The sequence below is a fragment of the Acomys minous genome (genome assembly GCF_964271855.1).
Source record: "Acomys minous genome assembly, chromosome: 9".
Classification (NCBI taxonomy): domain Eukaryota; kingdom Metazoa; phylum Chordata; class Mammalia; order Rodentia; family Muridae; genus Acomys; species Acomys minous.
In genome coordinates this window covers 84,100,503-84,327,388 of record NC_140490.1, presented here as the reverse complement: position 1 = coordinate 84,327,388, position 226,886 = coordinate 84,100,503, and the positions used below count along the sequence as shown (strand labels likewise).

Genomic DNA, 226,886 nt, shown 5'->3' with positions numbered 1-226,886 from the left:
GGACATCTAGGATGTTTCCGGATTTTGGCTATGATGAATAAGCCTGCTATGGACAGAGTTGAACAAATATCCTTGTGTGGTGGAGCATCTTTCCGGTATATGCCCAGGAGTGGTACAGCTGGGTCTTAAGGTAGCACTACTCCCAGTTTTCTGAGAAAGCGCCAGACAGATTTCCAAAGTGGCTGCACTAGTCTGCATTCCCACCAGCAATGAAGGAGTGTTCTTCTTTCTCCACATCCTCACCAGCATATGCTGTCACTTGAATTTTTGATCTTGGCCATTCTGATGGGTGTAAGATGGAATCTCAGAGTTGTTTTTATTTACATTTCTCTGATGACTAAGGACACTGAGCATTTCTTTGTTTCTCAGCCATTTGATATTCCTCTGCTGAGAATTCTCTGTTTAATTCTGAGCCCCATTTCTCAATTGGATTATTTGGTTTGGTGGTGTTTAATTTCTTGAGTTCTTTATAAAGTTTGGATACTAGACCTTTGTCAGATGTAGGGTTGGTGAAGATCATTTCCCAGTATGTAGGCTGTCGCTTTGTTCTTTTGACAGTGTCTCCTGCCTTTCAGAAGCTTCTCAGCCAAAGAGGCCACTTTTTAAGGCTTATTTTATTCTTATTTATGTGTATTGTGTGTGTGTTAAGTACTTGTGAGTGCAGTACCAGCTGAGGCCAGAAGAGGGCGTGGGATTCCCCTGGATCTGGAGTCACCTGACTTGGACGCTGGGAACCAAACGCAAGGCCTCTGCAAGAGCAGTCCTCACTGCCTCTGGGCCATCTCTCCGCCACCCAAGCAGCCGTATGTGGTGGCTTAGGCCTCTAATTCCAGCACTCAGGAGGCTGACGCAGGGAGTTCATGAACTCCAGACGGAGTTCCCTGTATTACGGGAAACCCTGTAAGAAAGCTGCTGATGGTGCTGGTGCTGGCGAGGTGGCTCAGCAGTTAAGAACACTGGCTGTTCTCAGAGAAGACCGGCTTTGAGTCCCAGGACCCTCATGGTGGCCCATCTCTGTTGACTACTCCAGTTCCAGAGGATCTGATGCCCAGCTCCGACCTCCATAGGCACCAGGCCCCCACATGCTGAGCAGACAGACAAGAAGGCAAACACTCACACCCTTAAAAACAAACAAACACAGTGGTAAAAAATGTTAAAATGAAGTCTTTCAGCACTTTCATTTACAAACAGGAAGTGTGTGCCCATTGAGAACTGAAAGAAAAAAAAAATCCAGCCGGGTGTGGTGGTGAATGCCTTTAATCCCAGCCCTCGGGAGGCAGGCAGAGGCAGATGGATTGAGTTCGAGGACAGCCTGCTCTACAAAGTGAGCCCAGGACAGCCAAGACTACACAGAGACACCCTATCTCGAAAAACCAAAAGAAAGAAAGAATGAATGGATGGATGAATGGATGAAAATCTATGTCTTTTGTGCCACAAATCCAGTGCCTCGGCCATAATTCTAGGCTGTTAACAGCGTTGCCTCTATAAATCCAAATTATTGCCTTAAATTTTTAAAAGAACAAGACTGGGGCTAGGGGTACGGTTCAGTGGTTGGAGCACTGGTTGCTCCTGCAGAGAACCTGTTTGTTTCCCAGAACTCACTCCTAGCGGCTCAAAGCACTCAGTAACGCCCCTTCGAGAACATCTGCTGCCCTCTTCTGGCCTCAGCAGGTACTGCACTCACATGTGTGCACCACTCCCATACGTACAACTAAAAATAATTTAAAATAATGCTGCTGCCACCAGGCAGAAGTGGGGCAGAGGAAGAGGAGCAGAACAGCATGTGCATAAGAATGAGAGGCGGAACAGGAGACGCTAGGGTGGTGAGGAACAGACTGATGTGGGTAGTCTGCACTACTACCTGAGGCCATGGTGAGGTCCTGGGCAATGCTATATGGCTGAGGACCATTTCTGGGTCTGTGGCCCTGCAACAGCAGGAGTCTGTGTCAATGCCCGGGGCCCATGTTACCACCAAAGGCCATGGGGACACCCCTTTTCTGCTCTGCCCCTTAGGGCCACATTGATGTCTGAGGGCTGTGCAGAGCTGGCCCTGGGCAGCATGGGAGAGCTGGTCCGACCCCTCACCAGCTATAGCACTCACGAGAGCAGGCTCTTCACCTGGCCTAGGCAGCACAGCAGAGCTGGCCCTGGTCACGTGGGCAAGGGAGAGCTGGCACTGCCCCTCACCTGGACGGTGTTGGAGAGCTGACCCACCCCATGTAGGAACTGCTGGAGCATATGAAGGGATCAGATCGACATTCTAAGGCTGTAGGCTCTCCAGGACACAGGGCAAGCACGGGACACCCTAGAGGAGTCCCAGGGAGGATCCAGTATGGATAGCGCAGCAGAAGACAGAGGCTTGGAACCGGACCAAGGACTCACTGTAACGAACATATGCAAGTAAAGCTGACGACGACGACGATGACCAGGAAAGGCAGCCTGAACATTGTTCATATTCACAGAGTGTCTCAGATAGGGCTTGTGTCACCAGCAAGCAACAGAGAGCTGTGGGCTCTCCTAGCTCTCCTGTGGCTCACTCAGACACGGACAAAAGCCTTGGCATCCCTGGGGTCTCATCAGCCAACACAGAAAATCCGGGAAAGGGAGTAAGGTGGACTTTTATATTTTCAGAGCACCTCACAAGAAGCACTCAAGGGGTGGCCTGCTGAAGCGCGTCTCTCCAGCCCACCCCCGCCCCCCCGCCCCAAGGAAGAGGACCTAGAAGCACGCTGGTGTCCCATGAGATGGCAGCCTGTCCCTCCTCCTGCGCCCTGCTCCCTCTGGCTGTGTGTGATTCAGCCTGTGTGTGGTCTCAGGAGTCAAGAGAAAAACATGGCGGGCCCAGGCCCTCATCTGGGCAGCAGTGGGACTTGTCATCCGTGCTGGGTGAGTCTTTGCAGTGGTCACTTTTCTCCTGTCATTATCCTTCATCGAGGCCCTTGTAGGTAACGCCCCAAACATCCCTGCTTCCCCAGGCTGGACCCTTGTAGGTAAGCCCCCAAACATCCGTGCTTCCCCAGGCTGGACCTTGGTGGAATCGCAGCTGAGTCTGTTGTTAGACGTCTGTACGGTTATGTCAAACCTTTGTGTAGGTCTGTTCAGGGAAAAGAGATCTCTTAATGAATGTGCCCTGAAGCTACTTACCATTTATTTCTACTTGGTCTGCAGTCTCAGGACTGGGTGTGACGTGTAGCCAGGAGTCATGTGGAGCTTCGAGCCATGTGGAGCTTTGGGCCATGTGGCTCCTTGCAGTGTGTCATAGTTAATTTTCCCCTTACTGTAACACATTACCTGACACAGCAACTTAACAGTGGTGAAGGATTTGTTCCGGCTCACAGCCTTCCTGGATTCTGTACGTTGGCTGATGAGACCCCAGGGGTGCCAAGGACTTTTGCCCACATCTTTGTGTGAGCCGCAGGAGAGCTAGGAGAGCGCACAGCTTCCCCTTGCTTGCTGGTGACACAAGCCCTAATCTGAGACAGTCAGGTCTGTGGATGTCATGGGGAGGAAGGGCAGGCAGGAGGAGCTGGTCACACCGCATCTGCAGTCAGAAAAGCAGGAAGAGGCAAATGCTGGCCCTCAGCCCAGAGAATGGTGCCAGCCACGCACACTCAGGAAACAACTCCACCTTCTGGAAACAAGGTGTCAAACACATCAGCCTGGGCAGGCATTTCACACTCAAAGTGCCTCAGGAAGCAGGGCGGTGGTGGCACACGCCTTTAATCCCAGCACTCTGGAGGCAGAGGCAGGTGGATCACTATGAGTTCGAGGCCAGCCTGGTCTACAAAGCGAGTCCAGGACAGCCAAGGCTACACAGAGAGACCTTGTCTCAAAAAACAAACAAATAGAAAAAGGAAATTAAACTAATGAAACCCAGCACAGGCCACTAAGAAGACAACAAATGAAATAGTTTAGAGGTTAAAGGAACTTGCCACCAAGCCTGATGGCCTGAGAGCCATGCCCAGAATTTACATGGCGGAAGGGGCCTACTAAGGCCTACACGTTATCCTCTGACCTCCACATGCACAGGTGTGTGCGCACGCGCACACACATAAATAATAGATAAATAAATTAATTTTTAAAAAAGAAAAAGAAATGGTGCTCATACAAAGAGCAGAAAACTAGCCTTAATTGTTCTGTGCATCACGCACACTTATACACTTATAATTTTAAGATTGTATAATGCCTGTGAGAAATTATATACTTTCAGAACAAAAGAATCGGACACTGACATTGAATCAGACCTGACAGGGTGCATTCCTCTCAGCATGTTGGACACTGACATCCTGTATCCTTCATGTGCCAGCATCAAGCACTTCAGTTGCTGCTCCTCATCAGAACAACACAGCTCCCAGGACACTTTCAAAGAAAGCTTCCAATCCCAACTGGTCCAGCCTTTCAGACCGTCCCACACAGCACTCTAATCGAGCCTGAAATTTCTCAACATTTAGAAACTGGACCACAAATGCTGTACCACCATTTCCCCAATTTTATTTGGGCCCCTACTAGATAATATTCATCCCAAATCAGCCAGAAGAAACCTTAAGAGAATGATGCCCCATGTCCTTTAAGGGGGGGTCAGGCATAGTTTTTGGTTGCTTTCTTGGGTAATAGAGGGTTATTATTAATGGGAGTTGGTTACAAGTTATTGATGGTCTCATTTAGAAAGAAAAGAGGGTTATACTCAGCGATGTCTCTCTTTTCCCTTATCTTACATTCTTAGGTTTGGAGATAGCGGTTGAGAAGAAAGAAGGGTGGAATATAGAAATATATAGGGAAGATAGAACAAACAGTAGATTAGTGAATCTACTCCTCAACTTAATGCCTCAATTGTCACTCACAAGGTTATTGTTAATTCACTGGTATAGAACTTTGTATATAGATGCAAAATAAGTTTAATTCTAGATACAGTAGTATAGAATTCAAATGTAAGTTTATTCTTCACATACTGTATATATCTATATGTACATATAGATATAGATATATTTCTACTCTAATATGAGGTACTGTCCCCATATAACTCAATTATAATACAAGGTTTACTTCCAATGCTTTTAAAGTGCTATTGCAGGCTGTTTAGGATAAATAAGTAATACAAGTTAATTGTTAGCTGGTCAAATCATGGTTATATCCACCACTAGTCTACTTTTACCACAAGAATATACATCTTAGGTGCGGCAGATAGATATGATTCTATAGAGAGATAAGGTAGGCTACTTAGCTAAGGTCTTCAAAAACCTCAGAGACATGCAGACTATGGCATTTTAAAATGTTTCTATTATTTTAAAAATTCACAGACAATGAGACGGGTTAACTCCTGGCAACACCCAGCCTACCTCAAAGAGGATGATGAGCATCAAAGAACCTTCTGATGGACATGGCTTCAAATGTGACAAACAAGCCACAGGGCAAAATGTCCTCGTTTCTAGCACAGACAGAATTCTGCCTGAAAAGGGGGCAAGCTTGGATACAGGCCGAGTTGACAGCCAAACTCTGCCAAGACAGGATAAGCAAGTCCTCAAAAATTCCTGCTTCACAAATATGTCTGTCAGATATACTGGGCCAGAAGGCTGAAGATGATGCTCCAACATAATAGAGAGTTCTGGGTGACTATTCAGGTAGAAAACTGTCTCCTTCATCTTCTCATTTGGGAAGCTACTAACCTGCATTCCCGGCATACTCAGGTAGTCAAGTTTATTCCTTCTCAAATCTCTGATGGAGTGGAAGACCAGGTAGCTTAGTTTTACAGTGAAGCTTAGCTGTTTAGGTGTTAATATGTTTTTAGCTCTGGATAGATGTTTTAAGTTGTTAATGGCAAGATGTGATGGAGATTAATTTACAGTCAGAATTTTAGAGGCACCAAGGTAGGAAAGATGTTTTCTTCAAGGCTGTCGAATACAAATTGCCAAAACACTAAGAATGTAACATTTACATAATTCCTGATTGTGTCATGGTTCTTCTTTCTATAGGTGGCTTATTGTATATACGTGGAATAATATAAAATATGTATGTAAAAACTAAAAAATAAAAAGAAATGGCAGGTTCTCCTGCTTAATCAGTAAAGCCTGTTGGCCACCTCATTTCTGCCCTTCCCTATATGTATGAACCACATCTGTCCTTAGTCCCCAAGGGGGAAACCCACCACAGAAAGAATGTCATTCTACCCCTACAAGTACTGAGCTTTACTGATTTGCCTACCTGATCTGTATCTTCTTGGGTAAATCCCGCAGTTTACAAGAGAGTAAACTTTCGTTTTAAATGCCATCTGCAGGCTGGCAGTACGTACTCATGGCTCACAACCAGCTGAAACTCCAGTCTCACGGGATCCAATGACCTCTTCCGGCCTCTGCAGTCTCCCAGGCATGCACAGGGCGCACACAGACAGACATGTGGGCAAAACACACATCTGTATAAAGTTAAAATCTTCTTTTTTCTCTTTTTTTTTTCCTCACAATAAATTTTTAATTTGAAAAGTATATTATCTTCATGCTTAATGAACCCTGAGCGCCCCCCCCCCCAAGAACTCAACTAAATGTTTATACTAATCTCTGACACAGCCTGAGTTCTCTAAGCCCCGGGGCAGAGTCAATCCGTGCTCCTCAAACCCCTGTCTCTCCTGGGAATTTTAAACAGGGAGAGAGAGAGTGCCTGCGCCTGAGAAATAAAATAATAAATAGAAATGAACTGGTTTTGTTGTTTTCTGATGTTAAAAACACCCCACGCTCTAGACCAGGAGTGGTGGCTCATTTCAAACATCATAACAGAGAGAAAAGTAACTCACACACTTAGTAAGGGATTTGCTCTGCTTTATTTTTGTGGAAGTTGTGGGGGTTGGGTGGTTGGGGTTTTTTTTATATATAATTTATTTATCTCTATTTTATGTGCATTAGTGTTTTGTCTGCATGTGTGTCTGTGTGAGGGTGTCAGTTGGAGTTACAGGCAGTTGTGAGCTGCCATGTGGGTGCTGGGAGTTGAACCAGAGTCCTCTGGAAGAACAAGAAGTGCTCTTAACCACTGAGCCATCTCTGCAGCCCCGGACAGTTGGTTTTTGAGGCAGGGTCTCACTATGTAGACCACGCACATTCAGAGTCTTCTGGTCTTAGACAAGTCAATTCGGCTCGTTCTGTGTTCAGCGGGGAAAGGCTTCTCAATCTGTAATGGTTTGAATGAAAATGTCCCCACGCTCCAGTCTCGGGCATTTGAACCCTTGGTCCTAAGTTGGTGGTGCTGTTTGGGTAAAGCATAGGAGGAGATGTGGCTTTGATGGGGGCAGTGTGTCACTGGGGTAGGTTCTGAGGTGTCAGAGCCATGCACCAGTCCCAGTTTTCTGTCTACTTCCTGTTCCGGTCAAGAATGTTGTCCCTCCACCATAACGGGACGAGAAAGCCAAACAAGACTTTCTTTCTATACATTGTGTGGGTCGTGGTGTTTGTCATCGTGATAGAAAGGCAACGAGCCCACAACCTCACAAGGAACAGAAGCGTGCACTTGCACAGTAATTCAAAACTATTCTTTGAAGTGAGGCATGGTGGTGCACGCCTCTAATACCGGCACCCGGGAGGCAAAGGCAGACTGCATGAGTCCCAAGCCAGCCTAACCTACATAGTGAGCTCCAGGACAGCCAGGGCTACGTAGTGAGATGCTGTCTCAAAACAACAACAACAACAACAACAACAACAACAGCAACAAAACATATTCTTTGAGCAGCTGCAAGATGCTAGAAATTGACGGTGCCCAAGGAAGACAAGTGTTTTGCATTTGGGGAACGCGAAAGAGAGACAAGCAGTAGTGAAGACACTCGGAAATGAAAATAGGGAAAATGACTCAGATCAGCTCCCAGCACGCACACTTAAAAGCCTGATGCAGCACACACAACCAGAGCTCCCAGGAGGCAAAGGCGGGAGGGCAGTGTCTCATTGGCCAGGCAGACGGCTGAACTGGTGAACTTCAGGCCAGTGAGCTCTTGCCTGGGAAAATGAGATGGAGAGTGAGTGAAGATACCTGATGTGTGGCCATCACTCCTGGGGGGAAAAAAAAAAAGAAAGTGAACAGGAAGAAAGAGATGGGAGGAGGGGAAGGGAGGGAGGGAGGGAGGGAGGGAGGAGGGGGCACGGGAAGCAAGCAGAACTCTATGATAAATAATATTAGGCAATCCAAGCTTTTTGGATGGCTGTCAGAAAAAGACTTTTGAGGAAATAATGTTTTCTTATGAAATTTGAGAATGAGTCCACTGCACCAAGAGCAAGATGAGGATGAGGGAGCCATGGTGCAAAGGCTCTGGGCAGGTGGGAGCTGCGGATGTTCTGAGGCATTGTCCTAGCCTGGCATGACGTAATGGTCATAGATGAAAAGGAGGAAGAGGTGGAGGAGAAAAGGGAAGAAGAAAGGGAGATGAAGGAGGAGACAGAGAAAATGGAAGCAGGAGAAGAGAAGGAGAATGAGGAAGAGAAGGAGATGAAGGAGGGAAGAGAAAACTAGGAGAGAGATGGAGAAGGAGGAGATAGGGAGATGGAGAAGAGGAGGAGAAGATGGAGGTAGAGGAAAGACAAAGAGGAAGAGGAGGCTAATCTAGGGTTGTGCCCTCACTACGGTGCCTCCTCCTATGGTGGGTTAATAACAAAATGGTGGCTGGCCTTCCCTAGAGTCAGCTTGGATCCTCCCCACCTCTCCTGTGTGCATGTGTGTGTGTGTGTGTGTGTGTGTGTGTGTGTGTGTGTGTGTGTACACACGTGGGGAGGGAGCACAGTCTGACCTCTGCAACATCACTGAGCTCTACTGCTGTTCCCCAGCTGATGGAAATGAGTCACTAACTCAGCCACATGAAAGGGAAGAAGTTGGCTTCACGTTTCAAAAGAAGAAACATCAAACAGTTTATGATTTCTTTATCAGTCATCAGATTGCCTTGAGGTACTAACAGCTACACACACACACAACTGCACCTGAAGAGATGAGCCAGAAGCAGAATGACAGGAGGATGCAGAAGATACGTCCGTGGTCAGAGAAACGGGGTGAGGATAAGGTATCAAGATTAACATATGAGCGACTGGGGAGATGGCTCGATGGCTAGAAATGATTGCTATGCAAGCAGGAGGCCCTGAACTCAAATCCCTAGCTCTACATAAAAACTTAAGCAGGGAAGTGTGTGTCTGCAGTCCCAGAACTGGAAATGCAAACAGCGCTGATCAATGAGCTCCAGACTCAGGATAGACCCACTGCAGAGAGAAAATGAGGAGAAGAATAGACATTGGACATGGACCTGTGGGCTCTGCATAGGGTCTGCATGGACACAGACACACACACACACACAAACACACACACACAGCACAGAACACAACTGTTGGGGAGTTGGGAATGTACTAGAAGGCCCTCACACTCCACAGTGGCTCTCACATTGAACCTGAGAGCTAGTTCACCATCTGGATGCTATAAAGAAATTTCTTCTGAATTGAAACATGCCGTCTTGGAAAGAGGCTGTTAAGACTCAGTAAGTAAACAATAAACAACTCACAGGTCTCAGAAAAAAATCCCTGAAATGTACAGGATTCACACGCCCCCCCCCCCCACCATCACCCAGGAGTGAGGTCAAGAATCTTGGCAAGCCCTGCAGGGAGCTCCGGGGATGTAGCCCTTGAGAGTCATTATTCGGCTAAGGTGGCCTTGCTGACACAGCAGCTTCTGCATCATCCGTGCTCCTGTAACTAACCCAGTAGACTAATTGGTTCATCAGGCTGGATTTTGGTGGGGTATTTTCTTTGGTCTGCGATCAAATCCTTAAATGGGATGAGCAGAGGGGTTTTGTTTGTTTTGTTTTGTTTTTTTCCGGAAAAAAAAAAAAAGTTACCCAGGAGTCCCTTAAAATTCCTAGTGGCCATTTGCTGCGATACTCGTATTTGCTTTTCATACTCCTGTTGGTCTCTCATCCTCCACTGTCCTGCAAGCAGCACAGCTCCCCAGCACAGGAGGCACGGAGGTCTCATACTCACAGATAAGCACAGGGGAACCTGGAATATTAGCCATGGCTAACAGGTGGTTGGCCTTTGTGCTACATGGCCAAGACCACATCTGTTCATTCCCCAAAACCCTTGTTTTTCCTCACTCAACCCACAGGTTTTTAAAGAAGGAGTCCCTTTCACTTTACGAAGTCTTGGTGCAGTCATGTCGGATCTTTAGTCACCTTGTTCCTCCAGGAGACATTTATGTCTTCTTTATTGGGCACACAGGTTTGAGTCCAGTGTCACCAGGAATTTCTCACCAGATCCTGCTGTGCTTGAATATGCCAGACTCCCAGCCTGTGAACCAACATGAGCTATTTAGTCATGGGGAAGCCAGCTCCCTTCTTGCCTCCCAGTGGCCGTTACTCAGCTAGCCTCAGAGGTCACAGAGACTCCCTCAGCCCAACAACATAGAGATAATTCCTCAAGGAGCAAAACACCCCACTACCCTTGAGAGGGGGGAAATCTGATTTCACTTTTTGAAAAAACTTTGTATTAATTCTTTGTAATGTTCACATCATGCTCCCAAATTCTCCCCATCCCTTCGTATCTGTCCTCTGCCCGTGAGACCTCCGCCCACACTAGGGCCAGGGCCAGGTCTCCTTAGCTCAAGCTCTCAGGAAGGCTTACCCAGTATCCCAACATCAGGGTCAGCTCCACTGTGTTGCCCAGGCAACAGGCAGATCCAGCTCTCCCTGGTTTTGGGGCAAGCAAGGGATGGGGCCGGCACAGTACTTCAAGCCACAGTCGAGACCAGGGACATGTGCATGGCCTTTGGTGGTGACACAGGCCTGGTTCATCAATACAGACCCCAGCTGCCTTAGGACCATAGACCCAGACATGGCCTCTGGCAGCAGCATGGATCCTGATGTCCCCATGGCCTCAGGTGGCAGCAGGACACTCAGATAAGCACGACCCCCCACCCATGGCAGCATGGCCCTCGGATATCTGCATGGTCTCTGGTGGCAGCCCAGACCACGGACATCCACGTTGGCTTTGGTGGTAACTCAGGCCACAGACACCGACACAGACCCCCAGCTGCAGCAGGACAACAGACCTAGACACAGCCCTCCGCAGCTGCCCAGGCCAAGACCTCACCGTGGCCTCCTCACATCTTTCTCCGGCATATGAACACCTCGTCTTCATTTTCTCTTTCATCTCTCCATTTCGTACTCCATCTTTTTCAGCTCTCCATCACATATTTGTCCACCGTAGTGGTGCCCATGGCAGGCATTTGAGTATCTTTCTTCAGGCCACCCGGCGTAAAAAGACCTTCACACAAGCAAACCTCTGCAGTGAACCTGGGCAGCCTAATAACACCGTTCATTAGAAATTCTTGGTTTTTGTTGTTGCTGTTGTTGTTGTTTTGGGGGTTTTTGTTGTTATTTTGTTTTATTTTGTTTTTTGAGACTGAGTCTCTCTGTGTAGCCTTGACTGTCCTGGACTTGCTTTGTAGACCAGGTTGGCCTTGAACTCACAGCGATCCGCCTGCCTCTGCCTCCCGAGTGCTGGGATTAAAGATGTGTGCCACCATGCCTGACCTCATTAGAGATTCTTAGAAGAGAGCCTTTCCTGAGGTACTGAGGTAATAGGCAATTTCAGAAGCTGAGGAGATGGCTCGGCCATTGCCAGGGTGGACTGCTCCTGCACAGGACCTGAGTTAGGATCCCAATACCCTCCTCACCTCCAGCCCCCTTTTGGCTTTGACAGGCACCGCATGCCAGAGAAGACCTTGTGAGACTCAGTTCTGTCCTCCCAGCATGCCAGATACCAGGAACTGTCAGGTCATGAAGCTTGGCAGTAAGTGCCTTTCTCCCACTAAGCCCTCTCAGCAGCCCTAAACGGTTTTTAAAGTATTAAAACACACACACACACACACACACACACACACACACAGAGAGAGAGAGAGAGAGAGAGAGAGAGAGAGAGAGAGAGAGAGAGAGTTAGTTTTCTCAACAGAGGAATCTCTAATGGCTGAGAAACACTTAAAGAAACGCTCAGTGTCCTTAGTGATTAGGGAAATGCAAATCAAAATGACTCTGAGATTCCATCTTACACCCATCAGAATAGCTAAGATCAAAAATTCAAGTGACAGCACATGTTAGTGAGGATGTGGAGAAAGGGGAACACTCTTCCATTGCTGGTGGGAGTGCAAACTTGTACAACCCCTTTGGAAATCAATCTGGTGCTTTCTCAGAAAATTGGTAATAGTGCTACCTCAAGACCCAGCTGTACCACTTCTGGGCATACACGTGAAAGAGACGCCACCATACCACAAGGACACTTGCTCAACTGTGCATAGCAGCCTTTTATTCGTAATAGCCAGAATCTGGAAACAACCTAGATGTCTCTCAACCAAAGAATGGATAAAGAAACTGTGGTACATTTACACAGTGGAATACTACTCAGCTATTAAAAGCAAGGAAATCATGAAGTTTGAAGGGAAATAGATGGAAGTAGAAAAGACCATCCTGAGTGAGATAACCCAGACCCAGAAAGACACGCATGCTGTGTACTCCCTTATAAATGGAATTTAGTCAGATAGCACAGGATAAACGCAGTACAACGTCCAGACCCAAAGAAGATAACAAGAAGGACCCAAGGGAGGATGCTCAAATCTCACTCTGAAAGGGAAATAGAATAGACAGAAGTAGTGGTTGAGGAGAAAGAAAAAGGTAGGAGAAAGAGAGCACAGAGAGAAACAAGGGTGGAGAGCAGACCTGGGGAGAGCTTGGGGGGGGAGGGTGTTGGGGGGGGTGTTGGAGGACAGGAGGCCTGCAGAGAAAGGAGAAACTGTGGGCTGGAGACCTAAGTCAAAGTAGGGAAGGTACGAGGATGACTCTAGCAGAGACTCCTAGTAGCAGGGGACATGGAGACTAAAGCCTCTAACTAGCTAGGACTTTTAGCGGAGGGAGGGGAAACACCAACCCACCCACAAAAACTTCCACTCCAAATTTACCCTGTCCACAAGATGTATAGAGCTAAAGACGTGGGCAGAGATTGAGGGAAGGGTCCAAGCAATGCCTGGCCCAACCTGAGACCAACACCCCCCCACCCCACCCCACCCCCCCGTGGGTGAGAGCCAAGCCCTGACACTGTTGAAGATACTCCGCCTTGCCTGCAGACAGGAGCCTAACAGAGTTGTCCTCTGAGAGGCTCCACCCAGCAGCAATTCCAAACAAGATGCTGAGACTGACAGCCAAACAGTGGGCGGTGCTTAAGGGAGTCTTGTGGAAAAGTGGATGGATGGAGGGGGGGGAAAAAAAGGACCTGAAGGTGACAGGAGCTCCACAAGAAGGCCAACAGTGCCAACTAACCAGGGCCCAGAGGGCCTTGCTCAGACTGAAACACCAGCCATGGACCACCCATGGACTGGACCTAGACGCCCCCCACACACACACACACAGATGTGGCCGATGGGCAGCTCAGGCTTCATGTGGGTCCTCTAGTAAGAGGGGCGGGGGCTGTCCCTAACATGGACTCTGTTGTCAGCTTTTTGATCACTTCCCCCCTGGTGGTACTGCCTTGCCAGACCACAGGGGAAGAGGCCAGTCCTGATGCAACTTGATGAGGTGGTGTGGATGGGAAGGGGGGGGTTCCCCTTATCTGGGTAATAGGGGAGGAGAGAGGGGAGAGGAGGGGTGGGGGCTATGACCAGGATGTAAAGTGAATAAATAAATTAATTTTTTAAAAAAACTGGATTCCTTTCTCCCTCTTCTGCTTTAGAAGAAGAAACCAGGAGGAAGAGGTAGGAAAGTGACCAAAAACTTAAAACATATATTGATAACTGTTATATGAGGAACAGAGAAAGGGGGAGGGGCGGAGAGAGACCGGCATCAGCGCAAGCAGGACCTTCCCACATTTTGACTTTGAACTTCCTTCCTCCCAAACTATAGGGCATCAGCTGCGGCTGTTTGACTTCCCCAGCGCATCTCCGCACTGGCAAAAGTGTAGCAACTCCAAATCCGGCTTAAGCCAGCTCTTACGCCCCGCCCCCCGCCCCCAAACAGTGCAAAACTGTCACAGAGATAGAGCTTTGGAAGAAAAACAAAAACAAAACCCACTCACCTTCCCCGACGTACACATAAAGCCCATCATGGCGGCACGCGCCTGTCATCCCAGAACGTGGGAGGCAGAGGTAGGAGAAGCAGGAATTCAAGGTCATCCTGAGCTACATTAGAGAGTTGGAGGGTCAGCACGGGCCACTGGAGACCTGGCCTGGGAAGGGAAGGGGCTTGTCCTCACCTCTCTCAACTTGTTTTCTGTTGCTGTGATAAATACCATGACCCAACACACCAGAAGCAGGAAAAGATCTTGTTTGTTTGTTTGTTTGTTTGTTTGTTTATATTTCCAGATGACAGCCTCGCCAGTGAGAGCAGCGACACTGTGGAAACCGAAGCAGGACCGCACAGAAATGCTGCTAAGAGGCTGGCTCTCTGGCGCTATGTGGTTGCTGCTGCTGCTGCTGCTGCTGTTTGCGTCAGGGTTTTTCTACGTAGCCCTCTTGATATGCTGGAATTAACTATGTAAACCAGGTTGGCCTCAAACTCACCGAGATCCACCTGTCTGGGGCAGAGCTGCCCACAGTGGCCTGAGCCCCCAGCTGTATCAACCACCAATCAAGACAATCCCCACAGAACGGCTGGGGACCAACCCCCCGATCCAGGCAGCTCCTCCACTGAGGTTTTCTCAAATGACGCTGGCTGCAGCCACCTAGGACGGAAGGGAAGAGAAGCTGAGCAAGGTGGACAGGGGGCGGGGAATAAGGGAAGCGAGAAACAAAAACAGTGATGGGGGATTCCTGGACACCCGTAGCTGCTTAGGGACCTGCCTGTCACCATCCTCCCACAGGAGCCTTTTGACAGTTGGGCTGGGTGAGAGGGCAAACTGCTATGGCTCCCCATCCTTTGTTGAGATTCAAAGACATTTGAGCCAGTTTCCTCCCACCACACAGCTCTGGATGGGGCTAGGATTGGAGCCCAGGTGTGGAAGAGGAGGCCCCATTCTATGAGAAACCGCAGGGGCCCACATCCTGTGTCTCTGTGAACACTCGGGCCAGTCCTCTGTGCTTCTCAAAAAAAACCATTGACCACAGGGCATTTCTGTGGCATCCCCCCCCGCCCCCCCCCCTGCCACACACACACACACACACACACACCTCATCAAAGTTCAGAGTCTGGGAGAAAAAAAAATAAAAGAGGTCCCTGAAGCTAAAGGACCCAAAGCTCTGGACATCACAGTGTATCGTGGAGAAGTGCCATTTTTTTTTAAATTTGGTTTTAATTTTTCTATTTATTTCAATGTCTGTGTGAGTCCCATGCCTGCAGAAGCCAGAAGAAGGTGTCAGAATTTTTGAAATTTTTATTTTTACAATTTCTCACTTGTCCACAGAAACAGTTTTACTTAAAGTTTTGTTTGCTGAATCCAGGGTCTCGTGTAGGCCAGGTTGGCCTCCAACTCACCGCGTATCCAAAGACGACCTCAAATTCCTGATTGTCCAGACTTTACCTCCCAAGTGCCAAAACAGCAAGTGTGTAATATGCCTGGTCCAGTTTGATTTTTTTTTGTTTGTTTGTTTGTTTGTTTAGTTCTATTGTTCTTAGAAACAGTAAATTGGGTGTGGTGGCACATGCCTTTAATCCCTGCACTCAGGAGGCAAAGACAGGCAGATCTGATCCTCAGAGAGAGTTCTAGGATGGCTGGGGTGAAAAAGAAAAACCAAAAACAAAGCCAAACCATAGAGAGTATGGTTTTCAAAGCCCATCCTCCTGCCTCGGCGTCTGAAGTGTGTCAGTTAGGGCATGCATTGCCACACTTGGCTTTGGAGCGCTGGTTTAGTTCTGAGGCGGGGCGAGGGATATCTTTCTATGTATCCCAGACTTCCCTTAAACTTGATATGCCCCTGCCTCAGCCCCTGGAGTGCTGTAGCATCATAGTTAGTCAATTGTGCTATGGAATAGCCCAAATCTGTGCTGAAATGTCCAAGTGCTGTTTGAGCACATGTGTCTGCACTCCTATATGGCCCCAAGGAAAATCTTGCATATGTGTGTGTGTGTCTGTGCATGAGTGTGCAGGTGCTTACACAGGCTGAGAAACAACCTCAGGCGTTACCCCAGGCCACACCCCCAGCCCCAGTATTTTCACTTTGGGTACTGGAATCTAAAGTCACCTGGGAGATGGGCCTCTGGGCATGTCTGTGGACAATTGCAGATTCCATTAACTATGGTGGGAAGACGCACCCACTGTGGAGGCCCTGACACTGGTGGCTGTCTTCAGCCAGGTTTTTGTTTTTGTTTTTGTTTTTCCCAAGTCTGGGCCTGTTTTGTTTTTTTCGAGACCTTAGTCACCCTGGAACTTGCTCTGTAGACCAGGCTGGCCCTAGAACTCAGAAATCCTCTTGTCTCTGCCTCCCAAGTGCTGCGATTAAGGGTGTGAGTGGCCACCAAAGCCACCTAACTCTAGGCCTCTTATGATAGGATGAAATAAAAGTCCACACAGGGGGCATTGGGAGCACAGAGACAGGCAGATGGATATGAGTTCAAGGACAACCTGATCTACAAAGTGAGTCCAGGACAGCCAGAGTGACACAGAGAAACCCTGTCTCCAAGAACCGAAAGAAAGAAAGAAAGAAAGAAAGAAAGAAAGAAAGAAAGAAAGAAAGAAAGAAAAAGATATATCCTCTGTCACCAGCTAGAAGACAACAATGCCAGGGATTGAACGAGGATTATTGAAAAACTGATATCACGACTTTAACATCCCCTGCGTGGTACATCATTCATTCAAGCATGCCATCACTCGCTCCGATGTGAGGATGGAGCCTAATGCTCATGTGCACCAAGTATCTCTGAACTATACCTTCAGCCTGTTAGAAGGACTAGAGATGTGGCTTAGTGGGTAGAGTGCTCGCCTGGCATGCATGAGTCTTGGGTTCCAGCCCCAGCACCACATAAGCCAGGTGTGGTGGTGAATGCCTGTCATCCGAGCGCTGGGGAGGCTGAGGCAGGATGCTAAGGAGTTCAGGGTCATCCGTAGCTACATAGTGAGTCTGAGGCCCACCTGGGTCATGTGAGACCCTGCTTCAAAAAGAATTTTGGGGAAATTAGAAGTGAATCTCGGTAGCAGAGTGCATGTTTCACATGCAAGAGCCTCTGGGTGAAATCCCCACACCATCAGAAATTGGGGGCCAGGTACTGAGACTGTGCACGCAGCTGGGAGCTGCCGGATGTGGGTACTGGGAACTGAAGTCAGCTCTAGAGCAAGAGGGGCCAGAGCTCTAACCACTGGGCCACCTCTCTTACCCCCTCTTCTGTTTTTAGTGGGCTGCCAACCCAGCTCTTAGTGACTAAGCCAGCTGAGACCTGCAAGTTAAGAGTCTACAACAAAGGGCCTGGGGTGGATGCTTCCCCTCCCTGTTCCCCATCCCCACACACACACACACACCCCAACCCCCAGAAGGCCTTGCAGAGCCTCCTCTCTCAGAACCTGGCCCCCCTGAAAGACCAGAGGTCATCACTGTCGTTATGCAAATGAGCCCTGACAGCCTAGTCCTCACCCTGAGGCAACCCTAGAAGCCTCAACTGTTTCCTTGGCGTCTCAGGCCATCTGGCCTCAGCCCTGAGGTGTTAGAGAGATCTACACCTGTTAGAGACTAGGGGGAGGGCAGGCCACAGTGTGTGACCTCAGCAGCCGGATCCGACCACCAGTCCTTGAGAAGCCAATTAAGAGTAAAGGGCTGAGAGTTATTAAATGTGGCCACCTTGAGAAGGACATGAGAGATCGGGGAACTTCATCTCCTCAAGTCCATCTTTGGGCTTCTGAACTGAGGCTGAAGTAAGGGGGGGCGGAGTACTACTGCACACCTAAGCAGTTCACGTCAAGGTGTGGTCCTGCCACCACTGGCTCCACACAGCTGTAAGCCTCTTCCCTGGAGAGGGAAGAGGACACCCCCCCCCACCTCCACCCCAGCTCAACCCTCCTCCCCAACCTCCCCACCCTCTCCTCCCCAACCCCCACCACACCGTCCTCCACCACCTCTTTCACCCACCCCATTTCTGCTCTTTGCTTCGGGCTTTTCTAGGGAATTCAAATTTCCTGGGTCTATAGGAATATGATTTTGTGATCTAGCTTTTTGTTGTTGTTTGTTTGTTTGTTTGTTTGTTTGTTTTTTCAAGATAGGGTTTCTCTGTGTAGCCTTGGCTGTCCTGGACTCGCTTTGTAGACCAGGCTGGCCTCAAACTCACAGCGATCCACCTGCCTCCGCCTCCCTCCCGAGTGCTGGGATTAAAGGCGTGTGCTTCTTTTGGGGGTTACAGTATCTGCAACGGCCTCTCAGGGGTTCCCACAGACTGCCTACCGAGACACAGTGAGTCCCAGGTGTCAGGGTCTCTCGGCTGGGAAGTGAGTTTACATCAAAGGGTGCTGGTGGCCTTTCCTCCTGCTTCCTACTCCCACCCTCAGCAGTGAGGGGCTCCTTCCCCTGCCACTGAGCTCCTCTCATCAGAGCCCCTGCCTCACTGTCTGTCTCCACTGTTAGCAACTGAACTCTCCCCTGGAATCCTTGCCATGCTGTTGTCATTCTTTCTGTGCACAGCATTAATAACTCTGCTGATAAACTGTTTACTCCCCCCGCCCCCAGGAATCACCACCCTCAGGCTCTTGAACACTGCTCCATCCAAAACCTACCAAGGTTCATCATTGTAATAGACTTATAGGTAAAGAAAGTCTTTGGCACCTATTTCTGCCACCCGGCCTCTGTAAGCGCATGAGTGCTCCTAAGCACTGAGCCACCTGTCCAGCCGCATGTGTTTCACTACCAGCATCTGGTTTTTACTATACCTTCTCTTCTTTGTTTTCCGTGTTCCTCTACACTAAGGGAGAGGGTGACGGCACTCTTTTGTTAGAGGTCTGGATCTATGTCCCAGATACACACACAGAGGTTTCCCAGGCTCTGACTCTCTGGACACACACAAACACACACACACACACACACACACACACACACACACACACACACTGGAGTATGAAATAAAAATAGAGCCATGTTTACGTCCATGGGTCAGACTGCCACGGGAGACCAGATTGGTGTCCATGGTCTGTACCACCACTAGACACCACGTGGAAGGCTGTGATCCGTGATCCTAACACTCTAAGGGGCAAGGAAGCTATTTTTGCTATGGTATTGATGACACCAGGCTCACAGTTGAGAAAGAGGAACAGAGAAGGCTTCTGAGACAGCCCGACCACCACCCCATTTCCCAGAAAAAGAAACAGCCTAGACAGAAGGCCATCAGAGAGAAATCTTTAAAAAGCTGTGATGAGGATACCAAGGTGTATTTCTCCACAACTGATAGCTTCTGGTGTGGGTGAAGACAGACTCAATTTTCAATAAAAGACTGACCACCGAGAGTTTGACCTGCTCCAGTTACTGTATGTGCAACATGAATTGGACTTTCTCTTCCTCTTCCTCCTCCTCCTCCTCCTCCTCCTCCTCTTCTTCTTCTTCTTCTTCTTCTTCTTCTTTTCTTCTTTGTCTCCTCCTTTGGAAGAGCAGCCAGTGCTCTTACCCACTGAGCCATCTCTCCAGCCCTCTTATTTTTGTTTTGTTTGGGTTTTTTTGTTTGTTTTGTTTTGTTTTGTTTTGTTTTGTTTTTTGCTTGCTTGCTTGCTTGCTTGCTTGTTTGATTTTCAAGACAGGGTTGCTCTGTGTAGCCTTGGCTGTCCAAGACTTGCTTTGTAGACTAGACCAGCGATCCGCCTGCCTCTGCCTCCCAAGTGCTGGGATTAGAGGCATGTGCCACCACCGCCCAGCTTGTTCTTAATTCTTATTCTGTGGTTTCAGGCTTCCTTTCCACCCTCAGAGCATTCAGGCACCGCTCTGCTGCACACAACAGAGCCACGACGGGGGTGGGTGGCGTCTGCAGGATCCAGCTGCAGCTGGGAACGTCCTAGGGAGAAGGGCTTCTCTGAGAATTCTAGTGTTGTAGCTCTCTTAGCTTGGGAGCACTTCTGGTGAAAGAGCAACTCTTAGCCAATATTCAGCTTGTATGTGTTTATTTGAAAGGAACAAAGGGACAAAGGCTCCATAAACCCTGGGGAGTGGGAAGGGATTTCCAGGGGGGTTATCAGTGGCTGAGGGCTTGTGAGCCCGGGAGGCCTCATTTGCCTGGAGAGGCATTCCAGGTGGGTAGGCTACATGATGACCTAGGGATCTGTGGGGGTGGGAGGTGCAGGATTGTGTAGGCCAGGGCAGGGAGGCACAGAACAGGGATGGAGGCATCCTTATTCCTGCCAGCCTCAAGATGGGGATTTTCAAGGTTTGGACCCATCTCAACCTCGCTCTAGCACTATGCCGTGCCCCTACATCATCATCATCATCATCATCATCATCATCATCATCATCATCATTTTCGGGGGAGGTCAGAAGGGTAGAGAAGGTAGCCATAGGAAGGCCGAGAAGTGAGTGTGACGTGGTGCATGACGTGAAATTTCCAAATAGTCAGGAAAAATATTATGTTGGGAAAAAATGAAATAGAAATAGAAATAGTTAGGGAGACATGGTCCAGTGGTTGCTGCTCTTGCAGAGAACCCAGGTTCGGTTCTCGCCCCCACATCCGGCAGCTCACAGTTCCAGAGACATGTAACACGCTGTGCTGGCCTCGCCAGACTCTGCACTCATGCCACACATACGCACAAATGCATAGAGGAAATAAGAATAATCCAACCTTTACCAGGGACAGAGATTGACTGTTAGAAAGAGAGATGGCTCCTGAAAAACAGAGTTGGCTAGTGAGATAGGGAAAGCCCACAAGCTGCCAGGCTTGGAAGCACGTGCCCCTCACAAGGCATTTACATTGGAGACACCGCAGTGGTAGAGCCGAAACTTTCACACCAGATGGGAAAGGGTGTCCAGTCATTGTGTCCCCAGACCTCAGTCTCTCAGATTTGCCTCAGAATAAATTCCTGAAACTGTGGCGGGGGGGAGAGGGGGGTGAAAGTGTTTTGTGCCATCAGTGGAAAGTTTCTATGCCCTCACGGTACAAGCTTCAAGTCGAAAGACAGTTATTAGCAGTTACTCTAAATTACTTCAAATTATTTAAATTATTTTTTTCTTTTGAAACAGGTTAAAAACAAAACTTTTTCTTTTTTTAAACAGCTTTAAAAACAAAACAAAGCAAGGTCTCACTGTGTAGCCCTGGCTGTCCTGGACCTCACTTTGCAGACCAGGCTGGCCTCGAACTCACAGAGATTCACCTGCCTCTGCCTCCCGAGGGCTGGGGCTAAAGGCATGCACCACATTGGATCCCCTTAGATTTTTATGATCCCTTGTGTGTGAGAGCAGACTCACATGTGTGCCAGAGGCGAACATTCAGGTTCTGTCCACCTTGTGTTATTTTTAAATGTGTATGTATGTATGTATGTCTGATTTTGAGTGTGCACAAGTTCAGAGATCAGAGGACAACTTGCAGGACTTGGTTTTTTGTTGTTTGGGGTTTTTTTGTTTTGTTTTGTTTGTTTTTTGTTTTTTTGTTTTTTGTTTTCCTTCTACCACCTGAGTCACCAGGATCAAACTCATGTGGGTTGGGATTACAAAGGCCTGCTTTCGTTATATGTCCCTGGGGATGAGACATGGGTCCTCAAGCTTATATGGGAAGTTCTTTACTGACTGAGCTATTTCCCAGATACTTTTTTTTTTTAACATATTTTTGTTTGGTTGTTGATTGGATTTTTTTTTTTTTTTGGTTGGTTGGTTTTGATTTTCTGTGAGACAGGCTCAGTCAGTAGTGCAGGCTGGAACTTTTAATCCTCGGCTTCCCAAAGGCTGAGATTACAGCTGTTGCACTACCACACTGGACTTCACATTCTTGCTTTCTGGTGAGCACTGAGAGTTAGTCAAGTACAAGCAGAGTTAAAGGTCATTGGGGACACAATTTTAATGCCAGGAGTCAGGAGACAAGGATACCTCCATGAGTTCCAGGACAGCCAGGGCTACATAGGGAGATTCTGTCTCAAAAAACAAAAAACAAACAAACAAACAGAAAACAAAACAACAACAAAAAATAAATAAATAACAATAATACACAGACCATGAGGCAGATCCTACATACATGGCCACCCACTTCTAAGTCAGGAACTGAAGCCTCCAGGTAGGAGCCAGCCGGCCAGTTTGCTCTTTTTAGGCACACAGTAACAGAGAGGGGATCTAGGTTAACAGGACTTAATTGGCCTGTTCCAAGATCTTGAAGGATGCCTGGTTCTTCCCAATATCAGACCACACAGGCAATTTTCTAGGGTGTGTGCTCTTCTTGGAGGTTTGCCCAGGCATATTCCTGGGCAGCCCTGATTATGATGTGGTCCCGGACTTCCGAGAACGCATCAACCCATCAACCGTGCTGCCCTTGTTCAGGTTGACCAATCCAGAATGAGAACAAAGCTGGCCTGTCTCTCCCCCTACAAAGTTCCTCAGACCCCATAAAAGCTCCAGGCCCCACTGCAGGGAGGTGACTCCAGCTCCCAGTCCTAAGGACGTTTCCTCCCACTTGTGACTTTCACTATGAATAACACGCCCCCCGCCCCCCCCGCCCCCCCCCCCGGGCTTTGCTTCACTCTCACACTCTCTCTTGCCTGTTAATTCTTGGCAGATAAAAACAACAACCTATCCACGCACCCACAAATGGTGGTGTTTGTAATCCCAGCACTGGAGAGGCAAGGGCCAAAAAAGCAAAGGAGTCCCTGTCGGGGAGAGGAGCAGGCCTTTGAGAAGCCCTCTAGCGCATGCTCAGAGGGAAGATCCGTGACCTGGGACAGTGGTGTCCCATCTTGGTAGCTAGTGATGATGTATTGTGCTGCCGCTGGGTCCCATTTCTCCCGTTTGTTTATTATAAAAGAGGAGGAACTGGAAGGGGATGATGGTGAGGCAGGGATGAAGATGTTGCACTCTTTAGACTACTTCCTGCTGTCTGGGGGCGTGGTCATCTTCCGGGTATTGTTGATCCTCGCTATCAGGGCACCCTGGGTAGCCGCGAGCCTCAGAGTCTATGGCCAAGTAACTGATTGGTTGTTTGGTGAGACATAAGTAACTGATTGGTTGTTTGGTGAGACATTTTTGGAAGTTGTCGTTGGAGAAATGTAGAGAAGAAATCGATAGAGCAGGATGTGATTAGTAAAAGCAGAAAAGTAAGAAGAGAGCTCATACGGGGTTTTCCAAGGCCCGGGGGTTCGAGGCATTGAGTTGTTCCTGACATTTTTGGAGGTCAGTTTGGAGTTGTCAGATTTTGTTCTTTACTACACCGGCCTGGTTAACATAAAAGCAGCAATCTCTCGTTGGAGGAAGAGGCAAAGGCCGCCTTCTCCAGCTGTGAGCAGAGCTAATCCCTGTTGGTTTTGCAGTACCGCCACAGCCGCCACAGCCGCCACAGCCGGAGGGGGGGGAGGGGGGTGATTTTGTCCTTGAAGAGTGAATATGGTTTGGGCCACGTGCTGGAGGTCCTGGATAAACTGAAAAGAAAACTGGTGATACAAGGTTAGGGAAGTGGTCAGTCCTGCTGTCCCAAGGGGCCACACCCACCGTCCTTCCTGCATCAGTCAGCCAGGAGGGGCAAGATTTGAACCAACCTTTTATTGTGTTGGGCAGCTATTGAGTGCACCACTGGAATCAGTAGGGGCTCTTCTGCACATACCACTCCCAACTTGGGGAAGAGAAATATTAGTACACCAACTCCTGACCAACTAGCAGGTAGGCAGGTGATGGTAAACCTGAGTACCACAAAGAATGGCGGTGTTGTGGACTGTAGGGCCCTAGGACTGAGATGAAGTTTTGTGGCCGTCTATGGGATTTAACACCCCTACAAAATGTGTCCCAGAGGGCTTAAAATAGTTTGCCATGCCAAAGAGGGTGGTTGGCGAAAGGTAGGGAGTCATGGCAAAACCAGGGGGTCAGGGCAGTTGGTGAGTGGTGAGGTAAGGTCACCTGACAGGGTCACTGCTGTAAGTGGCAGGGGTGTGTTAGTCCCAGGAGAAGCACACAGCCAGAAATCTCCAAAGCAGCCAGATTGGGTGACATTAAGAAGCCAGTAGCCAAGTCGGGTGTGGTGGCGCACGCCTTTAATCCCAGCACTCGGGAGGCAGAGGCAGGTGGATCACTGTGAGTTCAAGGCCAGCCTGGTCTACAAAGTGAATCCAAGACAGTCAAGGCTACACAGAGAAACCCTGTCTCTAAACACCTCCCCCCCCCAAAAAAAAAGAAAAGAAAAAGAAGCCAGTAGCCCAAGATCGGAGTTTGAAGCAGGGGACAGGTTTGTATCATTGAGGAGAGGGGACATTAAGGAGGCATCGACCTTGGAAGAGTGCTTAATTACCTCTTCTACTTCCCCTATCTGCAGGGGTTGGATAACTGGGACATATTTTCTCTGAGTAGTATTAATGTGGGGTTGAATCAACAGTAGGGTTCACTGTTGCCCGTTGCCCACCTGAGACTCCACAGGTCCAGGATATAGAAGTAGAGTCTTATCTTTAGGTAGAGGAGGGAATCAGAGCGAGGCGTCACGAATGGCGACTGGTACCGGCAAGACCACAGCGTGCAGCCTCCATATCTGTGTCGCCATTCTTTACAATAGCCTTCTGTCCGGTCAGTGAGGATGGGGACAAAAAAGGTCACAAAGTGAAGAAAGAGGAGTGGCTATAAGGGTGAGGAGATTTTTTTAATGTATTTTTATTTATTTATTTATTTATTTATTTGGTTTTTCGAGACAGGGTTTCTCTGTGTAGTCTTAGCTGTCCTAGACTAGCTTTGTAGACCAGGCTGGCCTCAAACTCACAGCCATCCACCTGCCTCTGCCTCCCGAGTGCTGGGATTAGAGGCGTGCGCCACCACGCCCGCCCGGCAGTGATGGGAATTTTAATGAGCTCCTGGCAACCTGCTCTGGACCGACTTCCCGACCCTATTTGGAGAGACTGCTGTGAGTGTTCTTTGAACCTCGAATCTCCGTGTGTAGGGATTGCCCTGTACAGAAACAAACAAAAGAGAAAGGAGCAAAAATCTGTATCCAGTCCGATGGTGTCAAGCATGGCTGTCGGAGAGAAGCCTCGTTCTTCTAGAACTTCGGACAAAGTGGTTGCTGTCAGCGTCCTCTGAAACTTAAGGGCTGTGGCTGGTCAGTAGGGAGGGAAGTTATCTTGAAGTAGGGGAGTAAAGAGCTTGAGGTGGGATAGGTGAATCCAATGAGGGACACCCTCAAGCTTAGCAGCATTGGGGGGTCACAACAATTACCTTAAAGACCAAGGACCATGCGTAGACTGGACCTAGGTCCCTTACCCAGAGGTAATGGGCAGCTCAGGCTTCATGTGGGTCCCTAGTAAGGGGATGGGGGCTGTCTCTGACATGGACTCTGTTGCCTGTTTTTTGTTGTTTTTTTTTTTTTAATCACTCTCCCCATCCCCCGAAGCAGAGCTACCTCACCAGGCCCCAGGGGAAGAGTACTCACTCAGTTCTGATATGACTTGATGAGCAGGAGTGGGTGAGTAGGGGGGGGCTCCCCTTTTCTGAGAACTAGGTGAGGGGGTATGGAGGAAGAGGGAGGAAGGGAGGGAGGGGGCTACGTAGGATCAGTATGTAAAGTAAATAAATTATTTTTTTTTAAAAGAGTGACCTCGAAAGGGCCCCGCCGTTTAGGGGAAGGGGGTGAGGGATGTTGGTCCAGAGGGGAGAGAAGTGCCTGGTCTTTGATGCTGCTATGGGATGGACAGGGGTTAGTGTGCGGCTGAGGTAGGTAGTGGTCAGTAAAGTTCCATAGGAGGGAGCAGAGATGGCAGGGTAAGGAGGTGAGTAGGTGATCAGGGAGAGGGTTTGGGTGAAAGACAGGGAGTCAGAACGGGTCATCCATGCACGAGCTCAAAGGGTGAGCTGGAAAGAGGCCACTTGGGGAAGATCCCGCAGCCTGAGCTTTACTCAATCAAAGGGAAGTTCTTGTGACAGTTTGACAAGAGTGTTTTGGTTTTTTGTTTTTGTTGTTGTTGTTGTTGTTTTGTTTTGTTTTTTCGAGACAAGGTTTGTCCGTGTAACAGCTCTGACTGTCCTAGAACTCTCTTTGTAGTCCAGGCTGGCCTCCAACTCACAGAGATCCTCCTGCCTCTGCCTCCCAAGTGCTGGGATTAAAGGCGTGCACCACCACTGCCCAGCGACAAGAGTGTTTTTTTTAAAGTAATGGTTACTTCGTTCTATCTTTCCTGGGGGTGATATGCGATGCAAAAATACCAAGAGATGTTGAGGTTTTAGACAGGGTTTGGGAAATTTTGGGGGTGAATTCAGAATGATTGTCTGACTGGAGGGAGGAGGGGATTCCAAAGTGAGGAACGATCTCTCAGAGAAACAGGTCAGAGACTGTCTGAGCCCTTTTGTTGGTGGTGGGGAATGCCTCCAGCCACCCTGAGAAGGTGTCCACCAAAACCAGGAGGAACCTAACACGTTTGACTGTGGGCATGTGGGTAAAGCCAACTTGCCAGCCGGTCCCAGGGAGAGAGCCTCTAGTCCTGGTGGGTAGGAAAAGTGGGGCTACGATAATCTGGAGTTGGGGGTCTGATATCTGACAAGTTTTACAAGAGGCAGTAGTAGCCCTTAAGAAATGTTAAGCCAGCCCTTCAGGAGACAGAGGCAGGTGGATCGCTGTGAGTTCGAGGCCAACCTGATCTACAAAGCAAGTCCAGGACAGCCAAGGCTACACAGAGAAACCCTGTCTCAAAAAAAAAAAAAAAAAAAAAAAGAGAGAGAGAGAGAGAAAGAAAGAAAGGAATGAAAGAAAAAAAGAAATGTTAAGTCCTCGGGGTGGGCTGAAGTGAGACAAGGCTTGGCTATTGGGATGAAAGAGCTGGTGTAGATAGGACAGGTTTTTACGAGAGTCTGGGGGTGACGGGGGTTGGGGGGGAGGCTGTAGCGCAAGAATGCCCTGTGGTGGGTGAGGTGAGTCTGGGCCTCCAAGGGCTGCAGCTCTAGCTGCCTTACCAAGTCAGTTATTCCCCTTAGAGATGATGGAATTGTCGGTCGGTGGGACCTGCTGTGAACAATCCCAATAGCCATGGGGAGATGGGAGGCTTTTAGCATGGCCATAATTTGGTCTGCATTGGCTATTGATCCTCCTTTTGTTGTAAGTAACCCAAGCTCTTCCCAGATAGCAGCATGGGATGGGGGTGGGGGGAGGGGAGAGATATGAAGGGCATATTTAGAGTCTGTGTAGATGTTTAGGTATTATCCTGGTGGTGCCAATTGGGAGGCACAGTGAAAGCTATTAGTTCAGCCTGTCGATTAGTGGTGTGGGCAGGGCGGGCCTGTGCATCAACTACTATGGCATAGCCAGATTTGCAGGGCCCCCTCAGGCTGCCATCTTTATAGCAGATATAGATGGGCTGGGGCAATGTGCCCTCCTGTATGTGTGAGAGACAGGGCACTAGTAGGTTCCTTTAAGACTTCAATGCAAGAATGAGGTGGGGAGTGGTCTGTATTTTTTCAGGGAAGAAGATTGGAGATATTAAGAGGTGGGCATCACTGCAAAGTGAGTGTAGAGTCGGCCACTAGTACCACCTGGAAAGAAAGAACCCTGGCGGGAGGTAGAGTTTGTAAGCTTTTATACGATAAGAGGTAGGGGGCTGGAGAGATGGCTCAGAGGTTAAGAGCACTGACTGTTCTTCCAGAGGTCCCGAGTTCAATTCCCAGCAACCGCACGGTAGCTCACAACCATCTGTAATATGATCTGAGGCCCTCTTCTAGCCTTCAAGGTGCACATGAAGGCAGAACACTGTATACATAGTCATAAATAAATATTTAAAAGAAAGAAAGAAAAGAAAAGAGGTAGGACAGGTTGTGGGAGGAGAAGACAGCAGTAGATCACACAAAAGTTAGATTTTCCCTGGGCGGTCAGGTCAGCTATGCTGCAGGTGCAACGGAGGGTCCCGGTTGGTGGCCTAGGACCGCAAGGGCACATTCTTCTTTTTCTGTTGCATAGGAGAAGGGACGGGTTAGGTGTAGGATGTGTAAGGCCGGAGCCTGAAGGAGGGCCTGTGTGAAGAGGGGTTCATGTGAGGGCCTGAGGGTGGCTTTATATAGGGGGTGGGCAAGGAGGGAGAAGGAGGGGGCCCAGGAGCATAAGAAGCCAGCTACTCCTAGGAATGATAAAAACAATCTCCTCTTTAGTAGAGGGGACTGCTAGAGACTGGGTTCGGTGTTTTCTGTCTACGGTAATGGCCTTGCGAGTTGGAGTAATAATTGTTAGTCCCAAGTAGGTGACCTGAGGGGTGGACAGCTGTCTACCTTAGAAGGTGAGACTCTGTAGCCCCCGGCTGGACAAGACATTTTAGCAGAGCACAGGTGTTAGTTTTTGGCTAATTTGCAAGGATGGGCTGCAGGGGGAGAGGTCATCTATATGCTGTAGAAGTTTAGATTTAGGGAGAGGTGAAGAGAGTAGAGCAGAGCCAAGGCTTGGCCAAACAGGTGTGGGTTGTCCCAGAACCCCTGGTGCAGAAGAGTCCGGGTGACTTAGGTAGAGAAGTGGGTGTCAGGATCAGTCCAGGTGAAAGCAGAACTGTTTTGTGACTGGGCATCAAGGGGGATGGAGAAGAAGACGTCCTTGAGATCCAGGACTGAGAGATGGAAGGTCCCTGAGGGGATAGTAGAGAGGAGTATATGAGGGTTAGCAACAGCAGGGTAGAGGGGACCACTGTAGAACTGATGGCCTGAAGACCTTGAACCAGGCACTAGGTTCTATTGGGCTCCTTAACTGCAAGTATAGGGAGAAGAGTGGGACGAGGTAGATTTTTTTTCCTTAGGAGGTCAGAAATAATAGGCTTAAGTTTCCTGAGGCTCTAGGGAGAGAAAGGATGATGAGCATGGATGAAGTACCAGGGTCCTTTAGTTGGACGACAGTAGGGGAATGGTGTTTAGCATCAGAGGGGATTTTTTGGACATCTAAGACTTTGGGGTCCACCTGAGAAGCTGGCAAAGGAAATGATGTGTTGGAACCAGTAGGTTGGGTGGCTAGGACGAGGGAAAGGGCTGCTGGTGACCCCGGGGGTCAGGCGAACGGGGGAAGCAAAGGAAATAGAGGCTGCTGCTTTGGCTAGAAGATCCCTTCCCAATAAGGGGACAGGACAGGTTGGCACCACAAGAGGAACGTCCCTGAAAATGCAATTGAGTGGTGGGGTCTGGAGAGAGTAGTAAGGTTGTGCCCCCCACCCCACCCCCAACAACAGGGAAACAAGAAGGGAAGTTGGGTCCCCCAAACTCCATCAGGACCAAGTAAGTGGCCCTGGTGTCCAGGATGAAGGAGATGAGTGGCCCTGATACAATCCTTCATGACTACCCAGGGCATCCTGTTAGAGATGACAGTGGTCGAGCCAAGGGAGTCTCAGTCCCTTTCAGTTGTCCACGGCCAGGCCAAGAGATCAGCTGAAGGGTGACCTAAGAGTGATGTCCCTGCACCGCAGGGGATGCAGGGCCCATCAATAGCCCAGCATCCCTCTTGATGGCACTTTGGACATGGTCTTGGTGGCTTTGAAGAGGTTAGGGCAGGCTGGGCCCATTGACCTGGTGGTCCTCCATCCCAAAGAGGCAAAAAGAGTTTTAGCCGTCGCTGAAGCTGGTTGAACAGCCTTGGCTAGCATTTGGTGGTTTTATTTATGGGCTTTTTCATCTCTCCCATGGTATATGCTTGGCCCTAATGTCGAGAGAACTCTGGGAAAATAATAGGTCATCAGTAGTCGCTCACCCTCTGGGTTTTGGGGGTCTGCGTTACTGTAAGATGGCCTGTGTACACGGTGGTTCTAGGAACTGAGACAGGTTTTCATGTTTGTCCCAGATGACTTCTTGGGGGTTTTTCATAACGTGCTGGTTTAAGAGCAGCCTTATGGCAACCAGCCAGGAGGCCAGTTGTAAACAGATCTCTAGCTAAAACACCATCTGGGGGACTATAATTCCATTGCGGGGTCCTGGTCGGGCACCTCCTCAGGTTTGACCAGGTACGCTGTGTTGGTCTTGGGTGCTTTGTTGGCATGTCCCCCAGCCTCTTCCCAAACTTGTGTCCTCAGGAAGTCGATTGGGTAATATATCAGAATTATTTTTTAATTGAAATTCTTTAATAAAGTAGAGTAGTTAGAGGTATATGGCCCTAGCTTTTTTTTTTTTCTATTTGAGAGAGTTCACTTAATGAAAAGGGGACATGTACCCTGACCAGGCTGCCCACCCCTGCAACCTCCTCAAAGGAAGAATTGAGACTGAATGAGGCTGGGGCTCCTGGTGGGGTGAAGGTGGCTGCCAGAGTTGGGTGCTTAGAGCAGCCTGTTGCTGGAGAGAGAGAGAGGAAAGGGGTCTGAGGAAGCCAGAGAAGGGGAGGGAGATGTGGTTTGCCCCCCCCCCCCAAGGAGGGGCCTCAGTAGCAGGATCAAAGGTAGTGGAGGTAATCTCATCTTCCGGTTGAGACCTCAAAGCTAGAAGGAGCTGAGTGGGGGAAACCTGGAAGAAAGGAAGGAAAGGTGGGAGCAAAGATAAGAGAGCATAGGGAACCTCCTTCCCTCCTTCCGTTTACCCAGTCACCGCAGCAATATAATACAGGGACCTAAGGTGCCAGTAGGTGGCCATTTAGATCTGTTATCTAAGGGATTTGGGGGCCAATTTTGGCTGCAAAGGCATATAAGTTTAGAGGCCCTTGAGCCAGGCACTAGGTGTGTTGGGTCTGAGGTTCTTTCAAAAGGCATCCCGGGGTTGAGTTGGGAGGTATGGTGGAAGACACAGTTGCCATGGATGAGGAGAGACGTCATAGACCTGAGCCCAAGGCATCCCAAGGACACAGGACTAGATGAGGAGATACAAACTGACTAGCAAGCCATCACAAGACTGGCCAGGGACCAGAGCTAGAATCCTAAGCACACTCGGCCTGTCTAGTCCTAGGATTTATGACGGAGAGAGGGAAATGTGCTGGTAGGAAAAAAAAAAAAATGAAACCTCACCCAAGGGAAAAGGTCAGTGGTGGAGGGAGGCAGAAAGGGCTGGCTGTGGCTGTAAAAACCGTGGCTGGGGGGTACCCCCTCCTCCAAGGACACCGGAGGGGTGCTGGATACTCAGGTCACTCCCTTCGATTCAGGGAAGTGTTTACTCTGACCAGAAAAGGGGAAATTTACCCTTGGTGGGTGTTGAACATAGCAGCCCAGTGATCAGGTGTCCGGGAAAGTGAGTCCGTTGCAGGCAGACTAGAAATAGAGTCCTGGGGTGCAGCGTCAGCCTCACAAAGGGAAGCACAGTCACCAGGAGAAGCCTGTCTGTCCGTCAGCATCACTGTTATGATCTAAGCAGCGGACACCATAAAGTCACACCAAGGGACAGATCTCACATGGGGGGTTTATTGGAAGGGGGTATACAGAGGCGGCCTCTGGGCGAGGGTGGAAAGAAAGAGGTGGGGGAGGAGGAACAGGCCTTTTATAAGGGGATGTCCCATGTGCACAGGAGGAAGGTGTCTGCCGCATGGTGTTACTTTATGGTGTCTGCCCCCCCCCCTCACTTCACCCTAGAGTTAGACTGAACCCTCTCACCAGCTAAGAAACAAAAATTTCAGCCCAGGGCCCTCCAGATAACATAGGCTTTTAAATAAAAATTGCAGTGCTGGGTGGGGGACACTTCACACATCCTGGATAAGATGACAGTGGTCGTACTCAGCTGGGGACCCCCCCCCCCTGCACACTACAACACCAACCTGCCAGGCAAGATGCCCCTACTGGAGCAATAGCAGCATGGCTGCTGTGGGGGTAACCAACTGTTTTCTGGTTGGGTTCCAGGCCTGTTTCACAGGGCACGGTACAAATCCGTTACTGTGAACCCAGCCAAAACCCTGTATCTAGGGAGGTCACATGGCCTAGAGGCTTAGAGGGCAACCACAGCCTCGGTTTATAAAAAGGGCAAGTGTACACTTTAAAGGTGTCCATCTTCCTCCCCGTAGACTGCCGCTGGTCTCTGCCTATCACAGAGGTTTCTTTCTCCAGTGGAAAACCTCTGACGTAGAGACTCCCAACTGGTCATGATGCTGAGAAGAGATTGTGGGCGCTCAGCCTTAGACCGTGGCCCCAGCCCAAGGCCCAGGGGACAGAGCAGAAGAAGGAATAGAAAGCATGTAAGAGCCGAAGGGAGTGGAGGCCTATAAAGTGTGTCTTCTGGGGAGAGACAGGACTTGACTGTCTCTCGTGAGCTCACAACACCTTCACCAGATCTGCCTAAAAACCTAAGACACGGAGTGGGACAACACGGAAAGACAACATGAGTTGGGAGGGACAAGAGAAGGTAATTGCGGGGAGGGAGGCGGTGAAAGCGATTACAACAGTTTTAGTACAAGCATGAAAATAAGTAGAGGATGAAGAGAAGGCTTAACAGTTAACCGCAGTGGCTGCTCTCACAGAAGATCCAACTTTGATTCCCAGCCCCCGCATGGCAGCCCACAACCATCGGTCGGTTCCAGGGGATCTGACAACCTCTCCTGACCTCCATGGACAACTGCGCGCACACACACACACACACATACACACACACACACACACACACACACACTTCTTAAACTCTAATATAATTCAACTAAGATATAATTACATCGTTTATCTCCCTTTCCCTTGCTCCCTGCATCCCCTCTCGCGGTGTGCTCTGTCTCCCTCTCAAACTGACAGTCTCTTTCTCTTTGACTGGTGTTCCATATTATGTATTGTAGCTACATGGGTCTGTAAATGCAACCTGCTCTGTTTATGCCGTTTGTGTGAACAGGGCTGCAGAGTTGACCACTTTGTATGGGTAGTTGGTGGCTTGAATAGCTCCCCTAGACTCCTGGTGTTCACGGGGAATAGCAGGCACTATTGGGAGGTGTGGCCTTGCTGAAGCAGATGTGGCCTTGTTGGAGGCAGTGTGTCACTGTGGGGATGGGCTTCGAGTTCTCCTACACCTAAGCTCCACCCACTGTGGAATTCGAGATGTAGTCTCCCAGCACCACATCTGCCTGCGCACCACCATGCTTCCCACCATGATGATTAGGGGGACTAAACCTCTAAAGCCGTAAGGCAGCCCCAATTAAATACTGTCCTTTATAAGAGTTGTCTTGGTCATGGTGTCTCCTCACGGCAATGGAGACCCTAACCAAGTCAAGTCATGGTCTTCTGCGGTGATTTCCACTTGCTTTAAGGCAGGACTCCATTGACAAGGGGTGCTGCAGCAGTTCCCTCTGAAGGTTTGGGGCTTGAAAGAGAACATTGGCCGTTTGTCTTTCCGGGCCTGGGTTACCTCACTTGATATGATCGTTTCTAGTTTCATTCCATTTCCCTGCAACATTCGCGGTGTTGATTTTTCTTTTCAACAGATGAATAGTATTCTCTAGTATAAGCACCACATTTTCATTATCCATTCATCATCCATCGGGTCGCTCCCGCTGCCTAGCTGTGGTGACTGCAGCAGCAGTGGCCATGGTCAAGCAAATGTCTGTAGAGTCGGGTCGTGAGTCCTCTGGGCTGATGCCAAGGAGTGGTACAGCTGGATCCTATCACTGATCTAGTCTCAGCCTCTGAGAATTGCCCCACAGTGCCCCAGTTTTGTGGTCCCACCAGTAGGGAAGGAGGGCTCGCTTTCCCACATGGCCCTCAGCATCCTCCGTCGTCTGACTGTCGGTCTGTCATCTTTGCCATTCTGACTGAGGTAAGAAGAAATCTAAAAGTTGTTTTGATTTGCATTTCCGAAATTGCTAATGAACACTTTTTGAGGTATTATTTGGCTTTTTTTTTTTTTGACTTCTATTGAGAGCTGATTAGATCACTAGCACATTTTTCAATTAGGCCTCTCTCCCTCTCTCTCTCTCTCTCTCTCTCTCTCTCTCTCTCTCTCTCTCTTTGTTTTTTGAATTCTTGGCATAGTAATCCTCTGGCAGACAGCTGGCAAACTCTCCCACGCTGCATGCTTTGCCCTCACCCCCGTTAGTTGTTTCTGTAGCTGTAAAGAAGCTGTTTAGTTTTTACGATGTTTCTTTTGTCGATTTGTAATTGCCGTCCTGTTCGGAAGGGCCTTTCTCACACCTGTATCCTGGAGGGCACTGCCTCTGTTCGCTTCTAGCAGTTTCAGGCTCAAGTCTTTGATCCATTTGGGGTGAGTTTTCATTCAAGGTTGACACATATGGGTCTCATTTCATTCTTCTGCATGTGGGCGTCCCAGTTTCCCCAGCACCATTTGTTGAAGACACTTTCTTTTCTCCAGTGTGTATTTTTTTGACATCTTTGCCAAATACCAAATGCAGCTACACCTATCCACACTCTGAGTTTTTGGAAAGTCACGATGACGGTGCTGTGACCCCCCCCCCCAACCAAGTCTTCGTTTTGATCCCTGTTCTCCCAAACTGCTGATAAGAGTCCAACAACATTTATGAGATTTTCTTCCAACTTGGTCTGATTTGTTAACACGAAAAAAACCAAAAACATATTGCTCCCTCATCACCCTCCCCTCCCCTCTGCAGTTCTCTCTTTTCATCCGGATTCACTGTAAGTTAGCAGAACTAGCCCTCCCGCCATCCCTCCTAAAATTGTTCTAGTAATTTTTCTAGAACAATGTGTTCTAGAAAAAAAAAATTTTCCCCACGTGACTTCGCAAAGAATCAGCCGGGTGTGCCGGGTTCACCCCACTGCAAAGGTCTGACCCTGATCTCCCAATGTCCTAACATTTGCCTCAGAACACACAAACTAGTTGCATCTCAATCTCACACACACACACACACACACACACACACACACACACAAAGCCTACCAGCCATACCTAACTTAACTTTCCCCAGAACCCTACACACTGGCATCTCACCTTGGGAATAGGCTGCCATGACATCAAGATAAAATTTGCTGAGCTTGACTAACTAACTACCCCACTGCCTTGCAACCAGCTCCTCTTTGCTTCCCCACTCTCCATAAAAGAAAATTTTTCGTCTCTTTTCTTGTAGTGCTTACACACTTTTATTTGTTTTAGTTGGTTGGTTGGTTGGTTGGTGGGTTGGTCGGTCGGCTGTTTGGGTTTTTTGCTTTTTGGTTTTGTTGTTTTGTTTTTGTGGTACCAGAAAAATAAGCCAGAGCTTCATGCATTCTAGGTTTATGTTCCTGATATAGACATGTCCCCAGCCCTCACTGGGGAGGGGGGGGTTCTAGGTGGGATCTCCACCCCTGACCATGCTTCCAGCCCTCGCTGGGGGGTGGGGGGGCGGCTAGGCAGGGGCTGTACGCTGGTGCAGCCTCCCCCATCTAGCCAGGAAACGCTAACACCTGATGCCACGTGCATCCCCATACTCAGGAGAGATGGTAACGACAGCAGGTCACACAGCACCCAAAGCCTCTATTAAAGCATCTGAGCAGGCAGCTCTGTAGGGACATGAAGCTGTGGGAAAGATTAAGCTTTGTCACAGGTGGAAGCAGTCTTAGCAGGCTTTACCCTTGGGGCAAGCCATGAATACCTTGTGACAGACTGTTTGGAGCCTTTCTGGGCTTGGAATTCAGGATGCCGACCTGGGAACTCCACCGTGGCTATTGTTTTCCTAATTGACCCTCCAAGGGAGAAGGAGACCGCCCTTTGCTTGTGACTGGGAAGGTGGGGCAAAAAAAAAAAAAAAAAAAACAGGTGAAGGCGAGCAGGGTGCGCGGAGTGAGCAAGGGACCGGACCAGCTCGTGGGACAGAGACACCTAAGGACCCGTCCTGCGGAACAGATTCCAGAAGGTTTACTCTTCTGTTCCTTTAACCTTTTTTTTCCTTCTTGTATATGCTAGTTGGGTTGTATAATAAAGTTTAATTGTTAATAAACAGAGCCAACATGAAGCTGATTCACAGTCACCAGGAGAGGATGGGAAAGACGTCAGGAATTTTGTCCTGGTTAGCTTTACATTAACCCGACACCAACTAGAGTCATCTGAGGGGAGGGAGCCTCATTTGAGAAAACCCCTTGATAAAATCAGGCTGCAGGCAGGCCTGTAGGTTATTTTCTTAATTGGTGACTGATGGGGTAGGGCCACCCCTGGGCTGGTGGGCCTGGGTTCTTTAAGAAAGCAGGCTGAGCAAGCCAGGGAGCAGCACCCTCCATGACCTCTGCATCAGCTCCTGCCTCCAGGTTCTGCCCTGTCTGAGTTCCTGCCCTGGCTTCCTTCAGTGATGGACTAGGATGCAGCCAAATAAACCCTTTGCTCTCCACAGTGCTTTGGTCTTGGTGTCACATCACAGCAGTAGTCATCCTGGTAAGACAGATTAAAGACTGACACGCTGCCTACTGCACTAATGGGGCACTGTAAGACAGATTTGAAATCATTCCAAAAGTTGTCATGGTAATGGATGCTCAACTCTACAGAAAAAAAACATACATGAGATTTTGCTTTTGATATGAAGCCTTGATTTGTAGCTTGGACTTGCCCTGAATTAACGATCCTCCTGCCTCAGCTTCTTGAGGGCCGGAGTCACAGGCCTGTGCCACCATAGCCAGCTTTCTGGAAGATTCTTACAGCTGCTGAATTGTAGTATAAACATTACGTAAATACAAACTGTACCTCAGGCAAGGGAGGGATGGGGAGAGGGAGAGAACAAGCCAGAGCAGTGGTCCTCAACCTTCCTAATGCTGCAATTCTTTAATGGAGCTCCTCATGTTGTGGTGACCCCCAACCATGTAACTGTTTTTTGTTGATACTTCATAACTTTAATTTTGCTACTGTTATGAATTGGTTTTTGGCTTTGTTGTTTTTGTTGTTTAAGTCAAGGTTTCTCTGTGTAGCCGTGGCTGTCCTAGACTCGCTTTGTAGACCAGGCTGGCCTCGAACTCACAGCGATCCGTCTACCTCTGCCTCCCAAGTGCTGGGATTAAAGATGTGCGCCACCACGCCTGGCACTGTTATGAATTCTAATATAACTATCCTAATATGCAGGATATCTGATATGTGGCCCCTGTAGTAGATGTAAACATGTTTTTGTTTTGATCCCAAGTGTGGGATGGGGAATAGACTTGTGAGAGAACAGGTGATGTTTATCCACCAGAAGATGAACCACCTTGTGTGGGGGCTTGGTTTTTGCCAGCTGAAACACATCTTAGACTCTGAGAGATGTATGTATGTATGTATGTATACATATATGCATACATGTATGTACACATATGTGTATACATATATGCATATATATATGTGAGTGTGCGAGAGAGTGTGTGTGTGTGTGTGTGTGTGTGTACATGCCCAAAACAGGAGGCGGGAGACTTTTTGAGTCTTGGTATTGTTTGGCTGTTCATCAGTCCACTTCGAGACACTCCTAAAGAGAACAGCACCAGAGAACGCTTCAGGGCTCTGGGTTCCTCCGGCTGCTGCTCCAGGTTCCAGCAGCAACTTTGGCTGAATTGCTGGTCTGCTGAAATCCTGCCGACCACACCAAGGGAATCGCTCTCAGATACTAAGTCCGAAAAGGTCTGCTTCTCCTGTCCCCATTAACCTCTTTTCTCTCCTATCTAGGGTAGGTGGGTTGGAAGGGAGGTGTAAGCATTAAAGAACTCCAAACAAAGTGGGTTTGGAAAAGGATGAAACCTACAGACCCCTGTGACTCCAAAGGGGTCATGACCTACAGGTTGAGAACCACTGACCTAGCGGGTGAAGCTCTCGCCGGTATTGTTAGTCCCTGGAAGACTCTATGTGCTCAAATGTCCAAACTCTCAAAAAACAAAACAAACAAACAAACAAAAAACCTAAGCAACATGTTTTAAGTTTAGGGGTATATAAAATGGACTTTTATTCACCTGTTTCTATTGTGTCAGAGGATTGCCTCCTTCTGCTAACCTAGGTCTAGTCCTGGAAGCTTCCAGCCTCTATACAATCTAACCTAGGCCTAGAACGTTTTCAGCCTCTGAGGCTTACTGCTTAAAAAGCTTTTTATAAGATTTCATATCAAAGTTAACTTTGTAAGTGACATATGCCAGAAGATAGAAGAACACTATTTACACAAAAGGAGGAAGAGAACCCAGAAACAGGACCACAAGGTTATTTACTCTTAACTTTCCAAAGACATCTGCCCTCACAGGGAAACGAGCCCACTGACCAGCACCAGACAAGCATGAAGAAACCATTCTTTCTACCGCCAGGAAATATCTACATCCAGTGTGAGAATCTCACACTATAAAGCAGATAGAACTCCATATTTGAACAGTAGGACAGCATTCTCAGAACATTCAAGACAGATGGGCTAATGCCACAGAGGACGACTTGAGTGGGTGTGGCCTGACACGTGAGCTAACCATTGCCTTTTTCTTCCTTCTCAGCTTAGTAAGAACAAGAAAGGGTGAGCTCAGCCCGGCATGGTGGCGCACGCCTTTAATCCCAGCATTTGGGAGGCAGAGGCTGGCGGGATCGATGTGAGTTCAAGGCCAGCCTGGTCTACATAGAGAGGTCCAGGCCATCCAGGAGTACACAGTGAAACTGCCAAAAAAAAAAAAAAGTACTGAAACCCCATCTGGGGTTGCTGACAGTGGCAATGCAGGGTTCAGGCTGGGGACAAGGCAAAAGTCAGGGTGCCGAAAACACCAGGGGTTGTGCGTCACGGCAGTTCCCGTGAAGATGGAAGGTCATGAATTTAAGGTTAGCCTAAACTACGTGGTGAGACCCTAGTCAGAAGGAAGAGGGTGGGAAATATACTTTTCTGAGACTTTTTATGATATTGTGCGTGTTCACATGAGCCCACGTGTGTCCAGATGTGCGTCCAGATGTGTGTGCCTGCCTACAGACTCCAGAGTGAACATGAGACATCTCCATCAATTTGTCTCTCTTTTTTTTTTTCCTCATTTCTTTGTGTGTGTGCAGCGCTGGGAATTGGACTGAGATAGCCAAGCACTAGAGTCCCCGCCCCATGTCAGCTTTTAAGACAGAGCCTCTTTGAATCTTAAGGGCCTCTGTCTCCCAATACTGGGGTTATAGATACGGATCACCACACCCAGCTTTTCTTTCCTTTTCTTTTCTTTTTTCTTTTTAATTTTTCTCTTTTCTCTTAACTGTATGATTGCTCAGGTGTAGAGATGATTTGCATGTGCTAGCCGTGGCATTCCTGTGTTGTGGTTCATTTAAAAGTATGGCCTAACTAATGCTTTGTTAGGCTATGGTGGTTATAGTAACATTTGCTTTCTTTCTTTCTTTCTTTTTCTCTTTTTTTTTTCTTTTTTTCTGGTTTTTCAAGACAGCCTTGGCTGTCCTAGACTCGCTTTGTAGACCAGGCTAGCCTTGAATTCACAGCAATCCACCTGCCTCTGCCTCCCAAGTGCACCACCTACCTCCCAGTTTACTGTGACATTTTCTAACCTGCTATCAATCAATAAAAGACACAGACACCTGTTATATTTTAGAATAGCCTTGATTCACCACACATATTAATTCCCTAAACTACCTTCCAATATCTCCCAGCCTTCATCCCATGTCATCTGCTTCTAATAATTTCTACTGAGCTTCCTTCCATTCATAATCCATAAATCCTCGCAAACGTTGTCCATCTCCTCCATCCACACCGATCGGGCCACGTGCTCTCTCTGGCTAACCCATCTCAGAGGTCCACTTCCTCCTCCCGTACCTGCCTTTCTCCCTCCCAAGATCCTCTTTGTCCCGCAAAGCCCACAAACTTTTGCCACTCCGACCTTCCTCAGTGCTTGCCCAGGTATAGGTTTATTAGTCAAACAGGGAGGCAAAGGCATGAGAGTCTGTGATGAGAACCAAGGGAGGAAGGAAGCAGTGAGCAAACACAAAGCACCAGATCATACTCCCAACGCCCCCGCGAAAATCAGGGCGCAGTCTCTCAGAGTCGGTTCTCTCCTTTCCCCCATGGGGTCCCTGGGATGGAACTGAGGCTGTCCAGCTTGGCAGCAAGTGTCTTTACCCACTGAACCCTCTCACAGGTCCTCTGCTAGATGATGTTCTAATGGACTATTTCTTCTTCGCGTTGCTCCTGTCAGGTGTGCTGGCAGAGGAAGAGGCCGAGTGTGCTACACTACAGCACAGCCACGGGATGCAAAACAGGGCTCCAGGGCTGTTTCCTCATGGGGTGGTGGTGGAATTCAGTTATGACTCATAGGTAGGTCCTGAGAGTTGCACGGCTGCAGAGAGTTCCAGCCTGAGCCAGCACCCCCCCCCACCCCCCCCACCCCCCCCCCGCCCCTAGTCACATCTGTGAGTCATTGGTGACCCTCCAAGCGCTCTACTGAGGAGCTTCTGCTTCCCAGGGAAGTCACTGAAAAACAGCTCCGGAAGAAATGGCGTGAGAGCACACACACAGTTGCCAGGTTTCACGTCCAAGTCTGAGAGAATTACAGGACGACTTTGCTCTTTTATTCACACATGTGTTCAGACCTGAACTTCACAGTTATTTACTTGAGGCACAGTCTCACTATGCCTTTGTAAAGTTCCATCCCTACCTCTGCAAAACACAATATGTAAAAAGGTGCTGAGCTAACAGTGCTAAGCCCTCCCACCACCCTGGTGACTTAGTAACAAGTCTTTCCCCCCCCCCCCCTACATGTATTAGTTTAGATTTCTACAGAAATGGAACAATGGATAATTTTCAGGGGAAACTTTTCTGCCTGCCTGCCTGCCTGCCTGTGCGTGCCTGCTTGCCTGGCTGCCTGTTTCAAGACAGTATTTCCTTGTGCCACTCTGGCTGTCCTGGAACTCACTCCGTAGCTCAGGGTGGCCTCAACTCAGAGATGCCACTGCCTCTGCCTCCCGGGTTCTGGAATTAAAGGTGTGTGTCACCACTGCCTGTTGAGGAATCTTGGCAGATTGTTTCACACAGTCAGAGATCAATGCACCCTCTGACAACCATCTTCAGAACTTAGAGCCAGGAAAGCCAACAGCTGCCGCATCCAAGATGCTGGGCATCTGGAAACAAGCAGAGCACCGATGGCAACAGCGAGGAGCCAGTGCACAATCGAAAGCTGAAGACCCTGGAGTCTCATCTCCACAGGCAAATGCAAAAAAACCACTTTATTCCCGGACTTGAAAGATGTCTCAATGGGTAAAATGTTTGCTGCACGGCCTGCCAGATCTGGTTCAGAGCCCCAGCAGGTACACAAGAGGCAGAAGCATTACCTCAGCCCTCCTGTGGAGACAAGGGGATCCTGGGAAGTTCCAGGTCAACTGGCCTGGTATACACAGCAACAAACAACCGAGACCCTGACTCAGATAATGTGGGAAGTAACAGCTGACGGCCACGGCTGGCCTCTAACCGCTGCACACCTGCACACGCGCCCACCCATACACTCTCACGCGCGTGGACTCACACATGTGCACACTCACAGGCTTGCGTGCACACACAAACATAAACTCACAGGCACTCCCACACCCACATGCAGTCACACACACTTTCACTCACACGCACTCACACAAGTTCAACAGGGCTTGGGCATAGCATCTGCAGACTTTCCCTTTCCTTCTTCCTCTTTCTCCTTCCCGCTGAACAGCGCCACCCTTCCCTGTTCAGAATGCTGAGCACACACTCCAGCCTTCTTCAGAACCTCTTGCAGACATAGTCAGTTTCCTAAGCTCCCTCAATGCTCCAAGTCAAGAAAAGAGCCAAAAATCCACCATGGAGCTGGAAAGATAGCTGAGCTGGTGGAGTGCATGGCACAGCCTCCCCTAGTCTCCACCCTATTCTTTTGAAATGGGGTCTCTACAGAACCTGGGCCTCACGTTTTCTCAGCCAGGCTATCAGCAAGCCCCAGAGCCCCTCAAAGCTGGTGTTACAGATGTTACGCGGGGCTGGATCTGGACTCTGCTGCCGTTAACTATGAGTCATCCTCTCAACCCACCACTTTCCTTAAATTCTTTTTGTTTGTTTTTCAAGACAGGGTTTCTCTTTGTAACCCTGGCTGTCCTGGAACTCACTCTATGGACCAGGCTGGCCTCGAACTCATAGAGATCTGCCTGCTTCTGCCTCCAAGTGCTGGAATTAAAGGCGTGCACCACCACTGTCCGCCATCTTAATGGCTCACTCTACTCCTGAACTCCTGTGTGCGTGAGTGTGTGTGTGTGTATGTGTGTGTGTGTGTGTGTGTGTGTATTACCATGTGTGTGAGAATATATATGTGTATATGATTATGGGAGTGTATGTATTATGTGAGTATATGTGTGTATGTATGTGAGGGTGTATGTGTGTGAGTGTATACATGTGTGTATGTGTGTGAGTGTAATATATATTTAAGTGTGTATATATATGTATGTGAGTATGCATATGTGACTGTATTTCTGAGTCTGTGTATGTGCGTATGTATATGTGGTACATTTATATATGGTATGTTAATGTGTGTGTAGCTGAGTATGTGTGTGACTGTGTGTGCGTCCATGTAAGTGTGCACGTGGGTCTGCCTGTGCACCCTCAGGTGGAGATTGGGTCAGACTCAGTGTCTTCCTCTGTTGCTCTCCCCTTTATTGTCTCTAGATATGGGCTCTCTGTGAACCAAGAGCTGCCAAGTCAGCTGCGCTGGCCACCGGTGAGCTCTCAGCATCTGCCTGTCTTCATCTCTCTGATGCTGGCATTGCAGGCACCTGGCGCCACGCTCAGATTGTCACATGGGTGCCGAGATCCAAGCCAAGGTCCTCAGATGTGCCCCTTTAAGTGATGTCAGTCAGGGATAAGAACTTGTCTGGGTCACCTCACAGAATGAGACAATAGCCAACCAGAGCCTCCTTGGCCATGGTGGGGATTACAAAGACCCCTTTCCTCTATTGGAACCTAAAGTTTGAGTTTTAAGGAGAGAGGAAGACAGAGCAACAAAGACACAAAAGGAGGAAAAGAAAGTTCCATCAGAAGTTAATATAAGCTGGGTGTGGTGGTGCGCACTTTTAATCCCAGCACTCAGGGAAACAGAGGCAGGTGGATCGCTGTGAGTTCGAGGCCAGCCTTCTCTACAAAGGGAGTCCAGGAAAGCCAAGGCTACACAGAGAAACCCTGTCTCAAAAATGAAACAAACAAACACACACACACACACACACACACACACACACACACACACAAAACCCAGAAGTTAATATTAGACCTTCTAGGTCCCTCCCCAGAAAAGACACATCACCAAAAGAGTGCCAACTAGACTGGCACATGATGAAAAAGGGATTTTGTTTTGTTGTTTTAGCTTTTGAGACAGGGTCCTCTATAGTCCAGGCTGGCCTCAAACTCACTCTGGAGCCAAAACCTAATTCTCCCTCCTCCAGGTCCCCAGGGCTGGAATGACAGGTGTGCTCCATGGAACTCAGCACATCAAAAAGGTTCTAAACACAGGAAGATGTGGTGTCAGACACAGTGAAGGACTGCTGTAGGCTCAATTTTCTTAGCAAATATATTTTATTACGAACTTATTAACTGAGAGTACCTCACCTATAACCCTACTATCCGAAACAATAGGAAAAGGATATTAAAGAATACAATAATGAAACTGTAAGGATCTCAGTTCCGAGGAACAATTCTCCTGGCATAATCAGCAGGATTTCTTCTGCTGGAACCTGGAGCAACCAGAACCTGGAGTAACCAGAATCCGGAACCTCAGCCAAGCCCGGAGCCCCGAAGCCTTCCCTTGAGTGGTTCTCTCTAGGAGCATCTCGAAGCGAAGCGATGAACAGCCAAAACTATCCCAAGTCTCCAAAGACCTCGCCTCCTGTTTTTGGCTCACATTTATATCTCCTCTCAGAATTTGTTCAAGGATGTTTTTCAGCTGGCTAACAAACAATCTCCCCCACACAGTGGTTCGACTTCTAAGGGGATAAACATCACCTGCTCTCTCACAAGTCTTTTTCACGTCCCCTACTTGTGATCTAAACAAAACAAAACAAACAACAACAACAACAAAAAAACATGTTTATCTCTCCTTCAGGCTGAAGTGCCAGTTAACTGAGCTGAACACTTTAAAGGGCTGGCGAGATGGCTCAGCTGGGAAAGGCACTTGCTACCAAGGCTGACAACCTGATTTCTATACCTGGGAGGGGTTGGGGAGGTGTGTGAACACACGTGTTGGAAGGACCGTAGAGAGTATCTTCAGACATAGATGCCCCTAACCACACTTGATACATGGCCCTTGACACAGCTCCCTGCTAGCTCTGCCCTCCCTGCACCTGTAGGACAATTAGGTGCTGTGTTCCCATCCATATGATAGGAGCATGCTGCCATATGCAAAACAAGCATCCGTAAAGTGCTTGGTTCCAACCAGTTATGAGCATCTATCCTGGAAGCTCCGCCCCCTACTCCCTCCCCAGTGGCTACACATACAGCCTTTGTTCTCCCTGAGTAAAGCTGAACTAGCTCCCAGAGTGGCTGGGGGGGTGGGGGTGGGGCTTCCAATCTCTGCCATGCGTATGGCCTTCCAGGCTCTGTGCCTCATCTTCTGCTCCTCCTGCCTTGGTTGACTGGTGGCCAGCAGCCTGCCCCCCCCCCCAGGAAGAGTGGAACAACACACACACACACACACACACACCACCACCACCACCACCACCACCACCACCACCACCACCACCATGTAACTTGACATTTGTAAATTATTGAGGTAGCAGTGACTATGCTAAAGCACCAGGGTCCAGGGCTTGGACACTGGCCTGGAATGCATGAGTCCCTTCGCTGAAGCCAGGCACAGCAGCTGGTGCCTGCCACCCCGGCCCTGGGGAGGCAAAGGCAGGAAGGTCAGGAGTTCAAAACCAGCCCTGAAAACATAAAACAGCCTTTAAAAAAAAAAATCAAACATGGGAAATGTTATGTAATAAGTAATATGAATTTCATCACAATAAAAACCTTAATAGCAAAATATATGGGCTCACTGTGTCTGCATAGTACTGGTGGCATTTGAGGCCATGTGTTTCACAAATGTTGCGTGCATGCCACCAGGGCCAGCTCAGCCAAGCTGATTTAGTTTTTAATTCGTGTGTGTGTGTATGTGTGTGTGTGTGTGTGTGTGTGTGTGTGTGTGTGTGTGTGTGTGTGTGTGTTTCAAAACAGGGTCTTTCTATGCCACCAGGGCCAGCTCAGCCAAGCTGATTTACTTTTTAATTCCTCTGTGTGTGTGTGTGTGTGTGTGTGTGTGTGTGTGTGTGTGTGTGTTTTGAAACAGGGTCTTTCTATGTAGCCCTGGCTGGCCTGCGACTTGATCTATAGACCAGACCGGCCTCACAGAGATCTGTTGGTGTACTTTTAAAATCTTTTTATTTTGGGTTTCTTTAAATCTCTTTTTCCCTTCTTCACCCCAATCCCTTCCAACATCCACAACACCAGCTAGGAGAGAAAGAAGGTTTGTAGGGTAGGGAGAGGGGCGTATAGTTGTCCTTAGCTACTTCCTGCTGGGGAGGTCATTGGGTTCCTTGAGGCAAGTCCAGTCCTCATTTCAGGATATCTCCAACTTCCTCTAGACTGCATCAACAGCAACCAGGAGCAGCAGGGAGAAACCCCAGCAGCCCTCTTCTTTCTCAGAGCCCCAATCTCTCACTCTTGGTCCAGCTTTTATTCCCCCTGGCAAAGACCCCAAACCCCAGTTCAAGGTAGTTCACAGCTGACAAAGATCACGTGGCCCTCTCAAAAGGCAGTTATCAGCTGTGGACAAACCGGTGCAGCCCCCTTAGCCCACACCTGGGATTAAAACAAAAAACATGTTTACATATAAACCAAACCTTCCCCAACAGAGATCCACCTGCCTCTGCCTCCTGGGTGCTGGGATTAAGGTGTGTACCACCACCCGGCGGTTATAGTATATTTATGAGTGCGTATATATTTATGTGGAGGTTTGTGGGTGTGCACATGTGTACTCATGGAGCCCAGAAGAGGGTGATGGATTCTCTGAAGCTGGAGTTTACAGGCCACTGTGAGCCAACATGTGGGTGCTGGGAACCAAACCTGGGTCTTTGGCAAGAGCAGCCCGGAATCTTAGCCACTAAACATCTCTCCAGTCCCAAATGTCTGAAATGTCTTCTTAAAAAAGAAAATTACTTTTTATTAGGAGAAGGACTTTTTTTTTTTTTTTTTTTGGAGGGAAGGGTTTCTCTGTGTATTCCTGACTGTCCTGGACTCACTTTGTAGACCAGACTAGCCCCAGACTCACAGAGATCCTCGTGCCTCTACCTCCCAAATGCTGATATTAAAGGCGTGTACCACTATGCCTGGGTTAGGAGATGGATTTTATCAAAACATTTATATTTGTGTACAAAATTCTCATTCAGTGAGTAAATGTTTTCATTAAGTAAGAAAAACAAACTGGGGCTGGAAAGATGGCTCAGAGGTTAAGAGCACTCACTGTTCTTCCAAAGGTCCAGAGTTCAATCCCCATCAACCACATGGTGGCTCACAACCATCTATAACGTGATCCAATTCTCTCTTCTGGCGTGTAGGCACACATGTGGGCAAAATACTGCATAAATAATAAATAAATCTTTAAAAAGGGAAACACATTTAAGCAATCTTTAAAAATAAATGACAGTTCATAAAAACAAAAAGAAGGAAAAGACTCATTAATTTTAATCTATGGAAAATTCTGATCTGAGAAAATTTTTAAAAGAGTTAAGAATTAAATTAAGAAAAAAAACAGAAGAAAAAGAAAAAAATTTTAAAGAAAATTAAACTTATGCCAATATTCAGGCAATGACTTCTCTTGCGAATTATTTGAGAGGCTGAATCAGAAAGTTTGCTTCAAGTGTGAGGCCAGCCTGGGCTACAAAAGGACTTCATGTCAAAATCCACAACTTCCTACCTTAGGAGAAATGGGCATGTTTAGTGAGATGCTTATGAGAAACAATTTCACGGACGAGATGTGAAAACAGTCCAGATGTCGGGAACATGAGCCATCTCCATCTGCCCCAGGAAAACATCATTTGACCACAAAAAAGGGAAGAAGTTACCGCAGCATATGACTGGAGCTCCCTTGACAGAGCTCTCCGCTAGCATTCACAAGAGCCCAGGTGTTAGCCCCAGCACCCACCTCACAAACCAGGCCTGGTGGCGCACCACCCGCCCCCCCCCAAACCAGATGAAGGTGGGAGGGTCAGGGGTTCAAGACCTGTACTGATCTCCAGGCCAGTCTTGGCTTCAGGAAAGCCTGTCTCAAAACACACACAAGATCCTAACTCATGAGACTACAGGTCACAGCAAGTCCAAAATTAGTCAAGACAAATCTCATAACGTCTTTTATGTTGGTGTTTTGGTTTCATCGTTTTGTTGTGTTATATTACTATTAGGTTTTTTGCTGAAACAAGGCCTCACTCTGTAACCCAGGCTGTCTCCAAACTGACAGCAATCCTCCTGTCTCAGACTCTTTTTATTAAAAAAGTATTTATGTGTGTGCATGCGCGTATTATTGCTACTGCGCAGGTGTGAAGGTCAGAGGACGGCTCGCCGAAGTTAGTTCTCTGTTCTGCCATGGAGGCCCAAGGAGTCTAAGTCGGTCATCAGGCTTAGCTCTTAGGGCCTTTACCTGCTGAGCCATCTTACACCCCCTCCCCCAGCCCACTCCCATTTCTCTCACATTCTGCCTCAGCCTCTTGATTTCTAGGATGACAGGTATGTTGCCACTGGAATGTTCCATGAAATCTTGTGTGCGTGTGTGTGTGTGTGTGTGTGTGTGTGTGTGTGTGTGTCTGTCTGTCTGTCTGTCTGTCTGTCTGTCTGTGTGAAGGCATGTGTGTGTGTGTGTGAAGGCAGTGTGTGTGTGTGTGTGTGTGTGTGTGTGTGTGTGTGTGTGAAAGCTAGTATGTGTGTGAAGGTGAGTGTGCATGTGTGTATGTGTGTGTATGTGTGTATGTATGTGTGTGTATGTGTGTGTGTGAAGGCTAGTATGTGTGTATGTGTGTGTGTGAATGCATATGTGGGAAGGCGTGTGTGTGTGTGTGTGTGTGTGTGTGTGTGTGTGTGTGTGTGTGTGTGTAGGCCAGAGATCGATCAACCCCAGCTGTCATTGATGCACTTTGATTTTGGAGCCCCGAGGCCCGAATTACAAGCCTGGGCCACCATGGCTGGCTTTAATCTGTCTCTTCTGGGACTTGAGAAAATGCTCTGCCATCCAGCCCCACTCCAGCCACAGAAGGCTGCCTCGTTGCCTCAGGCCCCAGGGCTGTCTGTTGTGCCCACCCTGGTCTGGGCCCTGAGACTTAGGAAGGACAAAGCTCTGCCTGTGAGTCAGTGGGACAGGAGGTGAGTCAGAGGGTGCAATGCCTCTTGGCATTGTTCCCTGCTTTTGAGTGACAGCATGGTCCAATGTCCCTTTGGCTTAAATGAATGCCGGAAAATGAATGATTCTTGTCACATGCTTCTGTCTGGTTCCTCTCTACAAACCTCCCTTCCACCCTGGCTGAGGAGGCTCACTAGAACCAGCTCCACATCAGCAGTGTCTATATGAAATGATGTTTAAAGGGCTGCTGCTGTATGTGGCCTTACAAGCAGGAGGCCCTGGACTCTGGCCCTGCCCCTGCCCCGTCCCAGCCCCTGTCCCTGTCCCTCCCCCTACCCATGCCCCTGCCCCTGCCTCTATCCCTGCCCCGTCCCAGCCCCTGTCCCTGCCCCTACCCCTGCCCTTGCCTCTGTCCCTGTCCCTTCCCCTGCCCCTGCCCCTGTCCCTGCTAAAGGAACTTGGTGAGGCTCTAGAGGTTGGAGGCTGGAGAGTTAAGAATTCAAGGTCACCCTCAACTATGCGACAAGCTAGAGGCCAGCATGGGCTACACAAGACCATGCTTGGGGGGCAAAAAAAAGAAAGAATAATTGTTGACACACACTTTCATAGTCTCTCAGCCAAAGGGGCAGGACTTATTCAACGGAGTTTCACAGCATGAGAACTAGGGCTCCAGGCTCCCAGTGAAAGTGCATGCGTGTGTGTGCATGTGTGTGCTTGTGTGTGCATGTGTGTGCAGGTGTTCGTGTATGTGTATGCACACGTGTGTGTGCATGTGCGCACATGTGTGTGTGTGTGTGTGAGTGGCAGTAGACCTTATAAACATTAAGCACAAAATATGACCCACAGAGAAGTGAGTAGAAGTCACAAAAACCCTCATGCCCCTTGCTTCCTGTCCCTGTGCGCTGGCCTCTGAGGTCATAGGCGGGAAGATGTAAACAACATAAACACTTCAACCACTCCAAAGAAGCAGAAGTCAAAGCCAATTAAACGTCTTTGAATTTGTAAAGGGTTTGTGTCCTCAGCATTATTATCCACACCACCAGCAACTCTGGACGTATCCTCAAGACAACAATGAGGGACACTGCGTCTCCACATTAAAAAAAAAGAAAAACAAACAACCCTCTTGGGCCAGGCATAGTGGCTCACGCCTGTAATCCCAACACTTAGGAGACAGAGGCAGGTGGATCACCGTGAGTTCAAGGCCAGTCTGGTCTACAAAACGAGTCCAGAGAAACTCTACCTAAAAAAAAAAAAAAAACAACAACAACAACAACAAAATAACCTCTTAGAACAGCCATTTTCTAGCCAGGTCTGAGGGTGCATGCGCATCAGCCCAGCCTCTCAGGAAAATGACACAAGAGGATAAAAAGTTCAAGGCTACCCTGGGAAACTTAGTAAGACACTATCCCAAAATAAAAATCAATTAGGAAGACTGTTGATGGATTAGCATTATGGCACCCATCAGAATCCCCCAGTGAGGGGGCTGGGGGCGTGGTCAGGGGTGGAGCCCTTGACTAGAATCCCCCAGTGAGGGGATGTGGCTCAGCAGTGGAGCTTCCCTCCTAGAATCCCCCAGTAAGGGGGCTGAGGGTGTCATCACGGGTGAAGCCTCCCTAAAATCCCCAGCGAAGGGATGAGGGTGTGATCGGGATGGAACCCCACCTTAGAATCCCCCAGTGAGGGGGCGTGGTTCAGTGGTCACAGGAGGCCCTGGGTCCAACCCTCACACACCATAAATGAAATCCAGTAGCTGTGTACAGGATCTCTCAACTTCCTCACTTGTTACTAGCTTTTGGGGCTGCTGTGATGCAATCGTGTCCATTCATGCCAGAGAGAACGCTCAGGAAACCACCATGGGCCTCGTGATTCTAGATCGGGTCTGCGTTCTCATTTCTCCTTGTAAAGCCTCTCAGCAGTACCGGACATCCCAGCCCATGAGTTCTCACTTCCGTGCCAAAACACATCCCCTGGTGGCCTTACTTGCTCACCAGCATAGCGGCTGGAACCCAGAACCTTGGACGGGCTACACAAGTACCCTACCTTTGGAATTTTTGAGACAAAGTCTCCAGGATCCCAGGCTGGGCCAGCCTCAGCCTCCTGGAGGGTGGGACCACAGGTGTCACCACCACACTGAGGTGGTGGAGGTGCACACCTTTAATCCCAGCACTCAGGAGGCACATTTAAGTGATCTCTGAGTTTGAGTCCAGCCTGGTCTACAGAGAGAGCTCCGGGATAGCCAGGACTACACAGAAAAAACCTTTTGTCCAAAACAAAACAAAACAAAACAAAAAACAAACAAAAAAACCCCTAACTCTCTCATTATCCATTCATTGTCTCTTCCATCACACCTAGCAATCTATTTGTCCTCTTCTAGAACATTCTATGGCCTCTTCCATGAGTCTATGCCTCCACTCCTGTTCATCCTTTCAGACTCATCCTATAAGCTGAGCAGTCCTCCAATAAGCTCACCGCAGCATCACTCGGTGCTAGTGTGGTGTGTGTGTGGTGTGTGTGTGTGTGCACCCACATGTGTGCCCGTGGAGGCCGGAAGCTAATCTCAGGTGCATTTCTCAATCCCAACCCCCTTTTGTTTCTGAGACAAGGTCTCCTACAAGCCTGGATCTCATTAGTTAGGCTGAACCAGCTGGTCAGGGACCCTGGAGTTTCTGCCTCCCCAGGGCTGGGATTTATACATTTACTACTAGCCTTAGGGGTCACAACCTGTGCCCCAGTAACCTCAGTTCAGCCACCCAATTTAATAAGCCTATTAAAACAGCCAAATTAGCCACACATGGTGGCACATGCTTTTAAGCCCAGTATTTGGAAGGCAAAGGCAGGTGGATCTCTGTGAGTTCAAAGCCAGCCTAGTCCAGGCAGCTAGGGCTGCATAGTGAGACCCTGCCTCAAATTTTTTTAAATAAATAGACAAATTAATAGTGAAAAGCAGAAAAAAAATCCATGTGGCCACATTTGGGAAAGGGACAAAGATGCCCATGACCCCGCACTCCCATGGAGCTTATCTTGGGTGGCCCTAATATGACCCCAAGTTTTAAATAAGAAGCAGGAGGCACACATGAGGAGGGCTGGAGATGCCAGTGGTTAGAGCACCAGCTGTTCTTATTTAATTATTTTTGTTGTTTGTTTGTTTGTTTGTTTAGATACAGCTTCTCTGTGTAGCCTTAGCTGTCTGGGACTTGCTTTATAGACCAGGCTGGCCTCGATCTCACAGAGACCTGCCTGCCTCTACCTCGCTAAGCGCTGGGATTAAAGGCGTGCGCCGCCACGCCTAGTTGTACTAGCTGTTCTTGCAGAAAACCAAAGTTCAGTGCCCAGTGCCCGCACAGGGACTCACAGCCACCAGTAACTCCAGCTCTGGAGAACCTAGCGTCCCCTTCTGAGCTCTAGGGGCACCAAGCACAAACAGTGTGCACAGACACAAACAAATAACACTCATCCACATGAAATAAAAAATTTTTTTAAAAAGAGAGTGAGAGATGCTAAGAAAGTAGTCTGCTACCGTGTGGTCCTGTCTGTCACCGGCTCAGCTTCAGTCTCTTCTGCAACATTGGTACGGTGTCAATCTCCCTTCAAGAGGAAAGCCCTGCCCCTCGACCCTCCCGCAGTTGGTGATTCCTGGGGAGATTCTAACTTTGTAGGTGCCCTGTTTTCAATAGTCTGATACCCAGCAGGGAGTGCCTGCCATTGCGTCTTTAGAATACTCACACAGGTCAGTTACACCTGTGCACCTCCATGGCCAATGTTTATTTTGTGTAGCCAGGTGTAGAGGTGCGCTCCTTTAATCCAAGCCCTCGGGAGGCAGAGGCAGGTGGATCTCTGTGAGTTCAAGGGCGGCCTGGTCTACAATGCCAGTCCAGACAGCCAAGGCTACACACAGAAACCCTGTCTCAAAAAACCAAAACAAAGAAAGAGGAGGAGAAGGAGGAAGAGAAGGAAGAGGAGGAGGAGGAGGAGAACTGGTATTGTATGTCAGAGGCAGAGAATGTGTACACGTGTGTGTGATGCCAGCAGTGGCCAAAATAGAGCATCAGATCCCCTAGAGTTGGAGTTACAGGTGTTATTGTGCTATCTGGAATGGGTTCTGGGAACCTAGTTGGGGGTCCTCCGTAACAGCTGCAGGTGCACTGAGCCACGGACCATCTCCCCAGGTCCACACTCATCATTTCTGTGTGTTTGTTCATGCATTTGTTTGTTTGTTTATAACAGGGTTTCTCTGTGTGTCCTTGGCTGTCCTCGAACTCACTCTGTAGACCAGGCTGGCCTCAAACTCAGAGATCCTCCTGCCTCTGCCTCCCAAATGCTATGATCACAGGCATGTGCTATCACCACCTGGCTACAAGGCTACATATTCAACTTTTTTTTTTCCGAGTCAGGGTCACTGTGTTAGCCTTGGCTATCCTAGACTTGCTTTGTAGACCAGGCTGGCCTCCAACTCACAGCGATCTGATCTGCCTGCCTCTGCCTCCTGAGTGCTGGGATTAAAAGCGTGTGCCACCACTCCAGGCCCATAGTCAGCATTTTTCAATGGCTTCTGGGGATTCAAACTCGGGTCCTCATGCTTGCAAGACACACTTAACCGACCGAGCCACCTCCCAGGTCCTCTATTGCTTTTACGAAAAGGTTTTGGGCCAAGAAACATAAACTGGCAGGGTCTGACCCACTGCCCACTCGATGGCTACCTGATCTTTCAGCCCTTCCCCCTCCACCTCTAAGACCTTGGCACGTGGTAGTAGAGCCTCTGAAGCTAATAACAACTTCCTGAAGCCTATTATGTCTCATTTAATATGCCCAAGAGCCCTTGAGATAAACTCAGTTTCCATGTTCATTACTACAAACAGTAGGAACAGAGAAGTCAAGACGCTTGCCCAAGAGCGCATAGCTTACCCGGCACTGGCTGAAGCAGTTTGTGCTCAGCCATGACCAACTCCAATATGAAAGTTTTGTTTGATTGATTGGTTGGCTTTTTTTGGGGGGGGAGGGAAGGCGGGGTGTCAAGGCAGGGTTTCTCTGTGTAGCCTTGGCTGCCCTTGAACTCACAGCGGTCTGCCTGCCTCTGCCTCCTGTGTGCTGGGATAAAAGGCGTGCGGCACCAGGGCCTGGCCCGTGTGAGCAATTTCTTTGCTGAATGGTGGGTTTTCCAGGCTGTTCCACTGTCACCGTAAAAGAACAGATTAAAACCTAACATCAGCACTTTTGTTTCCTTTAGCCTAAATTCCCACCCAGTGCACAGCCTGAAATCCCGTGGTGACATTCCTAAACTCGGAATCCAGGTTGGGTGAGAGTGATAAAGGGATTTCCCTCCTCTCCCCTAGGCAAGGTTAAGTCACCTGAAGTCACAGCTAGGAAATATTGAAACGGAATTTTTTTTTTTTTTTTTAAATCTCTTGAGGTGCAGAACGGCTGTGGGTTTCGAGTTTGGGTGACTCACACAGAGTGAGGAAATGCTTAACATATCAGTTTAGTTTACAAATATACTGCCCCAGCCCTGCTCCGCCGCCGCCACCACCACCACCCCGCCCTGCCTGGGCCCCAACCCCACCCCCCACCCCCCATCCCCACCCCCACCCCGGACTTGCATCACCCCTCTGCTTCCGTTGTTGGCAGCCTTCCTTCTGGCTGCCCTGGGTCCCAGGCTCACAGAGCAATGACTTGGCTTCTGTTTGCTTTGGGTTGTTTTGTTGTGTAGGTAACCCAGGCTGGCCCTAAACTCATTAAGTAGCTAAGAATGACCTTGGCATTCCAGTCCTGTGAATTACAGATGTCCAGCTAATTTATGGGACTCCTCCGTTTCTTGTTTTCTTACTCTTTAATTTTCTTTATTTTGTTGTTTGTTTTGAGACAGGGTCTTCTGTATCCTGGGCTGCCCTACCTTGAACTCTTGATCCTTCTCCAGAGGAAGGCTCCAGCTGAGGGACTTCTCAGCCTACACAACGGCCAGGGGTGATTTCCTTAACAAATTCTCCATCATTCGTTCTGTATCCAGAGTGTTATATTGCTCTCAGACACCACAGTACGTAGAACCCAGCCCCATTACATACATCATAAGTCATAGACTTTCACACTGGCAGACCTGGATGGTCGGGGGCTTTCTGTTTTGTTTTGGCTTCTGTTCATTTGCAGCTGGGTGCCCAGAAACAGACTGCTCTGAGGTACAGCGATCCATGAGAGAATCCGGTTCCATCCCCAGCACTCAGGTGCCGACCTGAGTTTGAGGCCAGGGTAGGCTACATATGGACTTCAAGGCCAGTCTAAGACTCTTGTAAAAAGAAGGGTCGTGCTGCAGAGCCAATTCAGCCAAGGAGTCTAAGGCCCTGACTGCAGACACACTAGTGCCTCCTAATGCCGAGAGAGTGGAGAGCCAATGCCTGGGAAGGGAGAGAGGGGAACTCTTGGGGCCCAATAGCCAGACAGTGTTGCAGAGACAGTTAGTTCTAGGTTCAGTGAGAGAACTTGTCTCAAAAAACAAGGTGGAGAGTGACTGAAGAAGACACCGTGCCAATCTCTAGCCTCTATACACACACATGTATGCACACACACACAAACACATATTCGTGAATGAACACCACACCCACAGACGTGAAAATTCAAAATTAAACAGCAAAAATAATAAAAAGGTTTATTTACAAATACATTTATTTCTCATATATTAATATAAATAGAGTTTGATTTGAAGGCCTGTGATGACTGGTTTCTCTCTAGTAACTAACTGCCCAGCAGTTTACTAATGCTCTCCAATGAAATGTATAAAGTATTGTCTGAGCCATGCTCACAATAAATAGAGTCCAGTCAAAGACGAGTGGGTAGAAATGGAGAGGGGAACCCCTGCTCAGGCCCCATGAGATATAGCAGCTTGGGGTCTCAGCAACCAGGTGTCACAAGATGGCTAGGAGCAACCCTGTGGGTAAGACGACTTGCCATGAGTTGTCTGGTTACACACAAGGAAGAGCTCAAAGCTGGTGGTATTGGGATATGACAGCTGCCAGTCTTTGTATGCGTTCTGGTGGCCGTGCAGATAGACCCTCAGATCCACGCTGAGGCGGTGGCCAGCCTCTAGGTGCATCAGGTGATACCAGGAACCTTGAGCTTCCTTGGAATCAGGGGACAGGTCCACCCTTGGGGCCCACTTGATCAGATCAGCTGCCTGAGGCTCTGTTTTCAGAACCAGAGAGGCCCAGCCCTGCACCGTGTGGTCCGTGTTTTTGGACACTTTCTTGAGCTTCAGTTGCAAGGACACGAGGTACAGCCCAGGTTTTGTCACCACCACCTGGTTTTGGTCCTCTCTGTACCTCAGATCCGGGGACAGGTAGGAGGTCCCGGCTCCATCTTCGCTGTGCCATTTCAGAGTCTTGTTTTCATTTAGCGATGCTTCTAGTAAAAGAGGAGTGAGTTGTTGAGGGTAGGGGGTGTGGGGAGGTGGGACCATGGAATGGGAGGGGGGCGGTGAGAGGAGGAAACAGAACAGAAAGAAACAGAGGGATAGAGGGATGGAGGGAGGGATGGAGGGAGGGAGGGAGGGAAGGAGGGAGGGAGGGAGGGAGGGAAGGAGGGAGGGAGGAGGGAGGGAGGAAAGCCTCCTAGAAGGGATATAACCCAAAAAGTGGATATGGAATAAGAGGGAAAAGGGGGTCTAGGCAAAGGAGCTCCAGGGAAGAGGTGAATCACAGGGGAGGAAAAGTGAGGAGACTACAGAAAAGAGGAGCATTGCGAGAGGGGTGGGGGAGTGAGGAGAAAAGGAGAGAGAAAAATCAGGGGACGGGGAGAGGCACTGGCAAAACTAGGAGTGGAGGTTGCCAGAGGGTGGAATCCTGGAAACGGGAACCACGTCAGGACCTTGAAGACAGGTGGGGAGGGGTGAGGGGCGGGGGATGGGGAGAGAGCGGGGAGGCAGGGAGAGACTAGGGCTGGGGCTCAAAAGGTACAGCGCTCTCCTAGGGTGCTTGAAGCTCTAGGGTTCAACCCAGCCAGTGGGAGGTGAGGAGGTGCTGGCAGGTGTTAGCGGGAGGGCTGCCAGCCTCAGCTTCCGACTGAGTTTGAGGGAAGCCTGGCTACAGGGAAGGGAGGGCCGGAGGAAGAGAGGTCTCCCAGAGCTAGGCTGCGAGGGAGGGGGTGTGCCCAATTCTCAGAGGACACTGCTGAGGTCACACGGGTGGCCGTTGGAGCTGTGACAACGAGGTAGGGATGGAGAGAGAGAGAGAGAGAGAGAGAGAGAGAGAGAGAGAGAGAGAGAGAGAGAGAGAGAGGGAGAGAGAGACTGAAGAGGTGACAGAGAGGGACAGATTAAAGAGTACCACACCCCCTTGGTCAACCTCCCTGCGGACACCCTGGCACTATAATCAGGGGCCACTCACCATTTTTAGCCAGTAGTTTGGCGGACACCGAATTCTGGAAAGAAAGAAGAATAAATGTAGACGCTCCCCCACGTCCGATAGCACTGGACGGGAACTCAATGCCCAACACACATTAGGGTGCCCAACTTCGGACTGGAGAAAGAGAGCCCTGTAGGACCTAGATAGTCTGTGGGCAAATGCAGTGCACCCTTGGGATTCTTCCCCCAGGTCTACAAGAAACGTTCAGGGGTTTAAGGCGCAAAGGGGTCTCCTCTGAGTGCGAGATGGAGCGAGCTTAGAAGGTGCGGGCGAGAGATGCATCCAGAAGGTTAGTAGGGATCCGCCAGGCATGGGATGAGCCTTACCTGTACTTTAGTGTTGGCGCAGCCCGGCAAAGTAGGGATTGTAGGTGCAGGTGCCGGCTGGGTCTGGGTGAGGAGGGCGATGGGACCACAGACGACCCCGAACAGCACCAAGGCGCCTAGGCACCAGAACAGCAGACGGCGGAAACAGGAGTGCCGGGCAGACGGCCAAGCGGCCTCAGGGTCCCGAACCTTAACCGCGGGGCGTACAGCATCCGTGGGGAGCGCGGCATCTGCGAGTCGCACGGTATCTGCGAGGAGCACAGCATCCGAGGGCCGCACAGTATCAGCTGGATGCCCGGCACCCGCAGTGTCCTCCACATCCAGCCTGAGCTGGTCCATGGCCATCGTAGGGCAGTACATGTCCCCCACCGCCCTGCACCCTGGCTTTATAGGCTTTTCTGTGGAGGGGGCGGGGTTCCCGGGCTCCTAGCTCCGCCCTGCGACTCCGGGAACTTTCTCCCCGCCCTCCCCTGCTCCTCCTCTCCTGTCCCTCCCCCAGCATCCAGGCCTGATGCCCACACCGTTCTTTCTTTCTTTCTTTCTTTCTTTCTTTCTTTATTTATTTATTTATTTATTTATTTATTTATTTATTTATTTAGTGCGTGTGTGTAATTGTGTGTGCTACTTTAAAAAAAAAGCATTGACACATTAAAGAGTTGTTTATATGTTGGGGTACCATGTGATATCGGGGTCCACTCCCTCCCTAGCCTCTCCTGAGTCCACAGCTCTGTCTCCCTTCTGTTTCTGTGTCTCTGCCACTATTCTTCACTCCCTGTGCTCTGGGTGTGGGAAGCACATGCTCGGCCTGGGGGCTGCCCTGCCTGAAGGTCCTTGAGTCGTGTGTCGTCCCCCCCCCCCCCTCCGCCTCCTCTCTCCATGTCTGTCTCTTCCTTTCTGTTTTTTCTGTCTCTGACAATCAAACCTCTGTCTCCTGTCCCCTTTTTCTTCCAAACCGTAGCTCCTCATCCCTGGGACATCCTCAGGGCTCCCCCCCCCCTCCTAAATCCAGGGCTTTTGCAGAGGACTCTGGGGACATCCAAGACTCCCTCAGGGGAACTAAAGAGCACAGCTGGGCACCTACCCCCACCCCCACACACACACACTCGGGCCTTTTCTGTCCTGTCCCCACCCATCTTCTTGGGGCTTCCTGACAGTAGCAGCCTTTTCGGACCCCAGAAGCAGAAGGCTGGAGAGTCCAGATAGAGAAATCCCCCCAAGACCCACGAACACATTTTCGATTTCCCATTCTTTTCACTACTCTTGTCTGAGGTGGAGGTGGAGGGGAGACAGGAACAGCAGAGAAGGCCCCCAAATGAGGAAATGAGAGGTAACTGGAGCTGGGCAAAGCCTGGGGACAGACTCCCCAGTGTCCTGATCACGTTAGATCTGCTGAGACTGCTCAGCAGGTAACAGTGAAGCTGCCAAGCCTGGTGACCCCAGGACTCATAGGGTGGAGAGCAGGGACTGACGCCCACAGAATTGTTCTGCAAATGACCTTTAAGTATAATTTTTAAAAAATTAAATCCTGACATGCCCGAACCAACAGAGACCAGACCATTTATCTCAGCAGCAAACAACAGCTATGAAATGGGGAATGGTTTATTCTGACGTAGGGCCTGGTGTCCAACAAACTCACTGGACAGCCTAGGATGACTTTGAACTTCTGACCTTCCTGAGTGTTGGGATACAGGCACAGGCATGCACCTTTACACCCAGTTTCTTTGGTGTTGGGGAGGAGCCTCCTGCATGCTACGACAAGGCTCTACCAACTGAGCCCTAGCCCCAGGCTCTGTCTCCCCCCCCTCCCGTTTTTTTTTTCCATAGTGGGGATAGGACCCACTGAGCTCCCTACCCCAGCAGGGGAGAAGTGGACTGAACCCTCTCTGGAAACACCAGCCATTTCTTCCTTCCATTTGACCATTCATCAGCATCACTGGGAAATTACAGACAAACACAGATGTTGTGGCGGGGGTCAGGGGTGGTGCACTAACAAGACACAGAACACTTGGGTGATCTAGAAACTGGAGGCTCCACCCAGGCAGGGGCTGCAGGGCACAGAGCAGTGAATCATCTGTGGAAGCTCATTCACACACGACAATCGTCTCAGCCACCTCTGGACACTCAGCCTGCTCAGAACTAGCTGGCGCCTACGTCCTCTTACACACAGGGACCACTCTCTGCCTGGAATATTCTCCCCGTTCCTGCCTCTGGTGCGCAGGCAAGAGATCGTCTCATGCTCATTTGTATTCCAGCTGTCATCACAGTGAGCAAAAATGACGGCAAGTCTTTAGACTTTCTCTATCTCTGGCTAGAATTCTTCCTAAACCACAGCGTGAAGGCTTCCGCACCACAGGCTCACCAACCACGTCACCCAGGAACTGGAGTCTCCAGCAGCACAGCTAAAACTAACTCCACTTTCTCACTTCACCTTTCTCTCCTGCAGAGCCTAGAGGTGCCTTTATTCTCCTGAGAAGATTAGAAAATTGGTGGAGTTTCCAGACAGAACACACACACACACACACACACACACACACACACACACACACACACACACACAATCCATGCTTAGTGGTGTGCACCTGTGAGCCCAGCTTTCAGAAAGCTGAGGCTAGAAGGTTGGAGGTTCAAAACCACCCTGGGCTACCTGGAGAGACACTGACTCAAAAACAAAACAAACCTGGATGTAGGAAGTGTGTGTGACTCTCAGGAGGTGGGGCAGACAGAGCTCGGTGAGTTCAAGGCCAGCTTGGACTACATAATGAGAGAAGACCAGCCAGGGCTACATAGTAAAACCTCCCACCAGCAGAAAAAAAGAAAAGAGAAAGAGAGAAATTTCAATATTAAAATAATTAATATTAAAATTAATTAAATTAAAATTTTTAAATATTAAAATTAATTTAATTAAAAGTAAAATTAGTTTGAACGGGATCTCATGTAGCCACAGCAGGCATGAGACTGCCTGTGTAGTCAAGGATAAATGTTTAATTCTCTTGCCTTAAGCTCTGGAGTGCTAATGACAGGTCTGTGCCACCAAGCCTGGTGTGTGGGGTGCTGGGGATGGAACCCAGGGCTTCAGGGACACAGGGCAGCTACACTCCTAGCATTGGACTGGAACCACACACACACACACACACACACACACACACACACACACACACACACACACCTGCAGTCCAGCCCCTACCCCTGACTGCTAAGAAGGAAGATTTAATATCTCAACACCTCTCAAGAAGCAGGAGCAGCCAGGCTGCCAGAGCCTGGGCCAATCTGTTTACAATTAAAACCACAGCCCACAGCCAAGTATTGCCCAAGCTGGTGGCGACAAGAATTGGGAGGAGAGCATCCAGATCTCCAATAACGCAGAAGACAGGACCCCACCCTCGCAGAATTACGTTACACCACCCCAGTGAGCTCTTCTTTTCTGTTTTCTTTTGACACAGGCTTGCTGTGTTACCTTGACCGTCCTTCCTCAGCCTCCCAAAAAGTGTGTGCAGGATGACACGTGTACTTTGTCACTCCTAGCTCCACAGGAATTTCATGCTCGTTATCTCTACCACCCACCCTAATTGCCTCTGTTTATTAACTACCTTCCTTGCTTATCACTGCCTCCCACCCCTGCTGATGTGTGGCATCCTCAGCAGCATCTCCATCCAACGTCTTCCCGGGTGCCCACAGCATATGGAGCAAGGAGGATCGCCTATATATTTATGGGAAGAAGGGATGAAAGAAGGATGGGAAAGAGGAAAGGAAGGAAGGGATAGGGATGGGTGAGTGAATGTACGGGTGGGTGAACAGATGGATGGATGGATGGACGGATGGACGGATGGGTAGATGGATGTGTGGATGGATGGATGGATGTGTGGGTGGATGGATGTGTAGGTGGATGGATGGATAGATGGATGGATGGATGGATGGATGGATGGATGGATGGATGTGTGGATGGATGGATGGATGGGTAGATGGATGTGTGGATGGATGGATGGATGTGTGGGTAGATGGATGGATGTGTGGGTAGATGGATGGATAGATGGATGGATGGATAGATGGATGGATGGATGGATGGATGGATGGATGAATGGATGGATGTGTGGATGGATGGATGGATGAACAGATGGATGGATAGATGGATGTGTGGATGGATGGATGTGTAGGTGGATGGATGGATAGATGGATGGATGATGGATGGATAAACAGATGGATGGATGGATGGATGGATGGATGTGTGGATGGATGGATGGATACATGGATGGATGTGTAGGTGGATGGATGGATAGATGGATGGATGATGGATGGATAAACGGATGGATGGATGTGTGGATGGATGGATGTGTAGATGGATATATGGATATGGATGCATGGATGGGTGGGTAAACAGATGGATGAATGGATGGATGGATGATAGATGGATGTGTGGATGGGTGGGTGGGTAAATGGAGTAGATGGGTGGGAGAATGGATGGATGGATGGATGGATGGATGGATGGATGGACCAACGTAAGGGCGGATAGATAAGTGTATGGATGTGTGTAAGAGCAGGTGAAGAGGAAAAAAGAAGGTACGTGGAAGAGAGCTCAGATCTGGTGCTGATTCTGCAGGGCCCCGGGTGAAGGAGATGCAACTCTAGAAGCTGCTGTGGTGAGCAGCACGGGTCTCACAATGCTGGGTGAGCTGCGGTGCTTGTCCGCCTGAACACATTACACTCAGTCACTGCATTCAGTGGCAGGTTCTGAGGGCCTGGCTCAGCGGCAAGCACTCACCCGGGTTCCATGCCAGCATCACAAAGACATGGGAGATAACAGGGACTCTCTTACAGTGATGAGGAAGATGCTGTGTGCAGTACTGAGCACAGAATACATTCTTAGCAAAGGAGAACTGTCGTGTTTGGTTTTCATAATTAATGGATACATATTAGCTATATGTAACAATATGTCCTATTGGGACATTTTCATTGGTGCATATAATCTATTTGGATCATATCCATCCTCTTGCTTTTTTTTTTTTTTTTTTTTTTTTTTTTGGTTTTTCGAGACAGGGTTTCTCTGTGTAGCCTTGACTGTCCTGGACTCACTTTGTAGACCAGGTTGGCCTCGAACTCACAGCAATCCGCCTGCCTCTGCCTCCCGAGTGCTGGGATTAAAGGCGTGCGCCACCACGCCCGGCCTCCTCTTGCTTTTTTAATTTGATGGTTTCTGTCTCACTGTTTATTTATTTGTGCATTTTATTTTAGCGTATGAGTGGTTTTCCTGCATGCATGCACATGCACCAAAGTGCAAGCCTAGTGCCCACGGAAAGATGGAGTCAGAACCCCTGGAACTGCAATTCAGGCTGCTTATGAAGCCAGGTGCAGTGGCACACGCCAGTAATCCCAGCACTCGGGAGGCAGAGGCAGGCTGACCTCTGTGAGTTCGAGGCCAGCCTGGTCTACAAAGTGAGTCCAGGACAGCCAAGGCTACACAGAGAAACCCTGTCTCGAAAAACCAAAAAAAAAAAGAATGGTTATGAGCCACCATGTGGATGCAAGGAACAGAACCCAGGTCCTCTGCAAAGACAACAAGAGCCATCGGTCAGGTCCCTGTTTCCTGTGTGTGTGTGTGTGTGTGTGTGTGTGTGTCTGTGTGTCTGTGTGTCTGTGTGCCATGTGCATGCCTTCTGAGAGGCCAAGAGAGGGCACAGGACCTCATGGAAGTGAGGTTACAGGCAGTCGTGAGATGCCGTGTGGGGCCTAGGAACCGAACCCAGGTCTTCAGCAATAAGCACTCTCACAGTGGGGCCGTCTCTCCACCTCTACCTCCATGATCCTCTCTGTCCCTGCTGCTTTCTCATTGCTTCCCCTACCTCTTCCCAAATATATATATATATATTTAAGACAGAGTCTCACATAGGCCAGGCTGGGTACCTCATTTCCTAACCAAGGAGGACTTTGAACTTTTTTCCTGTTCCTCCTGCCTCCACCTCCCAAGTGCCGGGATGACAGGCTTGGGCCACCGCTGAAATGAAAATAACTCTCCGCTGCCTACCTAGGGGGATGTCATCAACCCACGTGCCATGTAAGTCCAGAGATTCACTCTAAAATATATAGCGAGATGACCAAGGTGTCCCAGGGAGTGTTCTGAGCTGTGTGCTTCACAAAGCTCTGGACCTCCCTTCCCAGGAAAGCAGACAGCATGGCCTAGTCTACGGGGAAACCCTGGGCTGCAGCCCAGCTGGCAACCCTGAAGCGCTGTTTTAATGGTTAAAAATGAGATGCCAGGCAACAGATATGATATGGAGAAGCTTATTATATGAGCGTGGGAGAGCAGGGAAGTGGGGGGGGGGGAAGCACCCAGTGAGAGAGGGAGACAGAGACAGTGAGAGAGAGAGAGAGAGGCGGGGGGGGGGGGGGGTCAGAGGGGTAAGAGAGAAAGAGGGGCGGGGTGTGGTAGTGCACACTTTTAATCCCAGCACTCGGGAGGCAGAGGCAGGTGCATCATCGCTGTGAGTTCAAGGCCAGCCTGGTCTGCAAAGTGAGTCCAGGACAGCCAAGACTACACCGAGAGACCCTGTCTTGAAAAACCAAGGTGGGGGAGAGAGAGAGAGAGAGAGAGAGAGAGAGAGAGAGAGAGAGAGAGAGAGAGAGGAGAGTGAAGAGAGGAAGAGCAAGAGAGGGAGACAAGGTGGCCTTGCCCACTTTATAATCCTGAGCACGGGCACACCTAGTGGCAGGCAGGTCATAGATTGCTAGGCAGACTGAAGGCAGTAGGCTAACAACCATGCTTGGGACTTCTGAGGCAGGAAGCTCTGCCTACTGTGTTGATCTGAGCTTCAGTCTCCTCCCATGACCCCACTGAGGTGCAGTCACACCTTTGCTCAGTAATCTCCGTTGTCTCAGTTGTTTTCCCCGGAAGTGACTGTGGGCCCTGGATGTCCTTCCTCACTTGTGAGTGAGAGCAGGCCCTTCACCCTCACATCCTGGAAGAGCTCAAGGAAGGAAATCCGTTAGAGGGACCTGCCCTATGGTATTAGCCTGGATGCTCCTCTCCCACCTCTGAGGGCCACTGGACAGGCAAGTCCCCCAGGATGTAGGATTTGGTATTTCCTAGGAAGAAAAACAAAGGTTTCCTATGGCAAGGTTTCTAAAACAGGCAAGGTTCCATTCTCCCACACTGTCAGCCAACTAGACAAAAGCTCAAATCTGAGTGGTGTCCCAGTCATCACTGGGGAATTCCTTAAAAGAATGTTAATTCAGAACATGGCTATTCTGGCAAGAGATCACGCCCAAAGACCTTCTGGGTCTGTGTGATCCTGCTGGAATACAAACATGCCTTCAATCCAGGAGACAGAAGCAAACAGATCTGAGTTCAATGCTAGCCTGCTATAAAACAAGTATTAGGTAAAGAAAAACTTAGGTCCAGGCATGGTGTGATACATGCCTTTAATCCCAAATAAAGGTAAAGTTTGTTTGTAGGAGGAAGCACCCATGTTTGAAAGTGATGTTTAACTGGGTGGCAGAAAAGGTGATGAATCAGAGAAGATTTGACAGAATAGGGCACGCCCAACTCTCACAAGCAATTCTGGGCCAAGAGAAAAGCCAGATTGAATAAGTCGGCTGGGAGAAGAGTTTGAGCCAGAACAGCTGCGTTGAACCAGCCAGCCCATAGTCCACAAAGAACAAGTGAGGGTAAGCTTATTAAGCAGTAAATCTCAGAGGCTAAAACATTCTAGGCCTATATTAGATTATATGAAGGCTAGAAGTTTCCAGGACTAAGCAAGCCTAGGTTAGCAGAAGGAGGCAGTTAGCCTCCCAGATAACAACTGAGCCAGGAGATTAAAATTACTCTTACAGAATTCTAGGTGGGGTTCCATCTCTAGCCACGCCCCCATCCCTTTACTGAGGGATTTTTAATGGTGGGGGGGCAGCACCCTGGTCACGCCCTCAGCCCCTCACTGGGGGATTTTAGCAGGGGCTGTACCCCTGACTATGCCCCAGCCCTTCACTGGATGGGGGGGGGTGTGATTCTAGGCAGGGACTCCACACCAAACCTTACAATCTTCAAGTCTCAGCCCCTAAGAAACTGGGATGACTGTGCACTGCCATATGCAACTTAGTGTCAAGTTTTTATTTTGTTTTGCTTTATTTTTTTTTGATACAGGGTCTCCCTAAGTTGCCCAGGCTGGCCTCCAAGTTCTACATCCATGCCATCCTCTTGCCTTAGCATCCCAAAGGGCTAGGACAACAGGTACTAGCCCCCAGCATGCCCAGTGAACGTCAACTGCTTGCTTTCTGTTGTGTTTTATTTTGTTGAGTCAGGGATTGCTATCAGCCCAGGGCAGCCTCAGACTCCAGTGTGGCTGGGCTTACAGGCACACACCATCAGCCAGGCTTAAAAGTCAACTTCCCTGGCTCATCCATGGTGGGGGACATAGAAGCTACACAGCATAGGGTCCCAATCCCAGCCCCACCTCCTAAGCAAATTCCTTTTAGCTCTTGGTGCCTCAGTTTCCCCATCTGTGAAGTGAAATCAACACCAATGACTATGACTGTCTCAAAAGGCAAGAGGTCCACAGTGAGGGAGCCAGAATGTTGCCGGACATTCAACGGGCACTCAGTAAATGCAGCCACCCATGACACTGACACCCTCGCACGTGTCCGTGACTACACATGGTCTTTGAACCACTGAAATCCAACACAGTCCCTGGCTCTGGGCAGGAAGACCCGTCAGAGTGTTTGAAGGGAACTACACGGAGCCAAAACTCTGGAGGTGGAGATAGGATCGGGAGTTCAAGATCATCCTCTCTTACAAGTCTAGTTGGAGGGGGCAGCCTGGGATACATGAGACCCCCCCTCAACCAACCAACAGGGGAAAAACAAAAAGCCCAGAAGCAGCAGAACGTGCGTAGAGTGGAACTAATCTCTCCAGTCTTCAAAAAGGAATAGGTCAGATTAATGCTGATGAGATCACCACTCACGAGACAGCAAAGACAATTAGCTCATGTCTTTGAACCACCGTGACAGGATCTTCTGGGCTGAGCAAACAAAAGGCTGTGCACAGGATGCTCTGTGCCCAATGCAGCCTCTGCCTCGGAGCAGAGGAGTCTGTAGTGTGTACTCCCTGAGGTCTGCCGACGGCGCCCTAGACTGTGGTGTGACACCAGCTCGAATTTCCGTGTGTGTGTGCGTGTGTGTGTGTGTGTGTGTGTGTGTGTGTGTGTGTGTGTGTGTGTGTTTGTACAAAGTTTTATTTAGGTTCCTCCTCTTCCTCTTCCTCCTCTGACCTCCTCCCTCCTCCTCCTCCTCCTCCTTCCTTTTAACGGTTAACAACCTGTGGTCAATTAGGCACCCACTAGGAAAGAAAAAGTTGGCCACAGCTGTCTGAAAGAAGGGAAATTTTTAGCATCAACAATAGGTGTTTCCCTGAGAAAGATGGGGCTGGCTGGGCAAGTGATGGGAAATGGGCCGAGCCGGGTAGAAAGGGGATCCCAGCCTAGCCACCACCTGGAAGGGGCTCCCCAGTGCTGCCAAGGAACACAGCCGTTAAACAGACCCAGCTAGACACAAAAATACAAATGACACCCACAGTCAGGACACAGAGAGAGAGAGACAGAGAGGCAGAGAGACAGAGACAGAGAGAGAAGGATAATTGTCAAACACAATGAGAACAAAACAAGCAAGGTGTGGTGGCTCGTATCTGTCATTTTAGCATTTGGGAAGCTAGGATATTACAATCCGCCAACTTTGATGCCAGCCTGACTATGAATAGTTTCAGGCTAGCCTTGGCTACAGAGATAGACCCTGACTCATGAGGAAAGAAAGAGAGAGGAGAAAAGGGGGGAGGAAAAGAAGAAAAGAAAAGAGATCTTACACAGGGCGTGGCGGCCCACGCCTTTAATCCGAGCACTCAGTAGGCAGAGGCAGGTGAGTTCCAGGACAGCCTGGTCTACAAAGAGAGTTCTAGGACAGCCTGGGCTATTACACAGAGAAACCCTGTCTTGAAAAGCACACACACACACACACACACACACACACACACACACACAAACAAAAGACACACTAGCAAATGTTTGTAATCTTAGCTCTGGGAAGTCAAACATAGGAGGATCCCTGAAATCCAGTGGCAAGCTGTTCTAGAGCCCACATACCAGTGAGAGATCTTATCTTTAAAAAACAGAAACAAAACAAACAAACAAAAAAAAAAGAGGCTGGAGAGATGGCTCAGTGGCTGCTCTTCCAGAAGACCTGAGTTCGATTCCCAGAAACCACACGGCAGCTCATACCTGTCTTTAACTCCAGTTCAAGGGCTTCTGACACCCTCACATAGACACATATGCAGACCAACGCTAGTGAACATAAAATAAATTAAATTAAAAGCAAAAGCCAACAACAACAACAAAACAATACTCCAATAAGACATCCAGGCTCTTGGGGCCTGCTAGCCTTCAAGTCTCTTCGGCAGCAGCCACGCCCTCTGTAGTGCTGAACCTCCTGTCAAGAGCCACACTAGGTAACCAAAGACAATTCTTCTAAAGTCTTGTTTGGAATGGGCTGGGTGAGTTGGAAAAGAAAAGAAAAGGAGAAGGAGGAGGAAGAGGAAGAGGAAGAGGAGGAGGAGGAGGAGGAGGAAGAGGAAGAGGAGGAGGAGGAGGAGGAGGAGGAGGAGGAGGAGGAGGAGGAGGAGGAGGAGGAGACGACGACGACGACGACGACGACGACATTCAGGCTCCTGAGTCTGTGGATTAAACTCCCTCCTTGCACAGTCCTGGATCCCGGAGCGGGATACGTACGCCCCCTTGTGGACAGTAGTCCCACCCAAGGGCTGCAGGAGATGCAGGTGGGCGAATCCGCCCGGCATCCTTGCAGAGCCTTGGAAGGACGTGAGACAGAACCTGAGCGCCAGGAAGACCGCCAGCCCAAGGACCAGAGCCCAGAAAAGCCTGTACGGCCGCGGGGTGCAATCAGTGAGGATGCTGTAGGAGGAGAGACAGGTCATCGTTGCTCCCAAAGGGCCGACATCAGCAACGGGAAAGTAGCCAGAGCCCAGGAGTGTCACTTAGGAGTAGACTCTGGTTTCCAAGCCATTCTCCCTAGGCTCCGCCCATTTCCCAGATGTCAAGCCCTGCACATTCCCTTGACCCCTTTTCCGGTTCTTCACCCTACCCCCCACCATCCCAAATACCTTTCAGCATCGCCTCCCAGGATGCGCCTGTAAGTTCTCTCTCTACGCCCCGCCCAACTTCCCCAGGCATCAGCTTCCTTGAGGGTCTGAATTCCCACTTCTGACGTCATTCTCCCAGCCCTCTCTCCTACTTCAGACCCTGTCAGCCTCCAAAGGCCCCGACTCAGGCCCTCCCCAGTTTCTTCGGGTTATTAGGGTCTTCGCCCGACTTCTCCATCCGCATCCGCATCCCGGGCCCAGCCTCGCCCTTCCCACATACCCTATACCACGTGCCTTCCTCCCAGGCTCACCCACAGCCATCTGCTGTATGGTACCACCTCTAACAACATAGGTGAGATAGACCTGTTTCCCCACCGACCATTCCTCAGAGAAGTCTCATTCCCGTTTCCACCCGGGACCTAGCTAACAACAGTCTTCCACCCACACCTTGTCCTCCTACTGTGCCTTACAAACTCTCATTCCAGCCTCTGGACACACCCCTTCTTTTTTTGTTTGTTTGTTTTGTTTTGTTTTTTGAGATGGGGTTTCTCTGTGTTAGCCTTGGCTGTCCTGGACTCCCTTTGTAGCCCAGGCTGGCCTCCAATTCACAGCAATCTGCCTGCCTCTGCCTCTGGAGTGCTGAGATTAAAGGCCTGTGCCACCATGCCCAGTCCGCTCACCCTTTTTTTTTTTTTTAATATTTCATTTATTATGTATACAGTGTTCTGCCTGCATATACAACTGCACTCCAGAAGAGGGCACCAGATCTTATTGTAGATGGTCGTGAGCCACCATGTGGTTGCTGGGAATTGAACTCAGGACCTTTGGAAGAGCAGTCGGTGCTCTTAACCTCTGAGCCATCTCTCCAGCCCTCACCCACCCCTTTCTTATTCTCTTTAAAATTTAGTTTGATTTTATTGGTGTGTATGGGTAGTCTGTGAGCGGATGCTACAAGTGTTCAGGGAGGCCCAAAGAGGGGGTCAGATCCCCCTGGGTGCTGGGGACTGAACTCTACACCTCTGCTAGAGCAAATGCTCTTGGCCACGGAGCCACTTCTTTAGCCCCCGCCCCTCACCCCCAGCTCAGAAGATTGCCACACCTGGACATGGCCCAGCCTTGAGCTCCACTCCCTGATCCCAAATCCTAAAGCGGGTATAGGGAGAGAAAGGCCCCCTGCCCCAAGTGTGTGCACTGGGACCGTGCACCTGTCCATCCCGGTGTGTGCTTGTGTCAACGGGAGAGAACGGGGCTCTGCACAGGTGTGGCTTCCAGGTCGCCGTGCTCGCCGTGCACCGGCGTGTCTGTTGTGGCTCGGCAAGTGTGCACCGCATATGTGGTCTGGCCTGTTTGACCAAAAGCCAACTTGGAGAAGAGGGCATTTATTTCCTCTTACAGCTCATGGCCCAACATCCAGGGATGAACTGGAAATTCACGTGGAAACAGAAACTGGAGCAAAGACCACGAAGGAAATGAGAGCATCCCCACTTTTCCCTGTGTGCTCAGCCTGCCCCAGGGATGTAGTCCCAGTGATGTCACAGTTCACAGTAGGCTGGGCCCTCCCACCACCAATCAGAAGTCAAGAAAATGCCTCACAGGCCAATCTGATAGAGGCAGGTAATGCCCATCCTGCTTTGAGCATCCCCTTACCCAAGTGTCAAGTTGACAGGCGCTAGAGTCATCAGAGAGGAGGGAATCTCAATTGAGAAAACATCTCCATAAGATATAACGAAAATCAAGCCTGTAGGGCACTTTCTTAATTAGTGACTGATGTGGGAGGACATGGCCGGTTGTGGGTGGTTGCTACCCCTGGGCTGGGTGGTCCTGGATTCTATAAGAAACAAGGCGGAACCAGCCATGGGGAGCAAGCCAGTAAACAGCATCCCTCCATGGCTGCTGCTGTGTCAGCTCCTGGCTCTAGGTGTCTGCCCTGTTTCAGTTTCTGTCTTGACTTCCTTAGATGACAAACAGTAATATGGACGTATAAATAAACATTCTCCTCCCCAACTTGCTTGGATCACGGTTTTGTTTTTTTTTTTAAATCACAGAAATAGTAACCCTAACTAGGCCATTTATGAAGAGAGCAGAATAAACTCGTTGGCTCACCAAACAGAGCCCGGATGTAGTTGTTTCTGGTTTTCTTTCTTTTTCTGAGTTGCTCTTTTTAAATTATTTATTTAGTTGAGTGTTTTGCCTGCCTCTATGTCTGTGCCTCACTCATGTGCGGTGCCCGTGTGTGGTTCTCCTCTTCCCTGGGGGGGGGGGGGGGGCTGATGGCCACCAGCCCACCAAGGCAGGAGGAGCAGAAGACGAGGTACAGAGCTTGGAAGGCCAAGAGCACAATGGGGATCAAGAGCCACTCCGGGAGCTAGCTCAGCTTTACTCAGGGAGAACATAGGCTGTATAACCATTGGGGAGGGAGTGGGGGGCAGGGCTTCCAGGATAAATGCTCACAACTGGTTGTAACCAGGCGCTTTAAGGATGCTCGTTTTGCATTTGGCAGCACGCTCCTAGCCTATGAACGGAAACAGAGCACCTAACAGGTGCAGGGAGGGGAGGGCTAGCAGGGAGCTGTGTCAAGGGCCATGTATCAAGTGTGGTTAGGGGCATCTAAGACACTCTCCAGATGGAGTCAGGCAGAGAGCAGGAGGCCCTGCTGAGGACAATGGCTCTCTGGACTGGGAGGACTGCAACCTCAAACAGCAGGGTCCTTCTAACACCCATGGAGGCCAGAAGAGGGCAACAGAGCTCCTGGAACTTGGTTACAGACAACTGTGCACCCCCATGTAGGCGTGAAAAGTGAACCCCAGTCCTCTCCTAGAACAAGTGGCTCTTAATTGGTTGCTCCGAGACAGGTCTCACTATGTAGCCCAGGCTATACTGGAACTGGCTCTGTAGACCAGGCTGGCCTCAAACTCACAAGGATCCACCTGCCTCTGCCTCCCAAAAGATGAGATCAAAGGTGTGCACCACCACACCTAGCTAGGATTGTTTGCTTGCTTGCTTGTTAAACCAAGTTATAAGAGCTAGTTGGCAACAGCCTCAGCAAAGGCCAAGCTTTTATAATTAATACAATGTCTCTGTGTCATTATTCAGGATCTGGCAGTCCAAGAAAGTCCTGTTCTACAGAGGCTAAGGCTGGATGGGGACAGTCGCTTCATCTGTTCCCTTCTCCCCAAGGCCAAGGAAGGAAGTCAGGTGCTACCCGATGCTGAGTTTAAGCTGCCTGGCTCTACCAGACTTCAATAAATAGTGCATTGAGGATGCTCAAGGGGCTGGGGACCTGGCGCAGCTGGTAGAGTGCTTGCCTAGCTTGTATGGAGCCCAGAGTTCCATCCCCAGCATGGCACAAAACTGAGAGTAGCCCCTCTGTCATCCCAGAGCACAGGAGGTGAAGACAGGAGGGTCAGGAGTTCTAGGCCAGCATGGATATTTGAAAAGAAAGGAGGGGGGAAGGGAGGGGAGGAAGGAGGCACGCTGACTCAGGAATGGGAGACCTAGGGGGAGACCTTCGGCATGGGTCATCCCAACAGAGCTGACACCTGCTTGACATCAAGCCCCTCCTTGCATGGCCTGTTTGGTGATGCCAGGAGGTAACAGACTCCACCCCCTTCTCACATACAGCCTTCACACTTTACACACTGTTGTACGGAGAGTCTCAAACATATACACTGATGCCTCCTATGACCCCAGGCATGTGCCAGAACAATTCAGAAACATACATGCGTAACTGGGGTGGGGGTAGGGGGGGCAGTGAGATAGAGGTCTCACTATGTAGCTTTAGATAGCCTGGAAATCTCCAAGTACACCAGGCTGGCCTTGAACTCACAGAGATGTGCCTGCCTCTGCCTCCTGGTTGCTGGGATTAAAGGTGTGCACCACCACGCCTGGCCCCCTTTTTTTTTTTTTTTTTTTAAGGAATGGGTTTAGTACAGGATGTCCTCAAACTCACCGTGTAGCTGAGAGTGACCTGATTCCTCTACCTCCACCTTCTGAGCGCTGGGATGGCAGATGTGTGTCACCAGATCACTTTATCCAGTGCTGCAGGTGGAACCCACGGCTTCTGCTTGGTCTGGCGGAAAACTCTATTCTGTTTCTGCCAGGGTCCAGCCCTGGGTGAGGTCAGGGCCTGAAGAAGGGTGGATGCAAACACATCCATATGCAGGGACTGTCTGACACAAAAAGCTGGTGGTCTCCAGCTCTCGTGGTCCCCCCCCCCGGGTGGGGTGGGGGGAGTCTTGTCTTCTCCATCTTACGTAGAGCCCATGAAGATCTGCATGGAAGGCATGACCCACATCCCATGCCTACAGCTATGCTCACCGCCCAATGTGAGGATCTGTGACGTCCTAGTCTGCCCTAGTCTGTGATGAGCAGCACTGTCTTCTTTAGTGACATAGCCAGGCCATGAGCCGTGTGTGGTCGTGTGGTCCCACCTTTGGCTACGTGCCCACTAGAGCCGCCTCCTCCCATTCCAAGAGCAGTGGAATCACTGGGGTCGCATGCATCTAGTTGGTGCTGCAGGAAGGACCAGAGAAGGCAGACACAGCTCAGCGTCAATCCATCCTCATCCCATCCTTCCACTCTGGACATCCCTGCGCCAGGCCAGAGAATACGCCATGTCCTTCCTGGGTCAGGGTCTATGAAGATTATCACTCATTGTCAATTTGATGACACAATCTAGAACCCCTGAGGAGAAAATCTCAATAAAAGACTGTCGTCTGGGGGCTAGAGAGATGGCTCAGTGTTTAAGAGCATCGCCTGCTCTTCGAGAGGTCCTGAGTTCAGTTCCTGACAACCACAAGGTTGCTCACAACCATCTATAATGAGATCTGCTGCCCTCTTCTGGCCTGCAGGTGTACATGCAGATAGAGCACTCAGATTCATAAAAACAAATGAGTGAATCTTTTTTTTTTTTTCTTTTTAAGAGAGTGTGTCTCTTTAGGTTGGGCTTGCCGGGGGTGGGGTGGAGGGGCCTGACTATGAGAGATTATCTTAATTATATTAGCTGAGGTGGGAAGACCCAGCCGGCTGGGACCAGCATCATCCTATAAGCGGGGGTCTTGAATTGTGTAAGAATGGAGGAATGAAGCAAGCAAGCAGCTCAGCTGAGCACTTAGGCATTCATTCTCTGCTCATGACTGTGGATGTCACGTAACCAGCTCTTATCTTGTTGGCTGCTCCATAATGGTTGAGCTGTAACCTGGAATTCCTGGAATTGTAAGCCAAAATAAGCCCCTTTCTTCCCCACCCCACCCCCACCCCGAGTATTTTCTTGCACCAGAAGACTTAAATAGCCAGACGTGGTGGCACATGCCTTTAATCCCAGCACCTTGGGAGGCAGAGCCAGGCAGATCGCTGTGAGTTTGGGGCCAGCCTGGTCTACAAAGCAAGTCCTGGACAGCCAAGACACAGAGAAACCCTGTCACAAAAAAAGAAACAAACAAACAACAACAACAAAAAAGAAGACTTCAAACTAGGACAGAGTTCGAGGGTGGGTTGTTCTTTCTGGCTGAGAGAGTTATTAACTCCATTGACAGAGGGACAGCAGGACAGTGTGGGCGCTGAGGAGAGACCTGACCCATATGGCAGAATCTGGTCCCTCCTTACAAGCTGGAGAGAGAGGCTCTAAGTCACAGAACTGAGGAGCAGCCCATGGTACGTGCTGCAGCTGCTGGCCTTCCCGCTGTCTGAATCAGCCAAGGGTGAAAGGGCAGGGGCCTAGAGTAGGAAGTCACTGGCCCTGGAAACAGATTACTATGTTACTGTGTCGCTGACTGTCAAAGTTTCACAAAGTTGGAGTGTCCCCTGGCACTTGCTATCTCTGTCCACACCCCCACACAATAGTCATTTCCAGAACTCTCCATCTCCAGTTCCCACAGCCGCGGAGGACTCAAGTCAAGCCAGGGCCACGCACCAGGAGGACAAGAGAAAGCAGACCTAGCTATGTCATGGACTAAGATCAGGGTAAGGAACTGGCAGAAAGCTCAGGGGGAGAGGCTGGGAGTGGGCTACAAGGAACAGTGCGCTGGTGCAGCCACACGGTAAAGCGCAGATGCCCGCCCCCCACGGTTCTGAACCTAGCCTTTAACGGCTGAGCCATCTCACCAGCCCGCCTGTCCCTTACAAAGACAGTACAGAGCCAGGGCTGAGTCAACTGCTCTCACACAGCCAGCAGCCAGTACGTGGAGCCAGACACGTGACATGCGCAGGCACAGGCCCCAGCTGCAGGTTATGGGATGGTGTTGGACCCTGGCAACACTGTATTCTTGAAAGCCAAGCCATTTGGCCACCAGCTTGTTTTGTTTTTGTCTAATACCAAGCAACAAAGTAGCAGGCGCCCTGCAGTGATGAGAACCCGCGTTTAGGATCTTCCGGTTCACGGCCTAGTTCCAGCAGCAACAATGTTTCAGCGCTGTAGTGTGGTGCTCTACCCTCTTAGAGCCTGCGTTTCCTACCTTCAAAACTGACAGGAACCTGCACCTCCAATCACTGTTCGCACTAAAACCTAAACAGATACCCATAATGCACTTAGAAAAAAATGTGGCCATTGGGTGTAGTGTAAATATCTCTTTTTTTATGCACTACTGGAGATGGAACTAAGTTACAGGCACATTCTAGGCAGGGGTCCCACCCCTGATCACAACTCCCAAGCCCCCGACTGAGGATTCTAGGAGGGGAGCTCCACCCGTGAGCCACGCCCCCAGCCCCTCACTGGGGATTCTAGGTGGGGTTCCACCCCTGACCACGCCCCCAGCCCCTCACTGGGGATTCTAGGTGGGGCTCCACCTGTGAGCCACGCCCCCAGCCCCTCACTGGGGATTCTAGGCAGGGTTCCACCTGTGAGCCATGCCCCCAGCCCCTCACTGGGGATTCTAGGCGGGAGTTCTACGGCTTTCATGTTTTCAGAATTTTAATTTCAAGCTGTTTCAAAATTCACAGCTGGGGAGGTCATAGGCTCACAGCGTGGGGGCAGGGGGGTGGGGTGGAGGGTTGTTATTGTTTTTCTAAATTGACTGACTTCTAAAAGTTTATGTTTGTACCCACAGACAAGTGCTACTCCTAATCTTGAGCAGAGAAGATTCTCTATGCAGTAAACAATGGTGACTGCAGAAGTTCATTGATGCTCAGGGTGCTGAGAATGAGGAAGGATTGAGTCCTCTGGCTTAAACAGGATTTTAATACCCTGGCCAGCTAAGCTTCTGAGAACATGGAAGGAGAGCGGAGACATTTAACAGGGCCATAGTGGAATCTTCTGGGCAGGCACAACAGGACCAATTGCACTCATGAACACACAGCGGCTTCTGCAGCCTGCACAAGAACGAGTTGATCATGGGTTGGAGAGGGACATCTGGGGCCATTAACCCTTCCTCTGGAGGAGAGGTCATTATTTTCTCCTGTGTTATACCCATCAATGCACACCAGGAAGGATCCAATGGCCGCCCATGGCCACACAGACAGCCCTGGTAAATCTTAGTGGGTTGCAAGACAAAAAGCCATAAATGTATGATAAGTAACTGTAAAAAGGAGGGGGCGTTGACAGGAGTGGGAGGGAGAAAAGGGAGGTTGGGGTGAGGGACAATGGGTCAAAAAAGAAAGTTAAATTAATTAAGACACCTTGGGAGTGGCTGGAGTGACGGTTCAGTGATTAAGAGCACTGGCTGCCAATTCCCAGCATCCACACGGCAGCTCACAGCTGTCTGTAACTCCAGTCCCAGGGGATCTAATGTCCTCCCTGGCCTCTGCTGCCAGTGCATGCCTGCAGTGCACAGACACACATGCGGGCGAAACACCCCCTACACGTAAAAAATAAACAAAACAGGAAGACTTGGGAGGGTTGGGGAGGTAGGTCTGGATCTGGGAGAAAACAATCGAGAGGGAGGGATGGAACAAGAGAGGACGGAAGGGAGGAGGAAGCTTCAGTCCTTGCTTGGCCAGCTGGCGATACCACGGTTGGGTCTGCAATGAGGGAGAAACAGCATGGTGTGGCCGGAAGCTGGAACCCTGTGGGTAGAGCCCTTTACAAGCGTGCATGAGTCCCTGAGTCCTGTCCCCAGTGCCCTATAAACCCTGGACTAGGTGATGCACACTTGACATCAGCACTCAGGAGGTGGAGGCAGAAGGGTCAGGAGTTCAAGGTCACCCCTAGCTACTTATTGAGTAGGAGGCCAACCTAGGCTATGTGAAACCCTATCGAGAGAGACAGACAGACAGACAGACAGAGACAGAGAGAGAGAGAGAGAGAGAGAGAGAGAGAGAGAGAGGAGGGGGAGGGAGGGAGAGGGAGAGAGGAGAGAGAGGGAGGGAGGGAGGGAGGGAGAGAGGGAGGGAGGTGCTGTGGTGATGGCTGGATGAATCACAGCACTTTCTGCGTAAGTATGAGGATCTGAGTTCAAATCCCTCAAAGCCAGAAACACTGCAAGAAGGTATGTGTAACCCCAGAGACCCAAGGGGCAGGGTGTGAACAGAAGAACGCTGACATCTGGCAGTCCATGGCCAACAAGGTAAAGAACCGGGATACATGGATGCCAACTGACTTCCACATGTGCTCAGGCAAGCACATGGCCATGCAAAGGCGTTTTAGATGTCACTCTGAGGTCAGGTATGTCGTTGCTCTCTTGTAATCCCAGTATTCCAGGGGCTGAATGCAGGAAGGTCATGAGTTCAAGACCAGTCTGGGCAATATAATGAGTTCCAGGCTAGCCTGAGCCACATAGGAAACCCTGTAAACAAATAGGTAAATAGCAGTAACGACACAAAGACGTGTTGATGTGGGGAAAGCACCCTGATGTTCGTATGTGGGGTTCAGGTATGAGTCTTATTCCTCTAGTGTGGGTCTCCAAGCTCTCCCCGGGTGATGTCTTGCCAGAGACCCAAGTGCCAGGCGGCAAGGGAGTTCTAGCGCCGGCCAGCGCTCCTCAGACTGCACAAACATTTCCTGTAAACATGAAAGGAAAAAACTGTGGAGGGTTCCAGAAGAGACCTCCAGAAACCAGCGGTATCTCTCACACATACCTGACACCCTAAAACCAAACTACACTCTGGAGATCCTGGAGCTAAGAGCCACCACGCCGCCCCACCTATACAAAGGTTGGTTTTGAGGAAATAGGGAGTCCCAATGACGTGAAGAGGGGAGAAGCAGGCAGAGAAACTGAGGCTGGGACTGGGGCGAATGGTGTTTATGTGACCCAGCATGCAGCCTCTCTGAAACCCGAGTGGAGAGGAAGGAGTCACTGACGGCGCCTGGAAGCTGGAATAGGTCTCAGAGAAGGTCCTTAAGTGAGGAGATTCATACGTCTCCCAGGCCCCTCCCTCCGTCCTCCCTCCATCCTTCACTGCAAGCATCCCAGGCAATCCAGGAGGCGGAGCATGCCAGCGACCGGGGCGGTGACGCGGTACTGGCTGCACGAATATAGAGGCGCCCGGGGGCGCAGATACAGAGCTCCGCAGCCACCTCATCCAGTCTCCAGAGCCAGAGCCACAGCGGTCCGTCGACACCCGTCCATCAGCAGCTACCAGCAGCGCCACCACCATGAGGGAAATCGTGCACCTGCAAGCCGGGCAATGCGGCAACCAGATTGGGGCCAAGGTGCGCTGGGCTGGGTAGCGAGTGGGGATGCGGAGGGGCGCAGAAAGGGGTCCTTGGCTCCCCTAAGACTCACCCGGGAATTCTGCATCTCAGGGTGGTGGGGGAGGGGAGCAAAGGCAGAGCCAGGCTAGGAACAAAGAGGCCGGTGATGGGGGCAGGGCCTGGCCTTGTGTCCCTTGGCCACAGCTGGCCTCACAGCTGGGCCACTGTCACCCTCAGTTGCCCGGCACTAAGAGGCACGACCCCCTTCCTCCCCGGACTGCAGCTGGGATGGACAGGCACTGAGTGGCTCTGGTGGGGCCCAGCCTCTCCCTACCCCCAACTTCTCCCTTCTTGCTGGCTCATTCTTTGCTGTGGCTACGAGTTCCCCGGTCACCTCACAGGCAGACAGTCAGCAACTGAAGTGGCTTTATGGGTGTCCTAGGCGCAGCGTCTCTCAGCCATTTCCGACTGGCACTGTAACCAACTCTTACATCTTAGCACTTTGTGGACTGGAGGCAGGAGCTCCAAAACAGCCTCCCACATGCAATAAGTTGGAGGCCAACCTGAGCTACATGAAACCCTGTGTCAAAAAAACAACGGCGGGGTGTGTGTGTGTGTGTGTGTGTGTGTGTGTGTGTGTGTGTGTGTGCTATAGCCCAGTAGGTAGAGCCTTTGCCCAGGTGTGGTACACACCTGTCATCCCAGCCCCTGGGGAGGTGGTGGGAGAAGATCCAGAGTTTATTATCATCCTAGGCTATCCAGTGAATTTCAGGCTAGCCTGGGCTTTTGGAGACCTTGCCTCAAAAATAACAAATAATGGGGGCCGGGGAGGTTAGAGACAGGGTTTCTCTGTGTAGCCTTGGCTGTCCTGGAACTCACTCTATAGACCAGGCTGGCCTCAAACTCACAGTGAACCTACCTGCCTCTGCCTCCAAAGTGCTAGGAGTAAAGGCATGTGCTACCCACCGCCCAGCATAAATGATTTTTTTTTTAAAAGACAGCAAGTCTTCCAAGGACAGCCTGGTCTACAAAAGCAAGTCCAGGACAGCCAAGGGTAAACAGAAAAACTCTGTCTCAGAGCAACAACAACAACAACAACAAAAGACAACAAGTCAAAAAAGCTATTCAGCCCTCCCTATCATCCACCCCCTCAAACGAACAACAGGGCAGGCAACATGGTTCCTCCGGGGCTCGTGGCCAAACCTGAGGACAACACAGTGCCAGGTCGTACATTCTGGAAGGGAATAACCATCTAGCAAGTTGTCCTCTTATCTCCGAGCAAGCATGCGGCATGAATGCACACACATAAAATGAGATGTTTGTAAAAAAAAAAAAAAAAAAAGAGAGAGAGAGAGAGATGTTTATGGTACAGCAACAAAGAAAATCTGTTCAACTTTACTGTCCCCCACCCCCTCCTCTAGTTCTGGGAAGTTATCAGTGACGAACACGGCATCGACCCCACCGGGACCTACCATGGAGACAGTGACCTCCAGCTGGAGAGAATCAACGTCTACTACAATGAGGCCACAGGTAGGGCAGCCAGTGGGATGAAAACCTTCTAGAAGATGGGGCCAGGGGGATGGGCTGGCAAGAAGTGACAGGATGTGCCGTGGAGCCTGCTGGGCCTGGCACTCACCCCAGCTACCCTCCATCTGCCATCCCCACAGGTGGAAATTATGTCCCCAGAGCCGTGCTGGTTGACCTGGAACCAGGCACCATGGACTCCGTCCGCTCCGGCCCTTTTGGCCAGATCTTCCGGCCAGACAACTTTGTATTTGGTGAGTCTCCTCTCCCGGTGCCGGCACACAACATGTTTGTTTCTGTTTCTGAATGCTTACAGAGGATTCTTAGCCAGGCACGGTGGCACACACCTGTAATCCCAGCGCTTGGGAAGCAGAGGCAGGTGAATCTCTGTGAGTTCGAGGCCAGCCTGGTCTACAAAGGGAGTCCAGGACAGTCAAGGCTACACAGAGAAACCTTGTCTTGAAAAAAAAAAAAAAAGGAAAGAAAGAAAAACAAAACAAAGAATATTCTCTAACTAGCACCGAGGAGCCTACAGGGCAGCCAGGGGTTTGATTTGGGACACCAAAAAACCCCTGGGGAAACACAGCTGAGGACCTCCATGAGGGGCTTCTTGAAAGACAAGGTTTGTTCTGTGTTTAGATGGGGTCTCCCTAGCCTCTATATAGCTGAGGTTGGCCTTGAACTAACTTATGCAGCTTCAGATGACCCTGCATTCCTGATCCTCCTGCCCCCACCGCTCCAGTACTGGGATGGCCGGTGGTTTTCTGTGGTGCTGTGTGGCTGGAGCCCAGCGCTTCATGCATGCCATAGGAGCACTCTGCCCGCTGAGCCCAGGCCCAGAGGAGCACTCTGCCCGCTGAGCCCCAGAGGAGCACTCTTCCCACTGAGCCCCAGAGGAGCACTCTGAGCCCCAGAGGAGCACTCTGCCCCTGAGCCACAGAGGAGTACTCTGCCCACTGAGCCCCAGAGGAGCACTCTGCCCCTGAGCCCCAGAGGAGCACTCTGCCCCTGAGCCCCAGAGGAGCACTCTGAGCCCCAGAGGAGCATCCTGCCCACTGGGCCCCAGAGGAGCACTCTGCCCCTGAGCCCCAGAGGAGCACCTTGCCCACTGAGCCCCAGAGGAGCACTCTGCCCCTGAGCCCCACAGGAGCACCCTGCCCACTGAGCTCCAGAGGAGCACTCTGCCCACTGAGCCAGCCCCAGAGGAGCACTCTGCCCACTGAGCCAGCCCCAGAGGAGCGCTCTGGAGACCATGTGCTTAGGAAAGATGTTAGCAGGTTCTTTGTAGACACCACTCTACTTTTCAGAAGGAACCCAACCCGGAGGAGTCGGTGCACCGCCACAGGGCTGGTGTTTGTCAGTCTATCTCTGCCTCCTGTCTTTGGATGTCACCTCCACGGGGTTGGCAGAGAGTCAGAGAGGGAGCAAGCAGGTGGCTGTTTTGTTCTCTATTGCAGCCCCAGCAAGTGACCTTGGGCAAGTGAGTTTCCCTTTCTGATGGCTACAAAATTTGTGGAAGATAGCGTGTGCCTGTGTGGGCACGGCACATACAAGTTCCTCCGGAAATGGCTCTGGAGAGAAAGATATAAAAAAGTGAGCTAGGCATGGTGGCACATGCCTTTAGTCCCAGCACTCAGGAGGCAGAGACAAATGGATTATTGTAAATTTGAGGCCAGCCTGGCCTACAAATCAAGGCCAGGACAGCCAAGGCTACACAGAGAAACCCTGTGTCTAAAAACAAACAAACAAAGCCAAAAAAAAAAAAAAAAAAAAAAAGAGTGAGGTGGGCCTCCCAGCTCAGTGGCACATGCCTGTAATCCCAGCACTCAGGGAGACAGAGGCAGGTGGATCTCTGTGAGTTCAAGGCCAGCTGATCAACAAAGAGCCCAGGACAGCTAAGGCTACACAGAGAAACTTGTCTCCAAAAACCAAAACAAAAAACAAAAAAAGTGGGCCAAAAAGAACATGTACACAACAAGTGGGACTAGTGTGTGTACGTGAGAGATGGACAGACAGAGAGGAGAAGGAGATAAGAAAAGAAGGCAGAGAGAAAAGAAAGAGAAGAAAAGATTAAAAGGAGGTTTGGGGAGATGACAGTTGGTAAAGTATTCAGTGTGCAAGCAAAAGGGTTGTGAGTTCAAATCCCACGCACTCTTTTATGTCAATAACCCCAGCTCTGGGGAGAGCAGTGACAGGTGAATCCCTGGAGATCACTGGCCAGCCAAGTCTAGCCAACTGTTGAGTTCTGGTTGAGTGAGAAGCCCTGTCTCTAAATAAATAAATATGACAGAGATAGAGGGAGACACCAGGCATTGACCTCTGGCCTCCATACACGTGAACACACATACACACACACACACACACACACACGCGCGCGCGCGCGCGCGCGCGCGCACACGTGACATGCGGGGGGGCCTATGAGTACTGGTGGAGACGGAATTCCAGGCAGACGACTGGCCTGTGCAAAGTTCCCAGAGCAGGACGCAACCCTGTGTGATGGAGGAGGAGCACCCAGGACGCCATGTGACCATAGCAGAAGAAATAAGAGACAGAGGAGAACAGAGCAGGATAAACAGGCCTTGTGGGCTGCAGCCCGGAGGAAGGGGGCGGGCAGGCAGGCGAAGGATGAGCAGCCGGGACCTGACTCGGCTCACGGGCACCCTCTGGCTGCTGCAGAGAGAGCAGACGTGAGACAGCCTAGTGAGGCAACAAGGAGGATGCAAAAGAGAGTTTCAAGCTTAGATGAGGTATGATTCTTTTTAGCTTTTTGTAGAAGCCCTCTAGCTTCTGGATGAAGGTGTGGCAAAATTCAAACACTATTATCTGTAAAGTATCATAACACACAGTAATCGGGGCCGGGACCCTCCTGGTACTTCAACCATCTTTAACTCCAGAGCACCTGACGCCCCCTTCTGGCCTCGTAGGGTACTGCAACTCACACCATGCACAAGAAAGCAGGAAAAATGCGTGCTCACACACACAAAAAAATATGAATAAAATAAAATATGAAAGACAGCTATATAATCAAATTAACACATTTTATAACTGTTTGATAATGTATTGATTACAATTTATGCCTATTATTATATTAGGTGATTTTGTCAACAGTAATAATTCTGCTGTATTATTACACTGTAGGGTGTCTGCAGATAGAAACAATATACAAGATCTTTATCCTAATTCAAACATTGTACAGTATGGACCTGTATCAGAATACAATGTGGCCCTCTACAAATGTGTATGATTTTTTAAAGATTTATTTATTTACTTATATAACTTATTCATATGAGTGATCAATCTGCAGGTACAGCTGCTCAACAGAAGAGGGCATCAGATCCCATTATAGATGGTTGTGAGGCACCATGTGGTTGCTGGGAATTGAACTCAGGACCTCTGGAAGAGCAGCCAGCGCTCTTAACCTCTGAGCCATCTCTCCAGCCCTAGACGTGTGCTTACCTGGCATGCTCGAAGCCCCGGGTCCCATGCCCAGCACCACAGAAACTGGGATTTCTGATGTCTGTCATCATCTCAGTGCTCAGTAGAGCAGGGGAGTCAGGAGTTCAAGGTTATCCTGTTATCCTTAGCTACACGTGGAGTTTGAGACCAGCTCGGGCTACATGAGGCCCTGTGTCTAAATGAACAAATAAATAACTTGGAGCCTGGTGTAGCAGCCTACACCTGTCACCCCAGCAGTTAGCAGGCACACAGCCAGAAACTCATGAGCAACCAGGGCTACAAAGGGAGAACCCATATAAAGAATTAAAATAAAATTTAAAAACCACCCAAGACAAACAGTTGGGGGCAGGTGGAGGGGAGCTGAAGAGATAGCTCAGTGGTTAAGAGCACTTGCTGCTCTTCCAAGGACCTGAGATTGAGTCCCAGCACCCATATCAGATGGCTCACACCCACCTGTAACTCCAGCTCCTGGGGGGGATCTGATACCCTCTTCTGCTCTGCAGAGACATAGGTACTCATGTGTAGACACATATACATAAAAACTGTTTTGGGTTTTTGCTGCTGCTGTTGTTGTTACTGTTGTTTTGGCTTGGTTTAGTTTGGGGGTCTTCTTCTTCTTCTTCTTCTTCTTCTTCTTCTTCTTCTTCTTCTTCTTCTTCTTCTCCTTCTCCTTGTTCTTGTTTTTCACAGGATTTTTTGGTGTAGCCCTGACTGTCCTGGATTCCATTTGTAAGCCAGGCTGGCCTCGAACTCACAGAGATTTACCTGCCTCTGCCTCTCAAGTGCTGGAATTAAAAGCATACACCATCACACCTGGCCTTGGATTTTTTGTTTGTTTGTTTAAGTTCTCACCGTAGGGCTGGAGAGATGGCTCAGAGGTTAAGGGCACTGACTGCTCCTCTAGAGGTCATGAGTTCAATTCCCAGCAACCACATGGTGGCTCACAGCCATCTATAATGTGATCTGGTGCTCTCTTCTGGTCTGGCCTGCAGGTGTATGTGCAGGCAGAGCATGTATACATAATAATAAATAATAAATCTTTAAATTAAAAAAGGTCTCATCATATAGACTTGGCTGTCCTGGAACTTGAGATATAGACAGGCTCGCCTTAAATTCACTGAGCTCAGCCTGCTTTGCCTCCCCAGTGCTGAGAGTAAAGGCGTGTGCCACCTCTTGAATGCTGGAATGACAGACACGTGAGGCCACCAAACTTGGCTTCTGCCTATGACAAGGCTGGAACCTGGGGCCTCATTCTTGCTAGGCAGGGCTCTGTCCATGGACCTAGCCAGGCATTTTTTAACATTTTCTGGTCTAATGAATCAGACACTAGGGTGAAGCTCAGACAGGTTGGAGGGCCCACCCCTCCTGCGTGCTTGGGAATCCAACCCTGTCCCTTCCCCAGGTCAATCAGGAGCTGGCAACAACTGGGCCAAGGGTCACTACACCGAGGGCGCGGAGTTAGTGGATGCTGTCCTGGATGTGGTGCGGAAAGAGGCTGAAAGCTGCGACTGTCTTCAGGGCTTCCAGTTGACCCACTCGCTGGGCGGTGGCACTGGCTCTGGCATGGGGACCTTGCTCATCAGCAAGATCCGGGAAGAGTTCCCAGACCGGATCATGAACACGTTCAGCGTGGTGCCGTCGCCCAAGGTCTCTGACACGGTGGTGGAGCCCTACAACGCCACCCTGTCAGTGCACCAGCTGGTGGAGAACACAGATGAGACCTACTGTATCGACAACGAGGCCTTGTACGATATCTGCTTCCGCACGCTCAAGCTGACCACGCCCACCTACGGAGACCTCAATCACCTGGTGTCGGCCACCATGAGTGGGGTGACCACTTGCTTGCGCTTCCCGGGCCAGCTCAACGCAGATCTGCGCAAGCTGGCCGTGAACATGGTACCCTTCCCTCGTCTCCACTTCTTCATGCCAGGATTCGCACCCTTGACCAGTCGTGGCAGCCAGCAGTACCGGGCCCTCACCGTCCCTGAGCTGACGCAGCAGATGTTCGATGCTAAGAACATGATGGCTGCATGTGATCCGAGACACGGTCGATACCTGACGGTGGCCGCTGTCTTCCGGGGACGGATGTCCATGAAGGAGGTGGACGAGCAGATGCTAAGTGTGCAAAGCAAGAACAGCAGTTACTTCGTGGAGTGGATCCCCAACAATGTGAAGACGGCCGTGTGCGACATCCCGCCCCGGGGCCTGAAGATGGCGGCCACCTTCATCGGCAACAGCACCGCCATCCAGGAGCTCTTCAAGCGCATCTCTGAGCAGTTCACCGCCATGTTCAGACGCAAGGCCTTCCTGCACTGGTACACGGGCGAAGGCATGGACGAGATGGAGTTTACGGAAGCAGAGAGCAACATGAACGACCTGGTGTCAGAGTACCAGCAGTACCAGGATGCCACGGCTGAAGAGGGCGAGTTTGAAGAAGAGGCGGAAGAGGAGGTGGCCTAGGTCTTCCGCCGCCGTCACTCTGCCCCTGGGGCACACCAGCAAAGCTTTGACCCTGAAGCATCCCATGAGCATCTTCACCTTGAGGGGCCACGCCCAGAGCCCAGGTTGCATCTACCTGCTTTAACCCCCCTGAACCCCACCTTTTCTCCAACCCTGCCAGGAAGGGCTCTTGGAGTTCCCGTGAGCCTCCACATACACGTATCCTCCTTGGATCTTGAAATCCTATCTTTTATCCTACGTCCGTCCCTTTCCTGGCAGTCGCGAACCATTCTCCACCTCTGCCATACCCAGATAATCTCTCTCGATCTTCACTTCCATTTCACCCACTCCCATTTCACCTCTCACCTTGCCTTACCTTTGACCTCACAGTTCCCCACTCCTGAACCCAGCACCTTCACTCTCGCTCCCATAAGTCCCTGTGTGTTCCTGCCCTGGTGCCTTAGTCCAGTTCTCGCCAGAGAAGTGCTGAAGGGAGAGGAAAGAGAGGCCTGTCACCTGGGGTGAGGGAGCCCCTCCCCACTGCCCACCACCACCCTGCTCTCCCCTGCTGAACGCCCCCCCCCCACCCCCATCAATAAATGAGTCATGGCTGTGATACGGCTTTCTGTTCCATTTCGTTTCTTCTCTGAGGGCAGCTGGGAAGTGAGCGGAGGGCCACACAGGTGGAGGAGGGCCACACAGGGTGGAGGAGGGCCACACAGGGTGGAGGAGGGCCACACAGGGTGGAGGAGGGCCACACAGGGTGGAGGAGGGCCACACAGGGTGGAGGAGGGCCACACAGGGTGGAGGAGGGCCACCGAAGATCAGATCTCGGGGTGGCTGCGTACAGGGATTGCAGAGCCAAACAGACAAGGCCAGCGGGACCAGACTGACTCTGTGGTAGAAGATAAACCATTTGCACACCAGGAACGTGCCTGCTTTCTGCCCTTATTGCCAGAGTTGGGGCCACAGCCTGTACCCTGATAAATCAAATAAGATTTGTCTCCAGTGCTCTAAAGTTTACTTCTTGGGGTACAGATGAGGACTCTATCTTTTGGTAGCACCCTGGCCTGTCTGCCTGTCTTCAGTCAGTTCTGTGACCTCTCTCAGTGAGGGTGTGTGTGTGTGTGTGTGTGTGTGTGTGTGTGTGTGTGTGTGCGCGCGCGTGCGCGCGCGCGCTCACCCTACCTGGGTCCTGCGCCTCTCTGCATCTCCGCTGGGATTCCTGCATGACTCCAGTAGTCCCCTTTTGTCACCCTCTTTTGCCCTTCAGTGTGGCTGTCCCCCCACCACCCCTTTAAATGAAGCAGAGGAACAACAAAGGGAAATGATCTGTGTGGTCTTCACAGACTTTCCATACTCAGAAGACTCAGGAAGGACCGAGCTGGGTGTGACCGTGTGGACCGTAAAGGGAGACAACCAGGCCTCCCAGCCGCCTGCCCCTGCTTCTTACCCTACCTAGGCCATGAACAGAGGACGCCTGAGTTACTCACAGTGGGTGGGGGCAGGGGCCTCTGGGAAACGTCACCCTGTTAAACTTCCTCTCTCAGCCACACAGGAAGCTGAGCAGATCAAGGGCCCAGCCCCAAGCAAGCACAGGCTCCCCCAACCCCAGGAGCCCTGGGGGGAAAGGGCCCAACTGGGCCAGCCCTGCGGAGACCATGGGATCCACAGAGAAGTAAGAGCTGTCTTCCCCCCCATCCCCATCTTGTGCAGCAAGCTTGCCAGGCAACCCCCCCCCAAAAAAAATCATGGTAGCCGGGGCTTCAGCAGGGGAGGGCCCAGGAAGCACAGCCATCCACTCACCAGGGTAGACTCTCAGGGACCTGCTAGGGCCATGCATGGGCCCTCTTCAAGGCTGCTGGCTCTGGAGCTGTGTAAGGAAAACAGAGGCCTGAGGAGTGTGCTGCCCCAATAAGGGAGGTGTTATACAGGACGGTGCTTTCCAGCAGCAGGGTGGTGAGTAGAGAGGTGGGAGAAGGTATGGGGGGAGACTGTGTGTCAGCCTTAGCTGGGGACTTAGGGGTGCCTTGTAGCCACACAGCAATGAGATGCTGAGGGTGCCCATGCCAGGGTGGTGTGTAACAGGACAGGATGTCCGCACGTCAGCCACCTCCCTTGGTTTCTGAAAGCTAAGGCCCTAGCATCTTCTCTGAGATGCGGCAGGCAGCAGGGAAGGGTAGGCTGTAGGCTTGCCGTTCAGAGCCAGGGCAGCCTTGCTCTTCTTTCTCTGCTGAGGAGCGTGGGCCCCACAAAATCTCCCGTGGAGACACAAGCACAAGCCTTGAAGATGCTCAAAGGCACAGGGAGAGAAGAGACAGGACTCAGAGGGTGCACACCTGAGACACTGCAGTTCTACCCCACAGATTTAAGGGACAGGTACCAGACAGAATCACAAGTATGCTATTTTTACACAAGTGCTTTTTACACACAGACACACCATCACAGGCAGGCAGGGGTGGTCCCTCCCCCATCTGTCTCCTCTTGCCCTAACCCCCCCCCCACCGCCTGTCTCTCCTCCTCCTTTCTCTCTCCCTGATTTCTCTCTCTCTCTCTCTCTCTCTCTCTCTCTCTCTCTCTCTCTCTGGAAACAGGGTCGCAGTATGTAGCCCTGATTGACCTGGAACTCCTATGTAGACTCACAGAGTTCAGCCCGCCTTTGCCTGGTTTCCTCTCTCTTTTTCCTTCTTTTCTCTGGCCACTCCCCCCCCCCCCCTTCTTTCAGCAGCATTCACACATGGCTCCATCCCTCAGGGTGCTCACACCAACGCACACCTAGTTCCACACAGGTACAGAATAGGGACCACACAGAAACACAGAGGCAAGACTCAGAATACACACATTCACACACTCACACTCACAAATACATTCACACACACTCACACATACACATTCACACACACACACACACACACACACACACACACACACACACACACACACCTGCTAAAGCCCCTCATGGTCCACAGAAGGCATCCCCCTGCTGTGTTTGACTGGTTCTTTGAAGCTGGCCGTCCCCACTCCCTGGAGGAGGGTAAGTTGGGAGAGCTGGGGCTGGAAAGGTGGGGGAGGGGGTGCAGGGGAAGCCATGAGCTCAGCAGTAGGCTCTCCCTGCAGATCCCCCCATCCTGCGGCAGTTCCCCCCAGACTTCCGGGAACAGGTATTCAGAAGGCATCCAGGACCAGTCGGCAGAGGGAGGGGGCTGTGTGGGCCTTGAACCGTGAACTGAGGTTTGGCGTGGGGCGCCTTGAACCGTGAATTGAGGTGGGGGGCTCGGGGAGGGGGCAGTATGAGTGATGTGCTAATGCTTTTTCTCCTCTCCAGGAAGCTATGCAGATGGTGCCCAAGTTCTGTTTCCCTTTTGATGTAGAAAGGTATGGAAGGGACAGATTGATGGGGACTCAGAGCCCTTGGGGACTGCAAGCAGCACCCTGACAGCTAATGAACTGAAGGACATGGGAAGTTAGATAGTCCCCTCAGAGCAGACTCCGCATGAGAGGCAGACCTCAAGCGCCATTTTCCAGAAGCCATCCTTTCTTTTTTTTTTTTTTTTTTTTCTTTTTTTTTTTAATGTGGGCCATCTTGCCAGCCCTATACTGGTTTAGTTTTGTTTTGTATTTTACGTTTCTTTCCCTTGCATGGGTGTTTTGCCTGCATGTGTGTCTGTGCGCTACATGTATACCTGGTGCCTTGGGGTGAGGGGAATCAAAAGAGGGCATCAGATCCCCTGGAACTGCAGTTGCAGATGTTGTGAGCCACCATGTGGATGCTGAGAACTAAACTCCATGGGGAGCAGCTAGCGCTGTAACCACTGAGCCATCTCTCCAGTCCCTACACACTCACCTTGTTTTTTGAGACAGGGTCTCTTACTGGCTTGGAAGTCTCCAAGGAGGCTTTACTGGTCATTGAGCTCTGGGGACTTCTTGATTTCACCTCCCTGACTCTGGGACCAGGTTTAATTTAATTAGTTTATTTAATTGTATTGATTATGGGGGGGGGGGGGTGTGCCTGTGGCACAGGACCCAGGTCCACAGTCAAAGGGTAATTTCACAGACTTGGTTCTTTCCTTCCACCATGTGCGTCTCCAGAGACTGAACTCATACAGCCAAGCTTGCAATGACAAGCACCTTTTCCTGATGAGCCACCTCCCCGGGCCTCCAGATTTTCTTTCTTTTCAAAGACGGGTCTGGGGAATAGAACTTGGGTCATCAGTCTTATAGGGAATGCACCTTAGTGGTGGTACTATGAAATCAGCCTCCGGGACTTAAGAGTTCCTGACTCCCAGGAACCCCCAAGCCCCTACACCAAGCCACACACACACACACACACACACACACACACACACACACACACAAAATTATATATATATATATATATATATATATATATATATATATATATATATATATATATCGTGCATACACAGGCCATCTTGGGGGTGTAATAGGAGGAGTGGGGAGTACGGAAGTCAGAAAATAGATGCCAGTGTGCACCAGAGCCTTTCCCCCCTCCAGGGAGCCGCCCAGCCCTGCCGTCCAGCATTTCACCTTCGCCCTCACTGACCTAGCAGGCAACCGTAGATTCGGCTTCTGCCGTCTGAGAGCCGGTGCGTGGAGCTGCCTCTGTATCCTAAGGTGGGTGACATGAGCACATGAAGCCAAGTACAGACAGGTGGGACCAAACACTAGGCCTCACAACAATGAATACAGAGACGAGACGCACATCTGGTCCAAGGGCAAGAGTAAGAGGCCCGTAAAGTGCTCAGCCTGAAATGGGACATGACGGGACTGATGCTCTTGAACACACAGACAGACACACAGACACAAGAAGGAGGAGGAGGAGGGGGAGGGGGAGGAGGAGGAGGAGGAGGAGGGGGAGGAGGAGGAGGAGGAGGAGGAGGAGGAGGAGGAGGAGGAGGAGACAATGATACCGCAGCAGCCAGATGAAATCTTGCTGGGGAGGGGCTTATGAAGCCCCGCCCCTAATTTAGCTGTTAGCAACTGATGGCTGCTCTCTGAGGAGAGGCTTGTCGGGCGCTTGTGGATGGCCCTACAACCACACACTTAGAGATAGCACTGAGTGGATGCAGTGGGTTGGGTTTTTTCTTTTGTTTTGTATTGTTTTGTTTTTGGTTGGTTGGTTTTCTTTTTGGTGGTGGGGGCAGGCACGAGCTAAGAGTTTGAGAAAGGATATCGCTATGTATCCCTTACTGGCCTGGAACTCATTATGTAGAAGAGGCTGGCCTCAAACTCCCCGAGATCTTCCTGCGTCTGCCTTCTGACAGCTGGGGATTAAAAGTATGTGCCATTATACCTGGCTAATTCAGTAGGTTTTTAAAAAAAAATGGCATAAGGGCTGGGCAGTGGTGGTGCACGCCTTTAATCCCAGCACTTGGGAGGCAGAGGTAGGTGGATCTCTGTGAGTTCGAGGTAAGCCTGGTCTACAGAGCAAGTTCCAGGACAGCCAGAGCTATTACACAGAGAAACCCTGCTTTTAAAAAAAAAAAAATCGCATAAAATTAAGAAGGGAAAGTAGTGGGGAGTGGGTTGAAGAGGTGGGTACGGTACTGATCAAAATACATGGCATGCACGCATAAAAAACACACAGTATCAGTGGAGCAGAGGTGGCGCACGCCTTTTATCTCACCATTTGGGAGACAGAGGCAGGTGGATCTCTGTGAGTTCAAGGCCAGCCTGATCTACAGTGCAAGTTCCAGGACAGCCAGAGCTACACAGAGAAACCCTGTCTTGAAAAACCAAACCAAGCCAACAAACGAAGCTAGACAGGAAAAGAAAGAAAGAAAGAAAGAAAGAAAGAAAGAAAGAAAAGAAAAAGCCAGATAGTATGCACGTATGAAATTCTCAAGCAACTTTGTAAAAGTATCAGATCCCTCAGAGGCACTTTCTAAACCCTGACCTTCCTGGCTTTCTCTCTCTCTCTCTCCAGCCACCTTCCCTGGTTTGAAGTGTTCTACAAGATTCTCAATACTGTGGGGGACCTCCTAGCCCAGAACCAAGTGAGAGCAGCCCCCCCCCCCCCCCCCCCGCTCTCTCCATTCCCTGTCTGATGCGTGAGGCTTCACCTGGGCTGAGGCTGTTCTCAGGACCCCCCACCCCACCCCAGTCTGAACGGAAACGCTCAGAATCCCAAATCGATCCTCTGCTACTAACCCCTTCTGCACCCCTCAGGTCTCAGAGGCTGAAGAACTCCTACAGAACTTGCAGCAGCACCCCCTTCCTGGTCCCCTTTCAGAAGGACCAAAAACGGTGAGTAGCTCCCAGGTCTTTGGGGGCTGGTTTCTTGTTCGCTAAGGAGGATTGCGAACCAGGCAGGGGCACCATACACTTAACTCCTGTTCTCCAGGATAGCAGCACCGCCATCTGGAGCGAGTGTGGCATCTTACCACCCGCCCTGCGGAATAACAAGCTGGTGAGTAAAGCTCCCATTCCCCGCCTACCCTCAGCCCCCGCCATAGTCAGCGCAGACTGACTGAATCTTCCTTCTCTCTGATAATCCCCCACTAGCTCTCTTGTTTTGTGGCCCCGGATTCTGCTGGCCTGCCATCTATTCCTGAAAACGTGAGTAAAGGAGGATGCAGCGTGAACTGCAAAAGGTGGGACGGCCAGTCTTGGCTATTTGCCCCACGCCCAGCCACTGTGCCTCTCCGCTCCTCAGAGGAATCTTACTGAGCTGGTGGTTGCAGTGACGGATGAGAACATCGTGGGGCTCTTCGCGGCGCTGCTGGCTGAGAGGAGGGTCTTGCTCACAGCGAGCAAGCTCAGCACTGTGAGGCGGGACCCCCTCCCCTGGGGAAGGGACACTAGGGCGGATTCCTAAACCCCTTTCGTTCAGCCCCTCCCCAGAGGAGATGATCTGAGGAGGCTGCACAGTGGCTCCAACTCCCGGCCTAGCTCCGCCCCTCTGGAAGCTGAGGTTAAACTTCCCAGCCGGAGCCTTACCTCAGTGGGTGGAGCGCCCACCTAGCAAAACATGAGGGTTCCCGTCCTAACCTGGCGTCAGCCAGGCCTGACAGGCATGGTGGTTTACACCTGGAATCCCAGCACTCGGAGTCTGAGGCAGGAGGATCAGAAGTTTAGGGAGGCCACTCTGAGAGAGCTAGTTTGAGGCCAGCCTGATACACGAGACCCACCAATTAAATAGACAAACAAATAAAAATTTAAATATATATATGTGTGTGTGTGTGTGTGTGTGTGTGTGTGTGTGTGTGTGTGTGTATTCATTCTAGGGCCAGTGAGATGGCTCAGCGAGCAAAGGTGCCTACAGCCAAAGTTTGAGGAGCTGAGTTTAATACCCAGGGCATACCTGGTGGAGAGACAGACCCAACTCCTCCAAAGCTGGCCTCCAGATCTCCACAAATGAGCACACACAGGCAGACTCACTCAAAAATAAATAAGTGTAATTTTGTTTTTGATTTCCAGTGCCACTCTTATGTTTTACAGTATAAAGAGGGTTTTTTTAAATGTGTATGACTGGATGTGGGTGCCCTAAGAGAAAATTCCCTGGAGATGGGGTTAGAGGCAGTTGTGAGCCACCATGTGGTTATGGGGAACTGAACCTGGAGTCTGTGCAAGAGCAGCCAGTGCCCTAACTGCTGGGCCACCTCTCCTGCCCCTCAAGTGTGTTTCTGTGCATTTGGCTTTTTTTTTGTTTTTCTTTTCTTTTCAAGACAGGCTTTCTCTGTGTAGCCTTGACTGTCCTGGATCTCACTCTGTAGACCAGGCTGGCCTTGAACCCACAGCGATCCGCCTGCCCTCTGCCTCCCGAGTGCTGGGATTACAGATGTGCGCCATCACATCTGGCTCAGAGTTACTTTTTAAATCTTAGCGCATGGAGCTGTAACTGGCGAAAATCCTGTTTTTCCACTCTCTTCCTAGGGGGGACCTGAGTTCCACCCAGTTCCCCAGTCATGGATGGAGGACACAGGGCAGATCAGGGGGATCTAAGCCTCCACCTCAACGATCCAGGACCCTGAAGTAGGGACTCTTAGGCCTGACTCCACCTCCTCCTTCCTTCTCACCCCCAGCTGACAGCCTGCGTTCATGCGTCCTGTGCTCTGCTCTATCCCATGCGCTGGGAGCACGTTTTGATCCCCACACTGCCCCCACACCTACTGGATTACTGCTGGTGAGGAAAAAAAGGCGCGGGGCGGGGGGGGGGGGGGGGGAGGGAGGGAAAGGGATGAGGAAGAGTAGGCAGAGGGAAAAGCCTAGAGTGTTGCTAGCCTTTAACCTTAGCATCTGTGAAGATCTCTTTGTGTTCCAGGCCACCCTGGTCTACAGTGAAACCCTATCACAAAAAGTTAAATTATAAAGAGTTCACCTGGGCATGGTGGCACATGCTTTTAATCCCAGCACTCGGGAGGCAGAAGGAGGCAGATTCGCTGTGTTCGAGGCCAGCCTGGTCTACAAACAGTCCAGGACAGCCAGGGCTACACAGAGAGGCCCTGTCCCCCCCCCCAAAAAAAACAAAAAAACAAACAAACAAAAAACAAATAAATTAAATTAAATAAAGAGTTCCTGGCTAGCCAGGATGACATAAGGCAGGCATAGGCGAAAGGCTTGGGGGGGGGGGGGCGGGGAGTTTAAGGCATGCATACATCTGCCTCTCCACAGTGCTCCCATGCCCTACCTCATTGGAGTCCACGCCAGTCTCTCTGAGGTAAATGCTGAAACACCCCGAGGCTGGCACTGAGGAGGAATTCCCCCTTCCTCCAGTTCCTCAGAGCCCCTCCACTACCCCGGCCTCTGAAAGGTGACCGCATTTGCCTCCTGCAGAGAGTTCGGGAGAAAGCACTGGAAGATGTTGTGGTGCTGAACGCCGATTCTAATACTCTGGAGACGCCCTTTGACGATGTGCAAGCGCTGCCTCCTGATGTGGTCAGTGCCACAGCCTCCCACCCCTATTCCTCAAGATGGAGCCTCCACTCAGGGCCTCTCCTGTGTTGTCAGGTATCCCTGCTGAGGTTTCGGCTAAGAAAAGTTGCTCTGAGCCCCGGGGAAGGGGTGTCCCGTCTCTTCCTCAAAGCCCAGGCCCTGCTCTTTGGAGGGTACCGCGAAGCGCTTGTCTGCACTCCGGTGAGCAGGTGGGGATGGGACAAGCCTCTCAAGAGATAAGTTACAACAGCAAGAATGCCTAGTGGTTTAGGGTCTCTGGTAGCCTAGGCTAGCTTCAAACTTAATATAGGCCAGGATGAATTCGAACTCCTGAACCTTGCGGGTTTGTTTGTTTGTTTGGGACACAGTAGGCGCCCAGTCAGTGTTTGCTAGGTAGCTATGAAGTAGGAAGAAAGATGGTGGGCGTCAGGAGAGCAGCAAGGAGCTCTGGAAGGAATCCTTCTTCCAGGGTCAGCCGGTGACATTCAGTGAGGAAGCCTTCTTGGCTCAGAAGGTCGGGGCGCCCCTGCAGGCCTTCCACAAAAGAGCCGTGCACCTGCAGCTGTTCAAGCAGGTGAGAGCGCTGGGGGCGGGGCTGGAGGAGGGGCTTAAAATGAGGACTAAGGGGTGAGATTCTAGTCCCTGGTGGCGGGGCCGGAGGAGGGGCTTAAAATGAGGAATTAGGGGTGAGATGCTAGTCCCTGGGGGGCGGGGCCTAAGGTGAGACATAAGGATGGGCTGCGGGCCCCTGGGGGCGGGGCCAACTTGGATGCCAAGTTTGTAGAATGGTTTTCCGATGCCCCGGGCCTTGAGAGGGCCCTGGCAGGGCTGCCTTCTAAGTCTTCAGAGAACAGCAAGTAGTTGTGTCCGACCCTCTGTCCCTACCTCAAGTTCATCGAAACCCGATTGGAGAAACTCAACGCTGGAGAAGGCTTCTCAGACCAATTTGAGCAAGAGGTCATTGCCTGCTGTGGGGCTTCTTCAGGTGAGCCCCGTGAGGGGGGAGGGGCCTCTCACCCCATCAGCTCCCCAAGTTTAGGTCTGCCTTTAGCAATCACAGCTCTCTCTCTCTCTCTCTCCCTTCCTCCCAGGCGCCCTTCGATCCTACCAGCTCTGGGCAGATAGTCTTAAGGTAATAGAAAGCAATCCTTGTTCCTGTTTATAACCAATTTTGTCCCCTCATCTCTCATCACAGACGCCAGGAAGGGGCTTGGTTAAAACTGGTGGAGGCACAGATAAGGAGGGGGCTGCCTAACAGAAGACAAACTAAGCTGGGAAACGGAGTGTTGGATCCTGCCCTGGTGGCCTCGGGGAGGGGGGAGGGGGGAAGGCCGAGTTTCTCCCCTTTGGTCTTTTCTCACCCAACCCCCTACAGAAAGGCACTGATGCCCTCCTGCATTCAGTGAAGGCTAAAACCCGACCAGCTGTCAGGAACATGTACCTATCGGTGAGACACACGGCGGCTGCGGTGACCAAGGGGAGGGGACAGAGGGAATCTCTGTGTTCTATGCGTGTGTGTGCCTGTGCATGTAGAAGCCAGACAGAGCCACGTTGGGGTTTGCTTTTGAGAGAGGGTCTGACTATGTGGCTGGTTTTGAACTCATAAATACAGCTGAATTGGCTCCTGAATCGTGGAATTGGTGTGCCCTACCACACCCAGCAACTTTGGAGGGTTTTGTTTTGTTTTTCCTGGGAGGGGCATTACATTTATTTTAGGGATGTGTTTGTGCCATGGTGCATGTGTGGAGGTCAGAGGACAGCTTGTATGAGTTGATTGTGTTAGCTGGGCTGGGCTGCACGCCTTTAGTCCCAGCACTCAGGAGGTGGAGTCAGGCACTTGTGAGTTTGAGGCCAACCTGGTCTAAAGAGCAAGTTCCAGGACAGCCAGGACTATACAGAGAAAACCCCCATCTCGAAAAACAACAACAAAGAAGTTGGTTGTGGGCTTCCAATCCCCTGGTCCCAAATGTGGGGACTGGGCTCCAGTTGTCAGGCTTATGGAAATCACAGTCACCTTCACCAGCTGAGGCTTGCACAGCCCTTACTTTGTTTCCTGAGGCAGGATCACCCATTGAAGCTGGAGCTCACTAACTAGGCCAGCCTGGGTGGCCAGTGCTCTGGGGGGGGCTTCCCTCTGCCTTCCAGCTGTAGCATCCCAGGCGCACACCACCACACCCAGCCTTCTTTTTGTTTTGTTTTGTTTTGGTTTGGTTTTGTTTTTCGAGACAGGGTTTCTCTGTGTAGCCTTGGCTGTCCTAGACTCACTTTGTAGACCAGGCTGGCCTCGAACTCACAGCGATCCTCTTGCCTCTGCCTCCCGAGTGCTGGGATTAAAGATGTGCACCACCACGCCTGGCTTCACCCAGCTTTCTCTGTGGGAGGAAAGGCTTTAACTGACTGGCCCTTCCCTCCAGCCCAGAAGACAGTCTTGAGTATTCACAGAGGATGGGACTTTTTGATCTGTTTTTTTTTAGGCTTTTTTTTCTTCCTTTCTTTTTTCAAGATAGGGTTTCTCTGTGTAGCCCAGGCTGGCCTCGAACTCACAGCAATCCACCTGCCTCTGCCTCCTGAGTGCTGGGATCAAAGGTGTGCGCCACCACACCCAGCCTATGCTTCCTTGTTCTTTGCCTTCTCTTTTTCTGTCTAGTGTGTGTGTGTTGTATGGGTGTGTGTGTGCCTACGGGCCTGCTTGTATATGTACCATGTTGTGGAGGGCAGAAGAGGGTACTGGACCTCCTGTGACTGGAGGTTCTGGCAGCCATGATCCACCTGATGTGACTGCTGGCACTTGAACCAGAGTTCTCAGCAAAAGCAGCACTCTTAGCTAATGAGTTCTTTCCAGTCCTACCACATACAGGCCAAGGGTGGGGGGTGGGGTTGAAGCAGGGTCTCGTCAGGTAGCTCAGGCTGGCCTCTAGCTCTGCCTCCCAAGTGCTGAGCCTAAAAGTGTGGCCACCATTCATGGCCTACCGCATACATTATCGGTAGAACTACTTTTTGCCCATTTTCACTGGGCGACCAGCCGTGGCCACATGAGAAGAGAGCTTGAGGCTAAGCCCAAGACACATGAGACTACCTTCTCAAAAACCAAACTGAGTCTGGAGACACAGCTCTCCCATAGGGTGGTACGGAGACACAGCTCTCCCATAGCCTGGTGCACACACACAGCCCTGGGTTTCATCACTAGCACCATATAAACTAGGCATAGTGGTACCCACCTGTCATCCCAGCATTAGGGAGGGAGAGAGACAGAAGGATCAAAAGGTCAAGGAGAGGGGAGGGGAGCTGGGTAGTGGTGGTGCACGCCTTTAATCCCAGTACTTGGGAGGCAGAGGCAGGTGGGTCTCCAAGTTCAAGGCCAGCCTGGTCTACAATGTGAGTTCCAAGATAGCCAGGGACACAGAAAAACCCTGTCACAGATAAATAGATAGATAGATAGATAGATAGATAGATAGATAGATACATACATACATACATACATACATACATACATACATTTTAATTAGGGCTGGCAAGATGTTTCTTGCTATCAAATTTGACAACCTGAGGTTGACCCTAGAACCCAGATAGAGAACCAGTTCCTCACGTTGTACTCTGCCTTCCACACTGACGTTCCCTCTCCCCCAAATAAAACACATAAACACTTTTAGACACGCTCACCAACTCCGACAGCCAAGCTCCACTGCCTGCTCTTCGTTACTTAGCTTTTCCATTCTTGATTATTTTGGTCTGGAGTTCGAAATTTCCTTCAGAGCAGCCTTTACATTTCAGATCTGTCCATTTGACTTTAACCCCGCCCACGATGGGCGGACCTTTGGTTTATGGCAGGGCGACTCCCTCCAGGAATATTGTGCACCAAAGACATAAAGCATAGCTTGGAAGATACAAAGATGGGGTGGTTGGTAGGAAACAGCTGTCCTAGGAACCCAGGTCTGTGTCCTGTCACCTCAGATCTAATGCCGTTGTTGGGTCACTGTCCTAGGCGAAGAGTGGCTTGAAAGGTGTGCAGAACCTGCTCATGATTAAGGTAAGATGATTCAGGGTGACTTCCCCCCATTCACAGGAAGTAGGAGGGGGGATGGTACCCCAGCCCACATGTACTTCCCTTCACAGGATGGAGACTCTGGCCTGCAGAGGGGGGGCTCCCTGAGAACCCCAAGCCACATCAGCCGCTCCGAACGCCTGCAACAGCGCCTTCCTATCAGCCAGCACTTTGGGCAGGTGAGGATGCCCGCCTCCCACCACACAGACACCACTGAGGGTACCCACCCTCCATCATCCCCCACTCACCCCCCGTCTTCACCAAACGACCTCCCTTTGTTGAGGCTGAAATGTAGCTCGGTCACTATACAGCCAAGGATGGCTTTGAAACTCCTGATCCACCACACCCAGGTTAAATGGGGCTAGGGACTGAACTCGGGGCCCTGTGCTTGCTAGGTAAGACCTATACCAACTGAGTTATATTCTCTTGGTTTGGGTTTTTAAGAGCACACTGGCCTCGAACTCAGAGATCCAGCCCAGCCCGTGTTTCGCTTTTAGAGGAATCTCATATGTAGGACTCAGTCACGATTCAAACTTGGATCGATCCCCCTGCCTCAGGCTCCAGAATACTGAGATGACAGACATGCACCAACAAGCCCAGCTCTGTCCTTCCAACTCAAGCTGGAAAGCCCTAGCCTTGGATTCTGCAGCTTCCGGGGCCCCTCCCCATCCTTTCTCCCTTATCTTTTCCAGAACAGGCCCCTGCGCCCTAGCAGGAGAGTCAAGCGGGAAGGGGCACCTTCCGAACCCCTGGGAGAGAGGTAAGAATTGAAGTGGGTCAGAGTTGGAGATACAAGGGTCACAAGTGATGAGGAGGGACGTCTAGACTCTGGAGCGTCCTGATAAAGCCCAGGATGGCCATCTTCAATGCAGGAGCCCCGCCTTGAGCCCGAAGGATGCTCAGAGTCCCTGGGCAGAGGAAACTTTAGACGGCAGCTTTCTGGGGTCGGGAGAAGAACTGGATCTCCTGGGCGAGATACTAGACAGTCTGAGTGTGGAGACCAAGAGTGGCGGGCGGCTGAGGGCCAGCCAGAGTCTGGACTGCTGTCAGCAAGGAGCCTCGGAGAGCTGTTTCAGCCTCGTGAGAACCCCCTCCTCACCCCCGACCCCGCCCCCTCCCCTCGTGTCAGTTTCTTCCCCATCTGACACCAACCACAACCCCCAATCTTGCTCTGCCCAGCCTGACATCCCAGCAAGGTTGCCATGGCAACTAGATGAGGAAGAGCCGTCCCTGCCATCTCTGCAGGACACCCCGTCTTTAGAGGAAGTAAGCTACTCAAAGAACTGCTCTCAGGCGTCCTCAGACATCTTGCTGCCGCCTCCGCCTGCATCTTCAACCACTTCAGCAGACCCCAGCAGCCAAGAGGACCCCAAATCCTCTCCTCTCACAGAGCTGGATCCCGGAACCCCACAAAGCCCTTGCTCCAGGCTCCTCACAGTCCCCACTCAGCCCAGTCCTCCAGAAAGCCCCCTTCTTGTCCCCACAGAGCCCAACTCTGATGCTGTCTGGACATTACAATCCAGTCAGTCTCCCTCATACTCCAATTCTCCAGAGGACCCCAGAAAACATCCTCCCCAGGCCCTGCTGGGTCAGGCTCACGTCCAACCCCTCAAGGAGCTGGGAGCCCTCACTTCTAACATCTCTCAGATAAGCAACCGGCAAGCGCCCCAGGCCAGGCAACCTCGAGTTGCTGATCTAAAGAAGCGTTTTGAAAACTGAGATCAGGGGTGTGGAGGGGGGGGCTCCTGAGCTCTCAATAAAGCTGATTTTTTTCTCTTTGATACATTTACCTGGGGCCCTCTGTTAGCTCAAAAACGTACCTTCATCCATCACCCCAAGCGATCTCTTGGGATAAGCATCTTTAAGGTTCATCTGAAGGCCCTTCCCCCCACTTCCAGCCTGTTAAGACCCCCCAAAAGCTTACAGTTCAAATCTAATCCATCTAAGCTAATATTCCCACAAGCTTAAAAAAAAAACACCTTTATTGTACCTTACTCTCAATTTCACATAAATATATAAAAAGTGAGCAGCCCCCATCCGCCCTTGGCCTCAAAGTCAAAGTCTTTGAAGAACTTTCTTCCCTTCTATTCTTAAGCATTGAGTGAGTCTGACTGCCCAGAGAGGGCGCTGCCTTCCCCCAAGCTCACACAGCGCATAAGGGAATTATGGGTGACAAGAAGGGGGGGAGGAGCTAGATGGGCAGGCAGCCCCGCACTGGCTCCTTGGAGTCCTGGGGGGCCCGGGCCTCAGCTGCTGCGTGGGAAAACTGAAAGAAAGGACAGGAGGTTTGTTGGGCCTGCAGTCACGGAAGAAGACACAGCAAAGACAAGATCGTATGAGGTAAATGGTGAGGAGGTGAGGGCCCCCGGCCCCAGCACCCCCAGCTTCATGCAGAGCCAAGCAGAGGCAGCATGCTGCATTAGCCCACCAGCCGGGTGCCCCAGGCTTCCCCACCCCAAGTCCTCCTGAGCCGTCAGAGGCTGGCGCGTCTCCCAGGTGGCTGCTGCGTGCCAGGGTGTGCCGAGGCAGTCCTGGATGGATGGTGGTGGTGGTGACGGCCTGTGGCCGACACCCCCAGCGTTCAGATGAGCCGCTCCTCCGGGGGCAGCTTGAGATTGGGGGGTGGTGGAGCACGGGCACCCACCTGCTCCTCACTGCTGGGCCGGTAGGTGCCCTCTGTCTGGCGCTTTTCTCGAAGTTTCCGCATTAGCAGGAACAGCAGCACTGCTATGAGGAGGACTCCCAAGATGGAAAAGACCACGATGATGGCCACTGTGGCCTCTGAAGACTGTAGAGAGGAGGAAGGCGGACAGGTGTGACCAACTATATGTGAGCCCTACGCAGCCCACCTAAGCCACCCACCAGGGGTCCTGTCACTCTGTCTGCTTTCTGGAGTTCTGAGAAATAAAGTCCCCTGTTCCTCCCACACCTGCCGGCTCTGGGCTACATACGAACGTTGGAGCGCCAACCATATACAAGCCTCTTCTCACTTCTGTTTTCCTTTCTGTCTGTCTTTTTCTTTAGTTGGTTTTTCGAGAGAGGGTTTCTCTGTGTAGCCCTGGCCATCCTGGCCTCTCTTTGTAGGCCAGGCTGGCCTTGAACTCACAGAGATCCCTCTGCCTCTGCCTCCTGAGTGCTTTAAAGGCCCCCACTCCTTTCTGGATGCCTTTTGCGTTCTTTGTTTGTTTGTTCAGAGTCTCATGCAACCCAGGCTGGCCTTACTATATAGCTAAGAATAACTCCGAGCTTCCTGCCACCTCCTCCTCCTCCTCCTCAAAGCTGGTACTGAGTGAGAAGGTAGGTGTGTGCCACCACACCCAGCCTTTTTATTGTCATATGGTCTCATCTATACCCCAGGCTGGCCTTGAATTGTGGCAATTCTCCTACCTCAGACTCCTGAGTGCTAGGGTGGCAAGTGTGTATCACCATGCGAACCAGGCAAGACATAGTATGTTTATTTATTTTACTTTTTGGAAGGTAGGATCTCATGGTAGTCCTGGATAGCCTGAGACTCACTATGTAGACCAGGCTGGCCTTGAATTCAGAACACCACCTCTGTCTGTGTCTGTCTGTCTGTCTGTCTGTCTGTCTGTCTCTCTCTCTCTCTCTCTCTCTCTGTGTGTGTGTGTGTGTGTGTGTGTGTGTGTGTGTGTGTGTGTCTCTCTCTCTTAGTGTATGGACTACCACCCCCAGCAAGACACAACATTCTTGTCCAACCTTATATAGAGAGAGGTCTTGCTACCCTCTGCCTGACACTCTAAATGGTCCCATTGCTGTAGCTTTGTAGGTAGAGGGTTTGCCTGGCATAAGACCCTGGATTTGACTCCCAGCACCCCATATACCCAGCATGACAACACACACGTCCCCTCAGCAATGAAGCTATAAAGGTAGAAGGTCATCTGTCTACAAAGGAAGTTTGAGGCCAGCTGGAGCTACACCAGACCCATTGTTAAAAATAAATAAATAAATAAATTCAGGGCTGTGGCTGGGGTGTAACCTGGTTGTCAAGCATGTGCCTAGCATCATCTGCCTGGCCTCAGAAATAAGGCCTGCCTACCTGTCCCAGTAGACTGGTTCCTCACACACCTGCTGGGACTGTCTGTGCCCCCCCCCTCCCAACTCACCAGGCCCCCATTGGAACCAGAGTCTGGGGTTTGAGTCGAGTTATTTGTGAAAAGGTCCATTGTGAAAGGGTCCGGTGCTGTGAAACAGGAGAGAGAGAGAGAAAAAAAAAGAGTCTATGCCAGGGTCTGCACTAGGCATCACTTCCACACCACTCAGCCAGACCTTGTAAAACTCCAAGACAGGCTGCAGTACAGCCAGGCCACCCCCTCCACCTCCAGTGAGGTGTTGGTTCCTCTGGCCACCCCTCAGCCCAGCAGGGGATAATCTGGCCACCCAGGGTCACCATTGTTAGCCTGACTATTAGACCAGCCGGCTTCCAGAACAGTGTCCCCACTACCATCACTACCATCACTCTGGCCCAGGGCCCTTAAGGACCTGGGCGGGGCTCATCCTTTCCTTGGAGTGTGTGACTCACTCGCCCCCCACCCCCACCCCCCGGCTCCCGAAACTGGAACCAGAGAGAGAGAGAGACAGAGGGAAAGTCTGGCTGGGTCCACACCTACGGAAGGGCCAGGCCTGTCAGCTGGGCCTTCAGGCCTCCTCCAGGTCCCCTGGCGGCTTAAGACTCTCAACTATGCAGACTCAGGTGCCCAGGCCCTCCCCTCCTCCACCTCCCGGCTCTGCCCAACAACCCCTAGCTCCCAAATTCCACAAGACTTAAGGACTCAGGAATTCTGGGCTGCGGGTGCGGGGTTTACTTGACGGTAGAGCGCTTTCCTAACATGCAAGAAACCGTGGGTTCGAGGCCCAGCAACGCAAAAGAAGGAAGAAAAGAAAAAAGTTCGGAAGTAGGCTAGTCTAACTTCGTAGTTCAGCCCCGACCCTTACCGACTCCTTCCCCAAACACATTCCAAGCCCATCCCTCAGACCTTTCACTCTTTCTGGGTCGCAAATGACTGGCACTTCCGAGTTCCACCCGGGAACCCTCTTCCCACCCCAGCTCCGCCCGGGACGGTACCTACTTGCTTGGCCCAAACCGGCGGGGAGCATCGGCAGGCCGAACGCCAAGAGCAGTCCCAGGCCTGGGGTCGCCATGAGCTTGGGCGACGAGTTGGTGGCGCCAAAGACAGGACTTCCCCAGGGCGCTAATTCCTACCGCATCTTGGGGTCGAGGAGGACACCTGCACCCCGAGACCTGGGAACCAGAACAGGAGAGAGGCCGCAGCGTGGGGTGGGGGGGCTGGACTCAAGCCCTGGCCCCAGCGACTGGCAACCCAAGCTTGAAGTGAGCTCCCCGCCCTCCGCGCCAGGGGTCAGAGATTAAAGATTAACTCCCCAGCCGCGTTCTTGGGCCAGGCAAAGGAAAGGAGGAGGTGGGGACAGGACAGGCTGCGCGCCCTTCCTCGCTACCTGGCCCAGGAGTTTGAGGGGGACTTCGCGTAGGTTCCCGATCCTGGGTCCGCGGCTGGAACCCCGAGTCGCTGTCCTTCACCCCGTCGCTCTGGATCCCACCCGCCCCGCCTGCTCACGTGACCCGGAAAGTTTAGTCACTCACCTAGGCAAGAAGCGCACTTCCGGCTTGTGCACCTGAGCCTGGCTAAGAGGGGCGGGGCCAAGGGGGCGGGGCCGCGCAGCTGAAGCACCTGTAACGGGAACCCCCATTGAGACCGGGAGCAGCAGCGCGTAAGGCGGAAGGAAGCCAGCAGGTGTAGGGACTGCACAGGTGCGTTCCCTCTGTAGCAGGCGTGTGCAGTCGCAGGGGGCGTGGTGACACTACAGAAAAATACACACCTGTGATGGGCGGGCTTTGATGGGTAACACTGAAGAATTCACACCTGCTCAGACCTGGTAAAGCTAACCTGTATCCTAAGAATTCTGGGGACTGAGGCAGGAGGATCCCAAGTTCAAGGCCAGCTAAGCAACTCTATGAAACCCTATTTTAAAATAGGGCTGGAAGGATGGCCAGGACACCTGCCTTGGATCACCTAGTGAAGGTCAGGGGACGTAGAGCCCCTGCCTAGGATGCCTTAGTGACAGTATCTGCCCTGTGTCAGCCATGGATTCCTCCCCAGCATGTCTGAGGCCCTGAGTTCTGTCTTCATCCCACAATCAATCAATCAACCAACCAACGTATATGGGATTAGTTCTTTAGAAAGATACACATGTGGACTTTTATGTATAGGGTAGTCAGGACACTTGCTTCGAATCAAACCCATGCTGTAAAAAAACAAAAAAACAAAACAAACAAACAAACAAAAAAAACCACCTGGACAAAAGGGCCTCACAGCCACACTGGAAAACATCCATATGAGGTACACCTGTCAGGGAAGTGTCTATGAAAAAGCCTGGATTTGGAGCATCTGTATGAAGAAGTAGCTATGTCTCTACGGCATCCACAAAAAACAAAACACCCGTGCATGGAAACATCTGGTCTCTGGTAGAGGGTAGGGTGGGACTCTCATCTGTTCGCCATACAGGTATGGGCACAGCCTGGCAGGAACCACCTGACCTCTGAATGTATCTTTGGGTAAAAGGTGGTTAGGAACCACAAATGATGGCGCATAATCACCGTCCCAGCCATTGGGAATCTGAAGCAGAACAGCTGCAGGTTCGAGACCAGCTAGGCTACAGCGTGAGATCTAGACCCAAAAGAGCCGTGCCGACAACAAATGGCTGCAGACCTGAAACTGGGGTTCAGTGACTAAAGCCCTATGCCGCCCACGCCTTAGATCCCAGCAGAAGCAAGCAGGTGGATCTCTGTGAGCTCCAGACCAGCCCGGTCTACATAGTAACTAACTTCCGGGGCTACATAGAGAGACCGTGTCTAAAACAAAACTAACTTAAGAGTCAATAAATGAGCCGGGCGGTGGTGGCACACGCCTTTAATCCCAGCACTTGGGAGGCAGAGGCAGGAGGATCGCTGTGAGTGCGAGGCCAGCCTGGTCTACAAAGCGAGTCCAGGATAGTCAAGGCTGCACAGAGAAACCCTATCTCGAAAAACAAAACAAAAACAAAAACAAACCAAAAAAAAAAGAGTCACTAAACGAGGCTTCATCCCTTCTAGTGGTTTAAAATCTGTTTAAATTTCTGCCCTGGGCCTAAGTAGGAATTCAGGCGAGGATTTTCACCTCTTGCTTCCGCCACTGTAGCGTGGGAAGTTAGTGCCACCTAACTACCTTACAGGGTTTGGGCAGGGACAGTGCCAAGCAGCGAGTAAAGGGGCTGGCACGCGCGCAACGCACTCAATGTTAGCTATTATTTATTATTCGCGGTCAAGAGGGCGCCCTTCCCCCTGACGGTGAGGAGAGAAACTGCAACCGAAACTTGTAGGAGGGACTTCAGCAGGTGCAACCAGAGTCCTCGGCTGAGGCCCCGCCTCCAGAGCCCTGCGGCCTCCTGATCTTTATCCTTAGTGGCGCCGGAGACTCTGGTCCAGGACTCCCTTCCCAGACAGGTCTGCAAAGAGCAGCCTCCTGAGTCTGCATGGGGCCGCGGACCCTTTAAGAACGCCTAGCGGGCTGTGGGCTGCAGGACTGGAGGCCGCGGCGGGTCAACCGGGAAGCCCCGCCTACATGGAGCGGGCGGGCGCAGCTCAGGCTGCTCTGACCAATAAGGATTTTACTTTGCAGCCGCGCCGCGCGTTGACCTTGCGTTTCTCTCTCTGAGTGTCACCAAGAAAAAGAGGCGCGCGGGTGAAATGTGTTGGGGCGGGAGCGCGCTCCCCCTTGTTGATCTTCTGTTTCTGTCACCGGCTGGGGAATCTGGCCAGAACGGGCGGGCAAAAGAAGCTCTTAAACTGGTTCAGAGTTCTTGCGTAGGCCAGGGAGAAGCAAAATCTTGAATACCTGATGAGGGTCCATAGGAGAGGGAAGTCTAAATAAACGAGATCACAAAATCCAATCCCTGACAATTTCCTGCCAAAACTATTTGAGCAAAACGGGTAAACTGAGGCAAACAGAGTACTGAGCTGGTTGCCTTTGCAACGGTCCCAGGAATGCTCTGTCAGATGTGCACTCTCAGAGCCTCCTACAATCCTTCCCCACGCCCCCTGCTCCGCCCCCGCCCCCTCCCCCCAAACCCAGTAATGCGGGTCGGAGGAGGAGACGCAAGTTCTGGCGCGGGCGGGGACGACTAGAATTTATCACTTCCAGCAAGTGCCTGAGCTCGGTCCGTCAGCGCAGAGGCTGCTGTGCAGGTGGTCCCGGGAGCTGGCCCTTTGGGGGTCCCGGGGGGGAGGGGGAGCCGGAAAGCCCCCGCCGAGGCCGTCGCTGCGGGGCCTCCCCTCCCCCCCGGGCGGGCGCCATGCGGGGGGGCTCCAGCGACGCGGAGCGGCAGCAGCGCTGGGGTCGCCTGTTCGAAGAGCTGGACAGCAACAAGGACGGCCGCGTGGACGTGCATGAGTTGCGCCAGGGGCTGGCCAGGCTGGGAGGGGGCGATCCCGACCGTGCACAGCAGGTACCACGGGCAGCGACCACCGTAGCAGGGCCCACCTGCGCCGTAACGGGTGTCCCTGAATGCCCAGGCTGCAGGAGCCACATGCTACCTGTTGTTGCTTGGACCCCAACACCTTTGTCTAGGTTTCCTTCCCCCTGTCTACCAGCGCCTGGCCTAACGGCGGCGTCGCGATACAAGGCTGCTAAGGCTCCCCGGCCTGCCGCGGCTGCGGCTGCCAGGACCTAATGCCCGTCCCCCTCCACACACACACACACCGGGATGTGGGGTGCCTGCTGGAGGATGGACCGCAGAGCGAGATGCTTTCCCCTCCATTGTCCAGAGACACCCCCTCAGCTGCTCTCTCCACGATCCGAGGGGTGACCCGCTCCCACCTGCAGCGAACAAAACTTACCCACCCCTGCTAGGGCACCCACTGAGCCCCCAGCCAACTCCCCTAGCCTCTTATTTACATTCCCTGCCTGCGCTTTCCCGGGACCTGGCTAGTTGCCCTAGTCTGCTCCAGCCAAGGATTCAGTCCGTTCTTCCGCCACCCTGCCTCCACTAGGGTCCGACCTGTCTTAAGAAGGAATGTGAGCTGGCGAGGTGCAGCTCAGTGGTAAAGCGCTTTCTTAGAATGTGCAAAGGCCCTGGGTTCCAGCCCCCACCCCCACCCCCGCATGGGAGGTGACAGTGGGGGGGGGGGAGGCAAGAACTGGCCCTTCCACTATGTCACAGGTGTCCTTCACACCTGAGCCCCTAGCTGCCTCTGAGACAGACCCATTGCATTTTTGTTGACCTACTTTTCAGATGGGAGCATAGTGGTCCGATGGTTATTGGCTTTAATCTATTGGGCCCTATATGAACCAGGACTGTTTCTAAAAAGACAAACCCCCCCCCCACTCCCCCAGACAGCCAAGGAGACAGAGTTTTATAAGAAAAAGCTGGGTGGGCAAGTTTGGGAGGCAAGATAAGACAGGAGGATCAGAGTTCAGGATCACCCTTCAATAAAGAGAATTTGAGGCTAGCCTGGGCTAAGTGAGACCCTGTCTCAAAACGACAAAAAGTGCTCAAGGTTTCCACTTCCCGGATCTATGACCTTGAACTGCTTCTGTGAAGAGTCCTCAGTCTGCCTACCAGGAAAAGTGGGCGACAAACAGACTCTTGATTCTTAGTGAGGCATGGGGCATCTTCCTGAAAAATGGGCTGAGGTGATGTCTCCTGTCCCCCTTTCCTTGAGGAAGTGGGGCTCTGAGTTCCTGAACCATGAGGCATATTGTAGCTGTCTCTCACACATACACACACAGTCTGCCAGTCTCCTGTGTCCCCCTTTTTCTCTGCTAGGGCATCTCATCTGAGAGGGACATTGATCCAGATGGTGGCCTCAGCCTGGAGGAATTCAGCCGCTACCTGCAGGAACGGGAGCAGCGCCTTCTGCTCATGTTTCACAGCCTTGACCGGAACCAGGATGGTGAGAAAGGCTCCAGGCTGGGGGATGGGCACATGGGTTAGAACCCGCAGCGCTGGGGAGAAGGGGAGGGCTGCTTCTGACTCACGGTCTATTTCGGGAGTTCTCAGCCCCAGCTAGGTGATTTGAGCCCGAACTGGCTATCCCGCCTCCCATTCCCTTTCAGCATAGACCCCTCTCTCTATTCTTAGCCGTTTCTTGTCTGACAGTCCGGTAGCTTCAGAGACCCTCTGATGCAAGGATAGCCCCTCCACCAAGCTTCTGCTACGTTCCTTAAGTATTACCTTAAGGTTGGAGCGATGGCTCAGGGGGTAAAAGTACTTGCCACAAAACCACGAGTTCCTGAGTTCAATCCCTGGTTCCCATGAAAAAGCTGGGTGTAGCTTTACATGCCTGTAAGCCCGTCTCTGGGGAGCAGGGGGCGTGGGGGGAATGAAGAATGAAATAAGCAAATATTTCTTTAGTCCTTTGTAGCACCCCAGAACTCATTCATTCCTGGAATAGAGGACTCCCCAATATCACCCAGTTCCAACTCTGAGCAGCCCCCACAGCCTGTATTAAAAAATCCCTAGCCGGGCGTGGTGGCGCACGCCTTTAATCCCAGCACTCGGGAGGCAGAGGTAGGTGGATCGCTGTGAGTTCGAGGCCAGCCTGGTCTACAAAGTGAGTCCAGGATGGCCAAGGCTACACACAGAGACCCTGTCTCGAAAAACCAAAAAAAAAAAATCCCTTCCCCAGCCCGGCGTGGTGGCACATGCCTTTAATCCCAGCACTGGGGAGGCAGAGGCAGGAGGATGTACGTGAGTTCGAGGCCAGCCTGGTCTACAAAGTGAGTCCAGGACAGCCAGGGCTACACAGAGAAACCCTGTCTCGAAAAACAAACAAACAAACAAACAAATAAACAAATCCCTCCCTTTGTTGTGGTGGTGCACACCTTTGATCCCAGCACTCAGGAGGCTGAGACAAGTGGAACTCCGAGTTCAAGGTCAGCACGGTCTACAAATTGAGTTCCAGGACAGCCAGAGCTACACAGAGAAACCCTGTCTCAGGGCCAAGGAGCTGGGGGAAATCTCCCCTGAGGCTGACTCAGTCAGATGAGGACCCAAGTTCAATCCCCAGCGCCTGTGCTAAAAAAAAAAAAAAAAGGCTGGATGCCCACCTGTGACCCAGCAACTGATGAGGTGGAGACTGGAGGATCTTGGGGTTCAGTGTCTAGCTGGCCTAGCTGAGTCAGTGAACTCCAGGTTCAGTGAGAGACTGAACGTCCTTACCCACATGCGCACAGAAGCCTGAGCTCACAAACAGGGCTTCCACATCTCCCAATCCAGCTTCTGATTTGGGTGTCCCCCCGGGGCTCCCCCTTTTCCAGGTCACATCGATGTCTCTGAGATTCAGCAGAGCTTCCGAGCCCTGGGTATCTCCATCTCACTGGAGCAGGCAGAGAAAATCCTACACAGGTGAGTGACTAGAGTCAGGCCCCCTGGGGTCCCCCCCCACACACACCCCACCCCAACCCCCACCCTGCCTAACAGCTCTGTCCTCTGAGCCTCAGACCAGGTTCCAGGGAGGGCGGAGATGAAAGGTTGGACTTTGGAGTCAAACAGATGTTAGGCTAGTGAACTCATGTCCCTGTCTGGCCCTGAAAAGGACCAGCAATAACAGCTAGCCACAGAGGGTTGGTCTAAAGGATTTACACAGATGAGCCAACCAGACAAGGTGACTAGATCACACCTGAGGCCTGAACCTGTCACCCAAGCACTTGAGAGGCCAAGGCAGGAAGGTTGCCATGGAGTTCTAAGGCCAACTTGGACTACAGAATGAGGCTTGACTTAGAAAGATAAATGAAAACCAAAACTCCCCCAAAATCAGGCAAGTGAGGCTGGCAAGATAGCTCATTAGGTAAAGGTGGGTGCTTGCCGCTAAGACGTTATAAAGACGGTTTGATCCCCCAAAATCCATGTAATTGGAAGGAGGGAATCAATCCAGCAAGTTGTCATCTGACTTCTGCATGCAAGCCATGGCACATGTGAGCACTCACACACACCTAAAATAAACTTGTCTTTAAAAGTCAGATGTGAAGTGGGGCGTGGTGGCGCAAGCCTTTAATCCCAGCACTTGGGAGGCAAAGGCAGGTGGATTGCTCTAAGTTCGAGGCCAGCCTGGTCTACAAAGTGAGTCCAGGACAGCCAAGGCTACACAGAGAAACCTTGTCTCAAAAAAAAAACAAAATAAAAATAAATAAATAAATAAAAGTCAGACATGGAGTCGTGCATGGTGGCGCACGCCTTTAATCCCAGCACTCAGGAGGCAGAGGCAGGCAGATCATTGTGAGTTTGAGGCCAGCCTGGTTTACAAAGCAAGTCTAGGACAGCCAGGGCTACACTGAGACACCTTGTCTTGAAAAACAAACAAACAAAAAAGTTAGACACGGGGCCAGAGAGATGGCTCAGGAGTTAAAGAGCACTGGCTGTTCTTCCAGAGGACCTAAGTTCAGTTCCCAGCAACCACATGGCAGCTCATAGCTGTCTGTAACTCCAGTTCCAGAGGACAGACACACATGTAAGCAAAACACCAATGCAAATAGAATAATGTATTTAAAAGGAAAGAATATATATATATATACATAGCCCTGTCATCTAGCATTAAGGAGACTGAGGCAGGGGATTGCCATGAGATCCAAGACAGCCTACACTATAAAGTAAATGCCTGACTCAGTAAAACAAGGCTGGAGAGACTGATGGCTCAGCAGTTAAGAGTATGTGTTATTTTCTATTTCATTTCCCAGCACCCAAGTCAGGTGGCTCATGGCTACCTGTAACTACAGGTGATGAAATGCCTGTGACCTCACAGGTCATACATAGATACATACACACACACACACACACACACACACACACACACACACACACACACACACACATATTTTTAAATAAATTTTTTAAAAATTTAACCATCCACTGGGGAGTGAGGGTAGGGGAGAGGGGTCACATCTTTAATCTCAGCACTCGGGAGGCAGAGGCAGGGGAAGTGGATTTCTGTGAGTTCGAGGCCAGCCTAGTCTACAAAGTGAGTCCAGGACAGCCAAGGCTACACAGAGAAACCCTGCCTCAAAAAACAAAAACAGACGGGCGTAGTGGCACACGCCTTTAATCCCAGCACTTGGGAGGCAGAGGCAGGTGGCTCACTATGAGCTCGAGGCCAGCCTGATCTACAGAGCGAGTCCAGGACAGCCAAGACTACACAGACTCTGTCTCGAAAAACCAAAACAAACAAACAAACAAACAAACAAAAACAAAAAATTCTTTAACCAGGTGGCACATGGCTGTCATATCAGCACTCAGAAAGCTAAGACAGCAGGTTTGCCATGACTTTGAGGCCACTCTGGTCCCCAGGGTAAGACTCTGCCCCCCACCTCCCCAAAAAAAGAGAGAGAAAAGCAGTCTTAGGGATGCCATCCCAACACTCAGGTACTGAGGCAGGAGGATTTCTGTGAGTTCCAAACCAATCTGGACTGTAGGGTGAGACCCTATCTCAAACAAACAAACCAGTGCTATAGAGAGGCAACGAATTCCATGCTCCCCAAATCCATGAAGGCTAGCAGCACCTACCCCGTCCAGCCCCGACACTGACCCTGTGCCCATCCCATCTTCAGCATGGACCGCGATGGCACCATGACCATAGATTGGCAGGAATGGCGAGACCACTTCCTGCTGCACTCTCTGGAGAACGTGGAGGACGTCCTGTATTTCTGGAAGCATTCTACAGTAAGTTGGGGGCCACCTACAAGGGTGGGGGGGCTTGCCCCACATTCCCCGGGGCTCAGAAGGTCTGGGCCAGGATTCTAGAGGTGTGGTCACTATCTGGGAGCTCAGTGCACATGTATCGTTGTAGCCAGGGTTCAGGAGCCGGGTAGCCCCCTATGGACACCTCTGCTATCTGTTCAGAGCCCTTTGGTTTTACTTAGACTCCAGGCCCAGCTGGTAGGAACTGGGGTTACGAGGGAGAAAATATACCAAATGGTGTTCTCAGATGCTCGACCCACACACTTGCCAGCCGCTGAGTGCTCAAGGCCTTACTCCAAGGCTCCTGGGCCTGAGGGGAAGACGTGGGCAGACACTGTATTTGAGGATCCAGAGGACATCTATCTGGGAGACCTGACAGGTCTCCTGTTGTGTTTGCTTTTCCTGAGGAAATGTGAATAAACATCTATTCCCCCCAGGTGAGGTGACCACAGACCAAAGTAAGGATCCCACCAAGGTCCAAGTTGGTGAGCCCATGAGTTTCTTGAGCTTTTAGAGAGCACAGTGAAGGGTCAACTTACATGACCTGGGTGACCCCAAACAGCTGAGTCCCACCCCATCATGCATGGCAACCTTGTGGAAGCTGCACCGCGGAGACTTTCAACTACCCTTCGGCTTCTTGTATAGTTAGTGTTTCCCAGAATTCCTTGCAGCTAGGGTAGGACAGTAGGCCTTCCCAGTTCCATCCCGTGAACCTCCCCCCACCTCATACACATACACACTAGGGGGTGTCAATAGCTCCGTTACCGTAGACCCAGTTATTGCCAGATTGTTCTGCTCAGTTTGTTGCTATGGCTACCAGGCCAAGGTAATCGCTGTCTCAACATGGCAATGGGGTGATGATGTCATGCTCAGAGGAAAAGCTGTATACTGCAGTCTTCTTGGGAGATCCGGAGACGCCCACCCCCAGAGACCCACAGTTGGGAGGAAGATCTACTGCTGGATTCTGGGAGGGAGATCATTCCTTGGAGGGGACTCCAGGAGAAGAACTAATAAGAGTCTTTTTGGAAGAGACTCTTGGCAGAGGACTCCTGAGGGAGGACTCCCCATAGAGGATAGGACTCTGAAAGCACATCTTTCGGAAGCCTTCAGTGGCTCTTGGGTGGGACCAGTGGATCCTGTGCTGGAATCCGGTAGATTCTTCCGGAGGAATCGGTAGATTCTTTGGTGAGACTTAGTGGATATTTTGGTAAAATTTGGTGGCTCAAGCTGGGCGTGGTGGTGCATGTCTTTAATCCCAGCACTCGGGAGGCAGAGGCAGGCGGATCGCTGTGAGTTTGAGGCCAGCCTGGTCTACAAAGCGACTCCAGGACAGCCAAGGCTAACACAGAGAGACCCTGTCTCAAAAAAAAAAAAAATGGTGGCTCCTTTGGTGAAATCAGGGGATTTTCTGGTGAAATTCAGTGGCCCCAGTTGGCTCTTTTCAGAGTATATGAAGACAGGGTCTCTCTGTGTAGCCCTGGCTGTCCTGGAACTCACTCTGTAGACCAGGCTGGCCTCAAACTCACAGAGATCCGCCTGCCTCTGCTGCTTGCCCAAGTGCTGAGATTAAAAGCCACCACTGCCCAGATCAGTCGATTCTTTTTTTTTTTTTTTTAAGTTACTTATTCCGTGCAGTGGGGCGCACGTGTGGAGGTCAGAGGGCAACTTGGGGAAGTGTTTTCTCCTTCCATCATATGTGAGCCCTCTCACAGACCACCCTCTCAGTGGGCTCTTTGGTGGAAGTCAGTAGCTCCTTCAGTGGAATTCAGTGTATTGAGTTACTATTTTGGAGACTCAATGGAGCCTCTAACAGTGGTTCTCAACCTCTGGGTCGTGACCCCCTCGGTAGCTGAACAATTATTTCATAAGGGTCACATGTCTGATATTTACACCACAATACATCATAGTAGCAAAACCACAGTTTTAAAGTAGTCACAGCATTAGGAAAGTTGAGAACCACCGCTTTGGTGGCACTTGGTGATCTCCCAGAGGACTCCTAGGGTCTCATAGGAACACTGCTGGTCAGATATTTTAGTGGCACACTGTGGGATCCAGAAGGGATCTGCTGGGCTCTCCAAACAAGGTCTTTTGGTGGCCTCTGGGATGTCCTGGAATTTATAAAGGAGACTTCTCCACTTAGGACCCAGGCACATGCCCCTCCTCTGCTAGGACATGACGCCTGCAGCTCCCACCCTCAGGTCCTCGACATTGGCGAATGCCTGACGGTGCCCGATGAGTTCTCCAAGCAAGAGAAACTTACAGGCACGTGGTGGAAGCAGCTGGTGGCTGGCGCAGTGGCAGGCGCCGTGTCGCGGACAGGCACAGCTCCTCTGGACCGTCTCAAGGTCTTCATGCAGGTGAGAGGAGCCTAAAGGGACCTACCGCATCATCCATGGCGCGGACCTAGGAGGGCGTCGCAAGGCCACCTTCTCTCCCCACTCAGGTGCACGCCTCAAGGTCCAACCGACTCAACATCCTAGGGGGCCTGCGGAACATGATTCATGAAGGAGGCATCTTGTCCCTCTGGCGGGGCAACGGCATCAACGTGCTCAAGATTGCCCCTGAGTCGGCCATCAAGTTCATGGCTTATGAACAGGTAGGACAGGTCCAAGAGAAAGTAATATTCAGTAATATATGGGGATGCTCAGGGGCTTTGACCTGCTGGTCCCCGGCACCACGCCCCGCTGCTGGCCAGCTCTGTGGCAGCCGGAGCACAGTGGGATGAAAGGACCGCTCAATGATTCCCCCAAGGTTCCTTTATACTCAGTCCCACTGCCGCCATGTTCTACCCTTAGATCAAGCGGGCCATCCGGGGACAGCAAGAGACACTGCAGGTTCAAGAGCGCTTCGTGGCTGGCTCCCTAGCGGGGGCCACAGCTCAAACCATCATTTACCCCATGGAGGTGAGAAGGGGGTAGGGGAGACCCACCGTGGGAGGGTGGGCCTGCTGTTCTGTTTCATTCCCCAGTCCTCACTGCGTGTGGAACTAACTCTAACTGCCTGACTCGGGACCAGAAGCCATTTCCTGTCTAGCTTGTCTGGGCATCTCAATTGGACCTGTAACTCCTAGGGACCTGCTTAGAACTGTTTGCACAGTAGTCATAGCAACTGACCATTTTATGCATATGCCTGCCAAGAGCGAGGATGGCAGGCGTGAGCCACCACACCTGGTTTATGTGGTGCTGGAGATGGAACCCAGGGTTTTGTACACCCTAAGTGGGCATTGTACCTGATGAGGCCCTTCTAGGTGACATCACTCCCGGGCATAATGATTCTGTTTTTGTTTTTGTTTTTGTTCTTGTTTTTGTTTTTTTGGTTTTTCAAGTCAGAGTTTCTCTGTGTAGCCTTGGCTGTCCTGGAACTCGCTCTGTAGACCAGGCTGGCCTCGAACTCACAGAGATCCACCTGCCTTTGCCTGTCAAGTGCTGGGATTAAAGGCGTGCGCCACCACCTCCCGGCTGGCATAATGATTCTGGAAGCAATTTTTCAAGGGCTTAACAGAGTTCTCACCCAGGTACTGAAGACTCGGCTAACCCTACGCAGAACCGGCCAATACAAGGGGCTCCTGGACTGCGCAAGGAGGATCCTGGAGCGTGAAGGGCCCCGCGCCTTCTACCGTGGCTACCTGCCTAACGTGCTGGGCATCATCCCCTATGCAGGAATTGACCTAGCTGTCTATGAGGTCTGTAGATAGCCTCCCTCCCTCCCTCCCTCCCTCCCTCCCTCCCTCCCTCTTCCTCTTCCTTCTTCCTCTTCTTCCTTCTTCTTTTTCTTCTTCTTCTTCTTCTTCTTCTTCTTCTTTCTTCTTCTTCTTCTTTTTCTTCTTCTTCTTCTTCTTCTTCTTCTTCTTCTTCTTCTTCTTCTTCTTCTTGGATCTGGCCTAGGACATTCCTTGCTAATTCAGTGGACTTCTTGGAAGGGCAGTCGTAGGCTTGAAAACTGTGGTGGGGGCTGGGTGTGGCGGCACACACCTTTAATCTCAGCACTTAGGAGGCAGAGGCAGGAGGATATACGTGAGTTCAAGGCCAGCCTGGTCTACAAAGTGAGTCTAGGACAGCCAAGGCTACACATAGAAACCCTGTATTAAAAGAGAGAGAGAGAGAGAGAGAGAGAGAGAGAGAGAGAGAGGCGGGGGGGGGAACTGTGGTGGGCTTTGGAACCACGGAGAGCCCCTCCAGATATCAAACCTCCATCCTCCATTGCTCAATGTCACAAAACACTTGTTTCCAGTTCTACATGGTGGCACACACTTGTCATCCGGGCACTTGGGAGGCTGACATAGGATTGGGAATCAAAGCAGTCCTGTACCAGGTAGTCAGTTTCATGACAGCCTGGATATTTTTAAACAACTCTGTCTTGCCTTGTGATGGTGGCCCACGCCTTTAATCCCAGCACTCTGGAGGCAGAGGCAGGTGGATCTCTGTGAGTTCAAGGCCAGCCTGGTCTACAGAGGGAGTTCCAGGACAGCCAAAGCTACACAGAGAAACCGTGTCTCGAAAAACACAAACAAAAAACAGAGAAGAAACTAACAATAACCATATAGAAAAACAGTGGTTAAAGAGATAGTTCAGCCATTAGGAGTGTTTGCTGCTTGGGCAGAGGACCTGAGTTCAGTTCCCAGCACCAACATCAAGGTCTAATAATGCCTTGGGAGTACAGCTCCAGGGAATTCAACGCCCTCTTCAGGTCTCCAAAGGCACTGCACTCACATGGCACATATACACTGAAATAGGTATATACATGTATACACACACACACACACACACACACATATATCTTTTCAAAAAATTGAAAAGCTACTTTTAGCCAGGTATGAAGGCCAGTGCCTGTCATCCAGCACTCAAAAGGCTCATGCAGGAAGATTATCTCAACAATTAGGAATGGTGGCACACAACTTTAATACCATGCCTTGGGAGGCAGAGGCAGGAAAATCTCTGTGAGCCCAAGGCAAGCGAAGCCCTTTCTCAAAACAACAACAATAATAGAATCATTCTCCCCCTTGAGGTGCTAGGGATGAGCCCAAGGGCGCACATTTGCCTTCTTGGAGTTATGGAAGTTCTAGCTCTGTAGGAATTGGGGGCCCCTCCAGCTCCTAGGAATTGTAAACACAGTACACAAGGACCCTGAGAGATGCTCATATTCCCCCAAAGTATGTGTGGGTCCTGGCCTCATCTCTACACAAACAAAAGTCTTTTTTTCTTTTCCTTTTTTCCATTTTTAAAAAAATTATTATTTTCAGGTTTTATTATGTATGGGAATTTGTCTGCATGTGCTGCCTGCATGTGGTGACCCTGGAGTCCAGACAAGGGTGCAGATCCCCTAGAACAAGCGTTACATATGTGGGTGCTGGGTATTAAGCCTGGGTTCTCTGCAAAAACAGCCTGTGCTCTTATCCGCCCCAGCTGTCTCTCTCTAGTGCTACCACCACTGCCCTTTCCATTTTTTCTTTTTCCCTTAAGACAGACTTATGTAGCCTTGGTTGGCCTCAAGTTTGCTATGTAGCCGAGGATGAGTATGAACTTCTGCCCCTCCAGAGTGCTGGGATAGCAGGTCTTCACTACCCTGCCAGGCTAACGTGGTGCTGAGACCGAACCGAGGCCTTCATGCTTGTTAGGCAAATGCTCTGCCAACTGAAACTCAGCTCTTTTTTTTGTTTTTTGTTTTTGCTGTTGTTGTCGTTTGTTTTGTTTGTTTTGCTTGTTTTGTTTTGTTTCTCTGTGTAGCCTTGACTATCCTGGATTCACTTTGTAGACCAGGCTGGCCTCGAACGCACAGAGATCTGCCTGCCTCTGCCTCCCGAGTGCTGAGATTAAAGGCGTGTACCACCACCGCTCGGCTATTTTTTTTTTAAGATGCCCCCCCCACTATGCATCCCATGATATTACAAATTCAGGATAATCCCCCTGCCTTGCCTCCTGAACACTAACTTTACAGGCACATACCACTATCCCTGGCAACAGAACAGGGGTGTGTGTGTGTGTGTGTGTGTGTGTGTATGTGTGTGTGTGTGTTTTCAAAGGCCAGAAGACAGACTCAGATGTCATTCTTCGGGTACTGTCCACCTTATTTTTTTGACACAGGATCCCTCACTGGAACCTGGGGCTCATCAAGGAGGCTGGAGGGGTTCATCAGTGAGCGCAAGGGATCCTCCTCTCAGCCTCCAGCAGTTTGGCTACAGGCATACACAGCCACGCCTGGCCTGCGACGTGGGTGCTGGGGATCACACTCACGCCCTCCTGCTTGCATGGCAAGGAGCTCAGCTGAGCTGCCGTACCCTGAGCAGCTCTTCTGTTTTATACTTACGACTCTGTGTGTGCCCATGTGCCACAGCATGTGTGTGGAGGTCAGAGGCCAGAGGTCAGAGGTCAGAGGAGCCGGTTCTCTCCTTTCACCACGTGGGTTCCAGTTATCAAGGCTAGGTCATCAGGTTTGGCTGCAAACACCTTTAGCCACCGAGCCATCTTTTTTTTTTTTTTTTTTTTTTTTTTTTTTTGAGACAGGGTTTCTCTGTGTAGCCTTGGCTGTCCTGGACTCCCTTTGTAGACCAGGCTGGCCTCGAACTCACAGCAATCCCCTTGCCTCAGCCTCCCGAGTGCTGGGATTAAAGGCGTGCGCCACCACACCCAGCCCACCATCTCGCCAGCTCATAACAGCCTTTAATAATTCATTAAACATCTGTAGTCTTAGCACCTACATAGTAGCTCTCAATCACCTGTAAGTCCAGTTCCGGGGGATCGGATTGCCCCTATTTTGGCCTCTCTAGGCTTTGTGTTCATATGGTACACAGACAGACATGGAGGCAAAATACCCATACACATTAAATAAAAATAAATCTTTAAAAGGGGATGGGGGTGGTGTGGAGGTGGCACACGCCTTTAATCCCAGAACTTGGGAAGCAGAGGCAAGCATATCTCCAAGAATTTTGAGTCCAGCCTGGTTTACAGAGTGAGTTCTAGGCCAACCAGAGCTACAGAGAGATCCTGCCTCAAAAAAAAAAAAAAAAGAGTGCTGGAGAGATGGCTGAGTTGTTAAGGTGCCAGCTGCATACGGATGAGGACATGAGTTCTGATCCAGAATCTAAGTAAAATGTCAAGAAGAGCATCTGCTAGCCCAGGGCTGGAAGGAGGGAAGCAGGAGGCTTCCTGGGGCTCGCTGGCTGGCCAGTCAATGAGATCCATGTTCAGTGAGAGACCCTGTCTCCAAAGATAAGGTGAGAGAGATCGAAGGAGACACTGATGTCAACCTCTGGCCTCTACATGTCAAGTGGGTATGCACCGCAGCACACACACATGCACATACACAAACACACACACATGTACCTCTAGAAAACAAAAGGAAAGAAGAAGGAAGGGGAAAGGGAAAGGGGAAGAAAGGAAGATCTTGGAAGAATGTTCCAGAAAATGCTAGAGCTTTTGGCACATGGCTCCCTCTCCCCCCAGTTTTTTGTCTTTCCATTGGTTGAAATATTCTGGGGTTGCAGCTAGTGAGTACCGATGCGGGGCTGGGGATGGGGGTGGGGGGAGGCAGTAAGAGAGGCAGAGAGACCAGAGAAAGGCAGGGTCTCTCACTGACTCGACTCTCCTGGGATGACTAGCCTGCCAGCCTCAGAGATCGTCCTTGTCCCTGCCTCCCCAGAGCTGCCTTGTCAGATGTGCACAGATGTGCACGCTGGCATCTGAACTCAGGCCATCTGGCTCATGAGACAGTCTCTGCCTGTGAAACCATCTGCTTAGCCCCTCCTTTTTTAACTTTTAAATTGTATTCTATTTACTTTTATTGTAGACAATGTTTCCCTTTGTTGCCCCTAGCTAATCACAAGCTCCTGGGCACACTGGATCCTCCTGCCTCGGCCTCCTCCGCAGCTAGATCGACAGATGGTCCCTGCCATTTCCAGCAGCATTCCTTCACTGAAAATCTGTCACTCCCATGTCTATGTCTGATGTCCCTTGACTTCCTTCTCTATGTCCCCTCCTTCATATAAGGACACCTGTGACCCTCAGAGCCCGCTCCAGTCATCTCTACTGATCCCATCAGTGAAGTACCCTAAAGTATCATCCTCAAATAATGACGGCATTAACTTGTCTTGCAAGGGATGGAGGATGGAACTCTCCCCTATTATACACTAAGTCTAGGAGTCCCCCCAGAACCTCAGTGGCACCCACCCTTTTACCCATCACAGAGAGGCAGTGCAGGAGGACCAGGAGTTCAGGGTCATCCTCAGCTATGCAGGTTTGAGACCCTTCTGGGCTAAATGAGGCTGTACTTTTTTGTTGTTGTTTTTAGGTTTGGTTTGAGGTATTGGTTTTGGGGGTTTTGGTTTTGTTTCTTTGTGTTTTTCGAGACAGTGTTTCTCTGTGTAACAGCCCTGGCTGCCCTGGCCTTACTTTGTAGACCAGGCTGGCCTTGAACGCACAGAGATCCACCTGCCTCTGCCTCCAGAGTGTTGGGATTAAAGGCTTGCGAGGTAGCACAAGATTCCATCTTTTTAAGAAAAAAAAAAATCCAAGAGGGTGGTGGCGCATGCCTTTAATCCGGCATTCAGTAGCCGGAGGCAGACAGATCTCTGAGTTTGAGATCATCCTGATCTAAAGAGCTATTTCCAGGACAGCCAGGGCTACACAGAGAAACCCTATCTGAAAGAAAAACAAAATCTGAAAGGATCCTTAATCCTGGATGCACAGTCCTTGATGCTGTGGACGGTCACTGTGCAGAGGTCTCAGTCATGGGGTACAAGAGGCAAAGGGAAAGGAATACAGGGAGACTGTTTACAGAAGCCGCAATGGTTAGTACAAGCCTGCCCTCCCATCCCTGGGGTGTCCGAGAAGATGACATCAAAGCAAGTATGGGCTACAGACTAAGCCCCTGTCCGAAAATGAAAGATTTTTGTTTTGTTGAGACAGGGTTTCTCTATGTAACAGCCCTGGTTGTCCTGGATGTACTTTGTACACCGGGCTGGCCTCGAACTCACAGAGATCCCTCTGCCTCCACCTCCCCCGTGCTGGGATAAAAGGCATCACCACCACTACCACCACCACCCAGCTTGAATATGAAAGTCTTAGAAGGGATGCAGCTCAAGTGGTGATGCTGAAGGCATGACTCAGTCAGTAGGTAGAGCCTCTACCTAGAATCCCCCAGTGAGGGGGCTTGGGCATGGTCTAGGGGTGGAGGAGTCCCTGCCTAGAATCCCCCAATGAGGGGCTGGGGGGCGTGGTCAGAGTGGAGCCCCGCCTAGAATCCCCCAATGAGGGGCTGGGGGCGTGGTCAGAGGTGGAGCCTCTGCCTAGAATCCCCCAGTGAGGGGGCTGGGATGTGGTGGTATACAGAGCTCTGAACCTGCCTGCTCCACTCTCTTCTAGACTCTGAAGAATCGCTGGCTTCAGCAGTACAGCCACGAATCAGCAAACCCAGGCATTCTCGTGCTCCTAGCCTGTGGCACCATCTCCAGCACCTGTGGCCAGATTGCCAGCTACCCCCTGGCACTGGTCCGGACCCGAATGCAGGCCCAAGGTGAGCAGCCTGGGCAGGAGGCTGGGCTAGGAGAGTCTAGTACTTGGGTCCCACTGGCTCTCACCTAACTCCCTGTAGGTAGATCTCTGGGCTGGGATCCTTGTGTGGCCTTCATAAACCCTTCCTCCTGTCTGGGCTTCCATTTACCCGTTAGTGACACTCAAGAAGGCAGCTTTTACCATAATGGGCTGAGAGGTCCATGGCATCAGGTACAGGAAGTACCATGGACAACATTGTGGCATTTCTAAGCTTGCCAGTAAGGAGTGAAAACAAGGAAGTGGGATGCTGACAACAGCATTAGCCAAGGTCAAGGAAGGACACTTTCTTGGTTTTCATTTTCTTTCTTCATTTTTTTTTTTTTTAATGAGACAGGCTCTCACTATATAGCCCAGGCTGGCCTCGAACTCAGATCAGCTTGCCTCTGACCCCCAAGTGCTGGGGCTAAAGGCGTGGCCACCAAGCTTACCTGTATTATTATTGTTATTTTTCAACAAAGTCACACTGTGTGGCCCTGACTGGCCTAGAATTTACAGAGATCCATTACTGGCCTCTGCCTCCTGAAGGTGTGCATCCTGTGGCCAGCCTTAAGGACAGCCTAGTTGCTGTGTTCTGTTTTGATCTCAAAGTGTTTTTAATTTAAGATTTTTTTTTTCTGCACATGTGCGTGCGTGCGTGCATGCGTCAGAAAGACAGACAGACAGACAGACAGACCAAAACCCAGAGAGGGTCAGACGCCTTGGTGCTAGAATTACTGAGTTGTGTGGGGGCCAGAAACTAAACTCTCGTCCTCTGGAAGAATAGGAAGCCCTCTGTCACACTGAGCCATCTCTCTAGCTCTTGATTTTAGTTTTTGGTTGGTTGTTGTTGTTTTATTTAATTTTATTTTTTGTGCATTAGTGTGGGGGTGTCAGATCCCCTGGAACTGGAGTTACAGACAGTTGTGAGCTGCCATGTGGGTGCTGGGAATTGAACCTGGATCCTTTGGTAGACCAGCCAGTGCTCTTAACCACTGAGCCATCTCTCCAGCTCCTTGTTTTATTTTGTTTTGTTTTGTTTTGTTTTAAGACAGAGGATTGCTATGTACCAGGCTGGGCTGGAACTCAGGACAATCCTCCTGCCTCAGTTTTCCCGCTGTTGTTTTTCCTCGATGTTTTCTTCCACGGGTTATTTTCCTGTTTCTGTTTTTATGAACTTCAGTTCCTGGGCTTTTTGCTGGAGAAACTGTCAGTGCCCTCGCCCTCTACCCTCATGACCTTCCTCCCCTGGGAAGGAGGAAAGAGGCCACATAGTCATTGCATGATTGAGTGTTGATTTAGGGTTGAAGAGAGGAGAGATAGGCGCCCAGCGTAGACTCGGGTACCACACAGGGCTCCTCTAAACAGCCAGCTCTGGGATGGAGATGAGGGCGATGAGCAGAAGTAAGTGAACCCTGAAGAGAGAGAGAGAATGGATTTTAAGGAAGGGGGAATCTCTCTTCTCTTGTTACACACAGACACACATATGTACCAATACACACATACATATGCACAGACACACACACGCACTCTTTTTTTTTTTAATTTAATTTTATTAATTTATTCTTGTTACATCTCAATGGTTATCCCATCCCTTGTATCCTCCCATTATTCCCTCCCATTTTCCCCTTACTCCCCTCCCCTATGACTGTGACTGAGGGGGACTTCCTCCCCCTTTATATGCTCATAGGGTATCAAGTCTCTTCTTGGTACACATGCACTCTTATACATAGAAGTACATACGCACATACAGGCATGTATGTGCTCTCACCCAATACATACAAACTTTCACACATGCATATGCACACACACATGCACACGTGCATAACCCTGATGTTTCCATTCATCTCCAAAGGCACTTCCTAAGATTGACAGTTCCTAGGCCCACAGTTCCTGGGTCTTGTGGTATAGGTCCTACTGTTTCTCAGTCTCATCCTCCTTACTCCTGTGGTGGTGGTGGTGGTGGTGGTGGTGGTGGTGGTGGTTTTTTGGGTTTTTTGAGACAGGGTTTCTCTGTGTAGCCTTGACTGTCCTGAACTCACTTTGTAGACCAGGCTGGCCTCGAACTCACAGCGATCCGCCTGCCTCTGCCTCCCGAGTGCTGGGATTAAAGGCGTGCGCCACTACCACCCAGCTCTCCTTCCTCCTGTTAAAATGGCAACCTAGACTAGCCCTGGGGTGGAGCGAGAGAGAGAGAGATGAGAGGGCAAGCTTTGGTCTTACTTGGCCCTCAACCCCTCCCCCCCCCCCAACAGCCTCCATTGAGGGTGGCCCGCAAGTCTCCATGGTGGGTCTGCTTCGACACATCCTATCTCAGGAGGGTGTGTGGGGCCTCTACCGGGGCATCGCCCCCAACTTCATGAAGGTCATTCCAGCCGTGAGCATCTCCTACGTGGTCTATGAGAACATGAAGCAGGCTCTGGGGGTCACATCCAGGTGAGGGACTGGGAGCTTGTCCCCTCAAGATTCCCTCATCTTCACCGTGGCATCCCCCATGCTGACGTCCTCAACCACCAGAGACTGTTGGCCTGACCAGTGGATCCTGACACCCCGACTCCCACACCCCAAGCTGCAGGATCCCAGTGCCCAAATCGCCGATCCTTGCCCTGTGCCCCGACCATTGTACCACTAGACCCCACACTTTAGCCAGTGGACCCCCAGGATTGGATCCTTGCCTTCACAACCAGACCCCAACTGCTGGCCCCCACACATCAGCAGTCTGACACTTGAAATGCAAAACTATCTACACCCTGGTCCTGAACCCTTATCCCCAAACCCCTTGATCCGGCTCATCTGTACCCCAAAACTGATCCTACTTTTTTCCTGTCACACCCACACCCACACCTGCTGGGCCTCTCTATGCAGCAGCAGATGGTCCCAGTGCCCCAAGCATGGGGGCACACATTCATGTACCCCATAGCCCAGACCTTAGACCCCCCCCTCAGGCACCAGACCCAGGGCCCCAATGCCACACTGGACCTGAGATCCCCAAACTTGCTGGTGAGTCCAGCCACTGGATTCTAGAAGCCAAGAACTCTCAGCCAGCCACAGGGCCCTGATAAGGAAATGCCAAGCCCACTAGATCACTGGATCCTGGGATCCCAGATGCCTCACCCCAGCCATTTCATCTTCCTCAATTTGGGGTTCCATATCCTTTCACTGCTGGGTCTACATTTCAAGCACCACCCTCAATTCTCTCATCACTGGATCCCAGGGCCCCAAGTCCCAACACACTGGATTCGGGCTCCTGGAGCCACAGGTGTGAGAGCTCCAGGGTGCCTCAGGTGGATCCCACAGGCCACAGCTGCTAAATTCCACCTCCCAGATTCCTCCAACCCATCCTCTGGACACCACAGAAAGCCAAGCTCTCCCAGACACCACCAAATTCCCAAGACCTTCACTCCTGCACCGCAAATACCACTTCCCCAAGTCTAGATCCCAACAGTCCAATGGCAGCATCTCAGACCCCTCAGGCCCCTCAAATCCCAGACACACCTCGGAGCTGATCACCACTGCATGGAAGCATTACCATCCAAGGAGCCTTCTGGAAGCCCAGGTCCCAGACTGGTGGCTCTCCACCAGGTGGTAAGGAATGGAATGTACATCCCACACCACAACCCATACGAATGGATCTCACCTCAGCTAGGACACACCTCCCTTTCCACACGCTGGGGAAACCGCTCCCCCAAATCACCTCCCTCTCTGTCCCCCACTTCTCTGCAATGTCTTCCACATTCCCCCTGCCCACCTTCCAGGCTAGTAGCTACTCCCGGGGCCCAGGGCCCTCTGGGAGGGTCCAGTCAGCTTGTTCATGGCTTGGGAGCTGCCAGGTAAAGCTAAGGACACAACCAAGGGGACCTTCTGCATCCTAGCACTGCCAGCCCTGTTCGGGCCTCAGCAAGTCACAATCAAGGACCAACACATGCATCCTTCCTGAAACCCAGCATCCAATATGCAAAATTAAACATCCCCAAGCTGACTCGGGGGTCTATTTTTCTACCAGACAGAGAACAAAGTCCCCTGGCTCCCTCCACATTCCTATACCCTCCACACGTCAACATTGGATTCTGAGCTTAGGAGAACTGGGGGTACCCTGTTTGACTCTCCAGTCTTTGGGGGACCTCATCAAAGGACTGTGAAGGGGGAATTGGGATGTTGGGGGGCAGGAGGACCCCACACCATGCCTTCCACCTCTCCTTTCAACCTGAACCAAGCCCCACACCACCCTGCCCATGTGTGTCATTTCAAGGAAAAAAAAAGAATAAATTTTCTAAGCTCTTTCATTGTTGCTTTTCAGTTTTATGAAATTACACTTGTTTGCTTGGGGGAGGGGCATATGGAAGTCAAAAGAAAACTTTTGGGAGTCTGCCCTCCCTTCCTGTGTGGTCAAACTCATGGGGTCAGGCTTGGTGTGAGCACTTTCACCTGCTAAGCCATCGCAGTGGCCTCATTTTTTGTGACTTTTAATTATGAAAAGTGTGTGTGTGTGTGTGTGTGTGTGTGTGTGTGTGTGTGTGTGTGTGTGTGTAAAATCACACTGAGGTGCTCCCAAGGTAAAAATGTGTCTGTCTGTCTGTCTGTCTGTCTGTCTGTCTGTCTGTCTCTCTCTCTCTCTCTCTCTCTCTCTCTCTCACACACACACACACACACACACACACACACACACACACACACACGGAAAGGTGCTTGCCACACAAGCCTGACCACCTGAGTCAGATCCCTGGGACCCATGTGCAAGTGGAAGGAGGGAGCTGACTTCATCAGACCTCCATACATGTACCATAGTACACACACACACACACACACACACACACACACACACACACACACATACACCAAAATAATACATTTTTAAAAGATTTGATTTATATTGCGTGTCTCTGTGATGGCCTTGGGTCCCCTGGAGCTAGAGTTACAGTGCTTGTGAGCCACCCAACCTGGGTATTGGGAACTGAACCCAGGCTCTCTACAAGCAGTATGCACTCCTAACCATTGACATCTCTCCAGCCCCAAGTAAAATACACACACACACACACACACACACACACACACACACACACACACCCTTGATGAGGGGAGAGATGGAGCTTTAAATCTGGATGAGGTGGCACACACTTATCATCCAAGCACTTGGACTGGTGAAGGCAGAAGGATAAGGAGTTCAAAGTCATCACTAGCTACATAGGAAGTTTAAGGCCATTCTGGGCTACATGAGACCTGGTCTCACTGATCCCTACTAGAAGAAGAAGAGAAGAAGGAGGAAGAGGAGCAGGAAGTGGAAGAGGAGGAAGGGGGATCGTAAGGAAGACGAAGAGGAGGAGGAGGAGAAAGGACACAAAATTTAAAAACATTTTTCTTGCACACAGATAGTGTAGCATGGAGCTCATTCACTGGGCTGTGCAGCTGTCCCCGCCCTTCACCTCTGGACCCCTCCATCTGTCCACCTAAAGCTCTGTCTCCATCCAACACTAGCTCCATTCTGTACCTTGCCTTGGGAGGTGGAGGCAGGAGTACCAGGAATTCAAAGTCATTCTTAGCTACTTGATGAGTTGGAGACCAGCCTGGGCTACATGCCAGTCTGTCTCAAAAACAGAGGACAGCACTTCCTCTCCCTGGCCTGTGGGAGTTAGGGTGCGGATGCTGTATAAAGACAAGGATGAGCCACGCTGCCTACCACCATGCTTGTGAGCTCACAGGCACTTTTGTGACCTCATCCTCCCCTTGCCCCTAAAATCACAAGGCCAGGTAACCAGCCACTCTCAGCTGGGAGCCAGATAGACATCCCAGGAGACGCAGAGACTGGGACACTAATCCACAGCTATGGGAGTCCACCCTGAGGTAACACAGGAGCCTTGCTCGAGGCCCCAGAGCTTGCTTAAGAGGGTCAAGGCTTTATTTCGAAAAGCTCTACCCCAGCCCCACCCTCACCCCGCCCCTCCCCCACCTACATCCTGGAACCCAGGGTACACACACATGAATGAGTATGTGTTTGGACACATGGGTGAAAACAACCCTGAGCATCCTCCACCGTAGCAGGTTAGTCAGGGGAGTGAGGTGGCACAGGGCCTCAGGCCCTCAGGCTGGACCAAAAGGAAGCAGGTTGAGGCCGCGTGTAAGGCCATGTGGTGGAGCACGTCTGTCATCCCAGCACTCGGGAGGCTGCAGGCAGGACTTCAGAAGTTCAAGGTCATCCTTGGCTGTTTAGTGAGTTAGAGGCCAGCCTGGGCTACATGAGACCCCGTCTCAGAAAAAAAAATGAAAAAGGAGGCGGGGAAAGCTGAGGAGAAAGTACCTGACACTCAAGCAAGCATAAATCCAGAATCAGGTCCCTAGAACCTGTGTAAATGCTGGGCAGGCTTGACAGCCCAGAGCTGCAGACAGAGATGGGCAGCAAGCTGGCTGGTTAGACCAGATGAACTGTGAGCTCTGGGCTCAAGTGAGGGACTCTGACTCAACATATAAGGTAGAGAGTGGTCCAGGACAACACTGGACATCAACTCCTGCCCTACACACACTCACACACATACAACTCACACACGCAATCACACATGCTACTATGAACCTGCGTGCACTCTCACACACAGTCACACATACCATTACACATACACTCATATGTATGCACTCTCTCACACACATAGCCACACATACCATTACACAAACATGCATGTTCTCTCTCACACACACATACTGACACCACCACGCACTCACATGCATGTACTCTTACATACACACATACCACTACAAACACAAATGTATGCACTCTCACACACAAACTCACACATTACTATATACACTTTTTTTTTTTTAGTTTTTTGAGACAGGGTTTCTCTGTGTAGCCTTGGCTGTCCTAGACTCCCTCTGTAGACCAGGCTGGCCTTGCATTGCTTCCGAAGTGCTGGGATTAAAGGTGTGTGTCACCAATTCTTTATTTATTTTATTTTATTTATTTATTTATTTATTTATTTATTTATTTATTTTGGTTTTTTGAGACAGGGTCTCTCTGTGTTAGCCTTGGCTGTCCTGGACTCACTTTGTAGACCAGGCTGGCCTCGAACTCACAGCGATCCGCCCACCTCTGCCTCCCGAGTGCTGGGATTAAAGGCGTGCGCCACCACGCCTGGCACCAATTCTTTTTTTTTAATGATTTACTTTGTGTGTGTGTGTGTGTGTGTGTGTGTGTGAGAGAGAGAGAGAGAGAGAGAGAGAGAGAGAGAGAGAGAGAGAGAGAGAGAGAGAGAATATCAGCAGGGCAGTGGTGGTGCACACCTTTGATCCCAGCACTCAGGAGGCAGAGGCAGGTGGATTTCTGTGACTTGGAAGACAGCCAGGTCTACACAGCATGCTCCAGGACACCCAGAGCTACACAGGGAAACTCTGTCACAAAACAAACAAACAAAAAAAAACCTACCAGGTCACCCCCTCCAAAGAACTGTCCATGCCGAGGGAGCAAAGAAAAACAGAGGGGGTGCCCCATGGAGATCAAGCTCCTTTAGGGCTGAGTGTGGCCAAGTGGGCGACTGTTCTTGCAGGTTCTGGACACAGGAGAGCAGCTGATTGTCCCTGTGGATGCCTTGGAAGAGGGGAACAAGGGAGCCCTGTGGAAGCTTCTGCTCTCGGGAGCCACAGCTGGGGCAGTGTCTCGCACAGGGACGGCCCCTCTGGACAGAGCCAGGGTATACATGCAGGTTTGTCCTTGGGGCCCGGGCCCTTTGCAGGGACAGTGTGGTCGGAGAGGGGGTAGAGAAGGAGCTGACAGAACTCAGGAGGGACTGCAACTAGACTTAGAGGCCTCAGAATGTTGCTGCTCAGACTGGAGTTGTGGAAGATGGAGGCGGAATCGTGTTGGGGCTAGGTTTAGAGAACTCCAGGCACAGAGACCAACACGAGATTAGGTCAAACGGTTCAGAGATCTGTGGGTTGTGGCTGATGCCTTTGAGATGGTTGCCAGGGGACATGAGGGGATGGAAGAAACTCAGGACGGACCCCAAGGCTTCACAAATACCAGAGAATCACTCACAGCTGAGCAACGTTCCCAGCCCTCCTTTCTTTCTTTTTGAAGAACTTTTTTTAATGTGTTTTGAGTTTGACTGTGTGCTGTGCTGTGCACCTGGTGTACATGCAGTACCGCTGGAGGCCAGAAGAGGGCGATGGATCCTCTAGAACTGGAGCTACAGGTGGTTGCAAGCTGCCACATGGGTGCTGGGAACCCAACCAGGTTCCTTTGCAGGAGCAACCGGTGCTCTTGACCCCTGGGCCATCTTCCCAGGCCCCAGCCCAGTGTGCTACCCATTAGCTGTCCCACCAGCCAGTCCCCCTCTTGTCACATTTTTTCTTACAGTCATCCCAGTAAGTAGCCCAGGATGGCCCTGAATTCACCCTGTAGCTGAGAAAGGACTTGAACTATAATGTTCCTGACACGTCCCAAATAGTTGAGATCACAGACCAGCCTTGCCAGACCTGGCCACAATGGAGATCTTTAGATAAATGTGAAGACTAGATAAATGGATTTACCCTGTGGCCCGGCTTGTGATCCCAGCTATACCCCCAACGCTGAAGCTCGTTGACAATTTCAGTGAGAAGACCTTGTGTCAAAACATTTTTAAAAGCCGGATGTGGTGGCACACACCTGTAATCCCAGCACTTGGGAGGCAGAGGCAGGTGGATTGCTGTGAGTTCCAGGCCAGCCTGGTCTACAAAGGGAGTCCAGGACAGCCAAGGCTACACACACACATACACACACACACACACACACACACACACACACACACACGGGACATGGCTCAGGGGTGGCCCTCGCCCCCCAATTCTGAGGGACTGGGGAACACCTGGCAGGGTCTCAGGATAGTTTACCTCTCCTACTTCCTCAGGTGTACTCCTCCAAGAGTAACTTCAGGCACCTGGTGAGTGGGCTGCGGAGCCTGATTCAGGAGGGAGGCGTCCGCTCTCTCTGGCGGGGCAACGGCATCAACGTGCTCAAGGTCGCCCCTGAGTATGCCATTAAGTTCTCTGTCTTTGAGCAGGTGAGACTGGGGTCTCACCACAGATCAAGCCCCCGGAGTGCAAGGCACCCCTCCACCCTCCCGCCGCACTGAGTCAGGAGATTCTCTCACACCCACTCCCCGCCCACCCCACGCCCCCCGCAGTTTAAGAATTTCCTCTGCGACGTGGACAGCTACTTGCCCTTCCAGGAGCGGCTGCTCGCGGGCCCCCTGGCTGTGGCCATCTCCCAGACGCTCATCAACCCCATGGAGGTAAGGCGGGAGGACCCGGGTGGTCAGGACTGGCTCTGGGGCACCCCTCTCCTCCTTCGCTTGGCTCCCCCCTTCCTCTCCGACCCCCTTACATCCCACCTTGCTCTTCCTTCTTCCTCCTGGCATCAGCCTCCTCCCGTCCACTCTTCTCCTTTCCCTCTGCTCTCTCCCGTCTTGGCTCCTCCCTCTCCCTCCTCCCTCTCCTCCACCCTCCTGCCCTGCCTTTTTCTGTTTTTGGTTTTGGGGGGGGGGGGGTTTGTTGTTTTCAAGATAAGATTTCACTTTGTAGCTCTGGCTGTCCTGGAACTCGCTCTGTTGACCAGGCTGGCCTCGAACTCAGAGATCTGCCTGCCTCCCCAATCTGAGCACTTGGGAGTAAAGTCACAGCCACCACATCTGCTACCTTTCTTTTTTCTTCCGTCCTTTATTCTGCCTTTGCCTTTTCTTTTCTTTCTTTTTTTTCCCCCCTTGGTCCACCCCACCCCCGTGCCTTGGTTTTTCCAGAGAGGGTTTCTCTGTGTAGCCTTGGCTGTCCTATACTCCTTTTGTAAACTAGGCTGTCCTCAAACTCACAGCGACCAGCCTGCCTCTGCCTCCCAAGAGCTGGGATTAAAGGCGTGCACCACCATGCCGCGCTCCTGTCTTTGCCTTTTCTTTCTTTCTTTCTTTCTTTCTTTCTTTCCTTTTATGTTTGTTTGTGTTGTCTTGTTTTTGAGACAGGATTTCTTTGTATAGCCATGGCTGTCCTGGAACTTACTATGTAGACCAGGCTGGCTTCAAACTCAGAGATCTTCCTGCCTCTGCCTCCTGAGTGCTGGCATGCACCATCACTTCTCGGCCTTGCTTTTTCTTTTTTCTTTTTTTAAGATTTATTTATTTATTACATATACAGTGTTTTGCCTGCATGTGTGCCTGCACACCAGAAGAGGGCAGATCTCATTATAGATGGTTGTGAGCCACCATGTGGTTGCTGGGAATTGAATTCAGGACCTTTGGAAGAACAGACAGTGCTCTTAACCTCTGAGCCATCTCTCCAGCCAGTGTTTGTTTGTTTTTAGCTTTTTTTTTTTTTGAGACAGGGTTTCTGTGTAGCCCTGGTTGTCCTGGACTCACTTTGTAGACCAGGCTGGCCGGAAACTCACAGCGATTCACCTGCCTCTGCCTCCCAAGTACTGGGATTAAAGGCGTGCACCACCAGTGCCCAGCAGAAGTTAAGTTTTTGCTTCTGGTTTTGTGTGTGCGTGTGTGTGTGTGTGTGTGTGTGTGTGTGTGTGTGTGTGTGTAAGTGTGTTCATGGGGAGAAGTTGCCTCTTTTCTTGGAGGAGCAGGAGCACTAGTGAGGACTGAGTTCAGGGTTTTGCACATGGTAGGCCACCCATCTGGTTGGCTCGTTGGCTGGGTTTTTTTTAACCTTTATTTTATATGCATTACTATTTTGCCTGCACTTATGTCTATGTGAGAGTGTCAGACCTTGGAGTTACAGTTGTGAGCTGTCATCTGGGTGCTGGGATTTGAACACAGGTCCTCTGGAAGAGCAGTTGGTGCCTTTAACCACTGAGCCATCTCTCCAGCACCCCGTCTGAGTTTTTTGGTTTATCTATTCTGGTGTGTGTCTGTTTGCATATGTGCATGCAGTGCCTGTGGAGGTCAGAAGAGGGCATCGGATCCCCAGGAGCTGGAATTAACATGTTTCCCAGGATCAAATTCAGGTCATCTTGTTAGGAGCAAATGCCTTAACGTGTTGAGGTATCGCATCTGCCTCTTCTTCTGGTTTTGAAATGAAGCCTCATGTAGCCCAGGCTGGCCTTGAACTATGTAGCCTAGGATGATCTTCAACTCTCAATCCTCCTTGGCTGCATAGTGAAAAAGAGGATAGCCTGGGCTACTTCAGACCCAGTCTCAAATACACAGAGTAAATGTGGTTGGCCTTGGGGAATGGGTGTGGTTAAATGAATCTTGGGGTGGCATAATTGGATCCTGATCCCCCCCTCCCCAAAACTGATCTCTCTGTGTAGCCCTGGCTGTCCTGGAACTCAATCTGTAGACCAGGCTGCCCTCAACCTTGAAGATCAGCCTGCCTCTGCCTCCCAAGTGCTGGGATAAAAGGCGTGATACACCACCACCCAGTGGTGTCTTTAACTCCAGCACTCTGGAAGCAGGACGGACAATCTGTGAGAGTCTGAGGTCAGTCTGGTCTGGGTTTCAGGTAAGCCAGGGCTACATAGGGAGACTCTTTCTCAAAAGGAGTAGGAGCAGGGTCTCATTGCAGCCCAGGCTGGACTGGAACTCTCGCTATATAACAGGGTGACTTTAAACTTCCTGTCCTATCTCTATTTTTGGATGCTGAGATCACAGGTGTGTGCCACCGCACTCAGTTTACGGGGACGCTAGGATGGAACTTAAGGCTTTGCACTAAGCATGCCCTCAACCACAGCCTCAGCCTCATGTTTTTTGTGAGTCTTGGCATGTAGCCCAGGCTGCCCTCAAGTTTGTAATCCTCTTGCTTCAGCCTGTCTAGTGCTGATGAGTGTGTTAAAACCTGGTTTAAACTTTTCTTTAAAAAGCTCAACAGCAACCCTGAAGGTGATGGCTCATGCCGTTAAACCCAGCACTTGGGAAACAGAGGCAGGGGGATCTTTGTAAGTTCGAGGCCAGCCTGGTCTACAAAGAGAGTCCAGGACAGCCAAGGCTACACAGAGAGACCCTGTCTCAAAAAACAAAAACAAAAGCAAAACAAAACAAAAGAGAAACCCTGTCTTGAAGAAAAAAAAAAAAGAAAGAAAGAAAAAAGAAAAAGAAAAGTCCAACTTCTATTTGGGCTGGAGAGAGATGGCTCAGCCATTAAAGGCTAGGCTCACAACCAAAAAGAATAAAAATAATATATATATATGAATGAGTTCGGTTCCCAGCACCCACAGCTGTCTCTCTAGCCATAAAAACAAAACAAAACAAAACAAAAACTCAACAACCTCAGGAAGTAATGTTATAGTGAGAACAACCAGGCTTGTGCCCTCCCACTGGGCTCCCTCTTTCCATGTAGGTGGCCTATCTAATGCTGCATGTGCACAGCTGAACCCTGGAACCCTTAACAATACTTCACCTATCAATGCCAGGCTGGGTTGCTTAACCAAATGGCCCTCCTCCCTGTCTCCAGGTTCTCAAGACTCGGCTGACCCTTCGCTTCACCGGCCAGTATAATGGGCTTCTGGACTGTGCCAGGCAGACCTTAGAACGGGATGGCACCCGAGCCCTGTACCGAGGCTACCTGCCCAACATGTTGGGCATCATACCCTATGCTTGCACCGACCTGGCCGTCTTTGAGGTGTGTGTCCCCGGAGGAGAGAGCATCACCTTCAGGTCTGCCTGGAGCTTTCTCTCTGCCCCTTTGGGTGCTGGGAACTGAACTTGGGTTTTCTGCAAGGGCAAACAGATGCTTTTTACTGGGGAGCCATCTCTCCAGTCCATTGGTTTTTGTTTGGTTGTTACCACCACCACCCCACCCTACCCCACCCCTGCCACTCCCCCCACCCCACCCACCATAACAGGCTTTCTCTGTATAGCCCTGGCTGTCCTGAAGCTCACTCTGTAGACCAGGCTAGCCTCAAACTCAGAGATCCAAAACCTGGTTTTCATGACAGGGTCAGCTCAATATGTAGATGAGGCTAGCCTCAAATTTAAAGAGATCCTCCAGCCTCTGCCTACAAGTGCTGGGAAAAAAGGCATGTGCCCTTGTGCTCAACTGGTTTTTATTTTGAGACAGGCTCCTAGTATGTAGCTTTGGCTGAACTTACAGAGACCCACCAGCCTGATTCAACAGTGGAGGAGTTAAAGGCGCTGTCTTGACTCCGAGTCCTTATCAAGAGCACTCTTGTCTCCTTTTGCAGCTACTCCGGTACTTGTGGCAGAAGTCGGGCAGGGACATGAAGGACCCCAGTGGCCTCGTCAGCCTGTCATCTGTAACACTGTCCACAACCTGTGGCCAGATGGCCAGTTACCCACTGACTTTGGTGCGCACAAGGATGCAGGCGCAAGGTCAGCCCCAGGAGCCACTGCACACGCCCCTCCCCTGCTTCATGCCAGCTCTCTGGGAATTTCTCACCCTTCCCCACCAACTTCCAGCCTCTCTATACCCCACCGGGAACACCCCCAATCTAATCCCGGCCCTCAAATGAACATGCCTATCACTCCATTGCTTGAGAGGCCAGCCTCAGCTAGGCTGGGATTCTAGCTCAGCCTGGTACAAAGTACACCTGATATGCATGAACTCATTGGCTCACTCCCTCGATCAGGTGTGCTCTAATTCCAGTAGGAAGTGGAGACAAAACGGATCAAGAGTTCAAAGCCAGGCAGGTGTGGTGGTGCACGCCTTTAATCCCAGCCATTGGGATGCAGAGGCAGGCAGATCTCTGTGAGTTTGAGGCCAGCCTGGTCTACAAAAGAGAGTGCAGGATAGCCAAGACTGTTTACACAGAGAAACCCTGTTTCAAAAAAAAAAAAACTTTAAAAAGATTTGAAGTTCAAAGCTAGCCTTAGCTACATATGGAGTTCTAGGCCCGCTTGCACTACATGAGACCATCTCAAAATACATACATACATAGCAAGAACCGAATGATCTCTACAACCCCCCCAAATGTAACGTCTCCACACTGACCACGGTGACATCTCATGTCAGACCCACTGCTGATCTTGTCTTTGTCTATCCCCAGACACAGTGGAAGGCTCCAACCCCACCATGCTGGGAGTCTTCAGGCGGATACTGAGCCAGCAGGGCTGGCTGGGGCTGTACAGAGGCATGACGCCCACATTACTAAAGGTGTTGCCAGCAGGCGGCATCAGCTACCTGGTGTACGAAGCCATGAAGAAAACCCTGGGTGTACAAGTCCTGAGCAGATGACATGCCCTGAACAGGAAGAGAATGGAAGACCCAGTGTCCCTGGATCTCAAAGGGCCCTCTAAGGCTCAGGCGTTAGGTCATTTTGGTTTGAAAAAACCATCCAGGACTAGGGTTAGAACGCTGGGAGTCCCTCCTGTGGGATACGGTCTGGGTTGCGACTCCAGCCTGGTTTTTGCTGGCTTGTCCAACAGAAGGTGCAGACAAGGAATAAAGTTAGTTTTGGCTGTCTGTGTCTGGGATTAGCTGGTTCTGGGTGGAAAGCTGGGAGGATGAGGGTGTAGTTCAGGGAATTTGCCCGGCATGTACAAACTCCTGGGTCTAGCTGGGCGTGGGTGGCCCACACCTTTAATCCCAGCACTCCGGAGGCAGAGGCAGGCAGATCTTTGTTAGTTCAAGGCCAGCCTGGTCTACACAGCAAGTCCAGGACAGCCAAGGCTACACAGAGAAACCCTGTCTCAGAAAACCGGTGTGGGGGGGGAATCCTCGGTCTAACCACCCCCCCCCCCAGGACCTGGGGAACAAGGGGTTTGGGTTCCTGTAGGGACCTGAGATTTTTGGATCCAGGCTAGGAACTAGGGGACCTGTACCCCTGTAGGAACTTGGGATCCCTTCTGAGTCCAGGGTTGGGAGCTGGGGGCTCGGACCTCTTTGGGGACCTGGGTTCAGATCCGGGACAGGCTTGAATTAAGTCTGATGAGTTGGTGCCATGAGTCCTGGAAGAAGTGCCAGCTGAGATGAAAAATTCAGGAAATCCCTGGGTGCTTCACTCAATCTCGGGCCACCCACACCTCGAGAAACAACGACAGCCAAGGCTTCGAGCAAGCCACGTGCAAAGCCGCTTGGGGCGCTGCTGACCTAGAGGTCAGGCCGGAGTTCCGTAGCTAACCACCGCCCACCTCCGCTGCCATTCACTCGGGCTCCCGCTAATCCGCTCTTGCCGTCTGGAAGCCGGTTCCACCCCAACGTAGGTGGCTTTCACTGGCTCCCATCAAAACAGGGCTCTATTACTTCCGTTGCCATTTGCCCGTGAAGGCGTCGCTCATTGAACGCTTGTCCTTGTCGCTCAGCCATTGGATCCGAAGTCAGAGGGACACGGAGTCTGAGAAAAGCCGTCAAGTCCAAATTCAAGCGCATCACCCCAAAAAACGCCTCAGGGTCTGGATTAGTTGACTGCCAATCTTGACAAGCACCGCCTCCGGCGTGTATTCATTGGCTAGAGCACCCGCCCGGTAGAGTCCTTTTGCTAAGCTCCGCCCCGGAGCCCACCCACGTGACTGGCCAGAGCCATCATTCTCATCCTGGATGCCGCCCCGAGAATCTGGAACTCTCCCTTCATTGGGCTTCCCGACTTCTCGCGTGACTTCCAATTGTCCACCCAGCGCCGGCAGCCCGCGGCCTATTGAGTCCTATAGCCGTCAATCACTCCGTGGCTCCCGCCCCCTGCGTCTTGCCGGACTCTGACTGGTCACCCGGATCTACGGCCCGCGATTGGCAGGCGTGGAGCGACAGCCGTATCCCACTGGCTGCTCCGCGCCGTCTGTCACACCGGCGGCGGGAGGAGGTGCCCCTCTTCCCCCCTCGTCGTCTTCCCAGCCGCTGGCTTCCCATCGTGCTCCGCGGCCGTGTGGAGCGAGGCCTTGTTCCCGCGTTGAGCCGCCGCCGCCGCCGCCTCCTCAGCTTGAAGCCTCCGCGCCAGGCCCGTCCGCGCCGCGCCATGTCGGACTATAGCACCGGAGGCCCCCCGCCCGGCCCGCCACCTCCCGCCGGCGGAGGAGGAGGAGCCGCGGGTGCGGGAGGAGGCCCTCCGCCGGGCCCACCGGGCGCGGGAGACCGGGGCGGCGGAGGCCCCGGCGGCGGCGGCCCGGGTGGAGGAGGCGCGTCCGGGGGCCCTTCACAGCCTCCCGGGGGCGGCGGCCCGGGGATCCGCAAGGACGCCTTCGCCGACGCCGTGCAGCGGGCCCGCCAGGTGAGAAGGCCGCGAGGGCGCGTGCGCGCGCGGGGGAGGGGGCGGTGGCGCGCGCGCGCGCGGGGTCGCGGGAGGGTCACGTGGGCGGCGGGCTTGGGGCGGGGAGTCTGGGGCCGCCTTGGCATAAGGGTGACCCTCATCGTGCTTGGAGTTTAGGGGTGCGCTAAAGGGGGGGTGGTCTCCGAGAACTAGACCTTGCAACTGGAAGATCCCTATTAGGATACCAGGGCTTGCAGCCTTGGGGTTCCCTGAGACACCCACCCCTAAACTGGCATCAAGTGTTCTCTTTTAGGATAGGAAGGTTGGAGCCTTGGAGTTCACAGTTATTCCTGAGTGCACAGGAGGATTCCTCCAGGACCCACAAAGATTGCAGTTTGGAACAGTGTCCCCAAAAGCTATCCCCCAAGCTTGTACTCATATTTACACTCAAGACACAAGGGCTTGTATTCCGGGGGGGGGGGGCCACTCTAGAATCCAGGAGGGTTTGTGGTTTGAAGAGGGTTTGCGAAGGCCTGAGCTTGAGTGTCATGAGGGTGTCCCCAAGAATCACTTCTGGATTTGTACTGGGACACCCCTCTTAGGATTCGTGAGAGCTTGGAGTCTGAAGCAGGAGCCATTCCTAAACTCATGAAGGGTGAGGTCAGAGATGGTGGGGGAATCCTTCTCAGAGCCCCACAAGACCTTGGGATCTTAAGAGGCCCCGAGAGCCACTCAGGGTTTGTAAAAGTTGCATTCAAGGATGCTAGGGGACCACTATTCAGACATATAAAGGCTCAGAATACCAGGGAGTTCCGAGACTGAGCCCTAGGTTTGCAAAGAGCCGTAGCTTGGTCATATACTTAGAAGGTGAGAACCCATCTTGTGCCCTTCCAGAAATCCAGCACCCGCCTTGCTTTACACACCCCTACTCCCATTTCTGAGCAGGTCCCGCAACCCATCCCATTTCTGTCCTTCCTCTTGGATCTTGATGATTAAGAGAGAACTCTTTGTGAGAGAGCTTGGGCTTTGCAGTGAGGTGGGAAAGATGGACATGGTTACCGCTTTTTACTGTTAAAAAGAATTGTCCGTCTCCCTTTGGGAACAAGACTTGTTTTGATGATAACATATAGAAAGAAGTGCATGTGCTGGTGTGGCCCAGCTCAGCTTTGCTCACAACTCCACTCTGGTCAGTTCTGAAAGTTGAACAGGACAGGCTCACAGTGGATGGTGGTGTCCTGAGGTTGTCCTAAGGCCTCTGGGGTGAAGGACTGGTTCCTCCCAAGGTGCGAACCCATTGGCTTACTACTCTCTTCATTGTCATCTCTGCCTCCTTCACTCCAAGGTGGGGTGGGCTCTTGCATGCCTTTTTTTCTGGTCATCCCCCAAAATGTCTCATTAAGAGGCAGCTTACCCCGGGTGTGTGAGTGCTGTCAGTGGCGATGACACTCCCTGTCAAAGGTAAGCATGCTTTTTGGGGTTTTGTAATAGAGTAGGCCAGATCCAGAGTTCAGGATTTGAGGTGTGTTGCTGGCATGGGGGTGATGTGAAGATGCTGTCTGTACACTTGAAACTCAGTACTTGTCCCAAAGAGGCTTTTGTTTTGGTCATACTGGAATGTCAGGTGCCTTGAAGGCAGAAGCCTGGCTGAGATGTCTCAGGATATTTTTATAAAGATGTCAAGGGTAAGAGGAAAGTTGGAAGGACCACATTGAAGTCCTGTTTGCTGCTTGTTGGAGGTGACCCAGGAATCCCTGTCCTCCTTAACTGCTGTTCCCTTTGCACTTAGAACAACTTGTGGGCACAGGTCTGCCAATAAGGAGGAATAGGGAGTCTGCAGTTCTTAGAAAACTTGGGAGACCTTCCTAAAAGTTTCCAGAGTATCTATGCCCACAATCCTCCCCTAAATGAGGGGGGGGGCACTCCAGGCCAAATCTTGAGGCAAACAAGGGTTGCTTGGGATGGTAACTCGTCTATATTTCCTACCTCGTCCTAGATTGCAGCCAAAATTGGAGGTGATGCTGCTACCACCGTGAATAACAACACTCCTGATTTCGGTTTTGGGGGCCAAAAGAGACAGCTGGAAGATGGAGGTAACTGCTGGTAGTGGCAGTGGCTGGTTCTCACCTGTGAGGGAGGCCTAGGGCTTGAAAGTAGCACTTTGTCCCAGTGAGGCTACAAGACCGGGGAGCTAGACCAGCTTTTTGTTCCATCTGCCACCCTTAGGTATCAGGTAGCTGAGAGAAGGGCAGGTCAATTGAGACTAGGGAAAGTTGTAGGTTCTTAAGATTGTTTCTTCCCTGTGGGAGACTGACACACAGCACAAGCATCACCAAGGTGGCTCTTGAACAGGACACTTGTTCCTGGGCAGGTCCAACTGTAACCTGGAAGAACCCTGTGATGTTACTAATGTTCACATGTTAAAAGTGTTTTTTTGTTTGTTTTGTTTTGTTTTGTTTTGGCCGGGGTGGTGGCTCATGCCTTTAATCCCAGGCAGGGGCAGGCAGATCTCTGTGAGTTCGAGGCCAGCCTGGTCTACAAAGTGAGTCCAGGAGAGCCAGGGCTACACAGAGAAACCCTGTCTTGGGAAAAATGAACTTTTTCACTCTGGGATAGTGAATGACTTGGGCATGTTGCCCCTTTCTGGGCCAGCACCTACTAACCCTTCATCTAGACTATTCTGCGGGGCTAGTGGTGAGAATGCCTGGAACATGCTGCACCAGCTTTGGGGTTGAGGCGGTGTAGGTGGGTGGTGTTGCATCTGACAGTCTCTCTCATCCACAGACCAGCCAGACAGCAAGAAACTGGCTTCCCAGGGAGACTGTAAGTCCACTGGGTGTGTGGGCACGGGGCATTGGGGGTATTGGGTCTCGGAAACCTGTATGTAGTGGCTCAGAAGGTTTAGGGGTCTTCAAGCCTGTGGAAATAGAAACAAAAGCTTTAGAGGCAGGCTTTTTTTTTTAAAAGACATCTATTTATTATTATGTATATAGTGTTGTGCCTACATGTACACCTGCAGCCCAGAAGAGGGTGTCATATCACATTATAGATGGTTGTGAGCCACCATGTGGTTGCTGGGACTTGAACTCTGTAAGAGCAGCCAGTGCTCTTAATCTCTGAGCCATCTCTCCAGCCGTAGAAGCAGGCTTTTATGGGGAGAGGCTACAGCGCCCTCAGGATGTAGATCCATGCACAAAGTCATGTAGTGGGTTCCATTTGTCCCGTGCAGGGACATCATGGGTTGGTGTTATGGGGCCCAGATAGATGCTAAGCTAGACTCCACTTTAAATTTCTCTCCACAGCTCTTGGTTCTCAACTGGGACCCATCCATCCTCCCCCCAGGTAAGCTATCACTGGCTTCCTGTTTGTTATCTCTGGTTTTGGGGCTGGCATAGAGGCATCTCTGGAGCAAGGAGATGCTAGCAGGCCTGGGGATTGTGTCCACTAGTATGCTTTGTGAAGTGGGATGGGTTGTAGCTGCTGGAGCAGCATGGTTCCACACTTTGACTGGTCAGATGCTCCCAGGGTGATCAGATCCTGTGGTGCTGCTGTCTGGCTGCCTCAGACTGCCTGGCGTAAATGTGACCAGGTTGTTGAGAGAGGCCAAGGGTTTCTTTGATGAAATATTGTAGACACTGACTGGAGAAAGAAAACTGTGACAAGCCCCCTTTTACTGACGTCTGTACTGTTAGTGTGGTATGAAATGTACAAGGTGGGAAAGCTGTAACCCAGCCAGGAGAGCACTCATCCTGGATTACCTCCCGGCCACCCTGCCTTAAAAAACAAAACAAAACAACACAAAAAAAACACAGGCAACATGACACATCTGTCATCCTAGGACTTGGGAGATGAAAGCAGGGGGATTAGGAGTTCAAAGCCAGCCTGAGCTATATAGAATTTTGTCTCCAAAACCAAGTGTTTGTTCTTACCTGAGGAAATGGGATTGCCATGGGCCGCTTGTCGATCCTTGGATGTCTTCAAGCCATTGCCCTTGGATTGTTGTGGCAGGCTTGCAGCAAAGGCCCTGGGACTTCAAAGGGCTGGGTCTTTCTCTCCTGGAGAGCTGGGGTCTCTTCCCTAGCTAGAGCCTGACGTTGAGTCTTTTCCCACAGGACCTCAATGACAGAAGAGTATAGGGTTCCAGACGGCATGGTGGGCTTGAGTGAGTGTGGGTCCCCATGATGAGGGTGGGGCCTGCAAGCCTCTGGCTGCCTTAGGCCAGGGGGTTTCTGGTAGTGTCCAAGGGATCACTGTTGGGGAGCCTTGTCTTGGGTGCCCTTACTCGGCCTTCACTTTTCTTTTCTTTCTACCTAGTCATTGGCAGAGGTGGTGAGCAGATTAACAAAATCCAGCAGGACTCAGGCTGCAAAGTTCAGATCTCACCAGGTAAGGCCCTCTGTCTGTAGTTTCCTGGGACCCCAGAGCGGAGCGGGCTCTGCTGGGTGGTTGGTTCCTGCAGACGCAGCACAGCACTGTCCATGTTCAGGTGCTGTTGCCCTCTTCTACTTTGTATCTTATTGCCTATGTCTTTATATGTGTGTGGGGGTGTGCACCTGTCACAGCACAGGAGTGGGGTCAGTTAGTGGTCTTGTCATATGGGACCCAGAGATTGAACTCAGGTCCTCTGGATTGGTGATGAGCGCCTTTGCTCTCTGAGCTGTGTCCTTGCCCCTTGCTTTCTCTTTGCATGTGAGGTGGCTTAGGGGAATGTGGGCTTGGTCATGGGGGTGCTTCTTTCCAGGTGCATGCTCTATGCTGTCACCTTAAAGCATCATGAGATAGAAATTAGTGATGCAGAAAGCAGCATGGCAGGGTGACCCTAGCTCTGAGGCTGCCTGGCCCTGCTCCTGTGGAGTGTGTGCATGGAGCCTTGCTCAGAAGTCTTTCACATTTGATCCCGGGTCCCCATGCTGCTAAGAGACATCCTAAGCTGATTTCTGGAGTCTCCTCTTTCCCCCTCACTATCTGACCTCTTGCCTTGGCCTCTTGTGTGCTAGGGTGATAGAGTTGTGGTGCTCTGCATGTCTACCTCCTGAGTTCTGTCTTCCCCACTGAGTTTTAAAGAAGCAGCCTTCTGGTGTCTCATGGCAGGGGATAAAGTGATTTATAGGAGAGGGCTACATGCTGTCCTGGAAGTTTTATGTCCCCACAGCAGCAGCCCTCCACTCTGGCCACTGAGCTTCTCTTCTTTTCTGCAGATAGTGGTGGCCTCCCTGAGCGCAGTGTGTCCCTGACTGGAGCCCCCGAGTCTGTCCAGTAAGTCCCTAGCTGGGTCTCCTGCAGGAGAGGGTGGCACCTATGTGTGTCTTTCCAACCTGACCTATCCCTAGAGCTGTGTGGACAAGCTGACACCCCCTCTCAAAGCTGAATAGCCCCAAGTCCTTGGCACCCGCCAGATACCTGAGCTGTGTGTGCTCCAGATGCACACTCTGAATGCCACCCTGTTACCTCCCCAGAAAGGCAAAGATGATGCTGGATGACATCGTGTCACGGGGTCGTGGGGGCCCCCCAGGACAATTTCATGACAATGCCAATGGAGGTCAGAATGGCACGGTGCAGGAGATCATGATCCCCGCTGGCAAGGCTGGCCTCGTCATCGGCAAAGGTGGGGAGACCATCAAGCAGCTACAGGTACGTAGCGGGACAGGCTGAAGCATTTGTCCCCGGTCCCCAGCAGCGCCCACCAGAGCCTGCCTCTGACAGGCACTTACATTACAGGAGCGTGCCGGGGTTAAGATGATTTTAATTCAGGATGGCTCCCAGAACACAAACGTAGACAAGCCACTGCGGATCATCGGGGACCCGTACAAAGTTCAGGTGAGGGTCCAGGCAGCATGGACTCTGCAAGGCTCCACTGTCCAGCCTGCCCTGAGGTCTTCTCAGCTGCTGCCAGGAGTAGCTTCTCTTAAGCCCTTTAGTCTTTTGCCTTTCTAAGGCATTGTGTAGTTAGTTCCACAGGGATGTGGGGGACCCTCGCAGGTGCCAGGAAGTGGGTGTTGATGCGGCCCACTTGCCTGTGCCCACTGCTCAGTGTGGTGTGTTCACAGCAAGCCTGTGAGATGGTGATGGACATCCTGCGAGAACGTGACCAGGGTGGCTTTGGCGACCGCAATGAGTATGGATCTCGGGTCGGCGGAGGCATTGATGTGAGTGCAGGCACTCCAGGGGGGTGGGCAGCTGGGAGCAAGGCAGAGCTAGGGGCGCACTGTGTGACCTGATGCCTCCTGGCCTCCCAGGTGCCTGTACCCCGGCATTCAGTTGGTGTGGTTATTGGCCGGAGCGGAGAGATGATCAAGAAGATCCAGAATGATGCTGGTGTGCGCATCCAGTTCAAGCAAGGTGAGGGGTGGGCGCCACCTTGACCCAGACTGTGTCTATACCCCCAGCTCTTGCAGGCCCTCAGTGCCTTTACAGATCTGTCAGTTTCTTTTCTGGAACCATTATTTAAGATTGCTTAGCTAATTTCTGTGGACCCCCAAAGGTGGGAGGACACTCAGGCTGCTACTCTTGAGTGGGTGGGCATCTTCTGAGAAACAGGACTGTCTGCTTGCTTGCATGAAAGCATCAAATCAGGGGAACTGGTCTCTGAGGAAGCTTGGCTTTGCTTTTTCTTGGTGTGGATGTCAGATGATGGGACCGGCCCCGAGAAGATTGCTCACATCATGGGTCCCCCAGATCGGTGTGAGCACGCAGCCCGCATCATCAATGACCTCCTCCAGAGTCTTCGCAGTGGGCCCCCAGGTCCTCCAGGGGCCCCTGGCATGCCCCCTGGGGGCCGGGGCCGAGGCCGAGGCCAAGGCAACTGGGGCCCTCCTGGAGGGGAGATGACCTTCTCCATTCCTACTCACAAGTGTGGGCTGGTCATCGGCCGAGGTGAGTCCCCAAGGCCCTGCCCTTGCCCTGCCTAGCTCTGCACTTGCCAGCCCTTCACTAACTGTGGCCCCATAGGTGGTGAGAATGTGAAGGCGATTAACCAGCAGACGGGCGCCTTCGTGGAAATATCTCGGCAGCTTCCGCCCAACGGGGACCCCAATTTCAAGTTGTTTGTCATCCGGGGCTCGCCCCAGCAGATTGACCATGCGAAGCAGCTCATTGAGGAGAAGATAGAGGTGGGTTCTGTCCGGTGCTGGTGAAGGTGCCCCTCCCCCCTGGATTGCAAACTGCAGCTGCCACTTTTTCCCTCAGGGTCCCCTCTGCCCAGTTGGACCAGGCCCTGGGGGACCAGGCCCCGCTGGACCCATGGGACCTTTCAACCCTGGACCCTTCAACCAAGGACCTCCAGGGGCACCCCCACAGTAAGTACTTTTTGGCTTCCTGGGTTGTGGGGCCTGGCATAAGAGGGACAGGACCTTGCAGCCTGGTGTCATGGGTGCCATGAGAGGGTGTACTGCCTTTGACCTTGGTCTCGGTCCTATATCAGCTCCAGCTTTTGGGTGATGATAGGGGCTTGTTTTCACACCCTCGAGCCAGCTCTCATGGACACCTCTCCCTTCCCTTGCAGTGCTGGCGGTCCCCCTCCTCACCAGTACCCGCCTCAGGGCTGGGGCAATACCTACCCCCAGTGGCAACCGCCTGCCCCTCACGACCCAAGTAAGTGTCAGCACCACAGAGGAAATTTAGGAGGTGACACTAGGCCAACTACTGTGTCTTCCCTCAACCAATATCTTTTCTTTTATAGACAAAGCTGCTGCAGCTGCTACAGACCCAAATGCTGCCTGGGCTGCCTACTACTCCCACTATTACCAGCAACCCCCAGGCCCTGTGCCAGGTCCTGCCCCAGCCCCAGCCGCCCCACCTGCGCAGGGGGAGCCCCCCCAGCCTCCACCCACTGGCCAATCAGACTACACAAAGGCCTGGGAAGAGTATTACAAAAAAATTGGTAAGTTCAGTGTTGGGGAGCAGTGAGGTATCCTGTACATTGTCCAGCTTCCCTGACACCCTGTTCCTCAGGCCAGCAGCCCCAGCAGCCTGGAGCACCCCCACAGCAGGACTACACCAAGGCCTGGGAGGAGTACTACAAGAAGCAAGGTGAGCTGCTGGGTGGGGCCAGGGGTGAGCCTGCCTGGGTGGGTTCTTCTGCCAGCCATTCACTATCTTTGTGCCCACAGCACAAGTGGCCACTGGTGGGGGTCCTGGAGCACCCCCTGGCTCCCAGCCTGACTACAGCGCTGCCTGGGCTGAGTATTACAGACAGCAGGCCGCTTACTACGGACAGACCCCAGGCCCTGGTGGCCCACAGCCGCCTCCCACCCAGCAGGGACAGCAGCAGGCAAGTGGGAACTGCCACCCTCCTCCTCCTCCTTTCTCCTTCCAACCCCCGGCCACCGTCCATCCTGCCTTAGTGGGTAGCGCCGGAAACCCTTTCCCCTGCGGGGTGTGTCCTTGATGCCAGCCTCGGGCGCGTGGCCAGAGTCTCCCGGAGCCCCACAACCCCGCCGCTGAGAAGCACCCACTGGGTGCAGAGGCTCACGGAAGAGGCTCCTCCGGCAGCCGCTGTTGGTGCGACGTTGTCGGGTGCTGGGGGCACCGGCCGCAAAGGTGGAACTCTGAACTGCTGGGGTGTCCCGGGTGGGGGCAGGAAGTGGGGACTGCGCTGGGTGCCATGCCGGTCGCTGAACCCACTTGCTCAGAATCTGGCCACTTGGGAAGAAAATGTCTATTTTTCCCCCTTCTCAGCATCACTATTTGGGTTTTGTTCTTTTTTATTCTTTTATTTTTTTAAAGCCACCATCTTTATCTCCCGTGTCCAAGTAACTGTGTTGCAGGCGGCCCTGGCTCTGCTGGGATGGAGGGGAATCCACTGAGGGGACTGGGCCCTCCCTGCCTGGCGAGGCCACCTCTTGTGTGCTTGCCTCTGTGTCCCGGTCTTGTCTGTGAAGTGGGCATGACGATCGTTGCCACCTTCCAACCTACCTCACAGGGGTGTTGTGGGGACACCGTGGTCTGAATGTTGTGATGCCGAGCCGCCGCCTCCCTCCTGCCCTTTCCCCACCCTGGCACTTCTCCCCTGTGCGCCTCCTTCCCACACCTCTGGCTTCTTCTGCTGCAGACCCTCCTCCTCCTCTCCCTCCTGCTTCTTCTCCACCAAGGAGCAGTCTGACTTCAGCGAGTCCCCAAGGCAGGCAGACAGCGCCCCGCTTGGCCTGTGTGGGCTTGGGCCCGGCCTCCTGGCTGCTGCCTCCTGTAGCCCGGCCACCCTCCTGCCATGACCATTCCTGTCTCTCCCTCTCCACAGGCAAATGAAGCAAATGGATGTGAACTTCATCTGTGAAAATATTTTTTTTCCTCCATTTTTGTTCCATTTGGGGGCTTCTTTTATTGGTTTCTATATTTGATTGGTTTAGTGAGAGAGCAATGGCTGCCCGGGGTGTAGGGGTCCCCTCATGCTGAGGCGCTCCCTCTCTCATTCTGTGTGTCTCACATTTTTTTCCTTCCAAAATCAGATCCTTCATGTTGAGCCAGCCTTAGAAAATAGCGAGAATTTAACCTCTGCCAAAAAAAAAAGTTTAAAAATTAAATCACAAAGAGCAGAACAAAACCTATAAAATGATATATATATAGAAATATATAAATCTCTATCCCCCAGCCTCTGAGCCCACCCCTCTGAGGGAAGTGGTTCACTTTCTCCCTATTGCCCGGGGCCCTATTCTTGTTTTTAAATAAACTTTTTAAAAGGAAAGAAACAGTCACTCTTGCTATCTTTTTTTTTTCCCCAGTGGTTTTTTTTTTTTTTTTTTTTTAGTTAGAGTTGGAACATTCCTTGGACCAGGTGTGGGTGTCGCAGGCTCCTCCTGCCCTGCCCATCTTTTTCTCTATCTCTGTCTCTCCCCTCTTCTCTCCCCCCTGCTCTTCCCTGGCTCCGCCTTGTACCCACCCCAACCCCAGGACTGGCCTGGTACGTTGTCATCTGTTGAAGATGAGATAAACTGAGAAAAAAAAATGAGAACAAAACAAAAAAAATTGTATGGCAGTTTTTACTTTTTATCGCTCGTTTTTAACTTCACAAATAAATGGTAACAAAACCTCGCTTTCTTGTTGGCTGCCATCTGTCTCTCCTGCCCTTCAAGTAGGCTTCTGAAGTGGAAGTGCACTGCTGCTGTCTAGGCAGTGTAAACAGCCCTGTCGATGAGACGCTGTATGGATTTTAGAGGGTGGTTTGCAAGCCTGTGCTTTCCTAACCTCCCGTTTCCCTGCGCAGGGTAGAGAAGATGGGAGTAGAGTGCAGTCCCAGAGACTACCTTTCCTTTCAGGGAGCCCTGCCCAGATTTCTCTGTCCCTTTGGGATTTGAGGAACCAGGCACTGAAGAGTGTCCCCAGGGCTCGTGTTCCCATGGATGTGGCCACAGTTGTCACTAAGGCTGCCTCATGGAAGCATCCCATTGGGGCACAGGCCTGACTTTGAGTGTGTGTCGCTAATATTGAGTGGAAAGTAAGAGGCCAGGCCTGGGTGAATGATGTCTGGGCCACCAAAGGCTCTGAGGCATTGTGCCATGCTGTGAAGTTCCCATCTGTGATCAAAATCAGTCAGCAGCAGGGAGATGGTATAGCAGGTCAAAGTGCTGGCCCCAAAACCAGGTGCAGTGGCTGGCTGCAACCCCAGTCAGATGAGGGGCTTGGACAGTGAGGACAAACCCATTCTCCCAAGCTGCCCTCACACCAAACCATGCCTTGCATGTCCACATGATGCAGTGACAGCTGCCACCTCTAGGTAAAGTTGGTTTCCCTTCAGCTGTGCTAACTAGTTACCTCTGCCTATCAGGGGCCCTTGTTAGCACCAGGGTCTCACCTCAGGTCTGGCTTCTGTGTGCTGAGCGGAAGGGGGTAAGCCAGACGTCGGGCCCACCCTGGCTTACTGCAGACTCTCAATAACTGAACAGCACTTGGCAAAAATGTTTTCAGGAGCCTCTTCAGCCAATATCTAGGGAGAGGAAGCCAAAGGATCAAGGAGGCAGCCCATGGCCCTGTGCTCCATCAGCCTGAGTGCCATCCTGGGACTGGGTATTGGGAGGGAGGGGGCATGGAGGAAGGCAGAGACCGCATGGGTCCAGAGAGTAGGAAAAGGCAATCTCCCATATTTGCTTCCCATGGAGATGAGGACACCGCCAAAGTCTTCCACTGCTCCTTGTGCTAACCACCCTGAGCCAGATGTGCGGGGAGGGGAGTGCCAGGGCTTCATACCACGACGGTGACTGTGGTGGGAACCTGCTGCAGCTTTCAGGAGCTATAAGCACATTCACTGGCTCAAACGAGACTGAGTTCACGGCCAGCCTGGGCTACCTGAGGCCTCAGCCTGTGCTGACCTAAGGAAATGGGATTTCCTCCATCATTACATACTGGGGGAAAAGGCAAACCCCAAGCTAGCTACACAGGGTTCACTTCTGGGTACCCACATTTCGCAGAAGGTTCTTTTGCTGGTAAAAGGTCAGGACGGGCTCACACAGGGTATAGTGTGTCTCCAGGCGCTTGCGGATTGCTGGCTCTGAATCATCCGCCCGGTGCTCCACCTGGCCTCGGTGTAGCACTCTCCGCACCATGGTCTCCATGGAGCAGTCGAATGCGATGACTATGTTGGGGGCCCTGCCCACCTAGGCAGCAACCAACAGGATAGGGTGAGGAGAGGGCCCTGCACCCGTTCCCGAGCCTGTGAAGCTGGGCATCAGGTCTATGAGGGCATCAGGTCCCTTGGAGCTTGAGGACAGATAGTAATGAACCACCTATGTGGATGCTAAGAACTGAACTCAAGTCCTCTGCCAACAGCAATGTATACTCCTAAACATTTTTGAGCCATGTATTGTGGCTCAGGCCTTTAAATGCCTGCACCTGGGAAACAGGAGGATATTCTGAGTTTGAGGCCCAGCCTGGTCTACAGAGCTACTTTTGTTGTTTTGAGACAGAGACCTGCCTGCCACTGCCTCCCCAGTGCTGGCACAGTGCATGCTCTTGACTGCTGCGCCATCTCTCCAACCCACAACCTTGTCTGTGAGGCAGGGTCTCTCATGGCCTAAAACTATACAGGTAGCCCAGGCTAGCAGCTGCATAGTGAGCTGTAGGGATTCTCCTGTCTTCCCCTACTCAAGAGCTGAAAGGAAACACACTATACCCAGGGTTTTGGTTTTTGTTTTTGTTTTTGTTTTTGGGTTTTTTGTTTTGTTTTGGTTTTTTGAGACAAGGTCTCTCTGTGTTAGCCTTGGCTGTCCTGGAGTCACTTTGTAGACCAGGCTGGCCTCAAACTCACAGCGATCCGTCTGCCTCTGCCTCCCGAGTGCTGGGATTACAGGCGTGCGCCACCATGTCCGGCTTATACCCAGGTTTTTATGGGGCTCAGGCTCACATACTTGCAAGGCTAGCTCTTTGCTGACTGAGCCATATCCTGTACCCCTAGGTTTGCTTTTTAAGGGTCTCATGTCCCAGCTATCAGGAAACTCCTAATCCTGCTTCTAAATTTGAAATCACAGGTGAGCACAGCCACACTAGCTATGTTCTTTTCTGCTTTGCTTATTTGCTCTTGGTCCTTTATTTATTTATTTAGAGACAAGGTCATTATTTTATAGCCAAATCTGGCCTTGAATTTACAATTCTACTGTCTCAGCATTCTGAGTGCTAATACCATAAAGCCTTTTATTTCCATTTTCTTGTTTATTTTTTTATTTTTAGATAGGGTCTCGCTATATAGCCCTAGAACTATTCCTGTAGACCAGGCTAGCCTGGAACTCAGAGAGGTCCGTGTGCCTCTGCTTCCCAGGTGCTGGGATTAAAGATATGTGTGCTAACTCACCTCCCTGCCCTTTTCTTTTGGACAAAGTCTCATGAAGCCCAGGCTGCCCTTGAATTTCCCATGTAGCCCAGGATGACCCTGAATCCCTGATCCATGCTGAACCTTGATCCTTCACCTCCCCAGTTGAGTGCTGGGATGACAGGTGTCACCCCAAGTGCACCAACATGCTTGGTTTCTTGCTTCCCATGGGGTCAGGGACACCACAAAGTACCTTCTCATCCATACACTCTGAGCTGACAACTAACAGGTTTCACTTCTCCACAGGCCCTGGGGATGGAGCCCACACAGGGCTTCAGATATGAATGCTGTGCCTTCTAAACTTTGCCGTGGTGGGCAGTGAGTGCATGTGTAGAGCATTAAAGACAAACGGAAAGAATGAAGGTTCTCTCTGCCCCTTGCCCCTCGGCCGATCCCTCCTCATAGGCAGCAACGTCATCTGCTGCCTGGCCCTCTGACAGTATGGTGCCTGCATGAATGGTTCTGGAATTTCATCCTTTTTCTTTTCCTTCCTTCTATTATTACTGGATGGAGGATGTGGAAGTTAAAGGGCAGCTTTGTGAAGTCTGCTCTCTTCCACCTTTATGTGGATCCTGGGGTGAACTCAGGTTGTTAGGCTTGGCAGCAAGCACTTTTACCTACTGGCCCCTCTTCATCCTTTTTTTTTTTTTTAAGATTTATTTATTGTATATGAGTGCTTTATCTGCAGAAAAGGGCATCAGATAACATTATAGATAGTTGTGAGCCACCATGTGGTTGCTGGGAATTGAACTCAGGACCTCAGGAAGAGCCATTTCTCCAACCCCTCTTCATCCTTTTAAAAAATATTTTTAAGGCTATATATATATGTGTGTGCTACATGCATGAGTGCTGATGCCCACAGGGGCCAGAGGCTTGGGGTGCCCACGGAGTTACCTGAACTGGGTGCTAGTAACTGAAACTCAGGTCCTCTGGAAGATCACTGAGAGCTCTTAACTACTGAGCCATCTTTCCAGCCAAAATCCAGCCTGCCTGCCTTTCCTTCCTTACCTTCCTTCCTTGCTTTGTCCCTCCCTCCCTCCTTTTTTTTTCTACCTTTCTTATTGTGAGACAGAAAGTCGTCTGTGTAGTGCTAGTTGCCCTAGAACTTTGTGGACCAGGTTGACCTCAAATTCAGAGATCTGCCTGCCTCTACCTCCTGAGTGCTGGGATTAAAGGTGGGTGCCACCATGCCCAGCCCTTTTTATATAGATGCTTGGCCTGCGCAGTTCCTCACAGGATGGAGACCATGTGCTCCATACTGGCAAACAGGTATTTCCTGCTTCCTTGGAACCACTAGTCAGTCATCCATGAGTTCAGACACCCTAGATAAGAACCTACTGGACACTGGTGCAGTGATTGCCCAGCGCTGCCCACCTCTTTCACACTTTGCCCGTAGATGACTCAGAGCACCTGATTAAATTGTCACGGTGCTTATGCTCAAAACTAGTCTGTAGGTGTTCAGTACATGGGCAAGCTTCTTCCCTAAATATATTTTTCTTACATGTCTTTACTTTGTCCATGTCATGCTTGTGTCATGGTACATGTGGGGAGGGAGAAGACACCTTGCAGGAATCGGATCTCTCCTTCCAACATGTGGGTTCAGGAGTCAAACTCACATCCTCAGGCTTGGACACAAGCCCCATTATCTGCTGCACACTCTAGCTGTCCCCCCTCCCCCAGTGATTCTAGTCTGAGCTTCATTGCATGCTTGGATATGGGACCTGCAGGAGCCAGGGTCAGCGTATTTATATACATCTCACAACCCAGGAAAGCAAAGAGTGGGCACAGAATGAATGCAGCCGTGAACCACAGGGTGGTGGCGCACGCCTTTAATCCCAGCACTCTGGAGGCAGAGGCAGGTGGATCACAATGAGTTCAAAGCCAGCCTGGTCTACAAAGTGAGTGCAGGACAGCCAAGGCTACACAGAGAAACCCTGTCTCAAAAAACCAAAACAAACAAACAAACAAAACCTCTGGGTGCAGTAACACATGCCTTTTAATCCCAGCACTCCTGAGGCAGAGGCAGGCGGATCTCTCTGAGTTCGAGGCCAGCTCGGTCTACAGAGTGAGTCCAGGACAGCCAGGGCTACACAGAGAAACCCTGTCTCAAAAAACAAACAAAAAACCCAAACAAAAACAAAAACAAAAACAAAAAAAACATCTGTGCAGTAGTGGCGCACACCTTTAATGCCAGCACTCAGGAGGCAGAGGCAGGTGGATCTCCTGAGTTTGAAGGCAGTTTGGTCTACAGAGCGAGTTCCAGAACAGTCATGGCTACACAGGGAAACCCTGTCTGAACAAAGAAGATTTATTCTGTGTGGGTATCATAGAGTACAGGTACATTCTTAGGTCTACACTGTGGCTGGGTGATAGAGTTTGATTCCAGCATCCACCTGATGGCTCACAACCATTTAAGTCCAGTTCCAGGAGATCCAATGCCATGTTCAGACCTAGACCTCAGAGGGCACACCAGACAGACATATCTGTGCTGGGCATACATGCATGCAAGCAAAATATTCATGTGCATAAATTTAAATATCAAAAAAGCAAGGAAACAACAGTTACCCGTCCAGCCTGCAGTGGTGATGCATGCCTGGGTTCTTTGTATTCAGGAGGGTTGCAGGGACTTCCAGGCCAGCCTGGCTACATAGAGAGACACTGTCTCTAGAAACAGCAAAAAACAACTACGAGCCAGTTGGACAGTGCTGTCTCACTTCTGTCACCCAGCACTGGGGAAGTGGAGGCAGGAGTAAAAGCTCAAGGTCATCCTTGGGTACTTAAAGAGTTGGAGGCTAAACTGGGTGAGGTGGTACACGTCTGTAATCCCAGAACTCTGGGAGGCAGAGGCAGGCAGATAGATGAGGCAGAGTTCGAGACTAGCCTGGTCTACAAAGTGAGTCCAGGACAGCCAAGGCTACACAGAGAAACCCTGTCTTGTAAAACCAAAACCAAACCAAACCAAAAAGAATTGGAAGCTACCCTGGGCTATATCAGACACTCTGAGGACTGAGCAAGTGTCTGCAACCTGAGGGCTGAGGCTGTTCCACCCTGACTCCTGGGTTACAGTTTCACATTTTAAGTCCAGGACAGCCAAGGCTACACAGAGAAACTCTGTCTCGAAAAACAAAACAAAACAAAAAAAGAAAAAAAGAAAAAGAAAGACATTGTAACCAATATTTAAACAAGGGTGGGGGGTGCTTCTGCAGCAGAGCTCCCAGCTTCTCATAAACCCTACTGGCTTGGTAACGTGGGTCCTGCACGTCCCCATGGCAACAGCAATGTGAATGTTTCCTGGGCCCATTGGCAACACTCTGCATGGATAAATTCACTCTCTGAAATCCTCATGGATTCACACCATCAACATCACAAATTTTTTTCATGCATGTGTTTGTGACTGTGGAGGTCAGAAGTCAGCCAGCATCAAAATTTTACACACACACACATATATACTATACTATATATATTACTTAATTTATATACTATATATTACATATATACTATATATAATATACTATATACATTATATATACTATATATATATATATTACTTAATTTTGCTTTATGTGCATTAGTTGAGGCCATTAAATCCCTTGGAACTGGAGTTACAGACAATTTGTGAGCTGCCATGTGGGAGCTCGGAATTGAACCCAGGTCGTTGGAAGAACAGACAGTGCTCTCAACCACTGAGCCACCTCTCCAGCCTCCTAATTTAAGATTTTTTTAAAAAAATATTTTATTTGCATAAGCATTTACCTGGGTGAGTTTATATACAGTATGTACACACAGAAGCTTGTGAGGGCCAGAAGAGGGCATGAGACCCTCTAAAGCTGGAGTCACGGGTCCTACGAGCCAGCGTGGACATGCTGGGGACTGAGATCAAGACCTCTGCATGAGGCCGGGTGTGGTGGCACACGCCTGTAATCCCAGCACTCAGGAGGCAGAGGCAGGCAGATCGCTGTGAGTTCGAGGCCAGCCTGGTCTACATAGTGAGTCCAGGACAGCTAAGGCTGACAGAGAAACCCTGTCTCAAAAAAAAAAAAAAAAAAAAAAAAAAAAAAAAAAAAAAAAAAACCTCTGCAGGAGCGGGAAGTGCCCTTAACTGCTGAGCCTTCTCTCTAGCCACTGTTTTGTCCAATTTTTATTATTTGAGGCAGGGTCTTTCTATTGAGTTCCCAGCCTGCAAAATAACTATTCCCCTGTCTCAATTGTGTCAGAGGCTTACTGTCTCCTGCTAACCTAGGCCTAGTCCTGGAAGCTTCTAGCCTCCATACAATCTAACCTAGGCCTAGAACCTAGGCCTCTGAGGTTTTGTTTTGTTTGTTTTTGTTGTTGGGTTTTTTGTTTGTTTGTTTGTTTTTTGTTTTGTTTTGTTTTGTTTTTTCAAGACAGGGTTTCTCTGTGTAGCCTTGGCTGTCCTGGACTCACTTTGTAGGCTATGCTGGCCTCGAACTCACAGAGATCTACCTCTGCCTCCTGAGTACTGGAATTACAGACACATGCTTCCTTCTACAAACTAACTTTACCCTCTTTTGGGATTAAAGGCGTGTACCACCAAGCCTGGACCGAAGCTTTTCTTTACCCGATACTTGCTCTATACCAGACGGGCCTTGAACTCAGATCTGTTTGCCTCCGTCCCCTGGATGAAAGGCATGTTTGTATTCCATCCAGATCACACAGACCTTGAAGGATGTGATCTCTGACAGAACAGCCATATTCTGAATTAACATTCCTCTACACCGGCTCAACTCCATATGTAGCCGAGGCTGGCCCTCAGGATCCCAGTGCTGGGGTGACAGGCATGTGCCTCCATATTCAGCTTCCTACCGTGACCATTACTGAGCCACAAAAAAATAAACTGACTGTGCAGACTGGGCGGGGCACGTTGGGTAGAGGGTTCACCTAACACATTCAAAGCCCTGGCTTCAACACACACAACCCAGGTGAGCTGGCAGAGACATGCCATCCCAGCACCCCAGAGGTGGAAGCAGGAACATTAGGTGTTCAAGGTTAGCCTCTCAGGCATTGCAGAGTTTGAGACCGGCCTAGGCTATATGAGATCTGAAGGGAGGAGGTGAGGCGGGGGTGGGGGGGGTGTGGGGGGGGTGTGGGGGGGGTGTGAGGAGAGGAGGGAGGACAGGAAGGAAGGTCCTATCTCCCAGCTTCAGGTCCTCCCGTATCCATCCCATATCCATGCACTTTTACGCAAAGTGCTACAAGGGTGGCCTGGGCTCTCCACACAGGCAGCAAACCCCGCCGCCGCCCCCCGCCCCCCGCCCCCCCACCAGCCCCTGCCCAGGACACTCTAGCTCCGGGCTCAGGTGACTCACAATCCGTTCAAACTCTTTGGCCTGTTCCAGCTCTCTGGGGAAGCCATCGATGAGGAAGCCGCGGCTTTCTGGACGAGACAACAAGTTGTCACTGACCATGTCCAGAATGAGACCCTGGGAGGGAAAGGGCGTGGACTCAGGACTCAGTGCCGGGGAGGACCTGCCCCCCACCTCCCCAGGGGCCAGGCGCCATGTCGGTCCTTCAGTTTGAACCTCTCGGAGGTCATAGGAACAGGACCCAGCACAGAATCACTGGCTTCCTCTCTGCTTGCATGCTTTTAAAAAATACTTTGTATTTTGACTCTACAGATGCCTGTGTGTGGATATGCTCAGGTGAGTTCAGGTGCTCCAGAGGCCAATGACGTAGGATCCCCTGGGGCTGGATTTTACAGGCGCTTGGTTGAAAGCCACCTGAGGGGGTGCTGGGAACCAAACCCACGTCTACGGAAAGCCGTTAAGTGCTCTGTAACAGTTGATCCACCTCACCAGCAACGAGGCATGTAGCCCAAGCTGGCCCTGAATTCAGAGATTCCCTTTCGTCTGCCTTCTGAGTGGTTGGCTCTTATCTTTCTTTCCTTTACCCCAACCCCCCCCCCCCCCCCCCCGCATACACACCCACATACTGAGCCCAAGGCCTCACAGATGCTAAGCAAGCCCTTGTTCACAGAACTAGGCTCTCAGACCTCATATTTCTTTTTAGAGTCAGTCTCACATAGCCCAGGTTGGCCTGGAACTCACTCTGTAGACCAGGCTGGCCTCAAACTCTTAAGAGCTCCTACTGCCTCTGCCTGCCAAGTGCTGGGATTAAAGGCGTGTGCCACCAAGTCCAGTGACCTTGAACTTTAGATCCTCTTGCCACCACCACCCCCAAGTGACAGGGGTGTCCCACCATGCCCATCAGACATTGTAAGACTCCACCAGACAGCTTACCTGACACACCATCAATTCTAGGTAAATCGCTATACTTTGCTGTGTAGGGGATGAAGTGTGCCTGCTCAGGCAATTTGCTTCCTGGATACTTTCAGTAGGGTCCATTGAATATGTGGGCACACAGATGATTTGTTTAAGCAATTTATTTACTTGGGTTTAATGTAACCCAAAGTTGACCTCAAATTCCCCATTCTCCTGCCTCAGCCTCCTAGGTGCTGGGATGACAGGCATTTGCCACTTCATCTGGCTTTCTTTTTTTCCCCCTCTGTCCCCTCCCCCAATGCCTGAGATAGCCCCTCATATATCCCAGGATAGACACCCCCCCTTTTTTTTTTTTTTTTTTTTTTTTGGTTTTTCAAGACAAGGTTTCCCTGTGTAACAGCCCTGCCTCTCCTGGACTCACTCTGTAGACCAGGCTGGCTTCAAACTCACAGAGATCCACCTTCCTCTGCCTCCTGAGGGCTGGGATTAAAGGTGTGTGCCACCACAGGCTAGATTCCTGTAATTTATTAGATCTTTAAAAAGAGGCTATTAGAGCCAGGTGTGGTGGGCACGCCTGTAATCCCAGCCCTCGGGAGGCAGAGGCAGGCGGATCGCTGTGAGTTCAAGGCCAGCCTGTTCTACAAAGTGAGTTCAGGACAGCCAGGGCTACATAGAGAGACCTTGTCTTGAAAAACCAAAAAAAAAAAAAAAAAAAAAAAAAAAGAAAAAAAAGAAAAAAAAGCTATTAGATCTCTTTATTATTTATCTAGTTGGGGAGGGGTGGTGCATGTGTCACCCGCAGGAGTCAGCTCTTTCCTTCCATCATGAAAGCCTCAAGGATTGAACTCAGGTTGAGAGGCTTGGCTGCAAGGGTCTCCACCCACTGTGCCATCTCTCTGCCCCCAGAATGGATTGTCTCTGTAGTCAGATACCCTAGAACTCCTTATCTTCCTGACTACACCTCCCAAGGGCTGGGTAGCCCAGTATGCACCCAGTTTCTGTGGTGCTAGGGATGGGTCCCAGGACTTTGTGCATAATAGGTGTCACTTTGTTTTTTTGTTTTGTTTTTTTCCAAGACCAAGTGTATCCCTGGCTGTCCTGGGCACACTTTCTAGACCAGACTGGCCTTGAACTCACAGAGATCTGCCTGCCTCTGCCTCCCGAGTGCTGGGATTAAAGGCGTGCGCCACCACAAACAACGTGTTTTGTTTTGTTTTGTTTTGTTTTTTTAGTTTGAGTGTTTGCCTACATGTATATCTGCACACACACGAGCGCAGAGCTCTCAGAGGCCAGGAGAGAGCGCCAGAAACCCCGGAACTAGAGTTACAGTCAGCTGTGAGCCACCATCCGGATGCTGAGCAGGAGCATGCCCTTAACAGACACATTGTCACAGCAAGGCAGTGGCTGGGCCAGGAGACCCTGGCTTCCTAGAGACTCTGTCCTGCCGTGCCCCCTTCTCCCTTGAACTCTCACCGTGGGCACCAGGAGTCCCTGCTGCATGATGTCCCGGATCTGCCGGCCCCGCTTGGTGCTCCTCTGAGCCTCTTCCCGCAGCAGCTGGCCCAGCCCGACGTGGCAGAAGCCGTATTTGGTAGCCATATTTCGGCACTGGGTCCCTTTCCCGCAGCCAGGGCCCCCCACCACGAAGATGATCAGCAAGGACTTCAGGACGCCTGTCAGTGTTCGAGGAGGAAAGAGTGGGTACTAGTGCGTGTCTTTAGGATGCCCTGGCCTCGCACTGAAGGATGCCACTGTTGGGAGCTCCTTGAAGGGTTCCAGTGACTTCATTACCCCATTTTCACAGATCACGGAAGAGGAAGGCTCTTAAACTCAGCCAGGGGCACCCTGCTCCGCCCACCTTTCTATCCAGCCTGCTTGCCCCTCTAGTCACACCTCCCCGGTGTTGGAGTAAGGCTTCCCTGCCCCTTTTCCCCTTCCTCTTCCTGTCTCAGATGCCCATGTCCTCCAGTTAGCCAGGGTTCTTCCTCCCTTTCTACTCGCTTTGGTCTTTCTAGCCAGCCTCTGTAACTCAAGGCGGAGCGCCCCCACCCGTCCATGGTGAAGAAGTGAATGTCTCCGCTACCAGCCACATCTGTGGAGTCAGTAGTTTATGGCTCAACGTCTGTGTCTCCCTGCCCCTTTGCTTAACCAACAGGCTTCCTTTCTTTAATCCCTCCCTCCGGAGTTGAAATGTCCATTTTCGGAGACTGGCTTCTCTATTTGTTTTTGTTTTCCGAGACAGGATTTCTTTGTGTAGCCTTGGCTGTCCTCGACTCCCTTTGTAGACCAGGCTGGCCTCGAACTCTCAGAGATCAGCCTGCCTCTGCCTCCCAAGTGCTGGGATTAAAGGCGTGCACCGTACTTAAAGGCATAAACCCATCTCCCTCTTCCGTTGCCCACTGTTAACCAACTGCCCTCATGACGTTACCCTTCTCCTGGGGCCTCAAAGCTCTGCCCATCTGAGGCAGCGTGGACCCGCGCAGACCCATCCCGCCCGCATGCTCGGGTACGCGGAGGCCAGTCTCCACCCTGCCCTGACCCCTTGGCTTCGCTCTACGTCACAAGGGGCTCATTTTGCAAGATGTCGGGGATTCCCCAGGTACCAGGACACAGAGAAAGCGGAATCCCAGACCCGCCCCAGAGTGCAGAAAGCCATTCCACAGAGCGGGCCTCCGTCGCTATGGCAACCCAGCCTCTGCGCCCGCATCTCGGCCACACTTGCGCATGCGCAAGAGTGCTGAGGCCCTGCTCACCAGTAGACTCCGTTCCCACCCTACCCAGGATGCTTCACGGTGCCGGCGTCATGACGTTACGACGGGGCGTGCCCCGCGCCGGGATTAAATTTATCTGTTCTGAATAAGAGAGCGCTGGCAGAAGGTGTCTTTATTTTTCTCAAACGCTGGAAACGAGGCAACAGAAGCTGGATACAGAGATAGCTGCCATCCTGGTGGCAGATCTACTTCCGGGGGGTCAGGCTGTGACGCATGCGCAGAGAGTCGGTTCTCGTCCCCGCCCCCCCCCACCCCTTTCCTGCATTTTCGGAGGCTTAAGTGTTTGGAGATCCAAATCACGGGATCACAGGAACGGGACACCTGGGAAAGGTGCCTTCCCCGGGACCGAGGAACACAACGCAGAGCATCCGGGTCAGGTCGACCCGGAACCGCTTGAGCGACGGCCATGGCGGCTCTAGTGAGTATGAATGAGGTGGGGATGGGGTGGGTCTCAGGACAAACCCCGGGGCCTCTCCCCGCCTCACAGACCGGCTCTCTTTCTGCAGGGACCCGGCAGCCAGAATGTCACCGAGTATGTCGTCCGAGTCCCCAAGTAAGTCCCTGTCTACCCACGCGCCAGTAACTCTGCCCCGTGGTATTCCCCTCCAGGACACAGGGCAGCGGACCCAAGGCTGGTCCTGCTCCCCGGTCCAAGACACATTAACAGTCACACCTTGTTAGTTACGTCAGGGTGAGTGGCTTTGCCCTGTTTCAGACTGGTCAGAGCAGACAGTGCTGCCTTTAATCTCCGCACTTGGGAAGCAGAGGCAAGAGAATCTCTGTGAGTTCGAGGCCAGCCAGCTCTATACAGCAAGTTCCAAGCCAACCAGGGCTACATAGTGAGGCCCTGCCTCCAAAATAAAACAAAAGCCCAAAGTGTTCAGAAATCTTATGCATCCTGTTTTCTGATGAATGCCACATCCCTCGACTTAGTATTTTAAGTGGGTGCTGGGCAAGCACTCCACCGCTGAACCTCACCCAACCCCCTTTTATTCTTTGTTTATTTTGAAGACCAGAGTCTTACAGGGTCTGGTGCACACGCCTTTAATTGCAGCGCTTGAGAGACAGAGGCAGTTGGATCACTGTGAGTTCAAGGCCAGCCTGGTCTACAAAGAGAGTCCAGCCAAGCTAAGGCTACACAGAGAAACCCTGTTTTGAAAAAACAACCAACCAAACAACAACAACAACAAAGTCTTACTGTGTAGTCCTAGCTGTTTTGACCAGGCTGGCTTTGAACCCACGGAGCGAGACCCACCTGCCTCCACCCCTTGCCTGCTTGCTCTCCTTTCTACTGAAGAGTTCCTCTACACCATTGGTCCATTCTTCTTAAAGATTTACTTATAAGCCGGGTGTGGTGGTGCACGCCTTTAATCCCAGCACTCGGGAGGCAGAGGCAGGTGGATCGCCAGCCTGGTCTACAAAGTGAGTCCAGGACAGCCAAGGCTACACAGAGAAACCCTGTCTCGCAAAAAAAAAAAAAAAAAAGATTTACTTATTATTATCTTTATGTACCTGGATGGTTTGTCTGCGTGTCAAAAAGACACTGAACTTGTCTGGTGCCCGTGGATCTTTTTTGTGATGGGGTTTAGTGAGATGGATTGAGTTTCCTGAAAAAACTGGGACGCTGGAGGAGTAGCTCTCAACCTGTGGTTTGCGACCCCTGGGTGTTGAAGGACCCTTTCACAAGGGTCGCTTAAGACCATCAGGAAACAGGTGTTTATACTATGATTCTTAATGGTAGTAAAATTACAGTTATGAAGCAGCACAAAAAAAATAATTTTATAATAGAGCCATCACAGCATGAGGAGCTGTATTAAAGCGTTGCAGCGTGCTGAAGGGTGAGAACCACTGCTCGGGAGGTTTTTTTAAATGAGTGCTCAGGATTACCTATGACCAAGGGGGTAATCCCGGATGTGTTGAGTGAACAATCAATAGATTGATAGTTTCTTGCTCATTCCAGGAACACAACCAAAAAGTACAACATAATGGCTTTCAATGCCGCTGATAAAGTCAACTTTGCTACGTGGAACCAGGTAAGCCTGTGATTCCGGGTGGGTGGGGTAGGAGGGCTAAGCCTGGCTTGGTGGTTGTAGCAGTGCTTGCCTGGATGTTGGCGTCCGCACCTGGGATTCCAGCAGACCTCTGAGTCGGAGGCTGAGGCAGAAAGGCTGAGTATTTCAGACCAACTCGGGCAACATAAATCCTGTCTCAAAAGAAAAGAAAAAGCATGCCTGCGGATATGGCTCAGTCGATAGTAGGACACTCACCTAGTATATAGGAGGCCAAGTTGGACCACCACCACCGTATATACTGGGTGTGGTGGCACGCCACTGTTATCCTAGCACTGGACAGGGGGTAGGATCTCAAATCGAAGACCATCCTACGGAGTGAGCTCAGATGAAGCCCAGGATACATGTACAATGCCTTAAAAAAATAAATAAATAAAAGTAGTGGGTAGCAGTATGACCCACTGTGTAAAGAGCTGACTCTCCAAGCCTGTCCTTAGACCTCACCAGTCTGCCATGGCATGTATAACCCCTACAAAACCAAATAGAGTTGAAAAGGTTTTGTTTTGTTTTCAAATAAAGCCAGCTGGACATGGTGTCCTTTGGACACCAGGCTGGCCTCGAACTCACAGCATCCGCCTGCCACTGCCGCCCTGAGTGCTGGGATCAAAGGCATGCGCCACCAGGCTCTACATTATCTTTTGAGTTGGGATATCTCACTGAACATGGGGCTTGCTGACCTGTGAGTTCCAGGGACCCTCCTGTCTACTTTTTACTGAGGTCTCAGATGTACACTGCCATGCCCAGATTTGTCCATGGCTACTGCAGATCCAAACCCCTGATCGTTGTGCTTGTAAGGCCAGGCACCTCACACACTGAGCCATCTTCCCAGCCCTGTCCCTGGGCAGAATGAATAGCTGGCTGCTCGCTTGCCTGCCCTTCTGCCACACGAAGCACACCACAGACAGGGTATTCCTACTCCTCCAGGCCCGCCTGGAGCGAGATCTGAGCAACAAGAAGATCTACCAGGAGGAGGAGATGCCAGAGTCCGGTGCAGGCAGCGAATTCAACCGCAAGCTCAGGGAGGAGGCACGCCGGAAAAAGTACGGCATTGTCCTGAAGGAGTTCCGGCCTGAGGACCAACCCTGGCTGCTCCGTGTCAATGGCAAATCGGGCAGGAAGTGAGTGATGCTGACGGTGGGGAGGGACCAGCCAGTCCCTCACATTTGCACACTTTGGGGCCATCTTACCCTAGTCTGTTCCCAACAGGATGGGGGTCTCAGTACCACCTCCCTTATCAAAATTTAGTCCTGGAGGTAAATGGACTGGATGAGTGTGGCCTGGAGGGGAGGCCATGGGACTTGGGGTGCTCTCGCGGGAGATGGCACTCCATGGCAAACAAGATGGAGTCTGATAGAGCCGGTGACAGGTGTTCTCTGCAGCTATTCAATGATGTGATAGCTGGAGGCTGCATGGTGAGGGCCTCGGTGGCCATGGCGGTTACAGGCTGGGAGCAGGGTGCCCAGCGCAGCATGGCACCCAGGCCCTGGCAGCAGCTGTGAGAATGGTGGCTACAGGTGGCTGCATGATTGTCTGGGCTAAGGCGATGGTGGTCCACGCCCATCTGACCCGGGCATTCCTAGGAGAGACCAAGGGGGTGGGGGGCGGAGGGAGTGCAGGCAGCCCCTGTCGTAGGGCCGTGACCTGACTTCGGCTTTCTCCCCAGGTTCAAGGGCATAAAGAAAGGCGGGGTAACAGAGAACACGGCCTACTACATCTTTACCCAGTGTGCCGATGGTGCCTTTGAGGCATTTCCTGTGCAGAATTGGTACAATTTCACACCCCTCGCTCGACACCGCACACTCACTGCCGAGGAGGCAGAGGAGGAGTGGGAGAGGTGAGCCAAAAGGGGTCCTGGTATGGACACCCTTGGGGTAAGCCTGCTCGGTGCCAGCAGCTGTCTGCTCAGTGCTCGCTTGGGCAGACCTGTCTCATCTGCCTGAGTCCCTGGCCTGGGAGCTGAGTAAGGGCTGTGGGAGTGGCTGTGGTGTGTGGGGTGCGCAGTGCCTGCCTGCAGGCCTACACACAGCAGTGCAGGTGCTCAGGGGCTGGGAGGGAGATGTCAAAAGAGCTTCTCCCCCAGGCTTACTCTCATCCTGGGCACACCCAGGTGTGCTCAACGGCTCCTTATCCAGTGTGACTCGGAACTGCCCGTTCTCTAAGTGATCCTGAGGGAAACTGATTGTGGGGAGTGCAGAGTGGGGGTAGTGCACGCGCACACCTACCACCCGAGCACTCAGAAGGTGAATGATCAGAATTTCCTGGCCATCCTCTGTTGTATTGAGTTTGAGGCCAATTGAGGTTATATAAGATCTGGTCTCACAACACCCAAAACTTGCCAAACATGGTGGTGCATCCCTTTAATCCCAGCACTCTGGGAGGCAGTGGCACATGGATCTTTGTGAGTTCTAGGAGAGCCAGGATAATATAGAGAAATCCTAATCTCAATCCCCCACCCCCCAAAAAAACCCAAACAAATACAAAGGAAAAGAAGGCCCACAAAAAAAACAATCCATAAAGGAAAGTGATTAGCTATCCAATGTGCCGTCTGCATTTGCCTGTCTGCATTTGCCTGGAACAGACGCTGAGTCTGGAGGAGCTAAGATGGCAGGGCTCCTGGGTGCTCAGGTACACATGGACCTGAGGCCATCTCAGGGCTCACCCTATATCAAGATTTGGGGGTCTGAAATGGCCCGGTTGGTCTGCCTCTTTGCTTTTTTGTCTTTGGTTGTTTGGTTGGGGAGGCTAGGTTGCCTATAGCATTCTGGGTGGCTCCCCATCCTTCACCCCCCACCCCACCCCCAACAGGGTTTCCGCTGTATAGTCCTGTCTGTCCTGGAATCACTTTTACATCAGGCTGGCCTCAAACTTAACAGAGATCCACCTGCCTCTGCCTCCGAGTGCTGGGATTACAGGTGTGCTTTCCAGGGTCCTTCTGCCTTCGCTTCTCCACGATGCACACACTAATGAGGTCATCCTGTCATGTTCATTTGTTTCTCTGGAGGAGGGATGCCCATTTGAGGGCTCTGGTCCTTATCTTCCACCATCTTCCTTGCCCAAGCAGCTCCTTGACTGTCCCCTGCTCACCCTCCCCACCCTGCGTGCTCAGTCACTGTCCCTGTGTATAGGAGGAACAAGGTCCTAAACCACTTCAGCATCATGCAGCAGCGGCGGCTCAAGGACCAGGACCAGGATGAAGATGAGGAGGAGAAGGAGAAGCGCAGCCGCAAAAAGCCCAGTGAGCTGCGCATCCATGACCTGGAGGATGACCTGGAAATGTCCTCTGATGCCAGTGATGCCAGTGGCGAGGAGGGTGAGTGGGGACCCAGATGTCTTAGTTCAAGGACATGGCCACCAGAGAAGCTCATGACACCTGGTCACTCTAGAAACAAATGACACCTTTATAGAATTTCCATGAGATCAGTTTGCTTGACTGTTCCAGGGGTTCTGTGCTGCAGGTTACATGGGCCTGGGTAGTTATAGGTTAGGGTGTGTGTGTGTGTGTGTGTGTGTAAGAGAGAGAGAGAGAGAGAGACTGAGAAGGACATGTGCCTCTACTAGCTAGCCTTCTACTTTCACTAAGAATTTGCTCAACCTATCAAGATTAACACATTAAAAACATACCGTGCGGGGGCAGGAGAGATGGCTCAGAGGTTAAGAGCACTGGCTGCTCTTCTAGAGGTCCTGAGTTCAATTCTCAGAAACCACACAAGGTGGCTCACAACCATCTATAATGAGATCTGAGATCTGGTGCCCTCTGCTGGCCTGAAGGCATACAATTAGGCAGAACGCTGTATAAATAATTAATAAATAAATCTTAAAACAAGACAAAACATACCATGCATGGTGTGCTGGCTGTGATACCAGAACTCAGAAGTCTAAGGCAAGAGGATCCAGAGTTTACAGCCAGCCATGACTGGCTACACAGACCCTGTCCTCAAAAAGCAAACAGCTAAGCCATGTGTGGTGCCACACAGGAAGCAGAGGCAGGTGGATTTCTTTGAGTTCCAGGTGGTCTATAGAGCAAGTTCCAGAACAGTCAGGGATATAAAGAGAAACCCTGGCTACAAAAAGCCAACAGAACCCCAAGGGCTAGTTGGGGAGCTTAGAGGTGGAAAGCCCTTTCCCCAAACCCCACACAGTAGGGATTGGGATGTAGTCAGGGGTGGCCCTGCATGGACTCCCCAGTGAGGGCCAAGGGTGTAGTTGGGGGGTGGACCGCCCACCTAGGATCCTGTTTGGGTCACTGCGGTGGCTTATCAGATATCCTACATATTAGATATTTACATTACAGTTCATAACAGTAGCAAAAGTAAAGTTATGAAGTATCAACAAAAAACAGTTACATGGTTGGGCGTCACCACAACATGAGGAGCTCCATTAAAGAATGCAGCATTAGGAAGGTTGAGGACCACTGCTCTGGGCTGTTCTCTCCCTCTCCCCATCCCTCCCTTGCCTGAGGTACAGTTTGTATTTACGTAATGTTTATACTGCAATTCAGCAGCTGTAAGAATCTTCCAGAAAGCTGGCTATGGTGGCACAGGTCTGTGGCCCCAGCACTCAACAAGCTGAGGCAGGAGGATCACTACTTCAGGGCAAGCCTGAGCTACAAATGATTTTTCTTTCTCTCTCTCTTTCTTCCTTTCTTTCTTTCTTCTTCTTTTTTTGTTTTTTGTTTTGTTGTTGTTGTTGTTTTGTTTTGTTTTATTTTTTTTGAGACAGGGTTTCTCTGTGTAACAGTCCTGTCTGCCCTAGACTCACTTTGTAGACCAGGCTGGCATCGAACTCACAGTGATCCACCTGCCTCTGCCTCCTGAGTGCTGGGATCAAAGGCGTGTGCCACCACGCCCGGCTGGGATGATTTCAGATCTGTCTTACGGTGCCCGTTAGCGCAGTAGGCAGCATGTCAGTCTCAGATCTGTCTTAGAGGATGACTACTGCTGTGATGTGACACCACGACCAAAGCACTGTGGAGAGCAAAGGGTTTGTTTGGCTGCATCCTAGTCCATCACTGAAGGAAGCCAGGGCAGGAACTTAGACAGGGCAGAACCTGGAGGCAGGAGCTGATGCAGAGGCCATGGAGGGTGCTGCTCCCTGGCTTGCTCTGCCTGCTTTCTTAAAGAACCCAGGCCCACCAGCCCAGGGGTGGCCCTGCCCCATCAGTCACCAATTAAGAAAATAACCTACAGGCCTGCCTGCAGCCTGATTTTATCAAGGGGTTTTCTCAAATGAGGCTCCCTCCCCTCAGATGACTCTAGTTGGTGTCAGGTTAATGTAAAGCTAACCAGGACAAAATTCCTGACGCCTTTCCCATCCTTTCCTGGTGACTGAATCAGCTTCATGTCCCTACAGAGCTGCCTGCTCAGATGCTTTAATAGAGGCTTTGGGTGCTGTGTGACCTGCTGTCATTACCATCTCTCCTGAGTACGGGGATGCACGTGGCATCAGGTGTTAGCGTTTCCTGGCTAGATGGGAGAGGCTGCACCAGGGTACAGCCCCTGCCTAGCCTGCCCCAGTGCGGGGCTTGCGTGGAGCACCCCACTAGCTGTGAGCAGTGCTCTGGGCTCATCTTACATCTCCTCTCCCTTCATAGGCAATAGAGCCTCCAAGGCTAAGAAAAAGGCCCCACTAACCAAGGCAGGCAGGAAGAAGAAGAAGAAGAAGGGCTCGGATGATGAGGCCTTTGAGGACAGCGATGATGGGGACTTTGAGGGCCAAGAGGTGGACTACATGTCTGATGGTTCCAGGTGAGCTCAGGGGGGAGGCAGGCAGGTGCAGAGCAGGCCTATGCTCGCCTATCTTCACGGTTTACTCTTTCCACAGCAGCTCTCCAGATGAGACAGAGGGCAAGCCCAAAGTGCCCCAGCAGGAGGATGGTCCCAAAGGTACGTGTCAGTTGGGGACCAGCTAGAGGTGGGAGTCTGCTCGGCGGTTGCTTCTGCTCATACCTGTGTCCCCAGGTGTGGATGAGCAGAGTGAGAGCAGTGAGGAGAGCGAGGAAGAAAAGGCTCCTGAAGAGGATAAGGAGGAGGAGGAAGAGAAGAAGGTCCCTACCCCACAAGAGAAGAAACGCAGGAAAGGTGGGTGGGGCACTCAAGGCAGGAGGGCGCTGATGGACGGCACACTCTGGTTCTTCTGCACTTGCTCCCACGGTGGTGGGTGGCTCTAGGGTCTCTGCTTATGACCTTTCTCTGGCCTACGCAGACAGCAGCGATGAGTCAGACAGCTCAGAGGACAGCGACATTGACAGTGAGACCTCCTCTGCTCTCTTCATGGCGGTAAGGGTAAGGCAGAGTCGGGTCTTAGATGGGAGGGACCTTCTGAGCCTTCAGACTCACATCTCAACCTCTGCAGAAGAAGAAGACACCCCCCAAAAGGGAGCGGAAGCCATCAGGGGGCAGTTCAAAGGGCACCAGCCGGCCAGGAACTCCCAGTACAGAAGCGGCAAGCACCTCTTCCACTCTACGGGCCGCAGCCAGCAAACTGGAGCAGGGTGAGTGCCCGGAAAAGCCTGTCCCTGGGGAAGCTGCTGGCAGCTACATCCTTCTGAACACCTGGTGTCCCTGATCTGGGCCCCACCCGGACTTGACATTATTCTTTCCACCAGGGAAGCGGACAAGTGAGACTCCAGCAGCTAAGCGCCTGCGGATGGACGCAGCGGGTGCCCAGAGCTTGTCTGGGAAGTCCACACCCAGCAGCGGGTATGTTCAGACAGGAGTAGGAGCACAGGTAGGACGTGGCTAAAGGGACTCCCGTGTCACCACAGCCTTCCTCCCTCCACTCCCCACAGTGACGTCCAGGTGACAGAGGACGCTGTGCGCCGCTACCTGACCCGCAAGCCTATGACCACGAAGGACCTGCTGAAAAAGTTCCAGACCAAGAAGACCGGGCTGAGCAGCGAGCAGACTGTGAACGTGCTGGCGCAGATCCTCAAGCGCCTCAACCCTGAGCGCAAGATGATCGGCGATAAAATGCACTTCTCCCTCAAAGAGTGATGCCAATAAAGAGAACAGGCCTTGAGGCATCCAGAGTCCATTCTCTATAGAACACAGCCTTGCTGTGGCCTGGCCACGCCCCAGCCTCCCACGGGGGGATTCTAGGCTGGGGCTCTACTCCTGAACCAGCATACCGTGTGTCATTGTGTTGTGTGGAGTTTGTGGTGGGCAGGTTTTGGGAGATGCTCAGCTTCCCAGCAGCCCTCCCGGAGTGCAGGCTTGGGGTTTGCTGTTGCCGCAGCACAACTGATGAAATGTTGGACTCCGAGCTGCTACTCTTTCCCGTGAGCTACATCCCTCTTGTTTTTCTTCTGTTGTAGCCGAGGCTGGCCTTATACTACTGATCTTTCCACCCCCACCTCTGGAGTGCTGGGATGATAGGCATGTACCACTGATAGGCAAGCTCTTTGACTTTGTCTTTTGAGGGAGAGTTGCTGTGTAGCCCGGGCTAGCCTGGAACTGTTTCCCAAATGCTAGGATGATAGTCATGTCCCCCTGCATAGAGCCCAAGCCACTGAGTGTGCAGTCTCCGCTTGCACACTTCCCTTCTTGGTCACTGGAATTCAGACCTATTCCTGGTATTGGCACCTGGGTGCTGTTTTCCATTTCTAAGTGACATTCCTGGGGTCCTCCTTATCTCCTGACAGGCCCAGCGATTTATCTTATCCAGGCCAGCAGGCGTTGTCGGGGAGAGAGTGCTTTACATTCTTGGGTGGTGACATGGCTGATTGGTACTTGGCCTCAGCTGCTACCTTGAAAGAGGCAGCCTGAGCAGTCTGGGTGAAGCAAGGGCTGCTGGTCACCAATGGAAACTCACTCCCAATGCTGCCACCCCTGGCTGGTGACTGGAGTTGTCAGAAACGGGGCCAATCCTTAGGAATGTCCCTGCTCACTGAGTGTCCCTGCCCAGCCGTCTGCTGGTCCTCTGGATCTGGGTCTCAGGCACCATCCATCCAGGGCAGGCAGCGTGTACACCTGTGGTTAAGGGCAGAACCTTGAGTTCAGGGAGCCTCGTTTAATAATTCTGGATGACAGTGACTTTTGAAAGTGTTTGCATTTCTTTGCCTTTTTGAGATGGGGTCTCATGTAGGCCAGGCTGGCCTTGAACTGGTGATCCTCCTGACTCAGTCTCTCCAGTGCTGAGATGATAGGCATGCACCATCATTTCAGTTTAGGCTGTGCCGCAGATGGAACCCAGAGCTGCTTCCTACAAGCTCAGCAAGCATTCTACAAACTCAGTTCCAGCCCCTGTGTCTTTTTGTTTCGTTTTGTTTTTTAAGACAGGGTTTCTCTGTAACAGTCCTATCTGTCCTGGACTCTGTAGACTAGGCTGTCCTTGAACTCAGAGATCCACCTGCCTCTGCCGTACTGGGACTAAAGACATGATACCACCACACCCAGCTTGTGTCTTTTTATAAAGATAACTTCATGTGTGTGTGTGTGGCTTGTGCAGCGTGTGCGTGTCACCATATGCATGTGATGGTCAAAGGACAACTTGAAAGCATCCGCTCTCTCCTACCATGTGGATTCTGCAGTTCACTCTGGTCTGGCTGTGAGGCAAGGGCTGTTACCTGCTGAGTTCTCACCACCTTGTACTAGCCTATGCTGGCCTCAGGCCTATAGCATCCTTGGCCTCCTGAGCACAGGGGAGACCAGCATGCACCGCCACACCCACCATCAGTTTTATTCCTTTGTCTCCAAAGTGCTTGGCTTATTGTTGCCCATGCTCACTTGCTGGGTCTCGCGGATTCAGAAGTCCGCAGAACCTGTGCCTTTCTGGGAATGATCTGTTGCTGCCTCGTATGAGACCCAGCAAACGCCAGCTTCCTCTTGGTTTCTGATGCTCCAAAATCCAGACTGGCTGTAGCGGTAGCTTCTCAGGTAGGCCTTCCAGGAACGGGAGTCCCAGCCATTGGCCATCCCCTAGCCTCTCCCTTTTCCTGTTTTGATGCTAGCTCAGCCAGGCCCGGAGACAGGGCATGATGTCTTAATCCCAGCTGAAACAGAGATGGATGGGTGCCCTTTCCAGTCCCTATCAGCCCCACATGGCCCACACTCCAGTCCAGGACCTGTAACAGGGCTCTTCCTGGGGCCTTCTGCACTTCTTCCACTGACAGCAGGTGGGGTGGGGACACAGGTCAGTAGCCAGCCCTGGGCTTGCTTCTGGCTGATGGTATGACACTCAATAAATCAGGGATATCAGAGGGGTCAGAAATGGGTCTATGGAATGTCTGGGTGGGTGAGCCATCAATTCTTAGGGGTGAGGATGTGGGGACAAGGTGGGTGGGGCCCTAGTGGCTTCCCCTGGCCACGATGCTGGCGGTGAATTTAATCCCCAGGATAGGCAGGGAATAAATTGAGGGCACCAGGGACACTGACTCCTCAGCATCCTGGGAGCTGCCTGTCCCAATGGCCGCAGGAAGACGTCCAGTCATGTTTCTGCTACTACTGTGCTTTCACCTGGGCCTCGGCTGGGTTGCTGGTGCTCAGGAGGCACCTGTGGCAGATGAGCTCTCCCCTGAGGAGACAGCAGAGCCTGGAGGCACCTGGAAGCTGCATCAGGGTAAGAATTCCGGGGGCCTCTGGGCTCCCCATTCCCCACTCTCGAAGCTCTCACTCTGCTTCATAATCCTGTTCTTCCCTGCACTAGGTAACAAGCACGTCCGCCTTCCGAGAGCCCCAGATGCTCCATGCCGGCTGTGGAGTCTGACCCTGCCGGTGGCTGAGCTGGGCCTGGGCTATGCCTCAGAGGAGAAGGTCATCTTCCGATACTGTGCCGGCAGCTGTCCCCGAGAGGCCTGGACCCAGCACAGCCTGGTGCTGGCCCGGCTACGAGGGCAGGGTCGAGCCCACGGCCAACCCTGCTGCCAGGCCACCAGCTATGCCGATGTGACCTTCCTCGACGATCGTCACCGTTGGCAGCGGCTGCCTCAGCTCTCAGCTGCTGCTTGTGGCTGTGGTGGCTGAAGGTGGCTAGCCCTGTGTCTCACAATCACAAGCATGAAGCAGCCTGGGCTTTGACAGGCTCAGGTGACACTAGACACTTGCATAGGTGAAGATAAGACGTGAAGGGACCTGGGGCTGGCTGTCGGCAATGAATGCAATAAAAGAAATGCTCCCACGGCCTTAAGAGGATGTGTGATGTGTGCCAGCCCACCCTGGCAGCACTGGGCTGGGAGTTCTGGGACCTCCAGCGTCTCTTCAGAGTCTCAGCCCTGGCATGGAAATTTGAAGATGGCCACGGCATTCCTTTTCCTACTTTATTTACACATTCAGAGGATGGGTGCAGAGGTCAGCAGGCTGGGGGTGGGCCTTCTGGCCTTCCTGGGCCCATCCCCTCAGGGAGGGAACGGCAGATCACCGATATGCGTCGGCCCCGGGGGACCCGGCGCTCCCCAAAAAATGATTCTTCATCTCGAAGGATCTCATGGGAGAAATCGTAGCGGGCTGAACCCCTGTAAGAAGAGACAGGCTGAGTGGGTAGGTGGAGAGACATCTTGTCCCTCTACAGAGTGGTGCTGATGCTGTCCTCTGCTGCAGGAGCAGAGACAAGGTGTTAGAAACACCTGGCCTCAGCTGGGGGTTTCTAGGCTAGGCCGTACCTTAGGATGTAGAGGGAACCTGGCTCCAGCAACAGTTCCAGCCACTGCTCAGGTTCCTGGGTGTGCACCAGCTTCATAACACTTGGGGACAGCAGGGAAAGGCCAGCAATGGTGGATCCACAGAACTGGAAAGGGTACAGTGTGTGTGTGGGGGGGGGGGCGGTCAGGCTCAGATCTGCCCTCCTGCCCACCCACATCCTGACATGGAATTCTGAGGGACTGCCTTCTGCCCACCTTGACACTGTCAACGTGGGGCTTGATGTAGCCTCGGGGTTCTAAGTCCAACACATGGACCAGGGACAGTAGAGTCTGGTCAGGGCCAAAGGCGGCTGCCTGGACCCGCTGCAGGATGGCCTGGCTTGCATCAGACCAGCGCGATTTCTCTGTCTCCCTGAAGCCGTGGATGGCCTGCACAGAGAGCTCAGGTCACGACTGGAACATCCAGAACAAGGAAAGGAAGCACAAAGGGGCAGGCAGGCAATCCTCCCAGCTTTAACTCTCAGGCCAGCCTTTAAACTGGCTCAGCGAGGTCTAATTCCTGGTGACTACCTCAAGTATTGCGTGTTTCAGTCTTCAGTCTCAACTCGATCCCCCTCAAGACCCTAGTGAGACCCCAACTGCTGGAACTCCTCTCAGAGTTCGCTTTCTACTACTAATCTTGTCACCCCTCAGCTTCAGAACCTCATGTCTGAAGTGACCTCCTTCCCCTCACTGCCCATACCTTGGTACCCGCCAAAGCTCTCCCTTTGATTCCAGGTGCAGCCTCACCACAGCTCTGGGTCCCAGCAAAGTCATTTGCTCCCACTGGAATACTGCACTGCTCAATCCCCATGAGCTCAACCCTCTGGTTCCTTGCCGGGCTCTGGTCCCTTACCCTCCTTTAAGTCCCACCCGTATCATCCCAGCTGCCAGCCCTTCCCCTGGACTCAGCTCTGGCATCAAGATCAGCCCTGCCCCTTAGAACGAGCCGACCTCTGTCCCTCCCGAGCTGCCCAGCACCCACATCCCACACCAGAGCAGCCAGTCCCCCCCCCCCGCCGACTCCCACGTCCCATCCAAACCTGCCCCAAACACACCGTCCCCAGTCTAGCACAGCCTGATGAGCTCCCCGCCCCTTCGCCGGCGTCCCAGTAGGGGTACTTCTCACTCTACGCCCCGCCCACTCACTGTCCTAGTGGGCGTTCCCGTAGCGCTCCGCCCCGGTCCCGCCCACTCACCGCGTCCCAGTGGTCGTACTCGTACCGCCGGCGCCGCAGCTGGGGCTCCAGTTCTCGTGTCAGCGTGTCCTCCTCCGCCTGGCTCAGGAAGCCGGGCCGCACCACGGCCTCGTTGCGCAGGCGGCTCAGCACGGCAGGGTCCGAGCCACGCACCCAACCGAATCCAGAAAGCGACCGCAGCGCAAGTCTCCCGCTGCCGGCCATCTTCAGGGGACGGCCCGAGCCACGCCCCCACAGGCCATTGGCTGGGCTGCGCTGCATCCGCCAGCTATTGGCTCTCCCGCTCGCTCTGAGCCCGCCTCCTCTCCCGCGCTACTGGACACAAGAACGCATTCACATCCTATTAGCTGTGTCTACTGATGGTCCAGCCTCTCGGCCCTGAGCAAGGTACACTAGGTGGAGGGGTGTGGATTGCGGACGAACCCAGGCTCAGGGTCACATGGGGCAAAGCGAAGGGTAGAGGTTTCCTATCGCTTGTCACACAGCACACCCTGGTGGACAGAGGAGGATAACAACTCCAAGGTCAGCCCTTGAGTTTGAGGCCCGCAGAATAAAATTAAGACTTCAAACAAATCAAGACCCATTAATACAACCCGCACCTCAAATGTTGTGAATTAAAATGAAAAAAAAAAGTTTATTTCCACACCACTCTAATAAAATAGCATCTGGCTGGGGGTGGTGGCGCATGCCTTTAATCTCAGCACTCGGGAGGCAGAGGCAGGTGGATTGCTGTGAGTTCGGGGCCAGCCTGGTCTACAAAGCGAGTCTAGGACAGCCACGGCTACACAGAGAAACCCTGTCTCGAAAAATCTAAATTAATAATAGTAATAACAAATTAATAAAAATAAGATAGCATCTGGGTCCAGGAAGATGGCTCAGCAGGATGGCTTTGGCTTGATCCCCAAGACCCCACCCCCCCACGCACAGTGCAACCAGAAAAGCGACTCCTGCAAGTCGTCCTCTGACCAGAGGACAGGGGTTCTCTGTGTAGCCTTGGCTGTCCTGGAACTCTCTCTGTAGACCAGGTTGGCCTGAACTCAAAGAAATCCACCTGCCTCTGCCTCACGAGTGTTGAGATTAAAGTGTGCGCCACCATGCCTGGTGCTAGCTTGGTTTATACCATTAGTTCCATGACAGCCAGGGCCACACAAAAGAAATAGTCACCAACAGACCAAACAACAGCAAAAAAAAAAAAGGGTTGTTGACTTAAGAAGTGGTTTGTCGGGCTGGAGAGATGGCTCAGAGGTTAACAACACTGCCTGTTCTTCCAAAGGTCCTGAGTTCAATTCCCAGCAACTAAATGGTGGCTCACAACCATCTACATTGTGATCTGACACCCTCTTCTGGCATGCAGGTATACATGCACGTAGAACACTGTATACATAATAAATAGATCTTTTTAAAGAAGAAAAGTGGTTTGTCAGGGTGAGATGCGCCAGGTGTCTTAGAGAAGTAACTGAAGGTTCTTCAGACAAGGGGACAAAGACCACAAAGATTTAATTTAAAATCACAGTGTCTCAGGCAAGCTGTCCTCCTGCTTTGAGTGCAGCCTCAATCTCCATCCCCTCCAGGGGCCCCTCTGGGCCCAGCAGAGGAAGTGTAGGCAGTCCTCCGTCTGTTTCCACGCTCCTGGAGAAGACGTCAGGCCCTCAGGTGCTTGCTGGGGCAGGAGGATCAGTTGGTGCTGGAGGAGTCTCCTTCTGTACCAGTTCTGGCTCATCCTCGCCGTCCTGAGGTGGGTGGACCAAGACCTTGTCCAAGATGCCAAACTCTTGGGCCTCCATGGGGCTCATGTAGCGGTCCCTCTCCATGGCTGACTCTGGGGGGGAAGCAGTATATGTGGGTAAGTGCAGAGACGTGGGATGATTTGTGAAGTTACAAGGTTGGGGCCCCTACCGTGGGATCTGCGCGCCCTTATTTAAGAAAAGAAAGAGGGTTGGAGAGATGGCTCAGCGGCTAAGAGCACTGTCTACTCTTCTGGCGGTCCTGAGTTCAATTACTGGCAAACACATAGTGGCTCACAACCATCTACAATCTGATTGATGCCCTCTTCTGGCATGCAGGTGTACATGCAAATAGAGTACTCGTGTATATATAAAATAAATGTAAAAAGAATCTACAAAGAAAGAAAGAGCTGGGCGTGATGGTGCACACCTTTATTCTCAGCACCCAGGAGGTAGAGGCAAGTGGAGCTCTGTGAGTTCCAGTCCAGCCTGGCCTACAAATGAGTCCCAGAACACACAGAAACCCTGTCTCAAAACAAAACAAAACAGAACAAAACAAAACACCAGCTTGGACTACATACCAAGATCCTATCTTAAAAGAAAAAGAGGCCAGGCGTAGTAGTGCACACCTTTAATCCCAGCACTGGGAGGCAGAGGCAGGCAGATCGCTGTGAGTTCGAGGCCAGCCTGGTCTACAAAGCAAGTCCAGGACAGCCAAGGATACACAGAGAAACCCTGACTTCAAAACAAAACAAAACAAAACAAACCCCAAACAAACAAACAAACCAAGAAAGAGAGGCGTTCAACTGGAAGAGCATTTGCCTAGCTAGCGCCCACGGAGCGCAGGTGCCCACCCTCGAACCACCTGTACTTCCAGTGAACCAAAGGTGACGCCATCAGCATCTGGAGTTGAAGTCATCTTTGGTGACACAGAGACATCACCTTCCAGGCACCAGCTACTTCCTGCTTCCAGCCCACAATGCTTTTATTCTGGCTCCCCAAGTTAGCATGTACCCTGACAATTCTTCCCCATGGGGCTTGGCCTTCTCTGTGTCTCAGTTTCCCCAGCAGTTTTTTTTTTTTTTAATTCCTTTCCTTCTTTTCCTTTCTTTTTCCATTTTTTTTTTCAAGACAGGGTTTCTCTGTGTAGCCTTGGCTGTCCTAGAGTCACTCTGTAGACCAGGCTGGCCTCAAACTTAGAGAGATCTGCCTGCCTGTGCCTCCTTGAGTGCTGGGGTTAAAGGCGTGTGCTACCACTGTGGGGCGTGTTGAAATAAGCCTTATGGAAGCCCATAGAGAACGGCGCGTGGGGTGTCAGCGGCCTCTAAGGCTCCTCGAAAGATCCTGGTCCACATGGTGTGACAGTGATGGTAATTAAGGGGCAATCACACTCCTCGTGCTGGTGGACCTTCCCAATAGCCCCTGGGGAATGGATGTCTTGGAAGATACAGATGTAGTCATGACCACAGACCATCAAGCCTTTCATGACGATGGCACTGTAAAAGATAAATTATATTTGAGGCACCCCTCCCCCCATTCTAAGGGCTACTGTTTCAACAGGATTCCAATTCCCCCTAAAACTGATAGGGAATTCTGATAGGCCTGTGTGGGTGGATCAGTAGTCAGTAAGGGGAGAAGAACACTGGAATTGCTTGAACTAGTACAAGAACAACCTGACTGTCCTTGGAATTCTCCTGTCTTTGTTATAAAAAAAAAAAGTCAGGCAAATTTAGATTTCTCTGTGACCTCAGCTCTACCAAGGCTCCTATGCAGGTGATGGGGGCCCCTCCCCCCCCCCCCCCGGCGGCCTCCTTCATTTATCTGCCATCCATCATGGATGCTGTCTTGTCACCGTAGATATTAAAAAAAAATTTTTTTCTCTATTTTGCTACACCCACAGGACAAAGATTTGCCTTCTCTGTGCCTGTAATAATAGAACACCCATGAGCAGATATCAGCGGAAGGTACTGGATGAAAAATAGTCCCACTGTTTGTCAGATTTCTGTGGGGGGGCTATTAAAGAGGGGGCCAGTGACTGTTATGTGATCTGTTACATGGATTTCTTTTTCTTTTTTTTTTTTTTTTGGTTTTTTGAGACAAGGTTTCTCTGTGTAGCCTTGGCTGTCCTACACTCACTTTGTAGACCAGGCTGGCCTCGAACTCACAGCGATCTGCCTGCCTCTGCCTCCCAAGTGCTGGGATTAAAGGCGTGCGCCACCACACCCAGCTCCGTTACATGGATATTTTGATCGGTCACCGGGAGCAACAAACTGTCCAGCTCAAGCCCCAGGATCTCTCTCCTGCTGTGAGAGCAGCTGGGCTTCACGCTGCAGCTGAAAAGGAACAAACCCAAGAACTGTTATCTGTTTTGGGGTACACGGTTACTTGCGATGCTACTAGGCCCCAAAAGCTAGTTCTTTCCCATACCCCCCATGCTGGCTTCCATGGAGACCTTTTGGGGAACCTGGCACGGATCAGACCTTGCCTTCCTGTTACCACAGGACTGCTCACCCACCTCTTTCTCCTGCTTCCTGGTGCCACACAGCCAGAGGAGATTGTAGCCATTACAGAGGAGGTGAAACCGGCTTTACAGGATGTTAATGCAGGCCTTCACCAAGCCCTCTCACATCGGTTTGATCCTGCTATTGAGGTCCAGGGCTTTGTGATGCCCACGCAGGGATTCCCTGCTGGATTTCCAACTGCCCAATACATTTTGTTTCTTTGTTTTTCAAGATAGAGTTTCTCCGTGTGTGTGTGTGTGTGTGTGTGTGTGTGTGTGTGTGTGTGTGTGTGTGTGTGTGTCACAGGCAGCAGGGAGACTCTACTGGCATCCTTGCAGCATGTATGCTGGAAAAACACCCATATACATACAGTAAAAAATAGGCCGGGCGTGGTGGCGCACACTTTTAAGCCCAGCACTTGGGAGGCAGAGGCAGGTGGATCGCTGTGAGTTCAAGGCCAACCTGATCTACAGAGTGAGTCTAGGACAGCCAAGGCTACACAGGGAAACCCTGTCTTGGAAAAAAAAGGAGAAGAAGGAGGAGGGAGAGGAGGAGGAGAAAGAGGAAAAGAAAAGAAAAAGAAAAAAGGAAGAAGAGAAAGAAATGCATCATTAAGGCACATGCCCAGCCCTCACTGAGGAACCCTAGGTGACGGCTCCACCCCTGACCACACTCCCAGCCCCTCGCTGGGAGGGGGTTTGCCACACCCCTCGCCTTTAGAGACACTTTTGGCTAAGAGCTTTAGCAGGAGCCACAGGCACAGAGCATTTGTGGGTTAGGCATCCCACTGGCCACCCGCCAGGGCCTGGAGTAACCACACAGACATGGTGGGAAAGCCCCAGTTCAGGACAAAGCTGGCACACCGGGTATGCTGTGTGCTGCTGGGTGCTTACCGATCACCTGCAGGCTCTGCTTGGTGTGCTTGGCGTAGATGTTGTACAGCTGCTTTTTCAGCTTCATGATCTCCTCTGCCTGGATGGCTATGTCTGTGGCTTGGCCCTGACGTACAGTGAGTTAAGGAAGAGGATAAAGCCTCAGGAGACAGCAGGGCGAGGGGGCAGCCCGGTGCTACAGCCCGGTAGTTCCCGAGTGTAGCTTCTCCCCGTTGGTCTGTTTTTACTTACTTTTCTTTTCGTTTTGTTTTGAGACAGGGTCTCTTTACATAGCTCTGGCTGTCTAGGAACTTACTCTGTAGACTAGGCTGGTCCTGAAACTCAAGAGATCAGCCTGCCTCTGCCTCCTGAGTCCTGGGATTAAAGGCATGCACTACCACACCTGGCTCTGTTTTTGTTTTTTATCCTTTCCAGTGTTTGAGATGGAGCCCAGGGCCTTGCCTGTGCTTGGCAAACATTCTACTCCTCAGCCATGAAAACACCTCTCTCAAAGCAGTGGCGTCAGGAGGCTGAGGCAGGAGCATCTCAGTCAGTTAGAGGCTCTGGGAAAGCTAAGGCTGTATGGTAAGACCATAGACCATGCCTCCAGCAAACAAAAAGCAGTGTCCCTTGGGTCCTGATTCCCACACGTGATCCCTGCAGAATGTGCACTCACCCTGGCTCCTCCAGAGGGCTGGTGGATCATAATCCTGGAATTGGGCAGCGAGTGGCGCATGCCAGGGCTGCCAGCGGCGAGGAGCAGGGAGCCCATGCTGGCGGCCTGCCCGACACACCATGTGCAGATAGGGTTCAGAATGTACTGCATTGTGTCATAGATGGCCAGGCCCGCAGTCACCACGCCACCTGCAGGCAGTGGCACAAGTCAGGGCCCAGTGGGCAAGCCACAAGTACAAATGTCATTAGGGGGTAGGGGATGACAGAAATGAGAGGAGGGAGGGGTAACAACAGTCCTTCCTTCAGAATCAGCCACGGTCACACATGGGACAACACGCACAATTTTTAAAAAAAATCAAAAGGCCCTGTGAGCCACCTCCCGGCTGTGTGTCACCATACAGAACCAGCTCTCTGAGGCACAGGTGCCCTACGTTGAGTAGATCCTTACCTTTCATGTGGAGCTTTGGTGAGAAGAGAGACACTGTGCACTACGTAGGACGTTCTGTGAAAGTGCCTGCCTGACAGTGCCCATTCAAAACTGCCCATCCTTGGGCTGCTGAGAAGCAACAGCCAGCAAGGGTGCTTGCCGCCAAGCCTGACAAACTGAGTTCAATTCCCGGGACTCACATGATGGAAGGAGAGAACTGACTCCATACACACACATGGTGACACACACACCATAAATAAATGTAACTCTAATATTTTTCTTTAAAATCAGCTATTTCTGCGGAAGTGTGGTAGCTCTGCCATCCCAGCTAAAGCGAGCGGCTCAGGTGGGACCATAGAAGAGAATCTGGGCTGTAGAGTGAAAACAATTTATTTTCCCCTTAATCTGGCTACTCTCAAAGCTGGGAGACTGCGAGGTACCTGCTACACAAGCATGTGGACCTGAGTTTGGATACCCAGTACTCACAAAACGCGTGCAGCACATACCCAAGGCTGGGGAGGTGGACACAGGAAGGTTCTTAGGCTCGCTGACAGGCTAGACTTGCACACTTGGAAGGTTCCAGGCCAGTGAAAGACCCTTCTGGAGTGATTTTAATTAATTAATCCCCCATACACAGGGTCTTTCTGTGTAACCCTGGCTGTCCTGGAACTCACTTATGTAGACCAGGCTGGCATCAAACTCAGAGATCCCCCTGCCTCTGCCTCCCAAGTGCTGGGATTAAAGGCGTGGGCCACCACTGCCTAGCTAAAAATGTTACATTTCTTTCTATTTTGTTTTTTGAGCAGAGTTTCTCTGGGTAGCCCTGGCTGTCCTGGAATTTACTATGTAGACCAGGCTGGCCTCAAACTAGAAGATCTGCCTGCCTCGGCCTTCCAAGTGCAAGAAGAATTAAAAGCTGTGCACCACCGTGCCCTGCTTTGAGCAGTTCTAGAGTTTAGATTCTATAGACAGAGAAGGAAGTGCTGACCCCAGGTCTCCACTCCCGGGCCAGGCCCTGCTCACCTGGGCTATTGATGTACATATGGATGGGTTTCTTGTTGCTTTCAGACTGTAAGAACAGCAGCTGGGCGATGACCAGGCTGGCAACGCTGTCATCAATCTGCAGGTGGGGAGAGCAGAGAGGTATCCCCCAAGTTGAAGGTGGGATAAGGCAGAGGTTTAAGGAGCTGGGGCCCTGGGAACCAGGAATTTCAGGCTTAGGAAGTGATGGCCAGAATGTCCCAGTCAGTGGAAGACAGTAAGAGGACAGGACTGGTTTAGTTGGTAGAGTCCTTGCCTATCATGCACAAGACCCTGGGTTCAAGCACGGCCTAAGCCTGGAATGGTGGTATTGTTTCTCTGTGTTAGTCTTGGCTGTCCTGGACTCACTTTGTAGACCAGGCTGGCCTTGAACTCAGGGATCTGCCTGCCTCTGAATGCTAGGTTAAAGGTGTGAGCCACCAGCCCGGGCAGCCTTGAATTCCATTTCCAGCACTACATAAACCTGGTGTGGTGTTATATACCCTTAATCCCAGGCTTAAATGTTATGTCAGCTACATAGATAGGGTGTTCAAGACTAGCCTGGGACCCTGTCTCAGAAGATGACATTAGCTGACAGCAGCTATAGTGGTGATAAGGCACACTTTTGACACCCCAACATTTGGGAAGCTGAGGCAGGAAGATGGCAAGGTGGAGGCTAGCCTGGACTACAGAGCGAAAGTTTGACTCAAATGAAAAAAGAATGTTTAAGCCAGAGATTAGGGTCTAGGAGGTCACCAGGGGGTTAGGAAGGCTGAGGGGTGAAGGGGCGAAGGGGCGGGGCACACGTCACACTGCTTGACAAGGGGAGAACTGTTGGGAGAGACAGCAAGGTGTCTCACCGGACCCATGACGCAGACGATGCGCTCCCGCAACAGCCTTGAGTATATGTCATAAGCCCGCTCGCCTCGACCCTGGTGGGAAAAGAACAGCGGTGAAAAGTCAGCGCCCCTAGCACGCTCACCAACTACAAGCCTCCGCGCCACGTCCCCACCAGGCCCCCCGTACCGTCTGCTCTACAACTATGGGAATGAGCGGGAAAGCCCGCGTTGCAGTTCCATGCAGGCTTCTCTGCAGGGGTGAGCCGCTCCCAGCAGTCCATGGCGGGGAGAAACGCACAGCTAGGCGAGACAAGGCAGTACGGCATCCGCCCGCAGCCACTCGGGCCTCCCCCAGCAGTACTCGGGGCCACATGCCGCCGCGCGCACCGGCTTGGCTTCCGGAACTACAACTCCTGGCGTGCTTTGCGGGAGTCGCTGGCTGTCCACTTCCGGAAACGGGGTGGGCGGGGCTGCAGAAGGCAAGGGTAAATCTATGGGCGGGGTCATCATGGGATGAAGGCTAGGGAGAGCCTGCCTGCTTCTCGGTCCCATGCAGGCGCTTCCACGAGGCCTCGCCCTTCCTCGGTGTTCACCCGGGAAGCAGCACACGGAGGGGTGAGGCGAAGCCTAAGGCGAGATACCTGCCCGCCACCACTGCGCCTGCCCCAATCCACGAGTCCACGTGCTGGCCTGCAACCTGTCGGGTTTTATGGAACTACAATTCCCAAGTGCTTTGGACCTGTAACTCCCGCCTATAGGTTCTTTAGAGAAAGAGGGCGAGAGTTAAATCGAAGGTCGAACCAGGACTCGCTGGAATTTATTGAACAATGCAGATAAGGGAATTTGGGAGACTGAGCTAGGGGTCTTGGAGGCCTCGAAGGACCCCAGGGCAGGAAGCCTGGATCTTGCCGGAAGTACCGGGTGTTCGCTACACTTGTATTCGTTCTCAGAGGGTGCCCAGATTTCTTCTTTCTTTCTTTCTTTCTTTCTTTCTTTCTTTCTTTTCTTTTGTTCATGTATTGTCCCCATTCCAAGTGGACAGTTTCTACTGTCCATGTGCGCGGTGCTCCACTTTGAGAAATAACCCACCCCCGACCTCACCTCCGAAAGACATCGTGGCTTCCTATTCAATCACCTTTACACCCATTTCTTTGTCTTTCTTGTGACTCCAAGCAGCCACACTTTCTCCCACATAGGAGTCCCCTCTGCCCTGTGCTTGGCTCCTTTACAACACATCTATATCAGACTGGGACATCAGGCTTTGCTTCCACCCCAGGCACACTCTAGAATTTTCTCAGTCAACTGTGCTGCACCCCAAAAAAGACCACCAGGACTCGATACCGATGCAATATACTTGAGGGCCTTTAATCGACTCAAAGCCGGGCTCTGATCAGACACCAACACAAGTGATATCCAGAAAGAGCCCTGATCTCTGGGCTGAGGGTAAATTTATGGGTTCCTATCCCCTCCCAGTGTGCCCCAAAGCAGGGGAGTTCCAACCTGGCAAGCATCTATTGGTTGAGTAACATAAAGAGGCCTAATGTCTAAAGTGACAGGCTACAGAAAAAGGCTCCAAGACCACCCGTGGCTTAGTTTTCTTTGTTCACTACCTTGCCCAGGGAAGTTTCTGGTTTCTTATTAACCCTAACTCCGATGGGCAGGAAGGAATAGTGGTCATAAACGTGGGTATCTTATCAACTCTATTTCCGGTGGGACTCTTCGGGTCAGTCACGAGGCATCGCTCTCTCTAGTGGGGGCTGCTCTTTGCAGATGGCCAGATTATTTCTTTTTTTTTTTTTCTTTTTCTTTTCTTTCTTTCTTTCTTTTTTTTTTTTTTTTTTTTTTTTTTTGGCTTTTCGAGACAGGGTCTCTCTGTGTTAGCCTTGGCTGTCCTGGACTCACTTTGTAGACCAGGCTGGCCCCGAACTCACAGCGATCCGCCCGCCTCTGCCTCCCGAGTGCTGGGATTAAAGGCGTGCGCCACCATGCCCGTCTCAGATTATTTCTTGTAGGCCTATTTCTTAACCTTTGCCCCAGTTACCCGTTACCCTGAAATCCAATTTTAGCTCTTCTGGTATCTCAGCTGTTACCTTATGTAAGCATTGCTTAGAGCTGTCGCACTAATTGACCTTGTTGTGCTCCGTAATCAGAGGACAAGACTCAGTTGTTGAAGGTGTCTGTCACTTTGCTTGCAGGATATGGAGAAATCAAGCTGGGACTGGCCTGGAGGCTTGCTCCCTGCAGCTGCGATTCCATAGTGCTGGAAGATGACATCAGCAGTTTTACCCAGCTGTTGACCCCAATGACTACTGCAACTCTCCAACCCATGGCAGGATGTTGCTACTGGGGCAACAGTGGCATGAGAGCTACAGGAGCAACCAGCGGCCGTCTGGTTGGATTCAAGGCTGCTCTCTAGGAGGCAACCAACCATGTTCAGTGCTATGACCTGACTATAAAACCCACACTAAGAAGTCACACACCGAGGAGGGAAACTTGCCTTTTGGTGCCATGCTGAGTGGCTGACACATGGCAGCTGCTCGGCTTTCAGGAAGCAGAGAATTCAGAGACTCAACACGTCAGAATGCAGAGAAAGAGGGGGCTGCTGTGCATGCTCAGCCCTAAGAGGGGCACTCAAAACGCCACTGCCCCTCGGAGAACCATCACAGAGGAAGTGGTAGAGAGAATGTGAGAGTTGGAGGATGGGACAAGGGCTGTGAGAAATGTTGTCTAGTGGACTTGGCGAGGCCATCAAGTTTGTGACCTCACGGGCAGCTGTGGCTGCCTGGGCAAGGTCAAGGCGGCAAGGTCAGTCAGTGTGCCAGCAGGCAGCAGTTACTGGACTCAGTGGGTTGCGCAAAAAAAAAAAAACGACATGAAGGTGGGAGGATGTTGTGTGGGAGGATCAGGAATACACTTGAGTAAAACACTTAGCATAAATACATGAACTTGCTAAGAATAAATATTTTAAAATAAATAAAACAGGCCAGGTGTGGTAGTGCACACTTTTAATCCAGTACACAGGGAAACCCTGCCTCAAAAAAAACCAAGGATGAAAGATAGGAAGAAAACAACAGCAAAAAACCGAGCCAGGGCATGGTGGCACACATTTTTATTTTCTTTTTTCTAAATAGAGTTCTTTTGGATAGCCCTGGCTGTCCTGGAATTCACTCTATAGACCAGGCTGGCTTCAAACTCAGAGATCTGCCTGCCTCTGCCTCCCAAATGCTGGGACTAAAGGTGTGCACCACCACTCCTGGCTTTGTGGTACAAATCTTTATTTTTTATTTTTTATTTTTTTGTTTAGTTGTTTTTTCGAGAGAAGGTTTCTCTGTGTGTCCTTGACTGTCCTGGACTCCCTTTGTAGACCAGGCTGGCCTCGAACTCACAGCGTTCTGCCTGCCTCTGCCTCCCAAGGGCTGAGATTAAAGGTGGATGGCACCATTGCCCAGCTATGGCACACATCTTTAATCCCAGCGCTCAGGAAGCAAAGGCAGGAAGATCTTGGGAGGATCTTGGTGATTTTGACGCTAGCCAGGGCTACATAAAGAAACCTTGTCTCACAAAAAAAAAAAAAAAAAAAGAGTATTTTTGAAGGTTTATGGTTATTTTTTTATTTTTATTTTATTTTATTTATTAATTTTTTGGTTATTATTTTTAATTGTGGGTGTGTGAATGTACAAGTGCTCCAGGGACCAGAAGAGGGTGTCAGATCTGCTGTAGCTGAAGGTACAGATAGTTGTGAGCTGCCTGGTGTGGGTGCTGGGGTCCAAACAAGAATAGGAAGTGCTCTCAGCTGCTTTGTCACTGAATGTCACCTTTCAGACCTCAGTGAGCTGAGGGGTAGGTTCAGGGACGGATGTACGGCTTTCGTTTTTCTGAGACAAGGTCTCCCTCTAGCTCAGGCTGGCCTGGAACTCATGGTAATCCACCTGCCTCAGCCTCAAGAACACTAAGATGGTGGGCATGCGGCACCAAAGCAGGGTCACTGCTAATAGGTCTTAATCGTTTTTACGTATGAATTAAGACAGCTTTTTTGTATGGTAACTGTCTTCTTTTTTTTTAAAGATATATTTATTGATTATGTATACAGTGTTCTGCCTGCATGTACACCTGCACACCAGAAGAGGATACCAGATCTCATTATAGATGATTGTGAGCTACCATGTGGTTGCTGGGAATTGAACTCAAGAACTTTTGGAAGAGCAGCCAGTGCTCTTAACCTCTGAGCCACCTCTCCAGCCCTCGAACAAGTTGAAGGTCTGGGGTGGTCTGGAGAGGGGTTGGAGTCTGCTTTCTATTTTCAAAGAGTTATTCAGTTTCCTTATTTGGGGATCTATATATATATCACCAAATATATATTTTGTCTGTTTGAGACAGACTCTCCAGTAATCCCCAGGCTGGCCTGGAACTTACTATGTTGCCAAGGCTGGCATTCAATTCCAGAGCTTTTTTCCCAAGGTCTGGGATGACAGAAAAGAGGCACTGGCAGCCTCTTGTTTGGATATTTACGCAGATCTCACTCAGGGAAGATCACGACAAACCCAGAGGAATCCGGGTCACGGCTACTGAAGCCAGATTAAGATCGACAGGTGTAAGTGGTGCCAACCCCCTGGTTTTGCAAGTGCACTTGTGCAACATGGAACCTGCAGGGCATTGGCTCATCCGGCTCTTGTGGGATTCAGTTCTCGGGACCAAGACAGCCACTGCTGCAGCAACAGTCTTGGCCCGCTATAGTGGCTCAAACCTGTCATTCCCAGCATGCAGGAGGACCAGGAGTTTGGAGGCATAAACAAAGTTAGCGAGTGGTTGCCAGATCTTGCCCTGGGAGATGTGAATGGCCCTTGGAAACCTTCCCACCCCAGTGTGGCTTGGTGAGCAGCGAGTTGGCTCCATATAGCACAGATGACCACCCTCCAAAACTTGGCAGATGGACGCCTCCCCCCCCGTACCAGCCCCCCCACACTTTGATTTTCAACCTCTTACCCACTTGTACTCAGAGACCATATGCAGTAACAGTACCAGACCAACAACAGGGATTGGTCAGAATGCCATGCAGCTATGGTAAGTGCAGGATGTGGGGAGAGGCTGCTGCAACCCCAGATGGTTTATGACCCTCTCCATCCCCTCTTGGTAAAGATCTCTGTCTCTCTTTTGAGACAGAGTTTCTGTGTGTAGTAGCCCTGGCTGTCCTGGAAGTAGCTCTGTAGACCAGGCTATCCTTGGACGCAGAGATCCATCTGCCTCTGCCTCTGCCTCTTGAATGTACCACCACATCCAGCTCTGAAGGTCTCTCTTTGCTTAGTTTTTAATGGCTTTTCAAGACAGAGTCTCTTGTAGCTCAGGATGGCCTGCTGCCGCCTACGTAGCCAAGGATGACCTAACAGTGCTGGGATGTCAGGTGTGTGCCATTGCACCCTGTTCCATCCCATTACCTTCTAAATGCACGGCTTGTGGGTTCCCTGGAGAAGACTTCCCTATAAAATGTAGACCCAAGGACCCGAGTTCAATCTCTGGAACCCACAAGGTGGAAGGACAGAACCAATTCCCTTGATCCACTTGCAGAACGTTAGAACATGTGTGTGTGTGTGTGTGTCGCCACACCTGGCGCTAGCTGGGATTTCTGGCAGATGGTCAAGTTCAAAGGTCAAAGGTTCTGGGTGTGTTAGATTGATTACAGCCGAATTGTCTGGTCCGTGGGAGTAGGAATGGCTGTGCAGTGTTCGCTCTCTGCTTCCTTCCCTAACGTTTGAGGCTCAGGAGAGAAAGATGGTTTTTAAAGACAAGGTCTGTCTGTGTAGCCCTGGCTGTCCTGGACTCACTTTGTAGAGCAGGCTGGCCTCAAACTCACAGTGAACCACCTGCCTCTGCCTCCCAAGTGCTGGGATTAAAGGCGTGCGCCACCACCGCCCAGCTGAAAGGGAGACCCTTTGTAAGCAGGGTGTGGTGACACCTGTCTGTCAACTCAGCATTCAGGAGGGTTATTGCCAATACCAGGCCAGCCTGGACTACTTAGTGGAGCCATTTACAAATAAATTAAGGATGGGAGAGATGGCTCAGTGGTTAACATCACTGGCTGCTCTCAAAGAGTACCTGGAAAGTGAACTCACCCTAAGCCCATCACAGCTCCCTGGACCTCCAGCTCCAGGAACAGACCTCTGGCCTCTTTTGGCCTCTGAGGGCACTGCACTCATATGCACATACAGAAATATATGTAATATTTTTAAAAACTGTCTTTTATTTATTTCTTTTTAATTTTTAAAAAAAGATTTATTTATTATGTATACAATGTTCTGACTTCACATGTGCCTGCACTCCAGAAGAGGGCACCAGATCTCATTATAGATGGTTGTGAGCCACCATGTGGTTGCTGGGAATTGAACTCAGGACCTCTGGAAGAGCAGACAGTGCTCTTAACCTCTGAGCCATCTCTCCAGCCCGCCCCCTGCCCTTTCTGGGGTGGGGTTTGAGACAGGGTCTCTCTGTGTAGTCTTGGCTGAACTGGACTCACTTTGTAGACCAGGCTGGCCTTGAACTCAGAGAGCTGCCCACCTCTGCCTCCCAGTGCTGGGATTAAAGGCGTGCGCCACCATGCCTGGCAAGACCTGTCTTTTAAAAGATAAAGTTAAATTTTAGAAAAGAGAAAGGCTTTTGAGCCTGCGTGGCACATGCCTGTCATTCCAGAACACGGGAAGTGGAAGCAAGCGTACGGGGGGGGGGTTCCTGGGTGTCGCTGGAGATGGCTCAGGAAGGTAAGTAGCCCTGAGGCTTCTTTGGGCACCCTGGGGAGGCAGAGACAGGAGGATCCCGGGCCTCATTGGCCAGCCTGCCTGTCATCAGATTCAGTGACAGACCCTGCCTCAAAAAGCATGGCAGAGAGCCTGCAGAGATGGCTCTTGGTTAAGAGCCCTCAATGGCTCTTGGTTAAGAGCCCTCAATGGCTCAGAGGTTAAGAGCATTGTCTGCTCTTCCAAAGGTCCTGAGTTCAATTCCCAGCAACCACATGGTGGCTCGCAGGCATCTGTAACGAAGTTCGGTGACCTCTTCTGACCTGCAGGTGTATATACGGAGAGAAATAAAACTGGTGGAAAAGGTCATGGATGCTCCCTTCTGGTCTTCAGCACGTACACAGGGAAATAAATTGACGAAATTTTAAAAAGCATTTGTCTCATGCAAGCATGAAACTGCTTGCTGCTTATGCCAACCTTGGAAGCCATGTAAAGGTGGGAGGAGAGAACCCAGTGCACACAGCTGCCCTCTGACCTCTGGCTGCCCTCTGACCTCTGGATATACATGTCTTGCAGGCCCACACAGATGCATCACAGAAACTAACAGTAAATAAAGGATGAGAAAGATGCCTTTAGTTCCAGGTGTGTAATATACATGCACACCTTTATATAAACATGCATACATATTTAACATACATATGTATACATACATATATAACATACATATGTATACATACATATATACATGCACATATTCACAAATATATAGACACATGCATACATATGTGTACATACATACACACACACAAAATATATGCACATATAAACATACACACATATACATATATAAGCACAAATGCATATATAAACACACATACAGGTGGGCGTGGTGGCACACGCCTTTAATCCCAGCACTGGGAGGCAGAGGCAGGCAGCTATCTCTCTAGCCCCACATAACTGAATTTTTGGTTTTTTGTTTGTTTGTTTGTTTGTTTGTTTGTTTTTCGAAACAGGGTCTCTCTGTGTTAGCCTTGGCTGCCCTGAACTCACTTTGTAGACCAGGCTGGCCTCGAACTCACCTCGCCCGGCTACATAACTGAATTTTTAAAGACACCAAAACTTCCATGTAAAGACTAAGCTGCAGCTGGGTGTGATGGCGCACGCCTTTAACCTCAGCACACAGGAGGCAAAAGCAGGCAGATCACTGGGAGTTCAAGGCTGGCCTGATCTACAGAGTCCAGGACAGCCAAGGCTACACAGAGAGACCCTGTCTCAGGAAACAAAACAAACAAACAAACAAACAAACAAAAAAGACTAAGCTGCACATCTGCTACGTAAATGCAGAGGGTCTCAGAGCAGTCCGTGCACGCTCTCTGCTGGTGGTTGAGTCTCTGTGCGCCCCAATGGGCCCAGGCTAATTGATTCTCTAGGTCTTCTTGTGGAGTTCATGACCCTTCTGGCTCCCCCGATCGTTCCTCCTCCCATCCCACCCCCAAATCTTCCATAGCTCTTGCCCCGAGCTCTGTCTCATCTGTGGTGTCCAGGCACAGGTCAAGAGTCGGAATCTGAACCCAGTATGCAAACTCACTTCTGTCACCTCAGCTTTAAAAAGGAAGGCTGAGGCAGGAGGATTGCTAGTTTCAAGCCAGCTTGAGCTACACCATGAGAGCCTGTCTTTTTTGTTGTTGTTGTTGTTTTAGAGACAGGGTATTTCTGTGTAGCCTTGGCTGTCCTGGATTATTTGCTTTGTAGACCAAACTGACCTCGAACTCACAGTGATCCACCTGCCTCTGCCTCCTGACGTGCTGGGATTAAAGGCGTGTGCCACCATGCCTGGTTCATGAGAGCCTGTCTTTTAAAACACAATTTTTTTTTTAAGATTTATTTATTTTTTATTATGCATACAGTGCTCTGCCTGCATGTACACCTGTGTGACAGAAGAGGGCATTAGATCACATTATAGATGGTTGTGAGCCACCATGTGGTTGCTGGGAATTGAACTCAGGACCTCTGGAAGAGCAGCCAGTGCTCTTAACCTCTGAGCCATCTCTCCAGCCCCTTAAAACACAATTTTAAAAAACCAGCCAGGGCTGGAGAGATGGCTCAGAGGTTAAGATCACACAGCCTGCTCTTTCGAAGGTCCTGAGTTCAATTCCCAGCAACCACATGGTGGCTCACGACCATCTATAATGAGATCTGGTGCTCTCTTCAGGCTTGAGGGCATACATGCAGGCAGAGCACTGTGTAACTAATGAACAAATAAATCCAGACAGACTTTTTCTGCCATGTAACATTACCCCATTACCCCCTTTCTGTATTTATCTTACTGTAAAATGGGAATTCTTGATATTTCAGTGGACTTGTTTGTTAGGTTGAGTTTTGTTTTGGAGACAGAGTCTCTCTCTTTCCCTCTTCTCTCTTCTCTCTTCTCTCTCGCTCTCTGTCTCTCTCTCTCTTTCTCTCTCCCCCCCTCTTTGTCTGTCTCTGTCTCTTTTTCTGTCTCTCTGTCTGTGTCTGTCTGTCTGTCTGTCTGTCTGTCTGTCTGTCTGTCTGTCTCTCTCTCTCTCTCTCTCTCTCTCTGTCTCTGTCACTGACCCTGGCTCTCCTGGAACTTGCGATGTAGACCAGGCTGGCCTCGAACTCATAAAGATCCTTCTGCCTCTGCCTCCATCGTGCTGGGATTAAGGGGGGGGGGGAGCAGCGGCGCTGCCACCGCTGGCTTTACCCTTTCTTTTGAGACAAGGTCTCACTATGTAGCACATCCCAGCCTTAAACTCCTGATCCTCCCGCCTCTGTGACTGAGTGCTGGGATGACAGTTGTCACCACCACCACAACTGGTTTTGTGGGTGCTAGGGTGGACCTCAGAGCTTCGTTTGTGTTATCCCAGTGCTCCCCTCACTGGGCCCTGCACTAGCCCCTCATTACCATAGTATTAAGTATTGAAACAGTCACTCCCCTCAAGTCTTGTCCCTCAAGTGCCAGCCTGGGAGGCCTCCTCCCTGCTCACCGTCGCCCAACCCAAAGAACACCACCCCTCAGCAGCTGCCTAGGGCAGCCTTGGTGCCCTACCGTGCACATCTGCCAGGCTACCCTGGTGCAATAGGGGAGCCGCCCAGCAGGTTTTTCTTCTTAGCCTACTCCAGGGCCCTGAGCTGTTCTGTCTCCACCTTGCACAGACTGGGCACTCCTAGGCTCGCTCACTCAGTTGGTGTGCTTCTGCCAGGCACCAGCGAAAAGATGCCCAGCATCTTTGCCTACCAGAGCTCCGAAGTGGATTGGTGTGAGAGCAATTTTCAGTATTCGGAACTGGTGGCTGAGTTCTTCAATACGGTGAGAGCCTGGGCAGGGGCTTTAGGAAGGGTGGCATGGGGTAGGGTTACTGAATGTGGGCTTAAGACACATTTTCTCCCTGGGGAATCTTGTCTGAGCAATTTGGCTGTGTGTGTGGCCTGGTGGATCCATTCATTCATCTTCCTATAGAACTGAGACCTATGGCAGGTTTTTAGACTCCCATTTGAGGGATGGTGCTGTGATGGTGGATGCACTGGTAGCCCTAAAGATGCCCAGAGTCTCTTGAGTCAGTAAGGTTGGACCGAACCGAGCCTGGCTCTTTGGAAGAAGTAAGGCTGCCTGTCCTTTCCTCTGCAACCCCCCAGCCAAGAATGACCAGTGCATCTCATTTTTTTTTTTCCCCATTTCATGATCCTACTTGAACCACTCCAGTTTTTACCTGTGTGTACCCGATGCCACACAACACCAGGAATACTCAACTGTCAGTCCTTCATACACACTGATGCTGCTCTTTGGAGAAACATGGAAGGTGCAGGCAGTTGTTAAGGAGGCCCCCATGAGCTTGGCTGTCACTGCCTGAACACAGACTGCTTAACCATGGTGACATTCACTATCGTTTTCTGGAGACGGGTTCTTGCCCGGGGAACCCAGGCAAGCTGCCCTGCAGTCCTCGGGTGTTTGGTTGGAAGGCTGGGGACTGGAAACCCACACCCACCACACCCATTTCTAGCTTTTATTGCGTGTTGTGTGCACACCGTATAAACCTTTCACCTTCACAATCTAATCTGATCCACACAGCCTCGTGGGGAGATGGGGAGATGTCGAGAGGGGGCGCCTCACTGCGCAGCAGGTGCTTCCGGGGGAGGGGGGGGGAAGATGATAGGCCGAGAATTGCCCTGCGCTTAAATGTGGACTTTGAACTTCAAGTTGGCAAATCCAAGTGTGTGTGTGTGTGTGTGTGTGTGTGTGTGTGTGTGTGTGTGTGTGTATGTGTGTGTGTGTGTTTCCTTGGAACAGAATGCAGAGCAGGCTGGTGAGATGACTTGAGGGAGGCAGGGATAAAAGTGATTGCCACCAACCTGAGTTCAGTCATTGGGGCTGACATGCCAAAAGCAGAGAATCAGCTCCTCCAAATTGCCCTCTGACTTCTGCACATTTACCACGGCATGTGAGCACGCGCATGCACGGGCGCGCGTGCGCACGTGCTCGAGCGCGCGCGGGCGTGGGTGCACACACACACACACACTCACACTCACACACACACACTAACATAATTCTGTATGGGCCAGGCCAGACAGGAACGTTTGTTACTCTAGTTAATTGTGAGGCTGAAAAAGCAAGACTGCTGAGAGTTCAAGGCCAGCTGGGACAACTTAATAAGACCACAAAAATAATATTGGACCAAATAAAATTGATTCTCTGGTTTTGGGCACGGCTCAGTGGTGGAGCTCACCCCTATCCCCAACCCATTCAAGCCTAGAATCCCCCAGTGAGGGCCTGGGGGTGTGGTCAGAGGTGGAGCCCCTGCCTAGAATCCTTCAGTGAGAGACTTGTTTCTGAGCGGTTTGTCCAAGGTCATTAGTTTCCATCCAATCATTGGACTTGGTTGAAACTATCATTTGGGGGTGGGGGGGGGGAGAGACTGTTGGGTTTCTGCAGTTCCTCTCTCAGCCCTATGAATCCAGAAAATTCTCAGTCCACTCTGATGGGTACCACATAAAAGATCCCAAGAGAGTACCGAGTCAGGTTTGGGGGGGCCTCGGTCTCTCACTCCCAAATGTCTGTTGTGTCCCCTTAAGCCTCTCTAAAGGGCCAAACCCCACAGACTGGGCGAGAGATTTCACATCTTCTGCCAGCAGGACATTTCATCATGCAGTCTTGATGTTTCACAAAATGAGACTGAACCTCCCTCTCCCCCCACCCCAGAGTGAATTCATTTGATGTCTGTTCTTTCTTTTTGTTTGGGGCTCACTATGTAGCCCAGGCTATCCTCAACCTCGAGATATGCCCCCCCACCTTCCCACCCCACATCAACCTCCCAAGTGTTATCACAGGTGTTTGCCATCACGCCTGACCTTATTTTTTTAATATTTTCTAATACATTTTACTTATTCATTTATATTCTCTCTCTCTCTCTCTCTCTCTCTCTCTCTCTCTCTCTCTCTCTGTGTGTGTGTGTGTGTGTGTGTGTGTGTGTGTGCGTGTGTGTGTGTGTGTGTGTGTGTGTGTGAAGGCTGGAGAGAAGATCTAGCTGGTGACAGTCTCTAGCTCTGTGAACAGGGACTTTTCAAGGGTTCATATCCATTGTGCCAAAGCAGAGAGCCCTTGGGGTTATGTAAATGAGCCTGGTGGAGAAAGCTGTAAGCCAATAAAACTTTATTGGCAGAAGCTGGGTGTGGTAGTGGTCCAAGCCTATCAACCTCATGAAGGTGAGGCAGGAAGATTGCCAAGAGTTTGAGGTCAGCCTGGTTTAGGAGGGGTAAATTCTAGGCCAGCCTGGCCTAAAGTGTGAGGAGAGGAAAGGAAAAGGGTCATGGGGTAGCCCTATCATTCCAGCACTCCAGACACTGAGGCAGGAGGATTGCCCCCAAGGTCTGTCTTCTTCTGTTGCTTCATGCAGGCAGTTTACCAACTCCATCGTAGATGGACCGTGGGAACTGTGGCCCAGCTTTGGCTAGTCAGCATGGCAAATTATTTTTACCTAAGAAATCACCTCAGCAAACAGAATTTATCACCAAGCCATCCTGAGTCACGCTGCCTGGGACACAGGTGACAGAAGCTGGGACCGTGCTAATGACAGGCATGCGACTTGTATGTCCTGGAGGTACACTGTGCATTTGAGTGTATCTCTCCAGCCCTAGGCAAGCCGAGGTTAATCAGGAACTGAAGGGCAATCCTTTGCTACTATCCTTTGAGGCCAGCCTGGGCTACAGGAGACCAATGAGAGAGCCTGCCTCAAAAAACAAAAACAAAAACAAGCAAACAAACAAAAAAAAAACAACCCCAAGATGGAGAGTCAGTAAGAAACGACAGCTGAGGTTTCCTGTCTTAGCTAGGGCTTCATTGGTGTGAAAGGGCACCATGACCACAGCAACTCTTATTTTTAATTCTTTTCCATACAATACATACATTCCAACTGCAATTTCCCCTCCCTCCAATCCCCCCAGCTCCCCACACCCCCTCCCCTCTCCCCCAGACCCACTCCTTCTCTGTTTCCCTTCAGAACAGGACAGGCTTGCCAGGGATCTCAGCTGAACCTGGCTTAACAAGCTACAATAGACCTCTCATTATCAAGGGTGAGTGCGGCAACCCAGTAGGAGGAAAACGGTCCCGAGAGCAGGGAAAAGAGTCAAAGACGCTTGAACTCCTGCTGTCAGGGGTCCAACAAGAACACTCAGCCAACAGCCATGTCAGGGCTCCGACAACAGCCATAACATATGCGCAGACAACCTAACAGAAACCCACGCAGTCTTCGTGATTGCAACTTCAGTCTCTGTGACTCCTTATGAGCCCTGCTTACATGATTCCGTGCGTCCTGTTCTTATGGTGTCCTCGACCCCTCTGGCTCCTACACTCCTTCCTCCTCCTCTTCTGCAGGATTTCCTGAGCTCCACCTAATGCTTGGCCAGACCGCCGCAACTCTTAATAAGGGAAACATTTCATTTGGGGCTGGTTTACAGTTCAGAGGTTTAGCCCATAGTCTTCACGGTGGGGAGCAGACAGACATGGTGCTGGAGAAATAGCAGAGCGAGCATTCTACGTCCAGACTCGAAGGCAGCGGGAAGAGAGGTACCGACACCAGGCCTCCCTCGAGCGCTTGAAAACCTTAAGGCCGCATTTGAAAACCTCAGTGACACAGCTTCCTCCAACAAGGCCACGCCTCCTGATAGTGCCACCGGCCATGGGCCGATGGGGGTCTGTTTCTGTTCAGACCACCACACCCACTAATACACACACAGAGACACGAAATAAAACAACTGCCTTTGCTTTAGCACGTGACCAGAAGGATATCCAGGGAAAAGCTTCCTCTGTCGACAGCGACCTCACGCGCCACAGCCCGCAGCTGGAAAAGATAGCTTGGAGAATGAGTCATCTGGACTCCATAGCCCAGGCTAGACTCTAACTCAAGACCCTCTTAGGTGGGCGTGTGGCCCACGCCTTTAATCCCAGCACTCGGGAGGCAGAGGCAGGCGGGTGGTGTTGTGAGTTCGAGGCCTGCTTGGTCTACATAGTGAGTCCAGGACAGCCAAGGCTACACAGAGAAACAGTGTCTCAAAAAAGAAAACAACAACAACAACAACAACAACAAAAAAGTCCTCCTGCCCAAGCCTCCCCAATTGCTAGAATGGCAGGTAATGCCACTGTACAGGTCTTCTTGTTTATTTTTAATATATAATGTATATATTTTTTGGGGGGTGGGTGGGTTTCAAGACAGGGTTTCTCTGTGTAGCCTTGGCTGTCCTAGACTCACTTTGTAGACCAGGCTGGCATTGAACTCACATTGGTCTGCCTGCCTCTGCCTCCCGAGTGCTGGGATTAAAGGCGTGCGCCACCACACCTGGCTATATATATATTTATTTTATCTTGCATTTATTTCTTTTTAGGCAAGGTCTGTCTACGTAGCACCGTCTCTTCCTGGAACATACTATGTAGATCAGGCTAGCCTAAAACTCCCCAAGATCTACCCGCCTCTACATCCAGAGTGCTGGAATTAAAAGCATACATCACCATGCTGCTAAAGAAAAATTTTAAATTACATTTTGGAAAGACTTATTTGGACCAGGAGTTGTAAACACGCCTTTAATCCCAACACTCCAGAGACAGGCAGATGAATCTCTGTGAGTCTGAGGCTAGCCTGGTCCACATAGTGAGTTCCAGGACAGCCAAGGCTATGTAAAGAGACCATGCTTCAAGGTAACCAAAATATTTAAAAATTATTTTAAATTATGTATAATCACAGGGGAGTGGGTGGCGGTATGTGCATGTGTACCCTCAAAAGAGGGACACACTAACGGTCATTAGCTGCCTGACATGGGTGCAGGGAACACACTCGGGTCATTTGTAAGAGGACTATTAGTCTTTTTTTTTCTTTCTTTCTTTCTTTCTTTTTTTTTTTTCTTTTTTTTTTGGTTTTTCGAGACAGGGTTTCTCCATGTAGCTTTGGCTGTCCTAGACTCGCTTTTCTAGACCAGGCTGGCCTTGAACTCAACAGAGATTCATCTGGGATTAAAGGCGTGTGCCATCACACCCAGCTTGTTAGTCACATTTTAATTTGGTGTGTGTGTGTGTGTGTGTGTGTGTGTGTGGTGTTCCCCTGCATCATGTGTGTTTGTGTGCATGTTATGTGTGAGTATGCGAGCGTGTGTGTGTGTGTGTGTGTGTGTGTGTGTGTGTGTGTGTGTGTAGACAAGCAGAAGAAACAGCATACAGAAGCTGAGCCCATGTGGCTGAGGCACAGGCACGTGTTTGCTAACTGAGGACCCAGAGTGAGAGAGATGGTGGCAGTAGGAAGTCAGGACAGGAGTGAAAGCTGTCCGAGACCAGACCATGGTACCTAGAAGAAGGGTATTCCACCCAGGCCCTGGTGTGAAAAAGCATGGCCTTTTGGAAAACAATCGGTGACTGGGAAGAAGCCAGAGCCCAGGTTGCCCTGAGGATAGGACCAGGGCCAAACCAGAACCCACTGGCTGAGGGATGCATGCTCTGGGTTGCCTTGCAACTGGCTTGCGCAGTGACGTCACAGAATGACATCGGCGAGGGCGGGGAGCGCCTGCATGGTGTTTGGACATAGGCTGAAAGAGCCACCTGAGGCTTCTGGAAAGGACCAGAGGTCAAAAGTGTGGGAAAGGTGGCTTCAGTGGGACATAGGGCGAACTTGGGAGTCGTACCAGTTTTGCACTTGTTGGTACTGGCCTTCTGGCTTTGGATTTGCTGAATGCTTAAGGGAGTTTCAGGTGGAACAGTAGACAGTGGCTGTTTCGAGGCTTTCAGGCTCCCAGGGACCGTGTTTCTTTACGTATCTCTGTGTGTGTGTGTGTGTGTGTGTGTGTGTGTGTGTGTGTGTGTTTGTATATCTTGTGTCTGTGTGAGTGTATGCCCATATGTATTCCGTTCCATATGCCTTGAGAGGCCAGAAAAGGGCACTGGATGCCCCGGAGCTGGAGTTACAGGCACTTGTAAGCCGCCTGATGTGGGTGTGGGGAACAGAACTCGATCCTGCAAGAGCAGCAAGTGCTCCTAACTGCTGAGCCATCTCTCCAGCCCCAAGAGCCTGGGAAGATATGGAATAAGGAAATGATACAGCTTACGTAAAAACAAGGACCTAGAGAGCCGGGCGTGGTGGTGCATGCCTTTAATCCTAGCACTCGGGAGGCAGAGGCAGGTGGATCGCTGTGAGTTCGAGGCCAGCCTGGTCTACAAAGTGAGTCCAGGACGGCCAAGGCTACACAGAGAGACCCTGTCTCGAAAAACAAACAAACAAACAAAAAGGATGTAGGAGCAAGTAGGAGCTGCGGGCACTGTAGAGGGAAACAGGGCAGCAGTGGGCAGCCGTCACCACACCCTCCTCCTGTATTCGACTGAGCCAGCCCTGAGCCAGCTCATTGCTGGCCACCTCAGCCTCTTCCTTGAATGCTGTGTCACCGAGGCTGGAGGGACAGCCTTCTCTGCTCCACTGTCTACAGTCTCTGCCTTCACATTTACTCACAGGCAGATGAAGAACAACTGCTGACAGATTAGTTCAGACAGACAGACAGATAGGGAGGCAGATACACCCACCTTATTCCCAGGAAGATAAAACGACAGGATTACATAACTAACCGGCGAAGGGTGTGTGCCCCGGTCCATGGAAATAGGCTTCTCTGAGTCGTGTGTGTGTGTGTGTGTGTGTGTGTGTGTGTGTGTGTGTGTGTGATAAGCCAGAAGTCAATGTTAGGCAAAGTCCACCTTGTTATTTATTTACTTCTTCGGGTTTATTCAAGAGAGGGTCTCATTATGTAGCCCTGGCTGTCCTGGAACTCACTCTGTAGACCAGACTGGCCTTGAACTCAAAGATCCATCTGCCTCTGCCTCCTGAGGGCTGGGATTAAAGGTGTGCACCACCACCACCACCACCACCACCACCACCACCACCACGAGGCCCCACCTAGCTTTTAGGGCGGGTTCTTAGGATTTGCACCCAGCCCTCACACTCACTAGGCAAGGGCTTTGCTTACTGAGCCATCTCTGCAGCCTCCCTGGATCTTTGTCGGTCAGCGGCCTCTGCCCTCCTGGGCTTCTGGGATGGATGGAGATGTCCGAGCCAGTGAAACAATAGTCTCTTCACTTCCTGGCATATTCTGGGCTGGGACAGAAGAGACCAAAATAGACAGAAAGCTTTTCCTGGGGTGGGTCTGGTTTTGGGAGAGGGGAGACAGACATTGCTGTTGCCAAGAGTACATGAAGCCAAGCAAGGATCTTCCATGAGAGAGCTGGACTTCCTCATCTTTAAATGAATGAATGAGCGGAATGAATGAATGAATGAACTTTTGTCTTGAGATAGGCCTCAAACTGTGTAGCTAGGGATGACCTTGACCTTCTGATCTTGATTTCTGCACCACATCCAGGTTAAAGCCGCTGAATCTGGCCAGGTGTGGCCACACACAACTTTAATTCCAGCACTCAGGACACAGAGGCAGAGGCAGGCGGGTCTCTGTGAGTTCGAGGCCAGCCTGGTCTACATAGCAAGTTCTAGGACAGCTAGGGCTACACAGTAAGAACCTGCACCTCTCCCTTTTTTTTTTTAAAAGATTTGTTAATTTATTAAGTATACCGTGTTTTGCCTGCACATACACCTGCGCACCAGAAGAGGGCACCAGATCTCATTATAGATGGTTGTGAGCCATCACGCGGTTGCTGGGAATTGAGCTCAGGACCTTTCGAAGATCAGGCAGTGTTCTTAACCTCTGAGCCATCTCTCCAGGCCCCGAGAACCTGTCTCAACAAATCAAAACAAAAAAAACAGGACAGGACAAACCTCTATAGCTCATGACATGTCTTGGGCATGCAATAATACTTGAAGCTTGGCAGTGAGGGGCAGGGAAGGGGCTTGTCGCTAGGCATGAGGATTTGCATTCGATCCTTGGGACTTTGCACATGACAGAAGAAGAGAATTGACTCTCAGAGGTTGGTCACTGATCCGTGCAGATGTGTTATACAACCTCTTAGACCCCAATAATTAAATGGAAGAAAATTACAAAGCTGTTCCCACAGCAAACATGATAGTTATCAACATTGACAGTAATATTATTTAATACAATATATTTAACTGTAAGCCTCATAAAACGCCTTTGAAGTAGCTCCTCTTTCCCACTACCCCCGGTTTTGCTGTGCAGTCTGGGGATTGGCGGCCTGGCAATCTTCCAGCCTCAGGTTCTGAGTCCTGAGATGGCATACTCATGCGGTATCCTTCCAAGAGGGAAATCCTACAAGGCTCAGAGAGATGTAGTTCCTTGCCCAGGGTCACACAGGAGAGCAATGCACTGGAGCCTGGTTCAAAGCCCTTCTTGCTTCACCTCTGGGCCAGGAGACGGGCAGTATTTAACTCCCACGTGGGTGGTAATTCCTACAGGTAAGTCTGTCCTGCAGCAGGGATCGCCTCCGGGCCCTCAGCCCTGACCCCACAGCCTGGTCAGGCAGGAAACAGGAACAAGCGATCAACTTGTCGCAGGTAGGTAGGATAACAGGTACAGGCTGTGCAAACAAGAACATAGGTAATGAGTGTTGGCGCTATTTTTCCTTTTTTCTCCCTGAGACAGGGTTTCTCTGTTGTAGCCTTGGTTGCCCTGGACTCGCTCCGTAGACCAGGCTGGCCTCGGACTCACAGAGATCCACCTGCCTCTGCCTCCGGAGTGCTGGGAGTGCTGGGATTACAGGCACGGGCCACTGCGCCCAGCTGGCACGACCTTTTAAACTATTTTAATTGGATTTTCTTATATCTCTTAATTTCTTCCTTCTTATCCCCCCTAATACTGTCCAACCCCTCCCCCAACACTAGGTATGAGAGGAAGATTCGGGGGCAGGGGATGAGGCAGAGTTCTCCTTGGTTACTTGCTGCTGTGTAGGGCTCTTGGTATTTCAGCAGTGGCTCTTTTTTTTTTTTTTTTTTTTTTTTTTTTTTTTTGCGAGACAGGGTCTCTCTGTGTAGCCTTGCCTGTCCTGGACTCACTTTATAGACCAGGCTGGCCTCGAACTCACAGCGATCTGCCTGCCTCTGCCTCCTGAGTGCTGGGATTAAAGACGTGCGCCACCACCACCTGGCTATGATTGTTCTTGATCACCAGCATCAATACCTTCCATAGGAGCCTCAACCACTTCACCCCTAATTTCACTACTGTCTGTCTCTGCGATTGCAGGGATATTGATCTGAGTACCCCATTGTTGTAAAGGATTCCCTTCCCCATAAGTTTATGGGTATGTCAGCCATATAGGATCTCAACTTTCCCATTTGCACTTCTGGTCCCACACGTTTTAATCCCTTGGACACTTTATCTTTTTTTTTTTTTTTTTTTGACATTTTATCTTATTTGAGATAATTTACCAATTTTTCTAACCTGAATATAAACTTTCTGACATGGCCATTCTGGATTCCAAGGCTATGGGGGAAAGGATGGTGGCTCCTGTATCCACCAATGCTTCTATTTCAGCCCTATTCATCTGTAATGTTAATTTGAGTTTCTGATCGTTAACCATGGTCTGCCAGAACACAGGTTGTCCAGTACTCCCGAATGCACCTGTTCTGGAGTGACTTTGCTCGTGATGTAAGAAAACAGCTGAGCAATGTAAGAAAACAGCTGAGCAATCCTATCACCTGCTTTAATATGCATCTCCTTAAAAAATATTTATTTATTATGTATACAGTATTCTGCCTGTGTGTAACACCTGTACTCCAGAGAGGGCACCAGATCTCATTATAGATGGTTATGAGCCACCGTGTGGTTGCTGGGAAATTGAACTCAGGACCTTTGGAAGAGTAGGCAGTGCTCTTTAACTTCTGAGCCATCTCTGCTGGCCAATTTGCACCTCCTTTTTTTTTTTTTACATATGCCATAATTTTAACTTGAACCCCTATCTACAATACCTGAATGCATAATAAATTCTTGACAAGTTAGTCTACTTTTTCCCAAGAAGTGAGCAGAAAAGGAGCTGAGGTGGCTTCTGGAGATAGTCCCTGACTTAGAAGGCCCAACAGGTTTCCCCCATCGCCTCCCCCGCCTCCTTCAAATGCACAATGATAGGCAAGTGGTGTTTGCTACAGTGATTGCTTATTGGCTTACAGTAGTGGGTATGAAAGGTAAGGTCTCTTTAAGGCCAAGGGTTCTACCGTGAGCCATACCTCTCTTTCTTCACTGGAGGATTCTATGTGAGGACTCAACCCCTGACCACGCCCCCAGCCCCTCACTGGGGGATTCTAGGCGGGGCTCCACCCCTGACCACGCCCCCAGCCCCTCACTGGGGGATTCTAGGCGGGGCTCAACCCCTGACCACGCCCCTAGCCCCTCACTGGGGGATTCTAGGCGGGGCTCCACCCCTGACCACGCCCCCAGCCCCTCACTGGGGGATTCTAGGTGGGGCTCCACTGCTGATCCCAGCCCTAGTCTCTCACTGGGGAACTTTAGGTAGGGACTCCACCTCTGAGACATACCCTAAGACTTTTTTTCCAACTTCTGTTTTGAGATAGGGTCTTGGTGTGTAGTCTCAGCAGCTTTTGTTTTTCTGGGATCTTTTTGTTCGTTTGTTTGTTTGTTTAAGACAAAATCTATGTAGCTGTGCTGGTTGTCTTGAGACTTTGATACAAGCTAGTGTCATCTGTGAAGACGGAACTTCCCCTCACAGATGAGTCACTCTGTAAGCATGCTGTGGGATGGTGCCACCCTGGGCTTGGTGGTCCTGGGCAGGCAGAGCAAGCCATGATGAACAAGCCAGTGAGCAAGCAGCACGTGCCATGGCCTCTGTATCAGCTCCTGTCTCCAGGCTCCTGTCTAGAGGTTCTGCCCTGACTTCCCTCATGATGGGCTTTGATGATGAAATAAACCCTCTGCAAGCTGCCTTTGCTCATGGTGTTCATCATAGCCGAGAGAGTGATTAACCTGAAAACTGGCCTGTAATCCGCGCTGCCTCACAAGGAGGGATCTGCTGGGACTAACCCATGCTTTACCACACCTGGCCTTAAAAAAAAAATTATTATTTGCCAGCTGTAGTGGCACATGCCTTTAATCCCAGCACTTGGGAGACAGAGGCAGGTGGATTGCTGTGAGTTCAAGGCCAGCTTGTTCTATAGAGCAAGTCCAGGAAAGCTAAGGCTAACACAGAGAAAGCCTGTCTTGAAAAACTGCATATATATATATATATATATATATATATATATATATATATATATATATATATAATGTATTGGTGTTTTGTCTGTATGTCTATGTGAGGGTGTTGGATCCTGGAGTTACAGACATTTGTGAGCTACCATGTGGGTGCTAAGAATTAAACCTGGGTCCTCTGAAAGAGCAGTCAGTGCTCTTAACCACTGAGCCATCTCTCCAACCCCTTTAAAACAGTTTTTAGGGGGCTGGAGGGATGGCTCAGTGGTTAGGAGCACTGGTTGCTCTTCCAGAGGACCTGAGTTCAATTCCAGCACTCACATGGCAGTTCATAACTGTAACTACAGTTCCAGAAGATCTGACACCCTCTCACAGACATATTCGCAAGCAAAACACCAATGCAAATAAAATAAATTGTTTAAAAATTTTTAAAATTTAAACATATTTAGATCATTTTATTACCCTACCCCAAGTTCTTCCAGATTCTTTCTCCCTTCCTTTCAGTTCTTTCTCAAAAATCTATAAAAAACACCCAACACAATAGCAACCCTCCCAAAACCAAGAAACAAAATAAAACACTACTCAAAACTAAACCAAACCAAACCACCAAACTGTGACAAAATTGTTGTCATATATATATGCTAAAGATCTGATATGGGGAGATTTATTGTAGAAGAATGGGGAGAGAAAAAGGGAGGAGTGTCACCTCAGGGGGACAGAGAGAAAGACAGAGAGACAGACAGAATGAGAGAGAGAGAGAGAGAGAGAGAGAGAGAGAGAGAGAGAGAGAGAGAGAGAAGGTGGGCTGGTCCTTTTTATATCTGGTGCACATCTGGCTGCCAGAGGCTGCTAAGCAAAGCAACCTAGAGGCAGGTTAGCGGGGCTGCCAGATGCTAACATTCCTCCCTTTTCCCATAATTAAAAAAAAAAAATGAGGATGTTGGACTGCCCTTCATAAAAGGTAAGCTAAAGCATATAAATGTGGGTTCATTGGAAGCAGCTCTTGGCTGCCATGTGAAAGGGTTGGGAGGAGAGAGAGAGAAAGCAAGAGTAGCCATATGTCTGCATTATATGGTGAAGGGGAAAGAAGAGCCCGTGTCTTGGAGAGTTCAGGGTAGAGGGCAGGGCGTGCCAGCCGTGCCCCGCAGCAGATAGGGAGCCGGGTCCGAAGCACACCATTCCCAGCCTTTTGTTGATTAAAAAATGGATAAGGAATGAAGAAAGCAATTGTCTTTGGCTACTTCCTGCTGCCATTGGGGTGGTAATGGGTGGGGGAGCAAAAGGTCGAGATGTTGGCCAAGTCCAGGAACAGCAAGCTGGGTTGTGTTTGCTGTCTAGGATCTGTGAGGCTCGCCTGGAGCACCTGTGGGTAGCTGCTTTGGCGCCGTCTTGGATGTAGGAAATCTGGCGGGATACTGGAACACACACACACACACACACACACACACACATACACACACACACACACACACACACACACACACACACACACACATATATATATATAGAAGATAAAGTTAAGTAGGTTAGGAAGACAATGTCTTTAGGGGTACATTTGAAACGTTTGGGAGAGGGAAGAAGAGAAAAGTCTGGAAAGCGTAGGGAACCTCCTCCCACTTACCCAACACTGGCAGTTATTTAAAAGGTTGCATTTGGGATCTGTCCAAGCCTGGTGGCAAAGGTGTGTGAGCTTCCCAGCCCTGAGTGCAGCTGTAGGGATTTGAAATTCTCCAAAAGACATCCCAGAGGGAAACCTGGAGGGACGCCAAATGGACTACTCCCATAGGGAGAGTAGAAATCAGTGACCTGCCCAAGGCATCCCAGCTGCTGGTCAGAGGCCAAGGGCATGGCCCAAGCAGACCCGGTCACCTGCCGCTAGGATTCAGAACACATGTGAGAGTGGGAGGGAGAGAAAGTGTGCTGGCAGAGGGAGGTCTTACCCAAGGGGGAGGGTCCTAGATGAAGGGATTGGACGTAGGTTGGCAGGAAGCGTTTGTGTCAACCAGAAGGGAAGACTCAGCCTTCAGCCAGTATTGGGTGCAAGAATGTAGCAATCAGGTAGCTGGAAAAGTTAGGGAGGGGAATCCCAAAACCAGGGCAGTGGGGGAGGAATCTCAACATCTGAAATAGGGAAGAGGAGGGAGCTTAGGTTTTGGATTGGCAGTACTTACCTGGATTCTATTTGATCTGAGAGGTGGATTTCCTGTAGCTTACAAGAATCCTTCTAAGTTTACAAAGGTAGATACATTTTAGACACGTTAGCATTACCATTGCTTGCAATCTGCAGGGAAATAAACATTGTAGAAAAAGGCAGTAACAAATGTTTATGTGTTACAGCTTGCAGAGGCTTGGGGGAAGAAACCTTGGGTTAAAAGAATGAATACCCTGGGCGGGGGCACTGGAGAGATGGTTTGGAGGTTAAGAGCACCCCCTGCTCTTCCAGAGGTCCTGAGTTCAATTCCCAACTAACCACATAGTGGTTCACAACCATCTATAATGAGATATGGTGCTCTTTTCTGGCCTGCAGATATACATGCAGGCAGAATATTGTATAAATAAAAAAAAATTTAAGGTATTAAAAAAAAAAAAGAATGAATACTCTTTGAGGTGAGCTTTACGGGCAGAACTTTATGGATCTTTTGTGGCATCTGTAAAGTGGTAACGTGGCGGACAGGAACCCTCTTTAGAGCAGAAGGGCAAAAGATCACTTGATCTTAATTTTTAGTATGATTACAGAACAGAAAAGAGTTCCTCTATTCAGAAAACTGGAGATTATATATATATGTCACAGTAAGAAACATTTTAAATATATAGCTAAAGATCAAAGGAAATTTAAAATCTTGAGCTTGGAACCATGATAATGATCATATAGTGGAATGTTCTCTCATAGTTGGATTAATAAATCAGAACCCCACTGACTAATGTCAAAGCTCTGAACAGTTAACACAACAGCATCTGAAGCGTCACCTTATCATGACCTTCCTAGCTTCTCTAACATTCATAACTTGCATTTACCAAAACCTTAAAACACTTTCTTAGACTCTCAAACACTGTCTTAGAAGCTTTCCTTATTAATTTAAACTTCTGTATCCTTATATGATTATTTACCGTGAGGCATAGATGAAACTGTTGTGAGCAGTTTTAGCTAAAGAATGGTAAAATGTTGTATGTGAGACCTGGTTTTTGAGTCTGGTTGTGAGGTAGACTCTAGGAGTTAAGCTTAAGGCCTGGTCCCCTGAATATGATCAGGACTGAGAAAGCATCTGACGCCTGTTTATCTTTAACATGAGGTCTGTGGGTACAGATCTAGTACCTAGGAGTTTTAATTAGCCAATGAATTGACATGGTGAATTACTTTGGGCTAAGGAGCTAATTGCCTTCTCTGGCTATCAAGGTACCATTAGTTTAGCCGTCAGTGTGATCTGAGGCCTGAGAAAGATGAATTATAACCTACATGAATCTATGCATTAATAAAAATGACAGAGATGACTAGTCAGTCATAGTCCGGCACATGAACCAGTATTCCAGGCTCCTGTGGTTTTCATGGCACCATGGGCCGAGGCAGTCAGGCACAGAAGGCGAGAGGCTATTTCTGTGGAAGAATATGGGAGAGTCTAACCTCGGCTCATTTTCAGCAACATGAGACAATAATTCTCCGGGTGTTTACTTTGTCCACAGTTCAGGCTGGGCCCTAGCAGAGGTGAGGCGTTGGGGGCGGTCTTGCCCAGTTAGCATACCACAATCCAGGGTTGAAGTCATCTGTCATTGTGCCCAAATTTTCTCGGAGACCTTGTAGAACTACTGCTAGGATTTGGAAATCTCTGCTTATTATAATAAACTTACATATGTTAAATGCCATATTCAGCAGATCTCTGACAAGCTTAAGAATTAGCATATTTGAGTTAAGCAATCTTTGCATGTATTTAGTAATCTGCTGTAAACCACACCTTGTAAACATTAAACAGAACACTACGATCTGTGCTTATGCCATATTTTCTAGGTGTTTAAAGACCATGTCTAGTTTAAATAGATCTAAATAAAGCTTAATCCTAAAACCAATAAAAGGTTTACAGCTTATTTTAATCATGAAATACTAAGACTTTAGGTTTTGGGGCCAGGCGTGGTGGCACATGCCTTTAATCCCAGCACTTGGGAGGCACAGAAAAACCTTGTATTGAAAAACTAAAAACTAGGCCGGGTGTGGTGGCTCACGCCTTTAATCCCAGCACTCAGGAGGCAGAAGCGGGCGGATTGCTGTGAGTTCGAGGCCAGCCTGGTCTATAAAGTGAGTCCAGGACAGCCAAGGCTAACACAGAGAGACCCTGTCTCAAAAAACCAAAAAAAAAAAAAAAAAAAAAAGGCCAGAGCCTATAAAAGTCTAATAATAGATTAATAACATTACCATATTCAGAAAACTAGGCTAAATGTATTTCTAAGACAGTGATTTTTAATCTTTTGAGAGTGGAGGGAGGGCATAATAAACAAATGGATTTTTGGGGTGTTTCAAGACAGGGTCTCTCTGTCTTGGTTGTCCTGGACTCGATTTGTAGACCAGACTGGCCTTGAACTCACAGCAATCTACCTGCCTCTGCCTCCAAAGTGCTGGGATTAAAGGTGTGCGTCACCACGCTCAGCACAAATGGATGTTTTACATTAGCTTATCTGAATAGACCTTTATAACCTTGAAACAAAAAATGTTTTGAACCAGGGTTGAATCATATATACAGCATGTTGTAAATATATAACTTTGAATTTGTATAAAAACCCATATCAATTTAAAATGAGAGTTGTCACTTTTCCAGTATAAAAGGAGATAATTAGGAGCAGGGAGCGGGCAGCAGTAGAAAAGAAAATCAAAGAGAGAGGATTTTTTTTATTAAGCACTGAAATATATTTATTCTATAGACTCTCTGACAGGTTTGAGGACCATCATCTATAAAGTATAGCTGAACTAAATAAATTGTTTTTAGTTACCTATGCTAAACTTAGCCTTGAAAACATAAAACAAGAGACTAGGTAAAGATAAATCCTATAATTAACTTCATCAATCCAGACTGAACAGCAGAAACTTAAAAGACAGAAGTTGCAATTGGAGTTCAGTAGGATTTGAACGGGGCAGCTAATGGCCCTCAAAAAAGATGGTGGTTAGCCATGTGCTTTCCTTAGTCAAGATGGTGATGAAGCCATAGCTCCACCCCCTCTATCCCAAAACCAACATGGCCGTCAGCCACAAGTTTTAAGCAGCAGCTGCAGGTGGTTTTGAAAGTGCCACTGGGGCCACTATGTGCCCAGCCGCTGCTGCCAGGGGCCAGGGCACAGTTGGAGCTGCTACAGCAGTCGCTGTCATCAACACACGCCAAGACCATGCATGGGTGTGGCACAGAGTGGGAAGGGGGTAGGGGGGACCGGGAGTCGTGGGTTGTTTCTCTCCTTCCACATTGGGGACTCTGGGGACCCAAGTCAGGTCATTAGACTTGGCAGCAAGTGTCTTTACCTGCTCAGCCATAAAACTGGCCTGACTTCTATTTCACAGGTTGTGTGTGTGTATGTATATGTATATTGTGAATGTGTGTGTGCATGGATATGTGCTACACACATCACAGTAGCTGTACGCAGGCCAAAGGACAGCCACAGGTGTCAGTCCTTGCTGTCCATCTGCCACAGAGCTGAGCACACTAGGCTGACGCACTTCCGGCAGTTCTCCTGTTTCCACCCCCTCACCTTTCACCTCTCCTCAAGAGACCAGATTCACGCTGTGCACTGCTGAGGTTTACTTGGGTCCTGGAGCTTTGAACTTAGGTCCTCATGCGTGAGTGCCTGCCGAGTTGTCTTGGGGACTGCAAGGCAGCAGCCCTTGAGCTTGTTTCTCCTGTCTCGGCCTCTGCAGTAGCTGGGATCACGGGGCAGCGCCACAGGAACGGCAGGTGTTCTTAGCCTGGCATAAACTGTAGCCACTGAGGCCAGTAAATCCTGGGGGCCTTTGGGTGACCAATGCTCTCGGGAGGTGACGGTGCCTAGTTTGCAGGTCAGACATGGCTGCTGGGGAACCAGGTACCACTCCAGAGCCACGTGGTTAGTGAACAGGATGGCCACGTCACTTAGATTCCCCAAGCACAGGAATCAGAGGAAGAATTTAACTCAGAGCATGGTTGCTCTGGCAAGAGATCCCTAGAGCCCTTCTACTTCTGTGTGATCCGGCTGAGATACAGACACGCCTCTAATCCCAGGTGTTGAGGGTTGCTTTTTTAAAACAGTGTTTATGTCTCTTAGTTTCTCTCTTAACCCGGCCATTACAAAAAACAACTGAGACTCTTTTATATCTGTTTATAAAGCTTTACCACACAATCTTGACCAGTTTAATGTCTGTGCTTAACCCTCTGTGTTATCCTGACTCCATCTTTGCCAAAGTCCCCACATTGCTTGAGCTGAATCTTCTTCATCTCACCGGCACCTCTGCCTATGGCTGGTCCTCTTCTTCTCCTTCTAACTCCTCCTCCCCTACCTGGCAGGAAGTCCCGCCCTATTCTCTCCCCGGCTCAGTGATTGGCTGTAAGCTGCTAAGGGGGGTGGGGACAATTGGGAAGCAGAGTTTATATTAGCACTGAGACAGGAAAATCTTAGAACAAGGCTTGCAACCAGATGGGGGGGATTGGTTTACAAAAATCAGCATTTGATTTACACAGTAACCTTATGCCAATAACAGGAGACGGAGGCAAGCAGATCTCTGAATTCAAGGCCAGCCTGGTATACATCAAGTTTCAGAGAGAGAAAAGCTTAGGTTCAGGTGTGGTGGGTGGTACACGCCTTTATTCCCAGCACTCAGGAGACAGAGGCATGCAGATCTGAGCTCTAGTCAGCGCTGTTCAGGCAGTTCAGATGAGTTAGTGAGTCCGGAGATAGCGCAGTGGAGTTGAGTTTGTGGCAGCTCAGTTCATGGAAATCAGAGGCAGTTTATCTGGGAGAGTTTTGCAGAGACGGGTTGAAGAAAGAACCAGCTAGACACAGGTGAAGACAGAAGGAACCAGAGAAGGAGAAGGAGCCAGAAGATTAGGGCAGACTGCTAGAGTTAGCTTGAGGCCAAGCAGAGCAATTCAGCCAGAGGCCTAGAGAGAAGCCAGATCGAATCAGTCAGCTGGGAGAGGCGTTTGAGCCAGAGCAGAACCAGCCAACAAGAGCTCAGAAAGAACAAGTGAGGGCAAGCTTATTAAGCAGTAAAGTCTGAAACGTTCTAGGCCTAGATTAGACTGTACGGCACCTAGATGCTTCCAGGACTAGGCCTGGGTTAGCAGATGGAGGCAGTAAGCCTCCCAAAGTGATTTTAAAACAGGAGAATAAGAGCTGGGTGTGGGTGCCCTGTGTGGTGGTGCACGCCTTTAATCCCAGCACCTGGGAGGGAGGGAGGCAGAGGGAGGCGGATCTCTGTGAGTTCAAGGCCAGCCTGGTCTACCAAGTGAGTCTAGGACAGCCAAGGCTACACAGAGAAGTGCTGTTGCATATAACCAAACCAACCAACCAACAAAAACCCAGGAGAATGAAAGTTGCTTTAACATCCCCGAGGACTTGTGTGAGGTTGGCATGACTGCAGGCATGTCAAAGACCCCAATGCCTCCCACCCAAGGAAGTGACGAAGCCTTTCTGAGTGTGGATGCTGACAATGTGTGCAAAAATTAGCAACCATCGCTTCCTCCTCTGAATCTTCCTCAGCCTGAGACAGCTCCATTACAGAGACCTTTGGGGATTGGCTGAAGCACCTCGCTCAAGCTGTGTATCACAAGCCATCCTACTCCCGCCCCCCCACCGCATTCAAATTAATAAAATATTTTTATTTATTTATTTTGGTTTTTCGAGACAGGGTTTCTCTGTGTAGCCTTGGCTGTCCTGGACTCGCTTTGTAGACCAGGCTGGCCTCGAACTCACAGCGATCCGCCTGCCTCTGCCTCCCGAGTGCTGGGATTAAAGGCGTGCGCCACCACCGCCCGGCTCAAATTAATAAAATAAAGGCACTGACTATCCTGGTTGCTGTTGCTGGTGCATCTCCACCAGACAACATGGCCTATCTGATCCCAGCTTTTCTGTGCTTGTGTGTCTGTCTTTTCTTCATTCCCTCATGGCCCCAGGCAAGTTTCCAGGACTAAGCTGTACAGGACTTGGTGTCCTTCCCTGTTAATTGTGATGAAATGAAACGTCCAGGCTGCCGAGATGGCTCGGGGAATAAGCATGTTCTTTAAGCGTTTGGGTCTCAGTTTGAATCCTGGGCACCTGCATAAAGAGCCAGGCATAGCTGAGCATGTATGAACCCTCAGCGTTGGGAGAGTGGAGACCACAGATCCTGAAAGTCTGTAGGCTGGCAGCCTAGCAGAAATGGAGAGGTTTAGGGAGAGAGCCTGGCTTACCAGAAATTGGAGAACAGTGGATGGTGGCATGCGCCACCATGCCTAGCTTCTAAAATTTTTAGGTGTATTTAATTTATTTTATGTGTATGAATGTTTTGCCTGCATGTATGTTATGTGCATGCAGTACCTGCAAAGGCCAGAAGAGGGCATCAGATCCTCTGGAACTGGCATTACAGATGGTTGTGAGTGGCCATGTGTTCGCTGGAAATTGAACCTCTACAGGCAGTGCTCTTAAATAATACGCCACCCTGCTCAGTCTCTAGTAGATGGTTCTAGAACTGAAGGTTCTTTGTGACGCAAAAAGACCACTAGCGGGACTGGAGAGATGGCTTAGAGGTTAAGATCACTGGCTGCTCTTTCAGAGATCCTGAGTTCAATTCCCAGCAACCACGTGGTGGCTCACAACCATCTATAATGAGATCTGCTGCCTCTTCTGGCAAGCAAGTGCACACGCAGGCAGAACATTGTATACATAAATGTTTAAAAAAAAATAAAAATAAAGACCACTAGCAAGGCGTGGTGGCGCAGGCCTTTAGCCCCAGCGATCGGGAGGCAGAGGAAGGCAGATCTGAGTTCGAGGCCAGGCTGGACTACAAAGTGAGTCTAGGACAGCCAAGGCTGTCACACAGAGAAACCTGGTCTTGAAAAACCTAAAACAAAAAACAAACAAAAAACAAAACAAAACAAAACAAAAAACACCACCGAATTGCTTGGTTCAGCCATCCACAGTGGCACCCCCTGTTATCCTGGCACTTGTGAGATGGACATAAAAAGGAGCATGAGTCCAAAGGTCACTCTGGGCTGTCTTGATCCCTTCTCTATTTATTTACATGTGTGCACACACTCACACGCACCACACCATGAAATATGGAAGCCAGAGGCGTACTGTCATGAGAGTCATATTCTCTTCTTCTACCATGCGGGTTCCCGGGGACTGAACTTAGGTTGGCAGCCTTTGCGGCAAGCGCCTTTGCATCCTGAGCCAGCCCTCTTGCGCCTGCAACATCTAGAAATCAGGAGGTTGAGTAGAAAGTTTGCCTTGATCAAGACCAAGCTGGGCTGCAGAGAGAGAGGGGTGGGGTGGGGTGGGGTGGGGTGGGGTGGGGTGGGGTGGGGAAGGGGAGTGGCAGGGCAAAGCCCTTTACCTTTAGAGACCCAACCTGGAAGCTACGGTTGTGCTGGCTAAAAGCCTAGTCACATGGCTGTTGTGTAGCTGCAAGGGAGCCTGGCAAGTAGCTTTGCTACAATAGAAGAAAAACAGAGACTCAGATCTGTGTGACTAACACGCTGTGTTAGTCTCTGGAATTTACCTTGTACACAACCAACCAAGCCACATCCTGGGTTTAGCCAAGGGGGAAGAAGTGGCAGGGCGGGTGTGTGTGTGTGTGTGTGTGTGTGTGTGTCAGAAACTTGTGTGGTAATGTTGGCTCTCTTTTTTAACAATTAAACTTTATTATACAACCCAACTAGCTTACACAAGAGGGAAAAAAGGTTAAAGGGAAAAAAGAGTGAACCTTCCGGTATCCGTTCCACGGGACGGGTCCCTAGGTGTCTCTGGCCTGTGCGCTGGTCCAGCCTGTTCGCTGATCCTCTTCCCTATCCACATGCGCTCAAGCCCGGTCTGAACCTGCTGCTCCTCTCTGTCCTCTCCACCTGCCTGTCTCTCACGTGCAAGAGGCGGTCTCCCTCTCCCATTGAGGGTCGATTAGAAACACGATAGTCCAGGTGGAGTCCCCAGGTCCCCTTCCTGAATTCCAGGCCCAGGATGGCTCCACCCAGTCTATCTCAAGGTTAATCTCAGGGAGTATCCGTGGTGTGTCCAAGGGCAAAGCCCGCCAAGATTGCTGTCACCTGTGACAAAGCTTACACTCCTTCCCACATGGTAACCTGCAATGTGGCCGTGACCAAAAACATGGCAAAAGCAATTTAAGAAAGAGTTCATTTCGGTTCACTGTCAGAGGCATTGTGGTGAGAGGAGCATCCGAGGATGACCAGTAGGAGTCAGGTCTCTCTTCACCGTGTGGGTTCTGGGGAGCTAATCTAGGACGGCAGAGTTGGCAGCAAGCACTGGCATCTTCTGCCAACCGTGCCTGGAATCCCCCAGGGAGGAGATAGGGGCATGGTCATGGGTGGAGTTTCTGCCTAGACTCCTCCAGGGGTGTCCGGTGTTGGGGTTTAGGGCTTGGGCTCTTTCCCAGTAGCCTAGCCAAGGTCCAGGATTCCATTAGTAATAATAATGACTTGTGAGCATGGTGACCCACGCCTTTAATCCCAGCACTCGGGAGGCAGAAGCAGGCGATCGCTGTGAGTCCGAGGCCAGCCTGGTCTACAAAGGGGAGTCTAGGACAGCCAAGGCGACACAGAGAAACTCTGCCTTGAAAACAAAAAAACAAAAAATCCCCTAATAATAATAATGATGTGTGTGTGTGTGTGTGTGTGTGTGTGTGTGTGTGAGAGAGAGAGAGAGAGAGAGAGAGAGAGAGAGAGCAAGAGAGAGAGAGAGAGAGCAAGAGAGAGCAAGAGAGAGAGAGAGAGAGAGAGAGAGAGAGAGAGAGAGAGAGAGAGAGAGAGAGTTTCTGACTGTGTAGCCCAGGCTGTCTGGGATTCTCCAGACAAAGCTGGCTGAATTCATAGACATTAACCTACTGCCACCGACTCAGTGGGCGAATTAAAGGCCAGCAATACTAATGAATAACAATTTTAAAAAGAGAGAGAGAGAGAGAGAGAAGGGCTAGGCATGGTGTACAAACCTTTTGGGAGGCAGAGGCAGGTGGATCTCTGTAAATTTGAGGCCAGCTTGGTTTACACGGTGAGTTCCAGGACAACCACGACCCATATAGTGAGACCTTGTCTCAAAAACAAACAAACAAACAAACATCCAAACCACTAAAAAATTAAAATCTGAGCTGGGCGTTGGTGGCGCACGCCTATAATCCCAGCACTCGGGAGGCAGAGGCAGGTGGATCGCTGTGAGTTCGAGGCCAGCCTGGTCTACAAAGCAAGTCCAGGACAGCCAAGGCTACACAGAGAGACCCTGTCTCGAAAAACAAACAAACAAACAAAAACAAAAAACAAAAAAATTAAAATCTGGAAAGATGAACTGGGAACCTGACAGTTGAGTGATGGAATCCTGGACAGCCCAGGCGATGGGGGCAGCTCTGAATGAGCCTTGGGTGGACAGGAACTCCCACCCCACCCCTCCTCACCTTAACAGCCCTGTTCTTGTTTCCCCCGCAGTTCAGCAATGTGTTCTTTCTTATCTTTGGACCCCTCATGATGTTCCTCATGCACCCGTACGCCCAGAAGCGTACCTGGGCCATCTATGTCATCTCAGTCCTTTTCATGGCCACAGGTAGGTATGGGTGTATGAAGCTGTGGGAATGTTCTGGAAGCGCCGCCCCTCCCCCCCACCCCCATCTTGATTGACGGCCTCTGCTTCCCTCTGCCCCACCCGCAGGTGTGTTCTCCATGTATTTCCACATGACCCTCAGCTTCCTGGGGCAGATGCTGGATGAAATCTCCATCCTGTGGCTACTGTCCAGTGGCTACAGCATGTGGCTGCCCCGCTGCTACTTCCCCAAGTTCGTCAAGGGGAACAGGTAGAGCACACACGAGGTGTGGACAGGGGGGGACTCACACTCTCTGTGGACCCCGTGTCATCTTCCCTTTACCCCATCCTCAACTCGGGACCATTTGGGAGGGCTTTCGATTCCTTGGTGCCCCCAGGCTACCCAAAACTCGCCCAAAGGTCCTTCACGATCCACCTGGGCTTTCACACACCTTGTCCTGTTACCACCTGGAAAATCAAGAACTTTTTTCTAGTTCTAAGCCACCCACGGGGGGGGGGGGGGGGAATTAAAAGAACCCATGCCAAGGGTCCTCTGTACCCTCATAATCCTTACCCTGAAACCCGATCTCCATCTTCTGAACTCCCTAAGCACCCCTAAACCCCAGGACTCTTGAATCACTTAACCCCCTCTTCATCCTCCCCGCCCACCTCAGGCTCTCTTTAGTCCCTACCTCGGTACCCCCCCCGCCCTTCCCCTGCCCCCTCCCCCCCCTCCCCCGCCCGGTTCTCTTGAATTGTTCTTCCTGAGGAGACCCAAGGAAACTCTGAGCCCAGCTAGGCTCCCCGCAGTTCTTGGTTCATCAAATCGATTCTGGCTGCCCAAGGGTGACCTCACCAAGTCCTTCAGCACCTCGGGGCCACGCTCACTCGCCCACCCTGTCTCGCCCTCAGATTCTACTTCGTCTGCCTGGTAGCTATCGCCACTGTGATGAGCACTTTCTTGTCATTCGTGAAGCCCACGGTCAATGCGTACGCCCTCAACAGCCTCGCCATCCACATCCTCTACATTGTGCGCAAAGAGTACAAGAAGTGAGTTCCTTGCCGGGCGGTAGTGTTGCGCGCGCCTTTAATCCCGGCACTTGGGAGGCAAGAGGCAGGCTGATCGCTTGTGAGTTCAAGGCCAGGCTGGTCTACAAAGTGAGTCCAGGACAGCCAAGGTTATACAGAGAAACCCTATCTCGAAACACCAAAGGAAAAGAACAAAGAAAAAAAAAATGAGTTCCAAAAGCTGGAACTCAAGGGTAGAGCCCCGCTTAGAACCCTCAGGGAGGAGCTGGGGGCGTGGCTCGGGGGTGGAGCCCAGCCTAAAATCCCCCAAGCGAAGGGCTGCGAAAGTTGTGGTTTAGGGGTGGAGCCCAGCCTAGAACCCTCTGTGAGGAGCTGAGTGCTCATGTATAAAGGTCCTGCTTAACATTCCATGTACTAATATATGGGTTCTATTCCTAGTGCCGGATAAAAATTAGAATTGTAGTAAATGCTTTTTAGAGAGTAGCGGTTGTAGTTGCCTAAGAGATGGGCTTCTGTTCCCCCTAGGAGCTGCGCACTAGTTTACCGATGTTCTATGCTCTTCGTGTTCCCTGACACCAGTCTCCTGCAGGGGGCGCCCATTCCCCATGTTGATCCGTTGACAGGAAGCACAAGGCTTCAGAGCAATTTGTCAACCTGTCTTAAAACATACTTTGAAGCTAGGAGTGGTGGCGCACGCCTTTAATCCCAGGACTAAGAATTTAGAGGCAGGCGTATCGCTGTGTGTTTGAGGCCAGCTTGGTCTACAAAGTGAGTCCAGGCCAGCCAAGGTTACACAGAGAAACCCTGTCTCACCTGGGTGTGGTGGCCCACGCCTTTAATCCCAGCACTCAGGAGACAGAAGCAGGCGGATTGCTGTGAGTTCGAGGCCAGCCTGGTCTACAAAAGCGAGTCTAGGACAGCCAAAGCTACACAGAGAAACCCTGTCTCAGACCCCCCCCCCAAAAAAAAGAGACCCTGTCTCCAAAAAGCCAATCAACCAAACATGTATTTTATAATAAATAATTTTTTTTATTTATATGTATCACAGCATATGTGCACCACACCGTGGGTCTCACCCATCAGACTAGGCAAGCACATTTACCCGTTGAGCCATCTCAGCAGCCTGCAGCCTGCCTTTTTCATTTAATTTTCAGTTTTGGACTTCACAGACCCACACTGCACCAGGGCTGGCTGTGAAGCAGAGAAGGACCTTGAACCCCTGTTCCTCCTCCCGCCACACCCGGCTTACAGCGTGCCCTCCTTTTCCTTAAAATGAACAATTACATATGTTTGTTTAGTTCTTTCTCTTGGCACAGGATCTCACTGTGTGGCCTCTGCTGTCCTGGAACTCACTCTGTACACCAGGCTAACCTCAAACTCATGGGGATCCATTTGCCTCTGCCTCCGAGTGCTGGGATTAAAGCAGAATGTAAGTTTTTTCAGGGGGGGGGTTGATTTTTTGGAGACAGGGTTTCTATGTGTGGCCTTGACTGTCCTGGACTCGATTTGTAGACTAGACTGGCCTTGAACTCACATCGATCTGCCTGCCTCTGCTTCCCGAATGCTGGGATTAAAGGCCTGTGCCACCACGCCCTGCTCTCCCCTCTCTCTCTCTCTCTCTCTCTCTCTCTCTCTCTCTCTTAATGTGTTTTCCTCCCCTGGCCTAAAGTGCTGGGGATTAAACCTATGGCCTCTTACACACTCGGCAAACACTCTGCTACTGAGCTAGATCTTGGGCCATGATAATTATGATTTGTATTTGTAACTCAGGGTCTTAGTAACTCAGGCCTGCTTAATAGGGCCAACTAAGAAACACTTAAAAACAAGAGATTCTTTATAAAAAGAGAGGGTAGAGCGAGGGAAAACCCTGAGAGTGGAACTGGACCCCCTGTGTTACCAGGGGTTGGATTCTTGGGGTATCTGGAAATCTGAGACAAAGGTATTGGGGTGTCAGGGCAAGAGGAGGGACTGAAAGATAGAGAAGGAAGCAGGGAAGGTGCTATGTGCTTGTTACGCAAGCACCCAGGAGCCTGAGGCAGGAGGATCATGAGTTTCATGCCAGCCTGGGTTGCACGGTGAGTTTAAGAGGCCAGCCTCAAAATGAAAATAGGACCGAACTAACCTGAACTGGTACTAAGTAATCCCCAGGGATAGCACCTCCTTGGCAGAGACTGTAGCCTCCAGCTGCTAGGACAGCTGGCTGAAGAAGAAGCCGTAGGGAGATGGCTAAGGAAAGTGTCCTTCCACAGGGCCCTCTTCCAATCTTTCTAGTTCTTTCTGGGTTTCAACATTGGCCAAGCCAACTGGAAATCATTGGCCAATCCCAGCAGAAATCACTATAGTCAAACCAGTTATGAACTACAGGTCAAGCTGACTAAAATCTATATATTCAGCCAACTGTGTACAATAGTTTGAGCGGACTGTGTAGCATAGATCAAATCCACAATGTACAAGAGGTCGAACTGATTGTGTTCTGTAGGTTGAGCCAACTGAAACCCACAGGTCGAGATATCCAGAACTCCTAAGTGAACTGTAAACTAGTGGTCAATCCAAGCAGAAACCAAATGTCAAGCCAATGAAACTACAGGATGCAGAGGAATGTTAATTCAAAACCTGGCTGTTCTGGCAAGAGATCAGACCTTCTGTGTGATCCGGCCTGTATGTCTGATATAAAAGAAAACCTTCTCATTCATTCATCTGTAAAACACTCTTCTTCTGGGACTTGGATTTGATTTTGTTGACCGGAAACCTACATTCTGGTCTTGAGTTATCTCAAGACATGGCTGCCAGAAAATGCACTGCTCTACTGTACACACACACACACACACACACACACACACACACACACACACACCTTATTCACTTTTAGCTATTAGGACACAGTAGGCACCATTGTTAGCTTTCTGCTATAGGAACATAACTGAAACAACATGAAGAGTTAAGATTGGTCCCACTTGACCCCACAGGATATAGACCTAGTCAGTCTCAGGTACTTGTGAGGCTGAACAAAAGAATTAGCTTAGCCAAGCATGCTTGGAACATATAGGCAGATATGGTGTGTGTGTGTGTGTGTGTGTGTGTGTGAGAGAGAGAGAGAGAGAGAGAGAGACAGAGAGACAGAGAGACAGAGAGACAGAGAGACAGAGAGACAGAGACAGACAGACAGATGTCAGACAGAGAGATGAGAGAGACAGAGATAAGAGAGACAGAGACACAGAAGGAGGCAGAGACAAAAAAAGACAGTGACTGAGAAAGAGACAGAGACAGTAAAAATAATTCTAGTTTTTTGTTTGCTTGTTTGTTTTTTGGTGGCTGAAGAGACAGCCGTGGGTGCTGGGAACCGAACTCTAATATTTATGGTTGTGAGCCTAGCCTTTAACAGCTGAGCCATCTCTCCAGCCCAATTCTAGTTTTTTTCCCCATTTTTTCTTCTTTTTTCAAACAGGGCTTCATTATGTAGCTCAGGTTGGCCTCCAAAATCACAGTAATCCTCTTACCTCAGGCTTCTAGGTCCTGTGATGACAAATGTGCCTTTCCGAGTCTGGTTTGAGCTAATTGTTTATGTTTGTCTGTCTGTGTGTTGTTTGGCTCACTGTTTTAAACAGCTGCATACTGATTGGTTGACCCTACTGACTTAAGTCAGTAGGACTTGGGTTCCCACAACTCCTTTCAAAAACAGTTTAAGTGACCTAAAAACCTCTTCTAGGCCCCAACTCTGAATGTTTCCATTACCTCCCTACAGAGTGGAGGTGAAGACAGATATTTTAACAGAAAGGCCTTTGGGAGACACCCAAAAGCCAAGCTACAGCAAACACCAACTCCCTTGAAAACACCACAACCTATGAGACACATCTTTTGGATAGAGGAATTTCCCACCAGCTACTTGAGACACTACCTTCTGTGTTATTACAGATGCATTCATCAGTTCTCTCCACCTACCATCCATCCATCCATCCATCCATCCATCCATCCATCCATCAATCCATCGAACCATCCACTTACCCATTCATTCATCTACCCATCTATCCATCCACCCACCCATCTGTCCATCCACCCCCAATTCATCCATCTACCCATCCATCTACCCACCCACCCATCCATCCATCTACCCATCATCCATCCATCCATCCATCCATCCACCCACCAATCCACCCATCTGTCCATCCATCCATCTGTCCATCCACCCCCCAATTCATCCATTTACCCATCCATCCATCCACCCACCCACCCATCCACCCATCCGTCCATCCATCCATCTACCCATCCATCCATCCATCCATCCATCCATCCATCCACCCATCCACCCACCCATCCATCCATCCATCTACCCATCCATCCATCCATCCATCCATCTACCCATCCATCCATCCATCCATCCATCCATCTACCCACCTATCCATCCACCCACTTACCTATCCATCCACCCACCCATTCATTCATCCATCCACCCATCCACCCATCTGTGCATCCATTCATCCACCCACCCATCCATCTATCCATCCATCCATCCATCCTTCCATCTTCCCATAAACAACTCACCCACCCTCAAACTCAGTCACTTTCTTTGTCCTCAGGACCAGCAATGGGGACCTTCGGCATATGATTGAGATATCTGTGGTCTTATGGGCCTCTGCACTGACCAGCTGGATCAGCGATCGTATGCTTTGCAGTTTCTGGCAGAGGATTCACTTCTTCTACCTGCATAGCATTTGGTAAAACACCCCTCTTGGATCCCAAAACCCCCAAGTCAGAGTTCAGGTGCCAGAGCTTGTGGCGGAGGTCTGGGGTGCAGGAGTGGAAGAGGGCCAAGCCCCAGACACTGGGATATGGAGGTGGTGGGGAGAAGTTATACCTGGTTATCTAGATCTAAAGATACCACTTAGCATTTGTGGTACCACAAGAAGGCTGGGCAGGAGCATCGCTTGATTTCTAACTGCACCCTCCTTTGCCCACAGGCATGTCCTCATAAGCATCACCTTCCCTTATGGTATAGTGACCATGGTCCTGGTGGATGCCCAGTATGAGATGCCAAATCAAACCCTCAAAATCCACTACTGGCCCCGGGATAGTTGGCCCATTGGGCTACCGTATGTGGAGGTCGAGGACAATGACAAGAGCTGCTGAGCCCTGCTGGAGTTTTTGCTCTCTGACCAGCCACCAAGTCTCCTATGTTCTGAGGATCGAGGACAGGTGTAGGCTCGGTTTTCTTAACCAATATATTTTATTTTATTTTATTTTTGTTTTTTTGTTTGTTTGTTTGATTTTTTTCAAGACAAGGTTTCTCTGTGTAGCCTTGGCTGTCCTGAACTTGCTTTGTAGACCAGGCTGGCCACGAACTCACAGCGATCTCCCTGCCTCTGCCTCCTGAGTGCTGGGATTAAAGGCGTGCGCCACCACGCCTGGCTTAACCAACATATTTTATTACAAACTTACTAAGCAAGCATACGTCCCTTATAACCCGACTAACTTAAATGATAGGAAGAGAGGATTAAAGAATAACAAAAGCATAAGGATATCAGTTCCAAGGAACGATTCTCCTGGCGTAATCAGCAGGGTTTCTTCTGCTGGAACCTGGAATAACCAGAACCCGGAACCTCAGCAGGAGCCTGGAGACCCCAAAGCCTTCCCTCGAGTGGTTCTCTCTAGGAGCATCCTGAAGTGGAGCGATGAACAGCCAAAACTATCCCAAGTCTCCCAAGGCCCCGCCTCCAGTTTCGGGCTCATTTATATATCTCCTCCCAGAGTCTGTTCACAGGATCTTTTCAACTGGCAACAATCAAGCTCCTGCATGAGGCAGTTTGCCTTCTAGTGGATTAACCTCACCTGTTCTCACAAGAACGTTCTGATCCCACACTTGAGATCATATCACAAACAGGTTTATCTCTCCTTCAAAAAGGACCGGGACTTCAACTGGGACACTTGCAGTTCCCTCACCCACACACCTTACTCTGTTGGCACAAGACGGCTTTCTTATGGCTCTGGCTCTGAGGGGCAGGGGCTGCCTGCTGTGTGGAATGACTGGTCTGTGTCCTACTTCTGCCTGTAGGACCCCAACTTCTCCATGGCCATTGATGTGGCGGTGGGTGGATGGGTGGATGGGTAAGTGGCTGATACAGCACCAGCTTGAAGCATAATGCTTGCTCTTTGGCATCTTGCACATCTGGGACTGCTTATGAGGTTTTTTTTGTTTGTTTGTTTTTTGTTTTGTTTTTCAAGACAGGGTTTCTTGTGTAGTCCTGGCTGTCCTGGACTCCCTTTGTAGAGCAGGCTGGCCTTGAACTCACAGCGATCCGCCTGCCTCTGGGATTAAAGTGCTGGGATTAAAGGCGTGCGCCACCACCGTCCGGCTGCTTATGAGTATTATAGGTTCAACTTGAGTCATGGACTGTGTTCCGGGAAAATGAGGAGTATCCTAGAGAACATTCTAGGCCCCACTTCATACTGATAAATATGCATATCGATCTCTTAGAACCACTGCACACTTTCTCGGCATGGTAGCAGACGTGAGAGCCATGAGAGAGGAAAATAGAAGGTCAACGTGGGTGACATCATGCAACAGGGTGTGTCGGGGGTGGGGGTGGGGGTGGGGAGCACGTCAGAGTGGCCATTCCAGGCAAGTCTGGTGGGAAAAGGAGGCTCCATGATGCCTTGAGAGTGCAGAGTTAGAGCGAGCTATGTCCAGCTCTGACTTTCTATTCCACAGATTTCAACTTGGATTGTCCTGAGGGTATGACATTTCCTAGTGCTGATGTTCAAACACTATTTGTAAATAAAATTTCATTTCCTCCCGGGGATTTCTGTTGATTAAAGTTAGCTTAGGTGTGTGACGTGTTTGGCATAACCTTGAAAATATGCATCCATCCACCTGTCAACCAACCACCCACTCACCCTTTCCACAACCCATCCGTTCACCAACGTTCTGTGCATCCAGCCATCCACTTCATGCCCTGATCACCCACCCATCCACCCTTCCACCCACCAACCCACCCACCCACCTACCCATCCACTTCCTTCCCTCCCTCCCTTCTTCCTTCTACCCCCTCCCTCCAGCCATTGATCCCTTAAATCCACCTACACAAACTAAGGTTGTAAGTGTGCACTGGGGAGATGGCTCAGATGGCTTGCAGGCTAGTGTGATGACCTGTCCTGAATTTGATCCCTAGAGTTTTCACGGAGAGAGACTAGAAGGCAAAAACCCAATTCCTACAGTTGTCTTCTGACCTTCGTACACATGCTGTGGCCCACACAGGGCAGCAGGTGCACAGACATGGATTCACTTGACAAGAAGATGCCAGAGAGATCTGACAGGATTTGTTAGTCACCCCTGCACCGAACCCTCCAACTGCCACTTGCTCTTCTCTCTCTTCCTCCTTATTTCTTCCTCCTCTTCTCCATTTCTTTCCTTCCTTCCTTCTGATTGAGACAAGGTTTCAGGCTGGCTCTAAACTCTCTATGTAGCCAAGGATGACCTTGAATGCTTGATTTAGATGGCTCCAATCTTAGTTTGAATATAGGATGTCTATTTCCTGGCATCGTTATGGGCTCCCCCCCACCACGAGACATCCCTGCCCCCCACCCCAGACAGGGTTTCTCTTTATAGACCAGGCTGGCCAAAAACTCACAGCGATCTGCCTTCCTCTGCCTCCCAAGTGCTCGGATTAAAGGCGTGCGCCACCACTGCCTTGCTTATGGGCTCCTTTTATTGCGTGCGCGCGCGCGCGCACACACACACACACCCCTTGGAAACTGGAGTTACATGTGGATGTGAGCTGCCTGGTGTGCAGCATGGGAACCAAACCCTCTTCCTCTGCAAGGATAGGATGTGTTGTGAATGGTTGGTATCTTTCCAGGTCCTGGCTCTCTATTTTGACTGGTAGGCTAGATCGTATAACATTTCCCTATTGCGCATGTACATGGCCGTCATACATCTGATTTTAATCATATGCACACCTGATTATGCACAAACATAAAATGGTAAATAGGGAGCTCCCCCCTACTTGGCTTCTGGAAGACACAATTTTTGCCTTGCTGCGCATGCACCCCAAACTAGTTCAGGGCACACTGGCCTCTCCGGCTCTCATCCTTGGACACACTGGGCATGCACCTGAGTAAAAAGTACCTCAGTTCGATGGTCACCAGGTGCAGGGAGGCTTCTGCTCTCATTCAGGTGCGAGAGGGTGTGCAGCCTGAGGCAGATGTGGAGCAAGGATCCTGGCGTTGCTGGGCATGTGGTTTGGAGAGAGGTGTATTTGTAAAGTACGTTGGGGAAAGGAGGCTGGCCACCAAGTGCATTATTGCAAGAAGAGAGTGGGCGTAACCTAAACCAGCAGGATTCCCAGGGTGCAAAGCTGCCTCCTATGCTTGCCATTCATCCAGGTGAGGGACTTTAGCATCCAGCAGTCACCGCTCTATCTCTATCTATATATCTATTTCTACATCTACATCTATATCTATATCTGAGTTATTCAGGGGATGGAGGGACAGTTTAGCCAGTAAGAGCATTGGCTGCTCTTGTAGAGGACCCGGGTTTGGTTCCCAGCACCCACACTGGTCCCACACAAAAGCCTGTAGCTTCGTTTCCAGGGGCCCCACCCAATACTTTTTGCTGACTTCCATGGGCACTGGGGACAGACCAACTTGCAGGTGCCCAATCATGCATATACAGTAAAATGCAAGTCTTGCTCAGAGCCAGACTTGGTGGCCATCATCTCTGCATTGGTAGGGCTGAGGCCAGAGGACCACTGTGTCTGAGGTCAGGCTGCAGTACAGAGTGAGACTCTGAGTCAGAAACCTCAAATATTCCAGGTGTGGTGGTGCATGCCTTTAATCCTTGCACCTGAGAGAGCAGAGGCAGGCCGATCTCTGTGAGATCCAGACTGACACAGTGAGCTCCAGACCAGCCATGACTACATAGTAAAAATCCTGTCTCAAACAAAACAAAGCAAAACACAAAAGTTAAAAAAACAAAAAACAGCTGGGTGTGGTGGTGCACGCCTTTAATCCCAGCACTCAGGAGTTCAAGGCCATCCTGGTCTACAAAGTGAGTCCAGGACAGCCAAGGCTACACAGAGAAACCCTGACTCAAAAAAACCAAAAAATCAAAAAACAACAACAACAACAAAAAAAACCTCAAAACAAAACAAACAAAACCAAAAAACCAAACCAAATAGGGCTAGAGAGATGGCTCAGTGGTTAAGAGTACCACCTGTTCTTCCAAGAGTCCTGAGTTCAATTCCCAGCAACCACATGGTAGCTCACAACCATCTATAATGTGATCTGATGTCCTCTTCTGGCCTGCAGGTGTACATGCAAGCAGAGCACTGTGTACATAATAATAAATAAATAAGTAAAAAAAAAAAACCCAACCCAAATAACTAGATAAGTGAATAAATAAGGTAGTAACTCATTAGAGATTTAAAAATGGTAATTTTTTTCCACCTACTACTTTTTAAATTTTTATTGTTTGGGTTTTCTTTGTCTGAGGAGATCATTTACTGAAACTTTTTTTTTTTGAGTGTGCTGTGACAGACAAACCCACACACTCAACAACAATTAAAAACTTTTCAAGACTGAATGGGGAAGCAGCCCAAGTGTCGACTCTGAGTGGACAAGCGTAAAAGAACATTCAAGGATATCTGCAGGCAAATGAAAGGATGTTCTGACATCTGCTCTGAGGACACAAAGCTTAGCAGCGTGAGCTAGACACAGAAGGACAAACAGTGCAGGGTCCCACTCCTAGGAGGTCCCCAGAGCGGTCAGACTCAAAGACATTAGTCAGGTGGGAAGGGATAGAATTGGTGTAGAATGGAGGCATAGCCAGGAACATTCATAACCAGTCAGCACTCAGGAGGCTGAGGCAAGGCAATCACAGGTCCAGCCTGGGCTATGGAGACCATTCCTCAATAACTACAAGAAAACTCACTTTGTAGACCAGGCTGGCCTTGAACTCACAGCGATCCGCCTGCCTCTGCCTCCCGAGTGCTGGGATTAAAGGTGTGCGCCACCATGCCCGGCCCCTTTTCAGTTTTTTTTTTGAGACAAAGTTTCTCTGCGTAGCTTTGGCTGCCCTGGACTCGCTTTGCAGACCAGGCTGGCCTCGAACTCACAGAGATCCGCCTGCTTCTGCCTCCCCAAGTGCTGGGATTACAGGCGTGCGCCACTGAGCCCGGATCCCCCCAACCCCTGAGACAGGGTTCCTCTGTGTAGCCCTGGTTGTCCTGTACTTGCTTTGTAGGAGTTCACAGTCTTAAATGCCTCCACCTCCCAAGTGCTAGGATGACAGGCTTGTGTCACTGCAACTGGCTTCTGGGGTGTTGAGGATGGAACCCAAAGTTTCATCATCCTGGGTGGGCACTCTACCAACTATGCCCTACCCCCCAGCCTCTAAATAAATGGTGAAGGCAGGCCTGTGGGTGCAGAGCGATGGTGGTGGTGGTGGGGGTCCTGCCATCAGTTGCCGGTATGGCAGGATACATGAAATTCTACAGTAGTCTGCTGACTTGTTCCTTTCCTGGTGTTGATGGAATGAAACTACAGATCATTTAGAACAGCACCACTTTAAGCCTGGCAGTGGTGGCACACGCCTTTAATCTCAGCATTTGGGAGGCAGGGGCAGGTGGATCACTGTGAGTTCGAAGGCAGCCTTATCTACAAAAGCGAGTCCAGGACAGTCAAGGCTACACAAAGAAACCCTGTCTCGAAAAACCAAAAAGAAAGAAGAAGAAGAAGAAGAAGAAGAAGAAGAAGAAGAAGAAGAAGAAGAAGAAGAAGAAGAAAACACCCCCCCCCAAAAAAAAGAATGGCACTATTTCAAAGTGCACTGTTACAACCACAGCAAGAAGAACCACTCCCAAACAATTCCCATTTTTGTTTGTGTTGTCAGCCTTTCTGGTACTCAGATGGAAGGGCGTTCCTGAGACTCTTGAATCCAGGAACCACACAGCTCTGAGAGGAAGCCCCCTCAAGTAGAGGCTATCTGCAGCTGAGCTCAGGAGTTCAGGGTCCTCAGCCCCGCTCCACTTTTTTTCAATGCTTCCTCTTCTGACGAGAGTCACACCAGGCAGTAAACCTGTTTTTTAAGAGATTCATTGGAGGGATGAATCCAGGAGAGGAAGGGCAAATCCAGGAGTGGCTGCCTCTGTTCCCAGGAGAAGGCAGCGGCAGAGGGAAGGGGCAGACACAGCCTTTATATAAGATTTCTTAGGGTAGGGGTCTCCAGAGTGAGGGTGGGGTGGGATTTCAAGTCCTGAGTTTGGGGAGCTCAAGGATTAGTGGGCTTTCCTATTCATGGTTTGGTGGCTTTTTGTCTAGACTTTTCATCTCAAATTAGCACAATCTGGGATGGGTCGGATTGAGGGACTGGGCTGATGGAATTTCCTCAGGTGGGGTTGGCCACTTTGCTGCCTCGAGGGTTTACAAAATCTACGAAGTTTGTCCACGGCGGTAAACTGAGGCAGGAAAAGGGCGTGGTCAACGTGGACAGCTCACGTGATGACAGTCGGCTGAGGCAGGAAAGGTCACCATGGACAGCTCCTGCAGTGGGGATGTGCAGCTCTGACAGAAGTCGCTATTTTGTTTGCTCCTCTTTCGCAGCCTGAGGCAGGAAGAAAAGCTTAAAGCTTTTACGGTGCGGTGCGGTGCGCTGCTCAAGAGCTATACTGGGGTAGGGGGTGGGGGGGAGGGGCGGCGGGCTGCTTAGTGCAGGCAGCGAAGGGACTCCAGTTTGTGATTTTGTTTTGTTTTTTTGAGACAGGGTTTCACTGTGTATCCTTTGCTGC

The 226,886-nt window shown here is 50.7% G+C and overlaps 13 protein-coding genes across 21 annotated transcripts; 8 read left to right on the top strand and 5 right to left on the bottom strand.

Annotated features, from left to right (window-relative positions):
- Positions 1–54,770: 54,770 nt before the first annotated feature.
- Positions 54,771–57,237, bottom strand: TNFSF9 (TNF superfamily member 9). Of its 2 annotated transcripts, none has more exons than XM_084795387.1 (3): positions 56,848–57,237; positions 56,504–56,537; positions 54,771–55,523 (listed from the first exon to the last, which is right to left on the bottom strand). In XM_084795387.1, the coding sequence occupies exons 1-3, from the start codon at positions 57,205–57,207 to the stop codon at positions 55,039–55,041; spliced, it is 879 nt and encodes a 292-aa protein (XP_084651513.1). In that variant the 5' UTR covers positions 57,208–57,237; the 3' UTR covers positions 54,771–55,038. The 2 variants fall into 2 exon arrangements, with proteins under 2 accessions (XP_084651513.1, XP_084651514.1); XM_084795388.1 differs by having other exon boundaries at positions 54,771–55,520.
- Positions 57,238–77,364: 20,127 nt separating this feature from the next.
- Positions 77,365–85,575, top strand: TUBB4A (tubulin beta 4A class IVa). The gene is made up of 4 exons (XM_084794348.1): positions 77,365–77,558; positions 78,962–79,070; positions 79,208–79,318; positions 83,923–85,575. Exons 1-4 carry the CDS (start codon positions 77,502–77,504, stop codon positions 84,978–84,980), a joined length of 1,335 nt encoding a protein of 444 aa, XP_084650474.1. The 5' UTR covers positions 77,365–77,501; the 3' UTR covers positions 84,981–85,575.
- A 902-nt stretch (positions 85,576–86,477) lies between these two features.
- DENND1C (DENN domain containing 1C) lies at positions 86,478–99,932 on the top strand. The gene is made up of 23 exons (XM_084795949.1): positions 86,478–86,637; positions 87,929–87,993; positions 88,077–88,120; positions 88,285–88,334; positions 89,475–89,594; positions 90,907–90,976; positions 91,149–91,226; positions 91,324–91,389; positions 91,485–91,538; positions 91,636–91,746; positions 93,005–93,105; positions 93,594–93,639; positions 93,756–93,857; positions 93,930–94,055; positions 94,324–94,428; positions 94,746–94,839; positions 94,946–94,986; positions 95,230–95,301; positions 97,837–97,881; positions 97,968–98,075; positions 98,589–98,656; positions 98,769–98,976; positions 99,076–99,932. The coding sequence occupies exons 1-23, from the start codon at positions 86,621–86,623 to the stop codon at positions 99,613–99,615; spliced, it is 2,331 nt and encodes a 776-aa protein (XP_084652075.1). The 5' UTR covers positions 86,478–86,620; the 3' UTR covers positions 99,616–99,932.
- Positions 99,863–103,511, bottom strand: CRB3 (crumbs cell polarity complex component 3). Of its 2 annotated transcripts, none has more exons than XM_084795956.1 (5): positions 103,372–103,511; positions 102,984–103,156; positions 102,021–102,097; positions 100,541–100,684; positions 99,863–100,162 (listed from the first exon to the last, which is right to left on the bottom strand). In XM_084795956.1, exons 2-5 carry the CDS (start codon positions 103,054–103,056, stop codon positions 100,088–100,090), a joined length of 369 nt encoding a protein of 122 aa, XP_084652082.1. In that variant the 5' UTR covers positions 103,057–103,156; positions 103,372–103,511; the 3' UTR covers positions 99,863–100,087. The 2 variants fall into 2 exon arrangements, with proteins under 2 accessions (XP_084652082.1, XP_084652083.1); XM_084795957.1 differs by having other exon boundaries at positions 102,984–103,142.
- A 2,531-nt stretch (positions 103,512–106,042) lies between these two features.
- SLC25A23 (solute carrier family 25 member 23) lies at positions 106,043–125,446 on the top strand. The gene is made up of 10 exons (XM_084795954.1): positions 106,043–106,416; positions 107,737–107,863; positions 109,230–109,317; positions 111,513–111,624; positions 113,841–113,999; positions 114,086–114,238; positions 114,438–114,545; positions 115,157–115,324; positions 120,999–121,149; positions 123,419–125,446. Exons 1-10 carry the CDS (start codon positions 106,264–106,266, stop codon positions 123,601–123,603), a joined length of 1,404 nt encoding a protein of 467 aa, XP_084652080.1. The 5' UTR covers positions 106,043–106,263; the 3' UTR covers positions 123,604–125,446.
- A 1,480-nt stretch (positions 125,447–126,926) lies between these two features.
- On the top strand, positions 126,927–135,536 carry SLC25A41 (solute carrier family 25 member 41). 3 transcript variants are annotated; one of them, XM_084796128.1, is made up of 7 exons: positions 126,927–127,001; positions 128,693–128,848; positions 130,031–130,183; positions 130,352–130,414; positions 133,569–133,736; positions 134,299–134,446; positions 135,121–135,536. In XM_084796128.1, the coding sequence occupies exons 1-7, from the start codon at positions 126,984–126,986 to the stop codon at positions 135,306–135,308; spliced, it is 894 nt and encodes a 297-aa protein (XP_084652254.1). In that variant the 5' UTR covers positions 126,927–126,983; the 3' UTR covers positions 135,309–135,536. The 3 variants fall into 3 exon arrangements, with proteins under 3 accessions (XP_084652254.1, XP_084652253.1, XP_084652255.1); XM_084796127.1 differs by having other exon boundaries at positions 130,307–130,414; XM_084796129.1 differs by lacking the exon at positions 133,569–133,736 and having other exon boundaries at positions 130,307–130,414.
- Positions 135,537–136,652: 1,116 nt separating this feature from the next.
- Positions 136,653–147,276, top strand: KHSRP (KH-type splicing regulatory protein). 2 transcript variants are annotated; one of them, XM_084796124.1, is made up of 19 exons: positions 136,653–137,274; positions 139,247–139,343; positions 140,035–140,073; positions 140,553–140,592; positions 141,363–141,412; positions 141,565–141,636; positions 142,449–142,506; positions 142,707–142,881; positions 142,969–143,067; positions 143,298–143,396; positions 143,487–143,589; positions 143,878–144,123; positions 144,199–144,359; positions 144,436–144,545; positions 144,752–144,840; positions 144,929–145,129; positions 145,201–145,278; positions 145,359–145,519; positions 146,486–147,276. In XM_084796124.1, exons 1-19 carry the CDS (start codon positions 137,023–137,025, stop codon positions 146,519–146,521), a joined length of 2,166 nt encoding a protein of 721 aa, XP_084652250.1. In that variant the 5' UTR covers positions 136,653–137,022; the 3' UTR covers positions 146,522–147,276. The 2 variants fall into 2 exon arrangements, with proteins under 2 accessions (XP_084652250.1, XP_084652249.1); XM_084796123.1 differs by having other exon boundaries at positions 136,660–137,274; positions 145,359–147,276.
- LOC311605522 (adenylate kinase isoenzyme 1-like) lies at positions 146,607–159,006 on the bottom strand. Of its 2 annotated transcripts, XM_084796132.1 has the most exons (6): positions 158,711–159,004; positions 157,756–157,955; positions 155,371–155,484; positions 148,641–148,835; positions 148,037–148,168; positions 146,607–146,739 (listed from the first exon to the last, which is right to left on the bottom strand). In XM_084796132.1, exons 1-5 carry the CDS (start codon positions 158,769–158,771, stop codon positions 148,100–148,102), a joined length of 639 nt encoding a protein of 212 aa, XP_084652258.1. In that variant the 5' UTR covers positions 158,772–159,004; the 3' UTR covers positions 146,607–146,739; positions 148,037–148,099. The 2 variants fall into 2 exon arrangements, with proteins under 2 accessions (XP_084652258.1, XP_084652259.1); XM_084796133.1 differs by lacking the exon at positions 155,371–155,484 and having other exon boundaries at positions 158,711–159,006.
- A 96-nt stretch (positions 159,007–159,102) lies between these two features.
- On the top strand, positions 159,103–168,143 carry GTF2F1 (general transcription factor IIF subunit 1). 2 transcript variants are annotated; one of them, XM_084796126.1, is made up of 13 exons: positions 159,103–159,471; positions 159,560–159,606; positions 161,014–161,086; positions 162,047–162,240; positions 162,786–162,956; positions 164,248–164,432; positions 166,713–166,866; positions 166,946–167,004; positions 167,080–167,199; positions 167,324–167,397; positions 167,474–167,612; positions 167,727–167,820; positions 167,910–168,143. In XM_084796126.1, exons 1-13 carry the CDS (start codon positions 159,460–159,462, stop codon positions 168,112–168,114), a joined length of 1,527 nt encoding a protein of 508 aa, XP_084652252.1. In that variant the 5' UTR covers positions 159,103–159,459; the 3' UTR covers positions 168,115–168,143. The 2 variants fall into 2 exon arrangements, with proteins under 2 accessions (XP_084652252.1, XP_084652251.1); XM_084796125.1 differs by having other exon boundaries at positions 159,105–159,471; positions 166,943–167,004.
- Positions 168,144–168,276: 133 nt separating this feature from the next.
- PSPN (persephin) lies at positions 168,277–171,226 on the top strand. The gene is made up of 2 exons (XM_084796135.1): positions 168,277–170,677; positions 170,765–171,226. The coding sequence occupies exons 1-2, from the start codon at positions 170,524–170,526 to the stop codon at positions 171,079–171,081; spliced, it is 471 nt and encodes a 156-aa protein (XP_084652261.1). The 5' UTR covers positions 168,277–170,523; the 3' UTR covers positions 171,082–171,226.
- Positions 171,227–171,360: 134 nt separating this feature from the next.
- ALKBH7 (alkB homolog 7) lies at positions 171,361–173,179 on the bottom strand. Of its 2 annotated transcripts, none has more exons than XM_084796130.1 (4): positions 172,934–173,179; positions 171,951–172,124; positions 171,717–171,841; positions 171,361–171,569 (listed from the first exon to the last, which is right to left on the bottom strand). In XM_084796130.1, exons 1-4 carry the CDS (start codon positions 173,135–173,137, stop codon positions 171,407–171,409), a joined length of 666 nt encoding a protein of 221 aa, XP_084652256.1. In that variant the 5' UTR covers positions 173,138–173,179; the 3' UTR covers positions 171,361–171,406. The 2 variants fall into 2 exon arrangements, with proteins under 2 accessions (XP_084652256.1, XP_084652257.1); XM_084796131.1 differs by lacking the exon at positions 172,934–173,179 and adding an exon at positions 172,438–172,688.
- Positions 173,180–174,413: 1,234 nt separating this feature from the next.
- CLPP (caseinolytic mitochondrial matrix peptidase proteolytic subunit) lies at positions 174,414–181,417 on the bottom strand. The gene is made up of 6 exons (XM_084795116.1): positions 181,179–181,417; positions 181,013–181,084; positions 180,156–180,252; positions 178,707–178,894; positions 178,052–178,157; positions 174,414–174,752 (listed from the first exon to the last, which is right to left on the bottom strand). The coding sequence occupies exons 1-6, from the start codon at positions 181,362–181,364 to the stop codon at positions 174,583–174,585; spliced, it is 819 nt and encodes a 272-aa protein (XP_084651242.1). The 5' UTR covers positions 181,365–181,417; the 3' UTR covers positions 174,414–174,582.
- A 9,437-nt stretch (positions 181,418–190,854) lies between these two features.
- Positions 190,855–221,903, top strand: ACER1 (alkaline ceramidase 1). Its single transcript, XM_084795955.1, has 6 exons — positions 190,855–191,047; positions 213,990–214,104; positions 214,210–214,351; positions 214,993–215,130; positions 219,684–219,821; positions 220,065–221,903. The coding sequence occupies exons 1-6, from the start codon at positions 190,955–190,957 to the stop codon at positions 220,231–220,233; spliced, it is 795 nt and encodes a 264-aa protein (XP_084652081.1). The 5' UTR covers positions 190,855–190,954; the 3' UTR covers positions 220,234–221,903.
- The last annotated feature ends 4,983 nt before the right edge of the window (positions 221,904–226,886 follow it).

Excerpts from the sequence above, each read along its gene's own strand:
- CRB3 (XM_084795956.1), bottom strand. The coding sequence starts at position 103,056 with ATGGCGACCCCAGGCCTGGGACTGCTCTTGGCGTTCGGCCTGCCGATG. Across the intron at positions 102,098-102,983 it reads CGCCGGTTTGGGCCAAGCAA|CACCGGACCCTTTCACAATG; the intron begins GTAGGTACCGTC and ends CCTGTTTCACAG. Across the intron at positions 100,685-102,020 it reads CTGGTTCCAATGGGGGCCTG|TCTTCAGAGGCCACAGTGGC; the intron begins GTGAGTTGGGAG and ends TCCTCTCTACAG.
- GTF2F1 (XM_084796125.1), top strand. Across the intron at positions 162,241-162,785 it reads AATGGCAAATCGGGCAGGAA|GTTCAAGGGCATAAAGAAAG; the intron begins GTGAGTGATGCT and ends CTTTCTCCCCAG. Across the intron at positions 167,005-167,079 it reads GCAGGAGGATGGTCCCAAAG|GTGTGGATGAGCAGAGTGAG; the intron begins GTACGTGTCAGT and ends CTGTGTCCCCAG.
- SLC25A23 (XM_084795954.1), top strand. The coding sequence starts at position 106,264 with ATGCGGGGGGGCTCCAGCGACGCGGAGCGGCAGCAGCGCTGGGGTCGC. Across the intron at positions 114,000-114,085 it reads GTCTCAAGGTCTTCATGCAG|GTGCACGCCTCAAGGTCCAA; the intron begins GTGAGAGGAGCC and ends CTCCCCACTCAG. Across the intron at positions 114,546-115,156 it reads CCATCATTTACCCCATGGAG|GTACTGAAGACTCGGCTAAC; the intron begins GTGAGAAGGGGG and ends GTTCTCACCCAG.
- ACER1 (XM_084795955.1), top strand. The coding sequence starts at position 190,955 with ATGCCCAGCATCTTTGCCTACCAGAGCTCCGAAGTGGATTGGTGTGAG. Across the intron at positions 191,048-213,989 it reads TGGCTGAGTTCTTCAATACG|TTCAGCAATGTGTTCTTTCT; the intron begins GTGAGAGCCTGG and ends TTTCCCCCGCAG. Across the intron at positions 215,131-219,683 it reads GTGCGCAAAGAGTACAAGAA|GACCAGCAATGGGGACCTTC; the intron begins GTGAGTTCCTTG and ends CTTTGTCCTCAG.
- SLC25A41 (XM_084796127.1), top strand. Across the intron at positions 130,184-130,306 it reads AGTTCTCTGTCTTTGAGCAG|TTTAAGAATTTCCTCTGCGA; the intron begins GTGAGACTGGGG and ends CGCCCCCCGCAG. Across the intron at positions 134,447-135,120 it reads CACAAGGATGCAGGCGCAAG|ACACAGTGGAAGGCTCCAAC; the intron begins GTCAGCCCCAGG and ends GTCTATCCCCAG.
- CLPP (XM_084795116.1), bottom strand. The coding sequence starts at position 181,364 with ATGTGGCCCCGAGTACTGCTGGGGGAGGCCCGAGTGGCTGCGGGCGGA. Across the intron at positions 180,253-181,012 it reads TCGTCTGCGTCATGGGTCCG|ATTGATGACAGCGTTGCCAG; the intron begins GTGAGACACCTT and ends CCCCACCTGCAG. Across the intron at positions 178,158-178,706 it reads AGCCCTCTGGAGGAGCCAGG|GGCCAAGCCACAGACATAGC; the intron begins GTGAGTGCACAT and ends ACTGTACGTCAG.
- PSPN (XM_084796135.1), top strand. The coding sequence starts at position 170,524 with ATGGCCGCAGGAAGACGTCCAGTCATGTTTCTGCTACTACTGTGCTTT. Across the intron at positions 170,678-170,764 it reads CACCTGGAAGCTGCATCAGG|GTAACAAGCACGTCCGCCTT; the intron begins GTAAGAATTCCG and ends TCCCTGCACTAG.
- LOC311605522 (XM_084796132.1), bottom strand. The coding sequence starts at position 158,771 with ATGGGTCTGCGCGGGTCCACGCTGCCTCAGATGGGCAGAGCTTTGAGG. Across the intron at positions 157,956-158,710 it reads TTTGAGGCCCCAGGAGAAGG|GCGTCCTGAAGTCCTTGCTG; the intron begins GTAACGTCATGA and ends GAACACTGACAG. Across the intron at positions 155,485-157,755 it reads AGGGACTCCTGGTGCCCACG|GGTCTCATTCTGGACATGGT; the intron begins GTGAGAGTTCAA and ends TTTCCCTCCCAG.
- ALKBH7 (XM_084796130.1), bottom strand. The coding sequence starts at position 173,137 with ATGGCCGGCAGCGGGAGACTTGCGCTGCGGTCGCTTTCTGGATTCGGT. Across the intron at positions 172,125-172,933 it reads AGTACGACCACTGGGACGCG|GCCATCCACGGCTTCAGGGA; the intron begins GTGAGTGGGCGG and ends CTCTCTGTGCAG. Across the intron at positions 171,842-171,950 it reads CCCACGTTGACAGTGTCAAG|TTCTGTGGATCCACCATTGC; the intron begins GTGGGCAGAAGG and ends TACCCTTTCCAG.
- TNFSF9 (XM_084795387.1), bottom strand. The coding sequence starts at position 57,207 with ATGTACTGCCCTACGATGGCCATGGACCAGCTCAGGCTGGATGTGGAG. Across the intron at positions 56,538-56,847 it reads GCGCCAACACTAAAGTACAG|AATTCGGTGTCCGCCAAACT; the intron begins GTAAGGCTCATC and ends CTTTCTTTCCAG. Across the intron at positions 55,524-56,503 it reads CAAACTACTGGCTAAAAATG|AAGCATCGCTAAATGAAAAC; the intron begins GTGAGTGGCCCC and ends CTCTTTTACTAG.
- TUBB4A (XM_084794348.1), top strand. The coding sequence starts at position 77,502 with ATGAGGGAAATCGTGCACCTGCAAGCCGGGCAATGCGGCAACCAGATT. Across the intron at positions 77,559-78,961 it reads GCAACCAGATTGGGGCCAAG|TTCTGGGAAGTTATCAGTGA; the intron begins GTGCGCTGGGCT and ends CCCCTCCTCTAG. Across the intron at positions 79,071-79,207 it reads CTACTACAATGAGGCCACAG|GTGGAAATTATGTCCCCAGA; the intron begins GTAGGGCAGCCA and ends CCATCCCCACAG.
- KHSRP (XM_084796123.1), top strand. The coding sequence starts at position 137,023 with ATGTCGGACTATAGCACCGGAGGCCCCCCGCCCGGCCCGCCACCTCCC. Across the intron at positions 137,275-139,246 it reads CCGTGCAGCGGGCCCGCCAG|ATTGCAGCCAAAATTGGAGG; the intron begins GTGAGAAGGCCG and ends ACCTCGTCCTAG. Across the intron at positions 140,593-141,362 it reads CCCATCCATCCTCCCCCCAG|GACCTCAATGACAGAAGAGT; the intron begins GTAAGCTATCAC and ends CTTTTCCCACAG.
- DENND1C (XM_084795949.1), top strand. Across the intron at positions 91,390-91,484 it reads CCCTGCGGAATAACAAGCTG|CTCTCTTGTTTTGTGGCCCC; the intron begins GTGAGTAAAGCT and ends ATCCCCCACTAG. Across the intron at positions 94,987-95,229 it reads TCTGGGCAGATAGTCTTAAG|AAAGGCACTGATGCCCTCCT; the intron begins GTAATAGAAAGC and ends AACCCCCTACAG.